Source organism: Vicugna pacos, chromosome X, assembly GCF_048564905.1.
Source record: "Vicugna pacos chromosome X, VicPac4, whole genome shotgun sequence".
Classification (NCBI taxonomy): Eukaryota; Metazoa; Chordata; class Mammalia; order Artiodactyla; family Camelidae; genus Vicugna; species Vicugna pacos.
Window position 1 is genome coordinate 27,200,727 of NC_133023.1, and position 288,358 is coordinate 27,489,084.

The following is a 288,358-nucleotide window of genomic DNA, read 5'->3' on the forward strand; positions in this document are numbered from 1 at the left end:
ACAAAGGATGTGGCTTCATCTCCGAGGGTGTCCACAAATGGATGCCTTTCATTGCTAGGAGACAGCCACTGACTCTCGACTTCCTGAAGGTACCAGGAGAGCTGCTAGTGGGGAAGCTGAAACAAAGACGCACGGGGGCTTCCTGGAAGGCTCTTTGATGCAATTGATTATGATGTTCTGCGGGATAATTTACTTGTTCCAAGTGCATGATTAATGGAATTATTATTCATGATTAGGAAATGCCCAGAGAGCAAAGAACACAAATAATGTTCTGACTTAGCTGTCAGTGATTTTTAGACTCACGCTAATAATGCCCAGGAAATGCAATGACTCTAGCATTTTCCTTTAATTGTGTTTAGGAATGTGATTTCCTGACAGCAATTGAGTGCTATGGGCAGGGTTTCTCCTTCAGATTATGTCACCTTAAAGTGCCATTTCCTCATAGCATCCCTTGCAGGGTACATATAGGATCTCGTAGTTAATTATGGCCTTTCTAGGAGATGCCTTTGTAAACAATATTCCCTCCCCTTCTCTTCTTCCTCCTTATCTCTTCCTAAAAATCACACATACTGCTGGTCCCTTTAGGAGACACACTAATTGGAGGAACAAATTTCTGTTAGCTTCCAGCTTAGCCTCTAATGAGAAAGCTTTATAAGGCCAATCAACTCGGTTTGTATGAAATGTCCTCTCTTCTGGTAGTGGAAGGGGAAAAAGCCTTAGCAGCTTTCAAGCTGTAGGAACTGCTCCAGTTTTTCTTTTCTTTTCTGTTTTTTTTTTCTTTGCTACAACTAAATCCAAACACTGTCATGCTACCCATGGCAGAGTACTGCAAACTGCGGTGAGCTGCAGAAAGACCATGGCCAGAGTGAAGGACCGTTTGGAGAGTCAGTAGCCAGCTTCTCCAGTGGAGTATCTTTGGGGTACAGTAGTCAGAAAAGCCTGGGCTCCCCTGTGCAAATGTCCAATGAAAGGCAACAGGGATGAGAGGGAGGCAGATAGGAGGCTTCAGAGACATCTCACAGCTTGCTTCTTTTGAGGGTGCTCTGTTGGATTTTTCGAAGAAGGTATGACTGCTGGATGCAGATGTTTTGAGTTCTTGCAGGTCTGGGAGCGGGAAAGGGAGGAGGCAGAGAGCATTTGCTTGGACCAATTCAAAGCAAGTGAAGTGCAAAAAGCTAAATGTGGCAATTTGGGCACTAGGAAGAGAGAGCCCAAACTGTCTGCAAAGTTCACACACACATAAGTGATTATATGTGGTTCTGCCCCAGAGCACCTAAAGCTATAGTTGAAGTGCACCCAAATTGGGTCACTTTTGCTCATGCCAAGCTAAAACACAAAATGGAAAGGGAGAAGGGTTAGAGTAGCTTGTAGTTACCAGGGCTTTGGATAGAATATTTGTCCCTTCAGTAAGTCTAGCTGCTTTCTACTCAAAGTATGATGTGTGGTCCAACATCACCTGGGAGCTTATTACAAACGCAGAATGTCTGGCCCGTGACAGACTCACTGAATCAGAATCTGCATGTTAAAGAGATACCCAAGGGATTTCTCTGTGCGTGGCACTTTGGAAAGCCCTGGTCTAGGGCACTTGCTGAAGTTGCCTCTGCAGTTTAGAAGGCAGGAAGGTCCACAGTGAGCTTCATGAAAAACCAGAATAAATCTATTTAATATCTTATTTAGATTTCTTTCTGTAGAAACTTGATTTCCTTTCTAAAACAACTCAATTTCCAAATTTTTAAAAAGGTAAGATGTTGTACTGTGGGAATGACAAGAATTAGATTTTCTGTAACTGGGGGATAGTTTTAGTGAGCAATAGGCTATTTTTCAGAGCAAATATCATAATGTTAGCCTCCAAATTACATGAAATATTATAAATAGTGGGATTCCTTTTTCTGTCCAGTTGAGGCAGGAAACAAATTCATGAGCACTGTCTACTTTATCTCTCAGGGCTCTGAAAATTCTTTTGATCACACTAAGAATAAACAGGCAGCACTCTATTCTCATTACCCAACTTGAATTTTGACTATTTTCCATAATATTTACCACTGTACCCTGAGTTACTCTGTTCAGTGTTTGTTTCATGTCTATCATTCCTCCCACTGCTAGAAGAATGCTAAGTCCAGATAGGTCGATGGCTGGCCTGTGACAGCACTTGGCACATCATGGATGCTCAGTTAACTTGTGTTGAATGAGTGAGACTGTTTGAAGATCAGGATCTTTCTTGGGTCCTTCCAAATATTAGGCATAAATCCCCCTAAACTGTTTTACTCACATTGTTCTACATTTATGCTCACAAAGCAAATTCGTGTATAATTTGTCTTTCAGGATGTCTGGAGAATGAAAAAAGAATCTGTGTATTGGATTTGAACACATCCTTCTTTGGCTTTATTAGACATGATGGTCTCTGGGGAAAGTATTCCCCATAACATTAACAAATTGGTTTCTCACTCACTTAATAGTTTCATGTTATTTAATGTCAATCTATTGCAAAGTGACTAGTCTTGGGGTATATTAATTGCATTCATTTCTATGCCTGAAAAGGTGAGACCAGGTGCTGTCACAACATGACTCACACAAGGTGCTAATCCTGAGAGGGTGACCAGTTTGCAGCTTTTTATGACATCCATCTGCGCTCCTCACCTCTCCCTGCCTGCCACAGGCATGGCAGGCACTGTCAGCAAAGGGACTTGGGATTATTATTCTGCAGTGTAACAAAATGCTGGAAGTTTAAGCATCCCATATTGTAATTAGTGGCACAGAACCACAGAGCATGCTGACACACTGAACAGGTTTAGAAGGTATCATGCAACCACAATGGGGTTCAGGCTATATGGTCCTTTTCTGTTTCTTCCTCTTCTTTCTGCTCCTTAACCTTGGTGTACCCCAGGGTTCAGTCCTTGGTCCCTTCTTTATAGCCTACTCAACTCACCCCTCCCCACACCGATGCTTCTGCAACCGGTGAACTTAACCCTCATGACTTTAAATACTCTCTAACTTCTGACTACACTGAAATGTATATCCTAGCTTTGAACTCTGTTCTGGACCTCATACTTTTATACACAACTTGTAGATCCAACAATTCTACTTGGATGTTTAATATGCAATTCAATTTGAGTGTGTTTTTCTTTAATTTAAATTTTTTTTAATCAAGTTACAATTAACACACGGTATTATATTAGTTTCAAGTGTAGCACATAATGATTCAGTATTTTTTATACATTGTGAAATGATCACTGCAACAAGACCAGTGGCTATCTGTCATTCTTTGTTAAAAAATCTCACTCCCAAAACCTTCCTCATTTATAGTCTCAGTTGAGGGCAATTCTTTTATTTCAGTTGTTCAAGCCAAAAACCTTAGAGTTACTCTTGGCTCTTCTTTTTCCTTCCCAAGCCTCATCAAAACTGACAAGAAATTCTGTTAACTTGAACTTCAAAATACATCTGCTACATACCCACTTTTCTCCAGTTTCCCTGCCATCCTGATTGGAGCCATCATTATTATCTCTTGCTGGGTTATGGTAACAACCTCTAATTGGTCTCTCTGCTTCCAATCTCAGGCCCCAACAGATGATTTTCAACAAAACAGCTGGAGATATCCTTTTAAAAATTAAGTCAGATTACACCACTCTCTTCAACCCCTCCAATACCTCCCTAGTCCATTCTGAGTAAAAGCCAAAGTCCTTACAGGGTCTGGCTGTCTGTTACTGCTCCAACTTCATCACCTCCTCCTCTTCCTCTGACTTTCTCCACTCCAGCTGCCCTGGCTTCTGCATTATTCTTGGAACAAACCAGGCACACTCCTGCCTTGGGATTTTGCTCAAATATTTTCTTCTACTTGGAACACTCCTCATTCCACACATCCACACAACTTGCATTCTCACCTCCTTCATATCTTTGTGCAAAGGTTACCTTTACAGTGATCACCCCTTTCTGAGTGGCAACTCACTTTCCCCATCTGGCACTCTGATTGTTTCTCTGTTTAGTCATTTTTAAAAATTTATTTATTTTTTATTGAGATTGGCTTATAACATCTTGTAAGTTTCACATGTACAACACTATATTTATACTTCTGTATACACTACAGCATGCTCACCAGCAAAAATCTAGTTTCCATCCATCACCATACAGTTTACTCCCTTTACCCAATTTACCCTCCCCCTGCCCCTCCCCCTCTGGCAATCACTGTTCTGGTCTCTATATCTATGTGTATGTTTTCGCATGGTTTGTCCATTTAGTTTTGTTGTTTGTTGTATTCCACATGTGAGTGAAATCATATGGTATTTGTCTTTCTCCATCTGACTTATTTTACTTAGATAATACCCTCAAGGTCCGTCCATGATGTTGCAAATGGCAGGATTTTGTCTTTTCTGTGGCTTCATAGTATTTCACTATGTGTACGTATCTATGTGTGTATGTGTATACATATGAATCTTCTTTATCCATTCATTTGTTGACAGGCACTTAGGCTGTTTCCATAACTTGGCTATTATAAATAATGCTACAGTGAATGTAAGTGTGCATATATCTTCTCAAATTAGTATTTTTGTATCCTTTGGATAGACACGCAGAAGTGGGATAGCTAGATCATAGCATAGTTCTATTCTTAATTTTTGAGGTATCTTCATACTGTCTTCCATAGTGGTTGCATCAATTTACATTCCCACCAACAATATATGAGAGTTACCTTTTCTCCATATCCTCATCTACTCTTGTCATTTTTGCATTTTTGATAATATTTTAACAGGTGTGAGGTAATAACTCATTGTGGTTTTAATTTGCATTTCTGTACTAGTTAGTGGTGTTGAACATTTTTTCATTTGCCTGTTCGCCATCTGTCTGTCTTCTTGGGAAAAATGCCAGTTCAGCTCCTCTGCCCATCTTTCAATCAGGTTGCTTGTTTTTCTGCTGTTGAGTTATATAAGTTCTTTATTCTCTACATTTATCATTGTTTAATTGTACTTAGCACTCCCAAGCATGATACATAATTCAGTTATTATCTTTATTGTTTACTGTCTGTCTTCAAACCCAAATAAAAGCCCCAGGAAACTGTAGATTTTGTTTATTTGTTTGACTAATAAATCACAAGCATCTGAGTAACATCTGGGTTACTTAGCAGGTGCTCAATAAATTTGTTAAAGGTAGTAATTTTTATGAAGGTCTACTTTTACATGGATTGAGAATTTGCCTCTCAACTATCCTGAAAAATTGACTCCTTTTCTGCCCTCTAAAAGAACCCAGGAAAAGCTTGCTCTAAAATTCTCAGGATAATCCCTGGCCAGAGAGTGTATGTGACTTTTCCCACATACAAAATCAGATGCATTTTGCCTGAAACTTTTCATTTATTCTGGTGGTGTCTATAATTTTATCCCAAGCCTCCCCTGCCATACGTAAGGTAAGCAGTGATGTTTTCCTAACATTATGATCAATACACAGGCTTGTCTTTGTAAATATGATTACGACTTTTGATCCATTAATCTCTAGTCATTATCTCCAAAGCCAGAAAGGACTGAACACTATTTGTATAGTTTTCCCCATGTGTTGAGGACATCAGAGACAACTAGGCTCCAAATAACATAAATCCAAGGGTGTTTGCAAACACTTTGTGAGTCGATATTTTACAGCTCATATTTCATTTTTCTCCTTTAGTAATTAATTTATGTAGTCAAGTTCCCTGTAAGTTGAAAACTTACACCTAGCTGAAAATGACCCACACATGAGAATCTTGGGCTTTGTCCAAAAGATCTCAATAGAACTTAGAGGCTGATTTGAAATACCGGAAACAATGTACCTCATTACCAGGTCAACCTGTAACAGGCATGTCTGGGCCACCTCAACTGCATATGGTCTGCACCAGACCATTAAAGGCTGTTCGTGCCCAGAGATGTTTGCATCCCAGATATTTCAAAGGTCCCTTTAAGGAAGTTAACTGTTCAAGATATGACTTCTATATCACACATCCCAGTGTCTTAATTTGGGAATACAGAATAGAGTTCTGGAGGAGAGAAGTAGCTGGAAGCTCTTACTGGAGAAAGTGATGAGGTTAACTCTATTGCAGCAAAGATATAGTTAAGATATTTACAGATTATAAATCTTAAAGTAGCATGGGTGGTCATGCTATATCTATGAAGAAATAATAGCTTAAAATATACTAAAAACAGCAATGACATTTCCATCTTTGAGTATTGTGATTTTAGTTCCAGAATATTATTATAACAAAAGCACTTAAGTTTTAGAGGTCTTTTATTTTTCAGTTGACACGGTAATTCCAAGTGTATAATTTCAATAGTCTCATAGACTTGATTTCATCTTTATTTTGCAGATGAAGATAATGAAAGCCACAAGGTGAAATAACTTGCCTAAGGCCAAATAACCAGTCTGTAGCACCCACAGTCTTGTTCTTGGTCCAGTATGCCTTCCTCCATACCCAGGTGCTGTCCTTTGCAAGTACACAGTAGAGTTCTGGAGGGAAGAGGTATCTGCAAGTTCTTGCTAGAGGAGGTGAAGGATGATGAACTCTACTACAGCAATGACTAATATTTGTTCCATATCTGCCTTTCCTATTGGATGGTAATCTTCTTAAAGACAATACATTAAATCTGTATCCCCCATACCTCACACGGTATCTAGCATGTAGTCAGTATTAGAAAGGTTGGATTTTAAAAGGCTTAATGAGAATGACTGTGAAACTCTCTCAGGGACACCTTGTCCTGTCACTAAAAGTAGAGACCCTTCTCCAGACCTGGGAAAATGTGAGAAGGTATGTGGGAACTGGGTTCATTCATTCAAAAAGTACTTATTGAGCATCTACTATGTGCCAGGCACCGTGTTAGGCAAAAAGCAAACTAATGTAGAAGATAGACGCGGTGCCTGTACTCCTAAGAGCACCCATAGCACCCACAGACTTGGAGCTGTGCCTTAAACTCTTGTTACAAACTATGGAACAGTGCTTCTCAAATTTGAATGTGTGTACGAATTACCCAGGATGTCCCAGATTCTGGTTGGGGTGGGGCCAAAGAGTCTACATTTCTCACAAACTCCCAGTTGATACTGATTATGCTGGTCCCAGGCTCACCCTTTTAAGGACCAAGAGTATAAAATTTTATTCTTTTGAAATATTGCCCTGTATCTGTGTATGTTTAGTTCTATGCAATTTTATCACACATGTAGGTAAAGATACAGAAAACATCCATCACTCCCAACACCCCCTCCCCACAACATTGCTAAGCTCTGGCAACCACAAATCTGTTATCAATCTTTATAATTTTTTCATTTTAAGAATATTATATAAATACAATCATACAATATGTAGCCTTTTGAGATTATTGCTTTCACTCCATGTAATTCTCTGGAGAGTCATGTAGGTTTTTGCCTGTATGGATAGATCATGCCTTTCTACTGGAGAAAAGTATTTCATGGGATGAAAGTATCAGTTAGTTTAACCCGTCATCAGTTGGAGAATATCTGGGTTGTTTCTATTTTCATTGATTACAAATAAGACTGCTATAAACCTTTGTGTACAGATTTTTGTGTAAACATAAGTTTTAATTTCTTTGGGATGAATAACCAAGATTGCAATTGCAGGGCAATATGATAGTTTCATGTTTAGTTTTATTAAGAAATTGCAAAATCAGAATAGCTTTACAATTTTACATTCCCACTAGCAAAGTTTGAGAGTTCCAGGTTCTCCTTATCCTTGTCATCATTTTTTGTTGTCACATTTTTTTTTTTAATTTTAGGAATTCTGATGGCTATGTAGTGATATCTCAAAGTGGTTTTAGTTTACATTTCCCTAATGAATAATGATGTCAAACATCTTTCTTATGCTTCTTTGCCATCTGAATATTATCTTTGGTTAAATATCTGTTTATGTTTTATCCCAGCTTCTAATTGGGTTTTTTCTTTGTTGTTTGAGTTTTAAGAGTTCTTCATATATTCTAGATACTACCACTTCAGCATCTACGTTCTTTAGAAATACTTTCTCCTGGTCTTAAACTTGTCTTTCATCTTCTGCACAGGGTCTTTTGCAGAGCAAAAGTTTATCATTTTAGTTAGGTCCAATTTATCGGGGTTTTTTTCTTTTATGGATTATGCTTTGGGTATCAAGTTTAATGCTGTTCACTTAGACCTGATTGCAAAGATTTTTTCCTATGATTTCTTTTCTCATAAAGGTTTTATAGTTTTAAGTTTTACATTTAAATCCATGAACCTTTTGAAGTTTCTTTGGTATAAGGTGTGAGTTTATTATACCTGTTGAGGTGTAGTATGAGGTCCAGGTGGGTATTATGTTCAGTTTCCCATGGACCCCACCGGCATCACCCTTACAGAAGTGGAGCAGAGCACTTACACCTCACTGCGGCAGACAGTTGAGGTGGAAGTTCAGCTAGCCCTTCCCTCTGTTGACATCTTCCTAGCATGTGTGACACTGACTTTCACTGCCTTGTTGACGCTGAGTGAATGTGTAAGCTCAGCTCCTCACTGGGCCCCTCTGACACTATATGAGGAGAGGGAAATAGTGTCCACCATCTCCAGCTCTCATCCCATTGCTGGTGGGTGGGGGTTGAGACTCTCCCTGTTGTGACCACTGACACAGGGAAAGGACTGTGAAGCCTGGAGACTAGCTCTACCTCATACCACCTCATTAAGTCTTGTTTCTTCTTGGAAGATGTGGAGAGTCTGTTCCCTACTGGATCCAATGACACTGTCCTGGGTGGGAGGGAGGATGATCATAACACTTGCTTCTGGCTGATGGGGGTCAGAAGATCAGATCTCCACTGAGCTTCGCCAGTACTATTCCTGTAGGGGAACTGGTGCACAGCCTGCCTAGGCTGGGCAGAGGATAGATGACTGGCTCCCCCTTAGCCCTGCCAACACCACTGGGCAGGGGAATCAGAGGGCAGCCACCTGCTTCTGTGGTGCAGGGTGGGAGTGGTAAAGTGAAAGATCAGCTTGTGCTTACTTTCAGTGGGACTCTGGGGAAAGGGTACAGTTTTTCCATTGTTCCATTTGGTTTTGGCTGGAGTAGGGTGGCTATTGCCAAAAAGGTTTCTGTCGTTAAGGTACCCATTTTCTGGGCCTTCAGCTAGGGGAAGCAGTGGTTTTTTTTTGTTTGTTTGTTTTGTTTTTCTGATCTGTGCTTGTTGGCGGTTCTGAGTTGGAGGCTTTTGTGGCATCCTGTCTGAGGTACATGGAAGTGAGCAGAAAACACAGGACACTCACTGCCATGTTATTTCTCAAAGGCCCTGCAATTTAAACCTGCAAATAACATACCACTAAGGGATGGAAACTGGCTTCCTCTGGATTGTTACTGGCAACTGACCCTTTTTCTCAGCCCTAGATAATTGCGTTCTCTGAATCCTGTGGGCCCGGCAGCATGACACTTTCTTTGTCTCCTGTTAACTGGCTCTTTCATAATGATTTAAAAGAGCAAGGCTTCAATTCTGAGAGCCACCCTGGTGGCTTCAAGGCTCAGGAAGTGCTATCAGCATCTGGGGGGTTACATGGGATGACAGCAAAGGAAGCTTTGGTCTGCCTCCTCGTAGCGCGATCACATCTGGAAAGAAAATGAGCTCCTGGCTTCTCTTTCTGCCTCTGAATGTGGTCTTTGCTTACACCTTTCCAAGTCCAACGTGCCTTATGTTCCTTATTACTTAACATTTTCAAGTGCTCGGCTCCAGGAAGGTCTTGGCAATCAATGGTGAAACTTCATAGCAATTATTCTTAACCTCTGCCCCTTCGTATATGTGCTCTCTGCCCACCACCAAGGATAACTCAGAGTGGCCAAAATTTCATGACATGGTCAATTTTTAACATCTTTTTGTGAAATAGAGGAATGTGACAGACTTGCACAAAAATCTGACAAGCTTTGGTGTTTCAGACTCTTTTAAAAATACTTTTTAGATTCATACTAAGATTTTATCAATAAATAGTTATAGCTCAGAGCTTAAGTGTAAATTTCTTAAAACTATTTCAGTTATAGAAAGTATAAGTTCTCACTCTGTCAAACATAATGCAGAATCATAAAAAAAACATGAGTAAATCAACCTGAGTCATCCAGACTTAATTGTAAAATCCAAACACCAATGCTCTTTGTAATGGGAAATCTAAAATATTTTCCTTTTATAAAATGATATTTATATTTTCAAACGTATTTGGAGATGAAAATGAACTCTCTTCTAGCTATACACAAATAACCCATTAATTAAAGGCACAACTGGTTGAATTGTTAGAAGATTGGATAGTCAACCAAACCATATAATTTTCCAAGCTCTGGAGAGCAGTTTCTCAGAGATGAATTTTCTCATCTAAGTTGTGTATATCACAGTCATCCTCAAAGGCCGAACTGGAAAGGGCCCAAAAGGTCATACAATTCAGACTTCACTTGGAGATGAGGAAATTGATGCTCAGCGAAGGTAAGTGTCTTGTCCAAGGTCACAAAACCAATTAATTCTGAATTAAAATTCATATCTCTTAACCCTTAGACCAATACAATTTTCATTACATCAGTGGTTCTCACATTTTAGGGTGCATTAGAATCACTTAGTGGGCATGTTAAAGCACAGACTGCTGAGTCCCACCCTCAGAGTTTCTGATTCAGTTGCTCTGGGGTGGAACCTAAAGTTTTGCATTTCATACCAGATCCCACAAAGCTACTGATATTGCTCATCTCAGGGACCACTTTTCAGAACCACTGAATGGCAGCATTTTCCTCTCATATTTCTATGCTATGTTACTTTAATGAGCATCTTTATTTTTAACTTTATATTTTGGAGAATTTTGACAATACACAAAAGTGGACCAAAAACTATGTATAAGGAATCCTCACAAATCCATGAAACACCAACAACCATCCAACAATGGCCAATCTAAAGAACTTCTTAACATACCACTTTATTTTTTATGCACTTTTCTCTGGGAGACAGGTATTCTTAGATGTTCAGAATGTCTAACGAGAATAATGTCTTGTATTATTACTCTAGTATTTTTCATTTTCTAATTTTATTTAATGTAAGCTATCTTTACAACTTTAAGAAAAGGTGGAGACAGTCGTTTACCAATTCCATATGATGGTGAAAGAAATGGAGACTCACGTGGTTCTTAAGTGATTTGCCTGGGACTCAATACTGATGTCTGACTCCAGAATTTACCTTGTCAATCATTATCATTTAATTCCTTCAATTAAAGCCAAACTCATCCAATTTAAGGCAAAATTACTCTCTTAGTCCATTCAGGCTGCTATAACAGAATACCATACACCAGGTGGCTTAAACATTTGTTCTCATAGTTCTGGAGACTGAAAAGTCCAAGATCAGGGCTCCAGGAGCTTCAGTGTCTTGGAAGAGCCTACTTCTTGGCTTATAGACAGCCATCTTCTTGCTGTGTTCTCAAATGGTAGAAGGATGAGGGGTCTCCCTAGAATCTCTTTTATAAGGGGCACTAATCCCATTCATGAGGGTTCTACTCTCATGACCTAATCACCTCCCAAAGACCCCACCTCCAAATACCATCACATTGAGGATTAGGACTGCAGTATATGAATTTGAGGAGAACACAGACATTCAGTCTATAGCAATCACATAACTGGCTGCAGTTACTTCTGTATATGTAGCCAGTTGCGGTGACACAATGTAAGCACTTGTGGGCAAATGTTAAGTGGTTGGTGGCCCAGGAAGATTCAGACCTTCTGGTGGAGTGGAGGTGGCTGTATTTGCAGTCAAACTTCCAGTGACGTTAATTGCCATAGGGACTTAAACATCAATAGTGTTCATGCCTGAGTATGGAGTTCTTGCTTCATTTACGACCTGGGTCTCACTGAGACAGTCTCTTGCTTTTCAGAAATGTGGACAGTCATTGTCATTTATGTGCCTCCAACAAATTGTGAAGCTTAATGAACTATCAAGAGCTTTTTAGGTGAATGTTCATGTATAGTAGCATGTGTCTCTAAATAGTTCTCTGTATTATACATTTATGAGTAATTCATATGCAGTTATGATCCAGGATAAAATACCTACATGTCAAATAAAATGCCACTCAACATTGGCATCTTATGAAATCTTATCCTCAATTCTGAACCCTTACTTTGTTCTAATAGTTATTGCCGTATGAGACATAACTGATTTACTTAGTATGATAATGTACCTCTCTGATTGTTTGTGGCAGACATTATACCCCGGACTTTCTATGATTAGCACAGGATAAAAAACAAAAGATCAGAGAAAGGCTACGTAAGATGAAACTTGGTAGTTACAGTACTTTCTTACCACTGACCTGTGGCTTTTTAAAATATGATTCTGGTTTCTTTTCTTCAGGTTTATTAATTTGGGGTAATAATGAATGATTTTTAGAAATTCTGTGAGTTGACAGCTGTTTTTATCTAAGATCTATGAATAAATATAAAAGCACCTACTTTAAGATACTTTTATATTAAAAGATTTGCATCCATACAAATTAATTATTATGTGAAAAATTGTTCAACATTATTAGTCATCAGAATTGCAACCTCAAACCTCAATGAGATATCGCTAGACTACCACCAGAATAGTTAAAATTAAAAGGACTGATAGTGCCAAGTGTTGGCAAGGATATAGAGTAATCGGAATGCTTGCACATTGCTGGTTAGAAATAAATTGGTAAAACCACTTTGGAAACCTGTTTAACAGCAACTGGTAAGGCTAAAATACAAATACCCTAGGGTCCAACAATTCTCCTCTTGGATGTGTACACCACATGTGTACACGTGTACCAAAATGCATGGGCAAAAATGATCTTCCCAGCCAAAATCTGAGAACAATACAAATATTGAATCAAGTGATACAGTCATACAATGGGCTACAACTCAGCAATAAAAAGAATAAACTACTGATATATGCAAATACATGAATGAAACTCACATACATAGTATTGAGCAAAAGAAGGCCAAACACAAAAGAGGACAAACTGTATAATTCCTTTTATATTAAGTTCAAAAACAGCCAAAACTTTTGGGAGTATTAACTAGAAGAGGGCATAAGGGAGTTTCCTGGAGTTCTGGACATGTTCTATATCTTGATGTCAGTGCTGGTTTCATTGGTGTAAATATTCATCAAGCTTTATACTTAAGATCTGTTTACTTACTAAAAATTATTTTTAAAAAGAGAAAAAGCTTATGTATCCAAAGTTGTCAAAATGCCCTGCTGAATCAGCATTTCTGGACAGGCTGATTTCAAAGTGTATAAACTTGATCTCAGAGAATGAAAGCTTTTCTTAGTCACCAGGTCATATTTCTGGAGGTTCTATATGGGCAATATATTTTCAATGCTGTGCTCAGGAACAGGCGATGCTTAAATGTAGACTTAGTGTCATCTCTTTTTATTGTAAAGTGCCACATGGAAGTGACAACATCTCATGACCTACATTTTGAGTTTAATACTAAGTCATATAACTTATAAATTTCTACTCTTAAACGCACAAGTTAACAACTTAAAAACAATTAACAGCCATCATAACTCATACAACTCCTTAAAAGCAATGATTTAAGTTAACTACTAGATTTATCCAATAATGGAAAAATTTTGCTTAATAAAATACTCATCAGTTTTTCCTGAGATTTAGGAAAAATATCTTTAAATGGCTACACATATCTTATTTCATAATTTTTCCCAGATAGATTTCTTTTTCTCCACACATACTCTATCACTGTTTCAAAAAATTATATGCAGGCCCAGAAAAAAGGTACAGCCTCGATTTGTAAGCCATACTCTGGATGGGATTACTTTCTACCTGGAATGGACTAGCCCACAAAGGGACACAACATAGGAGGTGCTCTAGACCTGAAGAGATTCCAGCTATGAAGACATCTGCTGAGGGTTCTATTTTGCTTTTGCTAAAGTTTTGCACCACCCTCTGTTGCCCCAGATACAAAATGACACAGGAAATTAATTCCCAGGAATGAAAGTTAGGTCATGGGTTTTGTTTGTCTTCGGAAACCTCAGAATGCTTTTTCAGCACTGCCTGTCTGATCTTTGAAATGGAGCAACCTCTGTTTCCTGGGGTTAGTTTTCACACCAGAGGACATTCTTGAATATCATTTTTCCCTTGAGGGGATCTGTCCCTCACATTATAGTCATGACATATTATTAAATATATCATCTCTCCCAGTTGAAACATACTATTATAAGTCAGGTGCTACTCTCAGCATTGCAATAGCTGAAACCAAGTAGACTATAGAAGATGTTTCATGTCCATGGATGTGGTAGAGGCAGAAAATGAATTGGATTCCTTTAAGATGAATCTTTTATGGATCAGCAGATTTATTTGGGGTTACTTAAAAAGGAGTTATTCCATTAGCAACTAACTCTGATCTATGTCAGCAATAAGGCATCCTTAAGTCATTTATTTCAGTACAAGAAGTCACTACAGAAAAAATGTGATTATTGACTATCTAGGATGGAAATAAATATTGAGGCAAAACGAAGACTTTTTTTAACAGAATTATGGATATTACAGTTGATTTTAAGCTTCATTTAATGAAAGTGGCTCTTTTACTTTGTTGAGTAAGTTTATGATCAGGAAAGACAAAGTAATTATTTTTTAAAAACACTAAAGCTAATGTATTTTTGGAAAGTTTTTAGCAATGATTTAAGTATAATTTCTTAGAGCTATTATACAGAGTATAGGAGATGCCAACTGCTCAACTGATTTTGGACAAAGAAGCAAAAGCAATTAAATGAAGAAAAAAATTACCTTTTCAGCAAATGATGCTAGAGAAGTTGGACATCCAGAGCCAAGTATATAAAATGAACTTCAGCCTAAACCTCACACCATATAAAAAAATGAACACAAGATGGACCACAGATTTAAATATAGAATTTAAAACTATAAAACATGTAGAAAACACAAAGAAAATCTTTGAGATCTAGGGCTAGGCAAAGAGTTCCTAGACTTGACATGGTCGAGCACAATCCAGTAAAGAAACCCACTAAAGAAAATATTGATAACTTGGACTTCATCAAATTTAGAAACTTTGGTTTGTAAAAAATGATGTGAAGTGGATGAAAACAGAAGCTACAGCCTGAAAGATAGTAACTGCAACCAAACCATATATCTGCCCACAAGACTAATATCTGCGATATATTAAAACTCTAAAAACTTGATAGTAAAACAACAGCAACCAAAAAAAGAAATCAATAAATGAATCTGATTTTAAAATGTTAAAAAGATATGAAGAAGAACTTCATGAAGACGATACACAGAGGGAAAGCAAGCATATGAAAAGCTGTTCATCATTAGGTGTTATAAAAATGCAAATTGAAACCAAGATGAGACACCACCATACCTCTGTCAGAAGAGTTACAATTAAAAATAGTGGCAGCAAAATTTCTGGAGAGGATGTGGAAAAACCTGATCAGTCATATGTTGCTGGTGGACATGTAAAGTGGCACAGCCTCTCTAAAATCAATTTGGCAGTTTCTTATAAAGCTAAACATACAACTGCCATACTACAGCCCAGAATTTGCACACTTGGATAGTCATTCTAAAGAAATGAAGATTTCTGTTCACACAAAAAAGTGTACATGAAAGTTCGTAGTGGCTTTATTTGTATTAGTCAAAACTGGAAATAACTCAGATGGTATTCAACAGGAGAATGGTTACACAAACAGGGGCATACCACTACCATGGACTACCATTCATCAATAAAAAGGAACAAACTGTTGATACAGCAGTCTGGGTGAAACTACAGAGATGATTCTGAATGAAAAAAAAAAAACCCCAATACCAAAAGGTCATATACTGTATGATTCCATTTAAATATCCTCAAAATGATATAATTGTAGAAATGGAGATCAGATAGTGGTTGTTGAGTTTTAAGAGAAGGTAGGAATGAGAATAAAGTAAGCTTGGCCATTAAAGGGCAACATGAGACAGCTTTGTAGTGATGGGATTGGTCTATATCTTGACTGTATCAATGTCAATATCCTGGTTATGATATTATACTATAATTTCATAAGATATTACCACTGGGGGAACTAGGCAAAACATAAATGTAATCTCCTTTATTTTTACCACTGCATGTGAATCTACAACTTCTTTAAATTTTTTAAGTTTATTTTTAAAAAGCATTATTCACAATGTGTTTATAATTGTAAAAGAAATTGTGTTCAAAAATATTACAAATGAGTAATACCGAGATTCTTTTGGATGAAGATACCATAAATCTCCACTAAAAAGCACTTCTCTCATATATAAGAAGGACAGCACATAGGCATTTGTCCTGTCTGTATCTGGTTATATACTTCACTACCTCACCCCAACTTGGTCTGACCATGTTGTGGTAAAATGTGGAGGCCATGAACCTTCTATATCCCTTACCCATATACTAGTATTATCATGCTTTCTCTTTAAACAGATCCAGAAGGAAATCCATCTGGTAAGCTCATTCAGAGTAAAGAATTAGTGCCTGAAGTTTAAATATAAAGGAGAGATCTATCAGAAGGATCCAGGTGTAACACATGAAACCCAAGGATATGCGATACAGACAGACCTCCCCAGTGATATGAAAAAGACACTGGAATGAATGGTATTAGTACGCAAGACGCATCATAGCATCTCCAGTTTGTCTCTCTCTGTACATTTACCTTATTTCTCTATCTGAAGATGTTTTTCTTCATTTATTGATGCATACATTGCCATGTCACAGCTCCCAAATTTATCAACTGAATAGTTGATACCAAAATAGATTCTCCCATTCCAATGCCAAATTTCTAGAGAAAGTATCTGATGTTTTTTTCCTTAGGTCAATTTCCTGCCTTTTATGCAATTAACTGTAGGGTCATGGAGGAGGATGAGCATGGATATTGTGGACTTAGATCTAGAGTTCTAATCTTGCTTCCTGATCTTGCTGGGGACATTGACCCCTCTTCTCTCATACTTCTTTTTCCCTTCTCTGAGTAGATCAGAGCTTCCTCCAGTGTTCAAGCCCTACTCACACACTGCACCCTGACTCAGATGGGCCTATGTTATACTTGAGACTTTCTCATGGCCCCTGCTTCTCTCCTTAACTAGTTGATTGAATTGGAAATTTTTACGTAACTCTTTAAATGTTAAGCATCTCCTAAAACACCGAAAATAAATTTAGTAACTGATTTTCATCTATATGTGTAAAATTCTGGAAACCCCATAGCCATTTCCACTTGAAAGTGGTTGGATTTCCTTTATTAATTAATTTGGCAAAGCTCTAATAGAATGTGTAGTTAAAATTAACCCAGAAACACCAGTAAAAATGTCACAGTTCTGTCTTTAATGTATCCCCTTCTGCTCTACAAACTTGGCAATGAAGGATAAATTATAAAAAAAAAAAAAACCCAAAGAAACTTAGATAAGATAAAAATCTTCATAGAGCAGAGACGAAACAGAAAGCTGGAATTGTAAATGAGGCTGAAGATCCATATTCCAAGGGAAGGGAGGGTATAGGTCAGTGGTAGAGTATGTGTTTAGCATACATGAGGTCATGGGTTCAATTCTCAGTACCTCCATTAAAAATAAATAAATAAATAAACCCAACCCCCCCCAAAAGAATAAAGAACATATTCTAAGTTAGTGGGAGGTATAAGTTCACCTCCTTTGGGAAAAGAAGGACTAGAGGTCTTCCATGTGAAATGGAAAAATTGAGTCAGCCTCACTGCATAAGTCCAAGGGCTCTGAGTCATAAAAGTTGGATGAAAAAACACTGACAACTGCTGCCTAGGGCTATAACTTAGAAGGAGCTGTAACCCTGAGGATCCGGACACAGCCTCAGGACAGAGCTGCCTGAGGCTCACTAAGCAGTTTTGTAGATTCTTCATATCCCTACCAGGGAGGAGGCCCCAGCCTGCGATAGGAGAGCTACTTCTCAACCCCAGGACATTCATGGAAGTAGCCTCATAACCCCTTGTCGGAGAGGAAGGAGCCTAGAGAGAGAAAGAAAGAGAAAATGATGCAAAGAAAAAAAGAAAAAGAGATGTTCCCCTTACGTAAGCCTGTGATCTGATACTCTAAAGTGCCTGAAGAAATCTAATGTTAAGGAAGAACCAGAAAAATAAACCTTAAAACAGGAGTTATTTTCTAATGATGTAAATAATTATGAAAGAGTTAGACAAATGTTTTAAAATAAGCATGGTTGGGATGCTCAAAGGCTTGAGGATGGAACACTCATAAGAAGAGCAAGATCACATTAAACAAGAAGTTATATACATAAAACAAGGCGGATATTAAAAAGAATTAAATTGAAATAGTATAAAAATGTAATAAATGTAAAAATAAAATTACTAGACAAGATAAACTCTAAATAGAGCAGATTCATCTGAAAAGATTAATCCTGACTGATAGCACTGAACACTTTGCCTACCACACAGTAAAAAGATAAAAGAGAGAACATACAGGCCAGAGCAGTTAGTATCCAACAAGATCTATTAAGTTCTTTTGCACTTCAACTTCACTAATCTCTTTGAAAACATGTCCTAACATATAGACAATACAGGCAGTGCATGGAAAGAATATTTGATATTAGCTGAGAATTTTCTAACACTGAAGAGAGTCAGAAGTTCTCAAATTAATAGTGCACTGTGAGTACCAAGCAGAATAATAACAATAAAATAATAACAACATGATAGATCTATAGATAGATACATAATAGAGAAATTTCAGGAAATCAAGGATAAAAGAAAAAAAATATAAGCTAGAATAGCTTATAACTATATTCTTATAACTTATAACTATTGAACTGTATTCAAGATTTTGTAATAACCTATAATGAAAAAGTATCTGTAAAAGAATATGTATATGACTGAATCACTTTGTTGTACACCTGGAACACTGTAAATCAACCAAACATCAATGAAAATAATTAAAGAAATAAAGAAGTGAGACTAAAGAAAAATCAGTTTATCTAAACGGTAAAAGTAATGTGACAGTGTATTTCTCATTATCAACAAGTAAGGACAGAGAAAGTGGAATAATAGTTTCAAAGTGCTGAGAAGAAAAACAATTATGAACCCAGAGTTCTATACCCAGCAAAATGTAATTCAAAAGGGCAAAATGAAGACCATTTTAGAAATAAAAAGACTAAATGAAGTTGCCACAAATGAATCTTATGATACTGACTTTGGTTAGAAAAAAGACCCTTAATAAGTGCCATTTTTTCTCTTACTGCAAGTAAATTTCAATAACTATTTACAGGGAGATTATATAAGTCTCAAAACTTTCCCGAGACGCTTTACAATCCACACTTGACCCTTTCCTTCCAGGGGATAAATACTCCATGTTGTCCAGTCTGTGCAGGATCTCTGCCTTGCTGGGGTTGGCTCAGTGGGGACAGGGCTTCTGACTGGTGTGCTCTCACTGCAGGAACAGGAGCTAGATATTTCTCATTCTAACCAGTTTCTTGTCAGTTTACACCACTGCCTCTTCTTTTCTCTGCTCATTGCTCTTTAGTTGTCTGTTTTTCAGGCTTGTGTCTGTGCCCTTTTTCCCTTACTCAGTATTTTGCCTTAATGTGTGAACCTTTGAGTCACCTGGAGCATTTATGAAAATGTAGATTCTTTAATCTAGCCCCAAGTATACTGAATTGGTACAAAAGAACCTTATAACTGCATTTTAAGCAATCAACTCAGATAATTCTAATGCACACTAGAGTTTAAGAACCACTGCTTTTATGAGCTTTCTGCAAGCATTATCATGTATAGCTCTGCTTTTGACTCATTATAATTCACCAGTAAGTCACAAAATTTATATCAGAATCAAACCCATGTTCCAAGTTCCACCTGCTGACTGTCCATTTCAATATAAATGTCCTATATTTACCTAAAGTAGTACATCCAAATATGAACCCATCTTCTTACCCCCTTATTCCATGTAGTCACTGAGCTAAGAATGTGAATTACTTTAACCTCCTCTGTTCCTGCCTACATTTGTTCCCATGTTTTCTGACAACCCCCAACTCATTTATCCTGAGCTCCAACCATTGCTTACTGGTTCATGGACATGCAAGTCTGAAAATTCATACTCCCTTTTATACATGGAAGACTCCAAATCCAATCACACTCTGTTCAAAAGTAATCTTTTCCCTCTTCCTTGAAGCCTCTTCTCACTCCCCAGCTAAAGAGTGAGAAAAAAAAAAAAACCTGTGTTTCCACATCAAGGTCTCAATCATAGCACTTTCCATATGATCTGGAAACTGCGTGCTTACACTTGTCTTCTCCACTAGTCAGGGAGCACCTGCAAGAAAGGTCTGATCAGGGCTCCTTTGTTTTTATATCTCAAGGTTGAGTACAGAACTTAGCTTGGAACTTTCTTAATACCTTTTATTAAGTAAGGGTATAAACACAGGAACAAACTGATAGATACTTCCAATCTACAATCAAATTCCAAATCAGTATATGTATTTTTGTAAAGGATTGTTTAAGTTTCATGTGGAACTTTCAGATTCCCAGAAAACTCTCATCTTCCATTCTGTAGGAAATTCACATACTAATGAACATATTAGCGACCCTCAAATAAGAAACTCTAAACAAAACATTTTGTGGCTTTTTCAGATTCCTTTTTCAATATGAAGTTACAAACAACACAATATAGGGTAATCCTTCTCCTCTAGAGATAAGGAAGAAGTTTATGGACATAGTTAGACATTTTCCTGGTTACCCACCCCCCATACTCCCCATGTAACTGAATTGATTTGATGCCCTTTGATTTTAAGAGTCTTTGATATTCACAAGCGGTGGACTAAGAAATAGTGAAAAGTATACAATGCAACAGTTTTCTCTCCCTTAATCCTCTTCCAACACCGTTACATTCTTAAAGTAAAATAGAATAAAACAAGGACTGGTCCTGCTTGAAGACTCTTGAAGGTTTTATCGATCTTATGTTGCTCCACAGGTTATCATAGGAATTAGGACCACGGCTATATAAAGACAGACATTCTGAACAATGTTTCTATAAGAAATTGAAAAAAGAAAAACTGCCAAAGGAACATTTTAAACTCCTTATCTAATTTCAAATCCCTTAAAATATTAAAATAATCCACAAAGGATGGGAGAGCAGAGAACATCTGACATTATGACCTTGCTCTTTATGTCTTCTTGACACCTTTGGTGCCTTGTGACATAAATCCATTAAGTCCTGAGGTTTCATGTATTTCTTGACATCTGGCTACACTGGGGACCATTTCAGATGGATAAATATCAAATTTATAAACTAGGCAAAATATGAAGCCCAAATATTCTAAAACAAATTGAGAATTGTTTGCTGTATGGTTCTGATAATGGATAGGGCTTTGGAAGAGCATTTGAGAATAAATATTAACTAGAATAGCTTGTACTTCAGATGCCTGCCAGTAGAGGAATCCAGAATCATCCTACGAGTCCAACAGAAGTTCCCCTTTTAAAAATTATAGTATTGATTTACTTCTCTCCCTTACTGCCAGATGCTATTTACATTGACATTGGCCAAATCCCCCTCACATCAGTCATCTCTGTGGAGATTCTGGGATTCAAGAATGACCCTTGCATGTTACCTTTAGAAAACAGCAAAGAAGTAAAAAAAAAAAAAAGTATATTGAATATGTAGCAACAGTGTGTGACTCTTCATTCATCTTCTTGATGAATACCTTGAAAATCCCATGTAAGGGATTTTTACCCATGTAAAGAAATACTTTTACAAGATACACATCACGACCATTTAACCTACCCTAACGTCCTATGCTCTTCTTAATGCAACACGACTGAAAATTGATCATCTCTTGTCTATATAATAATCACTCCCTAGTGTATGCATAGAAGGGTTCATTACTGTCAGATCAAAATTCGAAGACCACCAGTGCTGATAAAAACAAGTAGAATTTACTGCTCTCCAGGCCTCTGCTTTGAGAAGCAGGTATGTCACTCAAGAGACAGGTTCACAAGGTCTTGCCAAGTTAAAAGCAAGGCTGGATATAGCATAGAAAGAGAAAGATTTTCCCAAATTAAGATTCTGAAAGTCATGAGTTGAATGAATAGGAGAGAATTATAAAGTCTTTTGGGGACTGATCATGGCACTGGTTTACCATAGGCCCAGAGATCATGCATTTACATTAACCGAGATCATCATTTTCCACTTGCAGGACAGACTGCAAGCTCATAGGCCAGGAATTTGTTTCAACTGGCTCTGCATACCAACACCATGCCCCTTGTGTCATGCTGGGCACATAATAACTGTAAAAAATAGTTTCTGAGTAAATGAGTGGATGCACAGAGGTTATGCAGATGCCCCAGCTTTGCATCATCCTCAGAAACCTTTGCCTCCAAGAATGATTATTTCCACGTTGAGCGTAGTGCTGTGCTTTTCCATGTCAACACTTTATCTCCAGGAGATTTTCCACTTTCCTGTGGGTCTTTGCATGGTTTGTAACTGATTCTTTGTCTTCAGTTTATTTTCACATTCTGTTCTCTTTGGACCCATATATAAATCCAGTACAAAAAGACCTTTTAAATGAAAATGATGTCAAATACTGAGAGAGTGTCCCCTGAGGACCTATCTTCTATTCCAGTGGATTAAGGCTAGAATTTCACTCTGTTTTTATCTCTTTGTCTCAGTTCCCATCTTGTTTCTGTTTTAGTCAAGGATATTAAGGCTTCTCCGTCTTTCTTCTCACGTGTTCATAAAGAAAACTACCCACAATTACCCTTTTCTCTCAGCAGTTTTTCTATCAAAGAGCTGCTTAAGCAATCCAACAAGTACTTTTAGGGTGCAGGGCTAAGTACAAGTCTGACAGATGCTCTTTGGCTTCATAAGCATTTCTGATACATCAGTAATTCTTAAATAGGTCTCTAAACTAGGTCTCTAATAATCATATCATCCCTGCATATAAGTTAAGATGCCTCCATTATCTTAATGTGTCATCTCTCCTCCTAAAGGAGCATGGGTGTGCAGGGAGTAAACCACAGTGTGGCATAAAGGAACAGTGAAAACTGGGGGATGATGGCAGAAGAAGAAATAAAATCAAGAACCAGATGGAATATCAAGGTGTCAGTTGCAAGAGGTGATTCAGATGGCAGAACAGGTGAGGCCTGACAGCAACAAATGCACCAGAGAATCCAGACAAGAGTGGCTATTTGAATTCCTTGCATATGGGAGTCGGGGCGTGGCTGGGAGTTGGATGAAGGTGGTCAATGTCAGAGAACTGCCTGAACCACTGAGGCACAGCTGTGGACTCAGACTGTGACTTCAGCCCCACTGAAGAAAAGATGGGGAGGACAGAGAACCAAACTAGGAAGGGCATTGTCCCGAACTATAGTATGAACGGTGCTTTTGATACACGTATCTAAATTGGTGGTAATCTCTTGGAAACTGCTTTTGCTGGTCCCATATGTATGGTAGGTAGAAAAAGCACTGAACTACTAATAGGGAGACAGATTCCAGGACTGCCTCTCTTACTCACTTAGGGCTTTTGAGGCAAATGCTAAATTCACTTCAAATAAAAAGACAATTAATGAATGCTATGCATAAGGAACAGCAGTAGGTAATGTGGTGGACAGAAAGATGATTAAGTTCCTATCTTCTAAGGGCTCAGAAATAAAGTGAGGGAAGCATTCATGCCCAAGTGATAATGAGACTGTGTGACAAGGACTACCATGGTATAAAGCACAGAGAGAAAGAACTCGGAAAGAAAGAAGTGTTAACTCAGGTGGAAAACATCTGACACTAAACTTTCTGCTGAAAGAATTTGAGCAGAGTTTTGAAAGATGGAACGTATGTTACTGGGCAGGTATGGGAGAGAAGGGTACTTTAGCAAAGGAAAGCACACAGGCTAAGGTACCGGGCAAGAGATTCACTGTGACCTGAGCTCTGGTTTTAAGGCAGATGAGGGCAAAACAGTGTGGTGATAAGACAGTGCATGGAAGAGGGTAAGATGGTGAAAAGATTTGGATTTCAAGCTGAGGAAGATGATCTACATTGTAAGTGATGAGAAACCCTTCACAAGTTTGGGAATATGACTGATACATTAAAAAAAACAAAAAAATGTATTGGAGGGTGGCAAGCTACGGCAATCTAGACCTGCCCTATCTGACCAGGGCGATGCAATGGGCCTAGAAAGGAAGGGATGGTTACTCATAACGGTAAAGAGGATTCATCAATAGGATCTGAAAAAAAAAAAATCAGAAAAGAGAAATAGTAACTTTTTGGAGCAGTTAAGTCTGTGGTTGTTAAACCGCCTGTGGAGGGCTTGCTTCCATTCCTTGTCTCATGAATCAGGTTGGATTGAAGAAGAGGCTATTGGGTGGGCTTTCTGCAAGAGTCCAGAATGCAGTCAGCAGGAAGTGGGTCATTTTAATGCCCAGATATTCTTATCGGCCTTTTTCCTGATCTCCCCCTCCCCTCAGTCATGGAGGTCCTGCCTCAATACCCTGCGTGCTTCAGGAGAGAAATAAGTTTCTCCAGGAGCAGGACACAGCTGGGGAAGCCAGGCACCCCCTCAACCACCCTACCTTCCACCACCAGGAGAGGCACGGCCGGCAGGTTCAACCTCGCGTGCCACGTTGGGAGAGGGGCGGCGCTAGTAAAGTTCCTCTTACCCTCTCTAATGCATTCAAACTCATCATTATTTGGGGGGGGGGCTCCAATGGAGTGCTGAATCTCTCCTCAGGAAACCAGGACTTCTACAAAGGTTCTCTCACTGTCCATGGGTCAGCGCCTTCCCGGTATTCCTGGACCACAGCCAAGAGGGGCTGAGGCGGGTTCACCGACTCCTGCTGGTTCCACGGCCTCTGTCAAGGTCTGTCTGCCTATTACCCGATGCACAGGTGGGCGAGACTCCCTCGGGTTTCTTGCCATACGGTTCTGAATCGCACAACTCCCACAGATGCACTTTTGCTTATGGATGGATGTCAAATTTTAGTTGTTAAGGGGTTGTTGTGCAAAAAGCCGGGGCATTTTATGCCACCATGATGCTGACGTCACTCCACAGTTCTTATTTGAAATTTTTATTGGGGCTTGGCCTTTCTTTGGAGACTCAAAAAGTATTGTGACAGGATTTCGATCTAAAACAAAACCGGAGGATCTGAAATGGAGAATCTCACGCATGCGCCCTCAGAAGAATGACAGCTGAGAGACTTACTGTAAATGCCTGATTTACCTTATCCTCTGACCAATGAAGAGCCGCCATGAATCGCTCCCCATCCTCAAGCCAATGAGCTTCCCGCTCTTTGTGCTCCTTACCCATAAATAGCAGCCCACCCCCAAGCTCGCCGCACGCTCGCCGGTCTCCTGCTATGCCTCTGCGGTTTGGAGTCGCTGTTCCTGTGCTCTTCCCAGGTGAACTTAATTTCAGGTAATTTGAGCTTGCCTCAGTTTACCTCTTTATTTAGGTTGACAGTACCTTATATTCGCTTGAACAAAGTTATTTTTTAAGCAGTGGGCGTGTGACAAAACTAAAAGCAAATGGAGTAAATCTCAGGATTTTTGTAGGAAATGCTAAGAAATAAAGGGAATGTTCTTTTTATGCATTAATCATGATTTTTCCCTGTATTTTATGATGTTTTGAAATATTAAAAATCTTGCTGGCTGGAGAGTGACTACCCCTCCCAGGGCTAGCTAGCCCTTGCTGGGAGACAACAAAGCACTCTAGCCAGGAGCATTTTTTTCGTATACAAACCAACCAAGCAACCAACCCTGAGAGTATAGTCCCAACCACCTACTTACCTGACTCTCAGGCACAAGCCAAACCACTGTTTTCTCTGCCTAAAATCATCCTAAGTCTAGGAACTAGAGACCATCCCTATAGCCGAAATCCTGCTGTAATTATTCAGACAAGCCTGTTTTAAACAATTTTCTCTCACTTGCCTTGCTTTTCTTTCCATAACCCCACTAAAGGCTCTGGCCTAGACTTTCCTCTTGCCATTGAAAAGTAAGATTGAAAAGCTTGCCACCTGACCAAGACCTGAAGCTTCCTCTGTGGCCCTACATGGTGTGCAGTGACTACCCTCTGGGATCTGTGAATATAAACCTAGTTTACCATATCCAACATTTACATTCTTTGAACGCTTTACCCATCTACTTGAAACTAAAAGAATAAAACAGGTGTAGTAAAATACCCCATGAAGGAAGACACTGGAGCTTCTAGGCAACCAAGTGTAACGTTGAAACGGAGCTTACCCACAGCAGGAGATGAAATGGTCCTCAGTCTTAATGACTTTATTTTTATTCTAAATCTAACCATGGGTGAAGCTGCTTCTTGAGTTTACAGTAATGTGAGCAAAAAAATCCACTTTGTTATTTAATCCAATCTACTTTAAGCTTGTTGCCAATTGCAATGCAGACAAACCCACCTGATGGACAGCTGAATGTGATGGATCCTAAATTATTCAGTTGGCTGAGCAGAAGTTAGATGGAAGCCATGAGGGACTGATTAATTTTGCCCTGGTATTTAGTAATTTTTAAAAAATAGTAGTAAGACAGTGGGTTAATGTGTTGCCTGTTTTATTTAGCACTAAAACAGTGTCAGTGAGGCTGCAGCATATGAGGTTTGGAAGTAAAAATTCAGGATGGACTTTGTAAAACGTTGCCTCGTTTGTTTTTTTTTTTAATCAGTTTCACTTGGAATGTACAATAAAGATTCAAGCTATTAACAACAAGTTTCCACCGTGTAGTACAGGGAACTATATCTAATATCTTGTAGTAACCTGCAATGAAAAAGAGTATGAAAAGGAATATATGTATATATATGCATGACTGAAACATTATGCTGTATACCAGAAATGGGTACATTATAAACTGACTATACTTCAATAAAAATAAATAAATAAAAATAAAATTAAAAAAAATGCAAGCTATGACTATATACATACATATATATCTCAGGGTAAAACTTTAGTTGTTGCTTGTTGCTTCAGCCCAAACCTGCCAGATATATTCTCCTGGATATATATCACCCAAAATTATCTGAACAAACTCTAGATGAACAGAAACCAAATCATTATCTGCTTCTCTGTTTTCAATCTTTATTAATGGTACCAGCACTTGACAACTCACTTGGCTCAAAAATGTAGAGACAGGTTTGACGCTGCACCTTCCCTTAGTCTGCATATGTTGTTGGTGTCTCTTATCAATGCAGCCTCTTCGCTCCCAAGGCTGCCCTCTGATTAATGCCGTATTATCTGTTGCCTCTAATGATCTATAAGATAAAATCTCTATCTTTATTTGGTGTCTTTTTCTTACACTGATATTATCCTCATGTCATAGCCATATTAAAATTCCCTAGTGCACGGTTGCCTTAATTGCTTTCTGTTCAAACATCTTTTAATATCTCCCCACAGCCAATAACACCAAAAAAATCAAATATGTACATTGTAGTCTGCCAGTTGAGCTTTTGTGTAATGTGACTGCAATTGAACTAAATTGTCTCCTGCTATTCTCCCATACATACACCCAAAGAGAAATAGTCACAGTTTGACAAAATCACCCCGTACTTTTCCTGCTTCTGTGTATGCTGTTCCTTCTGTGTCAAGTGTGTCCCCTTCTGTCAATCTTTTGTCCTTTAATTTCTAATTCATTTTATCTCCTCTAGGACCCCTATTCTATTTCTATCTCAATTATTAATAGCAATTTGTACCTTTCCCAGTGTTGGTTGTCACATTCTGATTTGTAGTTAGTGGTTTTTTTTTTTTACCCCCCCCCACAAACTATAAATACCTTTGGATAAGAACTATAGGAACTACGTCTTCAAATACGTATCCCAACTCCAAGTTAATGCTTTATAATTTTAACAAGTTGTTTCCATAATATTTTATAGGCATATTTAAATAATGTAGTCTCTTGACAGTTTCAAAAATAAGTTAGAATTATAACATATTTAGTTTAATTTATGGGTGTTTATATGTGTATGTGTGTCATAAGGTGATTCTGAATGTCAGTTCCAAAAGTGAAGCTACATAAAGTCTTTTGAACAGTGGAAGTACTGCCATGTATCTGACTACCGGGTGTATAGCAAATTCAATGTCAAAGAAGATAAAATGATTCGTATCAAAGCTTCAAAACTGCAGTACTCAAAGGAGGCTTCATTACTCAGTTGAGCCTTGAAAAGTCAGTAGGCTTTGGCTAGGCAGAGGGGGAAAGGTCAGATGCGACAGGAAAGGCGTGAATGAAAGTACAAGAATGAAACTAAATGGTTATGGTGATTTCGTAAAGGGAAGGAAGGAGCCTTGTCTGCTGACAGCAGAGACCAAGTGTGAGGGAGGAGGAGTAGTAAATAATGTGTGAGGTCACGTTTTAGAGGGCTCTGAAAAATGGTAGATTTGGGCTTGATGTAATAATAATTGATTGTGCTTGTGAAATGACTTATACCTTACAATGCATAACAGATTTCTTTTTCATTTAAACTTGAATTTGTAACAGATACTCTGTATTATAGATGAGGAACTAAAACCAGAACAGTTGAGAATCTGCTGAACATCCCACAGCTAGTAAAATGCAGGACACCTGACTTACTACTCAGCATTTTTTGTGTCTGCACCATGTTATCATCTGCATTTTTAGGCAAATGATAGAAATAACTGGTATTTTAGGAAATGTGTTCTGTCTATATTGGAGACAACTCTGTAGGAAACATCCAATCTACAGTGTAGAGGCCAAAGATATTTTCTGTATCTGAAACAAAATAGAGGATAATGGAGCAGGAGAGTGAACACAAGAACAGTAGAAGTTGTTTGAATAAGATTTTTGTGAGGAGTATTATTTGGAAACAAGAAACAGTTTCTTGTGATGGCTGCTTTAATGATGATAGCAAAGGAAGATTCCTCTGCCTATCACAGTCAGAATGGGTAACTACATTTCCTTTCTAGAATAGTGATTAACATCACAAGCATACATCCCTGTTAAGAAAGCAGATATGAGCACTTAGGAGAGGAGAGGAGCACTTAGGAGAAAAACCACAGGTCAGATAGCAGTGTGGATTCAGTGTAGCAGTGAGTATTCTTGAGACTTTTGCTGGGGTGAAATGTGTTTCTCTATTTTGGAAAAGACAAAAGAATTCTTCCCCGCAACGCTGAATCAAATGTGGGTAATGAGCAGATGAAATATGAAGAGGGGATAAAAGGGGGACAGGGTGACCTGGGGAGCATGGATGAGTCAGCTTTCGCACAGCAGTAACGTGGCCGCCACTGATAAACAGAATGCGTCAGGGGACTGAGATGCCGGCCCTGTGCTGAGAGTCCCTGTCAGAGTTATAAAATGTATTAAACAAATACAACTAAACATGATAAAAAGATATTTTAGTGCCTCAGGAATCAATGAGTGGGCTTGTTTATTTGCTTGGTAATTTTGTTCTTTGGTTTTTTACTTGTTTTAAAAAAAATTTTTATGAAAATAGATGTCTAAAGAAAAAAGTCAATGAATATTAAAATGATTATAGGGAATAGGGAATTCAGAGTTACTATCAAAGGCTGCTTTTTAAAGGAGAACATAACAGTAGGGGTGCCCTGTGTGCTAGTCTTCAGATCAATAATTTTATTTTGTAATTTCTTATTTAAAAGATGGAAATTGCATAAAATTCCAGTAGTTGAAACTTTCTGAAGATATTATCAAAAATGACAGCAGTAATAAATTCACTTTTGATACGTTTTAATAGAAAAAGAATCACAGTTGGAAAGTGCCAGGCCATTTTGAGATCCTGCTCTTTAAAATGTAAACATTAACATAAAATTCTGTGGATTAACTACTTTTCAACTGCTTTGCACCAAGTTACTGTGCATTTAAAGCATATTGCACAGTCATTTTCACTGAAAATCAATCCAGTTTATCAATAGCCTTCGTTGATGATTTTGACTGAAAATGACTAGAAGTAGTGATAACATGTGGTAGTATGAAGAAAGACAATTTTCATTATTTGATACAAACATGTCAAAAAAGCATCAATATTAATAATCTCTTAATGAGTCCATGTACTTTCCCTCCTGCTCTGGATCCTGAAGTGCATGCTAAGATTATCGGTTCCATGTTTACTTCTTTTTATCCATGATAGCAGACATTGGCAGTTTAAAAAGGCAGATCCTAAAAATGGTGAATCATGGATCTCTGATGCAGCATTTTCATTGTCTCAAGATAAACAGTATCTAATAGGGCTACTAAAATTTTGTTATTTTGAGAAATAATCTCTGATCCACAATTCAGAAATCAGTATCAGCATATAAGGATACCTAACCTAAAATAAAGGTGTTTTTTTTTTTAATGAACCACATTTCAAGGGCCGATGAATATTCAGGAAGAGTTACTGACTTAAAACTAGTAATATCTTATATCTGGATGGTATAGATGTTGGGGACATTGTGATGTACATCTAGATAACTCTTCAGTGAAGGACTTAATGCCTCGGATGCTGAAAGTGCTGTGCAAAGACTGTCCTTGGCTGTCAGTCCCTTAAGGAATTGTTTCAACTGCAGAGAAGCACCTCCTCTGAGGTTGCATCCATTTCCAGATTGATCTACATCAAATATCGGGGCAATAGAGGTGTGTTAATTCCTGGCCATATCAGCCTTACTCCAGGCAACTCACTAGATATATTCTAGCAGCAGAGATATTCATGGAGTTGATGACAGTTGTCTTTGGGACTACATTGCAGCCTAGCTTCTTCCTCTAACCAATCCTGCTTCCTTCCCTTTCTTTACACATGTCTTGTGTCTAAAGGTCCTCCTTACTAAGCTTCTGCACGGTGCACTCCGTCTCTGGATCTGCTTTCCACGGGACTCAGTCACAGCAATTGTCATTAAAAAATAAACCCTGTTTTCCTCAGGAGTTAGCTAATTAGCTTAGTAACTCAAGCACAAATTGAAATGCATTTTTCTTTCTTCTGTATGTGAGAACACAATTATTTGGTTAAAAGTTTAAACCCAGGGTTAAATTGAGAGTATGATTCATTGAAAGCATTGAGATGAAAGAATAATCTGATGTTCTGGTGAAGTCATAATTTTAGCAGATGTTTGAAAATGCTGAGGAATCACTTGTTGGAATATATTTCTTTTGTTAATGTGTTGAGATTTACTACCCTGATAAAGTTACAAAAGTAATTGGCTTTATCAAGAAGTTGTAGCCCTTAAAATCTCTTTATCTTGTGCATTAGTTTACATTGTTGTGTAACAAATAACCACAAATTTACCAGCTTAAAACAACATCCTTATATTGTCTCATGGTTTATGTAGGTCGCTTGTCCAGATATATCTTAATTGGGTCCACTGCTCAGGGTTTCACAAGACTGAAATTAAGGTGTCGTCTGGAATGGACAGAGATGAATCCATTTCCAAACTTTTTTCAGGTTTTTGGCAGAATTCACTTCCATGTGGTTGGAGGACGGAGTCCCCATTTTCTTGCTGACTCTCAGCTGGGGACCATGCTCAGCTGCTAGGGTCCGCCCTCTGGTCTTTGCCATATGGCCATCTCCACAGTGTGCTCACAACATGGTATTTACTTATTTAAAACCAGCAGAAGAATCTCCCTCATTTTGAATCTCTCTTGCTCTGAATTCCTCTCTTCAGAAAGAACCTGGATCCTCTTTTGAAGGGCTCCCTGATTAAGTTAGGCTCAGCCAGGCTGACCTCATTTAATTAACTCAAAGATAACGTTTTAGGAGCCTTGATTACATCTACAGAATTCCCCCACCTTTGTGATACCAAATAACCTAATCAAGGAGAGAAATCTCGTCATAATTTATAAGTCCTGCACATACACTCAGGTGAAAGGAATTATAAACAGCCTTTGTACATAGTGTGGGAGGGGGGATTTCAGAGTCCGTATTAGAATTCTGCCTACCACAAATTGGTTTTGTGTTTATAGACACTATATTTTCACATAAATTAACTTCTCATTTCTGCTTGTTTAAACTCATGCTTTAAAGCTTTGCGAGATACTTGACATACATTTTATCTGATGTGTGTGTGTATGTGTGAATTATCTAAAATTAGAAGAAAAAAGGAAAAATCTGTGTGTGGGAGGTTAATGTCATTTCAGTATCCTAGGAGTCACAGGTCAACCTAAAGATTATTTAGGAGATTGAACTGTTTGACTCAGTTTCCTGTTAAGATTCCCAGACATAATGATGTTACATGTTAAATTACAGATTTTCATTTGGTATAGGTTCAGATAATTGGTAGAAAAGATAACTCAGAAGTTACAGTTTATAACCCTGTAAGTCAGTAACCCAACTGTGTATGTAATCTATCAATTTTATACATTCATACCAATTTATACATTATACTCTACATAGCTCCTCAGTTTCTCTTTTAAATGAGTCTCAATATTGTACTGGTTCCCTAATTAATAAATTATTTAAGTAAATCTTTGACCTCATACATTGACCTGAAAGTCATTACAATTACAAGAATTATTAATCCAGCTATTCACCTGAGACTTGGCTATTTTTTACACTCTTGCCACCAAAGTCAACCTAAGTTTGACCAACATCGGTAGTGGGGATGTGTCTATTTCCCAACACTTCCTTTCAGTTTTAAGTTGACAGAAAGTCCTTCCCAGAATGAGAGATGATTTCGAAATAGGATGGATTGATGGATAGATGAGTGTGTTAAGCAACTATGGTAAGTGTTCATTACAGAATAAGTGATAGGTATATGAATATTCCCTGTATACTTATTTTGATTTTTCTACATGCTTGAAAATGTTAATAATGTAGAAAAAATTTTAATATGGACCCAAATTCAAATTTCTTAAAATATGTTTCTCTACAAAAATAACAGGTATTCCTCACTAAAATTACTACTGTTTAATAGTCATATGACACGCTAGAAATGTACAATTTAAAAAGCAATATTTTCAAAGAATTTTACATCAGTTATACTTAATATTAGCCACAGGATTTGTACACTACTTCTCTATATAATTTTTCACTTATTGTGGAACTTAGTTTTTTCCCCAAAAAAGGGCAGCAACAAATGGTTAAGTGACATAAATTTGGTTACCAGTTCAGTTTGTAGGATTTGTTTTATTCAGTCATATAAACAGTCATTTTATTTGGGATTTAAGAGCAAGTCGTACGGTACTGTGATTTTTATTCAAAGTTGTGTTGAGAATAAGTTTATGGGGAGATATAACACGACTCAGTACACATGCAATAAGTTCAGACAACCCAGCCCATGGGTAGTTAACTGTAGTATTCATATATTTTCCCCTGAACTGTATAGAACTTATTTCTCAGAAGAGAAAGCTAAATGAAAATAGGAAATTACTTCTTGCCACTCACTTTGTTGTAATTATATGAGTAATTTGAAAGTAACTACTGTTGTTCAGACCTAATCCCATTAGAGGCAAACATACATTACTTATAATTTTCAGCAAAACATTATTCTTAATGATACCAGCCATTAGAGTCCTATATAGATCTTTATAACATTTGCCTTTAAGTAAGTGTATAAATCCTGAAGAAGCCATCATATTCAGTGTGTTATATTAAATATTTTAACCACATGGTGAAATATGAAAACAGTTCACTGATGGCTCTTATTTTCGTATCTTGCTGTCTCAAAGAATCAATGAGGAAGAGAGCCATGGAGTAGCAAAATATGTTACCCAGTCATGAAGAAACCCTCTCCCTTTTTCTCTTTCATAACTTTCACACTTCGATGTTGTGTTGACATTATTACCAATGATGTCCTTGGACACAAGCAGGAGAAAGTAATCCTAAAGCTATATATACATAAAAATCATTAAAAATGTTCATGTTGTGCAAATAGAATAGCAATGATTCTCAAAAGTTTTGTGTATCTTAACCCTATTAAAATCAAGCCTAAAGCCTCTTCATTTTTGCCTGAAATGCTTAGGTAGTCAATACCTCATATTTGAATTCATGGCTCATGATTTTCAACCTTTTTTTTTTTTTGAATGGCAATATAGCAAGTAAAAAAGGAACGGTAGAGCAAATCAGCTGAGATAATGTTAAGTCGTAATAGTTCAAGGAAATAAAAATTAGCAAACTAAGAATGGAATCAGGTCACTTCTTAACCATTGAGTTAATAGCAACCAAAGTTGCATTTGATCAAGACCTAGTATAGCTCAGTAATGCATGTTAAAAAAAATCATATATTCACTGTTGGTTATTCTTCTCTGAAAGGTTACTTACACACTTGATTATGAATGATGACTATGAAGGCAGGTGTAGTTTGAGTACATTTGGAGACATACTCAATAGCACTGTCAGACCAAAGCTTATATATAGCCAATAAGCAAAAATCTAAGAGATTGCAGATACTGCTGTAGGCCCAGAACTATGCAGTTGCAAGGAATGCAAAAGAACTTTAAGGAAAAGACCGTCTTCCAGAATTTTGCCACCTAGTTGAGAAAAATTGAAAGTGACAACTTAAATGACACTGTTTGATGTTGATACAACTGCAATAGAATTTGTATGTTTTTTTTGAAAAAGCCCCATAATTTAGCTGACTCATAAACACACCAAGTATGATACGAAATAATTGTTTTTTGAAATTCTTTTCACATTTTATATTTTCTATGTTTTAAATAAAGCTATAATATTTCTAGTAGGGTTGATTATCTGATACAGTAATTTACTAGAACAAACAGATGTCAGAATAAGGAGGGAAGGAGAGCACTGAAACCACCTTTGACAATTCACACTCATGTTACTTGCACGGTGTTTGTGAAGCAGCAGCACTAGTTGGATGGAGCACACATTCTAGCACTTGATCTTAGATGGATGACTGTCCTTTATGTTGTAATAAACTCTGACTCGACAGTCACGTAGGCCACCATTAAAATCCCAGCTCTGCCACTCACAAGCTATGTGATCATGGAAAAACTACTTTCTGTCTTTGAATTGGCTCTTTCCCTCAGGGTAAATTATATTTTTTTTCAGGGTGAATAAATGAGGAAATACGTCTGTGGTAGAACAATTCCAGTACTCGTTAAATGGTAGTACCTTCCCTTAGGCTTGCTTCACCAAAATTAGGTTTAAAATACATTTAATGTTTTCCAGCAATGTGGCAGACTAGATATCCTGGAAAAAGAAAGAAAATACAAAATTTTATCTAAGCATCTAGCAGTACTTAGTTTAAAAAGGGTAATGAAGGCAGAAATGAACACTTTAAATAGCAATAAAAGAATCTCATAGGGAATGGCAGAAACAAACACAAAAATGAAGGTTAGAAAAAAACAGAGGTAAGTTAGGGCAGATGCAAATGCTATCTTGGGGGCTGTTTGCTGATTTTAATAACCAGATTTTAACAGCTGTGTCAATAGAAAAGCAAGTCTCCACATGGCAGGCAGTCAAAGCTGAGGCTCTGTTTTAAAGCCAAAGGCCTTGAAGGGCTGTACCCTCGGTGAAAGAGTAGACTAGATAAAAATCTGTGCCAGAAAAGAATATGATTAGGAAAATTGAGAATTTATAACTACGTGCAAATCCTCATGTTGTGCTGATGTTTGTATGTACATTATCATTAGGATTTGAGAAATCCGCAAACTAAGATAGTACCATAAATTTGACTCAGATTAAGTGTTAAAAGCAAATTCCTTCTAACGGGACACATCTTCAACCAAGGTCATTTAATATTCCCATGGTTAGAGTCCTGCTAAACACAGGATCATCAACAAAAATTGTAAACACATGAAAAAGTAAACCATAAGCCCAAAAGTTAGAAAACTTTTAAACAGCCACAATAAAATTTCAAGAACTAAAATTAGTTGAATATAGATTTTAAGACAGGGCATAGGAATCAGCCAGTTGAAAGCTGGGGATGTGGAATGATGTTCATTTTTATCATTAAGAAGCCATGAGCAAAGCTCAGAGGAGGTAAACAGGATGTTCAGTTTTGCTGGAAAAGAGGTATCATGTGTGTCAATTATTGTCATCATCGTCACCCTGGAAGTGTAATGTAAGACAGTGAGATAGTAGGTATTGGGACTGAGTGTGATGTCCTGGCTCTGTCAAACACCGTGGCCTTGAGAAAGCTACTTTTACTCTCTGTGTCATCATTTCCTTACTTGTGGAATGAGGATAATAGTGTTTTTATAAGGACAGAATGAAATTATGAAAGCACTCAATTAGTTGTTCAGTACATATCAATAAATATTCAACAGGGATCTTCAAATATATTCATATTAATCAAGTGTGCATTCAAAACATTTGGCTCTGATAAAGTATTAAACATTGGTAAACAAAGCTGGTTAAGAAGAAAAGAAATGGTCAGGTGGGAAAAATACTCATATAAGCTAGCAGTTATAATGTAATGATTTTATTTGCCTTAATGTAGATGCATATAAATTGAAACTAAAATCTGGAAGAGTGAAAGGCAAAGATTTTGTCATGATGTAGTCAGCTTCAACGTGGAAGGAAATATTCAAGCTGAATCAAAAATGGTTATTAAGAATTTCTTGACAGAAGAGAAAGGAATGGAGACAATACTATGGGAAACGTTAAAACACACACACACACACACACACACACACACACACACAAGATTATATCCAGAAAATAGCAGGTAGTGCCTTGTGGGTGATGTTTACTATATTAAAGGGAATATGGAAGAAAATTAAAAATGTAGACTAAAACAGCATTGATATGGCCTTGTACGTGAATCTTGGGAAGCTAGAACCAGTATTAAGTGTTAGAGGGTTTTAAGTCTTTTTTTTTTTCTCACATAGACTTCAATTTTGAGAGTTCACAGCAAAACTGAGTAGAAGATATAGAAACTTGCTCTATATCCCCTGCCCGCTACATATGCACAACCTCCTACCATCAGCATTCTGTATCAGGGTGGTACCTTTGTTAACAGTGAATTAACATTGACACATCATTATCACCCAAAGTCCATAGTTTACATTAGCGTTCTCTTTTGGTATTATGCATTCTAGGGGTTTGGGCAAATGAGTAATGATACGTATCCACCATTATAGCATCCTCCAGAATAGTTTCACTGCCCTACAAAATTTCTGTGCTCTACATAGTCATTCCTCCCTCCTAACCCCTGGCAAACATTGATCTTTTTCAAATTTCTTTATTTTTGCTTATTTTCAGAATGCCATTTAGATGGAATCAATTATGTCAGATTATTTCTTTTACTTAATAAAATGCATTTAAGTTCCCTTCAGGTCTTTTCTTGGCTTGAGAGTGCATTTCTTTTTAGTACTTCATAATCCGTTCCCTTGATGCACCACAATTTATCCATTTACCTGCTGAAGGACATCTTGGTTGATTCCAAGTTTTGGCAGTTATGAATAAAGCTACATTGAACATCTGTGTGCAGGTTTTTGTATGGACATAAGTTTTCGTATCCTTTGGGTAAATACCAAGGAGCATAATTGATGGATTGTATAGTAAGTGTGTTTCATTTTGTGAGAAATTTGCCAACTGTGTTCCAGAGTCGCCATACCATTTTACATTCCCACCAACAATGAGAGTTCCTTTTGCCCCACCATTTGGTGTTGTCAGTGTTCTGAATTTTGGTCATTCTAATAAGTGTGTAGTGGTATCTCACTGTTGTTTTATTTTTTCCCTAGCTTTATTGAGATATAATAGAAATATAATGTGTAAGTTTAAAATGTACAAAGTGATGATTTGATACGTGTATATATTGTGAAATGATTGCCACAATAAGACTAATAAACACCTCTATAACCTCACATAATTACCATCTTTTGTTATTGTTTGAGGGAATGAGAACTTTTAAGATCTATTCCCTTTGCAGCTTTTACATATGTATTACAGTATTGTTAACTATAGTCACTATGCTATACATTAATCCCTAGAATTTATTCATCTTAACTGTAAATTTGTACTCTTTGATCAACATGTCCCTATTTACTTCACCCCCTAGCCCATGACAACCACCATACTGCTCTCTATTTCAGTGAGTTTGTCTTTTATAGATTCCTCCTTGTAATGAGATCATACCCTATTTATCTTTGTCTAATATATTTTACTAGCGTAGTATATTCAAGGTCCATCTATGTTGTCCCAAGTGGCAAAATCTTCTTTCTAATGGCTGAATTATATATATCTCCACTACATTTTCTTTATTCATTCATACATGAATGGGCCCTTAAATTGTTTCCACATCTTGGCTACTGTGAATAATGTTGCATTGAAAATGGGCATGCAGGTATTTCTTCAAGATAGTGATTTCAGTTCCTTTGGGTATATACCCAAAAGTGGAATTGTTGGATCATATAATAGTTCTATTTTTATTTTTTTGAGGAACCTCCATACAGTTTTCCATTGTAGCTGTACCAATTTATATTCCCACCAGCAGTGTACAAAGGTTCCCTTTTCTCAGAACTCACTGACACTTGTTATCTGTTGTCTTTTTGATAATAGCTATCCTAAGAGGGATGAGGTGATACCTTATTGTGGTTTTGATTTGAAGTTTCCTGATCATTAGTGTTGTTGAGCATCTTCTCATGTACCTATTGGCCATTTGAATGTCTTCCTTGGAAAAATTCCTATTCAAGTCCTGTGCCCATTTTTTAAATCGGGTTGTTACTTCCTTTTTTTTTTTTTTTTTTTTGCTTTTGAGTTGTATGAGTACTTAATGTATTTTAGATATTAACCTCTTATCAGATACATGGTTTGAGAATATTTTCTCCCTTTCTGCAGGTTACCTTTTCATTTTGTTAACTGTTTCTTTTGCTGTTCAGAAGCTTTTTAGTTTGACATAGTCCCACTTGTTGATTTTTGTTTTTGTTATTTGTGCTTTGGGTGTCATATCAAAAAGGTCATTACCAAGATCAATATTAAAGAGTTTTTACCTGTAATTTTTTTTAAAAGTTTTGTGGTTTGGAGTCTTTAATTAAATAGTTAAGCCTTTAACGCATTCGGAGGTAATTTTTGTAAGTGGTGTAAAATAGGGGTCCAGTGTCATTCTTTCACATGTGATTATCCAGTTTTCCCAGCACCTTTTTTTGAAGAGATTACACTTTCCCCATTGAGTATTCTTTGCTCCCCTGTCATGTTAGTTGACTGAATATGGGTCAACTTGAGTGTATTTGAGGGCTCTCAATACTGTCTTATTGGTCTATGTGTCTGCTAATTATTTGATCAGAAATTTTAAATTTGCTGTTGAAGGCCTGTAGTCAATTTCTCATTTTTGTTATTGTATTTTCAACTCCAGAATTTGTTTGCTTCTTCCTTATAATGTTTATCTCTGTTAATGTTCTCGGTTTGATAAAGCATGGTCATCATGCCTTCCTTTACTTCTATAATCATGGCTTTCTTTAGTTCTTTGGACATAAAATGACTACTTTGAAGTCTTTGTTAAATCTGATACCTGGCTGAATACTCTCTTCTCCCAGGAGATGAGTTATACTTTCCAGTTTCCTTGTGCTGAGGGTAGAGGCAGGGCTGTCCCAAAATATGCCAAAGTGGCATATAGATTATTTTGAATTAAGTTAACTTAAGAAACAGCTGATGCAGGAGAGGTACTTTGACCTCTCTGTCTCCCTGAAAGCAGAAAATAAATCTCATGTAAAAGGTGCCCTCCCTGCCCAAGGAGGTAGAAGGACACCCTCATCACCAGAGATAGGGAACTCAGGGCCAAGAAACCTGTATAAACAGACCTTGTTACTTCTTTACTGACAACTACCCAAACCCAAATTTTGCTTCAATTCTTTCCTAATTAAGCACCCAAACTGAATTTCTTTGTCCTGTCAGTTCTTCTCAAATGTATTGTTTCTTTGTCTAAACAGAATAAAAGCTCCCTGCTTTGCCCTTCCTTAGGTGCCTTTAAGACCTCCAGGAGCACGAAGTAAAATTTTTTTCTCCTATTAATCTGTCGGTTTAATTATTAGATCTGCCAAAACTCAAGAAGAGTAGGAGGGGAAATTTCCCTCTCCTTGACATTTGCATGACCCATATTTTTTTGTTGGAAATTCGACATTTCAGATACTATATTATGGCAACTCTGGGTACTGATCCCCTGCCTCTGGCCTTGGGGCATTTTATTGCCATTTACTTGTTTAGTGACTGGCTGTATTATTTCCCTGAAGTCTCCAAGTCTATACCCTCTGCTTTGATGTGAAGTCTTTGATTTTGTAACTCAGGGGATGCAGCCTTGGGTATTCCCAGAGTCACCAGTAACATGAAAGTGGTTTTGGCAGGGCTGTCTTTGACTGTCTTTCTCTGACCACACTCAGCTGTCAAGCACCACTAATTGCTGCCTGATTGCTTTATTATTTTAAACAATTCCCTGCTTGACCAAATTGCTTCACAAACTAACCCCTTTGAAAGGATAGTCATGGAGGTCAGTGTTTGAGATATTTTCTGACCAAAGGAGGGCTCTCTCCCTATTTTGAGAATTCTCTCCAGAAGACCAGCCAATCCACAATTTAGCCTATATCTCAAATGAATCTATCAGTATCCTTCTGACTGCCTTTTAGCACAACTTCCACTTTTTTTTGAGAGTGCCCATAGTCACGTTTCAATTAAAGTCAGTTCCTTGGAGAAGGAATTTGAAGCTCTATTCTATGGCTTGCTTTTCTACCCCAGGGGAAAAAGATCTCTGAGCCCAGGTTTTAGTGTTGGGAGAAAGAATAAGGTGCATGTCTCTCTGAGTGAACTCCCTCTTTAAGAGCTTAGCGCTCAGTGGATTGAATGACAGGAGCACCAGGTCTCCTTGGTTTGCCATTGCCATATCAAGAGAAGGAACCTCCACCCCACAATCTGGAACAAGGACCATTAGGGCCCCCCTATTCTTAGTGACTTCACACCCAAGGTAGAGCCTGTGTTCAGTGAGTTAGGGTATGGGCAGGAGAAGGGAGCCCCCACCTCTTGGCCACACGCATGCCCAGATTGTAGCCTCAGCAGTAGGTATCTGGGACCTGGATGAGAAATGCTGACTTCATGCCCCTCTTGACAAGGAAATGGTGGGAAAGGAAAATGTTTTTCTTCCTTATACCAATCTAGAGTGGAGTTTCTATGTCACTGAACTTGACCAGGGAGGGAGGACATGCATCTTGGTTCAAACACCAAAAACTCTCATAATTATTACCATATTTTAGTAGATTTTCTTGGATACATGTTTTTCACTTGCAGTTTGCCCTTAGGGCTATTTTCAGAGATTTTAAATGCTTATCTTTTTAAGTAATTTTTTCCAGTTTCAATGGCAACTGAGTCTGTGGAGCTCCTCACACTGTCACATCAGATGTGGAACTTTAATAATTTTATGTCATGACCCAGTAAACAAACACATACAGACACACACAATTGAAACCAGATTTTACAGAACAGTACTTTTCCTTAGTAAGTGTGATTATCTCTGATGTTTTTCTATTCTGCTTTGTTTAATTAAAAAAATGTACTAGTTGGCGATATCTAGATTGCTTTTTCTACCCACTAACAGATCGTGACTCACATTGAAAAACACTGCTCAAGTTGATTTGTAGTCTTTGTTTACTTGTCCACTCATTTATTCTTTTAATTCAGTCTATAATTATTTAGCATGCTAGTTCAGTTTTCATTTTTGAAAGTGCAAATATGAATGAAATACAATTATTTATTCAGAGGAGCTTAAATGCTACTTGGGGAGCATATTAAGTATGAAAATGCTATTGACAAGAAACATACCATTGGAAACTTCACCAGAGGAGTAACGTAATCATACCTGTTTCAGGAAGTTAAGTCTGGTGGTGGTGTAGAGGTTGGATGGGTGATGGGGAGAAACCACAACTGGGTATATCCATTTGGAGGCTTTTGCATTGTCAGTAAACATAGTGTGAACCCAAATTTAAATATTATGGTAGAAACAGGTAAGAGACAGTTGAGGGATGGAAATCTCAGAGATACATAACAGATAGAGCCAATACAGTTCAGTCAAAGGATTTTAGGATAAAGATGTTTTCTTCTGCAGTGGAGGGTACATGTGGCATTACTTAGTTGAGGTGGGGGTAGGAGGAAGAAGGAATATGTTGAGGGGGAAGTGCTGATAATTTGTTCATAACTGAGAAAATGTAAACTGAGGAAAGCATTAACTAAAAAGTCTGGTAGAAATTATAGGAATTTAACAGAAAGTGATACACCACTGAGTGCAAATACAAATTATTCCACAACCCTGATATTTATGAAATTAAATTAAAATTAAATCATTTTGACTTAATATGTATTATGTAAATATTTGGCACTTGTTTTCGTGTCTTTTAGTGTAATGCATATTGTCACTTTCATTTAGTGTAAAGTAGTAATCTACTTACAAAGAAAGCATTAATTTAAAAAGTTAAGGTACATTATCTCAAGTACAGTGGTTATATTTGAAATCATTTATGAAATTTTTAAAAATTGTGAGAGAAGACCATGTTATCAATGTATTTTGATTTTAGAATAATAACTGAACTATTTCAAAGTAAATGACTGCATATAGACATTTACCACAGTGATCTTGATGCTTCCAGGTTTATTAAAAATAGAGGGAAAGTAATATTCATTTGTACTTGTTTTCTGTAGCTGAAATAACATCTGCTCTTGATCACATAAATAAGAACCAGTTTTAAATTCCTGCATAACTTACTATGTGAAAATGAGAAAATAGTTTTTCCTTAAACCTTGTTTCTTCATCTAAAAATGAAAAGCAATACCAGCTCCCTCCTGGAGTTATTGTGAGGATTCAGTGCAGAAGCCAAATAAAGGGACCAGCACCCACACCTGGCCTTTAGTCGGTACAAATGAGTAAGATTCAGGAAAAGACCTGCCTCTATACCTCAAACTTAGTGCAAATGAGTGACCTGCAAAATCGGACACACACAGCATTTTTGGAAGCAACGCACAGCAAGCATTAGCCCCCCAGTTTAATAGCCACGTTATCATGGTGCAGAGTGACTGCTGTCTGTCTTGTAAATAGTATTATTGCTCAGGTCACGTCATTTTTAGATAACAGTAATGGCTGTAATGCTCGAATTTTGTAATGTTCAAAATTTGAGGATGAAGATAACTACATTAGAAACTGCGGTCCAGTTTAATGTTTATCCATTAAAGTGGTTTATATATTCCTATAAGCACTCTAAACAGGTCATATCATTAGGAACTGTTTCATAATTAGCAATTACCAAAAAATGTCAATTTTTGTTAAATGATTACATGGATGGTGCTAATATCTATAGAACAAACTCTCAAATGCAAATTTCTATTTAATTTTGTACAATTTTAAAATGGAAACATTATGTATATGGAATTACAGATGCCAAAATTTTTTAAGAGATTAGCTTAAATATCTTAACATAAGCTATGTTACTACATAGAATAGTTCCTGATAAATTTGAATAATATACTTCTTGGAATCAGTGTATGAAAATATCTGTAAAGACCCATTGGAAATAACCTATACATATACTTAATTTAAAGCCCTAATTTTCAATTAAATTAAATTTCAATCAAATTAAAGCCCTAAGTTTCAACTAATTTTGCAGTAAGTGAACTATACTTTATATCTGTATCTATATATTTCTGTATTTCTCTATCCAATACTAAATGCAGAGATGGTGGTAGATGATGCTGGGCATGAAATGGAGTTCAGAAATAGATAAGGAGTATTTTATTTTCTCATATCATTAGAAGGAATGACTTACAATGGGAGTCATAAAATCAGTTAGTAGAAAGTCGATCATGTCATTAATCCAATATACCGTTTACTGATGTGGAACTGTTTGAGTCTACCCTTTGGAACTCAGGAAAGGTCTTAGGAGGCCTAATGAAGCCTATTTCCTACAAACATGAAACAAGGGACATGGAAAGGATTTACACCTGGGAGGGCCCCACAGGGTCCTTCTTGGTTTCAGAACTATATTCAGGTACCCATGGGTTCTATAGCAAGTTTAATGACATGTATACCTCCTATGTATGGAGAGACCCAGGAAAACTGAGTAACTCTTAAATGGCTCTGGCCACCACCTTAAATAAAATCTCTAACTAAACACAAAAGAAGGTGGTGGGGGTGAAGGGAAAAGCACACTAAACAAGGGTAAGATTGTGCAGATTTAAGTCATTGCCTTCTCCACTGATAAGTGTTTCTATATATTTAGAGTCATCCTCCTCTTCCTGGTACAGAGAAAGAGACACTCCTACAGATGGACATTTGCTTATAAATGTAAATGTCTCTCAAAAGAAAGGCAACTTTGATTCACTTTTAAGGTCTTTTCCTGTATTTTGTGTTTCTTAAAAATAATCAAATTACTTAAAATAATCCTCATGCCAGAAAGGCATATTTTGGAGTGATATGTTCTCCTTCCCTTTCTTTAATAAGGAAGCTTTATCTTATTTATAGCAGAAGTTTAAAATTCAGTATAATTCTAAAAAGTCACTGCTTCTAGAAAACTTTGATGCACTCTTCTGAATTTTTTAAGATGAAGCACAGAAACCAAGCCTGGGATCTTCAGGAAAGGAAAAATGTTTATGGTATTAAAAAATAAAATTCAGCTGAGTAAATTTGATCTAATTTGCTTTATTCCACAATACATGAATTGGGCAGTATTCCTTCTAGGAAGTAGAAAGTTGCTCCAAGGGGCTGTACAAAATGGAGGCTTTTAAGGGCACAAAGGGAATGGAGAAAGGAAGTGAAAAACAAAAGAAAGGATTATTTCAGGCAAGGTCATCTTCCTTTGGGGGAAGAGTAGGAATCTATCCTACAAGTCACATCAGTCACTCATGTTGATCCAGAAATTTCAGACTGATGGCTTTAAAATTCCACTCCTGGAAAGGCTGTTTAAAATTCCACTCCTGGAAAGGCTGTAACTGCAAATAGGTTAGGTATTAAGTTGTGGTTTGCTGACGTGGGGCTAGCACAAGTTGCTCCATTTGGGGACTGTGGTTTCTTTTTTTAACAGTGAACATCAGTGAGCTATGCAGTGTGTTCTTCTTTCATATATTCTACTAATTTTTTAAAACAAAATCCAAGCAGAACAAGTATGCCTGGAGCTGAGAAACAACATCATTGATGAATAGCTCTATGCATGAATAATAAAAATAATGGCCATCATTTATTAAACTTATGTCACATCACATTTCAATCAGATCTCTTAAATGAACTGGGGAGAAAGCTTTAACCAGAAATGGGGAGATTTTAGACTGGTTTCCAGGAGGGAGCAGGAAAGACAGAAGCCTAGGGTCTAGAACTGTATTTCCTGAGGGAATAGAAGAAACTACAAGTACCACTCATTTGATACGAGGGCTGATGGATCAGGAGATTGTCTCAGCCTGGATGCCGTGGTTGTCTGCCCTTGACAGACACCAGCACCTGCTGGTTGTGAAAGCTGTCATCAGCACTTGGGGAGAAGTCATCATCAAACAGCAGTAGCACAGTGGTGCAGTCCTGTCCCCTCTGTGATTATGCATGTATGCAGGCTTCCTCTGGCTCCAGTGGCATCCTGGGGCCCTGTCAAATGAGAGGACCTGAGCAAGGGATGGCATTGGCCTTGAGGGAGGCAGAAATATGAGCGGACAAAGGACTCTTCAGGAGTCTCCTGGGGCCTCGGGAGGAGCTATGTCAGTCCCCCAAAGGCAGTGTGGGAAGAGGAAGAGGATGGCAAATAAGAGACACCTCAGAAATCCCCTCCCTTTTAGAGCCAGAGAGAAGGCACAGGATGGGCCCAGACTCAAAAATAGACATGTTATAAATGTATATCCAGCCTATAATCTTAAATTCAGGTTTTACACCAATCCCTGTCATACAGACAGCTACCAGTGCATTAGTTATTACAGTTTTGCCATTATGATGTTCAGACCCAATTGCTTAATGACATCATAATGTAGATTTCCTTTGTGAGACAAATCTTTTTAAATGCCTGTGTTTAAACTGACTTCCCAGTTACATACCTTTGTTCCCTGGTACTGATAGATAGGGGTTGTGTAGTCTCAGGGATTCATGAGAAGCAGTGACACTGTACTAGTGGAGGGATTTGAATAGACACAAGAATTTGAACTATACAAACTGAGAGAAGTAACAAATCACTGAGCCTGTCCTATCCTTAAGCATCCCTAGCAAAGTTTTGTTCTGTCTTAAGTCATCCCATATGCAATTATAAATCAGTATTTTGTTTTGAAAACTAGGTCAGAAATTAGAGATGTCAGCTATTGCTGATGATGGGAGAGGATAAAAAACCAAAGCAATCAGTAAAATTTGACTTTCAGAAGAAAAAACAAAAATGCTGGTTGCATCAGGTAATTCAGTGTTGAAGCAATAGTTTCAACTTATTATATATGATGTGAATGGGCCTCCTGTAGGTTATATGAGGAAACAAAAAAAAAGGAGGGGCTTTCTGAAATGACTTTAGTCAGCGCTCTGGTCTGTTCAAAATAACACTCATCTAATTTAAAAGAAAAGCATTAGAGAAAATTGGAGAGTCATTTTAATTGAGATTCAGGAAATGTATAACTTTTCAAGAGAAATACAATTCAAGAGAGACTCAGTAGGTGTCCCTTCATCATCATTACTTTTACTTCATTACAGTCAACTAAGTTCATCTTTAACCTTACTAGACTTAATTCTGTAAGACTGGGTATGGCAGCGGCAAAATTTATTTCAGTAGATATACAGAAAATGTATCCTATATTTATAGAATCATTGAGAGTTTTCAGAGAATCATTTTTGTTTTTCTTATATGTTGCCATTCTTTGTGGGGGAAGTGATATGCTAGAGATATGTTCACATTGGAAATCCAAGAACTTAAGACATCACCATGTAGAATATTAAGGGCATATATTACCTCTAGTTATTTCATTCATTTACTAAACGTACTGAATCCCTACGTTACATATCCCTAATGAGGGACACAAAGAAGTGTAACAGATGATTCCTCTATTCAAGTAGCTTGTAATATACTTGGGAAAATGAGCTATATAGACAAATAGCTATAAAAACAGAATCGTTTAAAATCTGAAAAGATACTATATATCAACACTTAAATAAAGGCCACAGAAAAATAAGGATTTTATAAACTCACAGGAGAAGGGAATCTGTGAGGTAGACTGGTCAAATAGTTGAAACTTACACTTTAAAAGAATCACTCTGGCTATTCTGAGAATAGTCTAGGTAGAAAGAAACCAGTAAAGGAACTTTGCAGTAATCCAGGCTGAAGATACTGGTGGTTAGATCAAGATGGCAGTAGTAGTAATGGTGAAAAGTACTTGGATTTTTGTTTCTATTTTGTAGATTGCATTGACAAATCTGCTAATGGATCAGATGAGGTGTGCAACAGAAACAGGGGAATCAAAGTTTGCTGAAAGTTTCTTGGCCTGAAAGAATGCAACAGTAAAATTGCATTTACTGAGATGGGAGGACTTTAAAAAAAAAAAACACTTTAGGGAAAAATTCAAGGATCTGTTTTGAGATATGTTACTGATAAAGATGAATACCAGCATGCAAATAGTGATGTTGAGTAGATAATCGGTTACGTGAGCCTGAAGTTCAGGGAAGAGGGCTAGGCTGGAAATACAATTTTGGATTTCTTCAGAGTCCAGATGGTAAGTCACTAGATTGGTGAAATCACCTAGAGAGGGAGAGTGGGTAGAACAAAAGTCTGAAATTAAGTCCTGGGGCACTACAATATTAAAAAAAAAAAACTATGGAGATGAGAAAGGTAACTGAAGGAATCTAAGAGTGCCAGTAACAAAGGAGGAAATCCAAGAAAGTGTGAGGCTCTGAGGGTGATGTGAGCCCAGTGGTTCAAAAAAGGAGGAGTGATGAACTGCACTGATGGACACAGGTTAAGTGAGATAAGGAGTAAGAATTGACCTTTTATTGAAAGCATGGAGCGAGTACAGCAACCCAAGAGGCAATGGTATTAGATGCTTCATCTGAGGGGATGCTGAAGTCATGGAGAACCACACCAGGGATGGTACAAGAAAGAGTGACATTAAACTAGCTGTCAACAGGAAGTTATTATGGTGTCTTTAAAATGACTGTATCAAGGAAATAGAGGTGGGAGATTGTGATGTCATGAGCTTCAGAGCTGGCATTTGGATGAGGACAGTGAAGAGTATAGGGAGGCAGTAGTGAGGAGGTACCTGCGCAGGTCCAGGCCCAGTGATCTGTGGAGTCTTGGGGATGGGAGGTTTAGTGCCCTTCCTTCAAGGCTTTAAATGTCTGTGGTACCCAACCAACCACTCCCCCATGGATTTTTAAATACCCGCTAAGAGGGTTATTATGGCCCTGGTTGAAGGCCACTGGACCTGGTTCCAAAGCTCCTTTGCTCGCCTTTTTTTTTTTTTTTTTGGCACTTCCTCAACTCTGTGACCTTTTCAGACTTGTAAAGTTCTATGCATAATTTTATACCAAGATTATTTTTACATGGCCCCAACAGTTCATTGTAATTGAGGTTGGCATGGTTTCCAGGAGATTCTCCTTCTTTACCTAGTGGTTTGCAAGACTTCTATTTTATTGATTTATATTTTTAGCCATGGACTTCTTTACTCAAACAAGTTATATAGAAGCACAAAGGAATAAAACAAATGAAATAGGGTGTTTCTGTTTAAGAGTTTGTGTGTGTAGGGGGTGGATGGGGGTTGCTGGGGGAGAGAATAGAGTTAGCAATTTGAAGAAAAATAACAAACTTAATACAAAAGGATGACACTCTAATAGAATTTCAGACCCAGTGTGTGATGACAGATATTTATAGAAATTATCCCTTCTTCTATGTGGTACTCCTTAAATTATACTGCCCAGTAGGATACCTATTCTGCCAACATCTGCCAAAGCTAATGCTGGAGATAACTGATGGAACAGGGATATTTAATGGCTTTCTCAGTGTTTTTGGTACATAAAATACAGCTGGCAGATCTTCTGTGTCCTTTGTATACTACAGATCAGAATAGTCTAGATCTGAAGTTCACAAAACACTAAACTGGAGTAGAGATGTGAATAGGGGTGTCTCTGTTGAAATGGAGCTGGAGGGAGGTGACAAAGACTCTCCTTGACCAAACTGTAGACAGGTTCCCCTGTGCCCTATTCTCAGCTAGGACTTAACGTGGGGCCTCCACATCCATCCTTGCTGAGTCCAGTCCTGACAAGAATCCTGCTAAATTAGTTTAGAAAGAATCCTCTACTCTTGATATCTGTTAACCTTGGCATGACTTCAGTAAGAATCCTGTTAAATCAATTTATTAAAAAATCTCCCTACTCCTGTTGTCTCCTCTTAGTAATTCTTCATCCACTGACCCTCTCACCTTATTCTTGGTCTATAAATTCCCTCTTGCCATTGCTTTTGGAATTGAGCTCTTTTCTTTTCCCCTATTTTGATAGTTTCTGAATAAAATATATCTTTACTACTTCAACTAGTATCTAGCTCTGGTTCTCTTTAACAGTTTCTTGGCGTCATGACTTGGATATGGATTGGAACCACCATTGGACCCTCAGACATGACCTCTAGACCTCTAGGCATGCACCAAGACCTTTTGTCTCCAGTCTGCTTGCTTATTTGGTTATCTCGAGGTGAATCTGATTACAGATTCCAGTGCTCCAGATAAATATCCATCAAAGCATGTAGAACAGATTTTGACTGATAAAAATCAAATATACTCTGGAAGTTGAGTTAGTCTCAGACAAACAAAAGCTAGATTAGGGTCACAGCCTCTCTGTTCATAAGTATGAGGATATCATTAGTCAAGAACATGGAATCTTCTTAAATGATTGAAATCCACCCCCACTTTGCAAACTCCTGCTGACTATATGCTTAACCACTACACCCTAATACTATCCACTTTCTTTCTCACTGGCAAAGTTTACAAAACACTCACTTGAGCTGCATTGGCCCCTTTGGGGCTTCTGGAATATCCCCAAATTAATCTGCCTAAAAGGAGCCCTAGAGTAAAAAGGAAAAGAAAATTGGGCACAAATGGTCTGCTTATTTCTCCTAGTATAAAGAAGCTGAAAAATGGCTAAATAATTCAAGCCTCCTTCAGAACTACTGAGGCTCTTCAACAGTGTCTTTAGAAAATAATTTTCTGACCTAGTAAGCTGTCTAGAGACCCCCATCACGCAAATATTTCCCTCCTAGTCCTCCTCTGTATCCTTTTTTCCCCAAAAATATTCTCCATCAGTCACACTTTAGCCCCTCAACTCCCTGTAATCATATAGTTCATCAGGTCCCCATCTTTTGCAGATTAAGCCTGGGGACCTTGGTATTGGTTCATATTACGTGCCATCCCCAAGGGTTTCCTGACCTCTGAAAGGAAAGTGAAAGATTTACTGAACAATTTAGAATTGTTCTAGAAACATATTCTCCTGGATTCCGCAATTCATATCAACTTAACATACCTATTGGTTGGGCCCAGAGATGCCTCCCTTTGGTTTAAAAAGCCAAATGGATCACCCTTGAACACCTTCAAAAGAGTTCAGACTACTCGATTCCCATTGGAAACTGAGGGAAGTAAAAGAAAAATTATTAGGGACCATTCTACAACAAAGAGATAAAACGGTGGCTGTTACCACTGATTGGAGGTAACATGGAAAGGCATTCAGAGCTAGTAATGACTTCCCAAACAGATTCTGACTACAAGCTTCATAAGTGGTATCAGACCGGAGCTCCATGACATATTATGGGAAAATGTTAACTGGCAAAATGCAAGCATTTCTGAGGTCCAGACATTAGCCCAGCATTACAAAAGTAGTATTTCCCAAAACAGAAAATACATGATGCAACTTTATGGAGATATTAGCCCAGCATTACAAAAGTAGCATTTCCAAAAAATGGAAAACACAATGCAACCTTATGACATTGGAATTAAAACAGTCAGAAAAACCTGAAAAATTTAATCTATGGCAACCTGCAAACTCACGGGTTCTCATTGATCAAGATACTTGCCAAAATTTTAAGGAAAAAAGATACTGAATCTGGGATTGTCTGGACCTCAAGAGGAGAGGAAAGCCAGAGTCTTTTTCTCATCAGAACATGATTGGCTCCCCTCGGAGAAGGTAAATGCCCGGTGCCCTCAACTGTCACTGATCTTGCAAGAGAAAATAACTCTGCAAGTTGAAGGACACTCCAAGTAACTCATGTTGTGGGAGCAGCACTTTCAACTTTTAACACCGCTTCGTTTCCTGTCTCCCTTCCTCAGTCACCAAACTTTAACAGTGATGGGTTTGATAATTTGCCTCAGGATTTCTTTATCTCAGCCTCTTACTATTTCTCTCGGACCTTTCAAAACTGAAAAACAACTTCTTTCACAGTTCTACGACCCCAGTAAATCTGTTAGGAAGGGATCTTCTCATGAATTACAGTGTCAAAATGTATTGTGCCCCTGAAGGACTCCTTTCTACAGGTCCTCAACTCCTCCTCTTGATGCCTGTGTCCCCTATGGACTTTGTCCAACTTGGCTGAGTTTCTTTGCCCCCTTCCACCTAGCACTTACTTGACTAAAGATTTAAATCAGCTGTTAGATAAAATTCTTATTTGCAGCCAACAGATTACACCACTATTGGACACATGCAGGATGCAGAACCACTCAAAGTGGAAATAGATTCTTTTACACCCCTCCACAGGATTCCTCAACATTGTCTAAAACCAGAAGGACTTGAGAGGCTTTGCCTGATATTCCAAAGTTTATTAAACCAAAGACCTTTGTCTCCTCTTACAGTCCACGCAACATTCCCATTATTGGCCATTAGGAAAACAAATGGGATAGGATATCATTTCGTTGAACACCTAACATCTGTCAATAATGTTGTCAAATAAAGATTTTCCTTGATGCGTAATCCTACCACTATCCTGTCTACTACCTCTTCCAGCACCCAGTATTTCAGTCATTGATTTATGGTCAGCTTTTTGTAGTACTCTCCTTCACAATGGATCCTAACACTTCCTTGTCTTCACCTGGGAAAACCAACAATATACAGCCAGACTGTTATGCCTCGAGAATTTACTAATGCTTCTACTTACTCTTGCATGCCCCAAATGCCAATTTGAAGGTCTTAAAAAATCCCAGGAGACGTCACAGTAATCTAGTATGTAAATGACCTTCTTATATGTTCTGACAGCTCCCTTCTGGACACTGAACACTTTCTTAAGGCATTAGCAAGAACGAGCTTCAAGGTAGCCAGAGACAAAATTCAGTTATGCTCTCTGGCTGTCTGATATCTCGGTCTTACCTACGGGAAAAGTTCTGCAGACCAAGAATCTACCATCCAACATATTTCTCTCCCTGAAGCAAAACGACACCTGAGAGATTATTTTTTTTTTATCTTCTGAGATATTATAAGATGCAGATACCTAATTTTCTTATGATTGCCTTACTTCTCTGTGTTATGACTAAGAAGTCATCCCCAGACCCAGTAATCTGAAGTCTTCTATCCAGAGATGCTTTTGAGAACCTTATGGGCTCTCTGCTTTCACCTTCCCACCTTGACTTTCCAGTTACTCTCTGCCTTTTTCCTCATTTGTTCATGAATGAGAGGGCCATGCCCTTGTAGTATTATCCCAGAGGCTTAAGAGATACCAGCGACCCAAGAGATAATACAGCTTGGCCTTAGACCTGGTATCGGGGGCAGCCCTCTTGCCTGTGAGCTGTGGCTACAACTGCCAAGCTTGTCCATGCTATCTCTGATTTTGTATTAGGTTTCCGCTTGACATAATTGCTCTTCAGGTTGTAAAGATCCAATTTCTTAATATACACAGTACTATTCTGCCTCTTGGTTTACTACTCTTCATTTCTCGCTCACTGTACATTGCTGTCACAAACTTAACCCTGCCACCTTGCTTCCTTTACCCACTGAAAGAATCTCCCATGAATGCTTCACTAATACCAGATAATTATCTTACCCTAGGCCAGATTTATCAGAAAACTCCCTCCCCAAGTTGATCTCATTATTACTGTTGATGGCTCCTCCCTCTAGAAGGAGTCTGAGATATTTCAGGTTGAATATGCCTTCTCTGATCAAAACATATCTCTTGAATATCAAGCCCTGCTAAATGTTAAATGAGCTCAGGTGGCTGAATTAATTGATCTCACTCAGGCTTGCATAAAAGCAAAGGGAAAGAAGGTTAATATTTATACTGACAGCCACTGTGCCTTTAGGGTAATGCATGATTTTGGTATGTTATGGAAACAAAGGATTCGTGAAGTTAGCTGGTATCCTGTCTAAAGTAAACCTGAAGTGACAGAACTTCTAGAAGCATTGTTGGGGGAGAGTATAGTTCGGTGGTAGAATGTGTGCTTAGCATGCATGAGGCCCTGGGTTCAATCCCCAGTACCTCTATTAAAAATAAATAAACTTAATTACCTCCCCTCAAAATTTAAAAAAAAAGGGAGGAGAGTATAGCTCAAATAGGAGAGCACATGCTTTGCATACACGAGGTCCTGGGTTCAGTCCCCAATACTTCCTCTAAAAATAAATAAACCTGATTACCCAGCATCCCCCCCAAAAAAAACTGAAAAAAAGGATAGAGAATTAAAAAGAGAAGCATTGTTACTACCCCAGCAGATTGCTATAGTTAAAACTGAGGGGCATAGTATAAAAAAGATCAGACAAGGCCCAGGAAGACAAATTGGCTGATAAATATGCTTAACTAGCAGCCTCTTTCCTTAGTTGGTTTCCAAGTCTTGGGACTATGCCCCTGGATCCTGTTTCAAAGCCCTGCCTGGTGGAATTACTCACCCTACCTTGAGGGAAACAACTTACTTAGAATGGCTCCCAAGGAAATAATAACAGATACCTGCATGACCTATATAGCTTCAGCCTCAAAAAGAACCAAATGGGAAAGGTGGAATGTTCAGTCCACTAAGACTTTGGAAACACCAAGATGGCTCTTAAAACTACTTGATGGCTCTTAAGTCGATTGCCCAAGACATGGTGTATAGTTTACATGATATGACTTATCAAGGAAAGGCCAAAATGGTGAATATATTAAACAAACAGTGGTTTGGAGCCTTTTGCTTTTATTTGGACCAAGTAGTTGCCACGTGCTTCATATGGCAAAAGCATAATCCTGGAAAAACTGTGTGTCCTTTGTGGGACAAGGAAGGAAAGTAAATTCTCCCCCACCAAACCTTCCTTCACTCAAAAGTAGATTTCATCAGATTACCAAAATCACAAGGATACCCACATATACTCACTATAATCTGCATGTTTTCTAAATGGTTAGAGGTTTTCCCCTGCCAAAATGCATCAGCAACATCAGTTGCCAAAGTTTTTTTAGGATGAATCTTCCCCTCTGCTGTTACTAGTGACAGAAGATCGCATTTCATTGGCAGAATTATACAGCAAATTGAAAAGGCAGCGCACATTAGTCAAAGTCTCCACTGCTCTTACCATTCTCAGTCATCGTTGCCCATAGAAAGAGCCAACAGTACCTCGAGACCAAACTAGCTGAACTATCTGAAGAATTGAACTTATTACCAGGGCCAAGAGATTCCTCTTGCACTTATGACTCTCAGAATTTCACCCCTATCTTTATATAAGCTGTCTCCTTTTGAAATTATCATGGAAAGTCTCTTGGTGATGCCTTATTCATCTTGGCTTGCAGAAGCTTCTAACTTGACACAGTCTGACATCTTTAGATACCCAAATGTTAGTAAAATATATTCAGTCTTACATCAGCAAATCAAGACTGCCTTCCCTTTAGAATTTCCTAATTATCCTTTATATGACTTAGAAATACGTGATCTGGTATTCTCAAAATGCCACCGTTGGAAAACTTACTTTGAGTCCAGATGAAGGGACCTTATACCAGTTTACTCTGCTCAAACTCCTGTCAAATTATAGATTATTAAACCTTGCGTTCATATTTCACAACTGAAGAAATACAGGAGCTATTCAGACGGGAGAAGTATTCTAACCAGAGACCTTAAACTGAGGCTATATCAAGAGTTCCAGAAGCAGGCAACAGCCAGAAGCAGTCATCCTAAGAACTGCCAAATAAGTAGGTGACATCACAAGGTAGTCATCTTCTGCCCAAGGTCACAGAAGTAGACTCACCTGGATTCCCCTTCCTTATCCCCTGCTCCTTTATCCTTGCCATTTGCCTGGAAACTCTCCTGCTCTTTCTGACTCTTTTATCAAGATGTGTTTCTACCCACGATAACTCTTTACCTGCAGCATGACCTTTCCTTGCCTAAACTTAGTCTTCACTTCATTTTTCTGCCCCTAAATTTAAGATTTCCTGCTCCTCCCTCTACTCCCTCCGCTTTCCCTACCTCTCAGCAAGATTTTTTCACCCACAGAACCTTTGGCCATCCTGGGCCAAACTTCACCCAATTAAGCATCCTCCATTGTAGCAGGCCTGCATATCCTTTAACACTTTTCTCGTTGAAAGGTGGGCCCTATGTTCTCTTTCTTAATTGCAACCAGTAGAATGTGGCTGAGGTGATGCTGCCTAACTTCTGTGTCTAGGTCAGTGTCCTGCATCTTCCACCTGATTCTCTTGGGATACATACTCGTTGATAAACCAGTCATCATATAGAAAATCCACCTACCTGGGAGATACGTAATAGACTATATGTAGGCACTTCGCTTGACAGTCCCAGCTGAGCTGCCAGCCAACAACCAGCATAAACTGCCAGTCATGAGATGTTGATTGTCCAGCTCAGTCAAACTGTAATTGTGGACATGACCAACATGGGACTACACCTGTATGAGAAAGCCTCAGTAATTAAAATGCATCAAAAATGTATCCCAAGCCTACATACTGAATGTAGTTAATAAAGAAAATTCCATTTGCTACTCAATATGTTTTAAAAATCCACCAGTATCAGTATGTATAAGGCTTGCATTATTATATTCTCAGAGCCAAAGTTATACAGAATCAAAGTCTGTAAAATATTCTGCTGGCATTTTTGGATTACTTGGTAATTCTAAGTAATTCACTCAATATATGAGGATCATCAGAGTTCAGGACAGAAGAATCAATTTTCTTTCATATTTTGAATTCCTTTGACATATGATTTGGTATAGAATTCCTGATAAATACATTCTTTTTCTAGGAAAATGTTTATTGATAGTTAATGGAGGAGGTCTATTTCATATTTCTTTTGAGACTGTTTTTAAAATTAGCACTTGCAGAAATACCCCCAGCATAAAAGACAGAAGCTGCTTCTAATTTGAAACAACCACCTAACAGTATATTAGGGGTACTGATTAAAGATGAACTCAGCCGTTAAGTTTGAAGCAAAGTTACTGCTTTCTTTTTGTTTCTTCCATACAAACATTTTGCCATACTAGCCTCTTTTATTCTCTTAAAAAAATACTGGGGAATAAAAAAAGCAGACTGAATCTTGTGTCATATATTTTCCAGTGGTACCCATAGCCAAACTACCGCAAAGACGTTAAAAACATCAAGGTATTCAGTGAAAATACAAGATTAAATGAAATGCCAATCTGAAGAAATTTATTTGTAATTATTTTAATGTTCTGTTAAATGCTTAGAGAATGTAGAAAGGTAATCTGGAAGTCAACTTGGACTTGGATTGAGAAGAAATGAATAGATGTAGGGGAATAAAGCAAGAGTTGAGCTTCTAACTTACTACTCTGAAAAGGCTGAAATGTTCATAGTTTTAGTATTCTCACTTGTATCATAGAAAATAATATTTTCAGTGTATCTGTAAAATACTAACATTAGTATTACTACTACTACAGTAGAGTCTACTGTCATTAGGATGATACCCCCAAAACTGAAAGCAAGTCTTTTTGGCATCTAAATTAAATTGTATATTCAGTAGGATGTGATATGCCCCTGTTCTTCCTTACCCTCTTTGTGAATCTAAATATGGACATGTCATGTCTCCAATTAAATGTGATTGGGAACTCTGCCTGCAGTTAAAGACAAATTAGACTAATGAATTTTGTTTTCAGCTTAGAAATAATTATGCTGGCATTCTTGCAGAAAACTCAAACATTTCATTTTCGATCTTTATTGAGAGTTTTCCTTTGTGTCATCTAGAATTTTTAGACTCTTGTGTTCATTGTAATTGCATATAACTGATGATTGAATTACTTAATCTGTCAAAAGCAATCATAAGTGAGGCAGTAGAGGATGGAGCTTGTGTTATTTTAATAGAAATTATTTGGTTGCTCTGTTTTCATCAAATTACATGCAGGATACTATTTAAGATGATAAATTAACAAGGACACAATATAATAGTTCAATTACTCTGAACTCTATAGATTAATTTCTGCAACCAAGAAAGAATGAAGAAAATTTTACTTGTTAAATGCCCATAGAAGTTATTAAATCAGTTTATTATATTTTAGGTGGAATATACCTGGTGTGTATTTAGTTAATTATCACCTACACTAGAAACTTGTGATGTAGAATATCTAAAATACACTCCTAGTTGCAAAGACTCTGAGCAAACTCCAAATGTTATGTAGACCAGATGAACATACAGAACTGAATGAAGGAAAATCAATTTCCTACCCAAGAGGCAGATTTTTCAGAGTAAACAGGTAGAATAGTATAATCTACTGCCTGCCAAGTAAGTAGAAATTCATTTTTGCACTCGTGATTGCAGAGGGAATATTTTCAACTTGAACAAACTGGGAAAGTTACGTAGAACATTTCATCAATTAGTGGAGGAGCAGAGCTCTCATTCATGCCCATAGCTGTGTTTCTTTGGAGTTGATTAACCCATTTAAAAATCCTGTTGTTTATGAAAAACAATAAACTTTGAAAAGACTCCATACATAGATGTAATTGCCTTATCCAGTGAATAAGGATGAAGATTGGCAGAACATAAAACAAACTCTTTTAAAAATATTTTTGAACTTTTACAAAATCTCTAATTAGAAATAGTAATTAATTATATGTGCCTGTATTCCCCAGAAGCCCAAGAAATACACGAAGGCTCTCTTGTTTTCCAAGAATACTTAAAGGCAAATTTATATTCAGTAGTTACTGAAGGCATCACCAACTTGTTACTGATTGTGGAAACTAAAGTGCTTGGGGATTTTTATTCTTTCTATGTATACTTAATAAGCATCTCTCACATGCTTGTCACTGTGCTGGTTGGTTGTTCGGGATACAGTGCTTGAACAGGATGACCATGGTTCCTGCCCTCATTGAACCCAGGCTTATGGTGATAGCAGACATTGTAGGACAACAACACGGATCATTACTAAAGAGAATATTGGTGTAGTATTGTTATAGGAATATACTTACGGCTTTCTAGTATGCTTCCAGAAAGAAATGACATTTAGGTTGAGACCTGAGGAATGAGTAGAAGTCAGAAGGTGCAGGGACGCTGCACTGTTCTGCTCAGATCACCTTTCGTGAATGAAGGACTTTTAACTCCCCTAGCTGGTGAGAGCACAGCTGGCTGACTGCACCAAGCTGTCAGGCCTCTCCAGGAATTGCCTGCACTTGAAGAGAGCTACTTTATCCAAAGACACCCCTTCTTCCCTGGGTGGCTTCCTGCATCCAGTGACTAGCCAATGCAGAGATATAAAAGCAAAGCCTTCTTACTCCAAATTGGGATACATCAGAAGAGTTGAGTAAGAGCTTGAATGAATTTTTATTGAGTCTACATCACAGCTCAATTTCTCCCTCTGCCAAATCCTGAATATTTTTCTTTCTTCAGCATATGGTGAGTCCTGAGAGCACTCCTTGCACCATCTGGCTCTGACTGGCCTCTCCAGCAACTTGTTGCCCTCTACATTTCCTTAGCTTCATTCTCTCAGCCATGCTGGCCTTCGGTGGCCCTGTGTCCACGTCCTGCTTTCTCCTCGCCAAAGGACCTTTGCCTGTGTGGCTTCTTAAGCCATCAGTCCTGGTCTCCTCTTCCCTTCTTACCCCTCTGCAGCCTTCAAATCTCTCTTCCTGGTAGAGTTTCTCTGACCTCCATGGCTGGGTCAAATTTCCTCATTATATGTATCAGAGCACCATTTACTTCTTGTCATAGTTGTTACAGTTAAAATTTCACATTTTTTTGTATATGTAGTTAATACATTAAATAAATTAATGAATAATAAAATAATTAATGACTGAAAGCATACTGACCCCATTATTACATAGGAGGTAATGTTTCTTAGATTTGAACATTCAGCTCACATAGGACTTTATTTTTTTTTTTTTTCAGCTTTTATGGAACCTGAGTGAGGTGATTTTAGATCTCCTTATTCTGCTTTTCACATGTTTCTAGATGCCTTAGAAGTTTACAGTGACCCTCTTACAATGCAAAATTCAGAATGAATTAATTATTGATAATGTCTCTGAATAGCAGTGTTGAAGCTCATGCTTCAAAATATCCAGATTTTGCTTCCTTATTGTTATGGCCATTTTTTCCAAAAACTTTTGATTTCTACATAATTAAGTTCTTCCTTATGGTTTAGAACTAACTCCAGAGAGTGGTAACCATTTGGAGTATAAACCTATCGGTGAGACAGTTAATTTAAGCAAATAGACCAGTGTGGATGATAGTTGTTACTGCTCTGTCTTGCTTCCTGCCATTTTTTATTATCAGTATAAGGGCGTTATTACCTCCCATGGTTTATGTCCTGCCACGTAACCTATAATGTAATTGCTTTTCTCATTACTTTACCCAAACAAATTGAGACCTGTTACCACAGACACAAAAAAGTTATCCCTTGTATCTGTTCATATATTTTGCATCTCTAAACATTACCCAGTATTTTTGAGAAAAGTCTTATGATTTGAGTTTTTGTTTGCCACATGTGATATACAGTAATCCAAAGTATTTTTTGAAAACTATATTAACATAATTACTACTGTCACCTAAAATAACACTTACATCTGGTTCTTTAATAAAAACAAAGACTAATAACTTTGAATATTTCTCAAAAAGGTAAGTGATTTTTTTTAACCTAAGAGATGACAGTCTTCCACCACAGTCTCTTTTTTCTTAGGTAACCACAATAATTCAGACTTGATTATACCTTTTGAGTGGATATTAGGATTCCACACTGTTGTCAAATACCAGTAAATTACATCTCACCAGTGAAATTGCCTCATTTTTGTTGTTCTCCTAAAAGCACACATTTTGAAAGTTGATCACATGTGCAATGAAGAATTTCAAGGTGCAGAGAAATCTTACCCACTTACAGCCTTCTCACAGTTCCAAATGGCTGTTTTTAATTTACAACTTTATAAAATAGATTTTTTCTTTTTCCTTTTTTAAAATTTTTATTTTTTTGAGTTATAGTCAGTTTACAATGTTGCATCAATTTCCAGCGTAGAACACAATTTTTCAGTCATACATGAACATACATATATTCATTGTCACATTCTTTTTCACCATGAGCTACCACAAGATCTTGTATATATTTCCCTGTGCTGTACAATATAAGTTTGTTTATCTATTCTATATATACCTGTCAGTATTTACAAATTTTGAGCTCCCAGTCTGTCCTTTCCCACCCACCTCCCCCCTGGCAACCACAAGTTTGTATTATATGTCTATGAGTTTGTTTCTGTTTTATATTTAAGTTCATTTGTCTTTTTTTTTTAAGATTCCACATATGAGCAATCTCATATGGTATTTTTCTTTCTCTTTCTGGCTTACTTCACTTAGAATGACATTCTCTAGGGACATCCATGTTGCTGCAAATGGCATTATGTTGTCATTTTTATGACTGAATAGTATTCCACTGTATAAATAAGCCACAACTTCTTTATCCAGTCATCTGTTGATGGACATTTAGGCTGTTTCCATGTCTTGGCTATTGTAAATAGTGCTGCTATGAACATTGGGATGCAGGTGTCTTTTTGAAGTAGGGTTCCTTCTGGATATATGTCCAGGAGTGGAATTACTGGGTCATATGGTAAGTCTATTCCTAGTCTGTTTTCCACAATGGCTATACCAAACTGCATTCCCACCAGCTGTATAGGAGGATTCCTTTTTCTCCACAGCCTCTCCAGCATTTGTCATTTGTGGACTTTTGAATGATGGCCATTCTGATTGTAGTTTTGATTTGCATTTCTCTAACAATTAGTGATATTGAGCACTTTTTCATGTGCCTATTGATCATTTATATGTCTTCAATGGAGAATTGCTTGTTTAGGTCTTCTGCCCATTTTTGGATTGGGTTGTTTGTTTTGTTCTTATTAAGTCGTATGAGCTGCTTATATATTCTGGAGATCAAGCCTTTGTCAGTCTCATCTTTTGCAAAAATTTTCGCCCATTCTCTGGGTTGTCATTTTGTTTTGCTTATGGTTTCCTTTGCTGTGCAAAATCTTGTACATTTAATTAGGTCCCATTTGTTTATTCTTGCTTTTATTTCTATTGCTTGGGCAGACTGCCCTAGGAGAACATTTTTGAGATGTATGTGAGATAATGTTTTGCCTATGATTTCTTCTAGGAGGTTTATTGTATCTTGTCTTATGTTTAAGTCTCTGATCCATAAAATAGGTTTTTAAAAAGTCAACAAGTGCTCAGATAGACACTGAATCTCTAAAGCAGAAAGAAATGAAATATATGAAAAAAGTTATAAATCATATATAAATATATGTACGTTTTCTTCCTTTTATTATTTTTGAATACCTGATTAGATTGATCCTCAAGAATGATCTCTTCATTTTAATTTCATACTTTCATTTGTGTATTCACTAATCAATATTTCCCAAATTCTAATATGAATCATTTACTCAAATAGGTGTTAGATCTTGTGCCTTAGGAACTCATATTGTCAGTGAGAGAAATAAATATGATAACAGGTAATATTGCCTGTAACTTAACAAATATCTTATGCATACAAAGAACTAGAACAGGAGTTGGTGGAGTAATTCTTTATTGAATAAATGAATGAAGAATATTGCCAAAATCAATTGCCTTCCCACCAGGCCTGAAAAGTGAACTAATCATAGACTGTAGGGGCCTGTATAATCATCTTGTTAAGTACTTCTTAGTGACAACATATACAGCTTCATCTGCTCCCAGCCTTATCAGTTTCACTGTGGCACAATAAATTCTAAAAATTAAAACTCTTGTGGTTCTTCAAATAGAACATATTGTTTCATGTATTCTATGTCATCTATACACATTGTTATCTCATCCTGGAATTCCTTCATCATCGTCCTATATATGCCTTGCAAACAACTATTTAACCTTAAAACCTCAACTTAAAATGTCTGTTAATTGAAAGAATATATTGAGAAAGCAGGTGGGGAGTTTGCAGATATAAACAATACATAAACCCAGTGGAGCTCACATTCTGTGGAGTTGTGGCAGATTGTTCTTCCCAAAGATGGCTGTCAACATGCTCTTGCACAGTACAATCTGGCACCTTGTCCTTTGAGAGGAAGAGCCTAAGTCTACACCTCTTGAATCTGGACAAGCTTTGTGACTATTTTGACAAAGTATGATCAAATGATGCTATGTGACTTCTGAGGCTGAGTAATAAATGGAAATTCAGTCCTGAGATGTTCATAGAACTCTGATGCACTGTGTAAGAAGTCTGACTACCTCAGAGCTTCTGTGCTTTGAGGGGCCACATAGGGGCCTTTCTGTGCATAGAAAGGCCACAGGTGATGATCTTGCAGATGCTAAAATCCCAGCTGACAGCCAGGATCAACGACCAGCTGTGTGAGTAAACAAACATCCAGATAACCTTAGCCACAATCCTCAAGTCACTGCTAGCTTTTCAGTCTTCCCAATTGAAACCTCAAATATGGTGGATGAGAGACAAGCTATCTTCACTCTCAGTTCAAATTCCTGACAGACAGAATAAATAAACATAATAAAACAGCTGTTTTAAGGCACAAAACAACTTTGGTTTTTTAGGGTCTTTTATGCAACAATAGTAATAACACAAAAAGTAAAACATATTATTCCCTTTTGTTGTCTAATTTTCACAAAGCTTGATCTTCTTTGTATTTGTCTTTAGTAACTGGCCTAATACCTCAACTAAAATAAACATCTGTTGATTACCCACTGTAAGTCAATAGCTTAAATGTTTTAAAAATAGAAAATTGCATAGTTCTTTAAATTAATGACTGTGTCATAGTTTTGATTTTGATTTATTTTCTGGTATTAAAGGAGAGTGACATCTTGTGTTTCTTGTACATAAATATAGCAATTTTTTCTATTAAAATTATATCCTATTTAACTAGAAGAACATTTATCTTGGGGGGTTTTGTTGAATAAAAGAATGAGTTATTTCAAAATTATTTTTCATATATTGATTTTAAATACTAGATGATGTGGGATTACAAAAGACAGTCATTAAATTACACAGAGAAATTTTATTTGTTGCCTAAGGAATATATTTCTAACTGGCTGGGCATATAAGTCATAATCTTTAAGAGTAAAATAAAAGTTTTGGTTTCAGTTATAATGGAATAAGTAGACTCAAACCTGTATTCTAAGTGAGTGCAACTAAAAATCATGAGTTCAGGAAGGAGTTATTGAAATACTCTGAAAAGTAATGATAGCGCAGAGTTGGGTAGGAGATCCAAACACAGAGTAATATAATTTACTGGTGGGTTTCCTGTTTATATTTTTCCTTTATTATGCTCAGACCCGGAGCCAAAGACAACCAAAAACCCAGAATTGAGCACCATTTGTGAACAGAAATAGCTCTAAGCAGTCCCCTCTTTTTCTTATCCAACAAATGAGCAAGAGTACCACTGAGAGTTATAGAAAGTGGAGAAGATGTGAAGTTTTATTCTAGTTTTTTTTCCTCTACTCTTCTCTATCACCCATCCAGTCCCAAGGCAGCAAAGGAAGTTGCAATGGTGAAATCAGTGGCCCTGGTTAGGCCCTACAGCTCAGAAAGAAGGGAACCTTTCTCTGTGACCAGAGGAAATGTGGTACCAAGATTGTGGGGAAAATCCCATGTACCACGCAAAAACTGAACACTAATCAAATTAAACTTGGAGTCCCTTATATTAAAATCAGACAAAGTAGCCAAAGATACTCCATAACAAAAAAGAGTTTACCAAGGACATAATAATAAAAATGTGTATGTATGCATCTAAAAATAGAGCTCCAAAATAGAAAAACTGATAAAATGTAAAGAAGACTTGGACAGAATCACACTATATTTGGAGAGTATGTGAACCCCCTGACAATAATCAGTATATTAGGCAGGAAGTCAACAAGGATATATTTGAACTAAAAAAGATTATCAAACACTAAAAAAGATTATCAAAGCAATGAATAATTCTAAAAGGAAATGAAAAAAAAATTTCTTTAAAATAGCATCAAAAATAATAAAATATTAACAGGTTTACCAAGGAGGTGAAAGACTTGCACATTGAAAACTACAAAACATCACTGAAAGAATTTAAAGACATAATAAAATGGAAATATATCCTGTTATCAACAAACTCCAGCTAGGAAAAGCACAAAGAGATCTATACCTAGATATTTCACAATCAAATTGTGAAAGGACAAAGAAGGGAATCTTGAAAACAGCAAGAGAGTTGATTCATCAGATACAAGGGATTTACAGTAAGATGAGTAGTTAATGTCTCATCAGAAACAATGGAGGCCAAAATGTAGTGGGATGATATATTCAAATATTCAGTTATATATATATATATATATATATATATATATATAGTTTTTTTCAGAAGCTTTTCCATTATAGATTATTACAAGGTATTGAATGTAGTTTCCTATGCTATACACTAAATCCTTATTGCTTACCTGTTTTTTGTATAGTGGTGTGTGTCTGTGTATCCCATACTCCTAATTTCTCTCTCTCCTCCCCTTCCTCTATGGTAACCGTAAGTTTGTCATCTGTCTGTGAATCTGTTTCTTTTTTGTAGATAAGTTCATTTGTATTATTTTTAGAGTTCACATATGTGATATCATATAATATTTGTCTTTCTCTGTCTGACCTACTTCACTCAGTATGATAATCTCTAGGTCATCTATGCTGCTGTAAATGGCAGTGTTTCATGTTTTATGGCTGAATAATATTCCATTGTATCTATACACCACATCTTCTTTATCTAGTCATCAGTTGATAGACACTTAGGCTTCTTCCATGTCTTGGCAGTTGTAAATAGTACTGCCATGAGCATTGGGGTGAATGTGTCTTTTCAAATTAGGGTTTTTGTCTTTTCCATGTATATGCCCCAAGTGGGATTGCTGGATCATATGTTAGCTCTATTTTTATGTTTTAATCCAAATGTCTCCAGCTTTGTTCATTTTCCTTAGGATTGCTTTGACAATTCTGGGTCTATTGTGCTATCATATAAATTTTAGGATTATTTGTTCTGGTTCTGTGAAAAATGCCATGGGTAATTTGATAGGGATTACATTAAATCTGTAGATTACTTTGGGCAGTATGGCCATTTTAACAATATTAGTTCATCCAACCCAAGAGCATGGGCCATCTATCCATTTATTTGAATCATCTTCAGTTTCCTTTATCAGTGTTTTATAGTTATCAGCATATGAGTCTTTCACCTCCTGGTCAAGTTTGTTCCCTTTTTTTTTTTTTTTTTTGCTGTGATTTTAAAAGGGGTTGTTTTCTTATATTCTCCTTCTGATATTTTATTGTGAATGTAAAGAAATGCAACCAATTTCTTTATGTTAATTTTGTGTCCTGCTACCTTGTTGAAGTTGTTTATCAGTTCTAATAGTTTTTGTGTGGAGTTTTTAGGGTTTTCTATCTAGAGTATAATTTCATCTGCATATAATGACAGTTTTACTTCTTCCCTTCTAATTTGGATCCCTTTTATTTATTTTTCTTGTCTGATTGTTATACGGCTAGGACTTCCAGTATTATATTGAATAAAAGTGTTGAGAGTGGGCATCCTTGTCTTGCTCCAGAATTTAGTGGGAAGGCTTTCAGCTTTTCACCATTGAGTGACATGTTGGCTGTGGGTTTGTCATAAATAGCTTTTATTATGTTGAGATATGTTCTCTCTGTACCTACTTTGATGGAAGGTTGTTTTTTTTTATCATGAATGCATGTTGAATTTTATCAAATTCTTTCCTGCGTCTATTGAGATGCTCATGCGTTTTTGTCATTTATTTTGTTGGTTGATGAATCACGTTGATTGATTTGCTTATGTTGAACCATCCTTGTAACCCTGAAATGAATCCAACTTGATTGTGGTGTATGATCCTTTTTAGATATTGTTGAATTTGGATTGCTAATATTTTGTTGAGGAATTGTGCATTTATAGTCATCAAAGTTACTGGCCTAATTTTCTTTGTAGTGTCTTTGTCTGTTTTTGATATCAGGGTGATGGTGGCTTCATAGAATGACTTTGGGAGTGTTCCCTCCTCTTTAGTCTTTTGAAATAGTTTGAGAAGGATAGATATATGATTTTGTATGTTTGGTAAAAGTTCCCAGTGAAGCTTTCTGGTCCTTGACATTTGTTTGCAGGGAGTTTTTCTTATTCCTATTCTTATTCTTATTCTTATTCCAGATTGTATTTCACTTCTCATGATTGGTCTGTTCAAATTGTCTGTTTCTTCTTGTCTCAAGTTTAGCAGGCTGTATTAGTTTCTAGAAACTTGTCCATTTCCTCTAAGCTGTCCAATTTGTTTGCATTTATTAATGTTCATAGTATTTTCATATTTTTTGCACTTCTGTAGTATCAGTTATTTCTCTTCTTTCATTTCTTATTTTGTTTATGTGGGTTCTTTTTTCTTCTTGATAAGCCTGGCTAGAGGTTTGTCAATTTTGTTTATCCTTTAAAAAAACTGTCTCTTGATTTTATTGATTTTTTTCTTTTTTTTTGCCTCTATTTTATTTCCTCTCTGATCTTTATTATTTCCTTTGTTTTGCTGACTTTGGGTTTTGTTTTTTCTTCTTTTTCTAATCCTTTTATGTGGTAGGTTAGTTTGAGATTTTTCTTGTTTCTTGAGGAAGGCCTACATTGCTGTGAATTTCCCTCTTAGAACTGCCTTTGCTGCATTCCATAGGTTTTGTAAAGTTGTATTTTTATTGTTGTATGTCTTGAGGTTTTTCTCATTTCCTCTTTGATTTCATTGTTGACCCATGGGGGCTTTTTTGGTAGCATGTTGTTTAGTCTCCATACAGTCATTTTTTTTTTTCTCTCTTTTTACTTTCTATAGTTGATTTCTAGCTTCATACCGTTGTGATCAGAATAGATGCTTGAAATAATTTCTATTATCTTAAATTTGTTGTGGCTTGTTTTGCATCCTCCTTTGTCTATCCTAGAGAATGTTCTGTGCATACTTACAAAGAGTATGTACTATGTGTGGGGGTTTTTTTGGATGTAGTTTTCTGTAGATACCAATTAGGTCCAGTTGGTCTGTTGTGTCATTTAAGACCTCTGTTGGCTTATTGATTTTCTGCCTGGAAGATCTGTCCATTGGTGTCAGTGGGGTGTAAAGTCTCTTACTATTATTATATTCCCATCGTTTTCTCCCTTTATGTCTGTTAATATTTGTTTTATATATTTAGGTGCTCCTATATTGGGTGCATATATGTTAATGAGTGTAATGTCCTCTTTTTGTATTGATCCTTTTATCATTATATGGTGTCCTTTGTTTTTCTTTATAGCCTTTGTTTTAATGTCTGTTTTGTCTGATAGGAATGTTGCTACCCCTACTTTCTTGTCATTTCTATTTGCATAAAATATATTTTTCTGTCTCCTAATTTTCAATCTATGTATGTCTTTCACACTAAAATGGATCTTTTGGAGGCAGCATATTGTAGGTTTTTGTTTTTTTATCCAGTCTGCCACTCTGTGTCTTTTGATCAGAGCATTTAGTCCATTGGCATTTAAGATAATTTTTGATAAGTATATATTTATTGCCATTTTAAACCTTGTTTTCCAGTTGATTTTGTAGTTCTTTGTTTCTTCTTCTTGTTTTTCCTTTTGTGGTTTGATGGTTTTCTTTTGTATTATGCTTGAGTTCCTTCTTTTTGTCTTTTCGTGACTCTATTGTATGTCTTTTGATTTGTGGTTACCCTGATTTTCAAATATGTTAACCCATACTATATCTACTTGCTTTAGATTAAGAGTCATATAAGTTCAAGCACATTCTAAAAGATCTACTTTTTTTTATTCCCCTCCCCTACATTTTGCAATTTTGATGTCCTATTTCACTTCTTCTTTATCCTTTTGCTGTTCATTGCAGTTATAATTGCTTTTGTAATTTTTTTTACTGTTTTTTAATCTGTGTACTGGCTTATTGAAGGTATCTTCAATCTTTTAATATATTTGCCTTTCCTGTTGTTTTCCCCTTTCCTATAGATTCTTGCTTCTTTTCTATTTAGAGAAAACCTTTCAATATTTTTTGGATTAGGCTTAGTATTGCTTTATTCTCTCAGTTTGTGCTTGTCTGAGAAATTCTTAGTTTCTCCTTCTATTCTAAATGATAGTTTTGTTGGATAGAATATCTTATGTTGCAGGTTTTTCCCTTTCAGGACTTTGAATATGTCATGCCACTGCTCTCTGGCCTGCAAAGTTTCTGTAGAGAAATCAGCTGATAGCCCTATGGGGTTTCTTTGGAATTGACTGTTTTTCTCTTGCTGCCTTTAGAATGCTCTCTTCATCTTTAACTTTTGCCATTTTAATTATGGTATGCCTTGGTGTAAGTCCATTTGGTTTCATCTTGTTTGGGACCCTCTGTGCTTCCTATCCCTAGATATCTGTTTCCTTCTTTAGGTTTGGGAGGTTTGCACTCATAATTTCTTTAAATACATTTCTGATCCCCTTCTCTCTTCTCCTTCTTGGATCCCTGTTACTGAGATTGGCACACTTTGAATTATCCCTTAGGTCTTGTATGTTGCTTTCATTTTTTAAAATTTGTTTTTCTGTTTGTTGTCCTGATTGTGTGTTTTCCATTATTCTCTCTTCCATAACACATTTATTCCTCTGCACTATCTTTCCTGCTACTCATTGAGTTTAGCTCAGTTTTTGTCTGAACAATTTAGTGGTCTAATTTTGATTGGTTCCTTTTTTATAGTTTCTAGTTCCTTGTTACAGTGATCTGCATTGCTGTCAATAATCTTTCTTAATTCCCTTAGCATTTTTATTACCTCCTTTTTGAAACTGGCAGTCTGGTAGGCTGGAGAAATCTATTTCATTGCTTGTTCCTTCAGGGGATTTCTCTTGTTCTTTTAATTGGGAGCTGCTGTGGATTCCTTCCCAGGGGCTGTTCACCAGGGAAGGTGCAGTTTTGTGATGCTGCTCACCACCTGGTTTGTGGCCAGCAAAGTCCATTGCTGCTGGTACTACACATGGTGGCACTTGCTGCTGGCACCACACCACCCCCACTGGGAGAGAGCTGATAATGTGCTCAGTTGTCAGCCCTGCCCCCGTAGTGTGAGTGCTCACAAAGCCCATCATGGCTGGAGCTGTGCCCTGAAGTGAGCACACTGACAGTGGGGCTCCTATAAGGGATTTACACCCCATCCTTCACACTGAAAATGGGATTCCTATGGTGTACCTGTGTTTTGTCTTGTGTGCATTAACAGTGATGACTGGACCACACCAGCACCTTGGGGCAGCTAAACTGAGTCCTTTCCTGGTGTCTGTTTGCTGAATTCTGAGTTTCAGCACCAAGCTCCTATGCACAACAGCAGGTGCATGTTTTTGGCTGGGAAATGCAGTGACATTGTGGCCATCAGTGTCAGTCTCTCTCTGCTAGCAAGCCAGCAACTGCACATCCTCTTGAGCAAATTCCAGACTACTCTAGATCCCTATCTGTCCCTTCAAATCTCCCACTTGGTGAAGGGGGCTCCCAAGGTGAGGGAACTTTTCCTCTTTCACAGCTCCCTCCCAGGGATACTGGTCTCATCTGAATTCCTTCTTTTGTTTGCTTTTTTGTTTGTTTGTCCTACCAGGTCATGTGGGGATCTTTCTTGTAGCTTTGGTTGTGTAACAGATCCTCTGCCAGCCTTCAACTGGTATTTTGTGAGAATTGTTCCACACATAGATGTATTTTTTTGTTCTATTTGTGGTGGGTTGTGAGCTCCATATCCTTCTACTCTGCCATCTTGATCTCCCCTCTGAAATACTTTTAAAAAATTAGTGTGGCAAATGGCTTCAACATTGGATATAATCGAAAAAATATAATTTCTTGTGAATTATTTTCAATTCCTTTGTTAATATTTCAAAGTGAGCAAAGTATTTTTAACATTTGTTCTGAGGCTCACATTAGTTATTGATAAAAATCAGTTGAAAATATTTCTCTAAGCCTGAAACACTCATTTGAAGATATTAAATTATTTGGATTTTAATAAATCTAATAGCTTGCCATACTTGCAGTTAATTGGTAGAAAATGGTCTGATGACAGTACTGTAACATATTCAAAATGGCCAAGATCCTGTGCTCTCAAAGGTGGGGACTCCAACTATATTTGGTGATCATGCGTTTCACTGCTTATTGCCTTTGACCTAAGTCCATAGAATGCATTCATACATACCCAGTGCCTTTGTAAAGTTCATTTCTATGGTACATAGGGACCATCCTGAGCCTCCACAAAGCATAGACTGGCAAATCATGCCGGAACTATTCTTCTGGCAGTTGTAAAATGAAGAAAATCAATAAATTAAGTTCTGCCTTCCCAAATTCATACTTCTCCCATCTTGTCCAGCACCAGTGTGGGAAGTATTCAGTATGACTTGGAGACATGAAGCTCTTATTTCTCCAGCCACCAACATTCAGCAGTCTGAGTTGAGTGAATATAATTAAAAGTTCATTATGAAAAATCTACCTTACTCAAACAAATTCTCTAGCTTGCAGTGAAGAAAATTGAAATACTTAATACCAATTCCTAGTCAAATGTAAAATACCAGGGAGCATTTATATTAAACCAGAGTATACTTAAAATATGTTGCATATGTTCATGTGAGAGAGGCTGAAGTGTTCTGTAAGGTCTGATATTACAAGGGCAGTAGGAACAGTTACGATAAAGCAGGCAAATGAGATGGAAAACGGAATTAATGTGTCACTCAATCATCTCCACTTAGTTAAAGCATTTTGTAAGCTAGAACTTTTAAATCTTACTGAAAAAAATCCACATATGTTAAAAAAAAATTCATTGGGATGTCCATTGAAAACCAGTAGAAAAATTTTCCTAAAGAATCAGTGTCTAGTTATTTCCTTTTATCTCCAACTTTCTTTGGTCTTTGCTTTGCAGACACTGTACTTTAACAAATATACTAAATGTATAAAGTTTGTGCACAGAAGCAATGCTCCTCTGGCTTAAGCAGCAAAAGAAGACATAATATGATTTTCCATCTTAAATTTTGTTTCACAGTTGAGCATAAATTGCATTAGTAAAACTGAGCCACATACTTTTGCTTGATATATTACCTCCTCTGACTTGTCAGCCTAAAGCCAGTAATAGATTACTTGAAGAAGCTGAGCCTTTCCATGTCAATGACACCATCCACTTCAGGTTCAGTGATGACCAACATTATGGGAAACTTCCAGATCCTATCATGCCCTCTATTATCAGTGTGACTTGAGACACTGAGTAGAATAAGAGATGTGTGAAAAATGCTCTTTAGGAAAAGAGAAAACTGTAGCATGTTAAATCAGTATCCAAGGTGAAAATGTAAACCTTGAAGAACTGACAAAACCATTGTGGGTTTTAATCCTTAAAAAAATGCAAGTGATTGTAAACTACATAAGAGGAATAATTTTTATGTTACCGTTTAAATTATTTTCCATTCAGGGTAATCATTTGGCAGTGCATCTTAACCAGTCTCCACTTGTTTACTAAGAACTAGTAGCTTGTATTTAATGGGCCCTGTAAATTTAACCAGCAGAGACTATAAAAAATACAAGGAAAGATTTGTAAAATAAGCCCAGTATTAGGATAATAGGTAGGATACCTGAGGGTTTTGTTCATAATGGCTGATTGTGAAATAGTCTTTTAAACTTGTTCATCTCTTTACATAGAAAATGAATGTTTTCTGTGCACACTTGAACAGCCTTGTGACATTGCCTGACAAAGCCTTCTATTTTAAATTAAATTACTATTGGTGACCACAGACACGTTCCAGCGTAACACCCTGTTGTTAATATCACTTCAGTGTTTAAGGGAGCTGAGTGTAGAGTCCTCTGTACAGTAGGGGAAAACATTGTTAAGTAAATTTGGTAGTTACGGAACAGGGAGAAGAAGAATATGTCTTACTGACTGTTACTAGCTATTGAGCTGATGGTTTTCTGTGACATCTTTTTAGGGAGAATATGTTTTCCTAAGTTCACATTCCTTTGTGGACTTTAATACTCATATTACTGAGACACAGATCCCTAAACATGGACAGTAACCTGTGATGTCAAAACCTATGGACATCAGGGGAAGCTGCAAACGCATGGGCTCAGATGCAAAGACATTCCCTCCTGACCTGTCTGCCATGGAGGATTACCCCAAGAACAACTGTCACCAGTGTGGCAGGTTGGATTTTGTGTAAAGTAAGTGCTTCAAGTGCTGGCTCAGCCTCCAGGTATTTAAGGTTTAGCAAGATCTCGCATTACATCTTTTAAGCCACATGTAAAGGAGAATCGCCTTTACAGTGACAAATTGTGATTGTCATTGTAACTTCTCTGTATCTTCTGTGTATAAACTGCTAATTATATTAAGGTTGGGAGGAACTAGAATTTGAGATTAGACAAATATGGATTGTATAGTCTTCTGACCTGTATGTACCAGTAGGTTATATAATTCCTTAAGGTCTCGATTTACTCATATTTATATCACAGATTTACTGTGAGATTAAGTAACGTAAGTAACACATACACAATATTTGGCACATCATGAATTCTCAAGATATGTTAGCTTTCTTCTCTTTCTTGTATCTTTTCTAGTGACAAAAAACAAAATACATCAAATTGTAAGTAAATGTGAAACTTAATCTCTGAAGTATGTGAATGAGTACCATCTGTGTATCTGTGAATCAAATTATGGGTTTGACCTTAATCTCAAGTTATTGACATTCTTGTTATAATTAGAATGGCTTTGGCAAATGGATGCTTTCCTTAGCCACCTTTTACTTACTTTCTTCTTTTTTTTTTCACTTTAAAAAAATGAGGTAGACTTTGCATCCACTCACATAAGTTCCTTCATGTCCCAATCATTCCACCCTTTCTTTTGATTTCAATTATCATGAATTAGTTTTGCCTGTTCTGCAACTTTATATGAATAGAATCATGCCATATAATGTATTCTTCTGTTTTTTTTCCACATGGTGTGAAATGTTTGCAATTCATTAATACAGTCCACATATCACTAAGTTGTTGCTTTTTATTGGAGAGTGGTATTCAATTGTTTAAGTATATCAGAGTTGTTTATCTATTCCCCCTCATTTTTGCACTTATTTTTCTGTTAGTATTTCAGTTTAGAAAGTAGAGTGATCATTATTGAGCAGGTGAAAAGATACAGGGATTGTTAAGATGATTAGTATTTCACAGTATATTCCAAACTAGGTGATAAGTACGGAATCAAATCTGTCCCACTACCTGTTTTTGTAAATAAAGTTTTATCGGAACACAGCTTTGCCCATTTGCTTATACATTGTTTATACCTGCTTTCATGCTACCAAAGCAGAGTTGAGTAGCTGTGACAAAAAAATATATATATAACCGACAAAGTTTTAAATACTTCTGTTTGTCTCTACACAAGAAGTTTGCTGATCCTTGTTCTAGAATGATTATCGGACTAAAGGATGCTACACAAGCTCTGCACCTAGTCAAAATGTCTTCACTGACTCAAGTTATAATGTTAGGTTTTGATTTTTATTTAAAATCAATGTAAAATGGCCAAAGGCCATGGAAATAGTACTCCTCCATCGTTCATAAGAAAAAAAAAACATAATTTTAGGTCATTCACTGTCATTATGTAGTACAGTGTGTCTTAAAATATTCAAAATGAAAAATTACCTAGAAATTATCAAAAAGATACATTGTTCTGAAACTTTGGTACATTTTCCTTTACCAGACTATGAAGATTTGGAATGCACAGTATTTTCTACCTTGCCATTCTAGAAGAGTTAAATGCTCTATGCTAAGGTTTTATTATAATTATTTATTTTGATTATTTACTGATTCTGAACTATTGCTTTCATATTTATTGGTGTTATACATGTTATTTATGTGTGTCTCTTCTGGTGAAGTAAATCAAATACATGGAATAAGGAATGACAAAATTCAATTAACATGGAAATATATGCATAAAATAGAATTGTTAAAACACATCAAATCATCAGACAACACTCATAGAAAATTATGAGTCTCATACACGCAAATTGTCCTAATCTGGTTTCCAAATACTTACCAAGAAGCTCTAAATACACAAAAATTTGACCGAGTATAAATATGAGTATTGGACATATTTACCAGTATTGTCTCCTCTTCTTCTAGTTGTTGCTGGTATTTTCTGTATCACTAAATTAACACAATAAAAAATAAGAGTGAACAAATATTAAAAGTTAAACACAGAAAACTGAAAATCAAAGATAAGATAAAATGGGGGTAAGATTGATATTTATAACTTATATTCTTCTTGAAGCTTGATTTTATTGCTGCTGTCTAAATATTCTGGTATATTAGTAATTAAGCATAAATATTCAGGGTAGTTTTAAATATATTCATGACCATATTAATAGATACTTTACATTACTAGTCAAAATATAGTTATAACTGAAAAACACAATAAATAATTTTGATGTTTCAGGGGGTAGGAAAATTCTTGGCCACCAATCTTGTCACTTACTTCTTAGGAAAGAGAAAGTACCACATTGCAAAGTATACCTTGAGGGCATTATGCTTCATTAAATAAGTCAGAGAAAGACGAATACTACATGTTTTCACTTATATGTGGAATCTAAAAAACGAAACGAATGAACAAGTATAACAAAATAGAAACAAACTCACACATACAGAGAACAAACTAGTGGTTACCAGAGGGGAGAGGTGAGGAGGGTAGGGCAAAATAGATGAATGGGATTAGGAAGTACAAACTATCGATTGTAAAACAGGTAAGTTACCAGAGTGTGATGTGTAGCACAGGGAGTATACTCAGTATTTTATAACTCAGTGTAATGTATGATCTATAAATATACTGAATTATTTTGTACACCTGAAACTAATTTTATATTGTAAATCAATTAAAAAATACAATAGTACAGGTGAGAGGGGTCACATATCCCTGGGCCTGGGGAACAGAGCTACTAGAAGTACTTATGCAACTGGAGGAGGAGAGTTCTAGGAAGAATGGACTTAGACATAAATGATAATTCAGCACCAAAAGGCCAGGTGCTTCTGTGGATCTTTCCATGAGCCCTAAGGTGATAGGGTGGCTCAGCAGTGGAGGGCAGCTAGCCAAATCCTGTGGCACTCTGTGGGAAAGGCAAAGGAAAACATACAGGTGTCCTTACCACGCAGTCCCATTTTCATGCTGTCTGTGCTGATTGTTTGCAGTATATCATTGGCCGTATTAAATTAGCGTTGTTAATTTGAAAATTTTGGTTTGGTTGGTTTGTTTTTATTGAATTCATAAACTGATTATTTTTATAGCCACATGAAAGCTGTAAGCTAAAGATACGCTTTTTAAAAAAATATATTTGTTTGACCATATTTAAGTAATTGGCTAGAAGTCCACAGAGGGAGACTGAAGTTAACTTTTTTCCTTTCTTTAAATTGTCTTAGCAGTGACCAAGTTTGAGAAAACATGGCTTTAAAAAAGTAACAAATGCTATTAAGATGGTCCCCTTGACAGCAGAATAATAAAGAAAGTGTCCTCCCAAAACAAGCTTGAAAATACAAATCAAAGCAATACCAAGACATTTTCCCTCACCTGTCATATTGGCAAAAAAAATCAAAATTTGATCATTCACCTTTCTGTGGCATTATAAAGCCCTAGGCACTGTCCTACATTGCTAGTGTCAGGGAAAAATGGTACATCCCTATGGAAGAAAATCTGACAATATTTATTAAAACTACTATTTGATCCAGCAGTCCTACTTCAAAAAAAATCTACCCTGCAGATACACCCACATATGCACAAACGGACTCTTTGAGCTGAGTGGATTATTGAGCTAGATCAATAATTCTGTAAGGAATGGGGGCGTGATTTTTGCCTTCCCCCAGGGGATATTTGGTAAAGAGTGGAGACTTTTTTGTCTGTCACAAAAGAGGGGAAGGGGTTGCTACTGGTATCTAGTGGACAGAGACCAGGGATGCTGCTAAAAAGCCAAGGGTGCACAAGATGGCACCCCTAACAAAAAATTTTCTGTCCCAAATATCAGTAGTACCAAAGTTGAGAAACCCTGATAAAGGTCAGTTCTTTAATTGGTACGGTTCTATAATTCATATCTTCTGTTTTGCTTTCAGATTTTAGGGACAGCTTTTGCATTTTTTGTCAACATTTATGGTTCAGGGTTGTTTTGGTTTGATTCCTCTGTAGTAACAATTAAGTTAGATTAGAAATAACTAGTAAGTTTAAATATTTCAATAATTACAGAGTCTCAGGGGGGAAAAATCTTAAGTGCCAAAACAAAAGCAATTATAAGCATTTATTTGCTGGCTTTTATTTAGCTTTTTGTATCCCTGTACTGAAAATCTAATTTAGAACTTTAAAACCTGCAAAATACAATTAGTGCCCTTTGGAGTTTTTGTATCTGATGAAAATCTATGTTGTTATATCATAGTTTCCTTTCTGGGAATATTTTAAAATTTGTTTCTGGAGGGTTCCTTAACACAGATGCTGCCTAAACCAAGTGACAGCACATTGAGGCAAAGAGATTGTGTACCTTCCATGAAAATTGTGAGATGTATGATTCATGCCTGTGATCACTGTACTTGGAACCCAAAATCTTTTCAAATGTTTATTAAAAAACAGCCAACACATAAAACAGAAAAATATAAACTGTCTTACAAAAATACTGAGCTATGATGACTAACACATAAAATTTACATCTACCTCTCAAAGAATATATATACATTTTATACTTGAGAAAATTTTCAAATTCTTTCTTTTTCTCCAAAAATGGACTATACGAAAACCTATTTTTAGACAATAACTTTCCCTTTCACTCTCCATATAAAAATATTTTGAAATGGAGAAAACCTCCATAAGAAAATAACCACTCCCTCATTTCCTTCCTCTCTCTTGCTTCAGGATCTTTCTGTTTCCCTTTAGCCTATTATTTCCATTGTATATACTAATTTACTTCCAGAGCTACAAATACTGTATATAGTTGATATCTGCATGTATGTGTTTAGTTATTGAAGCCTTAATGAGAATGACTGTGTCAAAATGAAGCTGAGAAATGAGAAGCTAATTTTAGTTTCAGAAGCATTGAACCTCCTATGAAGACCTGTCTCTATGGTTGTACTAATTCTGATGATAAGATTATTCACTGGTAAAAGTAGAGGTGATTATCAGCTGGGAGGAGAGGGTAAGGCAAGTAATAACCAAGTGAATATATTTTTCATGTTATATATATATACCCATTGTCTATAGCTCAGATGTATTGGATATTAGCCCCTAAGAAAGAAAGACAGAATCATGATTGACAAAAATCATGATAAGCTGACATTCCACATTATGTTTTAGAGTTGATCTGTTAGAGTCTTAGTATTTTATTTGCTTGAAAAGTTTGAAAAGTCATATTCTTAATTAAGAAATATGCCATTCACTACATTCCTAATTTGGACAGAATTTGTATAGTCCTTTTATGTGGATTGGGTTGATAACAACTGTCAGTGAATTTTCATCTGGTTGTTGGATAAAATCAATCTTTTATGATAAACATAGCTGACAACTTTAAGAGAATAAATGCAGTCTTCTAAAATAAGTATTTAACAAATTCAGAGTTAGAAATCAATCCTGAGTGCTATTGTTAATAAACCTTTTAATATTGGAGAAAATTTCTGCCCTTTTTTAGCAAATCCTTAGACACTTCAGGAAATCTGTACTCAGAATAAGTATTTATTTAACCTCAGTTGTGTTTGGGATGTAAATAATTAATAACCTCTTTTTTTCTATCTTACAATATGCAGTGGTTAGCACAGGCTTGTCCTTTCAAAGCACCTCCTATTGTCACTTGTCTCCTATTCTCTGAAGATCTTCCTGAACCACTGACTGAGACCAATAGATTCCACCACAGTTAAATTTTCTTGCTGTAGCTAAATTCAGAATATGGGGTAGATAATTTTGTTTCCACAGCCAATATCTAAACATACTTTAAAAACATATTTCCTATGATTTATATTTCTATTTTCATTCCTTTATTCATGTGGCAAATAGTAACTGAGGGCTTTTATTAAAATGAAAAGTATGATTCATATCCTCATGGAGCTCAAGATGAGTAGAGGAGAAATGACAAACCGCCAGTGACACAAGTTGTTTTAAAATGATTAGTGTGGTAAAAAAAATAATAATAATAAAATAAAATGACTACTGTGGTTAACTGCTACCATCAACAAGCAAAGGTGACTATGAGACCAGAGGTCCTAGCACCCTGACTACTGAGGATTCCCCATGAGGAGAGCAGTACAGCAACCCAAAGGGTGAGACAGAGTTAGCTGGATGAAAGAGGGAAAAATCATCTCTAGGCACCAGAGAAGCTTGTGGGAGTTTTCCATAGTGGAAACCAGCTTAGCCCATTCGAGGAAGAACTTACGTGGGTGGAGCCGAGGGAATGGGAAGAACCTGTCTAGAGATTAAAGTGGGCATAGTTGGCAAGACTATAGTGAAGATTTGGGGCTTCTAAGAATAACAGAGGATAACTAATAATCACTGGATTTTTAAGTATGAAAATAATGTGTTCTTTTCATGGTAAATTGAGCAAAGGAGATTCAAGGAGACAAGTTAATGAAGTTTCCACAGTAGTTCAGGCCTGGTAGTGGCTTGCACAAGGGTGAGAGGAACACATTAATTAAGAGCAAGTAATGCCCTACTGTGTATGAAACGGGAGCTATGTGAGCAGTCATAACTGGTAACTAGAATCATCATGAACTTACCACTTTAGTACTGTATTCACACCATTAACATATATACAAAATATTTAATCAAACAGGTTTCGAGAATTGCAGAGTAATCTATCTGCCCATCTGTCTAACAAAATAGTGTCATAAAACAATAATGGTAGTAACCATTTGGATGTGCCAGAAAAGTCATTTTATTAGACAAAAGGTATCCCATCCGTGTATTGTCCCTATATAATTACCATTCAACCTAATGTATGTATTATAGTGCCAACATATCATGCAGTGGGAGCTATGTTGGCCAAGGTTGCCTATTATTTGGGTGAATTAGGAAATGACTGAGTTTTAATCAATATGGTAGAATATCAGTAAATTTAAAAAGCAGAGTACTTAACTATATGTGATAAATAATTTAAAACTGTTGAATTATAACAAATCTATTTACAAAATCAATAAACACTTTAATGTGTAAGAAATATTTTTTATGGCAAACTCAACAAAAATACCAAGATATAATGGAAATTGTCATCCATGTTATTTCCCTAAGTATCTGTAGTTTTCTGTGCTTTAATAATAAGCATATACACTTGTTTAATAGAACATAATAAGTATATAAAAAATGAATGGAATCACTGAAAACACATTTGAATTAGGATAAAGATTACAAGGTATTGAAAGAAAATAGAATGATAGATGAACTACAAAAAGCTATTTTCTTTGAATATATAATTAAATAATGCCATCTGCATACTCTTATTTATATAAAATTGCATGTCTTTTTGAAGAGTATTTCATTTACATGTTTTTACTCCACTTTTATAAGGTCATTTAAAAGATCAGGCATTTTGATTAACTTCAAATAACTATATTTTCATCTGGTATGGCTGCAAGAACACTAAGCAACAGCATAAAAATTGAGAGAGAAAAGTGACCATACACCTGATGCTTTTCTTACACATTTTCTTAAAGATGGAGGAATGAAAGATACAGGGACTTCTGAAACATTTTTTACATGAGCTTTTAGCCATTAACATCCAATTTTAGACTCTACCCAAGAATGAGGCTTCATGTTTTTGTACTTTCTTTTCATAGAGTATTATTTTATGTAATTCTTAGAAAATGCACCAAAAACGGAAGTTGGGCCCTCTACTACATCACCATCACAAGATACCCAACTAGAGCTTTAAACGGTAATAATGGTAATATCTAACACTTACGGAACACTCTCTGAGAACCAGGCACTTTCTAAGGATTCCACAATTTGCACATTGAATCCTCAGAAATAACCTGTGTAGCAGATACTGTCGTCATCTCCACATTACAGTTGAAGGAACTGAGTTTCTAGTGAAGACGTTTTCTCAAGGTCCTACAGAGACCAAAGGGAGGAAGCCAAGGCGTTTAACTTCAGGCTTCACAACCTAGGACTTCAGGCCTGTCATACAGCACGATTACTGAGAAGGTGCCATCAGCATCATCATATGTGCAGAACATAGTCTGTAACCTGTGAAACAGTGGAGTAGCCTTCAGGGTCAGAGATCAGAGGAAGAGGAGCCAGCAGTAGAGATGGAGAAGGGACAGCCAGTATACTAATAAATTAATAAAGCTAGTCATGAAAGCCAAGAGCAAAAAGAACTTCAGCTGGTCAAACAGTAAATGCTGCTGATGGGTTGAGTGAGCTCAGAATATAGATCTGACCATTGAATTGGAGGTGTGATAGACAAAGTTGGCATTCTTTGAAGGGCGATCCTACTAAAGTGAGAAGGACAGAAGCTTTAATGAAGCGAGCTGATCAAAGAAAACAATGTGAGGAGGGGTGGAGCAAAGGGTCAGGGTCTGGAGGCCAATGTGGGATCATATGAGGACCAGTAGCAGACTTCACAGGAGCCCTTTGTGATCACAAACCAAACCTGACGTGGGAGTTTACATTCAACTTACAAACCAAGCACAGCAAGATGACTGGCCTTGGATGAAATGAGACCAGCGTGACACGTAAATCAGCAAATCAGACACACAAAAAAGACAACAAATTAGTCAAAGAACAATGTCCTTCAGCTGTAGAACACTGGGGAAATAAAGAGTCGTGAATCTGACGTGCAGGTAAACAGTAAAACCACTCCCTTAGAGAACATCCCACAGAGAAAAGTCACTGAACTAATCCCCAGAGAGGCACAGAACACCTGGATCACAAGTTACTTAGGATGAAGAAATACAAGTAGAAGGAAATTGTACCTGCAGAGAATGATTTATAATCTTATAAAAGTGACAGGGCGAAACAAAGACTAAATATCTACCAAGAATAATATCCTGGCAGGGAAATACCAGCTGATTTAAATAGAACAGATGCATAAATTAAACATGTTGGAAAGATGTTCATTGAACCTGTTGACAGCAGCCTGTGTTTTGCTCATTTTAGCATCTGCGACTGAGCTTAGTATCTGGCAGTAAAGTTGCACACTCGATTGTTGTTGAGTGATAACAGTATTAAAGTGATCATTGCTGAATGATAACAGTATTAAAATCGTCAATGCCAGTTAACGCAGACAAATGTGTGTGAGCACTGGGGGTGGAGAGAGCAGAGGAGTCCTGGCATTTTCGTTTAATAAGGCTTGATGGTTTTCCTGGACTGGTGGGTAGAAAATCATGAAGCTAAAGGGAGGCTGGTAGAAAAGGAGTGGTGGAGATTATTATCTCTTACTTATTACATTTACATAGAGGAGCCTATTCACTGACAAGAAGGGAAAAGTATGGGAGAAAAGAATGCCAGCTTCAATCTGCCTCTTCCATCATGGTTCACCATGGGAGAGAAAAAGCAGCATATCAAATCAGTGACTTTGGGTGAAGAAATGGAACATGAGTACATGATCAGAGCCTTCTCTTTCTTTCCCAATAACTTGATGACAGGAGTCCATGCTTTCTCCTCCTCCTTTATGCACAGTTTGTTTTTTCCTGCAAGAAATCTAAAACTGGCCAGTTTTACATTCAATTGTGGAGGAAGGTATTAAGCCCATTGTGTCCAAAGTTCCAAACCTCTTTCTAAATCATCTTTATAAATAATTAGCTGACATTTTAATCTCCATCTGCCTTATGTCTACATCTACTTCTCAGTTGGTTTTATACTCAGATGAGGTAAGACAAGGGTGTGATCAATTAATGACTAATGATCACTCCTAAAACCTAATCACAGTCCAACCCACAGAATGAAATATTTTATTTTCTACCATAAGAGAGTTAAGAAACTATAAGAAGTACAAAATAGCATGAACAACATTACTCTTTTGGACACTATTTAATGTGCTGAGTAAACTGAAATTATACTCAAGGGGGAATATAGCTGGTTTCCCTTTGTATATACTAAAGAACAAAATCATATTCAGAGTTACAACTAAGTTCTTCCCTTCGAAAAGAAATAGATTTCTTAGATTCCACATATGAATGAAAACATACGGTATTTGTCTTTCTCTGTCTGACTTAAAAAGAAGTCTTGGCCTACTTAGCTAAGCATTTGTAGCTAAGCTACAAAACTTAGCATATTACCCTCCAGGTCCATCCACGTTGTTGCAAATGGCAAAATTTTATTCATTTTTATGACAGAATAGTATTTTATTGTATATGTACCACATCTTCTTTCTCCATTCATCTGTTGATGGACACTTAGATTGCTTCCATATCTTGGCAATTGCAAATAATGCTGCTATGAACATTGGGGTGCATGTGTCTTTTTGAATTAGTGTTTTTGGTTTTTTTCTGATATATACCCAGGAGTGGAATTGCTGGATCATATGGTAGTTATATTTTTAGTTTTTTGAGAAACTTCCATGCTATTTATCATAGTGGCTGCACCAATTCACATTTCCACCAACAGTGTGCAAGTTATCTTTTTTCCACGTCATCAACAACATTTGTTATTTGTGTTCTTTTTGATGATAGCTATTCTGACAAGTGTGAGATGAAATCTCATTGTTGTTTTGATTTATATTTTCCTGATGATTAGCAATGCTGAGCATCTTTCCATGTGCCTGATGATCATCTGTATTTCCTCTTTGGAAAAGTGACTGTTCAGCTCCTCTGCCCATTTTTAAATCAGGTTGTTTATTTTTTTGATGTTGACTTGTATAAGCTGTTTATATATTTTGGATACTAACCCCTCATTGGCCATATCATTTGCAAATATTTTCTCCCATTCTGTAGGTTGTCTTTTTGTTTTGTTGATGGTTTCCTTTGCTATGCAAAAGCTTTCTAAGTTTAATTAGGTCCCATTTGTTTATTTTTGCTTTTATTTCCTTTGCTTTAGGAAACAGAGCCAAAAAAATATTGCTGTGATTTATGTCAGTGTTCTGCCTATGTTTTCTTCTAGGAGTTTTATGGTTTCTTGTCTTACATTTAGGTCTTTAATCCATTTTGAGTTAATTTTTGTATAAGGTGTTAGAGAATGTTGTAATCTCATCCTTCTACATGTAGCTGTCTGGTTTTCCCAGCACTGCTTATTGAAGAGACTGTCTTTTCTCCACTGTATATTCTTGCCTCCACTGTGTTGTAGGTTAATTGACCATAAGCGTATGGGTTTATTTCTGAGTTCTCTATTCTGTTTCACTGATCTGTGTGTCTGTTTTAGTGCCAATATTATACTGTTTTTATTACTGTAGCTTTGTAGTATAGTCTGAAGACAGGGAGCATGATTCCTCTAGCTCTGTTCTTCTTTTTCAAGATTGTTTTGGCTATTTGGGGTCTTTTGTGTTTCCATACAAATTTTAAAATTATTTGTTCTGGTTCTGTGAAAAATGCCATTGTTATTTTGGTATGTATTTCCCTGACAACATGTATAGACCCAGAGGGTATTGTATTATACTTAGTGAAATAAGGCAGACAGAGAAAGATAGATACTGTATGTTTTCACTTATCTGTAGAATCTAAAAAACAAAAAACAAAAAATAAAACAAAATAGAAACAGACTCACAGTTGCAGAGAACAGACTAGTAGGTACAAGAAGAGAGAGTAGTGAGGGGAGTGGAAAAATAGGTGAAAAGGATTATTAAGTACAGACTCTCAGTTATAAAATGAATAATTTACAAGGTTGTAATGTGCAGTTCAGGGAATATAGTCAATGTTTTATAATAACTTTGGAGTATAATCTATAAAAATAACAAATTTACTTTGTTATAATATAATACTGTAAGTCAACTGTACTTCAGTTAAAAAAAAGTAAACCAGTTTTTTTTTTTAAAGTGATAAGGGAAGCATAAGCAGGGAGACTTAGAGAGTGCAGGCAAGTTGATTCCCTACACCCTTGGAGTAGGGGAAGGGAAAGGAACCACATTATTACCAAGTGCCTTTAAGGAGCCCAAACAAGGGAGAGGTCAGCTGATATATCAAAAATTTAGATACCGTGAAGAGAGAGAAAAAACGTTAAAGTTGGGTGGGGACTGATCAAATCTACTTCTCTATGGCAAGACATACTTCAGGAGAGCAAAAGCAAGTGTTCACAAAATTAAGTGTCTTTAGCCAAAAGGTAATGAACTTGTTGAATTTGGTAGCACTAAGCCGTAAATAAAATTGTTTCAGGTATTTTTAGGTAGTAACTTTTAATCAATTCCTGTTATCAGATTTATAATTTCTTCAGTTTACAACCTGACATATGTAGAAGTCAGTAAAGTAGTGAGAACATATAACAGTGTTTTCTACATGCAAACATTCATTCTACCTTCCTTTATATATAGAATCATTTTCCTTCATCACAATAGGTTTCCAGTAGAAATCAAGCTTTGAACACTTAACCCCAGTGTAGTTTCTACAGTGATGGATAAAGATAAGCCTGCAATCTTTCCATATAGTTATTTGAGATAATAACTTAAAATTTTTTTCAATTTTATTGAGATTGGTGGGGAGGAGAAAATTTCCCCCTCTACCTCTCTTGAATTCTTGTGGCTGGATTAATAATAAAATTGGCATAAGACAGATTAACAGAAAAAGAAAAAAATTACATTTATTCACAAAGAGATCCCATAAAAATGGACCTAAGAAGTAGCCAAAGCAGGCAGCTTTTATATTTTTTAAACAATGAAACAATAAATTTATGAGAAATTGACAAGACAAACTTAGGTTTTAGGTGCTCAATTAGTGAAGAATCTAAACAGAATTTGGATTTGGAGTAGGCAATTAAAGAAGTAACAAGGTTTGTTTATATAGGCTTCTCAGCTAGAATTCTCTATCTTTGGCAATAAGGGTGTCCTACCTCCAGATTCAGGGAGTGTACCTTTCACTTGAGGTATTTTATTTCCTGCTTTCAGTGGGACAGAAAGGAGTGTCAGAGTGTCCCTGTTGCGTTGCCATTTCTTAATTAAGTAACTTTAGTTCAAAATAGTAAATATTCCATTGAGACACATTTTGGGGTGGCCTTCCCTGGACCCCAGCAAAATATAGTTGACATACAGCTCATTTTTGATATGGTCCTGATTTTACTGTTTCATTGCTTTTCATAATGAAAAGTTTTTTCTTTCCCACTATACCCCTTTTTTTTTTTAAACAAAAACTTTTTAAAAATCTATTTTTATATGTAGTGGCTAACATTTGTAAATCTCAAACTCCCAAATTTATCCCTTCCCACCGCCTTTCCCTGGTAACCATTATATTGTTTACTAACTCTGCGAGTCTGTTTCTGTTTTATAAATGAGTTCATGGTGTCTGTTAGATTCCACATATGAGTGATATCATATGGTATTTTTCTTTCTCTTTCTGGCTTACTTCACTTAGAATGATAATCTCCAGGTCCACCCATGTTGCTGCAAATGGCAGTTTTATTCTTTTTTATGGCAGAGTAGTAGTATTCCATTATATAAATATACCACAACTTTTTTATCCAGTCATCTGTCGATGGACATTTAGATTGCTTCCATGTCTTGGCTGTTGTACATAGTGCTGCTCTGAGCATTGGGGTGCATGTATATTTTTGCATTAGAGTTCCCTCCTGATATATGCCCAGGAGTGGGGTTGCTGGATCCTATGGTAAGTCTATTTTTAGTTTTTTGAGGAATCTCCATACTGTTTTCAATAATGCCTTCACCAAACTACATTCCCACCAACAGTGTAGGAAGGTTCCCTTTTCTCCACAGCCTCTCCAGCATTTATTGTTTGTGGACTTTTGAATGATGGCCGTTCTGACTGGTGTGAGGTAATACCTCATAGTAGTTTTGATTTGCATTTCTCTGATAATTAGCGATATTGAGCATTTTTTCATGTGCCTATTGCCTATTTGTATGTCTTTATTGGAGAATTGCTTGTTTAGGTCTTCTGCCTATTTTTGGATTGGGTTGAGTTTTTTTTTTGTTATGAAGTTATGTGAGCTGTTTATATGTTCTGGAAATTAAGCCTTTGTCAATTGCATCATTTGCAAATATTTTCTCCCATTCCATAGGTTGTTGTTTTGTTTATGGTTTCCTTTGCTGTGCAAAAGCTTTTAAGTTTAATTAGGACCCATTTGTTTATTTTTGCTCTTATTTCCATTGCCTGGGTAGACTTCCTTAGGAGAATGTTGCTAAGATTTACTTCAGAGAATGTTTTGCCTATGTTTTCTTCTAGGAGGTTTATAGTGTCTTGTCTTATGTTTAAGTCTTCAAGCCATTTTGAGTTTATTTTTGTGTATGGAGTGAAGGAGTGTTTTAACTTCATTGATTTACATGCTGCTGTCCAGTTTTCCCAACACCACTTGCTGAAGAGACTGTCTTTTCTCCATTGTATATTCTTGCCTCCTTTGTTGAAGATTAATTGACCATAGGTCTGTGGATTTATTTCTGGGCTCTGTATTCTGTTCCATTGATCCATATGTCTGTTTTTATGCCAGTGCCATGCTGTTTTGATTACTGTAGTTCTGTAATACTGTCTGAAGTCTGGGTGAGTTATTCCTCCAGCTTCATTCTTTTTCTTCAGTAATGCTTTGGCAATTCTGGGTCTTTTGTGATTCCATATAAATCTTAGGATCATTTGTTCCAGTTCTGTAAAAAATGTCCTGGGTAATTTTATAGGGATCACATTATATCTGTAGATTGCCTTGGGCAGTATGGCCATCATAATGAAAAGTTTAAGGTGTATAGCATAGTGACTTAACTTATATATATTGTAAAATAATTACCACAACAAGTTTAGTTATCATCCATCAGCTCATGTAGTTACTAAAAAAATTTTTTTTCTCCTTTTGATGTGAACTTTTAGAATCTCCCACTTTCTTAGCAGCTTTCAGGTATTTTAGGTAGTAACTTTTAATCAGTTCTTAGCATCAGATTTTTAATTTCTTTAGTTTACAACCTGACACATGTACAAGGAAGTAAGGTAGTGAGAACATATTACAGTAGTTTCTACATACAAACATTTATTTTATCTTTCTTTATATGTAGAATCATTTTCCTTTATCAGGATAGATTTCCAGTAGAAAGCAAGCTTTGAACACTTAACCCCAGTTAGATTTCTACAATAAAACTTAATCAACCATTAAAATTCACTTAGGTATAGCAGGGTAACACAAAAAAATCTTTTCACATCTGAATGAGATTGGTCATCCCTGGGGTACTGTAAGTGTCATTCATCTGCTTATTAAAATTTTGTTCCATTTGAATCATGAAATACTTAAATTTATTTTAGCGCATAAAATTGTCAGTTAAATGTTAAACATTTGAACTCTGACACAATCCACTCTAGTATCTACTTCCCTGATTTGCCTATTAATCAGTTTTTGCTATTAGTTGAAGAAAGGAAGACTTACAGGATTTCATTTATTAAGCATTGCATTTCTAAAATTGCTCTGATTATTTTACTAGAGCAAGTTCCGGATCCAGGTTATAATATTTCCAAGATAAGAGGGATTGGTTTCCATCTGTCCAATTTTAATTTGAAGAAATAACTCCATAAATTGAAGAGTAATTGAGAAAGCTGGCAATAGAATAGTCTGTGCTTTCCATGTGTATGTATTCCAACTTTATTTATAAATTTAAGCCCTATATGATTAATTTGGCCCTGTTTGCAATTACAAAATTAAAATTTACTCAAAAGAAATAACAACTATTCAAAATAACATCATTAAAATTTTTAATTGTATGACCTAATAATACTGTCTCCTTTTGCAGAATATGTATTACTAATGTCTAGCTGGTAAATAAAAAGGATGTAATTTATGTGAAATATCAAACTTTGTGTAATTTCTAAGAACCTATGAGTTATAGTTGGGTGCAGATGATAGCAGATACTGATTTCATACTTCTTTCTCCACTTTTAAGGAAAAATAATAACTTTCATCTCTTCCATTAAATATAAGAGTAGAATTATTCTGACAGTGGCTTGTTTTTGTTTTGTTCTTTTTTTTTTCATTTACTTACTTAACAAATATTTGATAATTCCTGAGCTCTACCATGTATTGTTGAGACTATTGTTTGTAAGAAACAGCACCCACTGAAAGTTCTGTGTCCTAGGAAATGTCTTAGTCATGAGGAAACTGGGATTATTAATCATCCTATTTCTAGTCCAGTACACTGGAGCTTAGAGGTTTCTGGTCTCAGGGAATTTGACTTACTGACTAGAAAGTGACTGGAGCTCTGTCTTAAAGAGTGGAGACAACATTCTGATGGTAGCAGTGAGATGGGGGTGTGTGACAGCAAGAGCTTCCCTCTCCATTGTGTCACTAGGCACAGAAAAAATATTTCATGTATAATAGATTCTTAATAAGTACATTTGGATAGATAAACAGATTTATTAAATCATAGCAAATGAAGTATGGCAGAGACTGCTAGATACCTTCCCAATATTTATTTCCTTCTTTCTCCCGTTTTAATGATAGAAAATCCCCCAATTCTATCTGAACATGCCAAGAGACAATAGTTCCCAGCCTAATTTGCAGCGAGGTGTGTCCAAATGACTGAGTTCTGACCAGTGGGATGCAGGTAGAAATGACATGTGCATCCTCAGGTAATGACTTTAAAGGGAATCAGCTTGATGTTCACTACAGATGTGACTGCACAGTTGACCATGCAGATGAGGGCAGCTTAGTGGGTGTTGGAGCAGCAAGGGAAAAGGAACCTGAATCCCTGATTGTCTCAAGAGGCATAGACAGTATATTCCTAAACCACCTACAAGACCAGGTTTTCACGTGAAAGAGAAATAAGCCAGTCTTATAAAATCACTGCTAAAATAGCTGAAGTACATTACTAACATGTACCAGGACTTACTGGTTTTCTGTTTAAAAGATGTTTCTACCTCTCAAGTTTTCATGGAAGCATGGGAGATCATGTGCCTAATTGTTTATGGTGTAACATCATCTGCATGGAATTAGATTGAATTGGGGCTGGATGTAGAAAGGGCGCTATCCATATCATTCAGCAATTTCTTGAATTGTTAAAAATGGAAATTTTAGTAAAGTAATAGAAATATCCATTATTAAAATATTTAAACTGCTCTACCCTCTCTCTTAATACTCCTTCAGTTATATCTCATTGACATTCTTTTATCATTGAAATACTTAGATCAGAGACAGAGTTGATAAAACTAAGATCAAAGTAAAACAAAATAGATACAAATGAAGCAAATTAGGGAAGAAGTTTTTGTTCTTGCAAGGAATTGCATATTCAATTTTGTGGTCAACTTGCTTTTTAAATAATACACAAACATAGATTTTTCCCCCCCTTGAATGTAGTGATATGCTGCTATAAGAATTTCCCTTTCGATGTAGATTAGGCTCATTCCAGGTTAATTCATCTGAAAGTCAGTTGAAAAGTAAAATTTGCATCATTGGGATTTGGTTTTGCCAGATCATCATATGAACTTTTTGAGAAGTCTTAAGACTAAATGTCAGAGGAATTACAGGGAGCCAAGTTCACTGTCTGAAATTCAAATCAAGATGGTTTTGTCCTTCTGTACATGTGGACAGCTTTAGTCCTTACTAAATTCACTTGCAGGCTCATTTGCCAAAAACCCCTGAAACCTAAAGCTGAATTTGTTTAAAATAGACCTTACACTAATTATTATTATTATCAGTCTGTATCTTAGAAACAAATATTGCTTGCTGAGCACTATACAAATCTCAGAAGAATCATCATTTTAGATACCTGAAGGAGAAAGAGATTTCCTAGCTATTATACTAGACCTTTAACTTTTACTTACCTTTTTGCTGGTATTATACTAAACACAAACATTGTGGAATTAAGCTTGACTTCCTAGCAGGCATCAGATACATCTAACAATAGTGACTGACAGACATAAATCACTCCACTACCCCCAGGATCAAAACATTTCATTACCAAAATGCTGACCTGAAAAGATGAAATGCCCCAAATCAGTATTTTGATATACATTCAAAAGTACAAAACTTATAAGAGCAGTTCTGACTTGTTCAAAATGTTGTGTCATCCATTTTGTTGATGGTATATGTTTTATTTCAAGTGAAAAATCTCATATTTGGAAAATTAGATAAAATATTTTTAATTATTTAGAGTCAAAATTAGATGCCAAAATTATGAGTAAAAAGCTATAATTTATTATGATTGATTATTTTAAAAATGTTTGGGCATTATACCTAATTTATGTCAGTTTTTCTATTTCTATAAATAAAAACACATGGCCTCCATCATATTCCGTAAAATCAAAAGAAAATCTAAGAAATTAAAGTAGGCTTGAAGTGGAAATGGCAGTTATTACAGATTTTCTTCTTTTTACTGTTGACAGAATCACAATCTATGTCTTATAAACCTATTAATAATTTTAGTTAATGTCACTTGTGGCTGTGACAACCAAGTGAAGACAGCAAATATAAGAACTGAGCACTCGTTAAACACTGCTCAAATGATGTATTCTATAAGGAAAGTAAATGGACAATCAGCATTCTGCAACTGAAGCAAACTGTTTAATGGTTTAAAAAATATTCATGATTGTGGTTCTCTTACCCTTAACATTTTTATTACAGTTATCTGAGCTCCTTCTTAAAACACTGTATAATTGGTCAGTTCTAAGGTAAGAATTGTTCACAAAAAATTCTTTATCGTTATGCTTGGATTCTTTTTTCTTTTTTGTTTATATACCTATTATAGGTTTTTGGTTTGTGTTTACCTTGAGGTCTTTGTCTAGCAGTCTGTATATACATGATTGCTTTTGAATGGCTGATCTCTTAATTTTAAATGCATTTTAAGTACCTTGCATTTGTACTCCTCTCCCCTCACAATTACTGTTTTATATTTTACATCTAATTGTTTTGTTTATCTCTTAACTGCTTATTGTAGATACAGATGATTTTTACTACTATTGTTTTTTGACCTCTCTACTAGCTTTGTGTGTAGATGACTGTCTACCTTTATTGTATGTTTGCCTTCACCAGTGAGCTTTTTTTATTCCATAATTTTATTGTTTCTAGTTGTGGCCTTTTCTTTTTTGCTTGGAGAGGTTCCTTTAGCATTTGTTATAAAGCTGGTTTGGTGGTGCTGAATTCTTTTAGCTTTTGCTTGCCTGTAAATTTTTTTATTTTTCCATCAATTCTGAATGAAAGTCTTGCTGGGTAGAGTATTCTTGATTGCAGATTTTTTCCCTTTCATCATTTTAAATATATCATGCCACTCTCTTCTGGCTTGTAGAATTTCTGCTGAAAAATCAGCTAATAGCCTTATGGGAGTTCCCTTGTATATTATTTGTTGCTTTTCCCTTGTTACTTTTAGTATTGTCTCTTTATCTTAAATTTTTGTCATTTTGACTACAGTGGGTCTTGGTGTGTTCCTCCTTGGGGTAATTATGTATAGGACTCTGCAGTTCCTGGGCTTGAGTGACTGTTTCCTTTCGCAAGTTAGGGAGGTTTTTGCCTATTATCTCTTCCAATATTTTCTTGGGCTCTTTCTCTCTCTCTTCTTCTTGGACTCTTATGATGCAAACATTATTGTACTTGGTGTTGTGTCAGAAGTCTCTTAAAGTATCCTCGTTTCTTTTCCCTTTTTTCTTTCTTCTATTCAGCAACAATGATTTTCACTACTCTTTCTTCCAGCTCACTGATCCATTCTTCTGAATCATTTACTCTGCTATTGATTCCTTCTTTTGTATTTTTCACTGGTTGTTGTTTATATTTTCTAACTGTATTTAAAACTTCTAACTTGTCACTGTGTGCATCCATTCTTCTCCCCAGTCCTTTGATCATCTTTACAATCATCATTCTGAATTCCTTAGGTAGATTGCTTACCTCCACTTCACTTAGTTATTCTTCTGGCTTTTTATCTTGTTTCTTTGTCTGGATCATATTCCTCTGCTGTCTCATTTTGTCTAAGTTGCTTTTTGTGTTTATGTATGTGATAAATTCATTGTTTCTTGACCTTGGAGAAGTGGCCCTCCGTAAGAGGTGTCCTATGCTTCCCAACAGTGTACTCCCCTCTTGTCACATAAGCTATGTGATTTAGAGATTTCCTGTAAGAGGCTGTGTGGGTTCTTCTGTTGTGGCAGGCTGACTATATGCACTGTCTGGTAGTCTTGGTTAGCCCCTAGTCTGGTTGGTTGCCAGGTCCTGTCTTGTGTAGATGCTGTTAGCTCCTGTTTAGTGGGGCCTGGTCATGAGGTGGCTGGTTGTAGAATACTGCGGGGCTCCGGGGCTCACTGGTGGGCAGAGTTAGGGTCTCAAAGGCTCTCGGGCTGTTGCCCACCCATTGCCAAGAGAAGCCAGGTTCTGGGGTTAGTGGCAGTCTACCAACAGGCAGAGCCGGTTCCTGGAGTCTGGCTGCAGGACCCAGGGATCCCAGAGCTTCTTTCATGTCATTGGCAGGGGTGTAGGGTCGATTCCTGATACAGATGGCTGTGAAGTCCAGGGTGTCCCTAAGGTTGTGCTGGCCTGCTTGTGGGCAGGGCCAGAGCCCAGCTAGTCCCGGGTTAAGGTCTCGCCTGTAATGTAGAACTGTAGATTTTTGTTTTGCTTCTGGTGTCTGTCTCTGGTGCCTGAGGCTGGTCTAGAGGCTTGTGCAGGCTTCCTGGTGGGAGGATCCAGTGCCTGTCCACTGGTGGGTGGAGCTGGGTCTTGGCCCTCTAGTGGGTTGAAGTATATCTGGAGGCTTGTCTCAAGGTGGCTCAGTAAGTCTTTAGGCTGCCTGTTTGCTGCTGATGGGTGGGGTTGTGTGTCCCTACTCAGTTGTTTGGCCTGAGGTGTCCCAGCAGTGGATTTAGCAAGCTATTTGGTGGGGTCAGGTCTTGGTGTTAATGATGCAAGCAAGATGTCAGCCTCCAGGAGCGTTTGTGCAGATGAATACTGCCCGATATGTCTACAACCATGTCTGTTTCCCCAGGGTGAGCCACAGCTACCCCCTTCCTCCCTAGGAGACCCTCCAAGAACAGCAGATAAGTCTGGCCTAGGCTTCTATGAAATTACTGCTTTTGCCCTTGGTCCCGGTGTGAGATTTTTGTATGTGTCCTTTAAGAGTGAAGTCTCTATTTCCTCCAGTGCTATGGTGCACTTGCAGTTAAACCTTGGTGGCCTTCAATGCCAGATACTCTGGGGCCTCCTATTCCTAGTTTCAGACCCCTGGGCTGGGTACCCTGACGTTGAGCTCAGAACTCACTCCTGTGGGAGAACCTCTGCAATATAATAATTATTCTCCAGTTTGTGGGTTGCCCACCCAGGGGGTATGGGATTTGATTATAATATGCAAGTGTGCCCCTCCAACCATCTCGTTGTTGCTCCTTTTTGTCTTCAGATGTAGAAGATCTTCTTTGGTAGTTCCAGTCTTTTTCATCAATGGGTGTTCGACACATAGTTGTGGTTTGGTGTGCTCATGAGAGTAGGTGAGCTCCGGGTCTTCCTACTTACTTTTTGGGCTGCTCTCCTGTGGTTACTTTGACACTTAGTTTATATTAGATTATTCTTGAGGTATCAAAAAATAAACTATGTTGTGAAATATAAAACTTCCTTGGTATGTATTATCTTGTCATTTCCTGTGGTGTTTATACATAAAGAAACAAGAAACTAATACAAAAATAAGTGTATATATAAATGTATGAACACACACACATTCTGCCCAGAAAAAAAGGTTGGCAGGAAACTGGTAAAGAATATACAAGATGATGGAGATGACTACTAAATAATACACAAAAAGATACTACTACAAAAAATATATCTGAAATACAAGGACTAGATGAAAGAAGATGACTAGATTAGTACATAGGAAATCTACTCCAAGAATATAATTATATTACTAATTCAGCTGACCACTGTGAACATATGAATTTGTTCACAGTGATAGTAACAATCTCTATTTTTATAATAATTTTGGAAAACTTAGTGTCACACTGTAAGCAAAGTACTTTGTGTTTTTACACTTTAAATATTTTTCTTATTCAAGTAGTTCCTTACTGAAACTACTTATTCAAATCTATATTGAAACTAATTTAGTAAAATGTTTCACATTTTGATTTTTGGATTGCTTTTCCTTTTATAAAATGAATAGACTATTATGTTTTTAATTGTGAAAAAATATAATTTTAGTTAATTATCTCAAAAGTAAGCTTAAATATGAGGTTACATATTTATAGGAGACCTATCTATCTATATTTATATCTATCTATCTATATATATACTTATATGTAGACAGAGGAGAAATTGTCAGTGATCTTGTGGGAAATAAAAATATAATTTTATCTGTACAGATAGTGATTACACAAAGACATGGTATTAATATTTTCCTTGCCCCTTAGAGTATTCTGGGGCTGTGTTAGAGTCCAAATAAATAGGGATATTTACATTTCTAACAAATATGTCAGATATTATACTTCAATTAAGTCAGATGCACAGATAATATAAGTTGAATTTGTGGGTAAAGGGGAATCATAATACAGAAAACAGATTTTTCAGTTTATTATATTGTGTTTTTGTGGCATGAATAATCATATGTCAACCTAAACTACAAAATTGTTAAATATGCTCAGATTTTTGCAGTGCATCTGCAATATCTAGCACATTTGTAATTTTAAAAATGTCTAAAATAAATTTTTTTTCTAAAATTTACAGGTTGATATCAAACACTCTAGACCTGGAGTACACATGAGAAATAAACAATAAAAATACAGTGAGATGTAACTTGAGAGGGTTAGAATGGCTGAAGAAAATCTATAAGCTTTTTGGATTATAATTAGCTTCACTGGCTTAAAGCACTAAATTGAAAATTAGTATGATGAAAGTTAAAATTAGTGTCATGTCAGGTCTGCTTCTGTAAGTCCTTAAGAAATTAATGCCCCGGCAGTGGAAGCATCACTCAATCACAGTGAACTCATGTTTCATTGTATTTCCACTGTGACAGGTAGTGGAGTCCTTTATCAGTTATCTACCCAGTGGACAGGAGAAGAGAAGGATGCTCAAAGAGAAATAGTGGCTCACAAAACAAAAAAAAGGACTCTAGACCCTGGGTTTGAAGATAATATGGGTGATAGATACAGAAAAATAAATATATAAATAAAATAAAATATCAACAGACGATCCAGTTGAAAAGAAAAAGCATGGAGCTAATCTCCAATGATCTACTAAGTAAATAATGAGGACTGGGCTGTACAGAATGTGTATAACTCACATCTATACATTATATCAGTGTGCTTCTTAAAGACATTGTAGGTAAAAATTACTAGTGTATCTTTCAGCTCTTTGATAAAATGATTCAATATCTAGTACACAGTCTGTTTCAGAACACTGAAACAGTGTTTCGCTACTATAATCCAGCATACCCTCAATTAAGACCTCACATTTAATTTAATAATCAAGTAAGTACCAAACCAAATGAATAAAGGGAACATGTCTCCATCACTTAAAACTTTCTGGACCTTGTGCTGACACTTGGGTGTAAAAGGACGTGCAAGAAAATTTGTACTTTTATGTTCTCATGGGCCTTGTTTTAGATGGAAATTTTCTGCTGTACATTTTTAATTTGGGGAAAAGAAAACGGTGTCTGCCAAAGACACAGGCAACATTACTGTTAAAATTCTGACAAGTAGTGTCTAAGGCTTTATTACATCACTGTGATCCGATGACTGAGTATTATAAATTTTAAACTTCATCTCTGTGGAAACTATACAGTCAATTATCTGCGAGAAATAAAAAAGAAACATTTTGACATGTTTCTGAAACAACTTGAAAATAATCTAATAGTTATGAAATATTTATATATGCTATATATTTTTTAACCGAAGAGTAAGAATACTGCAAATGAAAAAAAAAGAGTGACATTATTGTCAAAGGCACTGCTGGAAATAGGGATTTTCACTCTATTTGTTAAAACTAAAACTATATAAGCAGTGGTTTTGGCTCCCATCCAGGCTGGCTTTTAGAGAGTTGAAAGGAGTATTGCTTCCACCCTTACAGTAAAAAAGAGCCAGAATAACTTCAAATTACATGGCTTTTCTTGAGCTACCAGAAAGCTGAGGTCACTGGTTCCAAATTTAAGGAAAGACCCTGTCTGCAGGGAGAGATAAGAGATGAGTCTGTGTTCACCTGAGGTAACATAATCAGAGAACAATAAGATGATTTCAGCTACAGTCAGGGACAGCTGGTAAAGACAAAGTGTGGCCTGGTGAGACAGTGTGAACCCCCTGCAGGCATTGGGAGGAGTCCATGGACTCTTGCATGTCTTTTCTCAACAAACCCCAGCAGGTATTCACAGAAAAGATTGGTAGGAGCCCTGAGGAGTAGCCATTGTGGTGCAAGTCCAAGAGGAAAGCAACAGTCATAATGAGAGGGGCCAGAAACTCTAACCTTCTTTTCCACTAGCTCCTGTACAAAACAGTAGTCTGAATCTGTGGGGAGAAGGGCAAGAAGCACTGCTGATCTTAATGAACTGGTCAACAGTCATGGCGTTTGGGATCATTGAATAGGTGTGAAAACCCTACTCATGGAGAAGAGGGTGATTGTGCATTCAGCCTCTGGGTACAATTTGGAGAGGCAAGATAACCAACAAGTCACATCCCTGGCACTCAGGTAAATCCTACGTGCCTCTGACCCTTAGTCACAACACCACCACCCCCATTGCCAAGGTAAGAAGTTTTGAGTAACAAGTGACAGCAGAATGGAACAGAAGAGGAATAAGTGTGCCAAGGAACATTTTCTAAGCCACATTTTAAAATGGCACAATATCCCCTAGTCAAGGCCGTGTTTCATCAAGATTTCTATCACTTGGTCAATGCCAGCATCAAACATCCTATAGTTCCCCAGGCAGACATGTTTGATACTGTTCTCTGGATACTGATTATCTATCTCTGGATACTGATTATTTATTATCTTAGTCACTAATATCCCAATTTACAAGGGGTCTCTTTGCATGTCTCTGACTATGATTTATTGTTAATGGTACACACAGTTGAACTTGTTCATCATTTGGAACGTAGAATCAACAATGGAATATACTGTACTCAGATAACACATATGTTTTCCCCCTCTGAGAATACAAATTTTATCATGTGAGACATCAATAAATAAATTCATTACCACAAAATCGTGAGTTTTGTATATGCATAGCATGTAAAAAAAACCAGTCAGACCAGTGTTAGTTAAAATAATTTCCCTTCAGTGTTCTTAAGTGTTTAATCTCTATATCCAATTCATCAGAATTATAAATTTACCTTTTGTGTTCATCGTCTGAAAAAGTACCAATGTTTTGTATAATTTCGTAAAGTTGGCGCTAACATCAAAATACCTATACTCTTGAAGGTAATGCAATATCTATGAAACTTCAAAATTAATTCTAATGTGATATTTGAGGAATACAAATTTAGCAGCATTATTAAATATTTTTCCTTTAGTGTTTTTCAGCTTATTAAAATCACTTTTAAATTCAGCAATCCTACTTCTGGGTATTTATCCAAAAGAATAGAAATCAAGATCTTGAAGAGATATTAGAATTCCTATGTTCATTGCAGCACTATTCATAGTAACCATTTGTGGAAATAACCTAAATGTCCATTAATGGATGAATCAATAAAGAAAATATGCTATATACAACAATGGAACACGATTGAGCTTTAAAAAAGTAAGAACTTCTGCCATATACCCTTACATGGATGGCCCTTGAAGACATTATGCTAAGTAAAATAAGTCACAGAAAGACAAATACTGCACGATTCCATTTACTTGAGTCATCTAAAAGAGATTCATAGAATCACAGTGCAAAATGGTGGTTTTCAGGGGCTGGAGGAAGAGGGAAATGGGGAGTTACTAATCAGTGAGCATAAAATTTCAGTTGAGAAAGATGATTAAGCTCTAGGGATCTTCCGTACAATAATACACCTATAGGCAACAATAATAATGCACACTTAACATGAGATCTACCTCAACAAAATTTTAAGTGTCTTACCATAGTATTTTTTAAGAAATCACTTTTAAATAAAATTTATAGTATGTTAAATTGCAAGTATACTATTACCGTTTTATCTCAAAAGGTATCAATCAGCCCTCTTTAAAAAGTCTACCCTCATTTCTCTGGGAAATTTCGTAAGGGACAGCTGGAGTTTCTCACATAAGGAACCATGAAAGTCATGAGTCTATCACACTTTATAGAAAGAGAAATTATATTAAAACTCATTAGTTTCATTTAAAAAACCACTTTGATTTCTGGTGTATCTATTTCCACTCTGTAACAGCTCTGGGTCTCCATTTGAAGCCTCAAAATTGCTGCCAGAAATCACTGTTCATTTCCTTAACTGATCCAAGATGGAAATCAAAGGTTATTTGTAAAAGAAAGGAAAATTCTCACTCTTGTGGAAACCAGAAGACAGAATGATTGATAGCAGTTTCTTATGTCTTACTAGATTGGGAATTCTCAAACTTTACTATGTATAAAATTCACCCATGAAGCTTGCTTAAAAGAAAGCCTGGCAAGTCCCAGCTCCTGATTTTCTGGTTCATCCAATCTGGCTGGTGTCCAGGAAGCTGCCATTTTGAGGAGCAGCTTTAATTAGCCATTAAGGGGTTCAGAATGAGATGATCATGGGGGCATACTTTGAAAAACATTGTATTTGTGACTGGTATTAAAGGTTGCAGAAGTTAGGAGTTTTGTTTTTTTTGTTTTTTACTATCAGTAACAGTGGGAAATTTAAAAAAGTGGTATCTTCCTTCAAGATACTAAAGTATTGTTGGCTGTATTGTTGGCTGTATTCTTATTCTTTGTCATAAGACATACAGTATTCAAAAGCATTTTACCGAAGGTGATACTTTGTACTAAATGATTGGTAAAGACAAAAAAGAAAGCAATTTTCCTCTTCTTCAGTATACTCGACCTTAAAATTCTTATAATCCCCTCAAATGTTAAGTTTATTCCTTAATAAATGCAAATTTATCAAGTTCACCATTACTAAATGTACCACAGTAATTAATAGTAACTGATTATTAAGCCTTTAATATATGCTGGTTTCTGTTCTAAATATTTGGCTTGTGTCATCTCGTTTAACTATCAGAAAACCCCATATAAGTGCTGTAAGTATTCCCATTTTATAAATAAAGAAATTGAGATGGTAAGGTTAAAACACTTGCATGAGGTCACAAATACTGTAAGATATAGTAAAAATATAATTTTTTACTGATAACAATAAAACAGTATGAGGTGAACTAGGATATCTATACAAGACTTTTTACCTTCCAGTTTGTCTTTATGAGCTCTACATTTCTCATGACTCATTGTTTTGATAGATACCATACAGTTAATAAAAAAGGAACATTTTTTTCTAAAAAATAAACAGTATAAAATATTATGTCTGTGATTAAATTATACATGTAATGAAATCTTGATATAGATCCATAAGACTCATTTGACTCTTAAACCTAACCTTTCTGTTTTAATCAATATATGATTCTTGATCATTCATAGCAAAATAAGAAAGATTGTATTTACTAGTTTAAAATCCATAAATTTCCTTGCAGAGTTATGAAAGAATAATGTAGTTGACTTCATATTTCAAAGGTCACAAGTATAAATCTGATTAAGTATACATTTTGTGAAAAATTCACCTCTTTTTTCATTATACTACAGTAATAGATTGGTTCCTTTTAAAACATTTTTAGAACACAAAACAGCTGATTCAAGTAAACCATACATCTCAATCAAGTTTATAAAATATCATTTAAACTTACTAGAGCTATTTTATCACTAAAAACATACTTTGACATTTATGTCATCTAAGGAGACAAAAACATCCATTCTTTACATCATGGTTGCTTGTAATATTTGAATTAAAAAGCAGGATATGATGCTATCAAAATCAATAAGCTCATTTAAGTAGAAATCCAGTGACATGTTTGTGCCTATAACTGCCACACCTAAAAGGACAATGGCAGTTTTCCCCTGAATTTACCATAAGACTTCTTTAGTTTTAATTATACTCTTGAAGAATGAGAATCAGTGTTCTTGCTAACCTGTGAAATTGTAGTTCAGTGTTCAAAACTACCAAGAAATAATAAAATCTGAAAATTGAAAATAACTTTAAGATTTTATTGCATTCACTTAGTGTCTCACTAATAATAAATATTCCATAACATTCTTGTGTTTTCTGTTCTTGGCAACATTCTGAACAGGAAAGTAAACACGGTAGGGATAATTTTGATGTAAAATAAGGGGAGTAGAGAAGTCAGTAGGCATGTATGTGTTTGAACAACAACAATAGCAACAACAAAGCAAAAGAACAACATAGAGATCCTGAAATGCTATTTGAAAGACAGTGAAAATCATAAATCAAAGAGATTACAAACTTAAAAAAAGTTAAGAGAATTTAAATAATCTAGGAGGTGTTTCGATATTTTTTTCCAAAGTAAAATAAGGTTTTTCAAGGGAAAGCATGTCATCTTAGCTACTTAGCCACTTTGAACTCTTTTGTAAGTTCAGAGTTTGGCACATAGTATGCACTGAAAGAATAAAAGGATGAATGAATTCCTGAGAGCCTTGCCTACGTGAGATCAACCTAATACTGGCAGAGTTTGGAAGAGAAAAAAAAAATGAGTACTTCTTGGAAATTTCAGAATGCTTCTCAGATCTTTCATTATCTCATTTTCCTCATTATGAACATCATTTTATTTTGTATTCTTAAGCAGACAGATGCATAAAAACTAATTAAGAGCTGGTAAAGTAGCGAGTGAACTTCCTGAAATCGTGTATATATGTCTGTCTGTGACTATATTAATGTAAAATGGCTGGGAATGGAGGATGTAGATAACCACACAGTAATACACAGGCAAAAATCTCATAATAAGTGATGTTTACAGTCTACCTGGCTTGGAATTCACACTAAAATAAATGAATAAACTCACTGTTGAGCATGGTTATTGTCTCCAGAAAACCAGAGTCACAATGAGTGTTATAAGAGTGAACGAAGATCCTGAAAAATGTCTCTTCTTCTTTTAATTTAAATATGAATGTATATAATTTGTTTCACTTTAAGAATCTCAATAAAACTGGAAGAAAAAAAGAATCCTTGATTGGAGAAGATAGCAAGAAGAAGAGAGGCTCACATATATTTTGCGTAGTGAACACTTAATCTGCCTACAGTAATACTGTATGTGTGGCTTTCTAATTCTGTGCGTCACAAGGAGATTTCATAAATTGAGGAAATACTATTGGGTAGGAAAGTAGTCTGTATGCTTCATGCAAACTATGGAAATCAGAGTGAAGAAATAAATGGAAGGAGATGAACAAATCAAAATATTGTCAGGTGGGATTAAAAGAAACCTATATACTGGTCACAGGAAACACATCTAAAATATATGGATCCAGAAAGTTGAAAGTAAATGTACAGGTTAAAAAATTCTCTGTAAATATAAACCAAAAATAGTTTATAGAGTTAAATTTATAGAAAACAAACTAGACATTACAGAAAAATGATTACTGAAAATAAATGGAATTATTTTATAATTATTAAAGATTAAGTTGATCAGGGAGATATAGTAATTCTAGATTATAGAAAAAATCTCTTGTGGCAGTTTTCTTGAGATGTAATTCACACACTGTATAATTCACCTGTTTAAAGTGTACAACTCTGTGGTTTTGAGTATCTCTTAACACAGTTGTACAACTGTCACCACAATTTTAGAACATTTTCATCGCCCCCACAAGAAACCCTGTACCCTTTAGAGATCACAGTCCATTCCTGCTAACTATTCCCTCCTTCCTTGCCCCAGCCCTTGACATCCACTAATCTGCTTGTATGGATTTGCTTATTCTGCACATTTCATATAAATGGAATCATACAGTATCTGGTCTTCTATGACCAGCTTCTTTCACTGAGCAGAATATTTTCAAGATTCATCCATGTGGTAGAATGTATCAGAACCCATTCCTTTTTACCACTGAATAACATTCCATTTTATATGGATATGCCACATTTTGCTTATCCATTTGTCAGTTGTTGGACATTTAGATTGTTTCTGCTTTTCAGCTATTATCAATAATACTGCTGTGAACAATGATGTACAGATTTTTACATGAATATATGTTTTGATGTGGACTTGCTGAGCCATCGGGTAACTGTGTATGTAACCTTTTTAGGGAATAGCCCAACTGTTTTGCACAACAGCTGCACCATTTTAGAATCCCACAAGCAGTGTCTGTGGGCTCCAATCTCTCCACATCCTTGCCAACACTTGTTATTATCTGCATTTTGATTCTAGCCATCCTAGTGGGTATGACGTGATATCTCAGTGTATAGTCTCCCCATACGTACCCTTAACCCCTGGCAACCACTGATTTACTCTCTGGTCCTCTTGTTTTGCCTTTTCCAGAAGGTGATATCTCTAATCATACATGATGTTGTCTCTTGACACTCTCATTCCCTCCAGCGTAAGGCACTGGAGATTCACCCATGTGGTTGTGCAGCTTTTTTGTTGCTGAGTTGCAGTCCCTTGCACGGATAAACAACTCTAGGAGCCCCTGCTCATATGCACAGTAAAGTTAAAAGGATCCCTTGCACAGTGAATCAAAGACTAAGCCTCACCCCTTGTCGGGGCCCTTTATATTTTGGGAGGCCTTTTCTGAGCCTCCCAGGGCACTAGCATTGCAGAAGACCCAGCCTGGCCCTCTTGTAGGTCCCTTTGAGCTGCAGAGCTGAGCCTGAGGTCAGTGAGCTGGAGCCCCTTGAAAGCAGAGACCCATCCAGGATTAAAATTTCTGTGTTGTGGCTCTGACATGCTATTCGCAGCAAGAGGCCTCTGTGTGAGAGCTGCAGGCCAGTGAGACAGGTGAGGCACCCACCACTGGGACAGCTGCTGCTGGGAAGCTTGGGCCTCTGCTGCCCAGCTCTCTCCCTTCTCAGCAGGAAGCCCCGGAAGCTCCTTGGGCTCATGAATAAAGCCATTTTCTCATTCCCTTATGTGTTTTCATTGCTGGCTTGCAGTTTTGAGTATTTGCCACGTCTCCTTTTTCCACCACCCCCAAGTATAACAGTTTTCCAGTTCACCATTACAAGCACAGGGAGAATATGATGTACTGATAAATAACTAATAATGAATTTGCACCTGCCAGGTTTATTATCTACATCAGAATCCACAAGGTAGGCATAATCACTTTATGCAGGAAGAAATCAAGGTCCTAGTAAGTCTATTTTTAGTTTTTTAAGGAATCTCCATACTGTTCTCCATAGTGCCTGCAACAAACTACATTCCCACCAACAGTGTAGGAGGGTTCTCTTTTCTCCATATCCTCTCCAGCATTTATTGTTTGTGGACTTTTCTATGATGGCCATTCTGACTGGTGTGAGGTGATACCTCATTGTAGTTTTGATTTGCATTTCTCTGATAGATAGTGATATTGAGCATCTTTTCATGTGCCTCTTGGGCATCTATGTGTCTTCATTGGAGAAATGTCTGTTTAGGTCTTCTGCTCATTTTTGGATTGGGTTGTTTGGTTTGTTGTTGTTGAATTATATGAGCTATTTATATATTCTGGAAATTAAGCCCTTGTCAGTCACATTGCAAATATTTTCTCCCAGTCCATAGGTTGTCTTTGCATTTTGTTGATGGTATCCTTTGCTGTGCAAAAGCTTGTAAGTTTAATTAGATCCCATTTGTTCATTTTTGTTTTTATTTCTGTTGTGTAGACTGAGCTAGGAGAACATTGCTACAATTTATGTCAGAGAGTGTTTTGCCTCTGTCTTCTTCTAGGAGATTTATGGTGTCCTGTTTTATGTTTAAGTTTAAGCCATTTTGAGTTTATTTTTGTGTATGGTGTGAGGGAGTGCTTTAACTTCATTAAGTTACATGTGGCTGTCCAGTTTTCCCAATACTACTTGCTAAAGAGATTGTCATTTCTCCATTGTATATACCTGCCTCGTTTGTTGAGGATTAATCGACCATAGGTGTATGAGTTTATTTCCAGGCTCTGTATTCTGTTCCATTGATCCATATGTCTGTTTTTGTACCAATACCATGCTTTTTTGATGACTATAGCACTGTAGTATTGTCTCTGTAGTATTGTATTGCTTCCAGCTTCGTTCTTCATTATTGCTTTGGCAATTCTGGATTGTTTGTGGTTGCACGTGAATTTTAGTATTATTTGTTCTAGTTCTCTGAAACATGTCCTGGGTAATTTGATGGGGATCACATTAAATCTGTAGATTGCTTGGGGTAGTATGGCCATTCTAACCATATTAATTCTTCCAGTCCAAGAGCATGGAATGTCTTTCCATTTCTTTAAATTATTCTTAATTTCCTTTATCAATGTTTTATAGTTCTCTGTGTATAAGTGTTTTACTTCCTTGATCAGGTTTATTCCTAAGTATTTTATTTTTGGATGTGATTTTAAAAGGGAATGTTCTTTAACTTTTCTCTTCTGATGTTTCATTTTCAGTGCAAAGAAAAAGAAATGCAGCAGATTTCTGTATGTTAGTCTTGTATCCTGCTACCTTGCTGAATTCTTTTATCAGCTCTATAGTTTTTGTGTGTACTCTTTAGGATTTTCTCTATATGGAATCATGTAATGTGCATATAGTGACAGTTTTACCTGTTAAGGCATTTTATATGCAAATAAGAATGATTTAGAAGGAGGAGAATTGATGCAGGTAGTGATAAAGGAGAATTGCTGGAGCCAGTAAGGAAGGTATCTAGTGGACAGGTAGACAGAGTGACCTAAACAGAAGTTCTGACAGTTTCTTCACAATGAAAGGAGGTAAGAAAGGTCACAGGTATATGTGTCTGGGTTGTCAAGATGGTGAGTGTTTTTAGAAGTTATCATTTGATTGCCTCTGTATTCCCAATAAGTTAGAACTGTCAACTGTTAAGATTGAGGATATGGGAGGAAGTTTTGGCTGTATGAGCAAGGGAAAGATGTGAAATGGTCAGGGTGAGAAGCCTTAGGAAATGTGAAATGATTGGAAGGTATAATTTGGGACATAATATATATTATATACTATATATAAATATAGTGTATGTACTATATAGAATTCCATATATTATGTATATAAAATTCTCTGTTCTATATGCATATATAGAAAATATGTGTATATATGTCTAATTATATATGTTATTAATGTTTCTATATTCTATATATTATAATTTCTTATATATGAACTTAGCATTCTCAGAACTCAGTCCTCACAAATAAACCAATGTCACATGTGGAGAGTTTGCTAATGTGCCTAGGAGTTGAGTGCTTGGATACAAGATGAATGTCTCATCATTTGCCCTTTTTCTTCTATCATTTTTCCTTGGGAGAAAATTTCTGGTAAATATCAGAGCACCATTTATATGTGGTAAGAAGGTAAATATAGCTCAATAATAACTCCTATTATAACTCAATAATAATCTTTCAAGGAGGCAGAGGTCCTGCCCAGTTGCTGTAGGAAAGGACATTTTAGCTACCATAATTCAGGAAGAATAAACAACAACAAAGGTCATGAATGGTTATGCCCAGCCAAAAGAAGGAAATCTAAGAATGTTTTTTTAAATACAATGCATCCATTATTTCCTTTATATGAGATAACTAGAGAAATAAGAAACTCATTCATCCCATAAGATTAAATGTTGATTTACTCACAGAGCAAGTGATGGTAGAGTATTTTATTCATGTGAATTCTTACATGTGACGCAAAAAGCCCAACCTAATTGTCTAAACCCTGGCTCACTCACACACATGGGCTAGTGTAAAGTCTTGTTCTAAATCACAGAGTTTTCAGATGTTTTTCTTTGTAGCACATTTGAAGCAATAGCTGATGGTGACACTGGACATGATCTTACTATTGAGATACCTCCAGTATTCTGTACCCAGTGCTCTTCTTATGTAGAGGCCCCATGACCAAATGAATGAACAATTTAAAGAGCAAAACTTAGCTTTCCCGTTTGACTAACAGAAATTTTGATACCAGGAATCACATTTCTAATATAAATTCTACCCCTTGAATTGTACCCTGGCTACAATATTCCTTAATTAAATACTATTCATGTCCATTATATAAATATCTGAGTTAGAAAATATTATTCCTTTTAATTTGATAATTTTATACATACATTACTGGCTAATTTTTTTTTAATTTAATAAGCATTTATATTGAGCGTATATGTTACTCTTCTCAGCACCATAAAAATACTGATTTCATCCTCATTGAACTGTCTGCACTAGGTATTATTATCACTTTTGTTCTAAAGACAAACGGAGGCTCATAAATTGAAGGTGTGTCTAAAGTAATCAGATATTAAACAGTGAAATGGTTTGGATGTAGGCAGTCTGATTTCAGGATCTGGGCTCTTACCTATTAAATGATACTGTTAAAAATAAAATATAACAGTAAAAATTGATAAATAACTAATAAAATAAAACTTTAAAACATTGATATATCACTCAGAATTATCTTAACACTGTTCGGTGTCAGGGAGCAAAGACTAAAAAGAAGCTTAGTTTCTAGGATGTTTACTGAGGAGTGCTTTCAGGAGCAACAACTGTGGGCCAAGAGCATGAAACAGGATTAAGCAGAGGATGGACTGTGATTCAGTCCCCACCCCCCACCCCACCCCCACCCCCCCGCCAAAGTCTTAGCTGACCTCACGTGAAGAAGCTCTGAATCTAGACAGACTCTTTAAAGTAGTCCTTAACTGAAGTGTTGGAATCAAGATTTTATATCCCTGCATCAACCAGTCATTGGATACAATCTACCTGTGGAAAAAAGTCCTAGCCTTGGGCAAGGCTGCTGTCTTCAATCAAAGGCAGTTCTCCAAAAGAGCTGATGCGAGCTCTCAACAGGCAGTACGTCCACTAACTGGGTTTCAGTTTTGAAGGATTATCCGGATGGTACATCATAGCCTCCATGACGCCTTCCAAAGGTATAGGTAACACATTTCGGGAAGCATAGTCCTAAGCCATGACCTTTTAGAACACTTTACATCACACCAGGTCAAGAGCGATATGTATTTTCTAAGTACCCTTTCTCCACTGGGGCGTAGTGAGTGTGAGGGATTTTCAAGGCTGATCAGGGAGGAAGATCTGGTCACTAGGCGGCAGTAGCATACAAGGAGATTTATTCAGGCAGCACTTTGATAGGATATGTTCAAGGGGAAGTCCCTCACTGCCTGAGACTTTCCAGAGGCAGCAGGGCAGGGCTGCCCCCAGAAGGGGAAAGGGCACGGTAACTCCTGGGAGAGACGGGGAATCAGCCAGGAGGTTTATGTGTGTAGGTGATACTGATTGCTCAACAGCATGGTGGGGAGTCTTTCAGTCAGAAAACTGAAGGGCAGCAGTGACTGAGGTCTTTTAGAGCTACAGAGTTTATCTTATTTAGATACAGCAGATGGGTGCATTTTTGTGGAGGTACGCAAAACAGGAAAGCTCTACATGGCTAAAGATCTGCTTTATTTGTGCTATCTTAAAAACAATCAGATGTATAAAAGTGTAAGTTTGGTGCCAGTAGGCTTTTGAGCTGATGATCTTTGCCTACTGTGAAGAAGTAACAGCACAGAGCCAAGGTGCATAAGTCATCTTTGGCTCATTTATATAATACCTGCTATCGCTCTTGTCCGGGTCCTAAAACCTAAAGACCATGACCATGATATTCAGAACATTCAGTTTACTGGAATACAATTCCTGTAATTTTAAACTTAATTTCAAAATATGATAAATGTAATGATGTCATTAGCATTTTTTTTTAAATCTTTAGATGCTGCAAAACTAATAGCAAGTGAATATTCTATGTGGCTTAAATTGTGTTTTTTATTATAGAGTGTAAATTTTGCTGTGTATCTATATGATCTACATTATTGATTTGGCATTTCATCTACTATAGACTTACTGAAGTCTTAAAGTATCCTAATATTAGTGTGTTTTCGTCTATTATTTTCTCCTTGCATGTCTTGTGGTTGCTGTGTTTTTAGTACATAGTTATTCATAGCTATTATATATACAGTTTGATTGTGACTTTAGCATAAAAACGTAGCATTCTTTCCCATGAAGGATGCTTTTGGCTCAAATTATACTTTATTTGATATCAGGTATTAAATCCTTGATTGCTTATTGTTTCTCTTTGCCTGGTACACCTTGGCACATTTATTTTAGCCTTTATGAATCACTTTGTTTGCTACAGAATATGCTTGTATTTTAGATTGTAAGTCAAAATGGATATTACATTTAATAGGTGGGTTAAGCCTATGTCGTTTGTGACAGAGTTGAGTTTGAAGATTATCATTTCTGGCTCCTAGTCAAGTGCTCCACTCTACCAGTGGCTTCCAGCCCTGGATCCTTAGAACCCTGCACTCCTGGGGATACTTGAAGGAAGAAATATGGGCATTATTTTAAAAGCTCAAGTAGAAATCAGTTACCCATTTCCCTGTGAAAAGGCCATGCAGGTAAATGTAAGGGTGAAGTGTGTTAGCTGGAATTACAGGAACTCAGTGAGGAACATAACTACTCCTTTACTCTACAGAAACTCTATTGAATAGTTTCAGATCTTAATAAGAATAGGTGAATGATTATTACTCATTCAACAGAAATTGTTTGAAAGCCAACTCTTTCAGAATACCAGCAAAAATCAAGATAAAGATTATCTTGGTTGAAAAAGGGTTCTGAACTGTTACACTGAAGTGTGCAGAATTTTTATATGTTTTATTTTTACTGTCATAAAGTTCATGTAAGATAAAATATGCCATTTTATCCATTTTTAATGTATATCAGAGGCATTAATTACATTCATAATGTTGCATATCTGTTATCACTATTTCCAAAACTTTTTCTTCACCTCAGACATAAATTATGTAACCCCTGTTCCCCCATACCCCCAGCTCCTGGTAACCTCCAATGTACATTCTGATTTTATGATTTTTTTCTTTTCCAGATATTTCATGTAATATTTATACCTTTGTTTTTGGCTCATTTCACTTAGCAAAATATTTTAGTATTTGTCCATGTTATAGCATGTATTAGAACTTCATTTCTCTTAGGGCTCAATAATCCATCATGTATATATACCGCATTTGCTTATCCTTTTATCTGTGGATGAACATTTGGGGGTTTTCTACCTTTGCCTTTTATAAATGATGGTACAATGAACAATGGCACACAGTATCTGAGTATTTTCAGTTATTTTGTGTATATACCTAAAAGTGGAATTTATGGGTCATACAGTAATACTGTGTTTAATTTTTATGTATTCAAGTCCTTCACACATCTTTTTGGTTGGATTGTTTATCTTTTTGTTGTTGTAAGATTATATATATCTTTTAAGATTATATATATAATCATATGTGATTATATACACCCAAACATATATGTTCTAGGTATTAAAGTTTTATCCTGTACATGGTTTACAAGAATTTTCTCTCATTTTGTATGTATTTTAACTTCAGTAATAATGTCTTTTGAAGGGAAAAAAAGCTTTTAATTTTAATGAAGTTCAGTTATCACTGTTTTATCTTGTGCCTCATGCAAATTTCAAAAATAATTCAGCAGATGCAATGACATAAGTTTAGTTTCCAACGTTGCTAGAATTCTAAAGTTGCACAGAACTAATAATGCCATATTATGCTTTTAATTTATGTTTAAATCATGAGTTTTCCAGTGTTAGGTTATTTCTTTGGGCCCTAAGGGCCTTTGTCACTGTGAATCAGCATGATTGGCATGCCAAAATTAAGCACAGAATATGACAAATAACTGTCATTCACTTTTACAAAAAATGTATTTTTCTGCATGCTTCTGACTTCATAAATGGGGATACAATTAAAAACCCAGGAAGACAATTATGGAGAAATATAAAATAATAAAGTTGTGGTGGAAGTATTAGCTAGTTTAAAAGTAATACCTTGTATTCTCATTGACACTTACATCACATTTGTTATAATCAGACTGGCAGTTAAAAATAAAGGAAATGGGTTTAACAGCATGGCCAAATGCTCATCTGTTACATAGATGACTCAATATGTCACTTCCTGGCTTTTTGATAATTGCTGATGTTAATAAAGCACATCAGTAATTACCATAAATAATGTAAGTAATGCATTTTTAACACTTATATCTGGCTAGATTATTGAAAATTATTGTATAGCTTTTTATAAACAAAGTTCTATGCTGTCTACCCAGTCTATTTTTGGGCCTCTAGATAAGCCCACCCGTATAACTTGATGTATACACACCCACTAAGGTCACCCTTGAATAACTTAAGATAAAATAAAGTTCATGCATGTAAATGATTACACTAGTGGTCATCCAAGAACAAGAAGGTTTCAGTGTATTCTGTCATGCTTCAGTGCCACAGCCAGCATGGAAGTGAAATTCCCCAAATGGATAGTCAGAGAAATAGGTATTTGGTTATGGCTTGTTGATGCATCCTTGAGTCTCCATCCAGCCATCCTATCCCGTTCACCTTTTGTAGTTGGTAGGCATTAAGACACACATAGACCCCTGAAACTTAACTTTCTCTATATATTGCCTTGCCTAATGCTCAACTGAAAGTTCTGACAAGGGCTTGCTGTGTTCCTATTGCTATAATTGGTACATGTCCTTGCCTGGAGTCTTCTCTTCCTAAACTGAGACAGGAGAAATCCAAAAGAAGTTGAGAGTTACAATCCACTCCTGTTGGCTTATCTTGTCATGGGTAGGATATTTCTGCAGCAGTCAAAAGTCTTGAAATAAACTATGGTGCTTGTTGGCTCATATGTGCATTTATTTATATGCCTCATCTGTTATAAAAACTTTTAAAGGTATCACAAAGAGATGAAACGCAAGAAACTGTGAATTACAGGTAATTTTTTAGAAAGTTGAAACAAGATTAGAGAAATCACCTGAAGTCAGGGATGAGCCACAGTATGGCCACATCACTTGCTCTGGATAAGCCAGAAGGTCCTTCTAGCAGCTGGTGTATGGAGAGTGGCACAGTCATCCTCCATGGGATCAAAACCAACCAACTGCTTAAAAGAGTCAACCATTCTTCCTGATACTAACATATAAAAGCAGTCTCTCCCAGAGTTTTCATTAAAAAGACTGGAAAGCCTTTGATAACATTTTTCCCTGAACACAAGCTGAATACCTTATAATATTTCTTTGTCGTCTGATCTTGTAGATAGATGACATCACAACAATCTTTGGTTAGATGAAAGAGGATGTGGATATTTTTAAGTACAGGACTTTTGACTCAGTTGATTTAATCATTGAGTAGCTTTAACAACACCTAAAGGAATAGATAGATTCTAAGACTTTCCTTTAATTGTTTACTAGTATTATTTCTTCAGTAGAACTTTGAGGTTTGGGATATAGCTAGGTGAGCAGTTAGTGAGATAATGTTCTGTCTGTTTACTGAGAAGCCATGTGCAAAGTGATTCAGAGACCCAGCTTTGCAGTCTTGGGTTTTTATGCCAGCAGCATCACTCAGTAGCTCTGTGATGCTGAGCAAGTTGCTAAGCCCCATTATGCCTCAGTTTTCTTATCTTTAAAAACAGAGATAATGCCTTTTTCTGAAGGTTCCTGCCCTGGGTTGGCTGAGCAGGCTCTGGCATCCAGAGAAATCTCCTAGGAAAAGAGTTGTGGTTATTGGCAGTTGAAAGATCACCCAGATGAATTCCATGGAGGAAACCAAAATAATCCTGGGATAAAAATGAAGTGCTTTTGTAGAGTAGCCTGTCATAAGTTACATCTTAAATAGTAACTATTATGTATCACCTAAATCACAGCAGTTCTGTTGCAGGTAAACAATATACCATGACTAACAGTTGAGTTAAACGTTGGGTTCACATTCTCATGTGGAAATTGAGGATCATAACAAGGATTTATGCCTAAGTGGAAGGCAACCCTCCTCACTCAGGAAGTTCTTGTGAATGGGTTCAGAATTCTCCTCAGGACATAATTGTGAGCCCGCGTTACTGCACAGACCAGTGGGTGACCAAGGCCTCCAATCTGCTCCAAAATTATAGCCAGGAAGATTTTTAACTTGGGAATTTTTAAATTGTGGTACAATCAACATAACAGAAAATTAATGGCTTTTAAGGTGTACATCTGATTGGTATTTAAAAGCACATTTACAAAGTTGTACAACCACCATTTCTAGCTCCAAAACTGTTGTTTCTACAAAAGGAAACCTTGTATCCTTTCAGCAGTCACTCCCTAAGGCCCTCTCCTCCAGACTCTGGCAAAACCAATATGTTTTCCATACTATGGGTTTACCTATTCTGGATGATACCAGTATCTTTCCCTTAATGTTTTCAAGGTTCATGTACATTGTAGCATGAGTCAGTATCTCTTTTCCTCTTATGGCTACAAAGTAATGCCGCAGTTCATTTATTTATCCAGTGATGGGCATTTGGACTGTTTCCACCTTTTGACTGTTGTGAATAGTGCTATGGTGAACATTTGTATCAAGTTTTTGTTTATCCTTTTTCAGTTCTTTTGTACTTAAACCTAGAAGTGGAATTGTTGAGTCACATGGCATTCTGTGTTTTTAGCTTTATAAGAACATCTGTCTTACAGAATGTCTGCTCTATTTCACATGTCTGCCATCTGTTTACAAGGGTTGCAGTCTCTCCACCTCCTCACCAATACTTACTATTTTCCATTTTTTTTAAATTACATGAAGTGACATATCTTTGTGGTTTTGATCTGCCTTTACCTATTGGCAACTGACATCTGTCATCTTTTCATGTACTTGGCCACTTGTCTATCTTATGAGATATATGATTTACAAATGTTTTCTTCCATTCTATAGGTTGTCTTTTTACTTCCTTGGTAATATCTTGTGATACACAATTTAAAAAAAAATTTGTTAAGATCCAATTTATCTTTTTTCCCTTGTATTGCTCATGTTTTGAGGTCATATCTAAGAATCCATTACCAAATCTGTAGTCACTAGGGTTTCTTCTAAAATTTTTATGGTTGTAGCTCTAATACTTGGGTTATTGGTCCATTTTGAGTTATTTTTTGTATATGCTGTGAGGTAGAGTTCCAAATTTATTTAATTTTATGTGGCTATTCTTTTTTCTCAGCACCGTTTGTTGAAGAGACTCTCCCTTCCCCATTGAATGGTGAATTCTCTCTCTTCCCCAGTGGCGTTTGCATCTTTCTCATATACCTACTCATACTCTTCTTCTGCCTTCAGTGCTCTTCCCCACATTTTTCATCCTCTAAACTTTAGTCATCCTGTCTTTGGATACCAGCTCACATGACATCTCTCTCTAGATCTTCTCTGCATCTGCTAAGCCTGAAATGTTTATTTGCCTTATTGGAATCATGTGGCAGCTTATACACACCTTTATTATACTATTTGTCACAGTTTTGCAGCTAATGTTTGTCTTTCGTGCTGTATTATGAGATCTTTGAAGGCAGGGTTTGTGTAGGTACTTGTATGGCAAATGGGACAGAGCAGTCCTTCAGTGCTTGTCTGCTGGACAACTGGACTATGACTAACGTATTGTACATATCTAGAATTCAGAGTTAACGTAATAGAAATAAAGTGGAAAAGATTCCTTGAATCTAAAAGGGAAATATTTCTAAGATAGATGTTAGAAGTGGAAATAGCCAAGATGTCATGAGGAAAAAAGATGCTAGAGAAATAATCTAAAAGTTTGATAATGAGTTTGCAACTCCAAAGATTCTGTCTTGGAAAAATAGCGGGGTGTGGGTGTGGGTATAGAAGGAGGGCACAGGTCGAGATGCAGGATCCGAAATGCTGTGAGATCACTCACATCCACAAATTTCCCTCTGGGTGATATATGATGCATCTCACTATCAGTCTGCCACTAATATCTCTAATTTTGTGATTTCTGTAACATCTAAAGGCACATTCACATTGTCTGTTAAAGGCAACAAGAGAGAGCACAGTCCTATCTTGAAATAATTTTAAGATATTTACAGATATTTAAATGAGATGTTACCAATTTAGTACCTTTTGTAATGAGTACATTTGGCATATATGTTAAACATTTTTATCCTTCTTGTCAGTCATGTTTCCCTCTAGCTCTTTGACGATGCAGGCCACATTATGAGGGTTTTTCACCAAGGAATTGTCGTACAAGAAGATACATAGATGGTGCCTAGAGAAAAAAAAGCAAAAGAGAGAAATAATAAGTTATTAGAGAGAAAGGAAGATCCTTTTCATATAAAAGGGAGATAGAGAAAGAGAGAGGAGACATCAGAGGTTGGTGTCTCTTTTTGCTCCCGTTTCTTATATTGAATTTGAAAAGGGAAGGAGAATCAGTAGATGAGCAAAACAAGATAACTGTTGGGGAAAAAAAAAAAAAAAAGACTGCAGAGGCAGTTTTGTGCCACATTGAGTTTGGGGATCTTGGTGAGAAGCTCCTGTGAACACATGGTACCCAAATCCGAGTAAAGTGTGAAAAGTAGAATCTCAGGCAGAGGGAATTAGAAATAGAATCAAAGGGTCTCCTGTGGCGGCTGTGTGGGATTGATCCATAAGTTCCTTATTGCCAAAATGAGGTCATATGAAATAGCTGATGGTGCAGGCTAGAGGTTTTGCAAAATCAAGAGTGGGTCAAAAAGCCCAGGTGGTTGAAGACTACTGGGCCAGGTCATGCCTGGTCTGCGGTTCCAACAGGAGTTATAGTCAACTTCATGGGATTTCTCATGATGCGATAGAGCCTGGCTAGCCCGTAGAACTTGTCTATGATGGGAGAATAGCCCAAGCATTTCACCAGCCTTGTATTTGAATAGAGTAACAGGATTCAGCTATGGATCTAGAGCTGCCTCTCCCATCACCAGAAACACTCCAGCTGTCTACTGTTTGTTCCTACCCACACCACTGTATGAAGAAAAAGGGAAGAAAAACTCTGAGAGTCTGAACATTTACCCTAGAGACAGTGAGTTTACTTAAGAGAGACTGTTTTGAATGAGAAAAAGATTGCAATACCTTGATTGACAAGTTTATGGATTTTTTTTCTAGCTACAGGGCGGGAAGCAGCTTAAACCAATTGTGGGGAATCAAAAAGACAAAAATTATTTCATAATTTATTTTTAATGGTAACATGCTGATCCAAAGTATTTTCATAGCTTTCATACCCATGTAGTGCTTTATTTTTTGATCTGTTTGTTTAAGGTTTCCCCCAAGAACATCTAATACATTTAATATAGTAAGTCATTTTTGTTTACTATCAGATAGTTTAACTTGTTTATACATATGAAAGTCAGCATGCACTTCTAAAATAACATAAGTGAGAGGTCTACCATCAAGAGATTAAGGAAGGAGTTGGCACACTAGTGCCCATGGGTCAAATCCAGCCCACTGCTTGTTTTTGTAAATTAAGTCTTACTGGAATGTAGCCATGATCATCTGTTTAAATATTATCTGTGTCTGCTTTTGCTCTAAAACAGCAGAGTAGTTGCACCAGAGACCATATGGGCTGCAAAGCCAAAAATATTTACTATCTGCCCCTTTACAGATAAAGTTTGTTGAGCCCTGGCATGAGGAATCAGTCATTGCAGATATTGGATATATTTTTATTTTATTGCAATATCAACAGTCTGTCTCTACAGCTTCTATTTGCTAAGGGACTTAAATCACAAATATGTTAAGATATTTTTAGAAGCACATTGAGTATTTGCATAATTATGTAGTTTAATTAGTTAACAAGTGGCTGTTTACTTCTTGGCTGTTTTACAAAATAAACCCTGGATAACAGAAATCAGGTAACTTGAAACCATTGTGATGAGACAAGCAGCAAAAAGAAGAAATTCATGTTTTCTTGTTTCCCCAAGTGTCCTGGTATAATGGATTTTTTTTGTGCTCCTCTTTTAAGACACATTCTGCTATTATTGAACACAATAAGCAGTGGAACACTAATATCCACTAATACCCTAGCCGTGGCTTAAATTATCCTCTGGGGTGCAGAGAGGAAAATTAAAGTCACCCGGTGAGCATGTGCATTTCTAAAAACCAAGTAACATTTTTAGGCCACCTTAATTGGAGGTTTCTAAATGAGAGGCAGTAAAATCTTTAAAGCTTCAATTCTGTTGTTTCTAAAAGATGAAACAAGTAGAGGTAGAGAGAGCAAATCTGGCCTGCACGTCGAGCAGAACTCCAGGATGTCAGAACTTGCTGGAAATCAACAGAGCTTTCGAAACATAGACACAGGTTGTGAGGAACATAGACCATGCTGGGTTATCACGACACTCTTATTTTCTATCTTCTTCCCTCATTTTTGCTATTCTGACCTTTTGGGGAAGAAAGTCAAACAATTGAGTGAGAATCAAATAAGTAATGCCAGCTTCTTGAAAATTAAAAATGGAACAACTGAAAACCAAGAAAGAAAATATCATAATGTAACATTTGAGACCAAAGCAAGCACCCAGTCCCACATGTGCTGTTTACTACTGTTTCTTTCATTCTCTTATGCGGTGATGCAGTCTGGTTTAGAGACTGTGGTAGCATAATATGAGTTCATGATATATTTGCACTTGTGATACCTTAACCAAATTAATGTCAAGATTCAAAATCTGCCCAAAACACCTCTAGGCTAAAGATTTTGCAATGTAGAGATCTTTACATGAATCCAAGCTAGAAACAAATGAAGTGAATAATAAGCAATAGTCATTTCCCTCAGTTCAGGCAAGAGGCATGGCCAGAAATAGTTCCTCTAGGCACTGCCACTAGTTGATTTTAGATTATTCAGCAATTCAGTTGTGTGTCAGTTCATATACATTTAATCAGTTAAGAGAAGAAACAAAATCTATATGAGTTTTTTTTTTCATAATGGTTAAAAGTTATTTTAGACTCTTAGAGCTAGAAAAATAAACCTTGAAATTTTATTTTAAAAAGCTCTCTTAGATGTCTGCACTTACACGATGCATAATATATTTTAGAAAGTTCATTCATTTAACACTTCACAATGAAGTGCTTTTTGTTTGAAAGGGATGCCAACTAAATGAATTAAATAAAAGAAGACAAGAATGATTCAAGGATGAAAAGGGCAGGAAAAATTGCAAAAGTTAGAGCACTACATTGAAAAGGTTGAAGGAGTCTGGAGCCAGCAGCTGAAAGGATGAGTTATTGATTCAAGTCCAGGTTCAGATGAATCATTGGAGATTTGTTACAACTTGGAAGAGGATACTCAGAATGAAATCAAGTACCAGTATTCAACTGGTCCACAAAAGATTTGAGTTGATTATTTAGTTGTTTGATTTCTTTTGTGTTTGGTAAAGAACTTCAACTTCTAGACTAGGATTTTCTAATGCTAGTAAGTTTCAAAACTGATAATCACCCTGCTGATTTATCAATTTATGTAAAAAAAAATCAATCTCTTCTATATGTTCCTTTCTGTATGTGGATTACTGTTTGTTTAGTTTTGGATAGTCAAGAATATTTCTCAAATATTTGCTTAAGGTCATTTATAAGTCAGATATCTGTTAGTCTCAGAACAATTCTTCTAAAAATAAATTACACATTTTTGGAAAAGGCAACATTTCAGTCACCCACAGGCTGTGCACTGATTTTAGGACTCCTGTATTATATTTGATTCCACTGCCTCTCAGATGGTAGAGTTCTTAGAGCTCTTTGGTGTTCTCTAAGACATAAAGGGCATTCCTCCATTGACTTTCTTCCCCATCAAGATTTAAAGAAAAAAGTACATAATAATAACTTTACAATGCTATCTAAAATTTTCATTGGCAGTAAAAGAGTTACAGTCGCTTGGCAAACTGTAGGTACCTGTGAAAAATAGTTGTGAAGACAAGCTGAAGGCAGACATCTTGGGTTCAGGTCTTGCCTCAGCCCCTTATTTGTTGCCTATTCCTAATTTATTGGTGTCTCAGTTTCCTGATCCATAAAATGGAATTGAAAACAATATTTTCACTATAGGTTTGTAGTGAAAATGGTTTGAGAAGATTCTTAGGCTGGTGTGTAGCACATTTAGAGATGACCAAAAATTGATAAACTACTATTTTTAAAAATTATTGTTTCTGCATGCTGTGTAGATGAAATGCAGTAAAGAGACACATTATGTGCAAAATCACACTCTCTACATTTTTATATTTATGTTCATAGAAAATTGTAAAGCTGAAGCCCAAAAATTAGCATAAATGCCAGCAATTTGACATTTACATAATAGTACCTATCTTTTAAATCTGGGTAGAGATTCTGCTTGATTCAAGCAATCTAGTGATTAAAATATTTATTAATTTCAAATTTAATTAATTTGATGTATTCTAAGAATACACTATCATATCTTAGTGTAGTGGAAGTTGATTGAAGCATGATGAATAACCTTCCTGAGCACAGAAGGATGAAACTGAACAGATACCTCTGTAGTGATCAACTGTGCAAATACGGAAAGTAGTAAAAGAGAAAAATCAATACTTTTGTTTGAGTCAGCATCTTTGTGTACTAGGTATAGGCAAGGTTGATGTTCATGTGATTAATGTCTTGCCTCACACACATTCTTCATTCTCAGCATGCTTGCCCAGTGTATTGGTAAAGCAGCCGTTGGTAAACAGATGACTAAGGTGCATATCAAAGGAATGATTTCATTGAGCCCAGACTTTTGCATCTTCCCATACATAGAAAAGTGCTAAATTCATTAACTTGAGATGTCTGATTTTCTTTAATTAATTGTAATCTTTTGATGTTCTGACTACCTGGTTTTTGTTGCAGAAGTTCTGTATATTCTGGTTCCTCCCTTACCTCTTGGGAGCTGTCCCTCAGAGCAGTCTGAGAGGCTGCCTCCCAGGCCTGTGTCCTCAGAAAGTCCACCGAATAAAACATAGCTGTCAAATTGTAGGTTGTACGTTTTTGTTTTTCAGTCGACAAGGATAGATCTTAAGTGTTCTCACTACAATAAAAAAAATGAAAATAAGAAGTCACCTGCACAGAGAGGATTGGTTGTCTAATTGATTAATAAAGAAAAAATCCTTTGTTCACATTTCTTCAAGAAACATGACTAAAGAAATGAGAAAAAAACTTGAAGGCATTTTTCCTTTTCAGGTTTTTATTGATCCTGAAAGTAGCAACTGAATGGCTTCAGGAAGTTCAATGGAACTTTCAACTAACTCCTAAGTCGGGAGGGGGTAGGGGAGGGCAATGGAAGTGGATTTCAGGGTCAGTCATGGGGGATGAGTCCTGGAAAAGGCTTCGCACTCTCCACTAGAACCATGAAGTAATCCCTTCTGAGATTGAGAGTATAAACTTCAAAGCATCTCAATTCCTGATTGGATTAATGTAATTTGGACTGCTGGCTCACCTCTCTTAGCTGACTGCTCTATTACTTTTTTTTTTTCCTGGTATGAAAAGAAACTATTTCCCAAGGTCACAAATTACTTTTAGTATTGTGGTTGGTTGTGGTATTTCAATAGTCAATCTCAGTAACTGTCTCAACTCTAAACCTTTATCTGGCTGAAAACAAAACTAGAGGAAATACATGTATATAATCTTACTACATTTAGTTTTCATAATAATTTTGATATAAAATGTGCAAAATTGTTAGAATTATATGGTTTAAAGTGTACTGTTGATAAGTGTACTGTGACAGTCAGTGCTCATTGTGATGTATTTTTTAGCATTTTTTATTTTATGGTGAGGAGATTACTTCATCAGTTCTTCAGAAAAATAGTGAACTTAGCATTAACACTTGTTAAACTTAAGGAATTTTAATGTATTGTCTGAACTGACACAGGAAATGTAGTTAAATCAAATGTGGTTTGTTGAATTGAACACATATATATTTTTGTGCGAATGTTATCTAGCGACATACGTCTCTGGAGGACTCCATTTGTGATCAGTATGTGTTCAGCTCCACTGGAGAGAGCTTGTGACACTCTGGAATCTTACTTGTGCTGGTATCCCAGCTTCATTACTATTTTATTTGTGCATATTTGGACAAGTAAATTAAGATCTACAAGCCTCAGTTTCATCATCTATATAAAGTGGGAAGATGCATTATTACCTCTTCTGAGTGCTGTGGGAATTGTGTATATGTGTAAAATGCCTGCCACAATGACAATAACAGAGTAGACAGTAAGTATTAGGTAAGATTATTTATCTTAATGTATGCTGGTAAAGAAAATAAAAGATTTGGTCTTGGCTCACAAAATTTGTAGTCACACTGGGGAGATGCAGTTGAAAGGTGGCCACCCTCCTCCAGCCCCCATGATACATCTATGTCAAATTTCTGGAACTTGTGAATGTTACCTTATTTGGAAAAAGGATGTTTACAGATGTAATTAATTTAAGTTCTTGAGATAAGGCAATCATCTTAAATTATTCCTATGGGCCTTTAATATTGTGATAAAAGTCCTTATAAGAGAAAGGCAGAGGGATAATTGAGAAAGAAGAAAAAAGGTGGAAGTGATTGAGGCAGTGTGACCATGAGACAGAGAAGGGAGTGATGGAGACAAAAGCCAAGAAATGCCTACAGCCAACTAGCTGGAAGCAGCATGGAACTAACTCCTCCAGAGCCTTCTGAGGGAGTGTGACACTACTGACACCTTAATTTCCAACTTCTTGCTCTCCAGAACTGGGAGATAATAAATTTCAGTTTTGAGCTACCCAGTTTGTGGTAATTTGTTATGGCAGCTCTAGAAAACTAATATGGGGAATGGAACAAGGCTACATTTCTAGTGACAATTGATCAAAGAGTACCCATTATAGTAAGTTATATGCTTTTTGTTGCTGTTGTTGCTTCAAATTACAAAATAGTTTTACCCTTGAAAATTTTGCAAATTAAGTAATTTATTCATGCATTCAGATGGTAATTACTTGGTTCTGATTATATGCCAGATCAGTGCTAGGGGAACAGATATAAATTATTACCTGAAAGAGCTTGTAAACTAATAAAGAGTATTTTCATGGAATAAAATTAAATGCAGTGTACAAATCATATCTAAGTCACTTGTGGACTTTGAAATAGCAATAAATAATTTGGAAATTAGTTTTGAAATGTATCATAAAGTTTATTATTTTATGAAGGTAATTGAAGTATATATACACATATATGTGTATGTGTATGTCTTTTCACAAATAAATTTTTAGCAAATTAAATGCTAAAAGAGTACCTGTAAGCATTTTTTAAATCGAAATATAGCTGATGTACAGCATTGTGTTAGTTTCAGGTGTACAGCAGAGTGATTCAGTTCTATATGTATTTTTTTAGATTATTTTTCATTATTGGTTATTATAAGATATTGAATTTAGGTCCCTGTGCTATATAGTAAGTGTCTCTTGATGATCTATTTTATGTATAGTAGTTTGTATCTGTTAATCCCATACTGCTAATTTATCCCCCCTTCTCTCCATTCCCTTTGGTAACCATAAGTTTGTTTTCTATGTGAGTCTGTTTCATTTGTATTATTTTTTAGATTCCATATATAAGTGATAAATAGTTTTTGTCTTTCTCTGACTTACTTCACTAAGCATAATATTCTCTAGTTCAACCCATGTTCTGGCACCCTGTACTCCACATAATAAGTATTAATTTGAAAAAATCACAGCCATCTTAAGCATTTTTAAGTGTACAGTTCAGTAGTGTTAAGTATGTTCACATTATTGTGCAACAGATCTCTAGAATTTTTCATCTTATAAAACTGAAATTCTATACCCATTAAACACTAATTCTCCTTCTTTTCTCCCAGCCCTTGGCAACCACCTTTCTACTTTCTTTTTCTCTGAATTTAACTATTTTAGGTACTTCATGTGAGTGGAATCATACACTATATGTCCTTTTGTGAGTTGCTTACTTCACTTAGTATCATATCCTCCTGGTTCATTTTGTAGCATGTGACATTGTTTTTATCTTTTTAAAGATTGCATAATATTCCATTGTATGTTTATATCACATTTTTAAAATTTTACTTTTTGTTGAAGTATTCTGTGTTAGTTTCAGGTGTATAGTACAGTGTTTCGGATATGTGTATATATATGTGTGTGTGTGTGTGTGTATACACACACACACACACACACATATTCTTTTCAGATTCTTTTTCATTATAGGTTATTACAACATATTGAATATAGTTCCCTGTGTTATATAGTAGGACCATGTTGTTTATCTATTCTGTATATAGTAGTTTGTATCTGTTCATCACAAACTCCTAATTTATCCATACCCCTCCTTTCCCTTTCAGTAACCATAAATTTGTTTTCTATGTTCGTGAGTTCATTGTTCATTTCTATCAGTTTCTAAATAAGTTCATTTCTATCATTTTTTTAGATTCCACATATAAGTGATAGATAATGTTTGTCTTTGATTAACTTGACTTAATATGATAATCTCTAGGTCCATCCATGTTGCTGCAAATGGCATTTCATTCTTTTTTATGGCTGAGTAGTATCCCATTGTGTGTGTGTGTGTGTGTGTGTGTGTGTGTGTGTGTCTGTGTCTGTGAGACATTTTTCTCTATCCATGCATTTGCTGATGGACATTTAGGTTGTTTTCTGTGTCTTGGCTATTGTAAATAGTGCTGCTATGAACATTGGTTACATGTCTTTTTTCAAATTAGAGTCTTCTCCTGATATATGCCCAGGAGTGGGATAGCTAGATCATATGATAACTCTATTTTTAGTTTTTTAAGGAACCTTCATACTGTTTTCCATACTGGCTGCACCAATTTACATTCTCACCAACAATGTAAGAGTTCTCTTTTGTCCACACCCTCTCCAGCATTTATTATTTGTAGACTTTTTGATGATGGCCATTCTGACCAGTGTAAGTTGAATACCACATTGTGAATTTGATTTGCATTTCTCTCATAATTAACTATGTTGAGCATCTTTTAATGGACTTTTGGCCATCTATATGTCTTCTTTGGAGAAATGTCTATTTAGGTCTTCTGCACATTTTTTGATTGGGTTTTTTTTCTGATATTTGTTTGTATATTTTGGAAATTAATTCCTTGGCAGTTGCATCATTTACAAATATTTTCTCCCATTCTGTAGGCTGTCTTTTTTGTTTTGCTTATGGTTTCCTTTGCTGTGGAAAAGCTTTTAAGTTTGATTAGGTCTCATTTGTTTATGTTTCCTTTTATTTCTTTTGCCTTGGTAGACTGGTCTAAGAAAATATTGCTGTGATTTATGTCATTTTGTCTATGATCTATTTTAGGAGTTTTATGATGTCATATTTTATATTTAAGTCTTTAAGCTGTTTTGAGTTTATTTTTGTGTATGGTGTGAGGGAGTGTTCTGACTTCATTGATTTACATCTAGCCGTCTACCTTTCCCAACACAGCTTGCTGAAGAGACTGCCTTTTCTCCATTGTTTATTTAAGAAACTGCCAATGCAAGAGGGACACTCTGATTCTCTTTTGTCTCCCTGGAAGCAGAAAGTCTCTTGTGTGAAAGGTACACTCCCTGCATCTGGAGATAGGACATCCTATCATCAGAGGAAGGGAATCTGGGCCGAGAAGCCTGTATAAACGTTGTTACTTCTTTAATTGACTACCCCAAACTCAGACTCTTTCTAGATCCTTCATTAATTGAGTACCCAAAACCTTACTTTCTTTGCCTTGTCAGCTTCTCACAAATTTAGACAAATTTATTGTTTCTTTGTCTAATAAGTACAAAAGCTGCCTGCTTTAGCCACTTCTTAGGTCCTGTTTCTTTGTGACCTCCATCAGTTTGAATTAAAATGTTTCTTTTTCTCCTGGTAATCTTTCTTGTATCAATTTTATTATCAGTCTAACTGTAGAAACTCAAGAGGGATGGAGAGGGAAATTTTCCTCTCCTCATCAAGAACATTCCTTTGGAAACTGTCCAAACTTTCTGTCTTGCTTGTACTTAAGGAATAGGTTAACCAGCATAATGACTTAACATTTTATGTGAAAGAATTTGTGCTTGTTTAAAGAAATTGCCTCCACTTCTCACAATCTGTCATAAAAGGTCTATATCATGTATGTTTAATCTTGTGGAATTTAAGTATAGATTTTAAAATAAGAAGGACATTCCAAAGATGCTGAAAATTATAAAATGGAAAAAAATTCAGGTAATTAGAAAAGATTGGGATACTATTTAAAATATGAACAAACATGCTTGAAACTTTGCAAGTCATAAACCTTTTCAGAAGAAATTTGAATATCTTACACACTTTAAGATAAATATATTTGCAGCAATTAAGTATAATCATTTTGGTTGATTTTTTTTTTTTTATAAGACACACATTTGAGAGGTAGCATACTCTAGACACATACTGAATTAAATTACTCAGCTGTAATTCCAGGGAACACAGCTTAGGAAATACTGTGCTGAGATTTTTTTTTTAAGTTGAATTAATTTGAATAGAGATAAATGAAACTTCAGGATCACACAGGTTGTCTATGCCACAGTCAGATTAAAATGCTGGACCCTGTATTTCCAGGCCCGGGATCTTTCTGCTGTTCCACATTGTTTAAAATTTTTAACAAAGAATTCTAAGTTGTTAGAAGAGTAGATTGGAATTTCCTAATGTCGCAAAAACTGCTTTTGGTATTTCACATTTATTTTCTTCCATTTTTACCTCTTTGCTGATTACATATAATTGCTCTTTGATGCATGATGATAAATATGTCACAGCCATGGCAAGGATATATAATTATGATTGTGTTGTTTTAAATATATTTCATTTGTTCGTTTGTTTATTCAGTTAATGTTTATTGAATGTCTACTCTGTGCATGGTATAGTGATATACCAAATATATAGCAAATCAGTTGGACAGACATGACTCTACATTAGTGGCACTTACATACTAGCAAGGGAAACATATTAAGCATAATGATAAGCTTAATTATAATCAGCATTATTTCATTAGAGCAGTGATGAATTACATAGGTGAAGTGCAGGCTGGTACGAGAGCATACAACAGGGGATGCTGAAAAGCCAGAGTCAGGAATGGCCTCTTTGAGAAACTTACCTCTAAAGGATAAAGAGTAGACAAAAAAGTAATAGGGAGCAGAGAAAAGTAGAACAGAGAAAGGAAGAACATTCATTCCTAGGAGAAGCTCAGAAAAGGTCCTTGTGACTAGAGTTTAGAGACTAGGGGAATGATCACAAGATTTTATGTTGATGAGTTGTGCAGGAGCTTCACAGATATATTAAAGAGTTTGATGTTTATCCCAAGAGCAATGCAAAGCCACTGCAGTGTTTTAAAGAGGAGACCTGTATCATCAGATGGATTATTTTGAAAGAATGTAATAAATGCTATATGGAAGATAAGTTGGAGGGTGACAAGACTGATTTGGGAGGATCACTAAGAGGGTTACTACAGAGTATGGATTCTAATAATGACTTGAGTTCAGGTGATGACAGCGGAGATAGAAACAAATGAATTCCAGAGATGATGATTTGATTGGTTGCAGATGGTCAGGACAGGAGTTGTATTCAAAATATTTAATGACTGGTCCATGACTACTGTCAGTTAGAATTGATATCAGCAATAAACAGTAATCATGGCAGTATCATTGTGGACCACCTGGATATAAGACCTGGCTGGTGAACTTCAGTGGATGGTTAAACCTCTTGTTTTGATGGGAATAGTGGGAATAATTTTGAGGAAACAGGTAAAGGCTTAAAGAATAATTACTATTTTAAAAGCAGGTTAAAGAGACAAGTTAAAGTTATAACTGATTTCCTTTTAGTCATTCTGCTATGAAAATTCCAATCAAGGAGCACATTGTAAAGCTGAATAAACTATATTCCATAATAATTTTGTTTTTAAAAGGAGAATCTTCTTTTGAGAAGTTCTGCTTGCTTAAATATTCACTTCAATTAATTAAACTGAGGGGATATGTTCCCTAAAAAAAGGACTTAATCATTTTTGCACTAAAAATATTATGTCTGTTATTGTTATAAAATTAAACAAAGCTATATTAAACTCTATTAACACTGATAGTTTAACAATGACTTTAGAGGTTGCTGAAAAAGTCATTTCTAATTAAAAATTACAATATTAAAAAAGTGCAGTACAGATCCAAAGAAAAGGTAAAGTAACTTTTTAAAGTACTTTGAGTTAAAAAATGAATATCCCAATATTGTATCACTTACAGTTCCATGAAGTTTTCTTTCCCTTTCTAAACATTTATTTTCCTTAAAAATTCTAGTGTATCTTCAGATAAATTCATATTAGCCCTAAAATAGCCAATTTGGTATCCTATAAGTATTAGACACACAAATAAGTGGATCATATGTGTTTTTTACACTACTTTTTTTTCTTCTAATGAAAAACAGTAATAGCATAGAACATCTAGCATAGAAGTCACAGTCAAAAAGCCTGGGTAACAGTAGTTGCAAAGTCTGTATGAACCCCAGTTTCCTGATTTGAACACAATACTTAACTTTTAAGAGATTAAACTGTACAGATTTTTACCACATACTAATAAAATGACCTTGTCAACTCCTCTGACTCATCTGATACATGTTGCTGAATTAGGCTTGGTAACTGTCTTCTTTGAGTGTATGTGGCCAACTCCTATGCAAAAGTAAGAGTTTTTTGTGCAGGTAGTAATTTTATTTGGGGAATCTCAGTTTTCATAATAGAATGTCAACTCTTTACCTGGCATAAAATCCTTCAGTAACAATACAATAGCACCTCTCAAGAAGTGCAGTCTCAAATTCTCTACTCTTCAGCCCCCATCAAAATTTGATACCGGAAAGTAAAGCTTAGAGAACTTTATATAAAGCACTAGTTAACTGCATATATAGGAATTGTTATCATTTATTATAATAGCATGCACCGATAGTGTTGATAATAATATTTATCACTAGAGTTGTTAAGCATAAAATAATGTTGTTGCCAGGGAAGTTTTTAGGAAAACCTACCACCTTTAGTTATGTTTTACTCACATCTACTACCCAAGGCTATTGCTAATATGCTAACATGTACCGTGGCAGAAGGATTGCTCGGGTAACTAGAATATTGTTTTCTTCGTAACAATGATAAACTTACTTCCAATAATGAAGAATTTGGTGATTCATTATTTCTAATAACTATATAACTGATTATGCCTCTGTTTTCTGATTGTTAGAAATCTCAACACAATTTGAAATATGTAACAACTAAGTTGACACTTATGTTTGTTGTATTCTCTGTACCTATTGCTGCAAAACAAACCACCCAAAAACTTAGTGGCTCATAAATATTATTTTTCCAAGAGTCTGCAGATTAATTTAGGCTCTCTCATACACTTTCAGGTAGAAGGAGACTGGGCTGGAGCCATCTGAAGGCTCAAATAGGGTAGTTATCAAAGGTGGCTTCTTCAGTGACATGTCTGGCAACTGAGCTTGGGATGGCTAGCCCAACTTTGGACAAGGCCAGCACTCCTTTCTCTCTTTTCTCTGTCTCTCTCTCTCCCTGCCCGACCCTCCCTGAGCTTCTCCGTATTGTTTCCTCACAGCATGATGGTAATAGGGTAGTGGAACCTCCTGCATGACTGCTGGCTTCACCTAGAGAAAATATCCCAAGGAAACTGGGAAAGTAGCCACAAGTTTTCTTCTGACTTAGCCTCACAACTGAGGCAACATTACTTCCCCTCCATTTTATTGGTTTAAAGTAATTCGCTCATTCACTCTTGATTTAAGGAAAGGGGTCTACAAAAGCACATGAATAGTAAGAGGTGAGTTATTGTGGATCATCTTTAGAGACCAGTTACCACAATACAACTAGAATTTCCTTTTTCTTAAAGTAAGTTTTCTATTTTATTACTTTATTTGTATTTTTCTTAAAAGGTGCTTTTGAGTTTTTATGGAGACTTTAGGTAATAATTGATAAAATAATATTTGTACAGTTGAAATAATAATACCTCTTAATACAGGCTATGAATGAGAATTGTTTGAGTTAGTACATGTGTGAATAATTCATATATAAAGTCAAACTATATTAATGATAAGTTTGAAAATAGTTTATCATGGGAGTTCTTGTTTTTTGTTGGAATCCTAAGGATTTTTGCTTCAGTTTAGTGCTTTTAATGTCAGTCAAGTGATGCATGAGTATATGACGAAATAAGAGAGAGGAACTGGGTGAACTGAACAGAGGCAAAGAGAATTATGTCACACTAAAATATCTGAAGATTCTCTACATGGTTCTATTAAAATATAATTATCTGAACCTATTAACATTTTATCATTTTATGTTTCTGTTTCAACCTCTGTGTTTCTTAGAAATATCTCCTAATTAATACAGCAGTACCTAAATCTGTATTTCATTTCCAGATGGAATTTGATAAAGAATGAATTGGAAGATTTCTAAGCTTTCTTTTATGACTCTGATTCTAAGATTTTTCTCTAAAGAGTCGATTCTGCAATCCCACTGCTGCCCAATGCATAAAGTGTCACCAGAGAATTCTTGGTGATGTGTCTTCCTCTTTCTTCTTCCTCTTCTGTTGTACAGTTTTTGACATACAGTATAGTAAGGACTTTAACTTGGCGTCATTTTGATCTTTTCACTTAAAATTACTTCAAGTGTTCCTACTGCCAGAAACCAAAGGGCTTCTTACTCTACTTAATTTGGAACCATCCCGCTTTTAGCTGTATTTGGCCATACGGCAGGCCATCCCCCACATAAATTGTCCTCTCTTTGGCCTCTATATCACTACATATGCCATTTAATCTGCCTAGAATGTCATCCCCACTTTGCAGTGTCACAGCATCTGCCTCACTCATTAAAAACCTTCTCAAGGCCAATGACCCTAATTATACAGTGAAACCTTTTTATCTAGCCTTTTCACTGGTCTAAACACTTAAGCACTTAATGGGAACATCTATAATTTGGCTCTATAAATGTTTTCTCCATATGTGTAATTTTTTTTTATTCTTTTTTCACTCTCATTAAATCAAACAGCTGACTTCTGGAAACTTATCTTTTATTTCCCTTCAAACTCTTCACTGCATCCAGTAAAGGTTTCAGCCTTTAGAAAATATCCTACAAATATGTTGACTAAGAAAAATCAGCACTAGACCTTGGTGAACTGTTGCTCTCTGGGCTTCAGTTTTTTGCTATTTACAAAAATGAATACAGTGAAGGTAATACCAGTAGAAGAGTGTTTCTGAAATCTTTGAACAGAGAATACTCTTCAGCAATTGCATGAAATACTGCCGCAATTACAATGATTTCTGGATGCCAGTCTGTTACAAATCTGCCACCTCGGAACAAAAGAAAATACCACTTGAAGAAAACTGGTTAACAAAATGCTGTGCAAGGCCAAAGTGCCACCTACTCCACCATACATCAAACAGTGGACTTTTCTTTAATCTCCTGATACTAGAAAAAAATAATTTTGAGAAAATTTTAGCTCAGGAAAAACTCTTTGAAAAAACAAATGGATTTTCTACAAAGAGCAGCTTACTTCCAGCCTGGAATGCCTATTCTCTTTTTTCTAGTTGATCTGGTGGGATTTAGAAGGTTCTGCCAGCTGGATTCGCTAGTGTAAATCAGTTTAAATAAGTGGTCATTTAGCACTATAAAAATCCAGAAAAACTTTATGAACGAATAGCTAGGAAAACATTTAGCTAATCTAAAGATATAATTAATTAGAAGAAGAGCAGATTTTGATATTAAATGCCAACTGAAAGTTGAACAAGTGATATAGTCAATTCATTACAACAAAAAAAGCCTAAATCTTGAAAGATTTTTTATAAGGAATACTTTAAATAATTAGTATGGTGATTTAATAATCAAAAATATTTTTGACAAATTCTTGAAAAACTACTGATTTCCGTCACTTAAAACAGTTCCAATGCCCTATAATGCAAAATATTTAGATAATACTTCTCAATTACTGTTATTATGAAATTGCTTTTTTTCTTTCTGGAATGTTCCATATGTTTTACTCTTCCCTAGATTAGCCACTTTTTTTAACTTTTTTTTATTGAGTTATAATCATTTTACAATATTGTGTCAAATTCAAGTGTAGAACACAATTTTTCAGTTACACATGAACATACATATATTGTCACATTTTTTTTTCGCTGTGAGCTACCACAAGATCTTGTGTATATTTCCCTGTGCTATACAGTATAATCTTGTTTATCTATTCTACATATGCCTGTCAGTATAGCCACTTTTCATCTTTCTGATCTCATCCACTTTGTCATTTTCCCAAATATAACTGTTTTCTTCCTGATATCCTCTTCCATTGGATATTTGTATATTCTTTTGAAACACTGCAATTTATAATTATAAATTTATTTTGTATTTATTTCCTTACTGACTATTTCTCCAACTAAACCTTAAGTTGCGTGAAGGTAAGATAACTGTCTCTCTTTTATTTATTTATTTATTTATTTTTGACCTTCTATACCAGCATCTAGCACAGTGCTCAACTTTTAGTTTGTGGTCAGTAAATACTTGTTGAATGAACTAAAGAATTAAAAAAAAAAAGTGATAATCCCTCATCATGTTATCTGATATTACCAAAACACTAATTCATTTTGATAAATAAAAATGTAAATTAAAAAGAGAACTATCATATGATCCAGCAATTTCACTTTGGGGAATATATCCAAACAAAACAGAAACACTGACTGGGAAAGGTATCTGCACCCCATGTTCATAGCAGCATTATTTACAATAGTCAAGACATGGAAACAACCTGAGTGTCTATAGATGCATAAATGCTTAAAGAAGTTGTGTGATATACATATTATTATTCAGCCATAAAAATTGAGAAAATCGTACCATTTATGACAACATGGACAGACCTTGAAGGCATTGTGCTATGTGAAATAAGTCAGACAAAAAGAAAGACAGATACTTTATAATCTCACTTATATGTGGAATCTTAAAAAAAAAAAAAGCTCATAAAAAAAGAAATCAGACTTGTGGTTACAAGGGGCAGAGTATGGGGTGAAGGGACACTGAAGAAAGGTGGTCAAAAGATAAAATAGGTTCTAAGATGAATAAGTGCTAGGGATGTAATATACAGCATGATGACTACAGCTCTGGGAAAAGTAGGAAAGTTGTTAGGCAAGTAAATCCTTAGAGTTCTCAACAAAGGAGAATATTTTTTTTCCTTTTTTCTTCTTTTTTTGCTCTTTTTTGTATCTATGTGAGGAGATGGACGTTAGCTGCACCTGTTGTGGTCATCATCTCACAGTATGTAAATCAAACTATCATGCCTTAAAATTATACAGTGATGTATGCCAAGTATTTTTCAGTAACAGTGGAAAAAATGTATGATTTGAATGTTGTTTTTGATTTAGGGAGGATTATTGGGGCCCTAAGATACTCTCCAGTGAATGGTACCAATTAGATGGGCAGCTTGTTTTACTCTCCCTTTTCATTCTTTACAGTGCTGTCATAAATTGCTTCATAAATTGGTTTATAGGGTGACAATTTTAGCTATGGTTTGTTTGTATAAACCTTTGAAGCTGGATTTTATTTATCACAAAACTTTTCCTCTGGAACCAGATAATGCATATTCTTACCGACAATTTCCTACCCTCCTCCTGAATGCTCCTGCAAAAATGATAAAAATGAGTTTCAAGGTTGAATGAAGCCACTGCAATACTATCTAGGCATTGCATCTAGTGGTTTGCACTCTTGTTAGTGGCACATATAGCAGTTGGTATGTCGATTCCAAAGTTAAGTGATCGGTGATATCCCGGAAAGCTTCAGTTATCATGCAAGTCAATTCTCTCAGTGTAGTATATATATCAGTTCAATCCAACCTTTCAAGTGTAGCCTGATTTTTTTTTTTCCTCCTCAAATATCTGCCTCACCTTACTGGGAAGAAAAAACAAACAGAGAAAATAAACATGTATATTTTCTAGTTTCGTACCCTGTCTCCTCACTTTTCTAATTTTTGTAACATTTTAATTCAGAAGCCTGTGGAAACAAAACATTTGCAAGAATGGCTAGTATTTACTATCTGTAAATATACACATTGACATTAAACGTGTAGAAGATAGTTTTCTAAAATCATTAGAATTATGTGTACATCTTTATAAATATATATATAGAGAGAGGGAGAGAGAGAGAGAGGGAGAGAAGAGATACTATCCCCTATTTTGTTATGTTGGGTAATTGGAATACCTTTCACTTAATAGATTTAATAATCATCAACAATGTTTTCTAGATTCATAACAAAAATTCTATACACCATAAAGAGGTTAGGAAACATAATTTAATTCTTAAAATAAATTTAGTGATCAGAGATCTCTGTAATGATTAATAAAAGAAATGAAAAAAGTATTTACTATGTGAAGTTACGAATACTGTTTTCAAAATAGAGGAGTACAAAACTGAGATATTTATAGTATTCAACCCTAGGGTAGTTTCAATTAAATTAATGAAACATATAGTTTTGTATCTATAAAGGTTTCACTCTCTGGTTTACAGATGCATGTTAGTTTTAATTTGCTCACTTTTTAAAAATTAATTTAATCAGTGCATGTATCAAATGGAAGTCTGGTCTCTCTATATGTATAGCTATGCTAATACAGTAGCCCCTGGCCACATATAACAATATAAATTTAAATTAATTAAAATAAATGAAATTTAAAATTCAGTTGTTCTTTTGCCTCAGCCACATTTCAGTTGCTCAATAGTGGTATATGGTTAGGGCAACCATTTTGGTGATACTGTATTTTATATGAACATTTCCATCATTGCAGAAAGTTCTGTTAGAAAGTGATGCTGTTGAGTTGATTCAGTGATAACCTAGGCATATGGACAATACATTTCAATGCATGTTTATAGGTATTATTAACAAGGTAAGATTTTTTTGATAAACTGCTGTTTGGGTCTACGCTCAATTTCAGTGTGGAGGGACGTCCCCCTCACACCACCAAACACCTAAATTCTGACATTATTGACCCGGACATAGCACCACATTCCACAGGTTAAGGACAAGACCCCACCACCACCAACAGCCCCCACCATACATACACACTTCAGACACGACTTGCAAGTCCAGGTTGTTACCTGTACTTCTGACTGACTGGCTGCAAATCAGAGGTTCCCACAGCCCACTCCTTGAGTTTGATTGATTTGCCAGAGTGGCTCACAGACATTTTACTTACTAAATCACCAGTTTATTATGGTTTATTGCAAAAGGATATAACTCAGAAACATCCAGATGGAAGAGATGCATACAGTAAGGTATGGGCAAAGGGCATGAAGCTTCCATGCTCTCTCTGTGACCCACTCTCCTCAAATTGCCATGTATTCACCAGTCTAGAAGCTCTCTGGGCTCAGTATGTTTGGATTTTTTATGGAGACTTCATTATATAGGCATAAATGATTAAGTCATTGGCTATTAGAGGTGATTCAACCTCCAGCCCCTCTCCCCTCCCAAGAAATCGGGGTGGGACTGAAAGTTCCCCTGGCAACCAGCCCCCATCTTTTGTTATGTATAATAAGACACCCATTTCACAGTTATGGCTCTGAAGTGATTTCAGAAATTGAGGACAAGAGACCAAATATTGTAGCAAAAGATGCTTCCATTGCTATTACCACTCAGAAAATTCCAAAGGGTTTGGGAGCTGTGAGCCAGGAACTGTGGACAAAGACCAAATATATATGAGAAATATATTTTGGTTATGTGAGTGACCAAATATATATTTATTATAAATCACAGTATCACAATTGCAACACATAAAATACACAAATTTCCATTACTTAGGAAAGTTACACACAAACTTTTGCACAATCTCTTAGTCATCAAATTTTATTATAAATGATTTGGGAGTTTGATAAAATATATTCACCTTCATAAATACACTGATTCTGTGTTATCTCTGAAGGAGGTTTAGGAAACTGGTTGTGATCTATCAAAAAAGCTTTTATATCCGTTTTTAGATCCTATATCTGCTGTCAACCAAACATTAATCAGTCTATGTAAGAAAGAAGTGGAAAATTTTATTCAAGCCAAATTGAGGATTATAACCCTGGAAGAGCGCGTCAGAAAGCTCAGAGAACTGTTCTGCCTGTTAGAAGCCAAGACACAGTTGTATAAGTTTTTTGATATAGAGGGATGTACATTAAGTGATGTACTATTGACAGTCTACACGGTCCAGATCTAGGCATCACTGTGGCCCCTTACAGATCAAGAAGAAATGTTATTTTTAAGGAGTTGTCTTATTGATGCTAGGAGAATGTTGCTCTTTGTGGTTGAGCAAGTGTTTCTGCCGATGGGAGAGGTTTGGTTGATGCATAATGCAGATGCACAGTGCACAGTAGAAGGAGGGGAAAGAGGGCCAAAGGGCAGAGAAAAATTTTTGTTTAAATTTTTCTTGTCTTGCCATAAAATATGAATTTTATTTCACACTACGTACCAAGGACAACAACATCTCAGATAACCAGAACCTTCCAGATACTAGTAAATCTCAACCTGGAAGTGTTACTGAACTCAGGTTCAGCTGCTAGCCAGTCTAAAAGAGCCAGTACCTGAGAGGCAGCTGTTGGTTAGAAAGGAAAGGTTGCTTTATTCAGGAAGCCAGCAATGTGGGGAGAAGGCAGACTCATATCCAAAAACCAACTCTGAAGATTCTGCTCCATCATGAAAGTTTTTAAAGGGAGAACCATTTAGGGAGGGGTGTCGGAGTCTTTGTTATCTTCCACTGGGTGCAGACTTTCTTCTGATTGCTTGGAGGTGAGGTAACAGGGTGGTGTTCCAGGAATCTTGTGCTCAGCCTGAAGTCACTATCCACCACCAGGGTGGGGGCCTTAGTTCCTGGAGAAGAACTCAAAGACATTGTTATGTGTATTCCTTGAGGAGGAACCAGGACTGTGCTATTGTTTCTTGACCACTCCTCCTTTGTTTCGCATTCCCTCCCTTCCCTGATAAGCAATTATTTGAACTGCTCTTTGGAACTCAGGGAAGGTGAAGGAAGCTGAAGCCTTTTTTCTCCAAATAAGAAATGGGAAACAGGGAACATGGAAAGGATTTGTACCCGTGAGGGTCCTGTGGGGTCCTGCTCCATTTCAGAAGTTTGCTGAAGCTTTGCCAAAGCATAACAGTCCAAAGTATTCAGCTGTAAGTAACATGTCAGGCATTCATTTGGATGATTTTACAGAGTTGTATGCATAAACCCATAGTGATAAATATACTGGTGATGGACCTATGAATTAGTAATATGGATCTGAAAAATAAAAGCATACCAAAAAATAGACTAAGCATATATTCTGGAAACCGGAAACTAAAATAGTTGGAAAGATGTCTTTACCTGTGCAGAAAGCTAGATGGCCACTTTTCCACAATGCCTCATGAAATGTTTTTATCTTGGTAAATTAACCACAATATGATCTATGTCCCTTGGTTTTACAACATATAAATGTTTAGAATCACTATAGAAATATTTAGACCCATAAAGACTAAATTTGTTTAGTCAGCTCACAAGAGACAGATAACATTGAAAGGAAACAGAATTTTGCCACCCCCAAAAAATGCCACTTTGGTATGAGGATGATTTTGAACTAAAGACAATGAAAACCCAGCAGATTCAGGAAAAATTCTTTACCTCCCCATCAAGTGCCTACATTTGCATTGGAAAGGGGATCTTACCAGGAAAAGAGCTATTGTTAGAGGTTTCTTTTTACTAGAAACTTATTTGCAAAACAGGTCGACCTTTGTTTTTCATGTCTCCTCTGTCTTCCTGTGAATGGCCTTACTTCTCTTTGTGTCCCCAGACTCGCACCCCTTTCCTTAGCTCAGGATATTATATCAACATCAGTCACCTGGCTGCCTTTTGGGTCTCTCATTTTTATGGGACGTCCGTACATAAGAAATTAAATTTGTTTTTTTCCTCTTAATTTGCCTTATGTCATTTTAACTGTTTGACCAACTGCAGAACCTAGAAAGGTAGTGTTGAATGAAATAAATTCACACAATGTGAGAGTTATGGATTAAGTTTTCTTTGGGGCAAAATGAGGACTATAGCCCAGGAGACAGCATCCCAGAAAGCTCTGAGAAAATGTTCCAAAGAGGCAGGGGGAAAACTCAGTATTATATATGATTTCAGTGAAGAGGGGCACGTGCAGTCAGGCACACGTTTAGGCAGAGGCTTGCTGCTAGTCACAAGGAGCAGATGTCACCCTTAATGATTTTAGTGCTTTTCTGGATATGAGGAGATGCAATAGCTGGGGTCATAAAATCTTCTGAGAATACCCAACTATCTGAAGTTGTTCAGCCAGTTTTCCCAGAGCACAGAGTGCCTCATTCCTGACCTCCGTCTTGAACTCCTTTCAGGGTGTGTTGGAGGGCATCCAAGTAGAATTGGATGGCAAGTGCCAACGTGATCCTATCCTTATAGAGGCAGATGGCAAGTGCCAATTTTTAGTTATCAGTAGAACGAACATGTTTTTTCCCCAGCAACATATTATGAGCAAAAAAATTGTCCAGTGAAACAGATGTGCACTGAATGATCTTATTAGCACATTCCCTTTCTTTAGATGGAAGGCAGATTGTTTGAAGGTTGCTTAATCAACACAAGACCAAGTTGAAGGGAAGAGAGTGGCTTGATACAGACATTTGATGACATCAGACTCTGATAAATATACTTGTCTTTGGCCAGGCCAGTTGAGATTTTGTTTCCACTTACTGGGGAGTGTGGGGGCAGGGGGAACATCTCCCTGTGCTTTGGTGGACACTATGACCATCTGACACTTGTCAGGATTCCCTGCCTTTTGAATGGCATTGTCTGTCTCTACACAGGTGAACACTTTCTGTTACTTTACTTTTTAACCAGGAACACATTTTTTTTCTTTGTTTTGCAGAACTTCTTTTACCTCTGATTCATTTTATTTTATGTTGCATTTATGCTACCTCTCAGAAGAAACAAATGTGTGATTGTTTATAAAACTCCTTCAGCTGTGCTCTGCATACACATATATTGAAATAAATTCTACAATGGAAAGTATAATGAAAGTATAAATGCTACCCCAAGGAGAGATGTATTTACAAAATCAATATCAAATTGTAAAATAGACACTTCTGGAAAATTTCCTTGCGATCTGGTATTTAAACTAAGATCAACAGTCAGTATTTTCTTAATAAGTCAGATATAAAACTACTGATGCTTATTCTGTCACCAGCATAATTAATTAACATTTGTGAATATTTTATTTATGTATATATTTTTGAAACACACATTTCCTCTCACCAGGAAGTTTATGTCTGAAGAGAAACAACGTGTCATGATTAATGAGAGAAGTTTATTGGACAGAGCACTGGATTGGAAGCAAGGAAAAAGAATTACTTACACTCTCTGGGCTTTTGTTTCATTAGACGTGAAATGAGGAAGTTGGGCTTTATTAGCTTTGTCACAGCTTCTAACATTACGGTGTTATAACCTTAATAAGAAAATGAAGCAATCACAAAACATAGGGTTAGAAAATCAAATCAATGTCACATCAATAAATGAGTGTTACTGTACCCTCAAATAATTCTGTTCCATCTTGGGGATTTTAGTTTTTGTAATATCTTCTAAGTAAATTCCAATGAGTAAATAATCTGACTGTCTTGCAAGCTAGGTGTTCTGTTCAGTGTGTTAATCCTTTTTCAGAACTCTAAGGAATCATTTATTAAGGAAAGTAATGCTCTAGGAGAGTAAATGGCATTCTGGTGGCCTTAATTTATGCAATTAAATTTCTTTAAATGTGGAGACATGTCGAGGCTTGGGAAAACATTGATTGAGCAAGAATATTTAAGGAGGATAGCTTATTTTTTTTTCCTTAAAAGAATATATCATAAAACTGTTTATAGAACAATAAAGTTGCTGGATAATTTACTTTAGAAAATCTAAACATTTTGATAAGGACTTCTGCAAATACAAACACTGATGTGTGAAGGGAAACAGAATACGCCACCCCAAAACGTGCCACTTTGGCATGGGGACTGTTATACAGTGAAGGCAGTTGAGACCCTGCATGTTCAAGAGAAGGTTTTTACCTCTCCCTTAAGTGCCTAAAAGCGTTTAGATAGGTGGACTGTACTAGAAAGAGAGCTGTTACTAGAGATGACTTTTCACATCAGAAAGACTTACCTACATGACATGGCAAATGTTTGTTCAAAAAACATTTACTCTTTTCATCTTCTTGTGAATTGTCTTCCTCCTTTTTGGAGTTCCAGACTCCTATGCCCTTCTCCTTGCTCAGGATGGCATATAAGCCTCAATTACCTGATTGCCTGAGGGGTCTTATGTCTTTGTCGGGTTCCCGTTGGCACATAAAATTTGTTTTTCTCCTGTTAATCTGTCTTATGTCAATTTAATTATTAGATCAGATCAAAGAACCTAGAAGGGAAGAAGGGAAAATGTTCCTCCCTAGCACATATAAAATACACAAAAGCATTCTGGGGCAAGGGGAGTCTGGAAAATAACTCCTTTCACCATTTGATAATTATCCTGGCTCAGCTCTAGAAACAGTTGCAAAATTATTCTCTCCCTGACTGGCTGTACCAAATCCTAATACAGGTGGAGAATTTGAATAAACTATGAATTGATCTGATATTTACACATGATTTGAATGGACAAATGATTATTGAATCTACTGGCTTTCCCTTTCTTTGTGATTCATCTTTCAAATGAAGAACACTCCAAAACCTGGTAGTTCTCATCCATTCTCTTTGTTGTTACAAAAGCCTTTTCTTGGTCACAGTGTTTCTTCATTAAAAGGCTGTGACATGGGCTTAAAAAGTCTTAAAAGGCACATGAAGGCATCTAGAGGCAACTAGGACGTTAACAACTTAATCATTTGTATGAAATTAGGAATAAAGGACACCCCTGAAAAGCATAAAACTCTCCTCTTCATCTTTTCTTCCTTAAAGACTGCATATTATGCAATAGGGGTTTTTGTGGTGACTGAACGAGGTATGATGTGAAGATTTTCAGGACACTGTTAGTTTCTGAGAGCACTGACTTCTGACTTCAGAGCCAGGTTTCCTGAGTTTGAATCCAGGTTTAGCCATTTACCAGCTATGTGACACTGATCAGATCCCTTAATTTCCCTGTAGCCCGGTCTTCTGATCTGTAAAATGAGGATAACAGTATTACCTCAAAGGGTTATTGTAAGAATTAAATGAGCTACTATTTGTAAAGCATTTAGAATAGTGTTTGGTATATAGTTAGTGCTATATAAGTGCATATGAAATAAAAATTAAAAATTGGAAAAAATATACAAACATTTCCTTCTCTGAATATAACTTGAAATGGGGCAGAGCTTGATTCCAAGATGCTGGAGGGCATCATGAGAGCACTAAAGCATCCTAAAAGTCAGTGTGCCTAATGTTCTTTGTTTTATATTGACTGTCACAGAATATTAAAGGATGATGGCTGTAGTAAGCCCAAGGTAGAGATTGGGGAAATGATGTGGTCTTTTTAAAAATTTGTATCTTAGATTAGATAATATTTTTACAGAGAAAATAGACTTCATTCCTACATTTTCAAGTTATCACAAAGCATAAATTAATGGAGTCCAAATTAATGAGGTTTAGCTGAGATGTTTTAAGCTAGCAAGATCTGACACATAAAATTGAAATTGTACATGAAACTAAAGTGCACAACTCATTTGGGAAATGATTCATTCTTTTTGTGTGTGTTGCTGAGGTTCTATTTAGCACATCAAAGAAGACTTTGCCATTTATTAGCTATGTGACTTTGGGAGAATTACTCAGATTATCTAAAGTCTTTTCTTCATCAGTAAAACAGAGTCTACAGCTCCAAAACTTGTCCCTCAATCCCCACTGCATCTCATTTTTCTCACGGGGCAATTAGGAGCACAAAACAGTTTTGTATACGGTACAGCTATATGGATAAAACTGAGTGTCGATCTTAATTTGGGTCTCCCTGACAGCAGAGCATGCAGCAAGTTTTTAGGAATAGAATATTTGACCATGTTATCCATGGAAGGATAAAGGAGAGAGCAGGCAGTGTCAGACTGGAAAACCAATAAGGAGCTGGTCTTCCCTATGGACAGATAGGCTCAGTCTCCCTGTGAACCTTATGAGGAATTATATAAAATTCCCTGTGGAATTGGCTTCCCCTCCAAAGGACAGGAGGCTGGAACATTTCACTGTGGACTCCATCCTCCATTGGTTAACGTTTTTCCTTGAGGGCATTAAAACCCTGACTGGACTTATCAGCACGCAGGAGGAAGCCTTGAGGCAGAAAAGCAGAGAGGCTATATATGTGCCCTTAAATTGGCACCCTGGGAGCGTGTAAGATTCAGTCCACTGCAGCTGTAGGTGAGGTCAGAGGTGGGCAGGGTATATGTGGTGCAGACAGTAACAGTGTCTGCTACCACACAGTGTCTGCTATGCCCTTGTGAGTAGAATTAAATTTGAGTTATTGCATAGAGAGATGTTATTCACTCTGGTCCATCAATGCCTTTCTGTTTGCTGGGTTTTGCTGCAACAAAGTGCTTACTCACTCTGTTCTTCAGAGCAGGGCCAGGATTCTCTCATCAGTTGTCTACTATCCTTTAATTCTCCTATTTTCCCGAGATGGATTCTTCCACTCTTAGGTGTGGGAGGCAGAATTTAACAAGTCCGTGTTGCTAGAATCTGCCTTGCCCTGGTCACCATTATTGAAGTTGGGGTTTTTCATCACATATGTATCTAGCTTTCCTCTGTTTTCATGGTATTTATCATATTCAGTCATAGAAAGATACTTGAACTTCTACATTTTCTTCCCCTACCTTTTTCCGTATAAGACTGTGAACTATAAGAAAGCAATATCAATTAATTCTAAATGCAAGTGAATACATTTTCTACAGCCTTCAGAATATTTTAAAAGTCTATATAGTAGTTAATGTTAACTGTCAACTAGGCCACAAGATGCCCAGATGTTATATTAAACATTATTTCTGTGTGTGTCTGTGAGGGGGTTTCTGGATGAGATTAACATTTACATCAGTAGACTGAGCAAAGCAGATTATCCTCCCCAGTGTGGATGGGCCTCATCCAATCAGTTGAAGGACTGAATAGAATAAAAGGCTGAGTAAGAAAGCATTCTCTCCCTATGCCTGTTTTCCAGCTGTGACATCATCATCTGCCTTGAGACTTCAAGATGGTAATTTACACCACCAGCCCTCCTGGGTCTAGACTTCTCTCACTCCATAATTGAGTTAGCCAATTCCACACATATCTATATCTGTCTATATCTATCTGTCTACATATCTATTCCTGTAAATATATATAATTACACATTGTCTTCATTCTCTTTCTCTGGAGAACGCTGATAAATGCAGTCCATTTTAAATGCTAGTAAGATTGAATAAATTTCTCATTGATCTATAATCTTCTATGGTTCTAGTTTAATTTGGTGAACAATACCTAGGGCATGCTAAGTAACTCTTCTTATACCAAAAGAAAAAGAAAAAAATATATATCTCTCTCAAATACTCTTTGATTTTCCCCTCAAAATAGCCCCCTCAAAACAAATGGGGTGTGAGAATTGCTGTTATACTGTGGCTAAAAATCCCAGCTAACAACTTCATTTCTTTAAATAAATACCACTGGGATCTTTAGCAGGAAGATGGAGAATATTTTTCTTTCTTTCTTTTTTTATTAGCTAAACTTTTTTTTTTTTTAATTGAAGTATAGTCAGTTTGCAATGTTGTGTCGATTTCTGGTGTACAGCATAATGCTTCAGTCCTACATATACATATATTTGTTTTTGTATTCTTTTTTGAAAATATTTTTCTTATGATATTTTAATAGCACAACATTCTATTAAAAAGACATGATAAATATTCAGATATTCTAAAGTTATAAAATTTATCATGTAAGTATAGATAGAATTAAAATTTAGAAAATACTAAAAAATACAGTCATTAGTTGAAATAATTAATGGACATCTACATAAAACTAGGGATACTATTTCATATATTCATAAAAAAAAAAGAGATGCCTGGATGGTGACTATAGAAAAATTGAAGGTGAATTGTAGATAACCAATGTCTTCTTTGTCTAATTTCAACATTTATATTATGCATTTCAAAGTATTACAGAAAAGTGAAACACTTTGGGATCAGAATTATAAATACTTACCTGGAAATCAAATATTAATTGTTTTTAGACAACAAATGTCATATTTTAGAAGTATCTTCAAGACATATGATAATGGTAAAGATTGCAGTGTTAGCTGCATCCAGTCAATAATTTTTCCTTTGAAAAATTATCAAATATTTCATAAAGATTCATCATTTAAATATATTTAAAGGTCAGACATCTTTTTGTAAACTATATTACCCTCCAACAATTATGCAAAGTTTATAAACACTATAAAGTGTTTATAAAGTTTTTACTCGTACCATAAACTGATAATTTTAATAATTTTAAGCATATAAACATGAGTGAAAAGATGAATTATAAAACCATTAAAATACTGCTATCATGAATGATAAGCAAGTAGAATAATATTCCCTCAAAGATATCTGTGACTTAATCCCCCAAATCTGTGAATGTGTTCCTTTACATGGCACAGGGACTTTTGAGATACGATTAAGTAAAGGATCCTGAGATGGGAAAGTTATCCTGACTTAAATGACTGGGCCCAGTGTGATCACAAGGTTCCTTATGAGAGGGAAGCAGAAGAGTCAGAGTCAGAGTCAGAGAAGGAGATGCGAGCAGAGATGGAAGCAGAGATTAAATGATGTTGCCCAGGCCAAAGAATGCAGGCAGCCTCTTGAAACTGGGAAAGGCAAAGAATGGATTCTCCAGAAGGAATGCAGCCCTGCTGACACTTTAATTTTAGCCCCATGAGAACAATTTTGACTTCTCACCTCTGAGTTATAACGTAATGAATTTCTGCTTTTTTAAGCAACAAAATTGGTGATAATTTGTTACAGCAGCAGTAGGAAATTTATTCGATAGATAAATCTCCCATGTTATAGTACCAGTTTTATGTAAGTCTAAAAGATACCTTGCTTAGCTTAATTCAGACCCTGTACAGATAAGAAATATATATTTGTTAGGATTCTAATTGACCATAACAAGGTTATAAAAACACTCAAACTAGTTAAAATAAATACAGAATTTATTTTGCACTTTAGTAGGAGGAGAATCTTACAGGGCCCATTGTTTGGAAGTGTAGCTGAATTTGACAAAAACTAGAAAATCATTGGACACATAGTCTCACACTCACTCTGACTCTGGCTCTCACTCCCTTCTCATCTCCCTCTTTTTCATTCGCAGTGTGCTATACCTTTGTTTTTATTCTGCAAGCCTACCCCAGCTTCCTTCCTGAACACTGACTTCCCCTGAAAATACTTAGGAGTTGCTACCCTCTAACTTTGGTTTATATAGAGCTTTAAGCCTCTGTACTGCCAAGTGTAGTCTTGATTCATTATGGGAGTTCTGATATCTGTAGATACAGCCTAAAATGTCCTTATTCCAAATTCCCCAGAGAGAGATTCTGGTTGTGAAGTCTCCACTCTTGGACCAGCCATCTGTAGCCACACAGAGAGAATCATCCATCTCAAATATGGCTGTGTAAGCAAGACAGTCTTTTATAAGAAGGAATGAAAATCGAGCCAATGGCAGAAATTTGACATACACATATTTAACAAACTTATTTACATGACGATTATATTTTTATATGTACAGTGTTACTCAGTGTTGTGTTACTCAGCTACAGCTAATTCATTGAATCTTAATTATGTGGATTGATGCTAAGCTGGTATGAGTTGCACCAAGCACTGGCCTGTATGACAGTAGTACATACCATAAATCTTAAAACGATGGAGCAACTTCAGTTGTTTCTGATCGTACAGGTTATTCTAATAAGGTGATCCTGTCAAAATGTCTTCCTCACTGGTAGCTTAACATAAAACTGTTTTCCAGGACAGAGTTAAAAGAATTATGTGGTAACCTACAGTAAGCAAACCTTTGCTTCTTCCTGTAAAGTAGTGACATCCCTGCTCTTCGGATATAGAGTAATCATAAAATGACTCATTGGTTCCCCGTGATGGAAAGAATCTTTGAAAATAATGGCACCCAGAATGCATTACATCAGTGCCTATCATGGGTCAGAACCAAATACTGGAATCATTTATAAAATCTCTTTTTAACATTCTCAACCATTCTTCAAGATAACTCTTTTTACTTCACATTTTATAGAGAAGAAAAACAATGGCTCAAAAATAAAACAACTTGCTCAGAGTAAAATGAGTAAGAGGTAGAACCTGGACTTAAACCAGACCTGCCTGGTCCAAAGCTAATATTGTATCCCCTGTATTAAACTACTCATCACTGTAGAGATGAAAACCTAATAGATTCTCCTTATGGGCTATAAGAAATAACTTACACACAGCTTGAACTATATAGATTGTCATTCAGTGCTACTATAAACATATTACAAAATGGACAAGGAGGAAAAGTAAAACTAGATCAATATTTTAGTAAGATTAACTGTGTTATATTTACATTACTCACAAGTCACTTACTTAGAGACTTTACACCATCTCTCATTAGTTTCAGCTTTCCTCCACCCTCGTCCCAGCAGTGGCAATGAACGGGCTGCCAGATGGAAAGCACAATGTGTATCTGGAAAATAGGCGGATCTGTTTAGGAAGCTTAACTCTGCATCAGGTGTTATAACAAAGGTAAGACCGTCCTCACACTTGTGACCAGATGTGCTCGGGAAAATCCAGGTTTTGTGGAGCTTGAAGCTTGTATGGTTTGTATGACCTCTTTAAGAGAAGAGAATATAAAACTGAAACTAAATAGGTATCAAAAGGACTATTGAAAATGGGAAAAGAAATCACAATGAATTATAAATTTTGAAAGCTGATAAATGCTGCAAGCACTACAACATCCTGAAAAAGTAACTTGATCAGCTGCTTGAGATATCTGTGAAATGCTTTTATTTTCGATATTTCTTGTCTTATGTACTTTTTGATTCCCTCTACATGTGGCAATGGGTTTGTAGTATCATTTTCTACACATATTTCACTTGTGATAGTTTTGTATGTCAATTTGAATGGACTAAAGGATACCCAGATAGCTGGTAAAGTGTTGTTTCTGGATGTGTCTGTGAGGATGTTTCTAGAAGAGATTAGCATTTGAATCAGTAGACTGGGTAAAGGAGATTGCTTTCACCAATGTGGATGGATGTCATCCAATCCACTGAGAGCCTGAATAGAACTGAAAGGTAGGGGAAGGGTGACTTTGCTCTCTGCTTGAGCTGGAACGCCCATCTTTCCTGCCCTTGGATGTCCGGATTCCTTGTTCTCTGGCCTTCCTCAAACTGGGGCTTACACTATTGGCTATGCTTCTCAGGTGTTCGGGTTTAGATTAGAATTTCATTACCGGCTTTCCTAAGTCTCCATCTTGCAGATAGCAGATAGTGGGACTTCTCAGCCTCCATAACTGCATGGGCTACTCCCTCACAATAAATTAAATAAATAAATAAATAAATAAATAAATAAATAAATAAATAAATAAATCTTTCTCTCTTTCTTTCTCTCTTTCTCTCTTTCTTTCTCTCTCTCTCTCTCTTTCTCTCTTTCTTTCTCTCTCTCTTTCTCTCTCTCTCTCTCTCTCTTCCTTCCCTTCCTTCCCTTCCTTCCCTCCCTTCCTTCCTTCCTTCCTTCCTTCCTTCCTTCCTTCCTTCCTTCCTATTTGTTCTGTTTCTCTAGACAGTCCTAATACACCAATTATTCCAGTATCATGACTAATTTGTCAAATATGTTTTCGTCAGGTATGTTTCACAAGTATCAAATGCAACTGTGCTCATCTGTTTGGAGCCACAGTGCACTGTGGTGGTGACTTCCTAAGCGTCCATGTAAAACCTTCAGTTTTAAAGTTTCAGAATTGTTGAAAAATCTTCCAGCTGAACTAATTCCAGTAGGCTCTATTTAATTTCTCACATATTAGGAAGGCATTTTTAAGGAGTGCTTTAAATTTGAAAGAATTTCTAAAAACTGCATGATATATAAATAAAATCATTTACAACCAACACCTGTATCTGAGATTCTTATACAAGTGCTTTACGTGAGAAAATCTGTCAAATCACATTTTCATTTAACTGGAAATACCTGGTCACAACATATACAAATTCCTTTTTTGTCATAGATACATATATATAAAATTTTCAGATTATTTTCTATTATAGGTTATTACAATATATTGAATATAGTTCCCTGTGCTATACAGTAAATCTTTGTTGCTTATCTATTTTATGTATAGTAGTGTGCATCTGTTAATCCTACACTCCTAATTTATCCCTCCCCCTCCCCTTTCCCTTGGTAATCATAAGTTTATTTGCTATGTCTGTGAGTCTGTTCTGTTTTGTAAATAAATTCATTTGTATTATTTTTTATGTTCCACATATAAGTGATATATTTGTCTTGCTCTCTCTGGCTTTACTTACTATGATATTCCTTAGGTCCATTCTTCTTGTTGCAGATGGTAATATTTCATTCTTTTTTAATGGCTGAGTGATATTCCATTGTGTGTGTGTGTGTGTGTGTGTACACACACCCCAAATCTTAAACCAGTCATCTCTTGATGGACACCTGGATTGTTTCCATGTCTTGGCTATTATAAATAATGCTGCTGAGAACATTGGGGTGAATATATCTTTTCAAACTAGTGTTTTTATTTTCTTCAGATACATACCCAAGAGTAAGATTGCTGGATCATGTAGTAGCTCTGTTTTTTGATTTTTAAGGAACCTCCATATTGTTTTCCATAGCAGCTGAACCAATTTACATTCCCACCGACAGTGTAGGAGGGTTCCCTTTTCTCCACACCCTCTCCAGCATTTATTATTCGTAGCCTTTTGATGATAGCCATTCTGACCGGTGTGAGGTAATACTTCATTGTAGTTTTGATTTACATTTCTCTAATAATTAGTGATATTGAATATCTTTTAATGTACCTATTGACCATCTTTATGTCTTCTTTGGAGAAGTATCTATTTATATCTTCTGCCCATTTTTTGATTGGGTTATTTGTATTTTTTGATATTGAATTGTATGAGCTGTTTGTATATTGTGGATATTAACCCCTTGTCAGTCTCATCATTTGCAAATATTTTCTCCCATTAATTAGGTTGTCTTTTTGTTTTGTTGGTGGTTTCCTTTGCTGTGCAAGAATATTTAAGTTTGATTAGATCCCATTTGTTTATTTTTGCTTTTATTTCTTTTGCCTTGGTAGGCTGATCTAAGAAAACATTGGTACAATTTACGTCAGAAAATGTTTTGCTGTGTTCTCTTCTAGGAGTTTTATGGTGTTATGTCTTATATTAAGTCTTTAAGCCATTTTAAGTTTTTTTTTGTGTATGGTGTGAGGGCGTGTTCTAACTTCATTGATTTACATGTGGCTTTCCAGTTTTTCCAACACCACTTGTTGAAGACACTGTCTCTTCTCCATTGTATATTCTTATTCCTTTGTCATAAGTTGACTAGGTGTGTGGGTTTATTTCTGGGCTGTCTGTTCTATTTCGTTGATCTTTATGGCTGTTTTTGTGCCCAATACCATGCTATTTTAATTACTATAACTTTGTAGTAGTGTCTCAAGTCTTGAAGGGTTATGCCTTCAGCTTTGTTCTTTTTCCTCAGGATTGCTTTGGCAATTCTGACTATTTTGTGGTTCCATATAAATTTTAGGATTATTCTAGTTCTATAAAAAAAAAATCATGGGTATGTTGATAGGGATCACATTAAATTTGTAGATGGCTTTGGGTAGTATGGCCATTTAAAAAATTTAATTCTTCCAATCCAAGAGCATGGAATATCTACCTATTTCTTTGAATCATCTTCAGTTTCCTTTATCAAATGTTTTATAGTTCTCAGCATATAGATCATTTATTTCTTTGTTTTAGTTTATTCCTAGGTGTTTTATTTTTCTTGACATAATTTTAAACAGGATTTTTTTTTTTTTTACTTTCTGAGATGTCACTATTGGTGTAAAGAAATGCAAGACATTTCTGTATATTAACCTCATATCCTGCTACACTGTTGAATTCATTTGTTAGTTCTAATAGTTTTTGTGTGAAGTATTTAGAGTTCTTTATATATAGTATCATGTCATCTACAAATAGTGACAGCTTTCCATCTTCCCTTCCAATTTGGATACCTTTTATTTCTTTTTTAAATTTTTTTGTCTGATTGCTGTGGCTCAGACTTCCAATAAATACTATATTGAGTACAACTGATGTGAGTGTATATCCTTGTCTTGTTTGGGAATTTAGCAGGAAGGCTTTCAGCTTTTCATCGTTGAGTATTATATTGATTAGGGGGTTTGTTATAAATGGCTTTTATTATGTTGAAATATGTTCCCTCTATACCGACTTTGGTAAGAACTTTTGTCATGAATGGCTGTTGAATTTTATCAGATGCTTTTTCTACATCTGTTGAATTGATTATATGGTTTTGTATTTGTCTTCCGTTTCGTCAATGTAGTATATTGCATTGAATTAATTTGTGTAAGTTGTACCATCCTCGTGACCTTCCAATGAATCCAACTTGATCATGGTATATTATCCTTTTTACGTGTTGTTGGATTTGGTGTGCTAATATTTTGTTAAGAATTTTGGATATATTCATTAAAGATACTGACCTCTTTCTTTGTAAAAGTGTATTTTTCTGGTTTTGGTATCAGGATGATGGTGGTTTCATAGAATGAATTTGGAGTGTTCTCTCCTCCTCAGTCTTTTGGAAGAGTTTGAGGAGGATTGGTGTAAGTACTTCTTTGTTTGGTAGAATTCCCCATTGAAGCCATCTGGTCCTGAGCTTTTCTTTGCAGGAAGGTTTTTGTTCTTGTTGTTACAGATTCTGTTTCACTTGTAGTGATCAGTCTGTTTAAATTATCTGTTTCTTCTTGACTAAGTTTTGGCAGGCTGTATGTTTTTAAAAAGTGTCCATTTTTTCTAGGTTGTCCAATTTGTCAGCATATAACTGTTCATAGTATTCTCTTATGATTTTTTGTATTTCTGCAGTATTGGTTCTTATTTCTCCTTTCCTTTCTTATTTTGTTTATTTTTGTCCTCTCTCCTTTCTTCTCAGTGAGCCTAGCTAGAGGTTTGCTAATTTTATTTATCTTTTCACAAAACAGCTCTCAGTTTCATTGAATTTTTGTATTGTTTTTTGATCTTTATTTACTTACTCTCTGATCATTATTGTTTCCTTCCTTCTGCTGACTTTGGGTTTTATTTATTTATTTATTTTTTAAATTTTTTAGGTGTGGGTTAGGTTATTTATTTGAGGTTTTTCTTGTTTCTTTAGGAAGATCTACATCTCTGTGAACTTCTCTCTTAAAACTGCTTTTGCTGTATCCCATAGATTTTGTAAGATTGTAAGATTGTCATTTGTCTTGAGGTATTTTCTGATTTCCTCTTTGATTTTATTGTTGACCATGGGATTTTTAGTGGCATGTTTTTTAGTCTCTATGTGTTCATGTTTTTCCCATTTTTCTTTCTCTGGTTGATTTCTAGTTTCACACTGTTGTGGTCAGAAAATACGCTTGAAATAATTCACAAATTCTTTTTTGATTGGCAAAGCAGAGCACACACACATACACACGTGCACACACACACAGAGTTTTATCTTCTCAGTATAATTGCTAAATATATTGTGCAGTTAAATATTCAGATATAAAGACTTTAAACAGAATGTCAAGGATAAATTCATCAGCCAATAAAGCTTTCTTCCTAAAGCAACTTTAATTTATATTCGACGGAGCATCTACAGCCTGCCTTACACTCCCAAGAAAAACTATATCTCTAACACATTATCAAGAATTACAAATCAGTTTTGTGCCAGTTTAATGAGGACCTCTTGGTAAACACTGGAATTGCAGTACTGTCTTTCCGTCGGCCTGATAGAGTAGATGCAGTTGTGAAATTTAAGCTTTTCTTCAAGTTTGTAAGTCTTCCTCGATTGTGTTCTTGTTATTTATTTGCACTTCTGTTATTGCACTACTGAATACATCTTTTAATATTTCGAAACAATTTTACTTTTGAAATATATTTCTTACTCCATTCAATATTGACTGGATACCTGCTACCATATGTGAAGTCTTGGTCTGGAGGCCAATGCTGTCCTGGCAGATAAGGCCTGACCATCTTATGTAAAAATAGAAAGTATAGGATGTCGTTATTCATTGATTTATTAGCATGAATAAATTTGTCTCTAGCTAGTCATCTGAGTTGAAGTTGGGGTTACAATTAGAACACATCTTGATTTGAGGGATGGGGACAGGAGGAAGAGATCCAGTGCTCACAAACCCTGGAGGATAATACCATCTTGAAGGTGGCTAGAGCTGTCCTGAAACATCAGAGCCTCCTGAGAAAGCAGAGGTGGTAAAAGCAAAGAGGAGAGTCCATAGAACCATGGCAGAATCCAAGCAAACCTATTCTACTCTCTCTGAAGTTCTTCAAAGCCCTGCTTTTGCAAACCATTCTTGTTTTCTAAAAAAAGCATGAAATGGTTTGTTGCAAGGAACACTTCAAAGACTAGTGGCACTTGATTGGTTTTTTATGCTTCTACATCTTTGTGACTTACCACACGGGTGATTGGAACAATGCGGCAAAATCCAAATTTGATTTCAGTGAAACTCTTCACTTTATGCTTCCTGGCTTTCTCTTTGAGGCAAGCTAGGAGAGGGTGGAAAACGGAGTCCAAAATCCATGATATACTTATACCATGTTAGAGAGTTTTTATAAAAGGGATTTATAGCAGACTGGCCATAGCTTTTAGGCATCTATCTGCCAAACTAAGAAGATAATAGTAAGGAGGAGAAGATAGAAAAGAAACAGTTTATATTAAATAATACCTTATCATTTTCTGTGGTATTGTGGCCACTAGCTTTCTTTCCACATTAAAGGGAGACAGTATGACACAGAAATGCAGGGTAAAGACTGTGGAGACAAACTGTCATGGTTCAAATCTCATCTCTGCCACTGACAAGTTGTATGAATGTCAGTAACTCATTTAAGCTCTTTTGTGCCTCAGTTTCCTCCTCTGTAAAGCAGTGGAAATTATAGTACCTATAGTGAATGTTTGTTAGGATTAGAAAAGTACATATAGATAGATGTAGATATAATCATAGTAGTTAGTCTTAATAAAGGAGCCATGTCTTACAATAGTTAATTATTAGAAGACATGAAAAAATGAAACTGATCATCATAAGCAGATTTCTCATCAGCTTCAAATACTATACAGAGTGTTTCCAGAGGTACAAGTAAGTGGATTTTACATTTGTACCATGCATCTTCTAGGCCAGCTTCCAAATAGATTTTTTCTAGGGTATGTATTATTTAATAATTAAAAGGTAAATTTCAGTTAACACAGTGTGAGCATGCAAAGGATGCCCCCTACATGATTTTTTCCATGTTAGAAAATAGTCTGTTTTTCCAAAAGAGATGGGGTGGAGATTGGAGTTAGCATATTAAATAGGAGTGATAAGCAATAATTGAGCCCTCCTAGATGAGTGCATTTCGTTTATTCTCATTTACCTCCCATACTCACCCTGAAAGGTTAAATATTATCTGTATTTGACAAATAAGAAGCCTGACATTTAGTGAAGTTAATAAGTAACCCAAGGTCATACAACCAGAGAATGACATAATTGGAAGTTAAAGTCATGTTTATTCAATGGCATAAAATAATGAGGAAACCTAGCATTTATTTCTTTCCTTCTGCATGTTCTATGTTAGGGACTTCATAGCACTGTCATCCACTGATGGCATAAGAGCTGATGATGTTGGGAGTATTTATATTATCATTCCATGGATAAGGAAATTGAGATTCAGAGGGGTTGAATAACCTGGCCCAGTTCCCACAGACAGGAAATGGTAGGTAGAAGATTCAGAATATATTCTTCATGTAAAATGGGATTATAAAAAGCAGCTGTATTTTGATGATGGCTTTTGACTTTTAAAAAGCTACATTTTTGAGAAAATATTGCATATTCTGATGATACATAAAACAACAAAAACTAGATTTTATGTAAAGTGATTCTTTGTTGTTACAGTATTGTTGGAAACCTTGAAATAGCTCTACATCAATTTAAATGACAAAAATCAAAGGATGGCTTGCTCAAGACATAAAAAGTAGTGTGGCTTATATTCAAGAGAGAAATCTCACTAAAAAGAGAAGAAATTATTGATTTATTGACAGTTTGGAAAATATTTAAAATACATTTTATAAAAGTAAAAATAGAATAAGCCTATTATATATGCCTTGTGTTTAAAAAAAAAAAAGCTTTTCTCGGGCCAAGCATTACGGTTATAGGATATTGTCTTAAGAAAAAGGATAATGCTAAAAATCAATTGAAATATGTAACCTTGGCTTTACCTTTTAAATGTTTTCAAAGGGATATTTTAAGAAAGCTTTGAAAACCAAATTGTTTGACTTCTGAATATGTTCTTTTTGCAATAGCAGTTAAATAGGAAAAGGAAAGTAAGAGATGTGCAATTTTGCCATTACAATGTGGTGGATAGAATAAATATCCTTCCCAAAGTTAAATGAAAATGCAAAATTAAATGGTAATACTTTTGTTTGGCATTGCTTTTTAAAAATGTACAGGGCAAGTAGTGCTTCTTATCACATACAGTATTAGAAATCAGATTTTGAACTGAATTTGTCATTTTAAAGATGGCAACTGGTAATAAATATGTTTCTGGAAAGTGTATCATTTCAGAGAGCAGCAGAATGTTGACTATAAAAACTATTTCTTTCTTGCTTTAATGTAGGCCTAACATAAGAACAACTTTATTGTCCTCACATTAGACATTTTATTTAGACATTAAACAGAAGTTTTCTGATGTCAGGCCTTTACCAAAGCTGAATAAAAGCTTGTTTGCAATTGTTTGGATGAAGCTTTCTTGTGCCAGTGTCATAATAGATCTCTTTCCCCCTGAGTGCTAACTTGTGAATTGCAAATTTTTAGAAATGTGTCTTAGCTGTAATTCACACTTGTAAGAACTAAATGAATACAGTCACTTTTTAGCAAGTAAAAAAGAACTTATAGCTGCTCTTGAACAGAAATACAGTGTATTTGTTGATGTTAAAATTGATCACTGTCTCTTATTTTCTGGAGCCACAAGCTTAACTGACTGCTACTATCAAAGGTCATGGGTAATAGGATTGAATTTCAGACTAGTATATTAAGATTGCTCAAAGTAGAGATAAAATTTACAAATAGGACTAGAAACCACCTTAATTGTAAGTTCTCAGTATTTAGTTTTCCAACATGGAGTAAACCTAGTTAAAGCACCTTGGTGACTGCATTGAACTCTGTCCATGTAATGTTCAGTGACATCTAAAGATTTGCCACTGTAAATGCTATATAAAAATATTCTTGTTGTTCAATGTTTGGAAATCATTTTAGGCCACCAGCCAAGATCAACATATTAAATTCTTACAACATATTCTTTCTAAAGTAATCTACAGATTGAATGCAATCCCATTCAAACCTTAGCAAGTTATTGTGTGGATATCAACAAACTGATTCTAAAATTTATATGGAGAGGCAAAAGTCCAGAGTAGCCAACACTATATTGAAGCAAAAGAATGAAGTTGAAAGGTAGGCACTATCTAACATCAAGACTTATTATAAAACTATAGTAATTAAGACAGTATAGTATAGACAAAAGAAAAATATATAAATTAATGAAACAGTACAGAACCCAGAAATAGACTCAGCTAAATATTGTCAACTGATCTCTGATCTCTGAAGGAATAAAGGATAATACAATGGAGCAAAGATAGTCTTTTCAAAAAATGGTGTGGGAACATTTGGATACTTACACTCAAAACAAATGAATCTAGATACAGACCTTACACCTTTCACAAAAATGAACTCAAAATAGATCACATACCAAAATGTAAAATACAAAACTATAAGTCTCTTAGAAAATAACCAAAGAAAACCTAAATAACCTTAGGTAATGCAGTGAATTTTTAAGTAACACCAAAGGTATGATCCTTGTCAGAAATAATTGGTAATTGGACCTAATTAAAATTAAAAACTTCTCTGTGAAAGTCATTGTCAAGAGAATAACACAAGCCACCAAAGTCACACCAGATAAGAGACTTTTAGCAAAAATATGAGAAGAGCTCTTAAAACTCAGCAGTAAGAAAACAACTGAATTGAAACATGGACCTAAGACCATAACAGACACCCCACCAAAAAGAAACACAGATGGCAAGTAAGAGTAAGTGTACAAAAGTGTTTTCCACATCATGTCATCAGAGAAGTACATTATTACAGCAACAATGAAACATCACTACACACTTACTGGAATGGCTAAGCTTCACAACACTGACAACACCAAAATACTGACAAGGTTGTGGAGCAACAGGAATGCTCATCCATTCCTTGTGGAGATAACATAGTGGTACAGTCACTTCGAAAGACAGTGCGGCAAATTTTTTCTCTGTTTTTCCAGCTTTATTGAGATATAGTTGGCATATAACATTTTGTAAATTAAGGTGTACAACATGATGATTTGATATGTATATATTACCAAATGATTACCACAATAAGGTTAGTTAACACATCCATCACCTCACGTAGTTACCATTACTTATTTTCATGGTGAGAACTTTTAAGATTTACTCTCTAGTCATTTTCACATACACATTAGAGTACTATGAACTATAGTCACCGCATTGTACATTAGACCCCAGAACTTACTCATCTTATAACTGCTTACCTTGTGTGAAACTATACCATTACTTTGTCTCCTGTGTTTTGGGGTCTTCTTTCACTACATTTCTGCTCCTTCGCCATGTAGAATTCCCTGTAGTTTTGTTTTTACCTCTCTGCTTTTCTCTCACTCTGCACATTGTCCCTCAGATGTCTCACCACACTTACAGATCCAAATACCATCTTCCGTATAATTCCCAACCTAGATCTCCAGCTCAGTCTCTTACCCAGAACTTCAGTTCTACCACTTGAGCTATATCCTCTGCAGAGAGCTTTGATTCTTTATCCAAATTCCACATTCATCGAGTCTTGGTAATTCATCATGTTACCTGTTAATTCATCCCTCATTCTTAAGACAGAACAGTGACAGTGATGACTCAGTTTATACTCCTTCTCATGCTTTGCTCAACCCCCATCTCAACTTCGAGCCATCTTGTTCACTACTTACAGAGTTATAAGGCTAAACCACTGCTCGGATCACACTAACATGCTATCAGAAAAGTCTCAAAAGCTGAAAATTTTCTGTGGATTAAAATCTAAACTTTTTGTTCTAGAATTCACATTTCTTCACCATCTGGTCTCATTTAAATGAAAAGAATGCCCTCAGGGGGAGGATTTCATTGAAGTGAACTGTGCAGAGGAACCAGTGGGCTGACTTGCCAACAGCAAACTCATCACAGATGTGGCTACAGCGGAGGGCAATAGAGCAAGGTCCCCCAGAGGTGCCCATGTATAGAGTTCAGGGGATTGGGAAGGGCTGAAGAATTGGAGGGAAAAAATGATATTTATGTTTTCACGAACATCTCACTGAAATGAGTCATTTCCTTCAAGTATGAATATGGGCATCCAACCTCATAAGTAAGAAGTACCTATGACCGGGTCACCAGAAAACACCCTGCATATTTTTAAATCATGTAATAGCTGGGTCACTTCATCTGGAGATTATGAAAATTATGAGACCTCCTACTATATCTTGTTGCTCTGTGCATTAAGGAGCATATATACTCCTATATCACAAATGCATTTCATTTTTAACAGTATTGTTTCAAAATGATTGGTTTCCTTTGTTATCTTATATATTTTTGTTTATATACAAACAGTATTCAGCGTATATTTTTTTAAGACTACCAAAGGGATCTTGGGCAGAAATAGGTTAAAAGCTGCTACATTGTATCTGTCATGGTCTGGAACTTGATAACGCAGGAGAGTGGTCCTGTAGGCAGTTCTATAAATTTAAACACATTAAATTTATCTACATGTTGTTACTAAAATTTTCTTTTCAAAGTATATTATGGTCCTGATATTCACAAGCTGGAGGGCACTGAGTTGATTGGAGTGACATCCTCATAAGAAATTTTGAACTGACATGTGAGAGACCCACTTCAGACATACGGGTTTTATATAGGTTATTAAAAAGCAACTGGAGAATATTATTAGAAAAATAATGTGCAGGTTATACCACATTATACAGTGTTTAATTGGTACAAGTTAATTTTCATAATATTTCATTAGGAGTGAGTTGTCTCTTTCTTATGAACATACATGTTTTATAGCCATCTCTAAATTATATTTATGAATCATGTTATGTTATTGCAGTCAAAATAAATTTGAGAATTGCTGTTTCTAAAGTACAAGTTACCCACTTAGGACCAATCATCTTCACCTGAACTTCAGTCTTGTGAAAACCAAACTTGTTCCTGACTAAAAATAGAAATGTACTTGCCTCTTTCACTACTTCAGGTAAACAACTGGCCATAGTATTACATTTTTACATTTTGTTACATATCAATCCTGTAATAATGGACAGTAAAATGAGCTTTTTAAATGATAACTTTTATCCAGACCAGAGAGCTCTCTTTATGGTTATTCAGGGAAGAATCTTAACTTTCATCATGTCTTAAAGCATATCATTAACATTATTTCTGTCATGACTTTAAGAAAAATAGACGATACACATGGTGTATTTGCTTGCTTGCTTTGTTCTTGCTTCTTTTTCTCACTGAGATAATGCTGTGTTTATAAAATAAGTTTCCATACTTTCATGTCTACATCAACTTATTTTTTTCTGAAATATGTTGGTAAAAAAAGATAATTCTGATCTCAACATTTAACTGGGTTTTTAAACCTTCTGATTTTTTTCCCTCTTTAAGTGATGTCACCTTCCTTAGGGTTTCTCAATACAATTATCATATTTACTTCTTTTTTCTCCCTAATCTCCCTATCTCTAATCATCACCAAATGTACGTGTGTTGGATCTTCTCTGGCACCAACCAGGAATTATCTCCCCAGCTGTTGAGGAAAGATAACTTTTGGCTGCCAGCCTTCTCTCATGTTTTCCTTAGTTGAAGAAAACCTCTTTACCTAAAATCATGCTTCCTTCCAAAGCTAAGCAACTTCCAGTCACTAACAAAGGAGGGATATAAAGACCTGAGCTGCTTGCCCCAACTCAGGGTAATGAAGGCTGAGCTCAGCTCTATAATTCCCCAGACGGTTGGACTTTTTGGGACTGCATCATAGCTCAACACCTACCTTTCTCCAATTCTGTGTTACACTCTCCTCCCCCAATGCATACACAGTTGTTGATATAATAGCAGTTACTAATAAACTCTTGCATGCTACATTCTGTCTTCAAGATTTCTTCCTATGAAACCCAACCTGTGACAGAACCGTTTTACCTTTTCATTTCTGTTGAAACTGTCTTCCTTTTTCTCACTGATCTAGTTCGGTCTACCATTAATTTTCACTTTGAATAGTTACTCTTTATTTTTATTCCTTGCGGAGTGGGCTTTAAAATAAACATTGCTCCCACAGACACATGGATTTTGATTGGAGCTCACTGAAGGCGTACATTTCAACTTCACCCTTTTCTTAAAAATTTCCCTACTCACCCATATGACATCATACCCACTGAAGCATATATAGTTGGTGGTCCGTGTTCATGGGTTCTGCATCCTTGGGTTCTGCATCCGTGCATTCAACCAACCGTGGATCAAAAATATTTTTTAAAAAAATCCAAAAAGTTCCTAAAAGCAAAATTTGAATTTGCCACAGGCCTGCAATTATTTACATAGCATTTATGTTATATATATAACTATTTATATAGCATGTACATTTTATTAGGTATTATAAGTAATCTAGAGGTGATTTAAAGTAAGTGGGAGGATATGTATAGGTTAGATGCAAATATTATGCCATTTTATATAGGAGACTTGACCAGCCAAGGATTTTGGTATCCATGGGTGTCCTGGAACCAATCCCTTGCAGATACCAAGGGGCGACTGTACTGTTCCTAGCCCATAAACCCTTTATAATGGTTCCCGCACACACTAATGTCTTCCTGCATCTCTGCATGAATGCATTGTTTATCAAGGGAGCATACTTAGCCTGTTTATGTCAGAAATATCTGGGAGATAGTGTCTCAAGAGTGTCCCTCAAATAATGGGGTATGAGATACATTGAATACATACCCAGCTTCCTCACCCTGTGGTGTGACAGTTCTACATAAGGGTATTCTACATAGTCTAAAAAGGTCCTCAGTGAGGTACCCCAGGTTTCAGTAGCAGTCGGTTTGTAATTCTCCCCTTTATTGGCTTTCACTCTTCAGTGTCTTAATTTCCTACTTCAGAGTGTTTCCTGATTTTACCTTTCAGAAAAACTATTTGCATTCTGATTGTTGTTTCAGAGTTTGCTTTATGAGGAAACCAAAATAAGATACTTAGATTGATAACCAGTGATCTAGGACAGGGGTCAACAGGCCTATGTGCCACATCTGACCTGCCACCTATTTTTGTAAATATTGAAACATAGCCACTCATGTTCATTTATGATCTATAGCTGCTTTCACACTGTAACAGCAGAGTTCAGTAGTTGCATTAGAAGCCAGATGTTCCGCAAGCATAAAATACTTACTATCTGGACCTTTACAGAAAAAAATTATTGTTACCTGATTTAAATTATTGCCAAAGGCCTCTAAATGATCTAGCAGATCTAGCTGCCCTATCTGTCCCTGTCTGCGTGTTTTATATATTACCTCTAGATTTCTCTTTCTAAATCTATTGACTCTTGGCTTTTGTGTCTTCCAGAATCTTCAATGGGTCCCACTGCAATAAGAAGTAAAACAAAACTGCCCTGCAAATTCTACTTGTATTCCTACCTGTATGTCACTCTGCATTCGCTCCACATATGCACTCCAGACCCACCCCTCTGTTCATCATTTACACAAATTGTCTTCTCAGTGATTGTAACAGAAATTGTCTTATTCTACAATAAGATTGTTTCATTTGCTAAAATGCCCTCCTCTGCTCCTATTGGCTCATCCTTCAAGGTCCAGATAAAGCATAGTATCTCTTAAGAAGCCCTCTCTGACACTCACTCTTGTGATTAATCTCTTTCCACCATGCTTCCCAGCATTGTGTTTAAAATTTCAATATATCAGAGTGTACCTTGAATTGAGATGATTTATGGATATATATTTCCACCACCAGATACGAATCCCTGGGAGGTAGAAGCCATATCATATCTATCTGTGTGTCCAGTGGTAATATAAAATGTAATTAACAAGCATGGATTAGAGTTCTTACCAGTCTGAAAAGATGCCTGATCAAGGTTTTAAGATTCCTCGAGGTACTATGTGTTAACTACTTAGCTGTCACTGAATTATTGGGAGGTCCAGGAGGGTCTGGAGGAGGGGATATAGTGGTTAAACTAGCAAGGGTTACACTATATTAAAAGCCACTGTTAGACCATTTTAACAAACAGAGTGTAATTGGTTGAATGCCAGCCTTGTTTATAACTACTGTGTTTATCAAGCATTTCCTAATTGTAGGTCCTTAGTAAATAATTGTTGTATACTTAAGAACAGAATTGAAATTAAGCACTTTTTTAAAAGACTGCTCACACACACACAAGCTGATGCACATCTTTGACCAGTATGAATAGGGAAAATTTCATATATGTGTGAAAAATTTATAGTGCCATTTTCCTTATATTATTTCAGATTAGTTAACAGCTGTTCAAAAACAATTACACTTACGGTGTTTAAAAACACGTACAAGGCTTCCAATAGTAATATCAATAAAAAAAATGGAATTAGCCTTTCCTTGACTAGATCAATTTTTCCTGAGCATAATGGCAACATTAATTCAACTCTAAGGGAAAATTCTGGGCACAGCTATCGTAAACATGTTTTGCAAATATTTTTCAAAATAATGAGGCCTGCAAAACCTCTTATGTAACCACCAGCATTTACCCTAATCCACCCTCTCTTCACATTGCATGCTGATTTGCCTTTAGTTCCCTCAATTCCTTCTAAAATTTTCCATACGATTGTGTTAAAAGAGCACGTATTTGCTTATTGTAAATATGTCTTGAAATGTACAGCCTCGCAGTTGCTGATAAGACCAATACAAACAAGGTTATACAGAGGAAGAGCATATGAAATCCAATTATTTAATTCCTCTATTCATTTCAATAACTCCTAGCCCAGGAGTTTCTTTCAAGGTTGTCATAAACATTCCTAATTCAATAATGTTCCACAGTTCAGTGTGCCTCATATGTTCCTTCTCCTAAGTAGCAGACCTTGCTGCCTTATATACAGTAGAATACTGAGGTTCATTCACTATGGTTCCCATTCATTTTGTTATGTCTAAAAATAGCCATGCCAATTCTGAGGGTCATGTGGCTCTTTACAAAAAAAGAATTAAATTGTAGAGCTGTCATTTGATGATTAAAGTTAAAATTGAAATGTAGATTAATTTAATCAATTTTCATCTCCCAGATTACATGCAAAAATGGTGAAAAATACTATTTCATTGGAATATTTGGAATAGGGTTACTGTAATACATGGTGAATTCTTAATGGACTTGGTAAGGCAGAGTTCTTAAAAGTGATGAGAAGATTTCAGAAGATGCTAATGACTATTGTGGTGACGTTTGATATCAAGCACACTAGAAGCTGAGGAATGAGCCAGTGGACACTTCCATCACAGTGTGTTTTGTTACAGTGGGAGTGAATCATGGAGTCAAGCAGAGCTCCAACTTTATGCCAAGTTTATGCCTTTTTAAAATTTCCTTTCTGCTTGCTAATAGTCTTTAAATTCAGTCTACTGTCTTTGCGCTTCCTTCTTTACTCTGGTTTTCTCCACCTTTTGTGCTAGGTGTGGACTCTCCCATCAAACAATCTTTGTTTCTCTCATTCTTACTTAGTTCACTTCCCCAGTGTTCTCATACCTTCCTCTTCATCCCACTCACTATACCTTGTAACTGTGTTCAGACTCACCCATATCTTCCCATTTAAGCTTGATCTGGTATTTCCTCAACTATTTCCTCAGTCAGCACCAAAATCCAGTCTGTTGTCTGCTCCTCCAGACTCAGAAGAAGGCAAACAGGATATGGATGAAACCTCACAGATAATTTTAGACCATTATTCTTCCACCATCATTTGTCAGAGACTTTAGAAAATCATAATCTGAGATTACTCCTCTCTTTGTCATCTGTTTACTTCTCTATCATTCATTTTTTAAAATATAAAATCCAATCCCAGAATCAGTATTTTCCTTAGCTTATCTCTTGCCATCATCCTTGGAAATTTAAGCTAATGTAGTAGTAAAATTCTCTGGCAGTCACCTTGATAATTGGCATGGATCTCATGGCCAACTATTTTGAAACGTCCCTTAAATCCCTTACATATTTGATCTCCTTCAGTGATGCCATGGAAGTTATCCAGATCATAGTCTAGGTTACCATCCCCATTGATTTTTCATAATTCCTACAAAATGGTACGAAAGTCACAGATAGGGTTAGCCCTAAAATTTTGTGTGCTCTCACTGCCCTTTTCACCCCTGCTTAGCCATATTTTTAATCACACATTGTGCTAACATGACACTTTCCAAAGGGCTTTTCGTATCTTTCCCTGAGCCCTTTAATTCCTAAGCCTCATCTCTTCTCATCATATTGATTTTGGTTTCACTGCCTCTTCTCTGTAGTAATTACAGATAAGCGCGCTTTTGTTAATGTTTACCTGGCCTCAACTTTGGACAGTTGATTTGAACAGCCAACAAATTCCTCTCACAAACACAAAGACTAGACCTGATCTCACTCAACGTGGGTTGCTTTGGCCTCCAGTCTGGTGGACCTCTGAGAAACTATGAAAACCTTGAGGAAATATTTATACTCATATTTGTATCCTCAATCCAATTTATTGAGGATACAATAAGTTTATTGAACTTATGTGAGAGTAAAATGAACTTGGTGTGAGTCATTTTGAGAGTCTTCATAATTGAAGTAGTGTCGATAGGCTGGCTTGGCATACAAGTCTTACCAAATATACTTTTTTTTTTTAATTTTGCCTCTGCCCCAATTTATCCATATTCATCCTTACTACTCTTATCTATGACTTTGTGACTTCATGGCTAGACTACTGCAGACATCTACCAAATTGATTCCATAAACCCCAAATAGTTTCTCTCTAATGTTAGACTGCTATATTAATTTTCCAAAGAACTATTTTTAGGTTATACCTTCACATAAAAATTTCCCATGACTCCCCACTACTTAGTGAATGATGCAAAACCTCACTGACACAAGTCTACCTTCACAGCCTCAACTCCCAACATTTCCCAGAGGCCCAGTGTCCCAGTTAATTTGGAAAATTCCATATTCTGAGAATTTGCTTTGTCATCCACTTTGTTTGAATTGAAAACTGCCTCTAAATTTACATGTAAATATACTCCTCATTCTCTTAGCCTCAGTTACAATGCTAGCTTCTTTAGATTGCCTTTCCTCAATATTCTAGCCAAAAGTGATTCATTGTCTTATGGAGTTTCAACATTTATCAGTCCTGTGAGACTTGCCTCTCTCTAGTGAGCAGATTCTGAAGTGGACAGAACAATGCTCTGAAAGATTCTTGGCTACTTATTCTGGTGCATAAAAACAACATTTGGAGTTTAACAAATATTCAGGCACGTGGAGATGAAGAGAGAGCACTCACCAGGATCCCAGAATTGCTGCTAGTTGTGTGCTTCTTACATTACAGGTTTGACTCCATTAACTTTCACCAGCCTTTGATCTCAATCCCTAAGGCCCTTTCTAGATTATGTTTGTTTGTTGCATTACTCATATCATCTAACCAACTTTCTTTCTTCTGAAGCCATCAGTGCTTTAATGCAAAGGAAACACATACATTTTAAGATCAGCTGAAGTTTGGTGGAGAAACAGATTTATACAGAGACATTTTGGCAGCACTGATACCACACTGTATAAGCAGATACCTACTTAAGGCCAGGTGTAATGTTGGTTAACAGGAAGAGAATTGGTAAAGTTCGGCCCTTGCATTCTCTATTTAGCAATTTAGTGGTGTCTTTATTGGAATATTAGCATCCCTGAGAAGCAGTTGTTATATTTCTTTACTTAAAATAAGATAAAAATTTGCACGTACTATTGGAATATTCTAAATCAACTCAACCGTTGATGCCTGGGGAAAAAGTAACCTATGAAACTGAGGCTGAGAGAGGGCAAGTAGATTGTTTCAAAATATATAACTAGTATTTAACTCCAAAGTCAGTGCTCTGAAATCTTTGTGATAAATCAAGTACAGCATGGTATCCTTTTTTATATGGTTAGGGGTTTCCTTTTCTCTCTGATAGATTAATAACAGTAGCAACAACAATGATAACATTTAATTAGTATTTATCATGTTCCGGGCACTGGCTTAAGCACATTAAATATTCATCACATGTTCTTCATTGAACAATCCTTGTCCCCAAATGAGAGAACTGACTTGTCCCAGGGATAGTAAGTGCTGGTGCTAGGGTAGGAACCTTTGCCTACTTACGCTGCTGCTAAGCAAAGGAAACTTCCTGCTGTTAGTTTTTATGAAGTTAATATTCTCCTTGTTTCCTCTCTCATTACATTATAAACTTGACCCACATTTAAAATTAGAACAATTTCATTAATAATATTTCAACTTTATTAGGTTTCACATATTAGGTTCAACTGTCTTTGAAATAAATTACTTTGCTCTCTCATAAGGTCAAGATTAATGACCTGTTAATTTGAAAATTGTTATTTTATCTGCTTTTGTTGGGCAAAATGTTATACTTACTGTGGAATATTATTTTAAGTATATTGGGGTTTTTTGCATATAATTACTCTTAATTAAACAATTTACCTTTAACCAAAATTCCTGAGTAGACTTGCCTGTGTTCAATTTCATCCAACTAGAATAGGACAGGAAACACTGAACGTGAGCACCGTACTCAAACTCTGCTTCAGTGAGTGCATTTCATTTTAAAGAAAAATGTATGGTGTTATGAAATTCAGCATGCCATGATATTGCCCTGTGTTTAAAAATAAACATACAGTTAAATGTAGTCAGATAAGATAAACATATTTCTGTTGAATAGAAAAAATAGGAAATATTATTGGGTAGGTACACTAAAAGGATTTTTTGAAAATTCCAAATTATGTTTCGTTCCTCACCGAATATGATCTTTTCTTTTCAAAATCACACTCTTTGAGTTTCTTCATATTCTCCGACCTAATTTCAAAATGCACATCTCTCAGTTCACCATCTTCAGTTTTTAGTTCCTCCTTTTCCTAAAGAGAATCTCTCTTACAGTATTGAGAATCATTTCCTACCTTTATTGTTCCTGGATTAAGCTGTCATAATTGTATCATTTAGTTTCTTGAAAATGCTCAAATTTTAATATATCTTTTTTTATTCTCCCTTCTATGCAGCAAAATCTTGGCAATTATTGTTTTCTCAAACACAATTTTTGACTCCCACTGTTTGTGTTCATTGTACATTTTGTCATATCTAGTTCCAAACACAGACTCTGGCACATGTAAGGACCCACCAACACTAACAATGAATGAATAAATAACTTAGTGAATGAATGAATGAATGAATAATTTTCAGCATTTTAGCACTACATTCAGATATTTCTACCCCTGGTCCGATCTTTATCATACAATTTTCTAACTGGACCATGGCCCAAAGGGTTCCTTCAGCATCTGTAAGATAAATCCTTTCTGCAATTTCCCAGTGTCTTCTGCATTGATCTCTCTGACCCCTGCCTCTGTCATATTTTATCTTCATCATAATATCTTAGGAGATTTTATTTTTCCTCCACTCCAGACTCTTATTTTCCCTGTTATATCTATGTAAATTATACTTTTGAAGAGAGCACATAAATAATTTAAGACATTGGTTTAATCCAACTGAGAGCAGGAGACAAGAACAATTTAATGATTTTTTTTATTATAGTATGCTATTAATTTTTTTATGGAGAAATTCTGTCTTCAAATCCCATTTCTAAACTACTCATAGGATGTCCAGTCTCTGCAGGCATGAGTGTATGTATTCTTTCCTGAAAATATATCTAAACTAATGCATAATTTATAGCCAGTATATAACCAGGGATACTCAAATAAAGTTTCTTCCTTCTTGATAGTTTTTTAAATTTTTTACTATCTAATTCTATACTGAGCAAGGAAACTGTCAAAGAATTTATGGCAAGAAGCCAATAAGCCTCCTCCATTTAAGTAACTGTTATTTACCATCCTGAAGCACTCAGAAACATGCATATTTTTTAATCCCACCTAAGCTGCTGAGCTGAAATATGTTCAATCTTGGATAACAGAGAATGAAGCATATAAATTTTGTCATAAAAAGTGCTTTGTTCACTTTCTAGTTTTCTTTAAATCTAAATCTCTATTGTAGACTATCTGCATGTCTTAGATTACTGAATAATGAGCCTTTCCTTTAAGGAACGTGAAAGTTACCACAGGGAGCAGGGCATGTTGCTAAAAAGGGTAGAAAGTATAAGAGCTGGACAACATCACTATAAAAAATTATCTTGCTCTACTGAAGACTTTCTTGTTATCCTGCTGTTTATCCATGGAAAGCTTTGCTATTTCTTCAAAGCCCCAGGCTGGTTGGGCAGGCTCTCCTTTGTTTCACTTATCTATGCTGGTCTTTTCCTTGCAAGCCATGTCACTCTTCTCTGAAGGTTTCCATTTTTGTAATCTTAATGAAATCAGAGCATAGTTATAAAAACCTCCTCAATCCTAAGGTAGAATAGTATAAAAGCATAATATAAAATTCACTATTGTACTTTTCTTTCCATTTATTCCCAATATATGTAAGTAATCAACAAACAACAACAAATGATAAAAAATGTCCCTATGGCCTAGTTCTACGTAAGGAAATTCTCCAGAAAACTCCGAAAAAAGTCAAACATACCAACCAGACAAGTAACATATCAATGAAAGTAAATGGATCTGATAATTCACTGCTGTGAGAAACATTTAACACATCATATTTTAAAGATGGCAACTTTGTTTTCAAGTGCAGTGAAGTCTACATGTCAAGAAAACCCATCACTCCTACAAGAATATTAACTGCTTTGAATCCTTTGTAAAACAAATTGAGGATTTGTATGTGTTTATGTTTTATGTATATAGTATACCTTATGTCACAAATTAATTACATTATACATATTGATTATATATTACATAGCACATTCAATTATAAAATATATATGTTATATGCTACTATATGTATATTTCATATTATAATGTATAATATAACACATGTTGGCAATGGATCACAGTTGAAATCCATAGTTTATCTAACCAGAGCCCCAAGACTCTCAGCTTATCTACAGGGCAAACTAGTTATTCTCAAAGACTGTCAGAATATTGCTATTTTTATTCCATCCTACTCAAGTACAAATATAATTTTAAAATATAATTTTCTCTTGGCAAAAAAGGACTCCAGGCACACTTTATCATCTTTTTTCATTGATTACTTTCATTCTCAGAGAAGTGTTTGAGTTGTGGAAATCTCATTAGAGCAAATCAGGAGAAAGAATTATTTGACCAAAATGTGTTGTTTTATTAACAGAAATCCAGAAAAAAAAAAGCCTGATTTTTCTTGTGCATGACCAGATTGAAATAAAAACCTTTAGAATAAGAAATATAAATTAAATACAATGAAATGTTTAGAATAGGAAATTTAAACAACTCAACATTAATTGTTACCGAACACAAAGAATCACTAGCTATTTCATTGTATACAAAAATAGAAATGCACAAGTCCAAGTATAAAGTTTCTGTCAACACTTTATGCTATATATACTATTTTCTTTTCCCTAACAATGTTCGTTTCCTAATGATATGGAGTCTGAAAGTGAAAGCCAAGGACATTCTTAAGTGTACAATTTTCCAACTCATGAAATGTTCATGAGCCAAGACCCTAAGGAATGCACTGTGCCAGGCCCCTCCTTTACAAATCTTTAAAGAAATCCGTCATAATAGTGAAAGTCATGGAAAAGGTGGTTCTGTTTTTGAAGATCTATTGATAAAATAATGTTTCTTCCCTTAGAATCCAAAATAATTTAATTGATTCACATAATAAACATAAATTAGGAGTATTATCATGTATTATAAATAAGAAGCTGCTTCTGAGTTAAGAGATTGATCACCCAGTATCCACATCCCCTCAGATGTAAAATAATAAAGGTGGAAACTTTTTTGATCCTTCAAACCTTGGAAATTTTCCTGGCCACACTGGGCAACCATAACGTCATTCTCTTTTAAGGACATGTTTTCTCAAAGTCCTTTCCAACTCTGCACTGCAGCAGATGTCCTCCATGCCCTGCCAGGTCCCCTTCACATTTCAGTCTTCTCTGTAGGTCAGTGGTTTTATGAAAAACTGCTCCATCCTCCTTGAGGGCTTTTTCTGGTCACAGGAAGATGCTAGCCCTCACATGCGTCAGGCCAGAAATAGCAGTTACAGCCTGCAGGAGCCGTCCTCAACTAATGACGGGTGGAAATTGGTGGAAAAATAACCCACCTTCCTTGCCCCTTGGTTGGAATAACTCTGAGGTGAATTATTCCAGAGGTCCACAGTGGGATTAATCCCAGTTGCCCACTGTAGTAACCTGCTCATGAACACCCCCTGAATCACTCTCCTTTCTTCACTCTTAGTACAGAATGTCTACCAATCCACATGGAGAAATACATTATTGTTATATTAAAAGCTGTTTATAGTTCAAACTTCGTCATATCCTTTAGCTTTTTCTGGTTAAAACACAGCTACTCTTTGTGGTGTTCAGCTTATTTAAATGTTTTAATTATTAACGTAACTGTGCATATTTTTTTGTTGCAAGAAATTCTAACAGTACCTAGAAATTTCATTTGTCCCCTTTACAACTCAAAAATTCTGCTCCTTCCTCAAAGGTGAACACATTTAACGTCTGATGTATATTAATTTAAAGCTGATTTCCACTATTCTTTTTTCATACATAGATCCACTATAAAAATATGTTGTGATATTTCTCACATACATTGGTTCACTAATCCTTTTTATTGTTTCAACATCTAAACCAATGTCTACTTTTATCTCAAACATTGTAGTTTTACCCCTTCAGGTTCATTTTGACTCTTTTCATATCTTTTATAACCCATTTGATTTTTATGTTATTTATTGAACTTATGAAATATAGTTATAGCTGTTTGCATGGCCTTGCTTATGCATTTTATTGTCTGTATCATTTCCAGGTCAGTTTTGATTGCTCAATTTTCTCCTAATTATTGGTTCTATATTCCTGCTTCTCTGCATGCCTGGTGATATGTGATTGGATGACAGACATTGTGAAATTGTGATTTTTGCCTTGTTCACACTTGTCCAGAAAAATACAGAGCTTTGTAAAAATTTTAATGTATCAATATCCTCAAGCTCTGTTTGGTAACGATATTAAGTTACTTAGAAACAAAATAATCCTGTGAGTTCTTGATTTCCGACTCTTGTTACTTAAGACTAGAACAGCATGAACTATGGCTTACCTCACCTCACTACTGAGACAAAAGATTTCTGAGTACTCTCACTGGTGTCCCATGAACGATATGCTTTATCACTCTGACAGGAAGTACTCCCAGCCCTGTGTGGGCTTCACAGTTCTTTCTCTGTGCAGCTCTCTCCTCTCTGGTCCTGCCTCTTAAGAACCCTAGCTGCCTTGTCTTCTCCTGGCTCTCAGCTTCCTCTTATCCACTCAGAGAGACCACAGGCTCCACTTGGGCTCCAGGCAGCACCCTTGGGCAATTACAGGCTCATGTTCATTCTTTCCCACCTCTCAGTGATCACTGTTTTTTATGGTCTGATGTCTAGTATGTTGAATAGTGTTGCCACGTATTTTATTTACTTTTTTAGTTGTTTCAGACAAGTGGGTGGGTAAATCCAGTCCCAGTTACTCCATCTTCAGCAGAAGTAGAAGTTATGTAAGTCATAAATAAAATCTGAATAACTGAAGCATGCAAATGTGTCAAAAGGACACATTTCAAACGCATTAAAGTTTGGATCAAAAGACTGGCAAACACATAAACACATGTACCTATATCACTTTGCCCTTTTGAGAATTTTATATGAAGGGAATTAAAGAGTAGATAATGTTGACCTTTAAGATTGACTTTTTTTCACTCAGCATTATGACCTTGAGATTGATCCCAGTTGTAACATGTATACTTGTTTCTTTTTTACTGCAGTCTAATATTCCATCATTCTATTGTATGGATCAGTTTTTCTAATCAATCCCTCATTGAAGGGCATTTGGTTTGCTTCTAATTTGGGGTTATTACAAATAAAGCATCTATAAACATTCAGTTGCAGTTTTTTTGTATAAGTGTAAGTTTTTATTTCTCAACAAAAACATATAGTAGAGACTTACTCAAGCATAAGTATAAATTAACTTTGTTACAAAATTCCCATTGGTTATCCAGATAGCCTGGGCCATCTCCCATTTCCATAATCAACGTGTGAGAGGTATAGTTGCTCCACATCCACACCAGGACGGGGGTTTTTTTGTTTTGTTTTTTTTTTTGTTTTGCCCCGTACTTTTTTAAAAAAACCATTGTAGTAGACATGTAGTGGCATCTCAATAGTTTAAATTTCCATTTCCGTAAAGGATAATGATGCTTAATGTGTTTTCAGGTTTTCACCTGCTTATCTGGTACTCATACGTCCTCTTTGGTAAAGCATGTGTTCAAGTTTTAGGCCAGTTTTCTCTCACTACTCTATTTATTGCTTTTGAGTTTAGAGAGTTCTTTTTTCTTTAAGGAGCAAGTCGTTTTTCAGATATGTGACTTGCAAATTTATATCCCAGTCATGTATGTAATTTCCTTTTCTTATGTGTTTTTCACAGAGCAAAAATATTTTAACTTTGATTGAGTCTAATATAGAGATGTTTGATTTTATGGGTTAAAGTCAGGTATAAGTACTTTTCACAGTGGAAGGGCGGGGCATGCATGAAGTTGCCAGAAGTCTGTGATCTATAGTAGAAGAGAGATGACAAGATAGATTAGAGGGAACATTTTAAACTTCCCCCTTAGTTATTCCAAGTGTGCCTTGGTAGAACAGATGTCTGTTGCTTCACCGCAGCAATCTGGGGTGGCACCTTGAACCACAGCTGCCATCAGCTATCAGTGGGATCATTTCAAGGAAGCATAGAAGTTTGAGTTACTTGAGGCAGTATGACTCCAGGTGCTGTAACAATGACCCGAAGCCCCTAAAGTGAATGAGAGCTGGCCTTTTATTAGTAGTGTTTTAATAGCATCTAAAGAATGGACTAGAAATAGAAGAGAGAATATCAGAGCGAATCACATATAGTTCAGCTAGGTATTTTTTCATGAAACTCAGGTAATACGTGCACACACACACAAACTCTTGGTAGATATTGCTTAATATTTTAATATATATTATATATACATATATATTCTTATGATAAATGATGGAAAATAATTCACTATAGTGGACAATGCAATGTTAGATAATGTCACAAATTTAGGGGCTCACAAAATTTTGTGTATCAGACTCTTCCATGTAGTAAGTACATCTTTAAGAACAGAGGGTCCTTTAGGTACTAATTCTGCAGGGTAAACAGAAGGGATAGATTTGTGCGTTTTTTTCTCCACAGCCCACCCTCTGTTCTAGGGCGTCTGCCTGGTGCTGCAACTTTTCCATTATGGCTGGGACCCTGTCCCATTCTGTGAAAGACGTGGGCAAAAATCTCAGAGCAGGGAGGTAATATTATCCACAGAGCTTATAATCAACAAGACAGAAATCCAAATACAGATATAAACTACTAGGCAAGAAATCTGAAAGAACTACGTTCCCCAGAACATGGACAGCTTTGAGCAGAAAGCTGCCCCTGCTGTCAGTCTGGAGAGGCTGTAGGCTGCTCTGGCTACATACAGCTGAAGTGAAGGTAGGGTCTGGGGGTTTTCAGGCTACTATTGTAGCTGAAGAAGAGTCCCACTCCTTCCCTCCTCCTTTCACGAGTATTCCCCAGGCTTGCCTCTTTGAGGGACACTCCAGGACCCTTGGTGAGTCCCAGCTACCATGAGTACTGCTGCAGCTTTATCATGCACAAGAAGCAATGAAGGTGCCAAAGGAGCCAGGAAGGGAAAATTCATACACCTTATAAGCCCTGCCTGAAAATGAGTGCTTGTGGGGAGACCTTGTAAATAAGAAGGTGGCTTTTGGAAAATCCTGCAGTAGAACACATGTTATAGTCCCCAGTGCCCTCCTTTCCTGGTATGAAGACATGAAGGAGGGAAATCCCAATCCAGAATTGCAGCCAGGGGTAGTTCTACTATTGTAGCCAGTGCATGTTACAGGGCCAAGTTCAACACCTTCTCTGAGGCAGATTTTTCACTATTTTGAAGATGACAGTGTTCTGAGTAATTGAGGTCCAGGGTAGAAGTGGAGGGAAAAAGTATGTATCATGTTTGTGTTCCTGGTTACTTGAATTTTTTCAGTCCTTCCTTCCTTCTTTTCTTCCTTTGTTTCTCCCTCCTTCTTTTTCTTTATCTTCACTTTCTCCTTTGTCTCTTTCCTTTCTCCCCATCTCCCTCCCTTACCCATTCATTCTTCCTTTCTTTCTCCTGTCCTCCCTCCCTCGCTTCCTTCCTTTTTTCTTTTTTCTTTTTTCATTATTTTTAGAATGCTGTTTCTTTTATTAGAAGGTTTACATAGCTTTAGAATCTCTCTTTATGAATAATTTTGATGATATATTTACTGCTTTGTATCAAGTTTAAGATAGGAGTTTAGCTACTCTGTAAAACAATGTTTGCAATCCAGAACAAAACCAACTTGGTATTGCAATCCATGTTTCTTTGGAAATTGGAAAGAACTCAGTAGTAATACTGTTTGCCTCAGTTTTTTTGCCTCAAGAAATTATTATAATTAAAAGATGGTAATTTCTTTTATTTCCTAATACTTTTTACTGTGTCCTTTTGTAACATCAAAGATACCTGTCTATCTGTACTTGCTTAGCTAATGAAGCATGTCAGAGAAATTACATCTTAATCAATTAGATACCAGGCTCATTGGCCCATTTATTTCCAAAATACTGAGCATCTGCTCTTTTGAAGACTCAGTGCTATTGCTCAGGTTGCTCAGATTTTTGTGTCTAGAAGTTGAACATATCTGAGATAGCATGGTAAACCAGAGTGACAGTTAAAAAGGAGTAAAGAGGCACGAGTCCAAGTGAGAATAGTCACCTATAAATGTCCCAAAGGCATGGCCTTTTGCTCACTTAATAAACCGCATGTTCTTCAGTGAGAATTAAGTTTAAATTAGCTTTGCAGTGGGAAAATCAAATGTGTCGAAGTGTTCAGCAGAGAACAGATCACTCACATGGTGTCTCACAATTGAGAGACTACAGCCTGGATTGCAAAATGGGTTTTCCCTTTTACTCTTGAATCCTAGGTGAACTAAACTGACAAAAGTAACATGGGTGTTTTGGGCCCTTTTCTAAATACATTTGATCACAGTTTGCAAAGTAATTGTTTTGCATACTCAGTGGTAAACATTTCCTGCTTTCCATAATAAAGGAAGGATGATTCCAAGGACAAACAAGAACTCAGAGAGTAGCCTTTGGAAAGTTGTTTGAAGGCATTTAAATCTATTGGCAGGGGAGGTTATAGCTCAGTAGTACAGTGCCTGCTTAGTGTGCACAAGGTCCCAGGTTCAATCCCCAGTACTTCCATTAAATAAATACATAAACCTAATTACCTCCCCCCACCAAAAAAAAAAAAATCTAATCAGGGAATTCACAGTATTTGCCCAACAGGGTATGTAACACACACTATGGGCCAGAGGCTTTTATATCTTTTATTTTCTTCCTGTTATTGAGCAGAAATGTCTATACATGTTATCCTATGCCTGTCCCACTATTATATGTTTCATGAACTGGAGCCAGATAATTTGTTTCTTTTATTTCACAGGTCCACAAAGAGAAGTATTGTGCCTCAGTAATGTATTTAACTATATACTCTCTCATAGTTTCATCTGCACATTTTTATTTCAGTTATATCTCAATAAAACTGGAAGAAAGAATAATAAAAATAAAGGAGCCCAATCTTCAAATAATCTTTCAACAACTCTGTATACTAGCTATGAGCAGGACAGGCTCACTCATATGAGTGGAAGAGCATCTTTGCATTAATCAACAACTGAGATTTTTATCTGGGGCATCAACTGAAACATCACTCTAAATCAAACTAAAATACACAATATGATGTTTACTTTAGAAGCATCTCAGGCTTTATAGCAGTATTCAGTGCAGGCATTTTAAAACATTAGTTTTATGAAATATTTTCTTGATGACTTATTTTAAACATTTAATATATATGTATGTATCAGAGATCCAGCATAGTTTTAAAGAGAAACTTTCTGTGAATAACTTTTCATTGCTGAACTATTTCTTATTAAAAGTAACTTGTGATATAGAAAGTATGAAGCATTGGGCATTTCATTCTTATACAGTTGTAGATTATTCAGAACCTTACCCACTTTCTAATATATTTTGTTCTCTCTTTTTTTAGTTGAAGTAGAGTTGATTTACAGTGTTGTTACAAGATACTGAATATAGTTCCCAGTAGGACTTAGTGTTTATCTGTTTTATGCATAGTAGTTAGTAGCTGCTAATCCCAAACTCCTAATTTATCCCTTCCCCCCTTTCCCCTTTGGTAACCATAAGTTTGTTTAATATATCTGTGAGTCTGTTTCTGTTTTGTAAATAAGTTCATTTGTATCATTTTTTTAGATTCCACATATAAGTGACATCATATGGTATATATATTTTTTCTCTTTCTGACTTACTTCATTTAGTATGATGATCTCTAGGTCCATCTATGTTGGTGCAAATGGCATTATTTCATTCCTTTTTATGGCTGAGTAGTATTCCATTGTGTATATATGTGTGTTTGTGTGTGTGTGTGTGTGTGTGTGTATATATATATATATATATATATATATATATATATATCCCATCTTCTTTATCCAGTCATCCATCGATGGACATTTAGGTTGCTTGTCTTGGCTGTTGTAAATAATGCTGCTATGAAGATCGGGGTGCATGTACCTTTCGAATTGGAGTTTTCTCTGGATATATACCCAGGAGTAGGATTGTTGGATCATATAATAACTCTATTTTTTGTTTTCTAAGGAATCTTCATACTGTTTTCCATAGTGGCTGCACCAGATTGCATTCCCCCCAACAGTCCTACTTTCTAATATTCTGAATTTTGTCCCTTAAATCGCCACCTATTGGTTGGCTTAAAATAACAGCCATAATGGCAGAAGCCAGCACCTCTTTGTCTTTTTACATTCATGCACACAAATAAAAATACAAACACAAACATACTCAAAGGAAATAAATAAATTACACTCTGACAGTTCCTCAAAAACAAACAAAAAGCATTGTTACCGTATTACTCAGCAGTTTCACTCTGACTTATATTTAAAGAGAAAAGAAAACATGCATTCACACAAAAATTTGTACATGAATGCTCATAGCAGTGTCATTCAAATTATCTCCAAAGTGAAATAACCCAAACATCCAACATCTGAAACAAGGATAATTCAGATGTATATCCTACAGTAGCATATTATTTAGCCACCAAAAAAGAGTGAAGTACTGACACAAAATGGATGAATCTTGACAACATTATGCTAAGTGGAAAAAACACTCACAAAAGACTACTGTATTTATATGAAATACCCATATTAGGCAAATTTAAGGAGACAGAAAGTAAATTAGTGATTGCTTACCAGAAGGTAGGGGGAAGTGGGGAGTGACTGCTTATAGGTACATGGTTTCTTTCTGGAGTAATAAACTTTTTTTTTAATTGAAATATATAGTCAAGTTTATAATGTTGTATCAGTTTCTGGTACACAGCATAATAGTTTAGTCATACATATACATACATATATTCCTTTTCATATTCATTTCCATTATCAGTTACTACAAGCTATTGAATATAGTTCCTTGTGCTACACAGTATAAACTTGTTATTTATCAATTTTATATATAGTAGTCAGTATCTGCAAATCTTGAGCTCCCAATTTATCCCTTCCCACCCTCTTTCTCCCCCTGGTAACCATAAGTTTATTTTCTATGTCTGTGAGTCTGTTTCTGTTTTGTAAATAAGTTTGTGCCTATCTCTCTCTCTTTTTTTTTTTTTTCAGATTTCACATTTAAGTGATATAATATCTTTCTTTGTCTTTCTGGCTTGCTTCACTTAGCATGGAAATCTCCAGGTCCATCCATGTTGCTGCAAATGGCATAGTTTTATTCCTTTTTATGGCTGAGTAGTATTCCATTGTATAAATATACCACATCTTCTTTATCCGGTCATCTTTCGATGGACATTTAGGTTGTTTCCATGTCTTGGCTATTGTAAACAGTGCTGCTATGAATATTGGGGTGCATGTATCTTTTTGAATTAAGGTTCCCTCTGGATGTATGCCCAGGAGTGGGATTGCTAGGCTGTATGGTAAGTATATTTTTAGTTTTTTGAGGAATTGCATACTGCTTTCCATAGTGGCTACACCAAACTACATTCCCACCAACAGTGTAGGAAGGTCCCATTTTCTCCACAGCCTCTCCAGGATTTATTATTCATGGACTTTTGAATGATGGCCATTCTGACTGGTGTGAGGTGATACCTCATTGTAGTTTTGATTTGCGTTTCTCTGATAATTAGTGATATTGAGCATTTTTTCATGTGCCTATTGGCCATTTGTATGTTTTCATTGGAGAATTGCTTGGTTAGTTCTTCTGCCCATTTTTGGACTGGGTTATTTTTGTTGTTGTTATTAAGTTGTATGAGCTATTTATATATTCTGGAAATTAAGGCTTTGTCAGTCTCATCTTTTGCAGACATTTTCTGCCATTCTGTACATTGTCTTTTTGTTTTGCTTATGGTTTCCGTTTCTGTGCAAAAGCTTATAAGTTTAATTAGGTCCCATTTGTTTATTTTTGCTTTTATTTCTATTGCTTGGGTGGACTGCCCTCAGGGAACACTGCTAAGATTTATGTCAGAGAATGTTTTGCCTATGTTTTCTTCTAAGAGGTTTATAGTGTCTTGTCTGATGTTTCAGTCTTTAAGCCATTTTGAGTTCATTTTTGTGTATGGTCTGAGGGAGTTTTCTGACTTCATTGATTTATATGCAGCTGTCCAGTTTTCCCAACACCAATTGCTGAAGAGACTGTCATTATTCCATTGTATATTCTTGCCTCCTTTGTCAAAGATTAATTGACCTAAAGTCTGTGGGTTTATTTCTGGCCTCTCTATTCTGTTCTATTGATGCATATGTCTATTTTTGTGCCACTACCATGCTGTTTTGACTTTTGTAGCTCTGTAGTATTGCCTGAAGTCTGGAAGGGTTATGCCTCTAGCTTCATTCTTTTTTCTTCGGTAATACTTTGGCAATTCTGGGTCTTTTGTTGCAGTAATAAAGTTTCAAATAGAAGAGACTGTGAAGCAGAGAAGGCAGTTAAGCTATGCTTAGACTCCTGATCCACAAAAACATGAGATAATAAATTTGCATGTGTTTTTTGTAACTGGTTAAGTTAAGGTAATTTGTTACACAGCAATAGAAAACCAATGCATGAAGAATAGTCAGACATTTTCCCAGATATTAACTCTTCCTTTTTCTCTTTCTTCATTCCTATATTTCACATTTCAAACCTAAAGTGGTTACCATCTGACAAAAAAAAATTGATTCATGTAACATATGAGTAAGTAGAATGGTTCCTTGACTGTCAAGGATGAGGGCAGGTGGAATGACATATGTGGAGCAGAGATGGTTGAGTGCCTTCCTCTGGACTAGTGATTACCATGATTGACAAGATGATCTAGATGCCTCTCCTTTTCAAGTTCCCCTCAGCTTAGGACTCTGTGGACCTATTCCTTAGTGTCCACAGTAACATTTAAGTCTAACGTCATTCAAACCAGGAACCACCCCCCGCCCCCTCCACACACACAAATGAATGGTGGAAGATCCTCATTTAGGCACTTCCAGCACACATCTTGTCAAATGTGGCAATAATTTACTTTATGGATGAGGCACTCCTCCCTCTGGGTTGACTAAGAGCTCCCTGCCCCCTGTGGAATTAGCTCAGGCTTCCTGAGTCCTGCACTCTCTCCACTCAGGTTCTCCTTGACTTTAGCGAGTAGAGAGACCTGTGCCTTTCCCTTTAAATACTCTGAAACCCAGCCAGGAACCTCTGTAAGAGTCTCTGTGCAAGACAGCAGAATCTGTAGGACGCTATCACTTGGGCAAACGAAGAACAGAGGCCCAGCTCCCAGTTTCATCACTCCCAGAAGAACACCTGTCCTGGTGGAAGAATAGGTGGGACTCTATTTCCATCACATATGGACACCCTGAGAAGGCACTGCACTAAGTCAATAATGTCCTCCTGTTTCTCAGTGTGTCTGTAATCAACATTATATTGTCTGGTGACTCGATCTGAAACAGCATAATCCAGGTTATAATTCTTGGAGAGGCAGACCAACTCAAGTCATCATGGGGGATGATGGAGCAGGAGGTAAAATGAATAGAGTATTTGCTCAGATAGCATTCTCCCATCTAGAGCTAAGTCCCAGTTCCCACTTTTGAAAGTGAAGGCCCAAGAAGGAAAACTGTGTGGAACATGAGGAAAAAGTTCTTCTCCCCAGCTCCTGATGATTTACCTGATAGATATCCCTAGAGTTTTAAGTCTTTCTCCTCCAGATTGATTGATATTTTCAATGACCACTTCTGCTGGCTCTCCACTTCACAGAACACATATTGGTCCTTTATGTTATTTCTTCTATTATGTAATATCTATATAACATAATTTTATAAGTATTGTCAGTTACAAAAGAAACAAATAAGTGATATTAGTTAAATAATATATAAAATATAGGTTTAGAGGAGATTTAGATATTATCACAGAACACTAGAAATATGTTATAACAATACTTAAGCATAAACAAACAGCAGAAAAGGAAAGGTTTCTGCCTATAGAAGATTTCTGGTAATAAATTTAGAAGAACTGCAAGAGTAAGACAATTTTCATTCTACAGCCCATAATGGAGAATGTAAAATGATCATAATTATCAGAGTATGAAGATCACCAAAAAGGAACACACAAACATGTTACATATGTACTAATGGAAGTATAAGCATCCCCTCTGGAGTAATCTTTCCAAAGAACATATTGACCAAAAAATACTAAACTGATAGGGTTTCTACTTTTATTGATAATTGTTACACTGCATGTCAGGTAAACAGGGCTCCTTGTCCTGTTCTTTGTATTATACCATATGTGTGAGAATTTTTATGAAAAATGATTTATTATAAATATCACGCCTGTAACTGTGAATATACAATTGGCAAGGTATTATTTAGCAAAATATAAATTGCAAAGGAGGCCCATTTGAAATAGGAAATTGTAATGGACAATTACAAATTGAAACTCTAAGCCAAGCCACCTAGATTAGGTTAGGTTTGGCAGCCATTTGCACCATATAATCAGGGAAAAACTAATCACTATCCTGTGTATAGTTTTCCAAATCACGGGCAGCAAAAAAAAATGAAATTGCTCTGTGTATTTTAACAAGCAGGCTCTCCTGTATACAAACTCAAGATAAGTGTGGAAAATCAAGAAAGGATTATTTGAGCCAAGCTCACTCCACTGTTCCAAACTGGACTCTGGAATACATAGCCACAACAATAAGAATAGTAAAATAAACGAGAAGTATGAAAAATGCAAACAGATAACATTCATCATCTGTATGTGATTTCTGCATATGCATTGTCCAATAACTTTGAAATATCAGGACTTTCAGAAATAATCATCTCAGCCCCTCCTTGTAAAAAGCAAACTTTTTAGAAGAGAATGTATGAAGGAGGCTAAATCTGCCTGGCTAAATGAAGGAATAAGTGACTGTGACTTTTCTCTGACAGCCAACCCCCTGGCTTCTGCCTGTCTTTGCTGCAATTTCCCGTTTTCCCATTAAGGCTGGGCACGACCCATTCCAAGCATTGCAAGAACTGAAGTAAGTGAACTCACCAAGGGTTTGCTGCGATCGGACATTTCCCAGGAAGCCTTCAGTCACAAGAAAGGAGCTAAAAAGAGAACTCCATGAATGAGGACACAGGAGATAAACAACAAAGAATAAAGTAGTGGGACACAGACGGGCCAGCAGCTGGTTTTCACCCTAAAAGGCCCAGTCAGGGCTATCTGTTATCAGATATCCCCTCTGTTACTCTCTAGGGTTCTCAGGGACCTGAGGACCTTGCTATGAGGGACATGGCTTGGGCTCAACAGAGCGAGGCATCCAGGGCCTGACAGAAGCCTCTGTCCGGACTGCGAGCCAGACCAGCAGCCACCTCCACTCTGGAGCTGAGCGCATGCGCAGAGTCGGCACCTGCTCGTGGGCCCGGGAGGCCCCCGACAGGAATCACCGGAAGTCACGGCCTGTCACTTCCTCCTTCAGAGCGCGGCGCTGTGAGGGCTCGGGTCTGAGGCGGACGTGGCAGCAGCGGGAGGAGCTGCAGGTGCCGCAAGGTGTCAGGTGAGACTCTAAACGAGGACTGAGGGAACCACCCGCTCCAGGAAGGAGGGGGCCCACCTTATTAGAACCCCCACCCTAACCCCGGGAGGCGCAGGCAGTTTAGGCCGACCTACCACACACTTCTTCGGCAGTCTGGTTGAGGTGGTGGCCTCCCTGAGTGAGTCCTGAGGAGAATTCCCCCCAAACGGGACTGAGTCCTGAGGAGAATTCCCCCCAAACGGGACTGAGTCCTGAGGAGAATTTCCCCCAAACGGGACTGAGTCCTGAGGAGAATTCCCCCCAAACGGGACTGAGTCCTGAGGAGAATTCCCCCCAAACGGGACTGAGTCCTGAGGAGAATTCCCCCCAAACGGGACTGAGTCCTGAGGAGAATTCCCCCCAAACGGGACTGAGTCCTGAGGAGAATTCCCCCCAAACGGGACTGAGTCCTGAGGAGAATTCCCCCCAAACGGGATTGAGTCCTGAGGAGAATTCCCTCTGAGCCTCGGCCGAGAGAGCAGCCCTGAGAGGCCCCGGGCAACGGGAGCCGGAAATGCTGCTGCTGACCTCGGCGTCCGGAGTCTGAGGGAGGGGAGGCCTTAGTCTGGGGTAGATGGTATCATGTCACCACAGGAAGGCGTCTCAGGTCCTGCAGGAGTCCCGGTGACGACCCCGAGTGAATTCTTAGGGTTCCTCAGACCGCAGGACAGAGGATGTGGCACAGCGACTACACCCGCGGTCAGCTCTCAGTGTTGTGTCATGAGATTCTCGTCACTTCCATTTTGAGGGTCTCAACAGAGATGAGGCCTTGGTGGGGTCGGGGTGGCAGGGGGAGGAGTGGGGGCAGAGCTGAGGCAGTGGATGGTAGTGGGCACATTAGCAACCAGTGTCCAGTTTGAGGAGCGCATGGGAGGATTGTGGGACTAGCCAACTTGTGGTGGAGGGGGCTCTACAGAGCCCTTCCCCTGTGTCACCCCTGAGAGATCCAGGGAATGATGCAGACAGAGGGTCTCAGGAAGGTAAAGGATTTGTTTGAATAGACTATGTTAAGTCAGCAAGATCTCAGGCACTGACCGGTGTTAACTGAGTTAATTTGAAGGGCAAACTTAGCACATAAAAGTGTGGTCGCACAGATCACAGGGAGCTCTTCGAGATTCCGAGTGCAGACAGGCAGTGTATTCACTGGGAAGTGAGACCTTATTGTGAGTGGACAAACTCTGGTCACAAGGATAGATCCCACACCATCCTTGTTTTCAAGGTGAGAACCCCACGATAAGACCATCTGGACCATAAATTTTAAAACAGAGAACCCCCGTGGTGTTCCTTCCTGCCACTTAGGTCAGTCCTAGAAGGTTCCTGTAAGACATGAGCACATGTCCGACAACTTCACGTCATCCTTTTTGTTTTCAGTGAGGTATAAGCTTTGGTCAAAGAGAAAGTCAGGTTATCTGAAGGTGGTTTCCCAGTTGCTTAAAGAATTCAAAGTAAGGACCCTGAGTTAGGACTGAGGTGAACCCCCGAACACAGGTGGCCTCAGAGTGTCCACACGTGTCAGCCCTGGGAGTCTGTGGATATGGATATCTGGGTGAAATGTCCCCTCACTTCCTCCTTGGTGGCCACTTGTAAGTGAGTCTTTAACATAAGGAGTGAAAAACAATCATCAGAGAGAAGTCACATAGAGTGCCAGGACCCTAGGTGGAGACACTGAATGAGGACTAAGGGTACACCCGTTACAGTACAGGTGGGGTCTCCATGAGCTCCACTCTGCCTCTGTATTTAGCCCCTGGAAACCTGAGGCAGGAGTGGTCAGAATTCTCACCTTCTACCTTCATCTTCAGAGGGCTCAGAGAAGTGACTGTGTTTGTCTGAGTGGTGACCTAAGGATTAAAAAAAGGAAAGTGCAAAAAGGGCTTCCAGGAACTTACTGAGACACAGAATTAGGACTGAGGGTATCAGCCACTCTAGGACAGAGGGGCCCCAACAGAGGTGTACTCTTACTGTCAGTCCAGGGTGTTTCAGGTAGGGATCACCTGATAAGATGTTGCTCTTCTCACTTCTTGGGCTTTTAGTGAGAAGAATGTTTGAATACAGGGGACTCACAGCACATTAGGTGAGTAGAGGATGAGTCCCAAGGCCAGTTTAGACTTACATAAGGTCGAGGCTTGAGGGGCCTGACCACCACAAAATAGATGGTCCGTGGAGTGTCTAGCCCCACTGTCAGCACTGATGAGCCTGGCTATGTTGATTATATGAGATTTCTCATCCCTTCCTTCTCAGTTGTCGTGGGGAGGAATGACCTTTTTCTGGCAGGGGTGGCGTTAGGTAGCAGAAGGTGTGGACAGAGACCCAACAAGTGGCCAGAATAAAGGCACTAAGTGAGGGCTGATAGAATCATCCATCTCAGAAGTTAGGGCCTGTGTGTAACTTAACTTTAGCCCACTTTCCCTCCTGGGAGACCTTGTGCAAAGCTGTTAGGCAGAGACATTGCCACATTTCCTGTTCAGTGAACTCAGAGAGATGAAGGTTAGGGTAGGAATGTGACGTAGGATCCCAGGACCTTTTGTAAGTTAGAAGGGCCCAAAGTGAGGCTTATGGGGATACCACTCCATAACAGATTGTCTCAAAAGAGCCCTGTTTTGCTGTCACCCTTTGGAAACTCTGGATGTGACGTTCCCTTAGTTTCTCCTCAAGGGTCAGAGATGTGACTCTTTGATGTGAGGAAACAACATCGGGTCGGCAGAGAGGAGGAGCCTCACACATTGGCAAGTTCCAAGGTGTAGACCTTACTTGAGCAAAGAGCCGTTAACTCTCTAGAGTATAGATCAGAACCCATGATACCTCCTGACTCTCTCTAGTCATTCCCTGGGAAGTCCCAAACAAGGATGTCTAGACATCTCGCCAGATCTCTTCATGTACTGCAGTCCTAGGGAGATGGCAGTCTTGGTCTGAAGGTGACGGGTTCAAATCAGCAGCAGATAGAGTAACCAGGCAGTACAGAAGTCTGTATGGAGACACAGAGTAAGGGCTGAATGGAATCCACCCTACAACATAGGGTCATCAAAGAGCCCCTGTACTCTTATCAGCCCAGAGAATTCTAGTCAGAGATCACGTGACAAGATCAGTCTCTTCCTTCTTGGGGTTTCAGACAAGTGAGGTCCTTGGTATATGTGCCTACATCATGTACATCATAGGAGGTCAGCAGAGGAAGGAGTCTAAGGCCTGTCATGGATTAAGGTGGGATCCTGAGTGAGACTGAAGTGATCCACTCACCCTAGTACAGAGGGAGGTCCACAGTTTCTAGCTTCTGCTGTAATACCAGAGAAGCCCTAGTAGCAGTGAACAGACAGTGTCCGTCCGTCCGTCCTTCCTTCCTTCCTTCCTTCCTTCCTTCCTTCCTTCCTTCCTGTGACTCAGGAAAATAAGGCTTTCTTATCTGCAGAGGGATTGGCATTATTTTGCAGAGTGGACAGGCCTGTGATACCACCAGTAGCCAAGGCAAGGACTCTGAAGGAAAACTGAAGGACCAGCGACCCCTGTAGATTGGGGATCACAGAGTATAGCCATGCTGTATTGTCAGAGCTGAGAGGCTATGGGCAAGGTGTCAGGTGGACTTAACCTTTACCTTGTCCACATATCAGGAGGTAGAGAGTTTGCTCTGAGGGGACAGTGTTACATCAGCAGAAGAGATCTAGGACATTATTGCATTCAAAGTAAGACAAGTAAATGAGAACTGAGGGGACCACTGACACCAGTTGTGATAGTATTCAGAGTGTAGCTCCTGCTGTCAGCCCAGGGAAAACCTGCACTCTTCCTCCTGAGTTGTCTTAGGAGATGGGACTTTGGACTTAGGAGGACAGCGTCGTATTAGCATGGGTGAAATGATCCGTGTCCTGTCTAATGCCAAGGTAATGAACCTAAGTGAGGACTGATAGGACCACACTCCTTGGAACAGTAACAGTGCTGTAGTGCCCACCACAACTGCCTAGTGTGATCCCTGAGAATTCTCAGCCTGGTTGGCTGCCTGGACCCTGAGGAGCATTCACATTTCCTCCATCATGTTTTGCAGGACAGAGCAACCAGGGGGTCAGGAGACCTGTGAGGCCCTATAGCACTGTTGTCAGGAGAAGTTCATTCGAGGCAGCTTTGATCAAACCCCCATTGTTGACTTTACCAGTTGAGCCCACTCGTACGTGCCTTCTTTCCCTTAGGTGGTGATTCCCCATCGCCCATTCTGTTCTCCACACTCCTGCCAATTGCCACCCACAACCGTCAGCATGTCTCGGCATCAGAAGACTCCACAATGCCCACAGGATCAATGCCTTCAGACCCTCAGTAAGACCCAGGGTCTGGAGGTGGCACAGGTCTGCAGGGCTCTGGAGGAGACCCATCTCTCCTCCCGTCCTCTAATGCCTGGCAATTCGAAGGAGCCTCTTGAGGCAGCTGCATCCAGCACTCCTGAGGATGCTCAGAGTTTCTACGCATCTTCCGTTGCCATCACGGCCACCTCATCCAACAAATCAGATGAGGGCTCCATGAGTGAAGAGGAAGAGGATAGTCCAGACACCTCAGAGGCTGTGCCAGATCCCAAGAATGTGCCCATAGATGCTCTAGATGAGGATGTGGCTATGTTGGTCAGTTTCCTGCTGCTCAAGTATCGAATGAAAGAGCCAATAACAAAGGCAGATATGTTGAAGATTGTCACCAACAAGTGTGAAGTCCACTTCCCTGGGATTCTCCTGAGAGCCTCTGAGCGCATGGAGATGATCTTTGGCCTTGATCTAGTGGAAGTGGATCCCACCAACCACCGCTATGACCTCTTCATCAAATTGGGCCTCACCTATGATGGGATGCTGCACAGTGAAGTGGGCGTGCCGAAGACTGGCATCCTGATACTTGTCCTGGGCGTGATCTTCATGAAGGGCAACCGTGCCACCGAAGACGAGGTCTGGGAAGTTCTGAATTTGACAGGAATATATTCTGGGAGGAAGCACTACATCTTTGGAGAGCCCAGGAAGCTCATCACCAAAGATTTTGTGAAAGAAAAATACCTGGAGTACCGCCAGGTGGCCAACACTGATCCTGCACAATTTGAGTTCCTGTGGGGCCCAAGAGCCCACGCAGAAACCACCAAGATGAAGGTCCTGGAGTTTGTCGCCAAGGTTCATGGGACTGACCCAAGCTCTTTCCCACCTCAGTATGAGGAGGCTTTGCAAGATGAAGAAGAGAGAGCCAGAGCCAGTATTTCAGGCAGGGCTGTCTCTCCTTCCGAGGCCACTGCAAGTTCCAGTGCCAAGGCTAGCAGCTTCTCCCACACCTAGGGGAGTCGGGGGTGGTTTCTTCATGCATTGATGGAAGAGGCGGTTAGTGTTTGTAGAATTTAGGTCTCAGGTGTGGCTGAAAGGAAGACGGTGTATAACCCTATATGTTCTTATTTTATATGAGTAGCTTGAAATTTTAGTCTTATTTTTTGAGATACGTGTTATTCAAATATTATTTCTTTTAATATAGATTTAAGTAGCTTCAGGATCTTCAGATTTATAAATGTTGTTAACTTTACATTTACTGCTATAATGAGGTTTTTTTTTTAATGTGATACTGGGAATTGAACCCAGGACCTCATGCATTCTAATAAGCATGCACTGTACCACTGAGCTGTTACCTCCCCTTTCCCCCATAATAAGTTTAAAGTAAGAATTTTGTTAAAAAATAAAAAGTTTTTAAAACAAGCTGTGAATCCATCCATCTTATTTTGTCACCTGAAATAAGAAAATGGCATTGCTATAGGCGTTTTCTTAGAAATGTGATGGATCAGTTTTGAGATAGCTGGGATTAATAAGGAAAAATAGAGTTGGAAAAATAAAAGATTAAAGCATTCTTATCCCTTTTAGTTCTTGTTTTATAAAATTAAATGAAATATACATGAATATGTAAGAAATAAATGTTAATAAATTAGACCTTAGGCTCATTGGACCATTTATTCCCTAAACTTCAGTGAACACCTACTCTTTGGAAAGCACAGCACTAGTACTGGGATTGCTGAGATTAAGAATTCAGGCCCTGCTCATAGGGTTTAACATATAGCAGCAATAATCTTTTAAGGATAATGGTGGATCTTCTATATCCTAAAGGACAAGTAAAATGAAGGAGTGAGTAGATAGAGGTGGACAATCCTGTAAGACTGTTAAAGTGCTAACTGCTGTTAGGTCATGGCAGTTTGGGACTTTGGGAAACTTCAGATCCTTCAGTGGGAGTTGATTTTACATAAAACTGGATGATGGGCCGGGCTGACAATTGTCCATTGTCTAGGAGAGCCAGTGCTCGTGTCATTCAAGGGAAAATTTCACTAAGCTGTGTTTAGTGTGATTTGGCAAATAATAAGCAAGAGTTAAAATTTTGGTGGGGATACATGGGTTGCATGGAAAGTATAGGGGAGGAAAGATAGTTTTCCCTCTACTTGTCTTGTTTCTTCTCTGAGACTCCCTTGTAAGAGAAAGATAACAATAGCAGAAAAGCATATTTAATTATGTTTGTAAGTATAGGAGCATCCCAAATATGAGACTCAAGTAACTAGAGCAGGAATCTTTTATACCTTTCAGACGAAGAAACTATTTTTGAAGAATTGACGTGAAAAAGGGGTTTGGACTAGGGTTTCTAAGTGTTGAAGAAACAACAGTGTTTATTTATATAGCCTTGCTGGCCCTAAATTCTTTGTCTCTGGTGGTAAGGATGCCTTATACCCTCCTGGTATAGGGAGGGTGCATTTCATAGGGAGATTTATCTCCTGCTTTAAGGGGGACAAAGTAGGCTTAGAGTATCCTTCTTGCATCAACTGTTTCTCAAGTACTTTCAGTTCAAAATAACCTATATGCTGAAGGGCAGTAATCTCTCCTTATCCATGATTTCACTTTTTGAGCTTTCAGTTACCCATGGTCAACTGTGATCCAAAAATATTAAATAGAAAATTCTGGAAGCAAGTAATCCATTAGTTTTAAGTTGCACACCATTCTAAGCACTGTGATGAAATCCCATGCTGTCCTGCTTCATCCCACCTGGGACATGAATCACTTTATCCAGCGTATCCTGCCTGTTATTCCCTTAGTAGCCTTGTCAGATCAACTGTCATGGTTTCACAGTGCTTCAACATAAGAGGTTCAAGTACCTCTTACTTAATAATGGCCCAAACACAAGTGCAGTGATGCTTCCAATTTGGATATTCTTTTACTGTACCTAGTTTATAAATTAAGCTGTATCCTAGATGTGTATATATAATAAAGATAGTACCTATAGGGTTCAGTACTATCAGTCGTTCCAGGCATCCACTGCTGTGCTTGGAGCGTATCCCCTTGGAAACGGAGGGACTACTGTGTTAAGAACCCCTACAAAGTGCAGCTGGCGGGGAGGAGAGGTGTTGGTCCTTGAAGCAAATGCTAGGAAATCTGAATTACATCCAGCTGTGGATGACATTCCTTCCCCCAAATTAAAGAACATAAACTCTGAGGGGAAATGTTTTCGCTTGTTTGTTTCTTTCTTTGCGGCTTCATTGAGATATAATTGATGTACAGCACTGTGCAAGTTTAAGGTGTACAGTAGAGCATAATCAGACTTATAACATGAAATGATTATTGCAATAGGTTTAGTATACAAAATTAGATACAAAATTCAGAAAACAAATTTTTTTCCGTATGATGCAAACTCTTAGGATTTACTCTCTTAACAACTTGCATATCTAACATAGAACAGTATTAATTGTATTTATCATTTTGTACATTACATATGTGGTATTTATTTATCTTCTAACTGGAAGTTTGTACCTTTCGACCACTTTCATACAATTCCTTCTCCCTCTATGCCCTGCCTCTGGTAACCACAAACTGGTTTCTTTATCTGTCAGTTTGTTTGGGGGGGAAATTTTAAAGTTTTACTTGCTGATAAACATTTTTGTCTGATTTAATATACCATGTCCATAGCACTTTTGTGTTCTAAAAAAAAAAGCCTAGATTTAGAAAACACACACTAATAAAAATGCACTCTCACACACCCAGGTGAGGATGTAGGGTTTGGAGTCAACATAATCACAGCAATAACTCTCATTCTTTAAAGCCCTAAAATATTCCAGGCACTGTGCCTTGTGTATTATATACTTCATACACATTACAACAGTCCCAGAAGACAGTACTTATCAAATCAAATTCACATGAAAGATCCTCAGGCTCGAAGAGCTTGTGATTTCACATGTCCAGTATGTAACAGAGCTGTCACAAGACCTTTTCTCCAAATTTGTCTGGAACCCACTATGTTCCATTCTTCCCATCCTGAATCAGACCTTTTGTTCCTTAAGTTATTTCTCTTCTCACTACTCCTTAATGTCTCTCAGGATATAGGAAAAAGGATATTGAAACCAGAAACTTAAAGTAGGTTTAAAGAAAGAAGGTTGAAATAAAAAACACAATTTGAGGGTTGTCTGTGAGCTCTAAGGTCTTGAGAGCTGACTCTGCCTCAGGGCTGGCATTTTTATCAGCTCCTGCTCTCTCTGCAATACAGCACCCTTCCTCTGGTCTTCTCCAATGAACCCTCTTGTACAAACTGGAAGCTGACCTGCTGGCCAGCTCTTTAGACCTGCTTCCAGTGGAACAAACAGTGAAATTCACCTGCCTTCCCCTGAGTTAGGGCATTCCAGCTCCCTGGTGGTCCCATCCCTTACCTGTACCCCTGTGATAGCAACATCCTCTTCCACATAAAAGGTAACCTGATGTTGAAAGTTGGACCTGGCCACCCACTGGGCTTCTCTGCCTCATTCTCAAAATGTTTTCCCAAAGAGCTGGCGAATATAGTGTGATTTGTCATAGAATCTGCTAATTTGGGGGATAGAACCCTGAAGTTGGGGAGGAGATTTTGAAACCACCTTGATATTTGCAATTGAATTCTAATGAGTTTTTTTTAATAGACTTTATTTTTTTAGAGCAGTTTCAGGTTTACAGCAGAATTGAGCAAAAATATAGAGTTCCCACATAGCCCTCCCCATCCACACATATATACTCCCCTACCCTCAACATCCCCCATCAGTGTGGCATATTTGGTACAATTGATGAAGCAACATGGGCACATGATTATCAACCAAAATCAACCATAGTTTACAGTAGGGTTTACTGTTGATGTTGTACATTCTATGGGTTTTGACAAATGCATAATGACATGTAGCCACCACTATAGTATCATACAGAATAATTTCATTGCCCTAAAAATCCCTTGTGCTCCATCTGTTCATTCCTCCCTCCCTCCCTCTCCCCAAAACCCTGGAAACCACGAACTTTTTATTGTTTCTGTAGCGGTGCCTTTTCCAGAATGTCGTTTGGGTGGAATCATAGTTTGTAGCCTTTTCAGACTGGCTTCTTTCACTTACTAATATGTCTTTTCAGTTTCTTCTATGTCTTTCATGGCTTGATAGATTTTTTTTTCTACTGCACATATATTTTTAAATTTACATATATATACTGTTCATTGTTTCTAAGAACATTTAGAGCTTTAGCTTTTTAAACTTACATAGTTATCAAAGGAATAAAGCCAACCACAAAATAAGAATTAACTCAAAAAGATACATACACCCTGCTATTAACAGCAACATTATTTATATAATTGCCAAGATAGGGAAGCATCCTAAGTGCACATCAAGAGTTGAGTAGATAATGGAGATGCTATATATATATATATACACACACATACATACATGTAATGGATACAACTCACCCATAGAAAGAAGGGTATTTTGCCATTTGTGGCCCTTCATTCACTTTTTTTTTTTCCACTTGAAAAACCAGAATTTTTTAACTGGCAGAGACATTTCCATTACATCAAAAAACAACAAAATACCTAGAAATAAACTTAACCAAGAAGGTTACCTATACTCTGAAAATCAAAATGGCACAAAGAAATGGAAAGATTTCTTGTGCTGTTGGGATTGGAAGAATCCACACTACTCAAAGCGATCCACAGATTCAACACAAGCCCCATCAATATATTCGTGACATTCCTCACAGAACTAGAACAAAGAATTCCAGAATTTAGAAGGAACCACAAAAGACCCCGAACAGCCAAAGCAATCTTTTGTAGGTCTCTTTTTTGTTGTTGTTGTTCTCTTTCCTTACGGTTTGATGACCGAGAAGGTCCTTTAACATTTGTTGTAAAGCTGGTTTGGTGGTGCTGAAATCTTTTAGCTTTTCTTTATCTATGAAGCTTTTGATTTCTGCATCAAGCCTGAACGAGAGCCTTGCTGGATAGAGTATTCTTGGTTGTAAGTTTCCCCTTTGCATCACTTTAAATATATCATGCCGCTCCCTTCTGGCCTGTAGAGTTTCTGCTGAAAAATCAGCTGATAACCTTATGGGAGTTCCCTTGTATGTTATTTGTTGCTTTTCTCTTGCTAATTTTAATATTTTCTCCTTATCCTTAATTGTTGTCAATTTGATGACTATTTGCCTTGGTGTTTTCCTCTTTGGGTTGATCCTCTGGTACTCTCTGTGCTTCTGGGACTTGGGTGACTATTTCCTTTCCCAAGTTGGGGAAGATTTCGGTTACTATCTTTCCAAAAATTTTCTCAGGTTCTTTCTCTCTCTCTTCTCTTTCTGGGACCCCTATTATGTGAGTATTAGTGCACTTCATGTTGTCCCAGAGTTCTCTTAAACTATCCTAATTTCTTTTCATTCTTTTTTTTTTTTTCTGTTCTGAAGTAGTGATTCCCACTAATCTGTCTTCTAGCTCACTGATCTGTTCTTCTGCCTCATTTAGTCTATTCTTGGTTCCTTCTAGTGTGTTGTTCATTTCAGTGATTTTATTCTTCAACTCTGGGTATTTATATTTTCCAACTCTGTGGTAAAAACTTCGCTCTGTGCATCTATACTCCTCTTGAGTTCTCTGAACATCTTGGCCATCATTACTTTAAACTCTTTCTCAGATAAATTACCTATCTCCTCATCACTTATTTCTTCTTCTGGGTATCTGCCCCTGGTGGATTAGGCTGGACTGGAGGCTTATGCATATTTCCTGGCAGGAAGAGCCAGTGCCTTCCCACTGCTGGGTGGAGCTTGGTCCTGGACCTCTGGTGTGTAGGGCTGTGTCTAGAGGCCTTTGTGGCTCAGGAAGTCTGATGATGGGTGGGGCTGTGTTCCCACCCTGTATGTTGTTTGGCCTGAGGCTTCCCTACAGGCTATTGGGTGGGGCTAGATCTTGGTGCTAACCATCCAGTCAAGATGTGGGCCTCCAGGAAAGCTCATGTAGATGAACACTCCTGGAATGTCTGCTACCAGCTTTTATGTCCCTGAGTGAGCTACAGACATCCCCCACATCCCCAGGAGACCCTCCAAATCCAGCAGGCAGGTCTGGCCCAGGTTCCTATGAAATCACTGCCTCTGCCCTTGGACCTAGTGCACATGAGTTTCCGTGTACGCTTCTGAAGTGAATGGAGTCTTCATTTCCCCCAGTTCCGTAAGACTCCCAGAGCCAAGCCCTGCTGGCCTTGAGAACCACATGTCCTGGGGTCTCCTTCTCTTCCCAGTGCCGGGACCCGAGCTGGGGAGCCTGACGTGGGGCTCTGTGACTTAACAAATCTTCAACTTGTGGGTCGCCCACCCAGGGGTATGGGGCCCAGTTATATTGCGAGCACGCCCCTCCTACCATCCTGCTGTGGTTCCCTCTTTATGTTTCCAGCTGCAGAAGATCTTTTTTGCTAGGTTACAGTCTTTTTTCGATGGTTGTTTAGCATTCAATTACGGTTTTATTGTAGTCGCGAGGAGAGGCAAGCTCGCGGTCCTACTACCACTCCGCCATCTTCTAATGAGGTTTTTTTTTTTTTTTTAAGATTGCCTACTAAACACATATGCTTATGAACTTACCTATGTGGTAAATTACCAAACCTTCTTTCATAAGTGATTATTGAGAAGTGAGAGACCTTGGAAATCATTACACAGCAAACATCTTCTGAAAATTAATTTCTTAAAATCCCTGGGCTCCTTCCAGGAGGTGAAAAATTGTTTATTGACAGACACATTATCTTTGGTTAACAGAAAAAAAAAATGTTTCGGTATAGTTCTACAGCTGCTTGTGTAATTATGTGACCCAAAAGAAAATCCTGATTTTTCCTTGTGCTTTATGATACCTGGAAAAGTATTCAGATATATTCGGTCATCTTGAAGGTGGCAGAAATTCATAGACTTTTACCAGAAACCAACAGGAAGAAGAACAGTCTCATCTTATTAAGATATAAGAAGTTATGGTTTAGGTCAGTACAGAAACGTACTACTGAGTGAAGAAGGCAAAATCTTCCTGCTGGTATTTTACTCGGTCCTTATGAAAATTTGGTGTGTGCATGTGTTTGGGAGCAACCGTCTCATAGTAGGATCTCAAAAAAGTTGGAGAATTGCAAGACAATTTGGCCTCCTCAGGAACTCTAAGAGAAAATAAAGAGGGCAATTGTCATAAGAAGTATACTAGTTACAGCGTATTAAACACTTACTGTGTAACAGTGTTCATCCTTGTCATCCTCCTCTCCTTCCCGGGCTGGTGGTGAGATTATAGTACCAAGTGCACTTGTAGTTTGAAAGATCCTATGATTAGCTCTTGCCATTGATCTGTGGACAGAAGCAATATCTCCCATTTCCAAGCCAAAGTATTTGCTGTGCAGTTTAGCACCTTCCATATTTTTTCTTGCATTCATTAGTAAACATGGAAATCATGTGTTTATAGGGTGGACCTACAAGAAGGAAACAGCTTGGAGCCCTGTCTTACCTGTTAGTACAAAATGTCTGCCAATCCACATGGAGAAATAAAGCGTTGTTGTATTAAGTTGTTCACAGTTCAGGTTTTGTATTTAGCGCTCACTTTTTCTAACACATAGCTGCTCTTTCCGGCATTAGGCTTGTTTGAATATTTTAATTACTAAAATAACTATGCATTTATTGTTGTTGAAAGAAATTCTAACAATACTAAGAAACCACAGTTGTCCCCCTTTACAACTCAACAATTCTCCTTCCTCAAAGGTGAACACATTTAACAGCTGGTATATGTTATAAAACTAACTCTAATTTTTTTTCATACATAGATACACTATAAAATTATGTTGTGATGTTTTTTCATGTACATAGGTTCGCAAATCTTTTTATTCTTTTAATATTTAAATCCAGTATATATTTTTATCTCAGACATTGTAGCTTTCACTTCTTCAGATATATTTTGGGTCTTTTTATATCTTCCATGTCTCTAACCAGTTTAATCCTTCTTATTGTTTTTGAACATATAAAATATAGTTACAACAATGATTTTGATGGCCTTGTATAATCATTTCTTGGTCAGTTTTGATTGATTAGTTTTTCCTAATTATTGACTGTATATTTCTTCTTCTTTCCATGTCTGATAATTTTGATCAGGTGCCTAATATTGTGAAATTGTGATTTTATATTTTTCACAGTTTTCCAGAAGAAATACACATTTAAAAATTATTTTTTTACTTTAAATATACTTGACATACAATACTATGTTAGTTTCAGGTGAACTACGTAGTGATTTGACATTTATATACAAATATTCACCAGGATTAAGTCTAGTAACCATCTATTCCCAAAGAAAGTTATTACAATATTGTTGACCATGCTCCTTATGCTGTATGTCACATTTCTGTGGCTTATTTATTTTATAATTAGAAGTTTGTACTTCTTAATCCCTTCACCTATTTCACCCAACCCTCTACCCCGTCAACCTTGGAAATCCCTAGTTCTCTATATCTGTGAGTCTGTTTTCATTTTGTTTTGTTTCTTTTGTTTTTAGATTCCACATATAAGTGAGATCATAGTATTTGTCTTTCTCTGACTTACTTCACTGAGCATGAAACCCTCTAGATCCATCCATGTTATTGCAAATGGCAAGAGATCATTTTTAATGGCTGAATATTATTCCATTATATATATTACTGCATCTTATTTATCCCTTCATATGTTCATGGGCACTTATATTGCTTCTGTATCTTGGAGATTGTAAGTAATGCTGCAGTGAACACTGGAGTGCATAGATTTTCAAGTTATGTTTTTGTTTTCTTCGGGTGATAACCAGAAGTGAAATTCCTCGATTCTATGTTGTTCTGGTTTTAATTTTTTGAGGAGCCTCCATACAGTTTTTAATAATGCCTCCACTAATTTATATTCTCACCAGCAATGCAGTACATGTTTTTTGTTGTCTTCTTGATGATAGCCATTCTGACTGGTGGTGTGAGTCAGTGCCTCATTGTGGTTTTGAGTTGCATTTCTCTGATGAATAATGATATTAAACATCTTATTCTATGACTGTTGGCCTTCTGTATGTCTTCTTTGGAAAAGCATCTATTCAGAGCTTCTGCCCATTTTTTAATCTTTTTTTTTATTTGATGTTGAGTGGTATGAGTTTTTGTATATTTTGGACATAAACACCTTATCAGATATATCATTTGCAAATATATTCTCCCATTCAGTTGGCCGCCTTTTCATTTTTGTTGATAGTTTCCTTTGCTATGAAAAAGTTTTTTAGTTTGATGTAGTCCCATTTGTTTATTTTTGCTTTTGTTTCCCTTGCCTGAGGAGATTTCAGATCAAAAAAAAAAAAATTGCTAAGACTGATGTCAAAGAGCATACTGCCTGTGTTTCTTCTAGAAGTTTTATGGTTTCAGGTCTTTTAAGTCTTTAATCCATTTTGATCTTATATTTGTGTATAGTGTGAAAAAGTGGTCTGGTTTCATTTTTTGCATGTAGCTGTCTAGTTTTCCAAATACTATTTATTGAAGAGGTTGTCTTTCCCCCATTGTATATTCTTGCCTCTTTTGCCATAGATTAATTTACCACATAAGAATTGGTTTATTTCTGAGCTGTCTATTCTGTTCCATTGATCTATGTGTCTGTTTTTGTGCAGTGCCATACTGTTTTGATTACTGTAGCTTTGTAGTATAGTTTGAAACCAGGGAGCATTATTCCTCCAGTTTTGTTCTTCTTTCTAAAGATTGCTTTGGCTGTTTGGGAAAATACACTTTTTTAAAAAAAATTTTCATTACATCAAGATCTCAAACTCTTATCCATAATGCTATGAAGTTACCTAGGAACAAAATAATCCTTTTGATTCCTGCTTTGAAGCTTTGTTAGTTGGAACCAGAGCAGCATGAACTATGGCTTACCTCACCTCACTACTGAGACAAAAGACTTCTGAGTACTGCCACTGGTGCCCCATGAACGATATGCTTTATTGCTCTGACAGGAAGTACTCCCAGCCCTGTGTGGGCTCCACAGTTCTTTCTCTGTGCAGCTCTCTCCTCTCTGGTCCTGTCTCTTAAGAACCCTAGCTGCCTTGTCCTCTCCCGGCTCTCAGCTTCCTCTTATCCACTCAGAGAGACCACAGGCTCCACTTGGGCTCCAGGCAGCACCCTGGGGCAATTACAGGTTCATGTTCATTCTTACCCACCTCGTGATCACTGTTTTTTATGGTGTGATGTCTAGTATATTGAATAGTGTTGCCACGTATTTTATTTTATTTTTTTAGTTGTTTCAGACAAGTGGGTGGGTAAATCCAGTCCCAGTTACTCCATCTTCAGCAGAAGTAAAAGTTGTAGAAGTCATAAGTAAGATCTAAATAATTGCAGCATGCTCATGTCTCAAAAGAACTAATCAGCTTTTCCAAGAAATTAAAATTAAAAATTAGGATTGAAAGATGCTGGCAAACACAGTAACATATATAACTATATAATTTGGCCTTAAATAATTTTATATAAATGGAATTATAAAGTAAGTAAGGTTGAGCTTTAACATTGGCTATTTTCACTCAGCATTATGACCTTGAGATTGATCCAGGTTGTAACATGTATAGTTGTCTATTTTTTTTTAAGTGCAGTGAAGTATTCTATTGAATGGATCATAGTCTTTTAGCCTTTCCTCACTGAAGGACATATGATTTGCTTCCAGTTTTTGGCTATTATAAATAAAGCTTCTTAATACATTGAGATACAGTTTGTGTGTGTGTGTGTGTGTGTGTGTGTGTGTGTGTGTGTGAGCATAAGTTTTCATTTCTCTACAAAAATATGCACCAGGGACCTGTTTAAACATAAGTATATGTTAGCTTTATTAGAAACTTCCGAGTGGTTTTCCAGAGAGTGGGGCTCATTTTCCATTCCCACAATCAATGTATAAGAGATCTAGTTGTTTCACATTCTCACCTGGACGTGATAGTTTTACTATTTTTTTTTTAAAGCCATTCTAATAGATGTATAGTCATGTCTCATAGGGTTTAAATTTACATTTCCTTAAAGGATAATGATGTTTAATGTATTTTTATCTGCTTTTCTGGTATCCATATGTCCTCTTTGATAAAGATTGTGTTCAAACTGAAAAGATTCTGCAAAACAAAGGAAACAATCAACAAAACGAAAGGCAATCTATGGAATGGGAGAAAATATTTTCAAAATGTATGTCTGTGAGGAGTTAATGCACATAATATTTAAATAACTCATATAATCAATAGCAAGAAACATTCTGATTTAAAAATGGGTAGAGAGCTTAATAGACATTTTCCCAAAGACATATCTATAGTCAAGAAGTATAGGAAAAGGTGCTTAACATCCCTAATAATCAGGGAAATGCAAATAAAAACCACAGTGAGATATCATCTCACACCTGTTAGAATGGTTATTATTATAAAGACAAGAGGTAACAAGTGTTGGTGAGGATGTAGCTAAAAAGGAATCCTTGTGCAATGTTGGTAAGAATGTAAATTAGTATATTCACTATGGAAAAATATGCTTATTAGTCAAAAACTAAAAAGAGAACTGCTATATGATCAAGCAATCCCACTTCTGGGTATATATCTGAGGGAAATGAAAACACTATCTCAAAGAGAATTATCTGCACCTCAATGTTTATTGAAGCATTATTTACAAGACTCAAAATGGGGAAATTGCCTAAATGCCCATCAATGCATGAGTGGATAAAGATGTGGTATATATGTACACACACACACACACACACACACACACACACACACACACACAATGGAATAGTATTCAGCCACGAGAAAGAAGGAAATCCTGCCTTTTGCAACAGCATGAATGGACCTTGAATACAAAATATGAAATAAGTCAGATGGAGAAAGACAGTGTCTTTCCTCACTTAATATGTGGAATCTAAAATAGCTGAACTCATAGAAATAAAGAGTAGAGTAGTGGTTGCCAGGAGCTGGGGGTGGGGGAAATGAGATGTTAGTCAAAGGGTACAAACTCCCTGAATAAGATCTGGGGCTCCAGTGCACAGCATGGTCAGTATAGTTAAGTGCTGCACTATATGCTTGAATATTGTTAGAGAGTAGATCTTAAATGTTACCACACACACACACACACACACAAATTGGTAATTATGTGACAAGATGGAGATGTTAGCTGACCTTATTTTAGTGTTATTTTGCAGTATATACATGTAACTAATCATCACAGTGTACATCTCTAACTTAAATATATTTGTCAATAATACCTCAGTAAAGCTGGAAAAATAAAAAGGAAGGGGAGATCAGTCAGAAATTGAAGTTGGGATGAAGAATGGGGAAGACTGAACTTTTCAGTCAGTGGTATCTATGTCACTTTCATCTCGGTTGTTAGCTCTTGTAAGCATAACCAAAACAAGTAGGGACAATCAGGGCTAGACTGCTGACTTTTTGACTCTTGTGACTCCTGGACATGGAAATACAGACGTATTGTCTGAATCATGACTTTCACCTGCAGGCTTCTAGAGTAGCTTGTAATAGGGGCTACTATTGGTCACACAGTATAATCCCACACTTCCCAGGACCTGCCGTCTTCAATTCACCTGTACTGGTTACTCCACCAAAGTGTCAGCCCATGCCGAAAGTACAGGCCAAGATTGTGTTCTCACCTCATTGTTGCTGTCACCACTGGGGCTTATGTGGATGTCACAGGGAAGAAAGTGGAGCTCCAGGCTTGAAGTCCCTTTCACTCCCAGGTGTAGAGTATGTATGGAGCAGATGAACTCTCATCAAATTGGGCTTAACTTCTGCCAAAACATGACACAGAGCTTTCCAAATATGATTTTGTAAATGCTGTTTAAATAAAGCAGCTGTTTCAATTAGTAATAAACATTTAGGGATCAATAAAAATGTTCAAACATTAGTACACAACATTAGATGATCTGTACATTTGTTAATGAAAATATGGGTGACACCAGCTCAACCCTGAAAAAATGCAAAATAGCTATCCTCCATTAAAGAATTTCATTATAGAGGGGCCTTGACTATGGTTCAAATGTAGCTGGTGTACACAGAGCAAAGGAGTCAGCCATGAGTCTTCAGTTTTTTAGTGGATTCTAGTAGTTCACAATACAAGGTGTAATGGAAACTTTGAACTGGAGATAAAGAACTATTTTGGGGTGGTTTGATACTGCCTTCAATACGGTGATATGCTGGGCCAGCTTTAGTGACTTTATCCTAACAAATAGTGTGCTAGAATGCAGCAGAACTGAAGCAATGTAATTTCTGATACTAGGTCAGGAAATTTCATAAAACTTCTGCCTAATCCTCTTTTTGGCTCACTTGACTTTAGAAGCAAATTGCCATCCTGAGAAATAGCCTGGGCTACATTGAGAGACCATGTGGGAGTGTCTAGCCAGCAATCCCTGCTTGAGATAATTTGTTAAGTAGCCACAGGAAACTAATAACATCTCCAAACCTCAGTTTGTTCAACACTTGTAATCTTCATTCCTTCAGTCTTTTTTTTTTTTTAATCACAGTGAGTAGAAAAACTGACTAATTTCAGCTTTATCTCCATTACTTTTCCTTACCTATTTTGATGGCAAGGGGCTAATGAAAGTGGTTTTCTGAAAAAAAAAAAAAATCCAAAAATTGCTTCATCCCCAAAGGAGTCTCTCAAACCTAGGAAACAGAGTTAGCTGTACTATTCATAGCAAAAACAGATTAGAAAATCTTTGAGAACCTAAGGATTTGTATTTACTTGTTTATAAGGCTAATTATAATCATTAGCATTACTTTAGAGATGCCAGAATAAAATTTGATAAAATAATTTGTCTTGGGAAAATTCCGATTTTACCTGATTAATCTTCCTGAATCTACAGCGTCAGTAATCAACCTACCTTGTTTACAAAACCAGTATCATGTGTTCCCTGAAGATGGAACAGAAAACACTATGAGTAGTGACATAAGATCAAGTTTTAGATTCATCCCACTCTTTATGTGTCCAGAAGTTCAAAAAAGGGACAAGTGGCCATCTAGAGGGCAATAGAAATGGGATGTTTGCTACATTTTGTTCTGCATTGCCTCTGGGAAATTGAGGACTATCTTAAGCAAGAGGCTCTTACCTGGGGTCCAAGAACAGAGTGGCTATGTAAAATTGCATCTTTATTTTCACTGACTTTTAAATGTATTATAGCATTCTCAAATAACAGTAATATTAGTTGTACCTATAACTTAGTCACCAAAGAATCACAAATAAATGTTTATATCACATTTCAGTTGTTGAAGATATATTGAAGTCTTATTTATATTCATCACTGCTTTGAAAGTATGACAGTATTAGATCCACCATTAGATCTGATTTGCGTTGTGTTAATGAAGAAGTCTACATTTCAATATAAAAATTTTTACTTTTTGATAATCTATTGGATTATTAGTTTCTTCTATAATCCTTGCATTTTCTTTTCTGTATTTTAAACATCCTGTTCTGTGAAGAAACATTGGCTTCATCAAACTACCAAAGAGGCTGATGGCATTAAAAAAAAAGAAAGAAAGAAAGAAACTGTGATCTAGAGCAAGAGGAGCAAGGCAGCTTACTACTTAGTGTATACACCTGCCTGCAATTTGCTCTGGTTAACTTAGAGACTTGCCTAACTCAAACTGCTAATTCAGTACAGTAGAATAAAGTATTTTAAAATTGTGGCTTTCAAGAATCCAGCTTTTGGTGAGCTTTTAGTAAGGATCAGGATGCACAAAAATATGTCCATGAGGGCCTTCTTTCACTTGGCTGAATGTTCTGAATCAAGCTACTCTGGGCTGCAAGCCTGCATAATGAAGCCCCCAAGCTCATGTACCATACTTTCTGCCATAAAATGCAGGCCTGCAAGAAATAATTGCAATGCAGGATGATAAATAATTTAGTACCTTTTCAACCCTCCTTCATGCTCTCCTATGCCCATCCTGTGATCCATACGTGCCTACACATCTGCTTGCCATTGACTGTCCTCCATGCTTCTATCATCCCCTCTTTCAATGCCCCCCTTCCTTGTAGGGAACTGCTTCTACTTCTCTAGACTCTGACCATCAGGATCTTATTCATTTCTCAGAGCGCAATTTGTGTATGATAAATAAAAGCAACAGAAATTGTGTCAGAAAGGCTTAGTATGTCATAATTCTCCTTAAATGTCCTCTCCTCTTCCATGAAGTTCTCTATAATATCAGAACAGTGATTTTTTCTATCAACTCATAGAGCATTTTTTTCATATAACATGTAATACCAAATGCATCCTGCCTTGTACAACTGTGAACATTTGTGCAATTTTTTCTACTTTATGTTGGACTACTTGAGGACCAGATCTGACTGAATAATCATTACATTTTTCTAGTACTAAAAAGAGTGCTTGGAGTGCCATCTAGTATGTATCTGTTGAATGAGTACCCAACTCAATATTGCTGGTAAGAACAGCAAATCATATCGGGGTAGAAAATAATTTTCAAAGGATTTGTTTCTTAGCAGAGCTGATCCATCGATCAATTTTAAAATGTGGGTAAAACCAGTGTTTTATACTGATCTTCGGCAGCCAATTCTTTGGGGATTAATTAGAATAAGAATTTGTTAACTGTTCTTGCTTGTGCTAATACTTCATATTCTCCTAAAGTAAAATGTGTAGTGAATATAAAATCTACCTCCCATGCCACTGAGTTTTTTTCATATTTACCTATTGCTTGTAAAAAACAGGTTTTAGATACTTTTAAATTTTTTAAATAATGGCTTCTATTATATTTTTAACAACACCTGAGAGATAATTTCAATACCATTAGGCTCATTTGAGAAGAGAAAATATATTCTTTTGAGACATATCACGTTGCAGTAACAAACAGCCTCCAAAATCAGTAGATTTGCATAATAGTTGATTTTGTATTCCTACTACATGTCCATTATAGATGGAGAAGTTACAATTAGAGACCTAAGCTAAGGGAGGCTCAATTTTTGCATGTGCTTCAAAAATCATTACAGCAGGAGAAAGGAATCTGAAAAATTGCCCAGTGGCACTTAAACTTGGAAAATAACGTACAGCACTTCTCACGTGTCTTGGGCCAAATAAATTATATGTTCATACATAATTTCAGTATTGGTGAGGAAGTGCAGTATTACCATCTGCCTAAAAGGAAAAGAATTGTGATTTTTTTTTTCAAAGCAGTAAGACAATCCAGTCAGTTTATAGGGAATTTTTCTAACCTTTTCTTGTTTCCCAGTGTTACCTTGCTGGTTAAACTGGAGACCAGACTTGGGGTTTTATTGAGACAGTGTAATGTTATTACATTTTAGATTATATAAGAAAGTTAACTGTAGATGTACCATGCAGCTCTCCCATTCTAGTTACATTTTAAATGTGCATTCTTATATTTCATTTTTGCCTGGAATTCTCTTCAAAAACAAATAATAATGAGAGCTTTGAGAAAAATGTGACTTGTAGCATTATTAAGTGTTATTTTTATTAAGCAATATTTAAATAAAAGCTCTCATTCTGTCTGTGTAACTGGATTGATGAAATATTAGATAACTTTGTGATGTTTGGGATAAAAATTCTTTTTGTATTACCTCCCTAACTATTTTACCTTTCCTCCTCACTGACAAAACTTTGAATTTTGTTTAGGCATGTGAACATAGATTCAGTCATCTGATCAAGATTTAGCCTATGGGCAACAAGCAAATATGCTGTGTTGTATTTCTGGGAAGTTTTCCAAAAGGGAGAAGGCATACACTTACGCCTGCCCTTCCTATTTTTCTACTGCCTAGAAAATGGATTTGATGGTTGCAGTTCTGGAAATTTTCACTGAACCTTGAATGAGTGCGTAGGTATTTTCCTGTTTCATGACCCAGAGCCTTGGTGCGTGCCATAAATCAAACAGGACCCCAGAAAAAAGAAGGAACTCTTCAGCATTTCAAAAAAATCAGCCTTTTTAGTGAATTTGTGACTACTCTATCTCAAGTCATCGTATGGACTTGGGGCTCAGCAGTCTGTGCCAGTTGCTGAATGACAAATCAAGGTTTTGTATATATTGGCCGGTGCCTTTTCCTTGAGAAATCTTTTGGCTTTTACGTTTATAAGTCCCACCCTTGCCTTTGATCTGGAAGACAGTCTTCATAGAGGTATGTGGCGGTAAATCCTCAATCCTTTAAACTAATGGCTCTGAGTTATTCTTTGGGGGTTAGTCTGCAGGAGACTGACTCCTCTGTGTCAGATTGCGTTCTCCCAGACTTCTGTTAGATCACAACGCCCTCACTCAGTGTTTCAGCAACTTTATGTTTCTGTTATTGAAGGGATAGTTGAGAGAAGAACTGAGACAATTCAGTATTATGAATGTAAATAGACGAGACTATATGAGAAAGAATAATAAATCTTGAGACCATGGTAGACACACTTCTTATGCTGTACTTTAAGCTGAGTTGGTAATTATATTAGATAAATACTTCTAAGGTTTCCTTTCCTGCCAAAATTAAATTATCAATGTTTTGATATTGTGAATTCCATTTTGGTTTTGCCTTGGCAAATATGTTATAACAAGAAAACTACCTCTACCTGTAACTTTAGAGTCTTTGGTTTCAATAACTTTGGAACTGTGGAGCTAGTCAAACCCATTCCAGAACATTATATAAAGAAAAAAAGTTACAATCTATGAGATAGAATTCTTATATTGCATTGCAAATTGTGAAAGCCGACTCAATTTTGCTGTTCATTAAACTGAGTCAATTTTTTTGTTACTTGTGCTCACAGATACCTATAGCGTTGCTTTGAAGTTTGACTCTAGTTTAATGAGTGAGATAATAAATTATTCAAAATAAAAAGTAAAGAAAATCTTTTGAAACAACGCAGATGAAATCTACATGACAAAGCAACCATTTAATCAAGAAGATGCAAGGGACTAAAAAGTTAGATTTCTAGAAGAACTGTTTACTAGTGTTTGGCAATAATAATATTTGATATCTACAGTTACATTAACATAAGATACCTAAAATCTATTATGGTATGGTGTTGCCTTGGTGGCATATTGATCATTCTGAATTAAAGTTACTTAGGAAATGGCCAATATAAGAGGAACACTTTGACCCTCCTCTCTGTCTCCCTGAAAGCAAGATATGAATCTCCCATGTGAAAGGTGCCCTCCCTGCATCTCCAGGTAGAAGGACACCCTCATCACCAGAGATGGGGAACTCGGGCCAAGAAGCCTGTATAAACAAACCTTATTGCTTCTTTAATTGACTACCCCAAGCCCAAACTTTGCTTAGATTCTTCACTAATTAAGCACCCAAAGTCTTTGGGTTTCTTTGTCCTGCCAGTTCCTCACAAATTTATTGTTTCTTTGTCTAAAAAGGTTATAAAAGTTGCATACTTTGGCCACTTCTTAGATCCCCTTAGGTCCTATTTCTATGAGACTTCATGCACGCCAATTAAAATTTGTTACTTTTTTCTCCTGTAAGTCTGTCTTTTGACTGGACTAATAATAACTTTATTCACAATAACTCAAGAGAAATAGAGGGGGAAATTTTATCCTCCCTGGCAGTGTGGTATGGTGTTAAAGTTCAACTCATTACTTCATATTGTATTGATTACTAAAGCCAAGTGAGAAAGCAAGGCTTTGAATACCCAAGTTAAAAATAACATGACCATTAATAAAACAAATACAGTGAGAACACATGGCATCTTCTTTTAACGACTTCTCTCACAGAACCAAGAGGAAAATCAAACATAACATATATAATCTTTATGCTTTCTTAAAAATATTGGCTTGAGTACAATTCACTTTTGGAAATAAAAATACATTTATTTCAATCTTAGCAAGATTGGCCCAAGCATTGTAATGATTTCAGATGACTTAATTGCCCCAATTTTTACCTGCTGAGCCCTTTTTACACCTAAGAGGATCACTCAGAGACAAACAAAGGTGTACTGTAAACTAACACCATAGAGGGAAAGGTCAATATATAAACCCATTTTGTAAATAGAAATCTGCATTATTTTCTTTTGCCATGATATTCTTTAATTGTCATATCACTACTTTTTATTCTGTTTTACTGTGGATAGTTTTCTGTATTTTAAAAGATATTAGAATTATAAAGCAATCTAAATTTTAGAAACTCTGCTTCTATATCCTGAGTTCAGACTCTAATCTACAGATACTGACTTGACAAATTAGGTGGGAGAAGTTTAAATATTAATGGTGTCAAGTGCGTATTTTCATTTACCATGCACATGAAGCTAGTAACGCATAAGGAAATATATTTGAATAAAAATGTGAATAATACAAACATTTGGAATAAATTTATAGTAAATTTATTCAGTGCAAATTATACTGAATTTCTTCTGATTATTAAGAGGTTATAAAATATAGATATTTACCAGTGGTTCATGCAGTTAACTAATTGGCCATATTTAATGAATTATTATACTAAACATACAAATGTTGAGGATTCCATCAGAATAATGCTGAAATAAATGAAACAAGAATTTTTTAGAATTCTACTTTGTGGAAATCCACAAGAGCACAAAAAATTTCTTCTCTTTGCTCCCCACCATTCATGAAAAATAACTCTAATCAGAATAAATTACAGTTTAAGAAGTCTAAGTCTTCTCATTCGACCACTCAAAACATATATCTTAGAAGAAGAGAAAGCATAGATTCCCAGGTCCCTCTTCTGGAAAGTCTGATTCAATTGGTGTAGAACGGGGCCTAGAAATTTTTTAAAAATAAATATCCTAGAATAGCCTTATCAGAGAAAATTGAGGGAAAAAAATGAGCCAGCCTAAAGAGGAGGTTTGGGGAAAATCCATAATCTACTTGAAACTGGGTTCCAAAAGACAAGTGTCCCTGTGCTTAGGGTGCAAAATGTTACTTCTATGCCTCTGACAGTCACTCCTCACAGGATAAGTGGAGAAAGTTGCTTCTCCCAGCCAAGTTTTTCATAATCACTTCACTATTCCTCAAACCAATATTCAAGGAAAAGAAAAAAAAAATAGGAGGAGGGAGAAGCAATAACATATAGACATGGTGCTATGCTACGTATCTTATGTTTTATCATCTTTATGCCAAAGCATTTAAATATTGAATTACTCATATCAACAGTTTATAATGAGTATTCTTCTTTAACAGCTGTACTAGCATTTAGAATAAATATGACGACTTCTGAATGTAGAAAAATGGAATCAAAAAACAAGTCAGTAATAAGATTTATCAAAGATTTTTTTATACTTCTTAAAACACACATGTGCATGCACACTTGTACATACACAACTGCAGTATTTTTGTGTATCCTGACACTCGAAAACTAGTATTAGAGTCTCTCCTTTTGTTTTAACCAGGTATTTCTAATGCTTTCCTATTTGACTTTTAAGATGTACCAATAGTGTATACCAGCTAATGTTCAATATATAAAATTAATCATAGTAAAAGGCTATCTATGAATTATGCAAGACACATGACAGGCTTTCAGGTGTACCTGTATCACTGTAAAGTTAAACTTAGGCAAATATATAAGGAAGTGTTCCTCTCGAGAGAGTAATTTAAATTTAAAATGAGGCACTGAATTCTCATTTAAATTTTATAAAGTATGAGGCAGGAAAAAAAAGTCCCCAATTCTTCTCAATACTTCTATGAATCTAAAATGAATCGTTAGGGCAATTTATTTTGGTGATAATCTATTGTGACTATTCCACAGCCACAAGGGTAAGACATTTTGACATACAGATGAGAAGATTAAGCCAATATAATAAATATTTGATCGTTATACACTGTACATGTACTACTTTGAGATAAAACAGTTCCTTCTGTTTGATAAGTCCCTGCTTAATTACAATAAACACATTTTCCTTAAAATAGATAGAAAAATTAATTGTAAAACTGAGATACAAACTGCCTGACTTAAAAATAAAAAACTACTTAATGACTGCAATTTCTAAAGCAGTGGTTCTCATATCTCAGTGAACATAATAATTACCTGGGGTACTTGTTTAAAATTTAGCCCATTATGAGGACAGTATGGAGGTTCCTTAAGAAACTAAAAGTAGACTTACCATATGATCCAGCAATCCTACTCCTGGGCATATCCAGAGGGAACCTTAATTCAAAAAGACACATGCACCCCTATGTTCCCAGCAGCACTGTTTACAATAGCCAAGACATGGAAGCAACCTAAATGTCCATCAACAGATGACTGGATAAAGAAGTTGTGGTATATTTATACAATGGAATACTACTCAGCCATAAAAATAATAAAACTATGCCATTTGCAGCAACATGGATTGACCTGGAGATTATTATTCTAAGTGAAGTAAGCCAGAAAGAGAAAGAAAAATACCATATGATATAGCTTATATGTGAAATCTAAAAAAAACAAACCACAAATGAACTTATTTAAAAAACAGAAATAGACTCATAGACATAGAAAACAAACTTATGGTTATCATTTGGGGAAAGGGGGTGGGAAAGGATAAATTGGGAGTCCGAGATTTGCAGATACTAAGTACAATATATAAAATAGATAAATAGCGAGTTTCTTCTGTGTAGCACAGGGAACTATATTCAATATCTTATAGTAACCTGTAATGAAAAAGAGTATGAAAATGAATATATATATGTATCTATATGGCTGAAACATTATGCTGTACACCAAAAATTGACACAACATTGTAAACTGACTATATACTACAATAAAAGGAATGCAAATTAAAAAAAATTCAGATTCCCAAGGTTTTACCTGTAGGATTCCAATCAGGTGAATCTGACATGGGCCCCAGGGCCCTGCATTTAAAGCAAGCTCCCCAGATACTTATCCACAAATTCACCACTGATAAATCCTGTCCTAGACCTGCCCTTCTCTGATTTTATTCTGCACAAGTATCCCCTGGAGATGTTCTGATTCAGTAGTTCTTGGGGGAAGGGTCTGGGAATTCTGTCATGTCCCCAGGTGAGATCAATGCTTGTGGTCCATGGACCACACTTTGAGAAGCAAGGTTCTAAAATCTAAACATTTGTTAAACATTATAAACCAAGATTCTCAGAGATAAAGTGAAATAACTTATGACAAAGTCGTAATACTTCCCAGTAAGTAAATTAATGAAGTATTGGTGGCGGTGAAGGTGATTTGGGGGTCTTTCTCTAGAAAGGAAGTTACTTAGTGATTATGCTAAGTAAGGATTGCAAACTAGCACTTTAGAGAGGACTTAGATTGTCCATAGGTCCGTATATATTGAGTAAAAATTAAACCCCACTATTTGTTGGACAGAAAAGACCCTTCAGTTAGGTCCAGTGAGTCATTCAAAGATAATGGTATTTTTTCAGCTTCAGCTGGTTAGAACATTTGTGATGAAGCACAATGTTCAGTTCTAGACCACCTGGATAAATGCTACTGTAGGTGGGGAATTTTCCTTTTAACACTACTAGTAGAGAATTAGCAAAACAGGACAGATGATTATGAAGTCATAAAAGTTTGGTTACCAGATTTATTTTCTAAATTTTCTCAAGTGCCCTTTTTCCAACATTATTATTTTTTTCTCTGTGATTTATCATAACATTTTGTGTATATTTCCCTGTGCTATACAGTGTAATCTTGTTTATCTATTCTACAATTTTGAAATCCCAGTCTATCCCTAATTCTGTTTTCATCTTATATTAAGTAGTAGATTCAACAGTTGCTAGAACTCAATGTCAGCCCCTTGACTTAAATAACAAACAGACTTAATGCTGAATATTATGTGTAGGTTAGAGAAGGAACTCTCAGTGTACCGTTTATTTCCTTAAGTTGCACCAAGCAAACTTCAGGCTTTCACACATGTTCAGTTGGCTAAGCATATAAAATCCATGGTTTCTTTGGAAATACATGAACTCCAGATACTTAAGTTCAATCAAGTACATAATTTTATGCAATACCAAGGACTTCAGCAAATGTTAGTAAACTAAGTTTTCTTGAGTCGTAACAGTTTGTAAGCAAGTGTTCTGCTAACTCTCTTAGCTGATATCAATTGTGGAAAAACTATGAAGTGAGAGGAAACATCTATTTCAGGAATTTAACAATCACAGTGAACCCAGAGTGAGGGAAGGTTGTTTGGGATTGTTTGGAGATGGAGGGTCAGGTGAGAGGCTGCAGGTGGCAAGGAGGAGGCCATGATGAGGAGAGGCTGGAGAATCATGTGAAGTTCTGTTCTTTGCCTCTCCCCTAAGTTGTGTAGGCACAACCACCAACCTCTGTCCATTACAGAAAAAAGCATCAACAGGCTAGACCTCTGGATGCCTGAGTCCACAAGTTGGAGTGAGCAGGTGATGCAGAAAGGGACAGGTGGATCCTCAGATAATCAGTCCTCACCCACTCCTTCCAGGTCCCCAGGGCTGGTGGACTGTGACTTTAGGGCCTAGAACTTCTGGTCATCACTAAAGATTTGAAGAAAAGCTCTGGACAAAGGTAAGTGGGCAGCAGACGAGAGTGACCAACAGCAGTTCATGTCATGTCATGCTTTGCACCCTGGTACATGACCTCTTCCCTTTCCTTTATCAAAAGTTCAGAAATAACAGAAGTAAAACCAATGAATCACTGAAGTCATAATTAGTACAAGTTTATTGTTGCACACACCAAAAAGACTGCGAACCAGGAACACTCAAACCAAAACATAGAATGAGGCTCAAGGGCATATTGATATAAAGCAAGCTTATATAGTAAGGACACAGTGACTGCTTATTCTCACAGTGATTGGTTATAATAGCATTTTCTTAAATGATAGGAATCAGTTAATTGTTACCTCATATCAACCTTGGGAAATGGTTTAAGTTTGGTTATGATTTCCAGAGGCATAAATGAGAAACGATCCAGGTCAAGTTAGCCTTGCAAAATAAGCTAAAATAAACTTTGTTAGTATAACTAAACTAGTTTTGTCTGATCAGAAAATTTTCAAGGTTGGTCTTTATTTGTTTTTGATTTTAATCCCTTAAATTCACTGGGACTGACACAGACCAGGCTGGGCCTTAGGCCCTTCTCCAGTACAACAGATCAGACAAGATGGCTAATCACCCTTACCTATCTTCACATGAGTTCACAGGACAAAATAACTAGGAACCCGAGAGGTACAACCACATGAAGGAACGCTCCCAAAAAGCAACAGGCAAGGAAGAAGAGAGAGAAAATGTGAAAGAATACCACAACATGTGGGAGGTGGAAGGAAAATGCTGATCTCGTAACCATACAATTTCCAGAACAAGTCACACTTTTAGAAATATATATATATATTACAGAAAAAGATAAAATAAGAAAAAATTCCAAACATTAAGACGTTCTCTCCTAAACCATGGAAGACAGCTGCTGGCTTTGATTAGCAAGAGAGCATCCAACAATTCTGGTAACATTGACTTCCTAGAAAAGAAGAATATGAGGACCACAGATCTGGACACCTCTAGACAGAGAGCCTTGGGAATCAGCAAACTGGCCAGCTAATTCTGGCTCTGCTAAGTCTGGCCTAGATTCCCTTATTTATTATAGTAATGTTTGAAATTAATCAAGTGATCTAATCTGATCATCTGCTGCATACGATTATAGGGATGATATATGGACATTTTTAATCTTACTTTCACATATTTTCAATATGAGATTATTAATGATAAATTCCTATCATTTTTGAATGCAATGTTAAAAAGTAGGTTATTTATTGTGATATTGGTTACAGATTAAGGATAATCTATATATTAACTAATTGGCATTCAAAATTGTTTCTTAATCTATTTTGTTCTTTTTAAATTATAAAAGTAACACATTATCACAATATACTGATTTTACAAATTTTAATAAAGTTTTTAGTTTACATTCCCATTGCCAAAGTTTATGGATCATATTCATATAAGGGAGAACAGAGTTGATATCTCCTAATTAATCTTGGCCTCTGCCAAACCACTAACCCACCACAAGAAGTAAGCATTTAAATTCAGTCTGAGCTAAACTGTAAAGACAAAATAAAATATTACTATTTTTGAGAAATATATGATTATAACAATCTCCCAATTTCCAGAGCTTTGAGCCTGCCTTTCAGTTTTAACCCTAGAATGGAAAACTAAGAATTTTGAGTCTGTTGTTTTGTTTTTTCGAAAAAAGTGTAGCCGGACATTTGGTTCATTTAAGGGCAAATTTTAATACTGGGTTAATGCCATTTATTCTGACATCTTCCTGGCCTTTTCACTCCAATATAAACTTTTAATAAAATTACAGGTCTCCCTCAAATGAGGAACCATAAATTCACCAAGACCCATTTCAACAAAAGAGTTTTTGCTTTGTGAACAATGATTGATTTTGGTAACAGTGATTTAAAGAACTGGAAAATATCAAATACTAAATATTATATACATGTGTCTGTGTGTATGTATAACTTCCAGGTCCCAAGCATAGATTTGAGGACCTGCTTTCTGAAGATGAGGGAAAGAGTTCATAGTACTAATATTACTTCAGATATCATTTGATATTTTAACTTATAATCCATCTTCTCTCTCAACATGTAAAATTGTAAGAAATTTAACAAATTAATTAAGAATAGAGAAGTTATTTTTTACATTGTATCCATAAATAATAGTCAAGCATTTTTATTGTTTTTCATCTCAAGTCTATTTTGTTGTTAGTCTCAAGACAGACCTACGTACATTGAATGTGCAGTACTAATTAATCATGATACCCAAAATAAAAGTTCATTTTCTGTTTAAATCAATATTTCAGTTTTGATATTTAGCAGACGAAATAAAATTAGAAGGAAAAAGGCTATTAACTATAAAATTTTAAATATTGAAAGAACACAGAATCTCAATACACAGAAAGACAAGATTTAGAAATTTGGAAGTCTTAGATTTTAAAGATCAAACATTTCAAAGAAAATTGATTTACCATGATTATTTATTCGTTTTATCTGATGATACTTTTAAGTTTACAGAGCTGTAAATATATATAAATTTTTTTCAAAATGGTTCATGTTCAAGACATGAAGAAAATTACATTTTCCTCTTAAGATTGAAGAATGCTAATTGCAGTGAATTTATACCGAGACAACTTACTTAAATCCTCAGCAGTTTGGAAGGGGTTTTGACACTCACAGTGATTTCTTTCCATTGTGGGGTTTTGCATTTTATAACTTCCCAAATAACAAACATAAATCAAAATATCTGATAAACACAAAAAGGAGTGTGTTAAATTAGAAAGTATAAACTTAAAATATATGCAGAGCTTTTCATTGTAAATATTACACTGATTTTAATTTATATAATTCCCATTTCCCCACAGATAGTGTACTGCAAAAGTCTAGGTGGGAAGGATAAAAACATACTTTATCTTATCACTGATACACAGTACTGTACTAACAACTAAACTCTTGGTCAATATAATCTCTCCCAAATTGATATCCTTAAAATTGATTCTGTTAATGAATGAACATGATTTTGTATTTGTAATTAATCAGGCATCTATATCTATACCTGTATATCCCTAATGTGTATAACATAAGAAACTGGTTGTGTGTGTGTGTGTAGCAATAGCACTTGTATGAGATCTAACCACTGAAAACATTTTAAAGTGTACATTATTTTTTACTACAAGTACAGTGTTGTACAGCAGATCTCTAGATCTTATCATCTTGTTTAACTGAAACTTTTATGTCCGTTGATTAGGAACTCCTCATTTCCTCTTCCCCTCAGATCCTGGCAGCCACCATTTCCCTCTTTAATTCTGTGAATTTGACTTTTAAATACTTCATACAAGTGGAATCATGCAATATTTGTCCTTCTGTAACTGTCTTATTTCACTTACCGTAATGTCCATGATGCTCATCCATGTTGTGGCACAGGGCAGAATTTTTTTTTTTTTAAAGTTCAACAGTATTCTATTGTGTGTAAATACCACATAGGTTACAGACCTTTTGGGCGCCAACCAGGGTCCTTCTGCTCGGTGTCGCTTGTGCCAAGAGAAGGAGACCGACTTCAGTTCAGAAACAAAAGACAGCTTTATTCTTCGATCAAAGGGTGGAGAGCTCGGAGCTGTGATCTAGAGTCCGTGCTCTCCAGACAGGCCAGGCCGTGGGCGGGGCTGCTTTATAGGGATCTCATCAGCGGGGGAGGGGGCAGGGTTCTCGTCCACAGGCACAGCTGTGCTGCTCACGCTGCAGATCTCGCGGTGCCTCTGCACGGGGCCCGCTGCAGCCGCCGCCGCCTCACCGCCGCCATCTTGATTGGTGGTGTCATTTGCAGTTTCTCCACACGGTCACCGGGCTGCAATGTCAGGAGCAAGTCATGTGCCCGTGGCACCCTCTGAGCAAGTGAAACTAGACGAAGTACAAAGGGAAAAAAGGTTAGACTTTATTCTCTTACTCAGGTTCTCTTATTTCCTGGGAATCGTTAATGGGCTTTGCCTGCGAAGAGCCCCTCCTCTGCTTTTGTCCTGCTCCTGATTCTTGAGGGGCGCTGAGCGGTGAAGGTCCGTCTTCTTTAACCATTTCCTGCCGAGATTGGGCGTCGACATAACCCCGTGTAGAGGAGCCGAACTTCTCCCAGCTGCCTTTACTTATGTTTGATTGTCGCTAGGCCTTGGCCCTGACTGTTCGTGTCGCGGAACGATCCCCATTTGAAGTTTTATGGGTTCTAACGCTTTAGAGACAAAGGACACCAGACAGTTTAAGATACACGGTGGAAATATCAGCAAGAGAACAACAGCTATTAAGGGGCACAGGAAAGGCAGAAACCAAGTGACGCTGCGAAGGGCTTGTGTTACCCGCCTCCACGTTTGTTCGGCCAGATTAGGCTGGCTGCCTTCTGTTTGCCAAGTGGCTTTTTCTGGTAGCCTGCCTGCACTTTCTCCAGTCAGGCCACTTGCACTGACGTGGAAGCAACAGGATATATGGGCCAGCGCGCCGACCCCCTCCCCGGTCAGCTCAAAGATCCTAGAGTCTCTACTGGCAAAGCATATCGGGTTACTTATCTTTTACCATTTTTCGGAAAAGGAGTTTAGGTTGGAGAGAGGCTCCCAAGAGTAGTCAGAGGCGGCGCATTGTCTTGGGTTGTTACTCACTTGTGGTGTACCCCTGGGTAATCCCCTGCAGCGGAATCTAGAGTCTCCGTGGGCGGTGAGTCCAGATTCTCGTGCCGACCAGTTGACATTGGACGGCAAGAGCCAGTAGGTGGGCTTGCCTCCAGGCCTTTTTATCCTCTGACTTTTCTTCCTCTATATCTAAGTTACTGAATACCTGGTAGGCAACCTCAACCAGGCTAGAGGTGGGGGTGTCTGAGTCTATTTCCAGTTTCTGAAGTTTACGCCTAATGTCGGGGGCACTTTGGGAAATGAAATACAGCCTCAGGATTGCATCCCCTTCCAATGACTCAGGGATAGTGGTAGTATACATTCAGGGGCATTCCCTGAGGCTTTAGGGATGCTGACGTGTTTTCTGTTGGCTCCTGATTGATTTCCTTTACCATGTTCCAATTCCCGGATTTCTGTCCTGCAGTGTGGATTTCGTCGAGGATCATATTTTTGTAATGGATCAGCCTCTGTCTTCCACCCTCTTCTCCATGGTCTCAGTGTTTTTGGTTGGATTTGTTATCTGTGACCATTTGGCTCCCCGTTCTGAAAATAGCATGACCTGCATTGTTTCTGTTCTCTTTGCTTCCTCTAGAACTTTTGAAAAGATTGTGGCCTTTCTTCCTCTGTCAGGAGCAGATTGAGGAGGCTCTGGATGTCAGCCAGGTGGGGTCACGGGTCTGAAAGATTCCTCTCATCAGATTCAGGAACCCCTCTGAATCTTCAACCCCTTACTGTGACTTTTCCAGTTACACATATCAGAGGTGGTAAATGTAGTGTATACCTGGATAGGTCCTCCTCCTCCATTGAGGACCTGCGTCAAAAGGAGTACTCTTCCTGTCCGGTTATTGGACCTTGGCAGATAATTCATAGACCCATTGACAGGTCAACTTGCCCAATCTCTCAGCCAGTATTGGAGCCAGGCCATATTACATCGGGAAATTAAAGTTTCTGGGTTAAGTGTGATACCCGAAAAACTTCCAGTTCTGCAGGATGCACCCTAATAGGCTACCGTTATGTTGGATGTTTCGTTTTCCATAGTTTAGATATTCTGTTTTGGAGTTGTTTCCAAATACCAAGGGTGCAGTTGGAGTGATTTGTTGGTATGCCTCAAGATTTGATCCAAAAAGGATTTCTGGTTCGGGAAGTTTAGAACCAGCACCAAATTGTTAATGAATTTCTCAAGAGAGCAAAAGAGATGTTGGCTCTGATACAGTTGGGGGTTTTCTTTGAATTCATAAAGGCCTGTGCTTGAACTAGTCCTTCCTCAGTCAGAATATCCCACAAGAGGTTGAACAGAACTGCCTCTAAGCCAGAGTAGCTTAGCCATGTTAGTTTCTGACCAATTTGGTCCATTAGGGAGTGGCACAGCTGTCTGAGACAGGGGTCTCCTTTTTCCCCCTTTTGGCCAAAAGGAGGAGTTTTTGAACTTCCCGCTGGGTGAGCTCTAAAAGCACGAGGTACTCACCAGATCACTGTGGCAGCTGGCATTCTGTGCTGATACTAGGAGGAGCACCCATGGAACCTCAGTCAATGAAGAATCACCCAAGTTTCACCTCACAAGCAGGGGGAGAGGAGAGGTCAAGCAGTGTGTTTCCTGTTCTTGCCAGCAGTTCACAAGGCTTCCTGATAATGGGGTTCCTGGTCTTTCCAGTGGGTCTCACATCTGCCAATTCCACTTCAGAGAAACTAGTCCTGAATGGAAGAGAACAGGTCACCAGTCGTGTACCTACCTTGGGACCCTTTCAGATTCAGGCATCCTCAGTGCCTCCTTAACAGATCAAGCATCGTCATCCTATTTTGTCAGGTGGTCCTTATTACCTGGGGCTTTCCGTGGGCTCACCTCTTGGCTCACAAGGCTGGCCACTTTCCTCTACCAAACTGATAGTGACTATGGGGAATCCTACTGTTGATGCCTAGAGGTCAGTGAAGAGGGCAAAAAGCCCTTGTGTGGCTGCTGTAGCCTTGTACAGGAGTCAGGAGGACAACACTACTGGAGAGTCAGCAAGCAAGATTGCTGTGGCTCCCTCTCATTAACAGGTCTTTAAGTCCTTAGTGCCTCATTGTCCCCAGGTATCTGGTACCCCAGGAAGGCCAGTCAGAGGCAGTGGGCAGACACATGTGAGTTTCATTCTCCGATCCCCCAAATGCCACAGTATGATCCCTTCAAAGAGGCATAGTCCAGATTAATCTGGGGCTACACTGTGTGCACACCACAACTGGATATTGGGTTGTTGGACAGAGTTGCTCTGAATTCAGCCAAAGATTGCTGCTGCTTTACCTGGTCAGAGTGTACTCAAGATCAAAGTCAGTCATCCTCAAGCAAACCTCCCAAAGCCTCGGCCTTCCTCCTGCTCAAACGAAAGCACACCTAGAGCCTTGTGGATAGCTATCGGTGAAAGGCCTCAGTATATCCCATGTTGGTTGCCAAAATTTGTTACCGACCCTTTGAGTCGGCCCCAATAAGGATCCTTGTGCCCAGTGTCACTCATGCCAATAGGATGACCCAAAAGGCCATCGGCAGGGCTGCTGTATAGGGTTCTCCTCTACAGAAGGAAGGGCAGACTCCTTCAAGTTTAGATGCGCTTCAGATTGAAATGCTGGGTGCAGTATCTCTACACATCGTATCTATTGCCATCTTGAATTGAGGTGTTGTGTACAGTACTTCCGTACATGGCATGCCAGTTGGTGTATTGGGTACAAAGTTCTGCACTGAGAACTCTAATCTGACATTAGAAGCAAGACCTCTGCACATAGCCCTATATAGGCAAGGAAAACTAGACTAAGCATGGAAGAAGAGGTTAGACCTTAACCTAGATTTCATCTTACTTTTCTCAGGGACCCCAGTGGGCTTTGCTGGTGACACACATTCTGTATCCATTTATCTGCCCATGGATGTTTCAGCTGTTGTTGGGAGGTTTTTTTGCCTCCTAGAGATGAGTATTTCTTCCCTTGTGGACAGTGGTACTCCTCCCCTGGGGTTGAGCTATATAATAGTTTATACTGGTGAGTGATGACAGATAAGACAGGCCAGGAGTCCCACGAGTAGTGTAAGTCAGTTGTGGCTTCAGATATGTCTTGTTTTTCTACTTGGAAATAAGAGGAGGGAATATATGAGTGCTAATTACCACAGTAACTCAACAGATAAAAGACTGGGTGTGGATGACATGTGTTCTGAGTCAGTCTAGATGTTGTCTTTAGCTCAGACCTCTTTCCATGGTTTCTGAGCATGTGGCACACTAGAGAACAGGTATTGTGTGGCTCTGATTGCTGGCCTACACTGACACCAGTTACTGCCTGGAGTAGAAAGTTGGCTCAAGATACAGCCATTTGCAGGTTGAATGCAGAACCCTTTAAGATGGCCTATGTTCTTCAACTGAGCAGGGTAACAGGGGTGTATGTAGTGCAATGCTGAAAGCATAATTTATCATCCTTTTGTGCACACTTCCACCTCTAAGACGAAGGGTTTAGGGCTTGGAGGTGAGATGTCCATTATGACATTCAGAGTGAAAGTTTCACGTGGGAACTCTTCAAGTTAGATGAGCAGCTATAGCACTTTCAGTTTCTTCAATGGAGGCAGAGGTAGGGCTCTACATTTTGAATCAGGGAATGTGACCTAGTACTTCGATTAATTGGTTGATTCATTCAGCAAACATTAACTGAATATATCCTAAGAGTGAAACATAGACAATGTAGCCAGCATGTGTAGAAAAAGGAAATTAACTACTTACAGTTTCACAGGAACTATGGCAACTACCAAAAAAAGTGTGTTACTAAAATTTTTTGGGGGGTTATTTATAGCTCAGTGGTAGAGCACATCCTTGGCATGCGCAAGGTCCCCAGTGCCTCCCGTAAGGGGAAAATAAAATAAAATTTCTACCTTTGTTTTTTTGAGGATTTGGGCCTCTTAGTCTGCTCACCTACTTGTACGTATCAGTGAAAATGGGACAAGTCTACCCTAGCAGGTTTTTTCCCTTTCAATTAATTAATTATTTTTTGTCTGTTGTTCATTAAGAGACTGGATAATTTTGAACCTCAGCGATTTATCTGCAATGTTATTTAGGTTGCAAATTTCTATTTTGAAGAAGCTTTGGAAATCATACTAGACGCAATATGAACTACTGCTGTTTGATAGTCCATAACCATTCCTAAGACCTTAGGGAAGCCACTCTGTCTCATTGTGTGTGTGAAAAAAGGTGTTGTGCTCATCTGTCCTCAAACTGTTCCATCAATTATAATAGCTATTTCTTGAGATTTCTTTTTATCTATTTAAGGGATTTGAAAGTGTTAGTAAGAGTGATATTTTGTGTCTTAGGCATTGCCATCTCATGGTATTGGATCACAGGGGTAAACTGTCCCAGAGTCTCAACAGTTCCATATTAGTGATTTTCTAAAGTGAAATTTGATAACAAATTTAGTAACAAAGTAATTCATGTTTTCTATTGCATTTATTCTTTTCTTCCTTAAAAGAATCTTACATTTGTGAAGATTATTGTCTGTTTAATTGTATCTGTGTTCTTTAGGTCTATACATTATTTCTAGTAAAGGGCTAAAATTAAGAAAGTATGTTTCCAGTCAAATATGCTTTAATTTGATTTTTACATCATAATTAAAATTTATGTTTAAATATTAGCTAGCATAAATTCTTGTGCTTCTGAAACTTGAAGTCAAAAGTCGCTGCAGTGTAATTACAACTCTAAGCCTGTTAGCATCCTCAGTCCTTGAATGTCATTGCAGTTAGGAAATTATCTTAGTAAATACTGCTGAAGAAATTTTCTTCGAAGCTTTATATCTCTTCTGACAAAAACAAAAAAAGAAAATCAAGTACGGGAGAACACATCTCAGTATTTCTTAGCAGAAAATGGGAAGGGAGATGCTTTTCTTTCTCTAATCTGAGCCTAGACAAGAATTTGGTCTTCTTCTAATTTATAACTGAATTCTTATCAAGCATTACTCATACCCTGTCTCAGCCTACACAGTTTTTTTTTTCCCCCTCAAGACAATTTTAATTACAACTTAAAGTTCGCTGAAACATATTTTGGAAAGACCAATATGAATAACCTTTCTACATAAGAGGAAAATTATTTTATCCTAATAAAAACATGACCAAGAACACATAGAACAGCCTGAAGAAAAGAAATTAACATGAATCAGATCAAAGTGGTAAAATACTTATTATACAAAATAAGATGATATCATCCCATAATGTGCTAAGAAAAAAATCTGGTTGAAGATTTTATAAAGACTAGTAGAAGAAATGGTCTTAGAGAAATATAAATAATTTAAAATTGTATGCTAGAAAACATTTCTTAAGTGCTAATATGTAACAAATAATTAGGAAAAGAAATGAGTTCAGTGTACCCTGACAAAATATTTTTCCACCAAATACAACACTTGCAAGCACTGACATAATTATATAGAAATGTTATCCATGTACCAGGCTCAGAAATTTTATTTTCAATTTCTTCTCCGAGTAGATAAATATATAATTACACTTTTAGTAGTTCCAGCATGTTCCTTTAGTGGGAATTAGGTGACCCTGGTCAGGAGTATTGTTATCACATCCCTTTCTATATCCTCATTTGAAAAAAAAATCCATTTAATGTATAAATAGCTAAAGAAAAGCTGAACACACTTGGATCACTAGATTCCCCTTAAAAGTGTCAATCTTTTCAGACACAAAATAGATCTCAAGAAGCCTGGAGGGACTGGACCTTCATGAGTACTTAATTCTCATTTCCCATGTCACCAAACTCCATTAATTTCATGAATAACAAAGGACTGTGATTCATTGTTAGTGGTTATTATAAATAAGTGTAAATGTTTCCTTCCCTCTTACAAATTCTGGGTTTAGAAGAAGCATATTTGCTAAATCATTCAATTTTAATAAAACTGTATCATATTAATAATTGTTAATTTGAGCTCATGAAGGAAATGTCTAAAACCCAACTTAGGTGCTTATTTAACTCACAAGTATTTTGGTCGCAGAGGTACCCATTCCTGTCTCAGCACACTGTCACATAGCATACAAGGAAAGAATGTCACATTCTTGGAGAGAAACATTAGTAGCAATTCACACACGTAAACCGAAAGCATGAGCATTGAGATTGGATTTAGATTACAAATGTCAGTGGCCCATTTTTATAAAAGAGAAATATAAATTTAGAGGATGTACAGATTAGTTAAAATGTATAAAATGAGTTAAAACATGTAGTGCAATCATTGCACTATTTCTTTTAAAGTTACTTTCACTAGCACTGACCTGTAGAAACATCAAACTGCAGATTGAAATAAATCAGAAGATACTGCCCTTTGTGTTAAGAGATTAATTAGAATTACTAAAAGATAAATTAGTTGTATTCTAAGTAGACAAGTGACCTCACAACCTCAAAGACTCTATAATAGCTAGGCAGAACTCAGAAGAATACTAGATTCTAGAAACAGCTAGAGTGACCAAGACTGTCACTATCTTACAGAATCATATAACGGAATAAAATACAAATGGCAAGTACACAAACTACTGTGCATTGAAGAAAGGATGGCAAGAAATTTGCAAGGAAAAGCCCATTGGAAGAGATTGCATTTGAATTGAACCTTGCAGAATGCTAGGATTTTGAATAGGTTATGTTTGGGGCAAGGAAAATGATGAATTCTAACAGAAAGGAAAAGCTGTGTAACATAACATAAAAAGGGATATAAAACTGTGTAAGCTGTGTAAGACACTTTAAGGCAGGATATAGGTAAGCACAAAGTTTGCTTGGGAAAGAAGGGAAAGTCCAGCTTGAATCATGCATAAGGTAAGAGGGGACGAGTAGTGGGTGAGAAAACAAAGGAGTGTCAGGGACTCATTGTGGAGGGCTGGGTGCCAGAGTGAGGGACTAGGTGTGTGAACAAGTAATAACTAATGAGCAACAATCCAGGTAAATCAAACAGAAATGGTTGGGGAAAGTACTTTTCTGAGGAAAGACACATTGAAATAAGGCAGAAATGATAATTATATTTTAAAAAGTTAAAGATAGGGTAGGGATAAATTTGAGATAAAATCCCAAAGTGTAGAGGAATAACAAACAACAGGGCCAAGAAATATAGCCAAAATGTAAGCTAAAGCCCAAAATATAACCAAGATAGAAAAAGGAAGGGTTCTATCAGTTTATGTAGTGCCTAACATCTCCTAGAAGAGGGTGGAGCTAAGGAAGAGGATTATTCATAGCAAAGGAGCACTGAGGTTGCTGAGAGGTGAGGCTTAAAAGACAGGCATGGACACTGAGTGAGCTGTCCTCTCTCTGCACTTCATGAAATGAAGATTTGCTATGACTTAAAAGCACATAGTCAAGTTAGCAACTGAAAATGATCTAGGCCTGGCCTGGGAATGCAAATGGTAAAATGTTAGAGGAGACTTGAAGTGCCATATGAGAGGAATGCACTTGATGGTGATATTTGGTAGCAGTTACTGGAGAATAACACTATTCTCTCCGATAATCCATTAGTTCACACTTTCTCATAAACTTCTCTCCTAGAGAAGAAAGGAAGAGTTTGTGATTTCACTTTTCTTCTTTTCCTTTCTCCCCGCCCTCCTCCCCATTAGGCAGAACTGTTTACCAGTAAAAGTGCCTGGGGAAGAGATTGCTAGAAATAAGATAAGATAAGATAAAAAATAAGGTAGCTGGCCTGCCTAAGCAAAGTAGAAAATTCCTTTTGATTTGAGGAAAACTAAGAAATACACCAGGACCACGAAGTTTCTGGTCAGTATTTTGTGGTCCCACATTTTTTCAATAGAGACAATATTAGACAACAGACATAGGGAAATGATTTCAGAGATGAACAAAATCAAAGAATGTGATTATGAAGTTCATTATTGTAGCCTAAGAATGTAAATTTCAAAATGAAAAATATGTCCCTGCTTGTCCCTGCATGATGAACCAGCATATAGGTTTGATCCAAAGAGGGCTGTTCAGGGTGATAGGAAATGTGTTTGCTGGGGAAATGGGGAAAACTAGTAGCAGAACACTTTGGTTTCAAGTCTGGGGTTAATAAAATTCTTCTGAACCTTGTTTTGTATACATGACTTAAAATAGATAACTATAAAAATTTATTTCAAAAACTAATCTTTGAAAAGATATGTAACAGTATGAGCAGGCAGTAATTTAGTAAATGAAAAAACATGTCTTTCTCAAAGGCAAAATACACTTGATAATTAAGACAATACAGTGAGTAACCAGATAAAACTCTAAAATGAGAAAACACTCATAACTTTCTTAATGATACATTTCAATGAAAAAAGCAAAGGAAATTACATTTTTGTCACTCCATTTAAAAAATGTTAAACCAAGTTTCTCCTAAACAGGATTCACATGTGAAATATCTTTCAAAATGTAAAAGAATCTGTCTCTATTTATTCAAAAAGAACTTCAGTTGTTCATTGATTTCTTTTTCTTCTGAAGATAATGTTTTACTACTAGACTAGTGAAAGAAAGATAATTAAACCAATAAAGGAGGCAAAAGAAAAAAACCTGTCATAATAGAAAGGATGATGGAGTCAAAATTTGGTAAACTAGGTGTAAGTCATATTACACAGTACTGTGACCCTGGTTGGATGGTACTTATTTGGATTCTCTAGGTCTCAGCTTCCTTATCAGTAGCTAGAAAAAGGGAGATGATCAGATGGTCATGAGCTTCATGGTAGATTTAGTATGCTATGATTTCATGATATCACCACCTTTCACACTAGACACTGACTTAACTAGCAGTCCCCATTGATATACTATAATCCTGGAGAGGACTTTGTTGATTGCCTCCTTAACAGCCGTTTCTCCTTTCTTCTTAACTAATCCACTTTTTGTGGGTGTACCATTCCTTTTGTCAAAGACTTTTTTCTACAGACATGGTATACAATCCTGGATAATGAGATGCAAGGGGAACTCTCCTGTGTGGCTACTGGGAAAGGTTTGCCTTCTGGAAAAAGAGAAGCACAAGGAAAGATACTATTTGTCTTCTACTAGGAATAGCTGAATGAAGGTTTATTTAAGAACTTTGCTAGATTTTTTTGTATTTATTAATGCACATATTTTAAGCCAGCAGGCTGGGAATAGCTGAGCAAAAATGAATCCCTTATACTTTTTATGATAAATTGAATAACTACCCATCTGATTACTTCTACCACCTGCTTTCATGTAATACAAATTACTGAATTTCTTTATTTTTAAACCACTTGTGATCATGAGTTCTGCTTTTATGGCTGAGAAATCCTAAGTGACAGAGACAAAATTAGACAAATAAATCTTTAAGGGCAAAGTGAGAATATCTATTTACCTTTAACACCCCCCAGTGATTAGCATATACTGTGTAGTAGAACCTACATAAATGTTTATTTCTTTTTATGCTTTTTTCTGCATGCATTTTGTGTATCCATACCTTCTATGGTGAGTCAAAACATTTCCATGAATTTTTTTGCTCTTAAAGAAAGCATGAACTAGCAATGAACAAGTGGAATTTGAAATTAAAAATCCAGTGTCATTTACAATAGCACCCCCCAAAATGAAATACTTAGGTATATATCTAACAAAAAAGTACAAAATTTGTATGAGGAAAACTACAAAACTCTGATGAGAGATCAAAGAACTAAATAAGTGGAGAGATTCTCCATGTTCATGGATAGAAAGACTCAATATTGTCATCATGTCAGTTCTTCCTAACTTGATCTTTAGCCGCAATGCATTCCCAGTAAAAATCCCAGCAAACTATTTTGCAGTTATCGACAAACTGATTCTAAAGTTTATATGGAGAGACAAAAGATCCAGAATAGCCAACAAAATATTGAAAGTAAAGAACCAAATTAGAGCACTGACACAACCTGACTTTAAGAAATTACTGTGTAGGTACAGTAATCAAGACAGTATGGTATTTTATGAAAGAACAGTCAAATAGATCAAAGGAACAGAATAGAAAGCCCAGACATAGGCACATATAATATAGTCAGTTTATCTTTAACAAAGAAGCATAGGCTATACAATGGAGCAGGGGTAGTCTTTTCAACAAATGGTTCTGGGAAAACTGGACATCCACACAAAAAAATTAATCTAGGCATGACATTATACCCTTCACAAAAATTTATGCAAAATGGATAAATGTAAAACAAAAAACTATAAAACCCCTAGATGATAATATAAGAGGAAGCTGAGATGATCTTAGGTATGGCAATAAAATTTAGATCCAACAGCCAATGATTGATACATGAAAGAAATAAATGATAAGTTGGACTTGATTAAAACTAAAAACTTCTGCTGTCTGAAAAAACGCTGTCAAGAAAATTAGAAGATAAGCCACAGACTGGGAGAAAATATTTGCAAAAGACTTATCTGATAAAAGACTTATTAAAAATATACAAAGAATTCTTAAAACTCAAGGAAATATACTCAAATTGTTTTGATTTAAAATTTTGGTTACACAATAAAATAAACACATCTGAGTTAACATAAATCTGCAGAAATTTTACAGAAAAGCAAAGGAGTGAGCCCCAATGAATTTGATGTTCCTCAAAGGAACAGCTTAATAAATCATTGCATTAAGCCAAAGTAAAGAGCAGAGGATTCAAAATACAGTAAGTATACAGAATATTTTAGATCATTCTAACTGTGGACTGGATGTGACAGCCCAAAGAGAGTTATAACTCAGAGGCCCAAATAAAGTGAAATACATTATAACTATAGAGATTCCCACACATTTTAACTTAGTTAAAAATAAAAGTGAGAAAACTGGTATTTTTATTTTTGCTACTAAATTAGAAAATAATTTTAAAATCTGTATATGTACAACTCTGCTCCTTAAATTCATTCATAGAGTTCTGACAATGTTAATAAAGCACTCAGACTTCATTTATGTGTCTTATGATACCTGGGCTTTCCAACAGAATGGCTTCCTTATTATTTACAGTTGGTTTACCCCCCCCCCCACACACACATTTTTTTTTTAATGCAAAATTTCTCTGAAATCATTTTTAAGTAGCTGCCTTGTAGCAATATCCTGTGAGGTCTGTTTCAATTCAGATTTCTACAATTTATGAGCAACGTATTATTGTAGAGAAATAAAGTAACAGAGAATATTTATAAAAAGATTGTATATATAAAGAGTTCACCTGTATGTTTACATCAAAGTAAATTTCACATAGAGCCTTCACACTTGGAGGATGAAAAATTATTTTCTCTCTATCCTTTTAGGTTCTTGTCTGAGACACCCATGTATTAAAAAGACAGATTAACAGGAGAAAAACAAACAAAAGTTTAATAATGTACATGCATATCCATTGTATTAAACTATAATATACTGTATATATGAGAGAGAATGCAGGAAAATTGAGTAACTCTGAAATGGCCAAAGATACCACCTTAAATTTTATTTCCAGCTTAAGACAAAAGATGTTGGGGATAGGGAGGAGATCAGTTATGAGAGGTTGCCAGGAAAACACAGTGAACATGTGTAAGGTTGTTAAGCAGATTTAAGCCCACACCTTCTGCATAGATAACAGTTTGCAAAAATTGAGTCATTCCCCCTCTTCCTGGTACAGCAAGGGAGACCCTTACAAATGGAGACAAAATAGAAATTTTTCTTATAAATGTAAATATCTCTTCCTAAAGTATAACTTCTACTTGTGTTTTCAGAGCTTCTCTCATGTCTGCTTTTATTTTTAAATCAGCCTAAAATAATTCTCATGTCAAAGAGGCATATTTTGGGGTGACAAATTTTGCTCCCCTCACAGTGGTCAGGCAATTGTGCACATACTGTTTAGGACACTTTAACTTTGTGCAAAAAGCTACAAAATGAGAGTCTGGGAAATACAGTATTCAGTCTTTCAGTAGTAGCAAATTACTGCTTCATTAACTTTCTTTGTAGTTCAACGAAAACGTATTTGAAGGTTAACATTTAGGCCATTTGCATTAAGTGCAAAATGCAAGAATAAATTTAAAAAGCATTGATTGCATAGTTTTGATACAGGAAAAAGTGAGGGGCATGAGAGAATGGCCATGTCCCAGGTCTCAGTTGAGTCCCTGGGATACGCCCCCTCCAAGTGAGGGTCCTTGGCTTTGCTCAGGAAAGAATTCAAGAGTGAGCCGTGGTTGAGTAAGAGTAGATTTATTCAGAGAGATACACCCCATAGACAGAGTGCAGGCCATCTCAGAAGGCAAGGCCAAGAGGTACAGGGTTGGGTGTCTACTTTAAAGCAAAAGTAGATACACACTCCATAGATAGAGTGCAGGCCATCTCGGAAGGGGAGAGAGAAAGAGAGGCCACGAGATGCCATGTTGCTAGTTTTTATATGCTAAGAAGTGAGAGGATTACTCCAATTATTTTGGATAAGGATGGGGATTCCCACCAATTCGGCCACCACCCTCTCTTTGACCTTTCACGTTTAGCTTTGGAACTGTCATGGCACCTGTAGGTGTGTCATTCACCATGCAAATACATTACAATGTGTATAATGAAACTCAGGGTCCACTGGAGGTGGAGTCTCCTGCCATCTTGAGCCTCAGGATCTACTGGGAGTTGAATCTTTCATCATCTTAGTGCTAATTGCTGTGTCATTCCTTTAATGGCTGTCCCTGCCCCATTCCTTCCTGCCTCAGTTTGAGAAGGATAGGTATTAACTCTTCTCTAAATGTTTGGTAGAATTTACCTGTGAAGCCAGCTGTTCCTGGACTTTTCTTTGTTGGGAATTTTTCTTTTTTATTACTAATTCAGTTTTACTACTGATAATTGGTCTGTATTTTCTGGGTTTTTTTCTGGTTCAGTCTTGGGAGATTGTACTTTTCTAGGAATTGGTCCATTTCTTCTAGATTGTCTGTTTTGTTACCACACTGAGTTTTGGCTGATTGTTGTTCAAAAATTCAATACTGAGAGACAAGTGTTGGACAAAGGGAAGGATAGTTTTATTGAGGAAGCTTGCAATCCTGAAGAGAAGGTGGACTTGTGTCCCAAGGAACCAACTCCCAACTTGTCAGGTTTTGTTTGGAGATTATATAGGGAAAGAGGAAAGGGCTAAGTGATAGGAAGAGAGTAATCTTCTTTTTTCAGAGATGATTATCTCAATCACAGGGTCCGAAGTAGCCATCAAGCCTTGCTTGCAGTTGGAACATTATCTAATCATAAATCTCTGGTTAGCTAGTCCTGAAAAACAAGAAACAAGGAACAAAGACAGAGAGCTGAGAGTCCCTAGCTACAGTTTTACTGCCTGAATTACAGTTTCATTGATATATTATTGTTCATAGTAATCTCTTATGATCCTTTGTTGGTTGTAACTTCTCCTTTTTAATTTCTGATTTTATTTTTGTGAGCCTTCTCTTTTTTTCTTGAGAGCCTGCTAAAAGGTTATTAATTTTGTTTATCTTTTCAAAGAACCAGCTCTTACTTTCATTAATCTTTCTATTTTTTTTTTAGTCTCTATTTCATTTATTTCTGCTCTGATCTTTATGATTTCTCTCCTTCTACTAACTTTGGGTTTTGTCTGTTCATCTTTTTCTGGTTCACTTAGGTATAAAATTAGGTTGTTTATTTGAGTTTTTTCTTTTTTCCTGCTATAGGGTTGTATCACTAAGAACTTTTGTCTTAGAATTGCTTTTATTGTGTCCCATAGATTTTGGATCATTATATTTTAGTTTTCCTTTGTCTCCAGATATGTTCTGATTTCTTCTTTTATTTCCTCAGTGATACACTGATTCTTTAGTAACATGTTGTTTACCCTCCAAACTTCCAGTTATAAGATAAATAAGTATTAGGGATATAAAGTAAAACATGATAAATATAAGTAACATATTTCATAAATAGCAATATTATATGTGAAAGTTAAGAGAGTAAATCCTAGGAGTTCTCATCACAGGGAAAAATATTTTTTGGTTTCTTTAATTTTGTATCTATGAGATGATGAATGTTTACTAAACTTATTGTGATAATCGTTTCATGATATATGTAAGTCACATCATGCAGCACACCTTAAACTTTTACAGTGTTGTATGTCAATTATATCAATAAAACTGGAAGAAAAAAGTGAGTAAGGAGTCTCAGAAAGGATGGATTACTTGTAACCCTAAAGTTTTTGTCAGTGTCTCTCTTTGTTGAGCAAATTTTCACACATGTAGAGCAACGTATATGGAAGGCTTGTCATAAATAATAGAAATGTTATGGCTTAAGTAAGGCAGAATTATTTGTTGTATAAAAGAGGAAAAATGAAGGAATAATAAAAGGAAGTCTCAATTACAGAAAATATCATCACAGAGGTTGCAACAAAAAGTGAAACCTTCTGGATAGTAAATACATATCCAAGGGGGCTGAGAGCAATTTGCATAGTAGAAATGGGGACATCTCAGTAGTTAAAAGAGCTTCCAAATTAGCCTAGATTCTCAGTGGAATAAGATGGTTTCTTGTATGAATATGATGAAGACAAGGTGGCGATCTTCATAAATCTACACAAACCCCGTGAACTGCATTTGCTGTGAGGAAAAAACCAATGATAGAATATGCTGTGATATTGTGATTTATAAGGAAAATCTATTTGGTCTTTGTCAGGGTTCCTGGCTCTCAGCTCCCCAGATTTTTGGAATTTCCTGAACAATAAGGAATGGGAATATCTTTTGTTAAAATATTTGGTCTCTTGTCCTCAGTTCCTGAAAATTCTTCAGAGCCATAAAGGTGAAATGGGTATCTTGTTATTCACAACAAGCCCCTTTAAACCACAACTGGGTTTATGTCAATGAGATGACTTTTGGAAAGCAACTAAGGATGGGAGCTGGTTGCCAGGGGGAACCTACCATGTGAGTGGAAGACTGGAATTTTTATTCCTACCCCCTGACCTCCAGAGACCGGAGAAGAGCTGAAGATTAAACCAGTCAGCAATGGCTAATGATTTAATCAGTCGTGCCTAAGTAATAAAGCCTCTGTAAAAACCCAAAAGGAAGGGGCTAAGAGAGCTTCTACATTAGGGTACCAGAATGTTTCCATGTGTCACCATTCCAGGTCTCACACTCCATTAGGACAGAAGGTCCTTTATTCAGGACCTTCATCTGGCTGTTGATTTGTATTCTTTACTATACTTTGTAATAAATTGGGAATCTAGTGAGCAAACAGGTTTTCTGAGTTCTTTTTTTTTTTTCCACTTTTTTTTTCAATGTTGTGTCAATTTCTGGTGTGCAGTACATTGCTTCAGTCATACATGAATATACATATATTCATTTTCATATTCTCTTTCACCCCGTAAGCTACAAGATATTGAATATAGTTCCCTGTGCTATACAGTATAAACTTGTTAATCTATTTTATACATATTAGTCAGTATCTGCAAATCTTGAACTCCCAGTTTATCCCTTCCCATCCCCTTCCCCCCTGGTAACCATGGTTTCCTGAGTTCTTAAGCCACTCTAGCAAATTAATCATGGAAAAGATCATGGGAACCTCCAGTTTACAACTGGTGGGTCAGAAGCATAGGTAACAACCTGACCTTGCAATTGGCATCTGAAATGGAGGGCAGTCTTGTGGGACTGAGCCCTTAACATGTGGGATCTGATGCTGTTTCTGGGTAGATAGAGTCAGAAATGGATTAAATTATAAATTATAATTATAAATTAAATTATAAGACACCCAGCTGGTGTCTTGAGAATTATTGGTGTGGGGAAACATCCCCCATAGATTGGAAATTGGGTGACCAGAATCCTCACATGTGTATTAATTTCAGGTACCAGGATTGCTTTACACCTGAAATTTCTCTAGTTTCTACAACTGAAAATATTCTAGTTTTCTCTAGAGCCCCAAATGTTTTGGATATTTCCAAAAACAGTACTTGATACTTTTTTTTACCTGAGGTGCCACATCCTTGAGCATTTTTATAACATATCATTTCAATATCAGTCTACTCAAAATATCACTAAAAGTTTTCAGCTAATATACAAAATTAGTTGAGACCCTACACTTTCTATATTTTTAAATTTATTTCCTGCTAGAAACTTATCGACATTTTTATATCTACAATATAATGCATCTCAGAGGAAATTATTTTAACATACTTATTTCTACTTGGCCTAATATCTACGAAGTAAAAATGTTTCTTTTAATATATAATCAGCATCCACAGTTTTTAATAACAATTAAGAATTTCAGTATGTGAAATTCATTCATTTTCTATGTACAGATGACAGAAATGCCTTTTGATTTGAAAAGAACAATTTACTAGTTTTTTAAGGCCTTTGTATATGATACTCTTTTTTGGAAAGGTGATAGTGTATCAGTTAGCAATGAGTATTAAATGTGTCCTCAAAATATACCATCCCTGCTTGCTGTCATCATTGTGTGAACCTAAATAATACTGAACCCAATTCTGTTGAGGTGAAATGTAGGTTGGTAGGTATTAAATGATTTATTGTCTCTCTTCTCTCTGTTATCTCTATCTTTCTATGTCTTTTGAAAAATTATTTTGTTGTCCCATGCAGTTGTACATAGTTTATTGTGAATATATATTTTTTCTTTTTTCTTTTTTTTTTTTTTTTGACCTCTACTATTCTCATCCCAGAGGAGTATTGGAAACTTGACTATAAATTAGGGATGCTAATTTTCTATTGTGATTATATGTTTATTCTTATTGTTTTGAAGTCATGTATAGCATATTAATTTTTTTTTCAGCCTGAAGAGCTCAAAATTCAAAGATAGCATAGTCATTTAACCATTCTTGAAAGAACCAAATCGTTTCCTTTTTGTAAACAGTTTTCCTAGCAATTCCCATCATTTCACTGTCACAATGGTCTCATTAAGAATCCTAATTTATCCCATTATAGAGGTTGGCTCGTATCTGAAAACAAACATTGTTTGAGTGTTTACTATGTGTCAGGCACTCTTTGAGGCTCTAGAATTATAGATAACAATCTCTCGTTTGCATATAGACTAGTCAGGAAGGCAGATAAGCAAAGAGTTATACTAAGTTGTGAGTAAATTCTAAATGACTGGATAAAAAGTCACATGAGAGCAGAGTGGCAGCATGCCTGATCTTACTTTGGTCTTTTCTGTTTTAGTTATTTATACCTGTGTAACAAAGTAACACAAATTTAGCAGCTTAAAACAATACATCTTTATTATCTCACTGTTTCCTTGGATTAAGAGTCCAAACAAGACTTGACTGAGTCATCTGCTTAAGATCTCATACATTTTCAATCAAAGGATCAGTCAGACTTACCTAGTATGTATAGGATCATTTATACATGAAAAATAATACAGAATATTAAATATGTAAAATGAAGTTTAACTGTGCATGTAAAATTACACATATAATGATGTTTTATGGTAATAGTAAATCTTTATCTTCTTGAAAAGTAACATTTGATTTAACTGAATTCTCCTATGTAAAGCTTTGTGGAAAAAATAAACTACAGTGTGATCAGTGGTTTAATCAAATGCTCTGAAACCCTTTGCTGTGTGAATTCACAATATAACCTTAGAAAAATGCTAATATTAATTTATGATAGCATAGTAAGAAGTCAATTTTATTCTTTGAATTAGAACTGGAATATTAATATTTTACTCCATAATTTTACATAAGTCAAAATATAATTAATTTGGTATCTCAATTTATTAAAACATGGCTTGATCACACATACTTTGTCTTGGTATAAAAAAAATTAGGAAAAAGCAATAATCATGAAATTATATTGCTATTAAATAAGAAATATTGCTCTTAATCTAATAGATCATATTGAATGACAAATACTTATGTGGGAAATGTATCTACTAATTTATGTACTCAATTATATTGGTAAGTATATTGAAAAATGCAGTAATGCACTTAAATATGTAATCAAATCAATGTCTAAACCCATCTAGTTGACTCTTAGCCTAATTAAAATGTTCAATAACATCTTTGCTATTAAGAACCACATGTGGAATGACCTATAAAGTAGCCCTCTACTTGATGGCTTTATGTATGTACTTCAGAAACATTTCTACTTAACATTGCTATCAAGGGAAGGCCATTTGTTTCATTTTAGATCTTATACTTGAACTTTTGAATAAAAATGAAATAATTTATGTAAAAGTACTTTGAAAATAGAAATGGTTTTACAAAACTTCCACAGAGATTCATAGAAATTCTACAATTAGGGGAAGATGTACAAAAGCCCTGAAAATTCATACTCTCAAATACAAGAAATCCAAAGAAATTTCTGCTCATGTGTGGACAGGGGCAGATTGAATGGAGAAACCTGGAGCAAAATCATGCTCCAGTCCCTGAGGAAATGTACTTTCTAGGAGGAGGGGTTGACAGACCCTCACACAGAGCACACCAACACTGCACAGCACAAAGCCATGTACTGATACAACCCTGTGACTCTGTCTTCATGGTGGTGCCCATGTGAACACCTGTCCTGTGTAGTCCTGGATTCCCAAGAAGGAAACTACCTGACATTGCTGGAATTATTTGTATGGGGAAGGTAGGGGGATTGAGTACGGGCATCAATTATTATCTCTATGATGGGAGGAAAGAGGTCCTTGAGCTTGCGCTGGGTTAAGGAACAATTCCAGTTTGGCCACTTGCTGTGGCCTAGACAACCTGTCCTTCAAACCTTGGGCTTATTTTTGAGGTAAAACTAGACTCCCCTTTCCTCCTGGTAGATTTCTCTTCCAAGCATTTTCTGTCCTTTTCTATCTACAAATCTTGGTTAGAAACAATTCTAGTCTTTGCTTCCAAGATTTTGAATATCTTAGAGATTTTCTGTAAGTGGAATCATCTCATAATATTTGTCTTTTTGACTGGCTTCTTTTACTTACCACAGTATCCTCAAGGTTCATCCATGTTGTCACATATCCTTGCATCTCCTTCTTTTTTTAAAGATTTAATTCTTATTTTAAATGTTTCTATCTTATTTAAGGAATAATATTCCATTGTATGAATATACAAATTTTCTTTATCCATTTATCCATCAATGGACATTAACCTTCTTCCCACATCTTTGCTATTGTGACTAGTGCTCCAATAAACATGAGAGTACAGGTATCTCTTTGAGATCTTGATTTCAGTTCTTTTAGATATATACCCAGAAGTGAGATTGCAGGATCAGTGTTAGTTCTGTTTCTAATTTTTTTGAGGAAACTCCATACTGTTTTCCATAACGGCTATACCTCATATACCTTATACTAGATGAAAGAACAGTAATTTCTATTTTCACACATCAGTGTTAATTTTATGGGCCCACTTACTCTTAAATGAAACCATAGAATGTGGGGAAATACTATTGCAAAATTTTAAGTTTGCCATTTCAAGCTGAATTCTCAATAAGTTTAATTTATCTTTGTGTTCACTCCTCCCAACACAATTTAATTAATTAAATGAGGAAAGTAGATGAATGAGAAAGAGCATGAACTCTACACTCAAGATTGTCAAAATCAAGTGGAGAAGACAGATTTGTATAGAGATGCTCTATGGAGTAGGTGCTCCCTCCAGCTGGATGAGAAAAGCTTGCTGAGCATACATCAAATTTACAAGAATAAGAAAGATGCACGTCTGTTTTCAGTGAATGGAGCCTTGTACTGGGACAACCTTGCCCTCAACAAGATGCCCCTTGTAAGGCATAATCCTTGCTAGTGTTCATGGTATCCCAGAACATGGTTAATAATTTCTGTAATACAGTCAGCCAGACTGACAATTTCTGGAATAGAGAAATGAATGCATTTCTATATGATGGTTAGAGATGGGAATAACTGATTAACAGATGAGTTTGATCAAGGAAGATTAGTAGAAATTTGTCAATAAAACAATGAGGTGGCAAGGGACAAAAATGCTTGGGGAAGCAACTACGCACGACATTTAATGAACACTTGAGTGGCAAGTTCTAAGAATGGTTTGTCAGAAGTGTCAATAAATTGTTGCATCAGTAAGACAAAATGAAATTGAGGAGACCAGTAAAATTTAAGTCAAATAACAGGCTTTGTTTTACTGAAACCAGGAACTCAGTAGAAAGTATTGATTACAGGCACAGTCCGATTTCATCTGTGTGTTAGAAAGGGTCTCTGGAGTCAATGTTGGGAGTATATTAAAAGTTTGGAGGTAGAAATCAGAGTCAGGCATACTGGCTAAGAAGTTCTGGCAATATATCTCTACTGCCCTTTGGTTTTCCTTCTGTGATTCTGGCAAGGGATATCCAGGGGCCACAATTAGATTACTAGCAGTAGAAACAGAAAGAAAGATGTGAGAAGCAATAGTGTAAAAAGAGGTGACAATATTGTACTTGGAGTAAGGAATAGGAAGAAGGACAGGGGAACAAAGGACTGTAAACACGAATCTGGATGTAAAGGTTAATCTTTTTTTAAACTTTTTTTTAAATTCAAGTATAGTTGATGTACAATATTATATATTACAAGTATATAATATAGTGATTCACAATTTTTAAAGGTTATACTTCATTTATAGTTATTATAAAATATTGGCTGTATTCCCATGTTGTGCAGTATATCCTTGTAGCTTATTTTATACATAACAGTTTGTACCTCTTAATCTCCTACCCCCATATTGCCCCTCCCCTTTTCCTGTCTCTACTGGTAATTACTAGTTTGTATTCTATATATCTGTGAATCTCCTGCTTTTTCATTATATCCACGAGTGTGTTGTATTTTTTAGAGTTCACATATAAGTGATATTATATAGTATATTTCTTTCTCTGTCTGGCTTATTTCACTTAACACAATGCTCTCCAAGTCCATCTTTTCAAATTAGTTTTTGTTTTGTCAAATATATACCCAGGAGCAGAATTGCTGGGCCATATGGTAGTTCTGTTTTTAGTTTTCTGAGAAACCTCCATATTGTTTTCCATAGTAGCTGCACTAATTTACATTCCCACCAACTGTGCGTGAGAGTTCACTTTTCTCCACATCCTCACCAACATTTGTTATTTGTATTCTTTTTGATAATAGCCATTCTGACAGGTGTGTGGTGATATCTCCTTGTGATTTTGATTTACAGTTCCCTAATGATGGGCAGTGTTGAGCATCTTTTCATGTGCCTGTTGGCCATCTGCATTCCCTCTTCAGAAATACGTGTCTTCAATTCTTCTGCCCATTTTTTAATCAGGTTGTTTGTTTTTTTTAATGTTGAGCTGTATGAGCTATTTATATATGTTGGATATTAATCCCTTATTGGTCATATCATTTGCAAATATTTTCTCCCATTCAGGAGGTTGTCTGTGTATTTTGTCCATGGTTTCCTTTGCTTTGTAAAGCTTTTAAGTTTAATTATGTCCCATTTGTTTATTTTGGCTTTTATTTCCTTTGCTTTAGGAGATGGATCCAAAAAATATTGCTGATTAATGTCAAGGAGTGTTCTGCCTGTGTTTTCCTCTAGGAATTTTAGAGTATCCAGTCTTATATTTAGGTATTTAATCCATTTTGAGTTTATTTTTGTATATGATGTTAGAAAATGTTCTAGTTTTGTTCTTTTACAAACAGCAATCCAGCTTTTCCAGCACCACTTATTGAAGAGACTGTCTTTTCTCCATCGTATATTCTTGCCTCCTCTGTCACAGATGAATTGACCATAAGTGTGTGGATTTATTTCTGGGCTCTCTGTCCTGTTTGTTGATATATGTGTCTGTTTTTGTGCCAGTACCACACTGTTTTGATTACTGTAGCTTTGTAGTGTAGTATGGGGTCAGGGAATGTGATTCCTCGAGTTCTGTTCTTCTTTCTTAAGATTATTCTAGTCTTTTGTGTGTTCATACAAATTTTAAAGTTATTCTAGTTATGTTAAAAATGCCATTGCTATTTTGATAGAAATTGCATTGAATCTGTAGATTGCCTTGTGTAGTACAGTCATTTTAACAATATTAATTCTTCCAATCCAAGAACACATCATATCTTTCCATCTGTGTCATCTTCAATTTCTTTCTGGATGTAAAGATTAATCTTAATGATGATTTGGTTGATAGTCATAGTCAAAAGAAAGCAAATTTTAATTTACTTGCAGAGCAAATTGGTGGCAAATTTTTTAATAGAAACTTTTTTAACCAAGAAATGTGACAATAGTGGGGACGATAAGTATTAATTTCATTGTCACAATGGCTTCTGGAATCTAGGCACAGATTCATGGTATTTGCTGAGATAATGTGATACAGCATACTACATTTTTTTATTAAGAAATCCATTTGTGAACTTACAAAACAGAAACAGACTCACAAACATAGAAAACAAACTTAAAGTTACCAGGGGAATAAGGGATCAGGGAAGGATAAATTAGGAGTCTGAGATTTGCAGGTACTAATTAGTATATATAAAATAGATAAACAACAAGGTCTTACTGTTTAGCACAGGAAACTATATTCAGTATCTAGTAATAATGTATAATGATAAAGAATATGAAAAGGTATATATAATGGAATCAATATATGATACACCAGAAAATAATACAGCATTGTAAATCAACCGTACTTCAATAAAGATTTGTTTAATTAAAAAAAGAAATCCATTTGTATATTATTCCATTTAAGTATATATTATTTTCTCAAGTTATATCTATCGAAATAATCTCTGAGGCATACAGATAAAATTGTGTTCAAATGACTGAATTTTTCACTTCAGGCTTACCAATTTTTCTTTAAGTCTTTCATCATCACTGAGTTTTTCCACACATCTCTCTGGCTTAATTATTATTAATTATTTAATTAAAATTATCCTTTTCAAAATAACAGCAGTTATTCTGCCCTGGTCATATTATTATATAATTTTTCAAGTCAAGTAGTCATCTTGAATGATTAATAGCCTCTTTCTAGGGTATGCGGTTTAACATTTTATAATTTCAGTTTAGTTCTCATTTTCCTATCTAGCCTTCTAACTCATAATTTGCCCATGTAATTCAAACTAATTATAAAACCTGATAGGATCTAGGCTCTCAAAGTAAGAGAATTAGAACTTAAGATTTATAAGACAATATGGATATCTATCTAGATCGGTATCTTTTTATAAGATTGAGGTTATTTGTATCTAGAAGGCATCCATGACATGTTCAAGGTTACCTAGATAATTAGTCACAGAGCTAGGATTAGACCTTTCCTGCCAATTCACTTTTGTGTCTTTCCTTTCTGGGTCATTAATAGTTGGCCTTCTTGCAAAGTTGCATGCAACTGTGCTATTTGAGGAATGCAATTACCTAGAGACACAGAATGAACAAAATATTTTCTGAGTGTTTCTTATATAGTAGTCATGTAGAATGAAAATATGAAATCAAGAGCAGGGAGGAACTTGTACAAGTGACTGTAAGGACAGCTCACAGTGACAGGTACCTGCTATATTTCAGAGAATTTCATTTTTCTGGCCATAACCTCTAGACTTATAAAATAAGGAACTTTTTTCCAGCTTTGTTGAGATATAATTGACATCTACCTTTGAGTATGTTTAAGGTATACAATATGATGATTTGATATATGTACATATTGCAAAATTATTATCATAGTAAGGTTAGTTTACATGTCTATTACCTCACATAGTGACAGATTGTGTGTGTGTTGAAAACTTGTAAGATTTACTCTCTTAGCAACTTTCAAATAATACAGTATTTTTAACTATAGTCACTATGCTGTACATTACACCCTCAGAATTTATTAATCTTATAATTTACAACTGTCCTTTACTACATTTGCAGTCTCTTAGTCTGATTTTATTTAAATAAAAGTGGAGGAAAATAATTAAATCAGACTACAGATTATAGTTGCCTGAATAACTTATCTGACATAAGCAAAACAGGAATTATTTTCATTTATTTTATGTGTTGTTATATAGTAAATAAGAGAACATATTCAAAATGAACAATTTAGATGAAGTGTTAGAGAAATGGTAAATACACCATCTGTGTAAGACATAGAATTGAATGGAGACTAATTTATTGATACCTTCATAAAAATTGGCTAATCAATGGCCGGGAAACAGTTTGTAATTTATGTCAGAGAGCGATATTTTGGCAAATAAGAGTTTACTCCTTTTATATAGACAGTCATGGTTTGATACTCATTTACATGAGGTAGCCAAACTCCAGTTCAGGTTTCCTTCAGCCACACACAAAAACACTGAAAATTATAATTTTATAATCATGAAGTGTAATTGCTTATGACTACTATATTTCAGGGGAAAAAAACAACTGAATTTTAAATTAAAATTAGGATACCATAACAATTCAAATAAAACTAAAAGAGCAATTTCTTGTTTTCTCAAGCATCTACTTTGTTGAGCTGATGCTTTTGTTCTCTAATTATTATTGAAAATTTTCCATTATTAGCACTGATCACTCAGCTATATTTATACTTTTAAAATGTTTTTTTCTTCACTGCAAAATACATGGCTGCTTAGGAAATATTCTATATGCAAATTATATAAAAATATTATTTATTTCCTGAAGTAACCAAGCTGAAGACAATTGTGTATCTTAATTGATGAAATTCTCGGAAACTTTATCCTATGGAAGCACACAACTCAGTGAATTATATTGTAAACAAATATCAATTTAACAAGAAGATAGTGAAGCTAGGAATGTAACCTTGCAAACAAATTATTTATTTTTACATTATTTTCCTATTTAATTTTCAATTTCCACCATTTCACTTCTTATCTAAGATATTTATACTATTTTGGAATATTTTAAAATAGATTGCATACTTAAAGATATTTGTGGAATAATCTCTCAAGCATGCACTTAATAGTGTTTTAAGATTGTGGACCACATCACATAAGTTAAAAGCCCTCCTTAAATGCTTCAAAAGCTGGATTTGATACTTTTTTGGCTTTCTGGTAGTTATTTGCATGCCTGTCACAAACCCACATAGTTATAAGATTCTCCCCTATAGGCCCAAATCTAAATTGTTCAACCTTTGTTTTCATTGGTCTTCTCTAGTTTTAGCCCCTTTTAGACCTTTTGTGTCAGAATCTGCATTTCACAAGATCCCCAGGTGATATGTATACCTATGAAAGTTTGGGAGGCCCTGCTCTCAGAGAGTGGCCCCACTCCATTCAAATGGGTCCCTTTAATGCCTGGTAAGTGCGGGAAAAGGGTTAGGTTCCTAATGTAGTCCTCATCACATCCTTACTATCATTCTACTTTTTAAGATACAAGGGTTTTAAAAAAATGTATTATGGAAAATATAAAATACATACAGTTGTAAAGATAAAATAACAACAAACCTCTCCTGTATCCTTTGCTCAGCTTCCAGTGCATGGCCAAACATTTTTCATGATTATTTTGAAGCAAATTCTAATCATCACACCATTTTATCCTTAAGCAGTTCAGTGTTTCTAAAACAAACAGGCTTTCTTTTATTGACACAGCTATGATGCCAGTACTATTACAAATATTTAAAAAATTATTCTGTAATATCATCAGCATGCAGACAGTGTTCATATTTCCCTAATTGTCTCATAATTGTGTTTGTATTGTTGCTGCCATTTCATTTTAAGTAACTTTGTTACAATTAGCATCTAAATAAGGTTCATTCATTGTGATTATTTGCTATCTCTTTTGACTGTCCCTATCTCTCTCCGCAATATTATATTTTATAAGAAATAGACATTTGGTCCCAGTGCTCTTATCTCTCAAGGAATTCTAAGGGTTTGGGGAGCTGTGAGCCAGGAACTGTGGATGAAGACCAAATATCCCCAAGCCCTTAGAATTCCATGAGTGATAAGTGCAGTGGGAGTATCTTTTGTTATAATATTTGGTCACTTGTTCTCAGTTCCTGAAATTGGTTGAGAGCCATAAAGGTGAGATGTTATTCATAATGTAGGGGAGGAAAACTTTTCCCTTTTTCCCTTCTAGGTTCTTTGACTAGCCTAATAATTAAATTGGCATAAGACAGATTAACAGGAAAAAAAAAAAGCTTAATTTTGTTTGTACAGGAGCTCATAGAAATAAAAGCTCAAAGAAGTGACTGAAGCAGGCAGCTTTTATATCTTTTGAACAAAGGAACAATTTTTTGCAAATAATTGACAAAGGGGTTTGGGCTGGGGGTAGCAAATTAATGAAAAAGTAACCAAAATTCGTTTATTCAGCCTTTAGGGTCCTGAATTCCCTATCTCTGTTGGTAAGGATTCCTTTTACCACCAGGGGAAGATATCCTTCACATGGGGAATTTATTTCCTGCTTTCAGTAGGACAGAAGAGGATCAGAGTGTCCTTCTTGCACTGGCTGTTTCTGAAGTAACTTTAGTTCAAAATAATCAATATGCCAAAGTGGCATATTTTGTGATGACCTGCTCTGAACACTATCAATAGCAGAACCCTATCAATAGCAAACCCCTTTTGCCGTTTCGTTAATGAGGTGACTTTTGGAAAGCACCTAAAGTTGGGGGCTGGTTGCCAGGTGTACCAATCATGAATAGAGGCATGAGACTTATAGTCACACTTTCTGACTTCCTGGATGGGAGAGGGGCTGGAGGTTGAATCAATCGCCAATGGCCAATGAGTTAATCAGTCATGCCTCTGTAATGAAGCCTCCATAAAAACACAAAAGGGCAAGGTTCACAGAGCTTCCAGGTTGGTGAACACTTGGAGACTTGGGAAGAAAGGAGCTCCTGGAGACAGCATGGAAGCTCCAAACAATTTTCCCATATTTTGCCCTAGGTACCTCTTTCATCTGGCTGTTCCTGAGTTGTATCTTTTTATAATAAACCCGTAATCTAGTAAGTAAAATGTTTCTCTCAGATCTGTGAGCCACTCAAGCAAATTAATCAGACCTCGGAGGGATTTGTGTCAACCTCTAGTTTACAGCCGGTAAGTTAGAGGCACAGGTAATAACTTGGGTTTTCGACTGGCATCTGCAGTATGTATGTGTTGGGGGGAATCTTGTAGATTTGAGTCCTTAACCTGCAGAATCTGATACTATCTCCTGGTAGGTGGTGTCAGAATTGAGTTAAATTTTAGGATACCCAGCTGGGTGTCCAGAGTATTTACTTGGTGGTGTGTGTGGGGAAAACCCTACTCCACGCATTGGAATTGGGTATGTAGAATCTATATACTCTAAATCTCATTTAACTTCTGGGTTCCTACAAATGAAGCTGTTACTTACTCTAGTTTACAGGGGACAAAATTGGAACCCACAAATTAAGTACATTTGCCTGAGATTAAGAAGCTAGTAAAGGGCAGTGCCAGAGTTGAAGCCAGGCCTGTCCACTTCCATTAATTCTTCTCTCCGTGATGTTACAGCCCTTACATTGTCCCCAGTTTTATTTCTTCACTCTCATTTAGCTCACTGACTTCTAGCTTTTTGTTTCTTCTTAAAGATTTTTCATATCCACACATACCCATTTAGGAAGCCCACAGTTTAAGGTCTAGTCCTCTGAGGAATCAGACACACCCTAAAATAACATCACTACCTTCTAATAATAAGTAACAGAATGAGGAAAAACAGTTGTGTGTGTGTGTGTGTGTGTGTGTGTTGCTTGCTCTCTTAATTGTTCATTAATTTTAAGCTTGCATTCTTTTTAAGATTATATATATCTGTAAAGATTCAATTGTTGTTGGTGCCATCCTGGGACCTTTTGAATCCATGCACATGTTCTGGTTGTATGCAAAGTTTCCTCCACATTATGGTAAGGCTGTATGTATTCATGCCTTACCTTTCTCCATCCGTTCAGAGCCTGTGCTGCACAGTACATGGATGTTACTGTTGTACACTGAGTCATTGTCAGCAACTATTTAGTTCTGCCTTTAATATGGAAACATAGTTTTGTTTTATGATTTATCACAATTTTTTTGAACTTTAAAAAATACTACCTAGTTGTGTTGTATATTGCAGAATTGATATACATTGTGCAAAGAACAAGTATGATCCCCTCGCCTTCCATCTTCCTTCCAATAAATTCTTTAAGTCTACTTAACTGCATCAGTGTTTCAGAGTAAGGTAGAGTACATATCTACATTATATTTCATTTCTAATGATGAAGGATGGGACTAGTCTTTATATAGTCATCTAACCATCCTCATAGCAAACTTTTCTGGTATATGATTGGATTTTGGAAGGCATCCTTTTAACTTTATTATAACAGCATGCACCTAATAGAGAAACATATTACCAATTTTAAAAAGTATTAATTATGATACTTTTTAACTGTTTTAAAACTTTAATTTTCAGTCTTAAGATTGATATAATTTGGTATGTAATATATTTATTTAGCAAAACTTTCCATTTCTCAAATGATTAGGAAACCACTTTATTCTCAAAACCTATATATTACTGTATGATCTAGAATTCTATCCCATGTTCTATTTGCTGGATTATTAACTACTAAGGAATTAAGTATTAAATGGTAAAGTTGTGACCATATGTTCACTATTGCCCATTACATGCCCTCTATCTTACCTTAACCAACCTTTAGTCAGGATTTTCTCTGCCCTACAGGTTCCTGAACTTTGGCTTGCCCTCAGGTTTAATTAATCATTAAAATGCAGAACATCCCCCCTTAACATCTCATCCTGAGAACTAGCTGACCACAGTGAAAAATAGACAGCCCTCATCATGCTGTCTGCTCACCCCTACTCATTCACCCATTTTCCCATCAAAAGTTTCTGCTAGCCCTGCTTACCCACTCTATAAGAGAAAAGCATTTTAAGACATTTTTTAAAATAGATATATATTCAGTTTACAGCGTGTCATTTTCTGATGTATAGCATAATGTTTCAGTCATACATATACACACATAAATTAATTTTCATATCCTTTTTCATTATAGGTTACTATAAGATATTGAATATAGTTCCCTGTGCAATACAGTAGGACTTTGTTGTTTATCTATTTTATATATAGTACTTAGTATCTGCAAATTTCAAGCTCCCAGTTCATCCCTTCTTACCTGTTTTCCCTCCAGTAACCATAAGTTTGTTTTTCATGTCTGTAAGTCTGTTTCTGTTTTCTAAATAAGTTCATTTGTGTCTTTGTTTCTTTGTTTTTAGATTCCACATATGAGTGATATGGTATTTGTCTTTCTCTTTCTGACTTACTTCACTTTGAATGACTATCTATGGTGCTGCAAATGGCATTATTTTATTCTTTATGGCCGAGTAGTATTCCATTGTATAAATACACTACAACTTCTTTATCCAGTCATCTGTCAATGGACATTTAGGTTGTTTCCCCATTTTGGCTATTGTAAATAGTGCTGCTGTGTACATTGGGGTGCATGTATCTTTTTGATTTAGAGTTCCCTCCAGATACATGCCCAGGAGTGGGATTGCTGGATCATATGATAAGTCTGTTTTTAGTCTTTTGAGGAATCTCCATACTGTTTTCCATAATGACTGCACCAAACTACGATCCCACCAACAGTGTAGGAGGGTTCCCTTTTCTCCACACCCTCTCCAGTATTTATCACTTGTGGAATTTTTTTTAATGTTGGCCATTCTGACTGGTATGAGATGATACCTCATTGTAATTTCCATTTGCATTTCTCTGATAATTAGCTATATTGAGCAATTTTTAACGTGCCTATTGACCATTTGTACGTTTTCACTGGAGAATTGCTTGTTTAGGTCTTCTGCCCTTTTTTGGATTGGGTTGTTTGTTCTTTTCTTATTAAGTTGTATGAGCTGTTTATATATTCTGGAAATTAAGCCCTTGTCAGTTGCATTATTTGCAAAAACTTTCTCCCATTTTATAGGTTGTCTTTTTGTTTTGCTTATGATTATCTTTGCTGTGCAAAGCTTCTAAGTTTAATTAGATTCCATTGATTTATTTTTGGTTTTATTTCTATTGCCTGGGTAGACTGCCCTAGGAGAACATTGCTAAGATTTATGTCAGAAAATGTTCTGCCTATGTTTTCTTCTAGGAGGTTTAGTGTCTTTTCTTACATTTAAGTCTTTAAGCCATTTTGAGTTTATTTTGGTGTGTGGTATGAGGGAGTATTCTACTTTCATTGATTTCCATGCTGCTATCCAATTTTCCAACCACTACTTGCTGAGGAGACTGTCTTTTCTCCATTGTATATTCTTGCCTCCTTTGTCAAAGATTAATTGACTGTAAATCTGTGGGTTTCTGTCTGAGCTCTCTATTCTATTCCATTGATCCATACGTCTGTTTTTGTGCCAATAACATGCTGTTTTGATTACTGCTGTAGCTCTGTAATACTGTCTGAAGTCTGGGAGGGTTATTCCTTCAGCTTTGTTCTTTTTCTTCAGTATTGCTTTAGCAATTCTTGGGCTTTTGTAATTCCATATAAATTTTAGAATTATTTGTTTTACTTCTGTGAAAAATGTCATAGGTAGTTTCATAGGGATCACATTAAATCTGTAGATTGCTTTAGGTAGTATGACCATTTTAACAATATTGATTCATCCAGTCTAAGAGCATGGGCTATCTTTCCATTTATTTATATCATCTTTAATTTCCTTAATCAGTGTTTTGTATTTCTCCATGTTGTAAGTCTTTCACCTCCTTGGTCAGATTTATTCGTAAGTATTTTATTATTAGGATGTGATTTTAAAAAAGGTTGTTTCTTTGCTTTCCTTTTCTGATATCTCATTTTTGGTGTGAAGAAATGTCACTGGTTTCTTTATGTTAATCTTGTATCCTGCTACCTTGCTGAATTCTTTTATCAGCTCTAGTAGTTTTTGTATGGAGCCTTTAGGGTTTTCTCTATATAGTATCAAGTCATCCGCATATAGTGAGTTTTACCTCTTCTCTTCCAATTTGGATCCCTTTTATTTCTTTTTCTTACCTGATTGCTATGGCTAGGACTCGCAATACTATGTTGAATAGAAGTAGTGAGAGTGGGCATCATTGTCTTGTTCCAGATTTTAGTGAGAAGGCTTTCAACTTTCCACTGTTGAGTATTATGCTGGCTGTAGGTTTGTCATAAATAACTTCTATTATGTTGAGACATGTTTCCTCTGTACCCACTTTGGTAAGAGTTTTTATCATAAATTGGGTGTTGAATTTTATCAAATGTTTATTGTACATCTATTGAGATGATTGTGTGAGTTTTGTCCTTTCTTTTGTTGATATGGTATACCACTGATTGATTTGCATATGTTGAACCATCCTTGTGTCCCTGGGATGAATGCAACTTCATCATAGTGTATTATCTTTTTTATGTATTGTTGGAGTCCATTTGCTCATATTGTATTGCATATTTTTGCATCTATGTTCATCAGCGATATTGACCTATAGTTTTCTTTTTTGGCAGTGTCTTTGGTTTTGGTATCAGGATGATGGTGGCTTCATAGAATGAGTTTGGGAGTATTCCCTCCTCTTCAATCTTTTGAAAGAGTTTGAGAAGGATCGTTATGAGTTCTTTGTATGTTTGTTAGAATCCCCCAGTGAAGCCATCTCATCCTAGACTTTTGTTTGCAGGGAGGTTTTTTATTGCTGATTCTATTTCATTTCTGGTGATCAGTCTGTTCAGGTGATCTACTTGATTCAGTTTTGATGGAATGTATGTTTCTAGAAGCTTGTCTGTTTCTTCGAAGTTGTCCAGTTTATTGCCACATAGTTGTTCATAGTATTCTCTTATGATTTTGTGTATTTTTGTGGTGTTGGTTGTAACTTCTCTGTTTCCTTTCTTATTTTGTTTACTTGTGTCCTCTCTCTTCTTCTTGGTGGGCCTGGCCAGAGATTTGTCAATTTTGTTTCCTCTTTCAAAAAAAACAGCTCATGGTTTGATTGATTTTCTCTGTTGTTTTTTTAATGTCTGTTTTATTTATTTCCTCCCTGATCTTTACTATTTATTTCCTTCTGATGACTGTAGGTTTTGTTTGCTCTTCTTTATCTAATTCTTTTATGTGATAGGTTAGGTTGTTTATTTGAGATTGTTCTTGTTTTTTGAGGAAGGACTGTATCACTATGAACTTCCCTTTTAGGACTACTTTTGCTGCATCTGATAGATTTTGTGTGGTTGTGTTTTCATAGTTGTTTGTCTCAAAGTTATTTTTTAATTTCTTCTTTGATTTCATCGTTGACCCATTGGCTTTTTAGTAGCATGTTCTTTAATCTCCATGCAGTTGTTTTTTTCTTGTTTGTTTTTCTGTGGTTGATTTCTAATTTCATGCCATTGTGGTCAGAAAAGATGCTTGAAAAAGTTTCTATCCTCTTAAATTTGTTGCAGTTTCTTATGTCGTCTGTCGTAGAGTATGTTCCATGTGCACTTGAGAAGAATATATATTCTGTTTTGGAGGGATGTAATATCCTAAAAATATCAACCAAGTCCAATTGTTCTATTGTGTAATTTAGTATCTCTGTTGCCTTGTTGATTTTGTGTCTGGAAGATCTGTCCAAAGATGTTAGTGGGGTGTTAAAGTCTCCTACTATTATTGTGTACCCATCAATTTCTCCCTTTTAAAGTCTATTTTGTTTGAGGTATGTATTGCTACTTCCATTTTCTTGTCATTTCCATTTGCATGAAATATCTTTTTTCATCCTCTCACTTTGAATCTGTGTGTGTCCTTCACCCTAAAATGGGTCTATTGTAGGCAACATATTGTATGCTCTTGTTTTATTATCCAGTCTGCCACTCTATGTCTTTTGATTGGAGCATTTAGTGCATTGACATTGATGGTGATTATTGATAGATGTGTGTTTATTGCCATTTTAAACTTTCTTTTATGGTTGATTTGGTGTTTCTTCTTTGTTCCTTCCTTTTTTATTTGTTTTTCTTTTGTACTTTGGTAATTTTCTTTTGAATTAGCTTTGTTTATTTTTGGTTTTTTGTGACTGTTTTGTATACTTTTGATTTGTGGTTACCCTGTTTTTCAAGTATGTTAACTCATTACTGTATCTGTTTGCTTTAGACTAATAGTCATATAGGCTCAAACACATCCTATGAAAAATGAAAAGAAAAATCTACATTTTCTTGTTCCCTTCTCCCACATTTCATGATTTTGATGTCCTCTTTTACATCTTCATGGTTTTTTTTTTTTTTTTTTGCAGCTCTTTGTAGTTATCACATTTCCAATTATGGTTTTCTCTTTTGTATAGCTTCCTGCTTCTTTTCTATTAAAGAAGACCTTTCAATATTTTTTTTAGGATAGGTTTGGTATTGCTGAATTCTTTTGGTTTTTGTTTGTGAAATTCTTTAGCTCTCCTTCTCTTCTAAATGATAATCTTGTTGGGTAGAGCATCTTACGTTGCAGATTTTACTCATTCAGGACTTTGACTATATCTTGCCACTCCCATCTGGCCAGCAATGTTTGTGTAGAGAAATCAGCTGAAAGCCTTATGGGGGTTCCCTTGTAACTAACTCTTTGTTTTTCTCTTGCTGCCTTTAGAATTTTTCTTTATCTGTAACTTTGCATCTTAATTTTAATATGTCTTGTAGGTTTGTTTGGGTTAACTTTGGGAACCTCTGTGCTTCCTGTACTTGGATATGTTTCCTTCTTTAGGTTTGGGAAGTTTTTCAGTCACGATTTCTTCAAATACCTTTTCGATCCCCTTTTGTCTTTCCTATTCTTCTGGGACCCCTATTATGCATAAATTGGCTCCATTTGTATTATTAGGTCCCTTATTTTACTTTCATTGGTTTTCATTTGCTTTTCCATCTGTAGTTCTGATTGTGTGGTTTATATTATCCTGTTTTCTAAATCACTTATTCATTCTTCTGCATTATTTAGTCTACAGTTGACTGCCTTTAGCTTGGCTTTTATCTGAGTAATTCAGTTTTCTGATTTTAATTGGCTTCTCTTTATGGTTTCTGTTTCCTTTTTATAGTATTCTGCAATTGTGTTGATAGTCTCTTATTTCTTTTAGTGCTTTTATCACGTTTTTGAAGTCAGGATCTGCTAGACTGTCAAGGTCTATTTCATTGTTCATTCTTTCAAGGGACTTCTCTTGTTCTTTTAATTGGGAGTGATTCCTCTGCTTCTTCATGTTACTTATGTTTCTCTGACTCTATGAAGTTAGAAGTAAAATTTGTCTACTGTGGTTCTAAAGGGCTGCTGTTGTTTTTTTTAAAAGTCAGAGCATCCTTGTGTAGACTGCATATGTCTAATAATTTTGTCATGAGGGCTGTTTTTAGTATGGATGTTTGGCACACCTTTCTTCCATGTTTGTTGGCTGTTAACCCTTGATTGGTGGTTTGGTTGGTACTATAGTGACCAGAACCTGCCGTGGTTGTTGAGTGAGGCCTCCTCTTTGCTCTGTGGTTGTCACAACCCTGTCAGGGCCTTGGTATGCTCCCCTCTTGTTGGAATAGAGGCTTCCAGACCCATTTCTGAGCTGTAGTGTGTGGTAGGCGGGATTGGAGCTCTTTAGCTGAAAGGGGAGCTGCTGAGTATTCCTCAGCAGGAGATGTCCACCAGACAGTGTCCTCTGTCGTGTTTTCTGTCACTTGTTGCGTCGGCTTACCAAGTACAATTTTTGAGGCTGCCCTTGTCCCCACCTCAGCCATAGGAATGTTGGCAGGTGGCTCTGGTGTCCCCCAGGTTCTGTACCCACAAAGCCACCAGTGCAGATCTGCCATCATAAGGCACTAGGACCCACCATAGGGTTCGCTCATGCAGTCACACACCTGGATCCACTGTGCGCCATAGGGTCAGCCTAGACCTCAGGCCTGTATCTGTGTGTGGTACGCAGGCCTGTTGTTAATTCCAAAACTCCCTGCCATGCACCAGAACTCCACTCTTTTGTCTCAGAAGCCCAAGTCCATAAAGGCATCAGTGATGCAAATCCACCTTGCTACTTGGGACTAGAATCAAATCTTAGTCCTGCCTGCAAAGTTGCTGGACCCCTAGGTATGGATTCAGGTTTCGGTCCCACCTCTGCCAGCCACAAACCAGCGATCATGCCCCTCCAGAGCAAGTTGAGAAAATGGCTGTGTCTCGAACCCTGCCTCTCTTCTCAAGAGAATGCTCCCTAATAATGGTGCTGAACAATGCCTTATGGGTTAGTGGAGCTGGCTGCTATGGCCAGGCTTCATTGCACCCCTCCTTCCTAATGTACCAGCAGTGGTGCTATCTATGGAGGGACCCAGGCTGATTTGTACCCTCTCCCAGCCTCAGCCTGCACCACTCTCCAGTTGCCTGAGGCTGCCTCTATGCAATTGGCACCAGTCCTCTCCCCGGGCTCATCCATAGAAGACCGAGTTTGAGCAGCCTTGCCTGGCCCGCCTCTGCTGGCTAGTGTCTCAGGCTAGTTGGGCTGGTTTCTCTCACTTCTGTCTGCCAAGCAGCTGCTGCTTTCTCCTCTCAGCCTTGGAAGATCCTTTTCTGTCCCTGCTGACCTCCTTACTGGATAGTGGTCTTCCCAGAGTGAGGGCACCTTTCCTCCTTTGCCACTCCCTCCCCATGATACAGGTACCCCACCAATTTTCTTTGTTTATTTTTGTTTTCCTACCCATTTTTGTGAGGATTCTTTTTGTATTTCTGAAGTAAGAGATATTCTGCCAAAGTTCAGTAGGTATTCTTTGCCATTTTTTTCTGTATGAAGATGGAGTTTTTGGTGTATTTGTTGGAGAGGGTGAGCTAGTCAGCCATCTACTCTGCCATCTTGGCGATCTCCTAGTTTTATTTTTTTATGTCCTTTCTGAGCCACTTCTATATAGTTAGGAATCCTCGGATAATCCCACTCTCTGTAGTTATAGTCCCCTTGAAAGTGATGCCAGGCTATGTCTTAGCTTCCCAAGCTGCCAGAGTCATTTGTTACAGCCTCATTGATCTCTAACATCTGTTCCCTTGCTTAGGCATCAATATTTAACATTCACACTATAAATTTATAATCAACAAAGCGCCTTTAGCATTGCTGTAATCAATGAGAACACACATTTCATGGTGGGGTTTCAGGCATTTGACCGGATGGTTGGGGAAATACATTTTAATAAGGGTTTCTATTGGGAGGAGTTCTATTTTGACACAGAATTGATGAACTCCTTTAATAATTTGTAAGGCCAGCTCTGACTTTAGTCTGTATTACATTGTGTTTCTAAAAGCCTATACAAAAGAGTAGTTTGATATCAGGTATTTTAAGCACAACTGTGGCTTTTTTTTGTTTGTTTTGCTCATTAAAAAAAATTCTAAAATCTTCTAAGAGATAAAATGGAGATATCCTATAAATATTACCTAGTCTATGTTTTAGCTAGATTGTGGCTGCCTTAAAATAAAGGACTTTTAAAAATTTGCAGGAATACTTTAATGAAAATGATCTTACTGTGTTCATATGAGCTTATGTCATCATAGTGGGAGTTTTAGCTTTTGGTTACCAGCAGGATACTGATACTGATTAACATGATATTTTTAATGGCTTTTGCCTCTGCTCAAAATTCTTTGGGATTAACCATTAAAGATGTAAGGACGCAAACAGAAGAAAAGCTATTGTATCATATAGATTACATATAATTTTTAGACTCAACTTTATTAGGTATCTTGAGGCTGATCACATTACCACAGTGATCTACCATATATCGCATTTCTACACTATGGGCATGAAGGCAGTACTATTTAGTACTATGTTAAAGTACTCTCTGTATCTTTCTGAATACTGAAAGTTTAAATTTTGCCTTTGTATCTCTTGGTAACAATAGTTATTTACATATATCTTTGTAAACACAAAAAAAAAGTTTGTAAATTTAGAGTGTACGTATATACCTTCATAAAATACATGCATATACAGATAGGATTTTGCCCAAACATAAATACGTTTAGGGATTAGCATTTCCTCCTTTTGTCACATTTTATTCCTAGAAACCACATTTTAAACTTTGTTAACAAAAGGTTATAGTATTTTTCTCTAGGAATACTCTCTTGAAAAGAGGGTACATGTTTGTACATAGTCATTAAAGGTAATGTTTTAAAATACTGAGAATAGGCTCTATGAGAGATATCCAATGCTTTTTAGAAATTACAATTTTTGGTTTATTTTACCAAATTATTGGGTATCCAGCAACTGAGATAATTCATGTGAAAATAACATATAAATTTAAGTGATTGCTAAATGGGCATATATTTTAATGCTTGATGAATATCTACAGATCTCTTATGTGATCTAAAAATGGATTCTCTGCCCTTATTCTGCTGTGATGCAAATCAATGATGGACATTCACATATGCAGCATACTTCGATGGATTTAGGATATTTTAGATTAAAACAAAAATCTATTTTAGAGAACTAAATTAGTTACTATATATTAGATAGAATTAGTAATTTGCATAAATAAAAGTGACTTTATGGCCTACGGATAACATATATTCTGAGTTCTTGCAGTACCTAGAAGAATAGCTATAGCTCTACTCATTTTTCCCCCTCTTAGGAAAGGATATTGAAAGATAAATAACTGAGGGTCACATTATCATCAGGAATGGTTGAGCCTGCTTTGATTCTTGAAAATAAATGAAAAAATTAATACCCTGCAACTTTATTCCTCATTAACAGAGTGATTTGTGATTGATGCATTCTTACATGTTCATAATCTCTGTCATTATAAATATAGGTTACTGTACAAGAATTAAAATTTACTTGTCCCATAAATTATTCTAATGTAAATACACTATAGTAAGTATTACATATTTGAATAAACATTAACAGTTTTGTGTGTAATTTAACATGTGAATATTTGCTAGTAGTTAATAAACTGAGAAATATTTTTAATAAGTGTAGATAGTATAATCTGCTTTAGAAAGCTTGCTGAACAAAATTTCTTTTCTGTAGTAACTCTGAAGCAAGCACAGTCATTCAAAAGCATTCCATTAATTTTATATTTTTACTTAGTGTATTTTACATTTTTACTTAATAGTAGATGAATATTAAAAGATTTGTTTTGGATGGTAATGTTGTTGGTAATGAATTTTGTAATATAAAGCATTTCCAAAGGGTTGACCTAGCATTTTTTTTTTCCTTCTCCTATATCTGAGTTTATTTTGCCCTATTAAAAGTCTTGTGGTGTACCAGTAAAGCAGTTGTGAACTCTCTGTTAAATATCCATTTCCACTTCAAGTTTTGTCAATGTGTAATTTTTGATTGAGTTGCCTTGTGGAGAAAGTTTAGACACACAAGTCATATTAAGACTAAAGATTTGCTCCTAGAAACCACATCCCGGAGACTTACTCTTGCTCTGATCCTATTTCTATGGACTAAAGCCATGCTCAGTTGAACTCCTTTTTTAAACACAAATCTGTTTTTTATTAATACATATGGGAAAAGAACCTCAGTTAAGAGCAGAAAGATTTTCAATAGGCCATCACAGTACTTTGTATGCTATTGTAAACCAATAAAATACTGTAATTACAAAGCCCTTTATCACAGATATTTACAATGAAACTTCAAAATTTCTACCTTAACATAGTTTGGAAAGACAAGGATAAGGGTTGCTTATCTTCACTAATGATGGGGAAAGACTTACAGTTATAAAATTTGTGTTATTATTACTCAGTTAATGACTGGGGTGATGAATGGTGAGACTTTACACACCTTCTCTAGGATATTGTATATACTTATCATGTCATTCAACTTCAGAATAGTTGTGCTTAAAACCATCATTTACATTATATTGGTTATTCTTTCCTGTGAATTTAAATTTTTTGAGTGATTTATGTTTATGTTTTTGTCTATTACAATATAGTTTTGTTTGCTTTCCCCTCATAGGAAAGATAGTGACTTCTTTCCTATAATCCAGCAATGAGGAGAAATGAAAAATAGAATTAAGGCAGTAATATATGCCTAGGCCTGGGGAAAGGGATTTGGTTTTTATGTGTGCATGTGAGTCTGCCATTGTGTGCATTATATTGGGGAGACAGATGTATTAGATGAATCAATTAAATTGCCATTTATGTAGTTGGCAATTTTGTATGGTTCAACTCAATATTTAAAAATTCGTTTGATGCAGACAGCCTTAGCATTGATATAAATAAGTGCCACTGCAGCTTCAGGGATATTTCATAATTGTAGCATCCAGCAGTATCATTTTTTTATAAAAGGAAATAGAAGCCCAAAATAACATCATGAGGATATTAAAATACAAGCAAGCAAGAGTTGCATTATTATCAGAAAACTTGAGTCTGCTTCAGTTCAGTAAAAATAAACACATATTTCAAAAACTCTGATACTTTATTACTGACGAGAAAAATGAATCATGATACCATCACAGGAGTTTGAGATGAGCTTAAAAATTGTAACAGTCAAAAACTACTCATTGTAAGAAAATATTAGTATCTCTTTATATTTATTTTGGTTAAAATTTAGACAAACATTAGAACAGTACATTAAAAAATAAAACCTGTACAAATAAAATAGAAGTAAGTAAATTATCATTTCCATAATAGCATTTTTAAATGATTTACTAATTTATATAGTTCTTAAATTTCATTCAGAAATGGTGCTAATGAAGTATTGTGATCTGAAATAGATCCAAATAATTCCTTATAATTCCTTAATTGCTTACTTAATTATTTATATAAAAGAAACAAGAAAGAGCTGTAAAGCATAGGAATTATACACAAAATGTTATGATAAATCACAGAGAAAAAAATGTGACAATGAGTGTGTATATGTCCATGTATGACTGAAAAATTGTACTGAACACTGGAATTTGACACAACACTGTAAAATGATTATGAATCAATAAAAATGTAAAAAAAAAAAAAGCATAGGAATTATAAAGGCAGTATCCCATAATTCTAGTTTTCTATGTTTAATAGGAGATTGAAGGCATTCAGACTGTGAGAATGTACTCATAAATGTATATTTTTAGAATGATGATATTAGAGCTATCATCCCAACTGTGAATCACTGACATTTATTATGTACTGAATTATATCAAGAGCAACAAGTTTTTGTCATAGATTGTGTAGCAGAAGTAGCCAATGATTTTGTTGGATAAACTAACTTAAATCTTATAAAATAGGCACAATAAAAGATTAGTACAACATATTTAGAAATCAAGTTATACAAAAAGGATACATTATATTAAAATATCAACATAATAATTGATTTGTATTGAATAAGATCAATTATCTTCATAATTCTTATTTTCATGTGCTTCTGAAATATTGCTATTCTTAATCCCTCAGAGGAGTGTAAAGGAGTTAATTTCCTTTGGTTCTCAACCAGAGCATTGCATGCATAGCATGAAGTTTGTTGAAAAGGGCGATAATTTCTGTTACTTGAAAGCAGATATACTGATTCTGTAAATTTGTATTTGTAGGATATGAAGCAAATTTACACACTTACTTCCTTATACTGCTATAAGAAGCATCTGGCTTCTTTCCCATCTTTGATGCTAGTGTTTGTACTGCACTTTTCAGTTTGGGGATCTGGCTCAGTAGTTTTTAGCCCTGAGAATCACTGACCTAGCTGCTTATAGGATCCCTTCAATAAGGCTTTATACAACCGAAATACAGAATATATACTTCATGTGCAGGATCATTGAGGGAAAGGTTGAATGGATGTTCACATGGTCTCAAAGTCTCATCTATAGGTTAGTTATTAATTACCTAGGGAGAAGGCTAGATTTAACATGAAGACATCTGGTGGACACGACCATAACCAGATGACCAAACTTACAATCACTAATAACTTGGCAGTCTGACCTGCTGTGTTTCCTGATGAGATACCCTGAGAACTATACCATAGTACATACTACAATTTTCTTGTAGAAAAGTTTAAACTCATCTAGTCATGAAGGGACAACCAGAGATTTCAGACAGCTAGCCTCAACTCTTAAAAACTGTCAGTGCCGTGATGGACCAAACAAGGCTCAGGGATTGTCCTGGATTAAAGGAAACTAAATTCAGTGGGTGATCCTGATGAACCCTGACATTATTTGGATTATTAAATACAGACTTTGAGTTAAATAATGTTGTTATGTAATTTTTAAGTGACTTGGTTATAATGGTTATAATGATGGAAGTGCTGTTACATAGGAAGATTTTTTTTTCTTAGAAGAAACCTGCTGAATATTTAGTGGTTTATGTGCCTGTGTGTGTATGTGTGTGTGTGCACGCACACACATGCACACACGTAAATACACTAAGAAAATAAATCACAAATGAAAGAAAATGAAAGAGAAGGGAACAGAAAAAGCAGATATGGCAGAATGTTGATTGGTGAACTAATGGATGTATATGTGTTTATTGTTCTAGTTTTCAACTCTTACGTAAGTTTGGAATATTGTAAAATACAGAGTTGGGATGGGGAGAAGAAATCATTAAGTATTGGGTGGGTCTGAACATAAAAAGAATAAAAACTAAATAGTGCATTCCAGATATGTCTTCCTCTGTATTATGGTATTTATCATTTGATTTATCACGCTGAAATATCAAGACTTGGTAACTGAGAATCATATGTGAGTCAGCATTAGACAGAAATTGGCCAGAATTTCTTCTGTTTTCACTTTTTATAGCATTACTTAGGATGCAGAAGTACCTTTTTTTTCTGTATAAATCTTCAAACTTTTATCACTGTAAGAATTTATTAAGTGTTCCATAGAAGTAGTTGGTCAATTTTGTAACTATTGGTTATTCTTTCCTCTGGGGAGCATTTAAATCAAATGTATTTCTTCCTGTGAACCAGGGGAATAGTTTGGCTTTCAAAAAAGACTACTATTTAAACTACTTTCCACTATGAACATATAAAATTGCACATTTTTAGAACAGCTAGAAATTATTAAAACTAATGCTAGTTAATGATAAAATTGAGAGAAAAAGTGAAAAAAGGTTATAAGTGTTTCCATTCATCATTGTCTGTATGGATTTATCCATTCTTTCTAATTTTAAGCATCTGTGCAACAAAACAGTTCTGTAAACTAATAATTCCCATGCAGTGACTAAGAGTGTTACGGAAACGACAGGCCAGCCAAGAAACAAGCACCACTCGGAGGGTTGGAGTACTCAGATGTATTACGCCAGCGGGCTCAGAGGGGCTTCTGCTCGGAAGCTCTGAGCACCTCCAAGACGTGAGCATGATGTTTTATAGGGTAAAGTACAAGCTTGGAGTATTCGGCCAATAAGCATGGAACAGCTTTAGCAGCAGCAGCATCACAAAAGTGGAGGCGGGGAGGCAGCAAACCAACATTCCAAAGCCAGATATGTATCTTTGAAAACCCAGCTGGCTAGCAAAAAACATGAACAGCAAACCAACACTAATTAACCTAGATTTACAAGTTAGTCTAGCAGAACTCAGATCAGTATCCCCATACTTAGATTTGTGAGTTATCTTGTTAGGCCAGCCCAGCCTCTCCTTTACATTCCTAGACTTGTGAGTTATCTTGTTAGACCAGCCCGGCTTTTCCTTCACAAGAGCATAGTTCTGTTTCAGGCAGATTGATCTTGAACCTGGCCCTACTCTTTTCTAATTGTGTGACTTTAAACAATTAGTGATTTTTTTTCCAGGTCTTGTTATTATAAACAAAGTCTGAGAAAGATAATAATATCTGCCCCCTAAGACTGTTGAGAGGATTTATAGAGATAAGATAATGCACATTAGGTATTCAAGACAGTACCTGGTGCAAATAGTACAAGCCCATTACCAGCACTTTTACCTACATCCATGCCAGATCATCTTCTCTGTTGTCACCAGGAATGTTCATGGTGATTTATGCCTAGTAGAAACATTCTAAATCATTAACGCCAGAAGCGTGTTATTTAAACCCAGAATGGAGTTCAAATCCAGAGTATCTTGTGCCTTTTCATTTTACTGTCACTCTTACATTGAGTATTGTTAAATTCCTTACCACTAACTGTTCCTTTGTTTATGGATTGATGTAGGGAATCCATAAATATTCCACTATTTTCTGTTGAGGAACCCTAAATTGTCTTATATTCCAGGAAATATTTTTATTAAAATACAGTGTGGTAACAGGGTAGTGTTACAGGAATCTCAGTCATGAGCCTTCTGGTTCTGACCAGTCTGGGGTCTCAGCATGTAGTTACCATCCTCCACCTGGGTGGAGGCCTTAGTTCCTGCAGAACAACTCAAAGATATGCATCAGATTGTTATGTATTTCCCTTGAAGAGGAACTAGGACTCTGTTTTATCGTTGAACTATTGTTTCATGAATGCTTTTTCTTTATTTCTCCATTCTCTCACTTCCCTAATCAGTAACAGCTTGAATCTGATCTTTGGAACTCAGGGAAGGTCTAGGAGACTAAAGTTTTTTTCTACAAACAAGAAATGGAGGACAAGGAAATGCTTTAGTATCTGGGAGGGCACTGCAGGGTGCTGTTTGATTTCAGGATGTCTGAAAAACTGTTAAAATTCAGTAAATCCATGGAGGAGACTTGGGATTGGGTTGTTAAAGAAAGAGGGAGCCCTACAAAAGAAATAACTAATTTGATCTGTTGTGAGAAGTCTCTGTTTCCGTGATTCATCATATTAATGACATTTTTCTCACCAAATTGTGAACGAAAAATACTGCAAACCGTATCAGTAAACAAAGAATGCTGAAGCCATTAAGTCATCACCTGCTGCCGCCACCCCCCAGGGAAGACAAGCCTGCAGCCCGGCCTCTGCAGCCACTCATAGTGGTGCCCTCTGAGGGGACTCAGAATAAGAAAGGACAGGATACTGGCCCTAGATAGCTAGGTGCTTGTCAAAGGAATGAATTCAGTGAGCCCAAATGTTTGCTTCCTCCCATACATAGAAAAGCACTAAATTCTTTAACTTGAGATGCCTGGTTTTCTTTAGTTAACAAGTAATCTTTTAATGTTCCAACTACCTGGTCTTTGTTGTTCCAGCTACTTGGTCTTTGTTGTAAAGCTCCTATATATCCTAGCTCCTCCCCTACCTCTGAGTGATCTGAGAGGCTGTCATCCTGGTTTGAGTCCTCCCGCCAAATAACATAACTCTCAACTTTTAGGCTGCACATTTATTTCAGTCGACAAAATCATGTTATTTCGTAAAGTGTAATTTAAAATTTTCATATATTATAGCTTCCTTAAGAAATCTGAAGTAAAGGTAAAGCAAGGGAGAATAAATTTAGTTGACACTAAAAGCAAAAAGTAGATAAACATGAAAAAGAAAATAGACACTGTGATACAGTAGCATCCAGATGCTGTGACAGCAAAGGTCAGGAATAACAAGTTTTCAATTTCTGGGCTAATTCTGTAATAAGTAATGCTGACAAGCACTCAGTATCCTGCAGATTATTAAAACACTGAGATTGAGTTTAAATGAGTGGCTTTCAGTGATTAGACTGTCCCCAAATCTATTCCAATGATCATTAAGAAAGAAAAATGTTTTTACAAAGTACTTGAGTTGACTGGTCATGTTTATTATCTGATGGGTGACTTAGAATATTTAAATCATCAGAGTCTTTGGAAACTAGAAGTATGCAAAGAAAAATCAATTAGATTAACCAAAAGATGTAAATAATTTATGATTTACTTTGTAATTATATATACAAAATATAATTCATTCCCTGTATAATTTTAAAGCTCATGAAGATTTTTTCCATTTGGATGGCTTTTTATGATATATCTCTGTGTAGCTAACATTTATTTTCTTCATGGATTCTCTTTGTTACAAGACCCCATTGCATGTCCCCAGCTCATGGCTTCTTTCTCAGCTCTGGATTTCTTTCCCTTTACATTCATGACACACTTGGTGGGAATCAGTCTTTTAGGTTCACCTAACTGATATGGTCTCAGAAACCAGCTCTACAAAGAACATCAGTTCTATTTCTATAAATTACATGTCATGGACCATGGACCTTCAGGGCTTCCTGGTGATGCAGGAAAACAGATGGACATGAGGAGGGCTGTGTCCCAGGTCTTGGTTGAGCCTCTGGGATGTGCCCTGCCAAGTGTGGGTCCTTGGCTTCGCGCAGGAAAGAACTCAAGAGCGAGCCACAGTTGAGTGAAGGTAGATTTATTCAGAGATACATTGAAAGGCAAGAGAAAGGCCACGAGGTGTGGGGGTTGGGTGCTTAGATTAAAAGTAAGTGCACATTCCATAGACAGAATGCGGGCCATCTCCCAAGAAGGGGAGAGAGGCATGGCCAGGAGGCGCACTTTTGCTGTTTTTTATGGGCTTGGTGGCTTCATATGCTAATAAGTGGAAGGACCAGTCTAAGTAGCCTGGGGAAGGGGCTGGGATTCCCAGGAAGCTGGTCATTTCCCTCTCTTTGTCCTTTTGTGGCTAGCCTTGGGACTGCCTTGGTGCATGTGGGTGTGTTATTCACCATGTTAATATATTACAATGGGCGTATAATGAAGCTCAGGATCTGCTGGAAGCTAGATCTCTTATGTCTTGAGCCTCAAGGCCCACTGGGGGTTGAATCTTTCACCATTTTGATGTTAATTGCTGTGGCATTCCTTGAATGGCTGTGCCCTGCCCCCTTCCTCTCTGACTGGAGATTGTGAAATCTTCAGTTTTGTTAAGTTAATTAATGCCAAGGCTTCTGTGATATATTTGTGTGTGTGTGTATATGTATGTGTGTATTTATACAGTAGTTATGTGTCTACAGTATGGCAAGCAGGCTAATAAGAGTGCCGATCTGAACCTCTATTCCAACACTTAGTAACTTAATAGCTATGGAATACTGAGCAATTTTTAAAATGTTTCTGTGCTTCAATTTTTTTTTAACACAAGAATGCAAATAAGTTTATGATGAGGGTTAAATATGAAAATGTACATAAAGTGCATGTTCTTAATTTTTGTTTCATAGTAAATGTTAAATAAATAATAGATATTATTAACATGTATATGTAGTGTGTTTGTCATATGTATATATGTCTATGTGTAATAAACACAAAAAAAGACCAGAAAGAAATTAACCGCCATGTTAATACAACTGTGTTTATCTGATGGGAGTTTGTATTTTTCTTTATACTTAGCTAAAAATTACAAATTTTCAACAATGTGCAGTTATTACATTTATGATCAGAAAAAAGTGAGAAATATTTGAAATGATAAATATTTGTTTGAAAAGTATTTGTTCACTTGGAAAAAATGGTCTTAATCTGACACATCAGAGAGTTAGTGTGGTAATCAGAAATAATTTCTTCAAAATGAGACGTTTTAAGTACCGGAATAGGCTACTAGATTTATGGAATTTTGCTTTTTGGAAACCTTAACACTTTCACCTTTTTAATCCTAACTGAAGGAAAAAGTAGATCTCTTTCAAAGTCTTGACAGCATGCCCAATAGTTCTGTGATTATATACAAGTTAACTTCTATTACAAAAGTTACATTTTATCAATCAGTATATAGGAAACAGAACTACTAAAGTACCTGGGAAATAGATGTGTTTTTTTCCCCAAGAAGTTTTCTTCAGAATTTGACTGATAATAAGGAAGCAGGTGAGCATTTTTTTTTCCTCAAATTTAAGTCAGACTGGATATACTTCCAACCATTAAAATTCCAATTTGATCAAATATGTACCATTTAGCAGGGAGCATTCAGTGAAAATAACCACCACAGTCAAGAGACACAAACCAAGAAGACCATTGTTACTGTATTCTTGGGGATTTCAAATAATTTAAGCTTGACCACAATCCAATAATTTCTGCTTTTGATCTACTATAATTAATAAAGGTTACAGTTTAAAAATGTAGTCTAATATATAGTTAAAGACCAAGTAGACAACTAGGAAAATTACCTTTTTCCCATTCTGTCTTTCTGAACTGGTGAAAATAATTGAATGCAAATAAGTTCTGAAATTTACAACTGATTGAAGACTTTAAATGGTTATGAAATTTGTCAACTCCTCTGGTACTGACAGTGCTCGTATTATTTAAGAATAGTGTTTGGCATGTTTAACACCCATTGGTACATCATTTGGGATTTATTGATCCTGGAAGGGTCATATATTTTGTTCATATTTAAGTAAATGTGACTATTCTCTGGGATTCTTTTTTTTTCATTGAAGTATAGTTGATTTACACTTTTGTGTTAGTTTCATGTGTGCAGCAAAGTGATTCAGTTATATATATATATATTTTTTTAGATTATTTTCTACTATAGGTTATTATAAGATATTGAATATATTTCCCTGTGCTATACAGTAAATCCTTGTTACTTATATATTTTATTTATAGTAGTTTGTATCTGTTAATCCCATGCTGCTAATTTATCCTTCCCTCACTTCCCTCCCCCCTTTGGTAACCATAGTTTGCTTTCTATTTCTGTGAGTTTCTTTCTGTTTTGTTCATAGATTCATTTGTATCATTATTTGGATTCCACATATAAGTGATATCATATTTGTCTTTCTCTGTCTGACTTGCTTAACTGAGCATAATATTTTCTAGGTTCATCCATGTTGCTCCAAATGGCAATATTTCATTCTTTTTTATGTTTGAATAATATTCCATTGTATATATATACCACATCCTCTTGAGCCAATTGTCTGCTGATGGGCACTTGTGTTGTTTTCACGTCTTGGCTATTGTAAATAGTGCTGCTGTGAACACCAGAGTACATGGGTCTTTTTGAATTAGTTTTCATCTTTTCTGGATATATATCCAGGAATAGGATTGCTAGGCCATATGGTAACTCCAGTTTTAGTTTTTTAAGGACCCTCCATACTGTTTACCATAGTGACTACACCAGTTTACGTTCCAGTCAACAATGTAGGTGGTTTCCCTTTTCTCCACACCCTCTCCAGTATTTATTATGTGTTGACATTTTTAAAATAAAAAAATGCTTTAACTTTAATTTTTATTAGTTTAATAGTATAAAGTTTACTTCTTGATGAATTTGCTATTTTATTTCAATTTATTATGAGATATTTGATACAAATACATATACGGAATATTTTCATAAGCACCTGTGTCATCAACACTAAAGTTAAGAAATAAAACATTACCAAGATTTTTTAAGCGCCCTCTGTACCTCTCCCCAGTTATATCCTCTCCCCTGGCTACTTCATCAAAGGCAAGTATTTTCCTGAATTTAGTGTTGAATATTCCCATTGTATTTTTATACTTTTACTATACATGAAACTGTCCATAAACTATACTTAGTTTTTGAATGTTTCTACACTGTTTTTCTGGGATTTGACTTCTCTATTGATACTATGTTAAACCTATCGTCTGTGTTGAGTATGGGGGCTCTGATTAATCCATTTTCTCTAATTAATATCCCATTATATAAGTGTAGCACATTGTCCATATGAAGGATACTTAACTTTGTTTCCAAGTTTTTTTAGTATCAGAAAGAGTGCTGCTAGGAACACTCTAATACATTTCTCCATGTGCACATATGCAATAATTAGGATACATATCCAAAAATGAATTTAGGAAATTCGCATATATTCATATGAACATGTTATTGGCAAATGGCTCAAAAATTGTTTGTATCAATTTACTCACCATCAGCAATGTTCCTTATCAACACCTCTTACTATCAGATTTGCTAGCCATTCAGGCTTCTTCTTTGGTAAATGATGGTTCTTGTCTTTAGCTTATCTTTTGCTGTGAGATTGTTTTTTTCTAGATAATTTGATTCTTAGATCTTTATATATTCTGGATATTAATCATTATTAGTTATATTCATTAAAATAGTTCTTCTAGAATTATGTCTTATCTTTTCACATTATTATAGTTTTTTTTTAATTTGTTAAAAATGGACTCCAGAGATGTTGCAAAATGAATATAGAGTATTGAAGTCATCAAGCTTCATCCATCACCCAGCTTTTCTCAGTGGTATACACATCACCCAGTTTCCCCATAAGTGACATCTTATGTAACTGTAGTACATTATTCAAACAAGGAAACTGGTATTAGTACAATGAAATTAACTACACTAGAATTGATACAGGCAATTTAACAATTTTTGCTTGCAACTCTTGTTTGAAGAATGTCTTTTTATATAATTCTACAACATATGTATAGATTCATGTATATATCTATATATTATAATGTATGAATTCATATAATCCCTGCCACATTCAAAATACAGAATTGGTCCTTTGGTACAAAGAAGCTCCCTCATATGATCACTTTGTAGTCACATATAATCCTTCCTACTTCTCTAACCCATGGAAACAACCGATCTGTTATCTATCTCTATGTTTTGTTCTCTCAAACATGTTATATAAGTAGAATCATACTGTATATAACTATTTATTTTGAAATAATTACATATTCACAGGAAACTGCAAAGATAGTACAGAGTTTTCATGTAACCTTCACCCAGTTTTCCCCGATGGTAATAACTTACATAACTATAGTATTTTGGTAGTATTTGTTTAGATCCATGTCATTATATCACATGTGTACATTTATGTGACTACCACTGCAATCAAAATTCAGTACTATTTCCTAATGCTACCCCTTAATAGTGGTGCCAGCTCACTTCGCCCAACCATGCCTAATACCGAGCAACAACTATTTTTTCTCCATTGCTATAATTTTATCATTTTGAGAATGCTGTGAAAATGGAATCATAAAGTATGTGACCTTTTGAAATTGATTTTTTTTCACTCAGCGTGGCCTTGAGATCCATACAAATTGTTACATATGTAAGTAGCTTTTTCCTTTTCATTCCATTGCATAAATGTCCTATAGTTTGTTTAAACATTCACCTATTACAGGACATTTTGGTTGTTTCCAGTTTTCAGCCATTACAAAGCTGCTATGACCAATTGTATGGGGTTTTTTTGTGCACATAAAATTTCATTTTCTAGGATAAATATCCAGTTGTTCAATTTCTAGTTTATATGGTAGTGCATGTTTGGTTTTTTTCTTTTTTAGCTTTCCAACCATTTTTCAGAGTCACTGTGCCATTTTATGTTGTGTTGACAGAAATAATCAATAATCCAATCTGTAATAGGAATATAAAAGAGTTTTATATGAGCCAAACTGAAAGCTATAGGCCAGGAGACACAGATTCAAGAAGCACTGGAATATTGTTCTACTGGACTACAAAATAGGGAAGACTTATAAAGGCAAAAAACACAAAATTACACAAGTTGTTTGTCAAGAATTTTAATTGGAGCTGTTAAGAAGTAAGGGTGCTTATTAGGTAAGGATTGGTTGGGGTCTAAAATGGTCGCACAATTAGAAGGGGAGACCTTGAGACCATAAGATTGCAGCTGGCAGCTGCTAGCAGATACTGTTTTGAAAATGGCTGATGGTGTCCTTAAGTCTGATACAGTCCAGAGAGTTTAGGTTCTCAGTGATGCAGGAATATGTCTGCAACTACATCCACAGTGACCACCCACCTCCATTTTGAATGCCTGAACCAGGGAAGGGTATAGCTCAAGTGGTAGAGTGCTTGCTTAGCATGCATAAGGTCCTAGGTTCTATCCCCAGTACCTCCTCTAAAAATAAATAAGTCTAATTACCTCCCCCCACAACCACCAAAATAAAATAATTAAATTATACAATAATAAATAAGTAAAATTTTAAAAAAAAGAACAAGATGAATGCCTGAACCATAGTCACTCCATTTTGATTTTTAAGTGCATTCCTTTCTTTAATACTTAAAGCAGATGTATAATGTATGTTTGATAGGCCACAAGCAGGCTGCTCTAATTAGCATTAGTTTAAATGACATCATCATGTATAAGCCAGAATAACTTAAGTGAAAATTTCTTTCATCAGTTCCTACCAGCAATCTATGAGTGATCCAGTGTCTGGATCATTGCCAACATTTGATATTATTATTATTTATTTTAATTTCAGCTGTTCTGGTAAGTATGTAGTGATATCTCATCATGGTCCTTAATTTGTATTTCCCTGAAGTCTAGTGAAGTTGAACTTGTTTTCATGTACTTTTTTACTATGTGTACGTCCTTTTCAGGGAAATCTGCCTTCATGTCTGTATAAGAAAAAAACTCAGTTTTCAACCTTCCTGTGTAGGGAAAAACTCAATTCTTTCCTACTATGTGTGTTTTTCCCCTGTGTGTCTTCCTTATTACTCATACAGAACACTCACACTTTCTAACACTTTCGGTCACCAAATGTTTGGAGGTTTTTTCCCCCTGCAACAAGTAATTCTCTGAAACACCAGTTGAGGGTCCTACAATTTAACTCAATTCTATCACTGTCTACCCGCAAAGAGCATCAGATCCCACAGGTTAGGGACTCACTCCCACAGGAGTGCCTGTGCCCTGCCCCCCTCAACTTCAGATGCCAGTTGCAAGCCCAGGTTGTCATTTCTGCTTCTGACTAACCAATACTAGATCAGAGATTCCAAAGACTCCTTCCTTGGGTTTGATTAATTTGCTAGAAAGGCTTCCAGAACTCAAGGAAACACTTACTTAACATTTACCCATTTATTAAAGGATATGATACAGGATACAGATGAACAACTAGATGAAGAGATACATAGGGTGAGGTCTGGGAGGTCCTGAGCATAGGAGTTTCTGTCCCCATGGAGTTGGGGTGCATCACCCTCCCAGTGCAGATGTGTTCTCCATCCTGGAAGCTCCCAAAACCCGATACAGTTGGGATTTTATGAAGATTTTCTCATGTAGGCAAGATCAATTATCAACTCCATTTCCAGCCCCTCTCCCTCTCTGGAGAATGAGGGGTGGGGCTGAAACTTCTAAGTTTCAAATCATGACTTTGTCTTCCTGGTGACCAGCTGCCATCCAGGAGCCATCCGGGAGGCCATCCAGAGTCACCTCAGTAGAAAAAAAGCTGCTCCTAGTGCTCTTATTACTTAGGAATTTACGAGGGTTTTAGGTACTCTGTGTCAGAAAGTATTAGAACAAGAGATGTTTCTAGTATTCTTATTACTTAGGAAATTACAAGTTTTAGGAACTCTGCCAAAAACTGGGAACAGAGAACAATATACATGCATGTATATATATATATATATATGTATGTATATATTGTGTATATATATAACTTCATAATGCCTTGTGTCAATTTTCTAATTAGTTTCCTTTTTTAAATGTTGAGTTTTCAGAGGTCTTTAGATATTCTATATATGAATCTTGTACATATGTGATTTGGCAAATATTTTCTGTGGCTTGTATTTTCATTCTCTAGAGAAGATTTTTCATGGATAATTTTTTTTTAATTTGATGAAATCTAATTTATCAATCTTTTCTTTTATGGATTGTGTTTTTGGTATAATGTCTAAAATCAGTATATCCCCAAAATTTTCTCCTACATTTTCTTTTAAAAGTTTTATACCTGTATGTTTTATATTTAAATCTATGTAACATTTGAATTTGTTTGTATAAGATGGGAGGTTTAAGTCAGAATTCATTTTTCCCCCATGGATGTTCAATTGCTCCAGCATTTAGTTTTTGTAAAATCTGTCCTTCCTCCATTTATCACTTTTGCTACTTTGTTGAAAATCAATTGTCCATACTTACATGGGGGATATTTCCTTGGTCTCTATTCTGATCTATTCATCTGTATGTCCATCTAGCCACCAATATGACAGAGTCTTGATTCCTGCAAATATTTGATAGATCTTGAAATCTGATAAAGAGATTCTTCCCATTTTTACTCTTCTTTTCAAAAATTATTTTAGCTTTTCTAGATCCTTTCCCTTTCCATATTAATTTTTATGTAAGATTAACTATACATGTAAAAAATCTTGCTGAATTTTTTATAGGAATTGTGTTAAACTTGTTTATCAATTTAACAAAAATTGAGATTATTACTACATTGAGTCTTTTAATCAATGAACATATTATATCTCTCCATTTATTTAGATATTCTTTTATCTCTTTCAGTAATTTTTTGTACTTTTCTGCATATGGTGCCTAAAAATATTTTGTTCAATTTACACTTATGTATTTCAGAGTTAGGTTTTTTCTGAGCAATTGTCTGTGGTATTGCATTTATAGTTTCTATGTGTTCACTATTAGTGTATAGAAATACAGTTGATTTTTTCATATTGCTGTTATAGTTTGCAAACTTGCTGCTGTATTAGATCTAAGAGTTGTAGATTTCTTGGGATTTTTTTAAAATAGAAGTATAGTTGATTTACAATGTTGTGTTAGTTTTGAGTGTACAGCAAAGTGATTCAAATATATATATATATATATATATATTTTTGTTTTCCAGATTCTTTTCCATTACAGGTTATTGCAAGATATTTAATATAGTTCCCTGTGCTATATAGTAGGTCTTTGTGTTTATGTATTTTGTATATCATAGAGTATATATGTTAATCCCAAATTCCTAGTTTATCCCTTCCCCCCACCCCTTTCACTTTTGGTAGCCATAGTTTGTTTTCTATGTCTGTGAGTCTGTTTCTGTTTTGTAAATAAGTTCATTTGTGTCATTATTATTTTTAGATTCCACATATAAGAGATATCATGTGATACTTGTCTTTCTCTGTCTGACTTCACTTACTATGATAATCTCTGGGTCTATCCATGTTGCTGCAAATGGCATTATTTCATTCTTTTTATGGCTGAGTAATATTCCATTGTATATATACACTACATCTTCTTTATCCATTCATTGCGATTTTTAAATGTACAAAGTTATGAATTCTTCAAAGAGGGACAGTATCTATTTATGTATGATCCTTATGACTTTTATTTCCTTTATTGCCTTATTGTGCTAGCTAGACATTCTAGTAATATGCTAAATAGCAGTGGTGAGAGTGAATATTTTTGCCTTGTCCTTGATCTTAAGAAAAAGTCATTCAGTCTTCCACTATTAAGTATAATGTCAAATTTAGGGGTTTTTAGATGTTCATTATCAAGTTGAGGTAATTCCCCTCTATTATATCCTAAGAGTTTTATCATAAATAGATGCTGAATTATGTCAATAATTAACATCATTATTATTATTTTCTGTCTGCATGATAGTCTCATATTAATTTCAGACCTTGGTAACTTTTGTTTTCTCCCTTTTTTCTTTTTCAGTCTTGCTAGAGATGTGTTGTTTTATTGATCATTCCAAAACACATGGGCACATACACGCATACACACACACACACACACACACACAGAGAAGACCAGCTTTTACTTTAATTGATTATCTTCATTTTTTGTTTTGTTTTATTTACAATTTCATCAAGTTCTGCTCTCTATCATTTTCTTCCTTCTCTTGCTTTGGTTTTATTTATTTATTCTTTCTCTAGGTTCTTTTGGTGTAAGTTGAAATTACTGATGTGAGACATTTCTGCTTTTCTAACTTAGTATCTTGGTGTTATAAATTTCACTCTCGGCATTGCTTTAGCTGTGCCCCACAAATTTTGAAATGTTGTATGTTCATTTTAATTCAGTTGAGTGTATTTTGAGACTTCTCTCTGACCTATGGATGATTTAAAGTGTTATTTATTTACTTTTAGTTCCAAGTTAGTTTCCATATATTTGGAGTTTTCTTGTTGTTCTTCTGTTATTGATTTCAGTATTGATTTCATGATGATCAGAGAGCACACTGTGTATGATTATAATTATTTTCTGTTTGTTGAAGTTTGTTTTATTAACTAGAATATGGTCTATCTTGGTATATGTTGCATGGAATCTTAGAAAGAATGTGCATTCTCCTAATTTTGTGTATAATGTTCTATAGATGCTTGTTAGATTCTGTTGGTTGGTGGTTCTATATCCTTGCTGATTTTGTATCTGGTTGTTCTGCTATTTGTTGAGAGAGAATGTTCAACACTCCTGGTATGTCTTTGTTAAATTAACATTTGTTGAAAGGAGCACAAGTTAAGGGTGCAACCACAAGTTTGTTTTCTATGTCTATGAGTCTGTTTCTGTTTTGTATTTATGTTCTTTTTTTTTTTTTTGATTCCACATATGAGTGATCTCATATGGTATTTTTCTTTCTCTTTCTGGCTTACTTCACTTAGAATGACATTCTCCAGGGACGTCCGTGTTGCTGCAAATGGCATTATGTTGTCGTTTTTATGGCTGAATAGTATTCCATTGTATAAATATATCACATCTTCTTTATCCAGTCATCTGTTTATTTATCTAATCACTGCCTTACTTACATCCCATAGACTTTAGTATATTGTATTTTACTTTTCATTAATTCAAACATATTTTAAAAATTTATCTTGAGAAGCCCTCTTTGATCCATAGAATCTTTAGGGGTATGCTGTTTAATTTCCAGTGGTTTGGAGATTTCCCTGTTCTATTTCTGTTATTGATTTCAAGCTTCATTCCATTATATTTACAGAATACACTCTGCGTGATTTCATTCTTTTACCTTTGTTAAGGTTTTTTTTTTTTTAATTACTCAGGATGTGGTCTCACTTGATAAATATTCTATGTGTGCTTGAAAACAATGTGTATTCTATTGTGTTGAATCGTGTTCTATAAACATTAGTTGTATCCTATTGGATTGTGATGCTGTTCAGTTCTATATCCTTTATCCTATATTTATATCCTCTAAATCCTTGATGAGTTCCTTTCTACTGTGACTGTTGATCCCTTAGAGAGAGGTGTTTAAATCCCTGATATAATTGTGAACTTGTTTACAAGTCCATTCACTTCCTTCAGTTTTTGTTTTGTTTTTGAAATTCTTCTTTAAGGATATACCTATTAGGATTGTTATGTTTCCATAGTTTCTGTGGTCAGTCCTCCAAGCCAGACTGAGGGTCCTATTCACTTCTTTATATCAGATCTGAAAGGATGATATCCTTGGTCTCTAGGTTAGCCATTGGTCACCAAAAGGAGCAGTCCCAGGTGCTATCTGGAGCCAAGGTGAGGGCACTCCTTCAGTAATTAGGGTACAAGTATCTTAACAGATAGGGACCAACAGAATAATAAGTAGTAGGTATCCTATGGTAGGAGAAGTGGCCGAGGCACTTCTTCCTGAGGCCTCAGGGAAGTAAGTGCCTTGGTTTGAAGTGTCAACTTCAGTGCAGCAGAGAGGAGGGGATCCAAACCTAGTTAATAGTTAATATGATGATCTTGAGTGTGAACTAAGAGTACAACTCACTCCAGAACAGAGGGAACACCAATTCTAGCCCTTGCTGTCACCCCAGTACACCTCAGACAGGGCTGGAAGGCCTCAACCTAAGGCGCCCTGTAACTTTCTCCCTAGGTGTATTAGCTTCTAGGACTGCCATAGCAAAGTACCACAAATTTGGTAGCTAAAATAACTAGAAATTTATTCAGTTACAGTTCTGGAGGCCAGAGGTTCCAAATCGAGTTGTTGGCAGTGTTGGTTCCTTCTGGAGGCTCTTAGGGAGAACCTAGTCTATGCTTTTCTCCTGGCTTCTGGTGGTTTGCCAGCAATCTTTGGTATTCTTTGGCTTATAGAGGCATCATCACTCCAATCTCTCTTTTGCCATCACTTGGCTTTCTTTTCTCTGTGTCTCTTCTGTGTCTCTGTATCCAAATCTCCCTCTCTTTTCTCTTACAGAGATACCAGTCATTACATTTAGGGCCCACCCTATTTCAGTATAACCACATCTTAACTGGATTACATTTATAAAGATCCTATTTCCAGATAGGGTCACATTCACAGGTACTGGGGAATGGGTCTTGAACACATCTTTTGGGGGCACACAATTCAATCCACTACACCAGAGATCTCAGGGGACAGGATGATCAGAAGAACAGGAGCCCTATGGGTTCCTAGAGCAGTGCCCTCAAAGAAACCTGCAATAGTTATCTTTATTACAGCCAAGGAAGTATCTCCTTGTTGAAGTTGAGCACACCCTCCCCTCTATCCTCCCGCCTCCAGTGGACTGGCATTACCTGCTCTCCCGCTCACACTTCTGCTTGATGTCTCTGACCAGTGTAGTGTCACCATGCCTTGAGAGTAGAGGAGTAAGCAGTGTGCTGAAAAACACCACAAAGCCCAAAGTCACACACACACTGTCCTATTTGGGGGGGTATTCCCCAGAGCCTCCCCACTGCTGGTGTTCCCAGAAACCTCAGAGAGAGAGAGCCATATCCACTACCATTGCTTCTGTAGGTGTTCCATGCACAAGGTCAGATAAAGGTGCCAAGTTCCAAGACAAGAAAAGGACAAGCGCCTCTGAGGCTCCACTCTTAATTAGGAGCTCACACAGAGGCCTTCTAATGAGGAAGAGTAGTGCAGTTGACGGTGCAGTTCCTGCTGCACAAGTATAAAACCCACTACAAAAGCAGACACGCCAGAGATTGTCAACACAAAGTACAAGCGCTACTTCCCTGAAATCCTCAGGTGAACCTCTAAGTACGTGAAGCTGATCTTTGGTATTAGTGTGGAAGAAGTCAACCCCACAAGTCACTCCTATGCCCTTGTCAGCAAGTTGGGCATCACCAGCAAAGGGAGTTTGAGTGGTGGTAGGATATGCGTAAGACTGGACTCGTGATGCCTCTCCTGAGTGTAATCTTCATGATTAGCAGTTATGCCCCTGAGTAAGAGATCTTGGAATTCCTGAATATTGTATGTTGAGAGGAGGCAATTAATTTGGTGGGAGCCCAAGAAACTTGCCACCAGAGAATTTGATGCAGGGAAAGTACCTGGAGTAGGAGCAGGTTCCCAACAGTGATCCTCCACACTGTGATTTTCTGTGGGGTTCAAGAGCTCAAGTTGAAACCTGCAAGATGAAAATCTTAGAAGTTTCAGCCAGGGTTATCAGTGCTATCCCAGTGTCTTCCAGTTCTGTTACGAAGAGGCATGCAGAGATGCGGAAGAGAGAGCCTGAGCCAGAGCTGCTGCCAGGGCTGGCACTACTGCCATGGCCAAGGCAAATTGCACGGCTATGGCCAGTAGTTATTCCTACCCCTCCTGAAGTCTGAGGCAGGTTCTTTACATTGTAAATAAAGAGAGAAGTGCACATTCTAAGTAGTGGAGGATCAAAGTGAGGCTAGAGGGAACCCAGTGTATAAAATCTTTGTAATCTTGTTCTGTATGGGGAACTTTGAGATTTACCTTTTTTTTTTTTTCCTCCTGAGAGAGCCCAAGCCTGCTCCATTAAAAAAGGACATTTAACTTAGGTTATCTTGACTATAATTTTGTAAATCTACAAATGAGGGCTAGATTTCTGCTTGTAGTGGGATGAATGAAAATAGGGGTGGTTTGGATGGAAAGGTAGTTGGGACAGATGGAAGAAGATGGTGTTTCACAAAAATTTTAGGAGTTGAGTTGCATCCAATTAGAGAAGTCTCCCCAACACTCAAATTGAATAATATGTCTTCAGATGGAGGAAATTGATGAAGTTTTACTTGCAAAGCAGCATTTTGTTTAATTTGCTATTCCATATCCTATAGCACGTCATGTTCTCTGAAACATACATTCATAAACTATTAATCATCTGAGATATGCCTGGCACTGTGATATGCACTTTATATATATTACATATATTCCAATACTCCTAGAAAACAGGGCTTATCAAACCCTCTTAACAGATGAAGAGCCTGAGGCTCATAAACTTTGGTAATGTACCCATGTTCATACAGCTAGAATGTGACAGAGCTGGGACTAGACCCCTAGTCTAAATTCTTCTAGAACCAACTGTTTCACTGTCATTTGTTTAGAAACTTACTGCTCTTTCTCCACTTCTCTGCAATGGCACATTTTTAATGTATCAACCAACCATGTACAGGCAGTTCTGTTTGGAGACACCAAAGTGTTACTTTGATTACTTTGGTCTGTTTACCTATGCCTGTACTTATGCCACAAGGTCTTGATTATTATAGGAACCCTCCTACACTGTCGGTAGGAATATAGGTTTTTAGTAATTCTTAATATCTGGTAGAGTAAGCTATATTTTACTTTAATTTTTCAAGAAGATGTATCTTTTGGGACATTTACAAGTCAACTGAAATTTAAATTCATAATCAGCTTGTCATGTTTCAAACACTTACACATATGCACATTCACACACAAACCTGTGGGATTTTATTTGTGGGAGAGGAACAGTCATCTGTAGATTAAATTTGGGGAGAATTAACATGGTCATAATATTAAATCTTCTATCTACAAACATGTATTTCTTCATGTAGTTAGGCATTCATTAATTTCTCTAATATCAGCAAATATTTCCCATTGAGTTGATGCATTTTTAGAATTATATTTACTTATAGATCCCACGTATTTTGTTATGGTAATGTACAAGTTATATTTTGTTTAATTTCATTTTCATACTTTTTATTGCCACAGATGCAAGTATATTTTCACATATTAATATTAAACCCAGCAACCTTTATAAACACTTTTTTAATTGATGGTTTATTAGTAGTAAATTTTTGTCATATACATTCTAATCATTTGTTAATGATGCCAAATTTGTTTCTTATTTTCCAATCATAATCCCTTTGATTTATTGTTTCCATTACTTCCCTATATAGTATCTTCATTAAAACATTGAATAGAAATGGTGATAGCAAATGTTGTTGCCTCCTTCCCAAGTTTAAAGTAAAAGTTCTCAATGATTCAATATGAAGTATAATATTTACTGTAGAGCTTTATACATTTTATCTAGTATGATAACACATTTTCATTAGGAATGAATGCTGATTTTTGTACACCTGTTAAAACAATTTAGGTATGATTTATTCATTTAAATCTGCTAATGTGATACTCCCTTCTATTATGTAAGTCTGAAAATTTTCAGAGTAAAAAATTTTAAAGTGGGTTACTAATCTACTTGGAATTTGTATTAAGTGTGAGGGAGAATTTTAGTTACATTTTCTGTTTGATATGGATATCAAAATATTCCACTGTAATTTTTTTAAATGAAAACACTGTTCTTTCCCCCAACTTCACTACAGTAGCTAGCTTTCAAAAAATCTGGAAATGACATGTAGTGGGTCTGTTTTGGAACACACTATTCTGTTCTTTTAGTCTGTTTATCTATATCCACATCTATACCAAAAATTCTTATTACTATAGTATTTTCATAATTCTTAACATTATTATCTTTCTTTCTCAAGAGTATATTGGCTATTCATAGACAGTTGCAAGTCAATTTAAATTTTAGAATTACCTTGTTAAGATTTACACATGCATGCACATGTACATAAACATTCACACAAAAATTATGTGGCTTTGCTGAGGAAGAGTCATTACAGTCATTAGTAGATTAAATGTGGAGAGAAATAATATGTTTATAATATTGAATCTTCCATGTAAAAACATCTAATATTTCTCTATTTAGCTCGGTCTTTAGTAATTCCAGTAAACAGTAGCCATATAATGTTTTCCATAGAGTTCTTAAACTTTTTATATTTATTTTTAGGCATCAAATGTTTATTATGGTAATTTGTAAGTTGTTTTTATTTAATTTCATCTTCATACTATCTAGATATAGAAAAAGTAAACTTTTGTATATTGATCTTATACTCAATAATTTTGTTTAAAAACATTTTATTGATTTAATAGCTTTTCTTTTATAGATTTCCCTCATATATACATTGTTCATGTTTAATTATACTAGCATTATTTCTTATTTTCCAATTCGTATTGCTGATTACTTCTATTTCCCATTACTTTCCTATGTAGTATCTTTATTAAAATGTAGAATAAAGATGATGATAGCATTTTTGTCTACTCAATATTAAAATAAAAGATTTGAAATTTTAGACATAAGATATAATTTTTTTACTCTAGGATTTTTGTAGATATACTTTAGTTTCAGAACATATCTTTTATATTGAATGAGTCATTATTTTTATGAAAACTTTTCTCTATCAATTTAGATACGATTTTTCTCTATTGATCTGTTGCAGTATGCTAGTCCTTAACCTGTTTGTCCTCAGATCCCTTCTTCACACTTGCTCTGCTCTATACTATTCTATTCAGTGTTTGACTCCCAATTCCTAAGCTTTCCAAACTCAAGATGCCAACATAGTTCAGCCAACAGGAGAAACTAAAGGAGATTAGGCCCCAGCAGGATGGGAGTGCCCAGCACTTCTCTCCTTCATCTTTGCACTAGGTAGCTTCTGCCCTAATTGCTGTATCTTCTCTTGATTCCAGCCCCTATCGGATTAGCCCACCATGGTTCCAGATCCCATTGACCCCAACATCTAGGCTCTGGTAACACTATTTCCTCTATTTGTCTCTCTTAGGATAGATGTGGGAGTGACATTCACAAGTTGCTAAGCATTAGTCTTCCTGACTCTTCTCTATTTGGCTGTATCACTTGCATGACCAATTTCCTGCATTAAATATCCTCTGATTTATATATTTAGACCCTTTAGACAACCCTAATTGTTACAGATGAAGAATTATATTAACTGATTTTTATTGTTAAGTTGGCAGTGAATTCGTTAAACTCAGCTGTGTCACTAGCATTCTCTTTCACTAGTTTTCATGTCTCCTTTATGATTAATAACCAAAATAAAGCAAAACACCCCTGGGAGAAAAAAAACACCTCTAGACCTTGAAACCTCATTTAAGTAAAACTCTGTCATTCTCTTTCTCTTACAGCTTTCTCAAGAAAACTTTCTTCACTCAGTAGTGTTTACATATATTATAAAAATTTTAAGGGTCTAAGTAATATGCTTTATAGAACCAGTTGTTTGAAGCAGATCAAGTGGTTTTCAGAAGTATATTTATAGCCTTAAATAAGCTTATTTAAAAGACATATATGAAATATCCAAACATTTCAAAAAGTTAGACAAAGAATTGAACTTTAGATCCAAAGAAGAAGGTAAGAAATAAGAAACATAAATGTAAAATTGGTGAGTTAGAAGACAGTAGTCAACTCACAAAAGCCAATTTTTAGGTCAGATCTATGTGACAGATAATTTTGTAAGTATTATCAATTAAAAAAGAAATAGAAATAAGTGATATTAGTCGAATAATACAGTGTGAAATCTAGGTACAGAGGAGATTTAAATATTATAAGTGAATACTAGAAATATATTATAAAAATACCTCAGGATAAACAAATGGCAGACAAGGATGTATTTCCACTTACAGAAGAATTTCAGTTAGTAAATTAAGCCCATAATAAAGAATGGATACTGGTTTTAATTATCAGAGTGCCAGGATCACCAAAAAGGAAATTATACAGATATTATATAACTCCCAATTAAACTATAAAACATCACTTCTGAAATGGTCTTGCTAAAGAACAAACATATTCCAGTGTAGAGCACAGTTTTTCAGTTACACATGAACATACATATATTAATTGTCACATTTTTTTTTCACTGTGAGCTACCACAAGATCTTGTATATATTTCCCTGTGCTATACAGTATAATCTTGTTTATTTATTCTGCATGAAATTTGACACATTGTAAAAATGACTGTAACTCAAAAAAAGTTTAAAAAAAAAAGAACAAACACGTTGACAAAAAAATACTAATCTGATCAAGCTTCTACTTATAACTATTGATGATTATTATAATCAGTGTCAAGTATACAGGATTCATTGTATTGTTTTATGTACTATAGACCATGTCTGAGAATTACTATGCAAAATGATTTATTGTAAATATCATACCTTTAAAACTGAATACTCAAGTGAAAATGCTATCATTTAACAAAATATAAATTACAACCCAATAGGAATAGAAAATTGTCCTTCACAACTACAAACTGAAACTCTAGTCCAAAGCCATCCTTAGAATGGTAATAGCTAAACAAACCACAAAGTATAAAAAATGCAAAAGGAAAGATAATATTCAGTGAAAATATCATCTGCATATGCAATGTCAGATAACCTAAAAAAGTCAGGAGCTTTAAAAATCATTCATCTCAGTCCTTTCCCTGTAGAAAGTGAATTTTTATTTCAATTTTATTAGGTAGAATTATTACAATTTGACTGCACATATACAATATATTGCATGTAAATACATATATATACAATATACTGCACATACTTTTAAAAATTTACATATATGTACTGTTTATTATTTCTCAGAATGTTTGGAACTTTAGCTTTTAACCTTATCTAGTTATCAGAGGAATAAAGCCAACCACAAAATAAGAATTAATTCAGAAAGATACATACACCTTGCTATTAACAGCAACATTATTTATAATTGCCAAAATATGGAAGCATCCTAATTGCATATCAATAGATGAATGGATAAAGAAGATGCAGCATACATATGTAATGGAATACAACTCACCCATAACAAAATTGGATATTTTGCCATTTGCGGCCTTTCATTCAAGAAAGTGAATTTTTTTTTTTTGAGTAAAGGTAGATTTATTTAGAGAGATACATTGAAAGGCAAGAGAAAGGCCACGAGGTGTGGGGGTTGGCTGCTCAGATTAAAAGTAGGTACACATTCCATAGACAGAATGTGGGCCGTCTCTGAAGCGGGAGAGAGAGGTGGCCAAGAAAGTGAATCTTTAAGAACAGAATGTATATAAGAGTCTAAGTCTGACTGGTGAGGAGAAGGAATGGATGACTGTGATTTTTCTCTGATAGCCCACCACCTGTCATGGCCCCTGCCTGCCTTATGATCCAACTTCCCCATTTCCCATTAAGGCTGGAACACTACCCATTCTAAGCTCTACAAGAGTTGCAGTAAATCAACTTCAGAAGAATTTGCTGGGATAGTTCTTTTCCCAGGAAGTCTTAAATCAAAAAGAAAGAAAGATCCCACCCCCATGGATGAGGACAGAGGAATACGGAAACAACCTAAATACCCATCAACAGATGAATAAATTTTTAAAAAGTGTGGTATACATACGGAAGGACATATTACTCAGCCAAGAGAAAGGATGGTATCTTGTAATTTGTGGCAACATGGTGAACCTTAGCACATTATGCTAAGTGAGAGAAGTCAAACAAAGACAGCTACTACATGGCATCATTGATGCGTGGAATCTAAAAAAGTCAAACCTGTAAAAAAAAAAACAAACCAGAGACTGTAATGGTGGTTACCAGGAGATGAGGAAGTAGAGGGATAAGACTGATGTTTAAGCGTACAAACTTCAAGGAGTAGTAAACAGTTGATATCTAATGCACAATAAAATGAATATAGACAGAAATTGAATTACAATTATATAATGTGATAAATATGACAACTACAATCATAAAACAATACATAAATGTATCAGAGCAACATGTTGTACGTCTTAAACTGACACAATGTTATATGTGAAATGTATTCAATATAAAAATTTTTTGAAAACAGAGATCAACATCAAAGAATAAAGGAGAGTCACACAGAGAGGCCACCTGCTGTTTTTTTACCCTAAAAGGCCTGAGCAGGGATGTCTGGCTGAGACATCCCCTTGGTTACCCTTCGGGGTTCTCAGGAATCTAAGCACCTTGCCATGAGGGGCACAACCTCAGTGCAACTGGGGGAGGCATTCACGACTAGGCAGAAGCCTCTGTCCGGACTACTAGCAAGACCAGCAGCCACCTCCACTCTGGAGCTGAGCGCATGCGCAGAGTCGGCACCTGCTCGTGGGCCCGGGAGGCCCCCGACAGGAATCACCGGAAGTCACTGCCTGTCACTTCCTCCTTCAGAGCGCGGCGCTGTGAGGGCTCGGGTCTGAGGCGGACGTGGCAGCAGCGGGAGGAGCCCTAGGTGCCGCAAGGTGTCAGGTGAGACTCTAAACGAGGACTGAGGGAACCACCCGCTCCAGGAAGGAGGGGGCCCACCTTATTAGAACCCCCACCCTAACCCCGGGAGACGCGGGCAGTTTAGGCCGACCTACCACACACTTCTTCGGCAGTCTTGTTGAGGTGGTGGCCTCCCTGAGTGAGTCCTGAGAATTCCCCCCAAACGGGACTGAGTCCTGAGGAGAATTCCCCCCAAACGGGACTGAGTCCTGAGGAGAATTCCCCCCAAACGGGACTGAGTCCTGAGGAGAATTCCCCCCAAACGGGACTGAGTCCTGAGGAGAATTCCCCCCAAACGGGACTGAGTCCTGAGGAGAATTCCCCCCAAACGGGATTGAGTCCTGAGGAGAATTCCCTCTGAGCCTCGGCCGAGAGAGCAGCCCTGAGAGGCCCCGGGCAACGGGAGCCGGAAATGCTGCTGCTGACCTCGGCGTCCGGAGTCTGAGGGAGGGGAGGCCTTAGTCTGGGGTAGATGGTATCATGTCACCACAGGAAGGCGTCTCAGGTCCTGCAGGAGTCCCGGTGACGACCCCGAGTGAATTCTTAGGGTTCCTCAGACCGCAGGACAGAGGATGTGGCACAGCGACTACACCCGCGGTCAGCTCTCAGTGTTGTGTCATGAGATTCTCGTCACTTCCATTTTGAGGGTCTCAACAGAGATGAGGCCTTGGTGGGGTCGGGGTGGCAGGGGGAGGAGTGGGGGCAGAGCTGAGGCAGTGGATGGTAGTGGGCACATTAGCAACCAGTGTCCAGTTTGAGGAGCGCATGGGAGGATTGTGGGACTAGCCAACTTGTGGTGGAGGGGGCTCTACAGAGCCCTTCCCCTGTGTCACCCCTGAGAGATCCAGGGAATGATGCAGACAGAGGGTCTCAGGAAGGTAAAGGATTTGTTTGAATAGACTATGTTAAGTCAGCAAGATCTCAGGCACTGACCGGTGTTAACTGAGTTAATTTGAAGGGCAAACTTAGCACATAAAAGTGTGGTCGCACAGATCACAGGGAGCTCTTCGAGATTCCGAGTGCAGACAGGCAGTGTATTCACTGGGAAGTGAGACCTTATTGTGAGTGGACAAACTCTGGTCACAAGGATAGATCCCACACCATCCTTGTTTTCAAGGTGAGAACCCCACGATAAGACCATCTGGACCATAAATTTTAAAACAGAGAACCCCCGTGGTGTTCCTTCCTGCCACTTAGGTCAGTCCTAGAAGGTTCCTGTAAGACATGAGCACATGTCCGACAACTTCACGTCATCCTTTTTGTTTTCAGTGAGGTATAAGCTTTGGTCAAAGAGAAAGTCAGGTTATCTGAAGGTGGTTTCCCAGTTGCTTAAAGAATTCAAAGTAAGGACCCTGAGTTAGGACTGAGGTGAACCCCCGAACACAGGTGGCCTCAGAGTGTCCACACGTGTCAGCCCTGGGAGTCTGTGGATATGGATATCTGGGTGAAATGTCCCCTCACTTCCTCCTTGGTGGCCACTTGTAAGTGAGTCTTTAACATAAGGAGTGAAAAACAATCATCAGAGAGAAGTCACATAGAGTGCCAGGACCCTAGGTGGAGACACTGAATGAGGACTAAGGGTACACCCGTTACAGTACAGGTGGGGTCTCCATGAGCTCCACTCTGCCTCTGTATTTAGCCCCTGGAAACCTGAGGCAGGAGTGGTCAGAATTCTCACCTTCTACCTTCATCTTCAGAGGGCTCAGAGAAGTGACTGTGTTTGTCTGAGTGGTGACCTAAGGATTAAAAAAAGGAAAGTGCAAAAAGGGCTTCCAGGAACTTACTGAGACACAGAATTAGGACTGAGGGTATCAGCCACTCTAGGACAGAGGGGCCCCAACAGAGGTGTACTCTTACTGTCAGTCCAGGGTGTTTCAGGTAGGGATCACCTGATAAGATGTTGCTCTTCTCACTTCTTGGGCTTTTAGTGAGAAGAATGTTTGAATACAGGGGACTCACAGCACATTAGGTGAGTAGAGGATGAGTCCCAAGGCCAGTTTAGACTTACATAAGGTCGAGGCTTGAGGGGCCTGACCACCACAAAATAGATGGTCCGTGGAGTGTCTAGCCCCACTGTCAGCACTGATGAGCCTGGCTATGTTGATTATATGAGATTTCTCATCCCTTCCTTCTCAGTTGTCGTGGGGAGGAATGACCTTTTTCTGGCAGGGGTGGCGTTAGGTAGCAGAAGGTGTGGACAGAGACCCAACAAGTGGCCAGAATAAAGGCACTAAGTGAGGGCTGATAGAATCATCCATCTCAGAAGTTAGGGCCTGTGTGTAACTTAACTTTAGCCCACTTTCCCTCCTGGGAGACCTTGTGCAAAGCTGTTAGGCAGAGACATTGCCACATTTCCTGTTCAGTGAACTCAGAGAGATGAAGGTTAGGGTAGGAATGTGACGTAGGATCCCAGGACCTTTTGTAAGTTAGAAGGGCCCAAAGTGAGGCTTATGGGGATACCACTCCATAACAGATTGTCTCAAAAGAGCCCTGTTTTGCTGTCACCCTTTGGAAACTCTGGATGTGACGTTCCCTTAGTTTCTCCTCAAGGGTCAGAGATGTGACTCTTTGATGTGAGGAAACAACATCGGGTCGGCAGAGAGGAGGAGCCTCACACATTGGCAAGTTCCAAGGTGTAGACCTTACTTGAGCAAAGAGCCGTTAACTCTCTAGAGTATAGATCAGAACCCATGATACCTCCTGACTCTCTCTAGTCATTCCCTGGGAAGTCCCAAACAAGGATGTCTGGACATCTCGCCAGATCTCTTCATGTACTGCAGTCCTAGGGAGATGGCAGTCTTGGTCTGAAGGTGACGGGTTCAAATCAGCAGCAGATAGAGTAACCAGGCAGTACAGAAGTCTGTATGGAGACACAGAGTAAGGGCTGAATGGAATCCACCCTACAACATAGGGTCATCAAAGAGCCCCTGTACTCTTATCAGCCCAGAGAATTCTAGTCAGAGATCACGTGACAAGATCAGTCTCTTCCTTCTTGGGGTTTCAGACAAGTGAGGTCCTTGGTATATGTGCCTACATCATGTACATCATAGGAGGTCAGCAGAGGAAGGAGTCTAAGGCCTGTCATGGATTAAGGTGGGATCCTGAGTGAGATTGAAGTGATCCACTCACCCTAGTACAGAGGGAGGTCCACAGTTTCTAGCTTCTGCTGTAATACCAGAGAAGCCCTAGTAGCAGTGAACAGACAGTGTCCGTCCATCCGTCCTTCCTTCCTTCCTTCCTTCCTTCCTTCCTTCCTTCCTTCCTTCCTTCCTTCCTTCCTTCCTGTGACTCAGGAAAATAAGGCTTTCTTATCTGCAGAGGGATTGGCATTATTTTGCAGAGTGGACAGGCCTGTGATACCACCAGTAGCCAAGGCAAGGACTCTGAAGGAAAACTGAAGGACCAGCGACCCCTGTAGATTGGGGATCACAGAGTATAGCCATGCTGTATTGTCAGAGCTGAGAGGCTATGGGCAAGGTGTCAGGTGGACTTAACCTTTACCTTGTCCACATATCAGGAGGTAGAGAGTTTGCCCTGAGGGGACAGTGTTACATCAGCAGAAGAGATCTAGGACATTATTGCATTCAAAGTAAGACAAGTAAATGAGAACTGAGGGGACCACTGACACCAGTTGTGATAGTATTCAGAGTGTAGCTCCTGCTGTCAGCCCAGGGAAAACCTGCACTCTTCCTCCTGAGTTGTCTTAGGAGATGGGACTTTGGACTTAGGAGGACAGCGTCGTATTAGCATGGGTGAAATGATCCGTGTCCTGTCTAATGCCAAGGTAATGAACCTAAGTGAGGACTGATAGGACCACACTCCTTGGAACAGTAACAGTGCTGTAGTGCCCACCACAACTGCCTAGTGTGATCCCTGAGAATTCTCAGCCTGGTTGGCTGCCTGGACCCTGAGGAGCATTCACATTTCCTCCATCATGTTTTGCAGGACAGAGCAACCAGGGGGTCAGGAGACCTGTGAGGCCCTATAGCACTGTTGTCAGGAGAAGTTCATTCGAGGCAGCTTTGATCAAACCCCCATTGTTGACTTTACCAGTTGAGCCCACTCGTACGTGCCTTCTTTCCCTTAGGTGGTGATTCCCCATCGCCCATTCTGTTCTCCACACTCCTGCCAATTGCCACCCACAACCGTCAGCATGTCTCGGCATCAGAAGACTCCACAATGCCCACAGGATCAATGCCTTCAGACCCTCAGTAAGACCCAGGGTCTGGAGGTGGCACAGGTCTGCAGGGCTCTGGAGGAGACCCATCTCTCCTCCCGTCCTCTAATGCCTGGCAATTCGAAGGAGCCTCTTGAGGCAGCTGCATCCAGCACTCCTGAGGATGCTCAGAGTTTCTACGCATCTTCCGTTGCCATCACGGCCACCTCATCCAACAAATCAGATGAGGTCTCCATGAGTGAAGAGGAAGAGGATAGTCCAGACACCTCAGAGGCTGTGCCAGACCCCAAGAATGTGCCCATAGATGCTCTTGATGAGAAAGTGGCTATGTTGGTCAGTTTCCTGCTGTTCAAGTATCGAATGAAGGAGCCAATAACAAAGGCAGATATGTTGAAGATTGTCATCAGAGATTATGAATACCACTTCCCTGGGATTCTCCTGAGAGCCTCTGAGCGCATGGAGATGATCTTTGGCCTTGATCTAGTGGAAGTGGATCCCACCAACCACCGCTATGGCCTCTTCATCAAATTGGGCCTCACCTATGATGGGATGCTGCATGGTGAAGAAGGCATTCCCAAGTCCGGCATCCTGATACTTGTCCTGGGCGTGATCTTCATGAAGGGCAACCGTGCCACCGAAGACGAGGTCTGGGAAGTTCTGAATTTGTCGGGAATGTATTCTAGTAGGAAGCACTTCATGTTTGGAGAGCCCAGGAAGCTCATCACCAAAGATTTTGTGAAAGAAAAATACCTGGAGTACCGCCAGGTGGCCAACACTGATCCTGCACAATTTGAGTTCCTGTGGGGCCCAAGAGCCCACGCAGAAACCACCAAGATGAAGGTCCTGGAGTTTGTCGCCAAGGTTCATGGGACTGACCCAAGCTCTTTCCCACCTCAGTATGAGGAGGCTTTGCAAGATGAAGAAGAGAGAGCCAGAGCCAGTATTTCAGGCAGGGCTGTCTCTCCTTCCGAGGCCACTGCAAGTTCCAGTGCCAAGGCTAGCAGCTTCTCCCACACCTAGGGGAGTCGGGGGTGGTTTCTTCATGCATTGATGGAAGAGGCGGTTAGTGTTTGTAGAATTTAGGTCTCAGGTGTGGCTGAAATGAAGATGGTGTATTACCCTATGTGTTCTTAGTTTATATGAGTAGCTTGAAATTTTAGTCTTAATTTTTGAGGTATTTGTTATTCAAATATTGTTTCTTTTTATATAGGCTTAATTACCTTTAAAATACTCAATTTTAAGAATGATATTGGTCACACATTTAATGCTATAATGAGATTTACTAATAAAAGCTTTGTTGTTTTGTAAAGCAAACTGAAACTATCGATCTTATTTTGTTATGTGGAATAAGATAAGATGGCATTGTTATAGGCATTTCCTTGCAAATGTGAAAGAATTCTACTTTAAGATGGTTGAGATGAATAGACAAAAAGAAAATCTGAAAGAAATGGAAATCTTGGCTTTCTTATCCCTTTTCCCTATTGTTCTCTAAACTTAAGTGATAAGTACATGGATTTGCTTGGCTCTTTCAAGAATGTAAAAGAAATAAATACTAGTAATATAGACCTTAAGCTCACTCGGTCATTTCTTCCCCAGTCCTTTACTGAACACCTGCTCCTCTGGGAAGCACAGCACTAGTATTGGAAGTTTTAGGATTAATGACTCAGGACCAGGACATGACATTTTAACATATATGAGCAATAATCCTTTAAAGACAACAGAGGGAATCTTGTATCCCTAAAAGACAAGTAAAATGACTAGGTATAGGTGGATGGTCCAGTGAAACTGTCAGTGTGGCAGTGCAGTTAGGCATGGTAGTGTGGGGCTGTGAGAAACTTTTAAGTCCTTCAGTTGGGGTTAATTTCACATTAAACTGGGTCATAACGCCAGATGAGGCTGAGAGCATCATGAGCACTGAGAAGACTGTCAGGTGGTGTGTCTCACAGTTGAAATCTAAAGGTCTGTAGTGCTAAACTGCTGCTACTTTTGGATCATGAGTAAATAAGAAATTCTCACCTAGAACAGGAATGGAAAGTGACCTGCACTCTTATTCCAGTACAGTTGAACACATTTGCAAACTAGGTCTTTTAATATACATCATCTCTAAGGCGTTTCTGAGAAATATAGGTGATAATCCCTTGAGATTTGTCGCCCAGAAGCCACAGAGCTGGCAGTCTTCCATGGCCTAAGAGAGCCACTTTATTCATAGGAAAATTCAATTAAGCTGTCTTCAGTGTAATTTGGCAAACAATATGCAAGGATTAAATTTTTGGTAGTGGCGAAATGAATTAAAAAGTGAGGAGAGTGTTGATGGATGGGTAGCTGGGAAGGAGGTAAGGAGTTGATCACTAGCACAAATTTTACATCATTTGAATTATATCCAGCTGGGAATGACATTCCCAAATCCATTAAAGAACAAATTCTGAGGGAAAATTTTTACAAAGCTTAATTTCTATAAGACATTTTGGTTTTATTTGATATATTATGTCCTATAGCATTTTATACATTCTGAGAAAGCCTAGATTTAGAAAATACGTGCTCGTAAACACAGGCATACACAACTGAGGGTGGTAGAATTTGGGATTGACATAATCCTAGCAGTAACTCTTATTCATTAAAGTTCTAAGGAATGCCAGGCTCTGTGCAATGTTCTTTATCTACTACATACACATTCCGGAAGTCCTAGAAGACAGGACTTATCAAACCAGAATCACAGTTGAAGATCCTCAGGCTCAAAGAGCTTGTGATTAATCTGATTTCACATGTCTGTGACAGAGCTGCCATTAGATCTCTTCTCTGAGTTCATCTAAAACCCACTGTGTTCCTCTCTTCCCAACCTGAGTCAGACTTTATCTCTTAATTGATCTCTCTTCTCACTATACCGTAATGCCTCAGATATAGAAAGAAGGATGTAACAGCAAGGAACTTAAAGCAGGTATGAAAAAATAAAGTTGAAACAAGAAACTCAATTTGGGGATTGTGGGCCTCATTTATGTAGAATCTTCTTCATAAGCTCCAGGGATCCTTGAGAGCAGAACCTACTAGGGCTGGCATTTTTATCAGTTCCTGGTCTCTCTGTAATACAGTGCCCTTCCTGTGGTCTTCTCCAGTGAGCCCTCTTGTCCAAACTGGAACCTGACCTGCTGGCCAGCTCTTCAGTCCTCCTCTGAAAGCTGCACCTTCTCCCAGTGGACCAAGCAGAGTAAACTTCAACTGCTCCCCAACCCCCAGCTTAGAACATTTCAGCTCCATGGTGGTTCAGTTCCTCACCTGTACCCCTGTGATGGCAACATCTTGTTTCACATAAAAGGTAACCTGACATTGAAATTTAGACCTGGTCACACACTGGGAGTCTCAACATTCTCAAGATGTTTTCCCAAAGAGCTGACGAATCTAGTCTGATTTGTTGTGTTTGGGGCATATAACTGAAGTTGCAGAGGTTTTGAAACCACCTTTATATTTGCAAGTAGAATTTTAATTAGTTTTTTTTTTTTTTAGACTAGCCACTGAACACACACACCTGTGAGCTTACCTATGTGGTTAATAAGAAAAGCTTCTCTCATAAGTGATAGTTGAAAAGAGATTGTTGGGGTACAGGGTAGGCTGCCCCCAAATATACCTTAATGGCATATTGATTATGTTGAATTCAAGTTACTTAAGAAACAAGCAAAGCTTGAGGGACACTTTGATCCACCTCTCTGTCTTTCTGAAAGCAGAAAATAAATTTCTCATGTGAAAGGTACACTCCTTGCATCTGGAGGTAAAAGGACATCCTCAATGCCAGAGATAGGGAACTTCAGGCCAAGGAGCCTATATAAACATCGTTACTTGTTTAATTTTCAACCGAAAGCTTAGAAACTCTGATAAGTTTCTTCACTAATTAAGCACCCAAAGCCCAAGATTGTTTGTCCTGAAAATTCCTCCCACATGTATTGTTTCTGTGTCTAAAAAGTAAACAAAATATTAGAATATAAAAGCTGCCTTGCTACTTCTTAAGTCCCATTTCTATGAGACCTCAGTGCACATGAATTAAAGTTGTTACTTTTCCTACTGTTAATCTGTTTTGTGTTCATTTTATTATTAGTCTGGCCACTAGAACTCAAGAAGCATAGAGCAGGAAATTTCCCCCTCCCCCAAAAGATCAAAAACTGGAAATCACTGTAAAGCAAGCATGTACTGAGGATTAATGTCTTTAAAGCCTTGGAGTCTTTCCAGGAGGTGACAGATTATTTATTGACCCGCATACTGTCTTTGGTTAGCAGAGATAAAAATAATTCAGTGTCTTTTTACTGCCTCTTGTCTAACTCCCTAACCCAAAAGAAATCCTGGTTTTTCTGTGCCTATTGATACCAGTACAAGTCTTCAGGCATGTTCAGTCATTAAGAAGTTGGTAAAAATTCACAGATTTTGACCAGTCACCAAATGGAAAAGGAAAATTCTCATGCTATTAAGATTTTAGAAGTTATGGTTTAGGTCAGCGCAGAAAGTTACTACTGAGTCAAGAAGGCAAAATCTTCCTTCTGATATTTTACAGGATCCTTTCAAAAATTTGATATGCACCTTTGTTTGGGAGGAAATGTCACACAGTAAGTAGGACAAAATGTTGGAGAATTACAAGGAAATTTGGCCCCTTCGGAAACTCTACCAGGAAATAAGGATGGCAGTTGTAATAAATACAGTCTCTTGAGCACCGACTATGCAATAGTTTATGAGGGAGACAGAGATTACATCCACATCTGGTCATTCTCTCCTTTCTAGGATTATGGGAAGACTACATTATCAAGTGCACCTGTAGTTAGATCACTTGACTAGCCCTTGCCACTCACTGATCTGTGAGCAGAAGAAATATTTGTCATTTTCAGGCCAAAGCATTTGCTGCTCCATTTATCTCCTTTCATATTTTCTCTTGTATTCATCAGTAGACATAGAAATCATGTGTTTATAGGGTGGACCTACAAGAAGTACATAGCCTGGAGCCCTGTGTTATCTGTTAGTACAGAATGTCTGCCAATGCACGTAGAGAAATAAACTTTGATTGTATTAAGCTGCTTTTATTTCAGGTTGTCTAAATATCATTTAGCAGTCACTTTCTGGCTAAAACTCAGCTACTTGTTCTGGTGTTAGGGTTATTTAAATATTTTAATCACTAAGGTAACTGTACACATATTCTTCTTGCAAGAAATTCTAACAGTACTGAGGAATCACAGTGATCTACCTTTGAAACTCAAAAATTCTTCCCCTTCCTCAAAGGTGAATACAAGTAATCTGGTATATAGAATTGTAAAGCTAATTCTAGGGGGTTTTTCCATTTCGCATGCATGTGAAAAATATTTCAATTCTTTCAGTATTCTAAACCGATGTATATTCATATCTTAGACATATTTTTCATCTCTTCAGTTTCACTTTGGGTCTTTATATATCTCCTTCGTCACTAACCAGTTTAATCTGTCTTCTTGTTTCTTGAAATACAGTTATAATTTTTTGATATCCTTATCTGCTCTTTCTATTATCTGTATCATTTCTAGTTCAATTTTGATTGATTAAATTTCTCCTAGTAGTTGATTATATATATCTATTTCTTTGCATGCCTGGTAATATTAGATTGGGTATCAGGCATTGTGAAATTGTGATTTTACCTTGTTCACACTTACGCAGAACAAAAACCTCTCTTTATTTCAGTGCATCAGTATTCTCAAGCTCTTTTCTGTAATGCCATGAAGTTACTTAGAAACAAAATAATCTTTTTGGTCCCTGCTTTTAAGCTTTATTAATTGGGACCAGAGCAGCATTAACTATGGCTTACCTCACCTCACTACTTAAACAGAACACTACTGAGTACTCACGCTGATCCCCATTAATGATATGGCTTATCACTCTAACAGGAAGTATTCCCAGCCCTGTGTGGGCTCCACAGTTCTTTCTCTGTGCAGCTGTCTTCTCTCTACTATTTCTTATAAACTCTAGCTGCCCAAGCTTCCCTAGACTCTCAGCTTCATCTCAACTCACAGAGTCTTTAGGCTCCACGTGGGTCCAGGCAGTAAGCTTGGGAAATTACAGGCTCACACCATTTGTTTTTCTCTCAGTGATCACTGTCTTTTATGGTCTAATGTCCAACATATTGAACATTGTTATCATAATTTAGCTGTTTTTTAATTGTTTCAGGTAAGTGGATAAATCCAGTCACAGTGGCTACATCTTCACCAGAATCAGAAGTTTTATGAGTCATAAGCAAATGCTAGATTATTAAAGCATGCACATGCCTCAAAATAACAAAATAACATTTCAAATACGTTAAAATGAAAATTAGGATTGAAAGATTGAGGCAAACTCACAAACACATAAACTTATACAATTTTGTCCCTTTGAGAAGTTTATGCAAATGGAATTGTACAGTAGATAAGGTTGAGTTTCAACATTGGCTTTTTGTTTTCACTCAGCATTATTTCTTGAGATTGATCCCAGTTGTAACATGTACACTTGTCTCTTCTTCATTACTGTGGTGTAGTATTCCATGGCATGGATCTTTTATTCCTCATTGAAGGTCATTTAGTTTGCTTCAGGTTTTTGGCTGTTACAAATAAAGCTGCTGTAAACATTGAGATGCATTTGTGTGTGGAGGGTGTGTAAAAGTTTTCATTTCTCTATTAAAATATGCAGTAGGAACCTGTTCAGCATAAGTGTAAGCTAACTTTATTAGAAACTTCTGATTGGTTATCTAGAGATGTTACAGATCCTGTCAGGCCTCAACAATCGTTCTCCTCCCTGGTATCATTTCAGCCAATAGAACAAGACTGAGTTAAGTTCAGAAACAAAGGGAAGCTTTATTCTTTGATGAAAGAATGGGGAGGTGTAAGTTCACGGTCCAGAGTACACCCTCTCCCAGACAGGCCAGGCCATGAGTGGGGATGCTTTATAGGGATCTCATCAGTCAGGGAGCAGGTGGAGATCTCGTGGCGCAGGTGCAGCTGTGTTCGAGATCACAGTGCCGGGCCCAGTATCTCAGCAGAAGGCTTCTGCCATCTTGGATCGTGGTGTCACACACAGATATCTCGCACTAGGAGCTACGGTCTGAAATGCCGGGTGTGAGGCCTCTG

The 288,358-nt window shown here is 36.6% G+C and overlaps 2 protein-coding genes across 7 annotated transcripts; both read left to right on the top strand.

The window, feature by feature from the left end:
- The first annotated feature begins 25,245 nt into the window (after positions 1-25,245).
- On the top strand, positions 25,246-185,238 carry LOC102526281 (melanoma-associated antigen B16-like). 3 transcript variants are annotated; one of them, XM_072956045.1, is made up of 3 exons: positions 25,246-25,309; positions 144,440-144,570; positions 183,721-185,238. In XM_072956045.1, exon 3 carries the CDS (start codon positions 183,787-183,789, stop codon positions 184,828-184,830), a length of 1,044 nt encoding a protein of 347 aa, XP_072812146.1. In that variant the 5' UTR covers positions 25,246-25,309; positions 144,440-144,570; positions 183,721-183,786; the 3' UTR covers positions 184,831-185,238. The 3 variants fall into 3 exon arrangements, with proteins under 3 accessions (XP_072812146.1, XP_072812145.1, XP_072812147.1); XM_072956044.1 differs by lacking the exons at positions 25,246-25,309; positions 144,440-144,570 and adding an exon at positions 179,447-179,533; XM_072956046.1 differs by lacking the exons at positions 25,246-25,309; positions 144,440-144,570 and adding an exon at positions 183,112-183,117.
- Positions 185,239-212,036: 26,798 nt separating this feature from the next.
- On the top strand, positions 212,037-282,835 carry LOC102535981 (melanoma-associated antigen B16). 4 transcript variants are annotated; one of them, XM_072956047.1, is made up of 2 exons: positions 212,037-212,120; positions 281,175-282,835. In XM_072956047.1, the coding sequence occupies exon 2, from the start codon at positions 281,241-281,243 to the stop codon at positions 282,282-282,284; it is 1,044 nt and encodes a 347-aa protein (XP_072812148.1). In that variant the 5' UTR covers positions 212,037-212,120; positions 281,175-281,240; the 3' UTR covers positions 282,285-282,835. The 4 variants fall into 4 exon arrangements, 3 of the variants coding, with proteins under 3 accessions (XP_072812148.1, XP_031529129.2, XP_072812150.1); XR_012067483.1 differs by lacking the exon at positions 281,175-282,835 and adding an exon at positions 276,654-276,826 and having other exon boundaries at positions 212,039-212,120; XM_031673269.2 differs by lacking the exon at positions 212,037-212,120 and adding an exon at positions 276,983-277,069.
- Positions 282,836-288,358: the final 5,523 nt, after the last annotated feature.

Coding starts and splice junctions, on each gene's coding strand:
- LOC102526281 (XM_072956045.1), top strand. CDS start 183,787: ATGTCTCGGCATCAGAAGACTCCACAATGCCCACAGGATCAATGCCTT.
- LOC102535981 (XM_072956047.1), top strand. CDS start 281,241: ATGTCTCGGCATCAGAAGACTCCACAATGCCCACAGGATCAATGCCTT.